Here is a 288,358-nt window from a genome sequence, read left to right on the forward strand (position 1 = left end):
AAACAGTGGTCCAGAAAAGATGAAAGCAGCAGTCATACGATGAGGTCCAGTGTATCCCAGGGAGCCTGAAGGAAGCAACAAGGGCACTAGCCTACCTGGAATAAGCGCTGGGACAAAGATAAGGGTGGCTTCCAGATTAGGCTTTCATTGTGCAATTGCCCTGCCACAGACACAGAATTTTATGGGGGACCAGATGACATTTGGTACCTCCAGGCAAGGCTTTTATGGCTCCATCGTCCTGCCTCATTCACATAATTTTCTGGGTGGTGGTGGTGTTTCAAGTTGGCATCTTCCACTCGTAACCCTCCCATGTTTTCCTACCACTTCTGTCTTTTTTCTTACCGCAAAAAAAGCCGTTAAGAAAAAAAGATGGAATTGCGGTACAATACCTTCTGACTGGTAGTGCTAAGGAGGCACCCGTTATCCTCCATTTGTAACCCTCCCATAGTTTTCTGCTGGTTCTTCTATCTCTTTTCTTACTACAAAAAATCTGTTCAGGAAGGAAAGACGGAATAGCTGCACAATGCCTTTTGACTGGTAACACTAGGAGCTGTCAGTTTGGAAGCTCCCAAGGACTTGTGTGGTATTAGCTGCCTGTATAAAGACCACGGCCAGTAGATGGTGCTGAGCAAGGAAAAGGGGAGGGGAAAATAAAGATAGCTTTCGGTTTCAACCCATCATGGTGCCCTACGCTTTCTGTTGACTCCACAGGTTGGAGGATTGGGGCATGGCGCAACGAGTCCTTCCTCCATCTGAACCTCAAAACCCTTACAATTTCACAAATGTACCTCAGGGTTAACCTATACTGATACTATTTTATGCACAATGGTAAAAATAGTGACTTGCTTCATGGCAGATAAAAAAGCATCCTATAATTCAGGGTTGTTGAAGCTCTTTCATTGTGTGGTGAACTCCATTTTGGAGAAGCCCCTGGGGGCCGCGTTCCAGTGGTAAGCAGGGGTGGGGCAAAAGGGGCAAGACCAAAATATCAGCATAATAAGGCTTTTACTGCCACTAACTACATTTAGGAGAGGCATGTCACCCTTTTACGATGGAGAAAAAACATGCAAACACTGGAAAGCCACCAAATGACTGGGTGGGGGGAGAGTCCAGGGGAAGGGGTGTAGACATCTGAGGAACCCCAGAGGGCCAAATTGGGACCCCTGGGAGGGCTGGATTTGCCCCCTGGACCTGAGGTGCTACATCCCTGCTATAACTGTATGATTGATTCTTCTCACCTGCAGGGGAATCCTTGCTAAGAACTTTCTGGTACCCAGTTCATGTACGGAGTTGTGCTATATTCCCCAATCCTGATGAGCCTTAATTGCCTATAGAGTAAGATGGCTAGAGGGGATGCTACCCTCTCCCTGCCTCTGTTCTAAATGTTTTCCACCTCCACCAGTCTAGAATAAGGGGTGTTATGCAGTATGATCCTATCGCACAGAATGTAGGGGGGAAATCCTAGTGCAGTGAGTGGCACTGGATGCTGGGATCATTTTATTATGCCAAGGCAAGGACGTTCAATGAGGTCTCATGCCAGCTTTGCAACTGTAGCACCTGATCCTATGAAAACCTGTGCCAGTGCTGCAGCCCATGGAAAGGGTCAATTGGTTTCTTTCACACATGGAAATCAGCCTAGGCTAAGCACTACATTTCAAATATAATTGGTGCTTAGTCTTTTCCTCTGCTAGAAACAGTATCCTGCACCAATTCATGCATTATTTACTGGACCATAATCTAGGGATTCAGATTGTAACAAATGAAATTTCCTCATTGCATTCAGATAGTAAACCATGATGACATGCTATCCACCCCGCCTCCCTAAACCAATAAATGTTATACAAGGCTCACACTAAATTAACGTTAGGAACAGCCATTTCATCTCCAGTGGGAAATTTAGCATTATTTTATATTAATCAGGTCTTTTTGCAACTGTGTTATTGAAATAAGTATATGAATATATGAGTGTTCGTGGTTTATTGATATTGACTTTACCCAAAGGAAATAAATGTCACCAGAGAACATGTCCATTAAGTGAAATGAATGTCGGTTTTCCCCTGCCATAAAGGCAGGGGGTCATTTCAGGTCTCTTAATTATTAAGTTGCTCACTGGACTGCATGTTATTAATTAAGAATTATATATCTGCAACATGTTTAACATGATAGTAACATAGGGCCTAGTGTTGCACCCAGTGAAATCAATGACAACAGGATCTCTAACAAGATAACCAACCAGTAAAAAGTCACTTTGACACAACAGCTTTTAAGGACTTCACTACTCATTGCTGCGTGTGTGTGCGTGTGTAGTTATATAATGCTCTTTTAGCCCTGTGGTATTTTATTGTTTTTAAAGCTAAATCCACACTTCTGAAGCCGGTGGGAGACTTCATGTTATAAATATGATAGGCAGTTAATTAAGACTGCAATCTTAAATACACTTACTAGGGAGTAAGCCCCAATGGATACAATAAGACCTATTACTGAGTAAGCATCTATAGAATTGTGCTACACAGTACTAAAGCTGCAATCCTATACACACTTACCTCATTGAAGTCAATGGTACTTACATTGAGTATACATGCATAGGATTGTGCTATAAGATTGCACAGCTACTTGGAAGTCAGCTGGATTGAGCACAATGGGACTTCTATCAGATCCAGCCTGCATTGGATTAGGCTTCACAGCTGCAATCTTACACAATTTTAATTGGATTTAAGCAGCCTGATGATGTGCAGGTTTGGAGCCTAACTCATCAACCTAATTATAACCAAATCACCTACCCCCAAATAGTCTGGGTGGTCCAGATGAGGCTTTTATAGCTCCATTGCCCTGCATTCTTCACATAATTTTTAGTGGGGAACAGACATTGTTGTCTTCAACTTTTAACCCTCTGGTGTTTTGCCACTGCTTTTTTTGTCTTTTCTCTTATTTCAAATAATCCATTTAAAAATAAAAGATGGAATAGCTGCACAATGCCTTCTCATTGGTAGAGGTAAGAGACCTCCATCTGGAAGCATCTACTCTTGAGCTATGTACAATAATGCAGATTCTTTGAATGAGCAAAAGCAAGAATTTGGGGACTCTAAATCTCATTTGATTTCAGTGTGAGCTAATATGTTTAAAAGTTCTTGACTTTAGGTTGATTACATCCAATGTTATTTACCCACACAACCCACTCCTTTGCACATTTACTCAAGAATCAGTTCAATGTAGCTTACTCCCAAGTAAGTATGCATAGAATCTCACCCTTAAAACACTTTCAAGAGCAATACAAAATGCAATAGAATGGGCACATTAATTATTTGACATTTTACTGCAAAAGACATAATCTCATCTATAGAATATTAGAGCTTCTTCCTACAGGTGGAATAAATTAGCATCCTATTCTTATCACTTTTAGAATACACTTCCAGTTGCATAGATATTTTAAAAAGAAACATTGTATTCTTTGTGCACATTCGCATGTGCAGTAAGACGTATCAAGGCTGCAATCCTTTACACACTTACATAGGAGTAAGCCCTGTTGTTCAAAGGTGCTTACTTTTGAGAAAACATATATAGGATTGCACTGGAAGTAGGAAAAAAAAACATACCTGTTTCTAAAACAGAGTCCAATATATCTATGGATGTTCCATGGGAACTCACTGCATTACCTTGGCAAGTAATACCTTGATGGCCTTTGTAAAAGTATTCTTGTGTATCATGAAAGAAAGAATGAAAGCAAAGAAAGACAAAAGTAAAAGGAAGATGCTTCTCTACCTCAACCACTCTTCTATAAAAAGAGGCTGTTGTTTTCTTCCTTCCTTTCCTTCACATATGGGGTTAAACAGGTCAGTGGGATCTGGTTACTTTTTGTTAACTCTAGTAGCCGATTGGTTATCCCTTCTGAAGCCCCATGAGAGTATGAATAAAATATGAATGAGTATAAAGGTTGCTATAGCATGATAGCCAATGATGCCAAAAAGCACCTCACATCCCAGTTTTCTTATGTTTCATCCTTGGCTCTGCTTTGTCTGTCCCCTACCCCCTAACAGACTTGCTGAGCTTATTTAAGAATTAGTAAACTTTTCTCTGCCAGCATGTGCACAGCATCCACAGGCATGTTCTTAAAATTACTAAAAAGCCAAAGAAAATGAATACAGGACTTGGACTTTCTCCCCAGAAGACTAGGGAGTTAGCTAAATTAACAGGGGTTGAAACAGTCTACTAAAGCAGTGGTCTCCAAACTGTTTTGACCGTGCACCCCATCAGTGAAAAATTTTTGAGCACGCACCCCCAATATATGTATATTTATTTATACATTATGTACATGTACTACTGTACTAATATACCATGTATATTATAAAACATACACAAAAATAAAAATTAAAAAGGATGAAATAAATACGATGAAATAAATAATATTTTAAATGATATTTTATTTTATTAACGGCACAAAAACCCTCTTTGCTCTCACTAAAAAAAATATTATTATAAATAATATTTTTAGTGAGAGCAATGTGATTGAATATGCTTCATTATTTTTGAAAATCTTGGTTTAACACTTTGTGATACAGCAATTTGATGGCCTGGTTCTAAGTTCAGGTTATTTCGAGATGTGATTTTAATGGCTGTCATAGGTGAAAAAGACACCTCACAAAGCTTTGTAGATCCAAATGGAAGGAGTACATCGTTGGCTGTGCTTAATAAATCATTATACTCATTTTTCAATCCCATCCAACAATATGCAAAGGTTTTTGTTGAAATTCAGCTAGTAAATTTCCATCTTCCCTGATGTCAATCCATTGTTCTTGTAAAGTAATCCAAAGGTGTTGCATTTTTATAGTTTTAACAAATGGGTTCAAAACCCACCGAAACTCTTCATTTGGAAGATTTTTAAACAGGTAAGAAAATCCTGTTTCCAAGGTTTTTTTACCTCATAATGTGGCTGACGAAGAGATCGTACTAGGAGTAGGAGAAGTGTCAGCTCTGCCATTTTCTTGTTGCTCGCTTGTGCTTGCATTCTTAGAGGAAATCTACATTACAACTTTAAACTGGTTTCTAACCTGTTTTTAGCGATTACGGCTACCAAATACAGGAATTCTGGGAATTGTAGCTCTAGGAAGAGGGGCCACTTGGGCGGGGGACAGGGGTCTCTAGCAAAGAATTCTCAGTACCCTCATGAAACTGCAGGATCCCTTCAGATAAACCAATGTGAAACCAGTTCGAAGTTGTAATGTAGATTGGCTCTTAGTATTATATTCAATCTGCGGTTCCTTTGCAGGAATCTTTTTAAGCCACTTGTCCATTTTGTGAGGGTTAGTTTAGTTAAAACTAGATAATATAATCTGTAAATCCAGTGACCTGGGCACACGTCGTGCAAGGGCACCACTGCAGGGGCATTGCTAGGTTCTTAAAAGATCTGGGGCACAGGCGCATAACACAAATTTGCATGTGCATGCATACATACATATATGTCCAAGTCTAAGTGCACTCCAAAATGTGTGTGTGTTTGGTGTGTGTAGATTACATACATACATACATGCATAATACATACATGCATAATACATACATGCATACTTACATACATACATGCATACATAATAAGTGTGCACTGACCCCTCCCCCCACTTCAACTCAGACCCCAATTCAGCATTTTGGAAAACATCCCACTTTGTTTGGGCAAATTTATAGTCAGTCCACTTCAGCTCAGCATGAAATCTGAGTCAAGGTTTGGAAAAAAAACAAGTCTTTATGCTTCTTATTCACTATCATAGGAAATTAGAAGAAAAACTGTAACTTTTTTCTTTTGGTCAAAACTGGATGATAATTTCAGGCATTATCATTATCATAGGTAGCCCCCTAGAAGAGGATTACACCTGCCCAATGTCGGAAAAATGGGTGCAGGGTTTATATTTTGATTTTCTTTTAAAGGGAACTGCTAATAAAATTTTATTCCTTGGAGGAATTGGATAAACATTTCAGGATTCATTGCCCCATGAGAGGAGATCATGTCTGCCAAATTTCAGAATGATAGCCACAGGTGGTTTTGTGCAAGGGTAGCCTTGACATTTTACGGTCTCCAAAAGAGTATATAGTTATCACCCTATGTTTCTTGTAGACCATTGTTCTGAAAATTACAGACAGCCTAGAGGTGTCCCTAAGTAAGAAACCAGCAAAGTTTCAGAAGGATAGGTGCAGCAGTTCATGTGGAAGGGGAGTTCTCCAATTTGGCAGAGGGAGTCATTTACTTTCCCTTCACTGCCTCCTCAATAGTTTTGGGACAAATCTGTATGAAAATGCAAAGGTCATTCGAGGTGTCCCCAGGCAAGAAACCTGCAGAGTTTCTGAAGGATATACATGCATGCAAATTTAAAATTACTAGAATTTATTTACATTTCAACAATGTTAGCAGCAAGGGAACATGGGCAGGAAGGTGCTATTGCAGTCCTGTGGGCATCTGGTTGGCCACTGTGTGAACAGAATGCTGGACTAGATGGACCTAGGTCTGATGCAGCATGGCTATTCTTATGTTCTTAAATGTAGAGTGCCTCTGAGCATATGCAGAATGCTTTTCTTTCACCACTGAGCACTTACATTCTCCCCCTACCAATTCTATTCCCCTCCCTACAACCATCCCCCTTCATCCTACCATCCTCCAGCAACTTTTTCTTCCCTTCCATCTCCCTTTTCAAAATTTCATTGCAAGCAAGCTCCAAACAGTGGGCATGTAAGAGCAGAAAAGTAGGGGGAGAGAGGGAAAAAATGAGCAGGAAGGAAAGGTGGCAGTCTCCCTTCTAGTTTAAAAGGCATTCACACTAGAGTCCCTATTAGTCTGCCAAGTGAGCGAGTCCTAAAGCCTCCTAGTAACAGCAAGGCTACTGAGCTTAGAGGGAAGAAGCAGACTTGTATTAAGTAGGGCTGTGCACTGCTTCGGATCTGGATCCAAATCCCGAACCAAAGGTCTGAAGCGGGTTGGATCGGTCCAAATTGCTTCAGATCACTTTGGATGATTCTGAAGCCCAGATAACCTGTCTGGGAAATGTACCAATTTCCTTAAGATTAGGGAGGGGGAGAGGAGGGGGGATGACTGAGCTTTGGCAAGTGACATCTAGCTGCCAATAAGGCCTGAACCAAGCAGTCTCCAGTCACAGTAGGGTGATTGAGAGTAGGGTGCAATCGTTTCTCTATAAGGAAAGGCTTCAATGTTTGGGCTATTTAATTTAGAAGAAAGGCAAATAAGGGGGGAGGTTATATGGAATAGTGAAAGTGGAGCAGTGCAATAGATAAGCTGAGTTCAGTGTGACTTTTTCCCAGGTAATGTGTACTGCAGCCAAATACATGTTTTAACTTTTTTCTTCCCATAATGAGGAGCCTCAGGTCATCTAGTGAAGCTGAATAGTGGCAGATTCAGGACAGACAAAAGGGAAACAGTATTTGCACTTCAAAAAACCCTACACCTTAGATTAGGGATAGTGACCTCCTAATGGTCACCTTAAACACCTTCTGATTAGGCTCTCTGATCCTCTGGCTTAACAATTTTTACTTTTTGTTTTAGCCTTTGGGAAAAGGATACTTTATGCATGGCTAGCACAAAAGTCACTGGACCTAATTGTCTTAAATTTGGCAGGTTCAGTCAGCTCCATAGGGGCTGCCAGATCACCAAATTCCATGCACTTGTGAGGAAGAACAAAAAAATTATAGGTCTTTGCTTTGACAGATTTTCTGGAAAAAAGCAAATTTTACCTGTGAGTAGCACAAAAGCCACTGGACATAAATGCCTGAAATTTGGCAGATTCGGTCAGCTCCATGGGGGCTACCAGGTCCCCAAATTTTATGTATTTATCGTACAAACTAAAAAGTTATGTCTGTTTCTGTTTTCCAATGCAGGTCAATGGGAAAATGTAAAAAACGAACAAAAAGGCAACTAGAACAGCTCAAAAGATCCGGGGCACAGCTCAGAAGATCCAGGGCCCATGCCCTGGTGGGCCTTTTTATAACACCACCCCTGCACCACTGTCAATCTGCAAGGAGGGGAAAGGTCTCCTTGCAAGGAGGAGAAAAGTGTGCTTGGCTGGGTTCCTGCCTGTGCCAGAGCCAGGAGTCCTGTTGACCAGTCCTGCACCCTGCACAGAGTCCACACTCCTTGGCTGACTGGCAGCTTGGCCTGGGTTGTTAACCCTTCCCACTCTCCTTCAGCAGGATGGAAGCTGAGAGGAAAGTGCCCGCTTCCTTCTCGGCTTCATTCTGCGAAAGCAGAGTGGGAAGGGTTAATCTCCTTCCCGCTGTCCTTCAGCATGAAGGCAGCTGCTCCTCCAGTGCCAGGAGAGGAGCAAGTGATGTCCTCTGCTGTGCCCAGTAGAGGCAGGATAGGACTGGAGCAGAGAGAGAAATGCCATGGAGCTTCCCTCTCGGCTCCGATCCCATCCTGCTGCTGCCACCACTGCTGTCACTGCACATAATGGCAGCTCGTAGGAGCAGTGGGAGGCTGCTCAATTATCAGGCAGCTCGTGCACCCCAGTGGTTTATCCCGCACACCCCCTGGGGTCCACGCACCCAACTTTGGAGACCACTGTACTAAAGTACCTCATGAAACAGGACATGGCTTTTCACTGGGGCTTAATCTAAGTCAAGGTTCATCATAAAGCTCAGCCCTGGAACTAGGTTGGCCATTTGTCCTCTTTCACATAGCACAGTCCTCTGTTTGAAGGACTGTTAAAGCACCATCCTCTGAAGAGCAGTCTAGGTGGCAGTATTGCAACTGAAACTCTCCCCACGACCTGAGTTCGATCCCAGCAGAAGCTGGGTCCCAGGTAGCCGGCTCAGGTCGACTCAGCCCTCCATCCTTCCGAGGTCGGTAAAATGAGTACCCAGCTTGCTGGGGGAAAGGTGGTCACGACTGGGGAAACCACCCTGCTATAGTCTGCCATGAAAACGCCAGTGTAAGCGTCGTCCCTCTAGGGGTCAGTAATGACCCAGTGCTTGCACAGGAGGAACCTTTCCTTTTTTCCTTTCCTCTGTAAGTTCACTTTAAGGATAAAGAAGCATATGAATTGTTGCCCATCAACAGGTAGCACCTGGGCAGCAGGTGCCCAGGTCACCTGGTCAAGATTTCCACACTATGGTGAGATGCACTGTATTTCTAGTTAAGGTATAATAATGATTTCTCAATTTGCATCTATACAAATAATGCAAATTTGCAATTTATGCAAATACATCTTTTTGGGAGGATGCATTTACTGGTTGTTGCTGTTTTTAGCAATTCATAAATGTTCTAGGGTAGGTACCTACCTGGTACCTGTGAATTTGTAATATAAAGGAAGTACTTTTGATAATGCACACTGTGCCTTTTCCTCTCTTCTGAGCAACCACAGCCTCCTACACTTGTATCTGGGCTTAGATGATGTGGTTTCCAGGTAGACCGCAACAGTAGCACCTTAACCACAAGCCATCATTAGTTCTCTACTATGTACTGTCACCATTGTAGGGTTTCTTAACACAGGCTATTAATGTTCAGCTCAAGGCAAAGTTGTTGAAATAGGATTGGTTTACCAGTTAGGAATCACCTCTGAATGTTACTCACAGTTTTAACACCCTAGAACAGTCAGCCTTTCAAAAGCAAAGTGTGGGGTGGAGGAAAGAAACTGATTCTAGCAACTTGTGCAGTATAGGGCTTTCACTGCAGGAATGTGCAGGTATATGAAGCAATGTAAAACAAAACAGCAGCTTTACAACACTCCATTGATCTCCTTTTTGACTTCCCATAGGCTCTGACATTGGCTCTGACATTGCCACTGTTTTATTTGACAGCACAATCTACGGACACTCCAAAATGCCTTCTGAAGTGTTTCTGTTGCAGAACCATTTTTACCTCACAGAGCCTGCCTCTAGAGAGGGATATGTACTGATTGTAGTGAGGGTGCTTCCAGAGAAGTCCCACTGTTCTAAAGCTGTTACATCTGTCCTTTGGCTTAAGAACACTGAAGATGAAACCGTACTTCCACCATTATTTTTTCACACAAACAGAAGAAGCTGCTTTGGCCTTTTTAATTTATTTGCTGCCAAGGAGTCTACTGAGCTTAAACAACAACAGCAACAAAATTTATAAAGGAAACTTAACAACACATTTACATAGGAAATATTATACTTGGCTTAAGTAAACGTTCTGTTATAGGATTTTATCACAGATATGATGTCCAAGGAATCTCTGGAGGTTGGGATTTGGGGTATCACTTCTCAAGAATATTAAAGATATTCTAGGTTTGTTGATCAACATCTATTGTACAACTATATTGTGCGGGCCTAGAGCTCCCTCTGGTGTTGTATTGTAGCAAATTATGTTTGATTGATGAACATCCTCAGATTAATTTATGTCTTTTGCAATGTTTGTTGTTGTTGTTCAGTCGTTCAGTCGTGTCCGACTCTTCGTGACCCCATGGACCATAGCACGCCAGGCCTTCCTGTCCTGAGCACTCTCCCGGAGTGTGCTCAGGTTCATATTCATTGCATCGGTGATGCTATCTAGCCATCTCATCCTCTGCCGTCCCCTTCTCCTTTTGCCTTCAGTCTTTCCCAGCATCAGGGTCTTTTCCAGAGAGTTTTCTCTTCGCATTAGGTGGCCAAAATATTTGAGCTTCAGCTTCATTATCTGTCCTTCCAATGAGCACTCAGGGTTGATTTCCTTTAGGATGGACTGATTTGACCTCCTTGCAGTCCAGGGGACTCGTAAGAGTCTTCTCCAGCACCACAGTTCGAAAGCATGCATTCTTCGGCGCTCAGCCTTCCTTATAGTCCAGCTCTCACAGCCATACATTACTACTGGGAAAACCATAGCTTTGATTAGACGGACCTTTGTTGGCAAGGTGATGTCTCTGCTTCTTACTATGCTGTCAAGGTTTGCCATAGCTTTCCTCCCAAGGAGCAAGCGTCTTTTAATTTCATGGCTACAGTCACCATCTGCGGTGATCTTGGAGCCCAGGAAAGTAAAATCTGTCACTGCTTCCATTTCTTCCCCTTCTATATGCCAGGAAGTGATGGGGCCAGATGCCATGATCTTAGTTTTTTTAATGTTGAGTTTCAAACCAGCTTTTGCACTCTCCTCTTTCACCCTCAACAAGAGGCTCTTGAGATCCTCTTCACTTTCTGCCATTAGGGTGGTATCGTCTGCATATCGGAGGTTGTTGATCATTCTCCCAGCAATCTTAATTCCGACCTCTGATTCATCCAACCCGGCATTTCTCATGATGTACTCTGCATATAAGTTAAATAAGCAGGGTGACAATATGCAGCCTTGTCGTACTCCTTTCCCAATTTTGAACCACGCCGTTGTTCCATGTCCGGTTCTTACTGTTGCTTCTTGACCCTCGTACAGGTTTCTCAGGAGACAGGTAAGGTGGTCTGGTACTCCCATCACTTTAAGAATTTGCCACATTTTGTTGTGATCCACACAATCAAAGGCTTTAGCATAGTCAATGAAGCAGAAATAGACATTTTTCTGGAATTCTCTTGCTTTCTCCATGATGCAGCGAATGTTGGCGATTTGATCTCTAGTTCCTCTGCCTCTTTGAAACCCAGCTGGTACTTCCGGTAGTTCTCAGTTCGCATACTGCTGAAGCCTAGCTTGTAGGATTTTGAGCATCACCTTGCTGGCATGTGAAATGAGCGCAATTGTGCGGTAGTTTGAACACTCTTTGGCGTTGCCCTTCTTTGGAATTGGAATGTAAACTGACCTTTTCCAGTCTTGCGGCCATTGCTGAGTGTTCCAAATTTGTTGGCATATTGAATGCAGCACTTTAACAGCATCATCTTTTAGGATTTTAAATAGCTCAGCTGGAATACTGTCATCTCCGCTAGCTTTGTTGTTACTAATGCTTCCTAAGGCCCACTTGACTTCACTCTCAAGGATGTCCGGCTCAAGTTCAGTGACCGCACTATCATGGCTATCAAGGACATTACTATCATGGCTATCAAGGACATTAAGATCTTTCCTGTATAGTTCTTCTGTGTATTCTTTCCACCTCTTCTTAAACTCATCTGCTTCTGTGAGGTCCCTGCCTTCTTTGTCCTTTATCATGTCCATCTTTGCACAAAACGTTCCCTTGAGATCTCCAATTTTCTTGAAGAGATCTCTAGTCTTTCCCATTCTGTTGTTTTCCTCCATTTCCTTGCATTGTTCATTTAAGAAGGCCTTCTTGTCTCTCCTTGCTATTCTCTGGAACTCTGCATTCAGTTGGATATATCTTCCCCTTTCTCCCTTGCTTTTCGCTTCCATTCTTTCCTCAGATACTTGTAAAGCCTCATCAGACAGCCACTTGGCTTTCTTGCATTTCTTTTTCTTTGGGATGGATTGAGTTGCTGCCTCCTGAACAATGTTACGGACCTCCGTCCATAGTTCCTCAGGCACTCTGTCTATCAGGTCTAATCCCTGAAATCTATTCCTCACCTCCATTGTATATTCATAAGGGATATGATTTAGGTCATACCTGAATGGTTTAGTGGTTTTCCCTACGTTCTTCAATTTAAGCCGAAATTCTGCAACAAGAAGCTCATGATCTGAGCCACTGTCAGCTCCAGGTCTTGTTTTTACTGACTGTATAGAGCTTCTCCATCTTTGGCTGCAAAGGACATAATCAATCTGATTTCGATATTGACCATCTGGTGATGTCCATGTGTAGAGTCGCCTCTTGTGCTGTTGGAAAAGAGTGTTTGCTATGATCAGCGTGTTCTCTTGGCAAAACTCTATTAGCTTTTGTCCTGCTTCATTTTGTACACCAAGGCCATGCCTGCCTGTTATCCCGGTGATTTCTTGACTTCCTACTTTAGCATTCCAGTCCCCTATGATGAAGAGGACATCTTTTTTTGGTGTTATTTCTAGAAGGTGTTGTAGGTCTTCATAGAACCGATCAACCTCAGCTTCTTCGGCCTCAGTGGTTGGGGCATAGACTTGAATTACTGTGATGTTGAATGGTTTGCCTTGGATTCGTACTGAGATCATTCTATCATTTTTGAGATTGTACCCCAGTACTGCTTTTCCCACCCTTTTGTTGACTATGAGTGCTACTCCATTTCTTCTAAGGGATTCTTGCCCACAATAGTAGATATGATGGTCACCTGAATTAAATTCGCCCATGCCTGTCCATTTTAGTTCGCTGATTCCCAAGATGTCGATGTTCAATCTTGCCATCTCATGTTTGACCACCTCCAGCTTACCTTGATTCATTGATCTGACATTCCAGGTTCCTAAACAATATTGTTCTTTACAGCATCGGATTTTCTTTTCACCACCAGACACATCCACAGCTGAGTGTCCTTTCGGCTTTGGCCCAGCCGCTTCACTCTTTCTGGCGCTACTTGGAAATACCCTCTGCTCTTCCCCAGTAGTATATTGGACACCTTCCGACCTGAGGGGCTCATCTTCCGGCGTCATCTCTTTTAGCCTTGTGATACGTTCCATGGGGTTTTCTTGGCAAGAATACTGGAGTGGGTTGCCATTTCCTTCTCCAGTGGACCACATTTTGTCAGAACTCTCTGCCATGACCTGTCCGTCTTGGGTGGCCCTGCACGGCATAGCTTATGGCTTCACTGAGTTACGCAAGCCCCTTCGCCACAACAAGGCAGTGATCCATGAAGGGGCTTTTGCAACATAATGTGGGCCAAACAGGAGAGGGGATAACCTATAACCTTTAGGATCCAGACCATTAAATCCAAACAGATAAACAAGCCATGAAGTGTGAATTCTGAGGGTTGAGATGGACTGAAAGATCCAAGACAATCAAAGAACTAGAACAATTTTAAATGAGTTGTCAGGGTGCAGAGGATGCCAGAGGTGCAGGCAGAGAATTCAAGTTTGATTACAGGTGAGGTGGAATAGGCCAGTTGTTGAATTCATGCAAGGCACTGAACAATTTGGAAGCAGGCCTCATCTGGGGAAGGTGAAGGTGGTTCAAACTGCATATTCTTCCACGTACCAAACACTGTAGCAATATGTCTATACACTCTATATTCTCCACTCTCATATACTTATGAGTATTCATGTGATAAACTGTTAAGAAACCAGAATAGCTGTCTATCTCTTTAGAAATTTGTTGTTGCTGTTGTTCAGTCGTTAAGTCGTGTCTGACTCTTCGTGACCCCATGGACCATAGCACGCCAGGCCTTCCTGCATGCAATAATTAATTGTATCTTATTTATTCATTTATTTAATGAAGCCTCCCCCTGCCCAACTATCTTATCTTCCCACCACATAAGCCATTTAGGGTGCAATCCTATGGATGTTAAGACAGAAAAAATTCCTACAACTCCCAGCATGCCCCAGTCAGTCATGTGGGCTGGGGCATGCTGGGAATTGTAGGACTTTTTTTCTGCCTAAACATAGGATTGCACCCTAAGGTGGCTTATAAAATACAATTTAATACAGAAGTGAGTAACTCACGGCCCATGGGCCACATTTGGCCCTTGGCCACTCTCTGTATGGCCCTCAGAAGCTTAAGGGAGCCCTACCCACTTTTCCAGCAGATTAGCTGGGCTACCTGCTGTTTCAGTGCTGCTATTAGCAGTGCTAGGTCAGCAAACCCGATCAGGATTGCTGGGACCCTCAGCGACCTGGAAGCAGCTGGGATTACTGCATCTGCACAGCTAATGGCAGCAATGAAGCAGCGATCCCAACTGTGGCTTGGGGGTGGGGGGAGAGAAAGAGGCTCTATTCATCCTCAGTGATTCCCAATTTCCCATACCCATGTGTGCGCATGGGTTTGTGTGTGCTTACGTGCACACTTATGGCCCCTGACCTACCACCTGGTATAGCATGCAGTCCTCAGTGCCAAAATGGTTGCCCACCAGTGGTTTGAAACAACGTAAGATACAAAAAAACAACTATAAAACCATCAAAAATAATCTAACCAAAAATAATAGATAAAACAACAGAAATAAATAGCAGTTAGATAGACCAGTTAATTGCACATGAAAACTCAGACAAAAAGGACCAATTTAACTTGATTAATAATAATAATTTAAAAAAAATAATGATGATGATGATAATGGTGAATATGCCAGGAAAGGAGTTGTACAACAGCAGCAGCACCACAGAAAAGACCCCCTCTCTGTGAGCCTACTGCTTAATACACTCTGAAGACACTGGCCCCTGTAAGAAGGCCTTGGATGAAATTATTAACAGACAGGAAGGTTCCTATGGGAGAAAGCAGTTCTGCAAATATGTCTTACCAGCAGAGTGTGGGAACACTAGTTTAAAAAGATACTTGTTAGTAACTAGTATTAACTAGTGTTAATTCTTGTATGTTTACAAGGATGCCGCAACAAGCTTTATGTTTGAGATCCAGGGATAGAGGTAAGCAAGACAAGACATATTGCCACAGAGGGCAGGACTGGATCTAAAGGGCTTAGAGGAAGTCAATTTCTGCTGGGAGAAACGTCTTAACAGTAAGGGCAGTTCAACTAAGGAACCAATTTTCCTCGGGGCATGGAGGGCTCTCCCTTGCTGGAGATCTTCAAGCAGAGGCTGGACAGCCATCTCTTGGCAATATTCCAGTTTGGATTTCCTGCACTGAGCAGAGTGCTAGAGTAGATGGCCGACAAAGCCCCATCAAACTCTATGATTCTAAGGTTTCCCACAGCTGATGCCAGATTCTGTTTAAGTCCCTAGATGGATAGAATTAGAAGGATCCCAGCTTCAACTTGCAGTACATTTCCATACTTTTTAGTACCTTGCTAAATAGTCCACATTCCTCTACACAAAATGAGACATGGGAATTTAGTTTGGAACATATACTACTGAATGGACTAGCTTCACAAGGATGGAAATAGCCCTTAGAGCCCTCTGAGGGAAACGTCTTCCTACTCCATTCCCTTGAAGGGAGTTGCCCTGCAGTAGTGGGGAGGACCCCTTCATGGATCACTGCCTTGTTGTGGCGAAGGGGCTTGCGTAACTCAGTGAAGCCATAAGCTATGCCGTGCAGGGCCACCCAAGACGGACAGGTCATGGCAGAGAGTTCTGACAAAATGTGGTCCACTGGAGAAGGAAATGGCAACCCACTCCAGTATTCTTGCCAAGAAAACCCCATGGAACGTATCACAAGGCTAAAAGAGATGACGCCGGAAGATGAGCCCCTCAGGTCGGAAGGTGTCCAATATGCTACTGGGGAAGAGCAGAGGGTATTTCCAAGTAGCGCCAGAAAGAGTGAAGCGGCTGGGCCAAAGCCGAAAGGACACTCAGCTGTGGATGTGTCTGGTGGTGAAAAGAAAATCCGATGCTGTAAAGAACAATATTGTTTAGGAACCTGGAATGTCAGATCAATGAATCAAGGTAAGCTGGAGGTGGTCAAACATGAGATGGCAAGATTGAACATCGACATCTTGGGAATCAGCGAACTAAAATGGACAGGCATGGGCGAATTTAATTCAGGTGACCATCATATCTACTATTGTGGGCAAGAATCCCTTAGAAGAAATGGAGTAGCACTCATAGTCAACAAAAGGGTGGGAAAAGCAGTACTGGGGTACAATCTCAAAAATGATAGAATGATCTCAGTACGAATCCAAGGCAAACCATTCAACATCACAGTAATTCAAGTCTATGCCCCAACCACTGAGGCCGAAGAAGCTGAGGTTGATCAGTTCTATGAAGGCCTACAACACCTTCTAGAACTAACACCAAAAAAAGACGTCCTCTTCATCATAGGGGATTGGAATGCTAAAGTAGGAAGTCAAGAAATCACCAGGATAACAGGCAGGCATGGCCTTGGTGTACAAAATGAAGCAGGACAAAAGCTAATAGAGTTTTCCCAAGAGAACATGCTGATCATAGCAAACACTCTTTTCCAACAGCACAAGAGGTGACTCTACACATGGACATCACCAGATGGTCAATATCGAAATCAGATTGATTATGTCCTTTGCAGCCAAAGATGGAGAAGCTCCATACAGTCAGTAAAAACAAGACCTGGAGCTGACTGTGGCTCAGATCATGAGCTGCTTCTTGCAAAATTTCGGCTTAAATTGAAGAACGTCGGGAAAACCACTAAACCGTTCAGGTATGACCTAAATCATATCCCTGATGAATATACAGTGGAGGTGAGGAATAGATTTCAGGGATTAGACCTGATAGACAGAGTGCCTGAGGAACTATGGACGGAGGTCCGTAACATTGTTCAGGAGGCAGCAACGAAATCCATCCCAAAGAAAAAGAAATGCAAGAAAGCCAAGTGGCTGTCTGATGAGGCTTTACAAGTCGCTGAGGAAAGAAGGGAAGCGAAAAGCAAGGGAGAAAGGGGAAGATATACCCAACTGAATGCAGAGTTCCAGAGAATAGCAAGGAGAGACAAGAAGGCCTTCTTAAGTGAACAATGCAAAGAAATCGAGGAAAACAACAGAATGGGAAAGACTAGAGATCTCTTCAAGAAAATCGGAGATCTCAAGGGAACGTTTTGTGCAAAGATGGGCATGATAAAGGACAAAGAAGGCAGGGACCTAACAGAAGCAGATGAGATTAAGAAGAGGTGGCAAGAATACACAGAAGAACTATACACGAAAGATCTGAATGTCCCTGATAGCCATGATAGTGCGGTCACTGAACTTGAGCCGGACATCCTAGAGAGTGAAGTCAAGTGGGCCTTAGGAAGCATTAGTAACAACAAAGCTAGCAGAGATGACAGTATTCCAGCTGAGCTATTTAAAATCCTAAAAGATGATGCTGTTAAAGTGCTGCATTCAATATGCCAACAAATCTGGAACACTCAACAGTGGCCACAAGACTGGAAAAGGTCAGTTTACATTCCAATTCCAAAGAAGGGCAACGCCAAAGAGTGTTCAAACTACCGCACAATTGCGCTCATTTCACATGCCAGCAAGGTGATGCTCAAAATCCTACAAGCTAGGCTTCAGCAGTATGTGAACCGAGAACTACCGGAAGTACAAGCTGGGTTTAGAAGAGGCAGAGGAACTAGAGATCAAATCGCCAACATTCGCTGCATCATGGAGAAAGCAAGAGAATTCCAGAAAAATGTCTATTTCTGCTTCATTGACTACGCTAAAGCCTTTGATTGTGTGGATCACAACAAACTGTGGCAAATTCTTAAAGTGATGGGAGTACCAGACCACCTTACCTGTCTCCTGAGAAACCTGTACGAGGGTCAAGAAGCAACAGTAAGAACCAGACATGGAACAACCGAGTGGTTCAAAATTGGGAAAGGAGTACGACAAGGCTGCATATTGTCACCCTGCTTATTTAACTTATATGCAGAGTACATCATGAGAAATGCTGGGTTGGATGAATCAGAGGTCGGAATTAAGATTGCTGGGAGAATGATCAACAACCTCCGATATGCAGACGATACCACCCTAATGGCAGAAAGCGAAGAGGATCTCAAGAGCCTCTTGTTGAGGGTGAAAGAGGAGAGTGCAAAAGCTGGTTTGAAACTCAACATTAAAAAAACTAAGATCATGGCATCTGGCCCCATCACTTCCTGGCATATAGAAGGGGAAGAAATGGAAGCAGTGACAGATTTTACTTTCCTGGGCTCCAAGATCACCGCAGATGGTGACTGTAGCCATGAAATTAAAAGACGCTTGCTCCTTGGGAGGAAAACTATGGCCAACCTAGACAGCATAGTAAGAAGCAGAGACATCACCTTGCCGACAAAGGTCCGTCTAATCAAAGCTATGGTTTTCCAGTAGTAATGTATGGCTGTGAGAGCTGGACTATAAGGAAGGCTGCGCGCCGAAGAATTGATGCTTTCGAACTGTGGTGCTGGAGAAGACTCCTACGAGTCCCCTGGACTGCAAGGAGGTCAAATCAGTCCATCCTAAAGGAAATCAACCCTGAGTGCTCATTGGAAGGACAGATAATGAAGGTGAAGCTCCAATATTTTGGCCACCTAATGCGAAGAGAAAACTCCCTGGAAAAGACCCTGATGCTGGGAAAGACTGAAGGCAAAAGGAGAAGGGGACGGCAGAGGATGAGATGGCTAGATAGCATCACCGATGCAATGAATATGAACTTGAGCATGCTCCGGGAGAGAGTGCAGGACAGGAAGGCCTGGCGTGCTATGGTCCATGGGGTCACGAAGAGTCGGACACGACTGAACGACTGAACAACAACAACAGTGGGGAGGAGCAGGGATATAACTTTATCCCTCGGCCTACTAAATAGCCCTTAGTTTGATACAGCGAAACCTTCAAGCAAACCTATGCAGCTGTCAGAGAGCTGGACACATTGTGCCTGCCCCATCTGAGTCAAGGCACACCTGTTGGCACCCCTAAGCATAGCCCCTGCCAGGTACACCCCTGTAAGCTCCTTAAGGGAGGGGTCTGTCCACTCCATTCTTCCTAGGGGGGTGCCCTACATAAGGGGGCAGGTCTATAACTGTGTCCCTCAGCTTACTAATCTCCCCTGGCTTCAAACTGTATTGACTGCAAAACTATGCACTGGTTAGGGAAGTCTATCCCTAGTGACTAAAAATGTTGGACGGGTCTATCCCTCCATTTCCCTGAGGGGTCGGGTTGCCCCAGAACATTGGGGGAGGGCGCAGACATATAACTCTGTCCATTGGCCTTCGAATCTCACCTGGCTTCAAAGTCTGCCCCTAGTGGCTGAAGGTGTTATTGCAGGCTTCAACCACACAGCCACTTTAAATGAATTAAAATTAATTCACGCCATTTAAAAACAAAATAACCCCAACGCGCACACCCCTAGGGTCTCCTTAGTATGCACGCCCAAGTAGGGATGTTGTGGGTGTTTGGTTGGGGCTCGAAACTTGGCATTTCTTGCCTGCTCGGCCCCGCAGACACCAATCCGCAAATCCCTGCGCTTGCCTGACTTGTTGTGCACCAGGGTTTTTTTTGGTATAAAATGGCAGCTCAGTCATTTACAGAAACGCTGATGTTTTTGCAAATGGCGGCAATAAAGCGCCACAAAGAAGCCCATTTATGCAAAATTACAGGCACAAATGATCTAAATAGACCATTTACGCCTGTAATTATGCATAAATGGGCTCTTTACAGCTGCCATTTGTGCAAAATCAGCCTTTCCGTAAAAGGCTGAGCCACCATTTTTATGCAAAATGGTGGCTCAGTGAGGGAGCGGGAGGCTGCTCACCTGTGGACCACCCGGCGGCTCACTGCACACAGTGAGCAGGGTCAGGCGGCTGGTGGGGGTCCGGTGAGCGGCGCACGAGGCAGAATGAGATGAGCTCACCCATTCCTAATGCCAAGTTTCAGGTGTCTAGGTTTCATGGTCTTGGTGCTATGGTAGTGATGGACAGACAGACAGACACACTTCTTTTTTATTATTCTAGATAAGCTCCACTGCAGTTTTACCTAATCCTACACATTTAATTAGGAAAAAATAGAATGTGCAGGGCATTAGTAATTTAAGGCTGCAATTCTAAAAACATGGAGTAGAGTGAAAGCTGCTTGAAGCCACTGGGCGAGATCCAGAGTTTGCTCTCACCAGTGGATATGCTCCCTGAGTTGAGCGCCACTCAGGATTCTCTGGATGGTGAGAAGGGGGGAAGGCAAATTCCACTGATGACATTGTTGCCTGTTTTGTTAAATAGACCAAAATCTCATTTTGGTTTTGTTAAATAGAGCCAGAGTGATTTGGCAGAACACCCCTGCCCCCAGCAACAGTACCAGCTATGTACACACAGACACACACACAGTAGATTTAATCCCTACTGCATTTCAAACACCTGCCTTTATTCTGCAGCAGGGCAAACAGCAGTTTGTGGAGGGAGAGATTCAGGAAACTGGCGCAGGAGGAAAAGGTTTAACCTCCTTCTCCCAGCACAGCTGTTCTGATCCATCCAACAACTCCCCTGCTTTTAAGTGAAAATAAATATGTTGGGAGATGCAGTCATGGATCTACAACATAATAGCAGTTTGGCCCTGGCTGACTCAAGAGTGCCAGACTAAGACCAAGTTTTAGCTATGTAATCTGAGCAGTTACACTGCCATAATTTGGTAAGTGTCTGAGCAATGTATATAAGACAGAAGATTGTACTGTATTGAATAGGTGAGAAAACCCAACTTCCTCACTTACTTGTAAAGCATTTCTCCCACTTAGGAAAGACAGGTTTTTGAAACACATTGGGAATCTGAGCTAGTGGTGACGACACCTTGGGGTTTTGATGGACAGCTCAATGAAAATGTCGACCCAGTGTGTGGCTGCTGCGAATAACGCAAATTCCATCTTAGGCATAATTAGGAAAGGAATTGAAAATAAAACTGCCAAGGTCATATTCCCCTTATACAAATCTATGGTGCGACCACACTTGGAATACTGGTCACTGCACCTAAAAAAGGATATTGTAGAAATGGGAAAAGTGCAAAAATAAGGAGGTAAAAATAAGGAGGTGTCAGTTAGTTCTGCCTGATCATATGTACAGGTTACTCGGCAGTTTGAGACCCATCATCTGTTCTTTGGATCCAAGCCCTTCCTGCATATTAAAATCTGCCAGGACTGGGTTTACCATCTGGATCTCAGAAGTGATTAATAACTCTGTTACAGAGGGTGTGGTTCCCACTGCACTTAAGGAGCCAGTGAACAAAAGGGCAACCAAGGGCGCAATCCTATACATGTTTAGACAGAAACATGTCCTACAACTCCCAAATTGCATAGGATTGTGCCCTAAAATGATCAAGGGGCTGGAGCAACTCCCCTACAAGGAAAAGTTAACAATGTCTGGGACTGTTTAGCTTAGAAAAGAAGCGAATAAGGGGAGACATGATAGAGGTGTTCAAAATCATGCATGGTATGGAGACAGTGAATAGGAAGACATTTTTCTCCCTCTTTCATAATACTAGACCTCCGGGTCATCCCATGAAGCTGATTGGTGGGAGGTTCAGGACAGATAAAAGGAAGTGCTTTTTCACACAGTGCAGAGTCAAACTATGGAATTCACTTCCACAAGACGTAGTGATGGCTACCAGTTTGGATGGCTTTAAAGGGGGATTGGACAAATTCCTGGAGGAGAAGGCTATTAATGTCTACTAGTCCTGATGGCTATATGCTGCTTCCAGTATCAGAGGCAGTATGCCTATGTACACCAATTGCTGGGGAACATGGGCAGGAGGGTGCTCTTGTATTCATGTCCTGCTTGTGGGTTTCTAGCGGACAGCTAGTTGGCCACTGTGTGGACAGAATGCTGGACTAGATGGACCTTGGTCTGATCCAGCATGGGTCTTCTTATGTTCTTAATCAATTTTTTTTGTCTACCCAGCTGGTACTGTTGCTGTTTTTTCTTGTAGTTTTGTATAGCTGTTGGATTCCATTTGTTGCTTCTCGTATCGATTGGAAAATATTTACATTTGTGGGTTTGGAAACATAACATTTTGCTCAGCTATGTAATTCTGCATTTTCAAAGTGGACAGTTTAGCATTTAAAGAAAAAAGGATGCATATGTTTTATTTATTTATTTATTTATTTATTTCTATACTGCCCAATAGCTGAAGCTCTCTTATATTTTTTATTATTTTATTTTGCTCTCATTATATTTCTATACCACCTTAAGGCAAAGCCTGCCTAAGGTGGTTCACAAAGTAACATTTAAAACAATAACATATAAAACAGAATTAATTAAAACATAAAATATTTAAAACAGTTACAACAATAATAATTAACATTATATCAATGGGCCTACACTCATAAAAGCACCCTGGAACAACCAGGTCATTTTAAATTAAGGTTCATTTAAAAACAGTCAAGGAGGGAGTCACACATATATCCCATGTTAGGTCATTCCATAAGGATGGGGCCACCATAGAAAAGGCCCTAACTCCTGTGCCCGCAAATCTAATAGATTACTAGTGGGCACATGAACTGGGCCTCTTTGGCTGATCTTAGGGCCTGGGCAGGTTCTATAGGTGCAGGCAGTCCTTCAAATAACCTGGGCCCAAGTTTAGGGTTTTAAAGGTGATCACTGGCAACCAATGCATCTGGTATATAATCAGTGTTATATGCTCCAATTGCCTAGCCCCCATGAGCAACCAGGTGGCTACATACATTCTGCACCAGCAGAAGCCTCCAAACTGCCTTTAAAGGCAGTCCCACGCAGAGCACATTACAGTAGTCTAGTCCCAATGTAACCAGGGCATGGATGATTGTAGCAAAGTGAACTTTCTCCATACAGGAGCGCAACTGGCAAATCAGCTGAAGCAGAGAAAAGGCACCTCTGGTAATTGATGCCATCTGCATATCCACTGACATTGCTAAGTCCAGGAGATTCCCTGCCCCAAGCTGTGGGCTTGGTCCTTCAGGGGGAGTGCAAACCCAGTCTCACACCTCCATACAGATCAGCTGGTTTCCCCATTTTACTTCCATTTTATCTGGATTACGCCTCTGCTTGTTTGTCTTCATCCAATGATGTGGGTGTTCTAGAAAATGTTAAACTGGAAAATGTTCCAATGCAAATTAGGATAATTTCATAGGGCCATTTCCATATGAAAACAATCAGTTTGCACTGGAAAATTTTCTGATGCCCTAAGGAGATCTAATTTAGCATGTTTATTTTATTTGAATTTATTAAACAAGAACGCTTAAAAGAGTATATCATGTTAATTTTTGTCCCAACATACCACAAGTATTTGTCCTAAAATATTTGAAGAAAAAATTAAAGTACATGTAGGGCACAATCCTATGCATGTTTAGATATAAAAAAAAGGCTTACAACTCCCAGCATGCCCCAGCCAGCCATGGGGCTACAGCATGTCAGCTGGGGCATACTGGGAGTTGTAGGCCTTTTTTCTGTCTAAACGTGCATAGGATTTTGCCTTTAATGTGATTTCAGTGTTATATTATGTAGACACTTTTACTGGAATACTTGTAAAAAAATTAAAGAGAATAGCATGTACTTCCCTTACATCATTTAAATTTAAGGGGGAAAAACACAAAGATTCTGAAAACTGTTCACGCGCTGAGAAATGTTAGCAACCCAAATAACTTTGCATGATATGTTAACAACCACTCATCTATTTCAACAGAGTTCAACTCTCTTCCACTAAAGTTTCTCAGGCACCTTCAGTTTCGCTGTCACTTCTAATTAGTTCAATTTCACTGTGACACATATACGCATTTCAATGACATGTATGTGTGTACACACACACACACACACTCTCACATACTTGTTAAGGATAATCACCTGAAAACATTAATTACAACATTGAAACTGCCAAGCTTGCCTAAGATTGCATTTGTAATTGACATACATTCATTTTTACTAAGGAACTTTTGGCTCATTGGTAAACATGGATTATTATAGGGTTATTTGAGGGTTGTTTAACCCTCAAACACCCCCTGCTGCCTGGGTTTGCATGACACAACAAACTAGGGCAAGCCAGGTGCCTGCAGACACCATGCAAAAACCATCCCTGTGAATGCCCAGGCACATAACAGCCCCTGTGGGTAAATTAACCCACACTGGGCTGTCGTGATGTGAGAACAGGCCCAAGCATTGCAAGCCCAGAGTACAAATAGTGTTAAAGATATATAGAAAAACTCACTGAGGAAATTCTAAGTAAGCAGCAGTCTTGTAACCACTCCAGTTATCTTTTAATGGAAGATATTGGTGTTACGACTCCATTAACCAATAAAAATAATCTAATCACTGGCCTATTTCCAGGGGGAAAGACTTATCCTTGATAAATACATACAGTTACAGAATCATAAAGATACAATTGGCTAATATTTAGTCCTTGGTTTGGCATATTATGAATTCTCGAACTTCCTGTTTAATTACTATAAGCAAAAACAAATGATCCAGTTGTCATTACTGATAAACAAAGACAAATGAAAGTACTGGAACCCCTATGTTTATATGTAACAGGGGGGTTTGTAGGGTGACTGGGGAAGTATACCCCTTTTCTCCAGATCAAGCCTGTAGCCAAAAATGTAGCGTTAAGGTGGTGCAAGGGAGCAGGAATATATTGCGCAGCAGCAAGAACATTACTACAGGCAGCCCCTAATATATTTACTTAACTATATTGCTCCTATTACTTGCATGTTTTCCCTTATACCTTCACCCCCAGAAGAGCTGGAAATTCACAGGGTTTTCAATGTATGTATGTAGTTATAACCGTTCTTTCTTCAAAAAGCTCCAGTTGGCCTACATGGTCTTCCCCTACCACCCCCCCTTTTATCCTAAAAACAACATCCTCCCAAGGTCATGCAGTGAGCTTCATAGCCGAGTGTAAATGGAAAATTCAGGAGAGGGCCTGGAATATTCTTGAGGGGTCCATATATCAGAGGTGATGAACTGTTTAGCTTCTGGGGGCAAAATCGCATTCCAGCTCGGTGCCTGAGGGCCAGATGCTGTCAGGGTGTGGGCCCTCCCTCCAGGAATTTCTCCCCAAACTGTGACTCCTGATGTAATCCTTTTCTCTATGCAGAGAGAGGTAGGTGATTAGAATTAGAAACATGCTGAACAGGGTTACAATAGAGACCATTTATTAAAATGAAGATCTCAGAAGAAGAATAGTGCAAACTGCTTATGTACAAAATGACAGTAAAGTTTTATAAAAGGGCTATAACAAAGAGAGACCTTTCAAAATTTGATATATAGTAGCTTTTAAGGAAGAGTTAAAGACTTGATAAACAACTTTTCATGACTGGCTTCACTATATAACCTACATTTAACCTATCTTTAAAATACTGGTTCAAAGCAAATTGCAGTTTGAAACTAGAAGCTTTGATTATAGTGACAACATTGTTTTCATATAAAAGGAGGAGGGGAAAACTTGGACCATACATTTATACATTCTGTCAACAACTCAAGTTTTATATATTTTCTGTCACATCCTAAATGTGGTAGTAACTCAAACATTAGGTAAGAAAAATTATTCTGACCAAGTTTAAAGGGCTTCTTTTTACATTTGCAGGAGACAATCCCAAACGTATGTATTTAAAAGAAAGAGCCATTAAAATAAATTATACACTTTTATATTGTCTTTAGGATTGATGTCTTAGCCAAGTAGTAAATTCCTGTATCATGGGAAACATCTTTTATTTGCACTCTGTATCTTCTACAAGTTTGTGTGGGAAAGAAGAGCAGTTTCTGTAAAATTCATTGCCTGAAAATAAAGAGTTCTAAAATGGAAAGTTGCTAATTAATTCTAATAAAGAACAGTATTTTATTTCACATAAATGGTTCTACCTCCATTGTGACACATCAATCAGATCCTTGACTTATTTTCAATGTCTCCTTCCCCTTCGCTCCCCATAGTTAATCCCTCACCAGATAATGTTGCTTCTCTCTGTACAGCATGGTGAAAATCCACCCCATCTTCAACTCCTTGAAAACTTTGGTTCAGTTTCTGGTCATCTCCTTGATAATAGTTTTAAGACAACTAATGTGGAATTACCTACCCAAACCCTATGAGGCTCTGGTAATATGAGGTGCATCACAGCACAGAGAATTTGTAATTATGATCTGATAGACCACAGTTTTGCTACTCACTTGCTCTACAGAGCTAAAGTTGCATATGTCATAGCAGGTGCAAGGTGACAAGTGCAAGCAAAGAGGGAAGAGGAAATAAAGGAGGGTGGAGAAGAGGGCCTTGTCAGTTGAGGCAGTGTTTTCCTTTACCATAGTGTTCTCAAATTGCAAAGAAAAATAATCTAGAGCTCGGTTCTCCTCTCTCTTTAATACTTCCACACCTTTCATTGTGCAATTTTGGCTCTTGTTGTATACTACTTTTTGTGGCTGCTCCACCTGCATATTTGTTCTGGCAGCAGAAGCGGGAAGTGGATAGAGTTCCATGGGTTTAGTACTTTTGCTGCTTTCTATTGCTTAGATTTCTTCTGTGAAGAGTGGTTCCTCCCCCTGACCCACTTTCATATATATAATGTTAATCTGGCATGTGGGTTTTGTTTGGAGGGATTATATGACGTCAATACTGGTGCTCTTCACACACCTACACACTGTTTCAGCATGATGCAATGCTATGCTGCAGGAGTGCACATGTGAAAATAGTATGATCATGGGATCAGTGCTGATTGCGAAGGTCTTTCCAGCAGAACTGACATCCTCTGATTCAGCGGAAAAAACCCACATAATTGGCTCTGTACTTGTGGTCGTACTATTTATATGTACACCCCTGCAGTGTGGGATCACATCATACTAAAGCAGCTCCCACACTGCTTGACGTTTGCGTCAATGGTGCCATACTTTTTTTTTTAATTAACCAAAATCAATAACAAAATTTTACCTCATAGCATGCCCAGGCATTAGTTCTTGTTGTAGCATGGCCTTAAGTTGTTTTATGGAGGGAGGTGTATTCTAAGATGTTATAATGTGCTAGTGATTCAGTATTATGTCTTAGTTTGATTAACAGCTAGCACTTTATTGGTGCTACTGCTAGAACCAGTAGTTATTTAGTATAACTACCAAACACACACACACACACACACGAATTGGATACTACATACATCGTTGGAGGAAAATGTTTCCTCATCTGGTAGGATGAGGGTACCTTATTATATGATTCACAATTTCCCCTCCAGAAGGAATCCTGCTTCAATTTTTAAAAATCTCTTAAAGAGATGCTGCATTAACTAGCAAAGGGCTGGATGTGCCCAGTCTCGTCTGATCTTGGAAGCTAAGCAGGGTCAGCCCTGGTTAGTATTTGGATGGGAAACTGCCTGGGAATCAGGCTTCCTGCATTAAGCAGGGGGTTGGACGCGATGGTCTTGTAGGCCCCTTCCAACCCTATGATTATATGAGTCTATGATCTGCATGCCTCCAGTATCTATTTTAAAAAAACAACAAAGATAAAAGTTTTGTACTTACAATGGAAGGTGAAAGGTTGGCTTTCTAAAAAAAAGTTCCCATGGGACTATGTTCCATAGCCTTTTTGAATGGGACGACTCTGCTTCTTGTGCAGATATTGGGCCTGTTTGCATGATCATGGCGGGGGAAATAAGCCATGGTGGCTGATTTCCCTTGCCCCTCACATATTGCAGGGATTTGCATAATTACCGTCACTGGCGCAGCCTGCCATGTCATGCAAACCTAGTGAGAGTGGCTTGTTGCCATTGTTAACAAGCCACCCCAGAACCCTAAAACAGCCCATGGGTGACTTGTTAAACACGGCAATAAGCCACCCTCGCTGGGTTCACACAGCACAGCGATCTGTGCCAGTGGGGGTAGTCATGTCAGTCATTCCATTGTATCTGTCAGTTGAACAGAAACTTTAGTAATAACAAGAGTTAGTCATAATGGTTAGATCCAAATTTAGTCATGCTTAGTGTAGGCCCATTGGAATCAATGGGACAAGTTATGACTAATTGAAGTCCCACTGATTTCAATGGGTCTACTCTAAGCATGACCAAGCCTGCATCCAACCTATTCACCTTATGACTGTGTGAGACACATTCTACAGGCCTTAGGCCCTCCAGTTTGTTAGAAAATCCAGAACTAGTTGGTATGCCATAGTCTCATAAAGTGTTCTGTTTCTGTGTTCCAAAGATAGCAGCTTTGATCTCTGAGTTGATTTTTCAAATACTGAGGACTGGAGCTATTAAGGAAGCTCTGAACAACACTTTAATATATTACAGTGGCGATGTGCTCAACAAAGATTTAGGCAAAGAAATGATGAGAAGTAGAGCCCTTTTTTTTGCATCAGTCTAGATATGCTGAGTACCATCACTGAAAGTGATATCAAACAAGTCAAACTCTGCTTTTCACAGATCTTCTTGAGGGGTGTGTGTGTGTGTGTGTGTGACACACACACACACACACACACACACACAAATTGTATCATGTTATTTATGTGATGTTTGAATACATCTCCAGAAACAGTGGGTTCACTATAGTACACTAACCAGTTCTAATTTAAGAAGCTATCCTCAGGATGTTTGTGAGTTCCCAGGTATTAGGGAATTCAGTTCAGAGAATTTTGAAGTACATGAAACAGTGCTTAGTTTAGAGCCAACAATGGATTAGGTGCATAGAACTGATACACTTTCTTCCCAGAAGGCTTACATTTCACTGTACAAGGCAGGAGACAGACTATGATTTTTGAGAGTTTATTATTTATTTACTATATTTATATAGTGCTTCTCATTTGAAACAAATCCTGGAAGAGGTTTACAAAAGAATAAAAGCGAACAAAGTAGACCACACACACATAATCGATAGTATTGTAAGGCTGGTACAAAGATGCTCACGGCTGGGGGAAAGTCAAAGCAAACAGATATATTTTCAAAAGATGCCTAGAACACCTTGGCACTGAGGCCTGATTTACTTCAGAGGGGAGATAATTCCATAGGGTGGGCGCCACTGCAGAAAAGGCCCATCTCCATGTTGTTGCGAAACAGAAATCTGCAGGCTGTGGCATGGACAACAGGGCCTTCCCTGGAGATTGTAATGGCCTGGGAGAGTTGAAGGTATTATGACTGAAACATTGTTTCCTGTAGCTTCCAACACACATTTCTTTTCTCATTCTAATCTTTTTTTAGTCGAACAGGTTTTGTAGGTTGTCAAAGCATAAATTCAAAACAAACACTCCAAGTGTAAGAAACCTGACAGCACTGCCCTGGACCAGTTAATTTTTTTTGGCAAAGTTTATAATACTTGATAGTGCAATTATGCTGAATGGTTTTTCAAATCAGCCATATCAATTATACACAGTCAGTCAATTTTTCAAACACAACAATATCATTTATCTGGCAGTCAATTTTACAGAAAAGCGATATCTGGTAGTCTATGGACCCCCAGCGTGATTCCATTTTGACTACAAAAAGTTTACCTCAGGTGCTCCTCTAGACATAATACATTCTAATAAGTTTACAGAGACTGATAATGTTGAGAAGTAGTTTCACTTTCCTGAGTGACTGAATTCTTTCAGTGGTCTCCTGGTCAGTAAAGGCAAAATAGCCCACTAAATTCATGGGTCCAGGGCAGTGTTGTCAGTTTCTTAACACTTAGGGAGCAATCCTATAGCCTCTAGACAGTGGCTAGATGGCCATAGGATATGTTGTTTTCCAGGAACCGACCTCCCCCACTTCTGTGCTGCCTTGGAGGCAGCGTGGAACAGCCCCATCCTCTGGGCTTGCAAGGAGTGCAGAGCGGCCGTAAAGGGGTGTGGCTAGGGGCATTCTGGGGTGGGGACATGCATGTACGACACATCCTATGTGTCGTACAGCAGCCTTCTTCTCCGCTCCATGCTCCTGCAGCTAGACAGCTGCAATCGGCTGTCTAGCCAAAAATGCAGGCAAGGAGGATCCCGGAGGGAACAATCCCCTCCGTGCTTCCCCTGCCCTGCTTTGGATAGGCGGTTGCCTCCGAGTTTGGAGGCGGCCGCCTAGCTCAATAGGATTGTGCCCTTACGGTGTTTGTTTTGAATTTGTTACTGGGAACCTTGTCTTTTCTGTTCTGTATGGTTGTCAAAGCACTACAGAAATATTATTTTACACAATAATGCTTCTTATATCACCTTCAGTCCTCTCTCTCAAAAAACGCTTATCTTGCCATCAGCCTCTAAACATCCATGTAGGGAACAGGACAGCTATTGTCAGATAGGTTCTAGGATAAGCTGGGGGACAGAAAGGAAGCAATTGGAGCCACTGGTACAGGTGGGCAGAGGCTGCTTGAGGCAAGGCTCTGAGAATAGCTTGCTCCTATAGACAAACCAACCAAGAGAGTGCAAGGTCACTTCAAAGCTACCTCATTTTGTTTGGTATTAGTTTTTGTATGCAAAATCTTAAAAGTAACCTCAAATTCTGAAGGAATACTATTGGCCTTGAGAAAGGACTATGCAGCACAATGCTGTGTGTTTAATCAGAAGGATGGTTATTAGTCATGGGCTATGTATTATTTCTCCAGGCAGCATGCTTCTGTATACCAGTTGCTGGAAAACATGAGTGGAGGATGCCACTGCATTCATGTCCTACTTGTGGGTTTCCTGCAAGCAACTGGCTGGCTAATGTGTGAACAGAATGCTGGACTGTATGGGCCTTTGGTCTGATTCAGCATGGCTCTTCTTATGTTAAGGAAATCCCACTGTGCCCAACGGGCTTGCTCTCAAATAAACAGCACAATTACTTGGGGTGTAAGCCCCATCGAACTTAGTGGGACTTACTTTTGAGTAAACATGCATAGGACCGCACAGTGAACGGAGAGCAAAGTAACTTGAACGCAGAATATTTCAAACAGTTTTAGACATTCTCCATCCTGTTTGGGCCGGAGAAATAAGAAATCCATAGAACTTTCCTCCCACCTAGAAGCTGCCGGAGAAAGATGGGAGATGACACCGGCGAGATGTGCGTGCGCGTGTGTGGGCGGTTGCTGAAAGAAAAGGAAGGGCCCAGGACCGGGCACGTCGCGCACTGAGAGAACGAGACGGCTCGCGACGCGCCTGCAAAGGACCCCCGGCGCCCGCCGGCTTTCTCGGTCTTGCGTCCCACGGCAAGGTGTGCGCGGAGGGGAAAGTGACGTCACGACGCACGGCTCCGTCGGCGTTCCCGCCGCGCATAGCCACGCCCAGCCCCCGTCCTGGCTCGGTGCCGCCTCCTTGGACCCGCGCGCTGCGCTAATTGCAGGCGCGGGCGCGCAGGAGGCGGCCCCCTACGCGCGCACCGCTCCCTCCCCCCGCCTCCTCCTTTATCTTCCGCCGCCGCCTCCACCCCCGCAGCGCCGGCCCCGCCGCCGCCAACAGCCACTACCTGGCCCCGCCCCTTGCGCGCGGGGCCGCGCCTCGTGCCGGACAATAGCGGCGCTGCCGCAGCCGAGCTGTGTCTCACCCAAACCAGCCCGACGCCGCCGTAGCAGCCACCTGGGCCCGCGCAGCGACGCCGATGAGCGGCGGCACGCGGCCGTCCCGGCTGCGGAGCTGACCGGGGCGCTCGGCACTCGAGCCGGGACCTGCCGCCGCCGCCTCTGCTTCCTCCTCAGCCTCGATACTCGTTTCCCTCTCTCAGCCCTCGCTGGGGCTGCGTCGGCGGCGCAGAGACCGAACCGAAGCCGGCCGAGGAGGCCCCCTTCTCTTCGCGCCGGTGTTCCGCGGCCCGTTGCCGGTCCTCAGCCGTTCCCAGCGCGCGGGGCAGGTGAGAGCGGCGGCGGGCCGGGCCTCGCCTCGCCTCGCCCTTGGAGCCTGGCCTGGCTTTTGTGGGCGCCGCAGAAGACGACGGGGTGGCGGCGGGGCTGCCTCCGTTTCGATGGAAGTATGTTACCAGCTGCCGGTGCTGCCGCTGGACAGGCCGGTCCCGCAGCACGTCCTCAGCCGCAGAGGGGCCATCAGCTTCAGCTCCAGTTCCGCGCTCTTCGGCTGCCCCAACCCCAGGCAGCTCTCCCAGGTGAGGCGGCCCCTAACAGACTCCGCTCGCTCAGCCGCACACCTCCGGTACAGAAATTGCGGTACGGGGAGTGGAGTAGAAGAGATTGTGAAATTGTCGCAAAATAGACCAGATCAAAACAAACACAAAATGCGGAATAGCTTCTTTTTGCCCTCTCTCGGTCTCCTTTAGCCTCCTATCGCAGTTTTGTCACCTGTAACGCTTGATGGCAATGCGTTAGAATACAACGGATGCCATTGAGGTGCTTTTTTTTGTATTTTAGGTACTTCTGCTTTCCTTGACATATTTCTCCAAGGAAAACCAGGACAGGCTGTAATTTTATGGCTGTCAAAATGTTCTTCTAGAGTCCTGTTGAGATTCTGGAAAGAGGGTGGGGGGCCTCTCTGCTTATTACCAACCAGTACACCTGCATCTTTATTTTGCTAGATAGCTCCAGTGACACCTTCTTAAGTCTTCAGTATTTTCTCCCCTAATGTCAATAGTAGTTATGAGAGTTACACAGGGCATGATCCCACCAAAGTGAAGCACTTTTAAGATTTCAATGAGATAATTAAGTACATGCAAAATGTTGGCATGATTGCAGTCATTTCTTTTAAATGTTTTGTGAAAGATAGTTTTCCTCCTCTAGAACCAGCTAGATTTCTGCATATTTTTGTTCATCTTCTTTCAGTTATCACAACTTTTAAAGAACAGTGTCACAGATTTGCAATAGGTTTTGAAATACGCTTTATCCTGTCTAGCCAATTTGCATTAAAGGATTCCAGTATGAATGATAACAGTAATAAATTTAACCATAATAAATGTAGGTAGGCGGTGGAATGTGAGAAAATAGATTCTGTTGCCATTTTTGGCGGTCTTCTCTTCAAATGTTTTGAGGATTGGGTTGCCCATCTGTTGTTGCCCTGATGCAGTCTGCTGAGATTTTCCTGCAAATGGTAACAAATCTCTGACTTTTAAAGCATCTGCCCAGAATACGAGTTGGTGCATTTGCTTTATTCCCTGAATATTGAGGACTCCTGAGGTGGCGGGAATTCTTCCTGGTTTTGCACATATTTGTGCACATATGGGTAATTCTCTGTGGAAGTGAAGAAGGAATTAACCAAGGTTTTGCTTCTACTTCTGGTGTTTAATAATAGGATGTCAGAACTTGTTATCGAATATATTGGTTATTCATTTTGAAGGAGAATATAGACAAGATCTTAGAATTGTTGTCCAATTGTTTTAAGAGCTATAACAATTCAAAAGGGATCTTGCTTGTATTTACTTTGTTGCATATTTTAAATTCCCCTCTTAAGACAGCTAGATATTGAGAAGAAACTCAGGCTTTATTCAGAGATGACTCCTCTTACTGGGCAGTGAATTACAGTTACAAGGAAACATCCAAAAGCCCTGATATCTTTTGTCTTTTTTAAAAGAGACCTGGCTTTAAGATGGGAGAATTGAGTGGTGAAATAGTGTGGGGAGGAGGTGCTTAACCCTTTCCACACCTGCCTTAAAAAAAAAAAAATCCCCCATCAGCTTTTTCCCTCAGTGGGAAACAAAAGTAGGTAGATGTGCATTTTAACCCTGCTGTGGGTAATATCCTGTTTTGCATTGGAGAGGGATAGTATGTGGGGAAAAGGATTCTTTTATTCTCTGTCTCTACTTCTCTGTTCAAAATCTCCCCTTCCACCAGAGCTGCTCTTTCTTTAATGATAGCTGGCTCTGTTGCACATATTTGCCCATAGTATGTAGGTAGTCCCTTAAACATGCTGCAATATACGCCTTGGTCTAACTCTAGTCTAAAATTATATGCTGCTTTTTGACCTTAAAGAGGCTCCCCAAAGAGACTTGTATTATTCTGTGTTTTTATGCAATAAAAGCCAAGAAGAGAATAAAACACAACAGCATAATTGGCAAGGAGAAAGAGAAATTTCTTACACCTGCAGTTCCTGACCCAACAAACTGAGACTTTTTTGTTACCATTGATGGTGACAGCTGTATATTATAGAAACGCCTTGTGATAGCACAGAGCAAGGCAAGCTGGATTCTAGGTGTTGCTATTCCTTTTGCAAAATTACAAAAAGTCAAGCAAGTCTCTCTTCCATGGAATTTATAATTGGCAGTTATTCTTCTACTGCATCTGTCCTCCGCAGGTAGTTTGAGACTCTCAATCATGGTAAAGAATCTTTAACATTAACCTTAAAGAAGCTTTAATAATACGTTACCTTTAGAGAGCAATCCTATGGTCCCTAGACAGCATCTGGGTGGCCATAGGATAGTTCAAATTCCCAGATCCAGGAGTCTAAGCTCCCCCTCCCCCTCGCAACTGGCTGCCTCTCCAAGCTTGCAGAAGTGACCTCAGAAAGGAGGGAAAGGGGACGGTTTTGTGGGAGGGGCCTGGGGAAGTGGGGATACAAGCTGGCCCAGCCCTCCCCAGCCTCCTAACCCCCCCTCCAGCCCTAGCTATACAGGCAAAAATGCCTGTATAGCAAAATGCAGAGTGGGAGGAGTGGGTGGGGGGGCGAAGATCACCTCTGCTGCTCCTCCTGCTCTGCATAGGATGCCTGTCAGCTGCCAAATCCTGAGGCTGATGGCAATCCTGATTCATTAAGAAACCCTATTATACTTCTACAAAATGATTTTTTTAAACAAGTAATTTGAGGGACATAAGCATCTTCAATGCTTTCAGTATATTTCAAAGTGCTGTAGGTTTAGGGAATGTAATTGTCACAAGTGCCTCTGGTTTTCAGCATAAGAGTTTGTGGGGTTTGTCAATCTCATCCCCAGAAGCATTCTCCATAAGCAGCTATTTTTCAGAACTTGGATTGGAGGTTGTCTTACATTCAGAATCCTTTCTGTTTGGCTAGAGTTATGCCAGTCAGAACAGAGGAGTGTACCATCTGACTCCAATGAGCCTTCTACATCTCATTTTATTACTGTCAACACATCAACATCAATTCTAGCATCCAGTTCTACAATTTTAAGAATGAAGGTTAACAAAAAATGTGCAGCAAACAAAAGGGTTCATAAACAGTCCCAGTATTACTATAATTATACATACACGGGTCCCAGTTGGTATAGGCCAAGGTCCAATCTTTAAAGTGGACTTTTAAATATGTTAGTGCATTAAGTTTTCTACAAGAGTAGTTTCAACCCTTGGAGGTCTTGAGTATGAGATGTTCTTATGACAGATCAGCACCATCATGCAGCACTTAGTTTATTTTGGCGGTATTAGTTAAAATGTCTGCAGTTGAGGCTTTAGTAGATAAACTTTCTAACCAAATACACAACAAGAATTAGTTTGTGCAGTATTAAATTTTCATACCAAAGAGCTGTATTTGATCAGTTCAAGGAAAAGCCTACCAAAAGTTGGTGGCATCTTATTATGCAGAAATAAGGAGGCAGTAAGTATGTTGAAGATAGTAGTGAAATAGTTTTGAAATATGTTAGATATTCTGATACTTAATGGTGGGGAACCTTTGAGTAGTTCTAAAATTACTTCAAGGTCAAGCAGTAGAGGAAATAAGTAGACCTGGGACCTGCCGGTGCTGATTTTGATCTGCTTTCAACGTCTGCATTAGCAAAACATTGATTAGATCAACTAGCTGTTTAAAATAATATGCAAGCTTCCAAATAACTTGTTCTTAATCAAGGTGTGGATATTTTGAGAGAAAGTCAATATTGAATGTGGAAGGTGATGGTTACTTGGTTGGGTCAGCTGCTCTTGATTAGAACAAAGTCAGCAGGCTGTACAAAATAATATAGACCAAATATATATAAGTAGTATTTTCTGATCTTTAGGAGTACCCCACAGGCTTGTGTACTCTTGCTCATCTTTTTGCCCATGAAAGTTCCACCCTCCCTTCTCAGCATTGAGTAGTAATACATCTGCACTGATTAATCTTAAACCAAAGCTAATTATGGTTAGCATTAGTGTCTGTGCAGGCATTACCTATACTATGGTCAATGCTGGAAGGGAGGGTGACATTTGTGTGGGAGAGGGGCAAATGGAGGGGAAAGGAATAGGAGACCACAGTCATGGTCTCTTAACTGTGGTTGAAGGCCAGAAAATGCATGTCTGAAATGGGCCATGATAAGTTAACTAGAGAAATGGCTTTGTTCTCTGGCTGGTCTCAGCTGTAGCCCCTCCACTTGTCACTGCCCCAGCCAGCATGACCAATTGTCATGAATGCTGAGAGTTGTAGTCCAAAACGTCTGGAGGGTACAGGTTGGGGGAAGGCTGATGTAACCTATGTATTCCTCAAGACTTTCAGAACAACTCCCCAAATAACTTGCTCCGTACAAGGTGTTCCCATCAGATAACATAAGCCTCTACATTTTAGGTAGAATCTTTGGATAATAAAATCGGACTCTGATATTGAGTTACTAGTGAACTGAACTAAAATTAATTAGATTGTCCACTCTCCTTGTTCCTGTTTGGTTTGCACAAGCACAGAATAATTGTATACAGTCTTATAATTCTGTTGGTGAGTTTCCAAAATTTATTTATTTAAATTATTTCTTGGCCGCCTTTCAGGGCAGAAGCCCTTCCAAGGTGGCTTACAGCGATAAAATACATAAAAACAGTTAAAATATTAAAAGTGATAAAAACAATAAAAACAGCAATAAAATCCAACAATAAAACCAGCAATGATGTTAACAGCAGTAACAGCAACAATAGCAGTCATATCATGAGAAGGCCAAGGTAAAATAATATGTTTTCAAGGCCTTCTTAAAAGTCTGCAATGATGGAGCATGGCGGACCCCTGATGGCAGCTCGTTCCAAAGGTGTGGGGCCATTCCAGAGAAGGCCTTCTCATGTGTAATCACTTACATGGCTGTTCTCACAGGTGGGAAAATGAAAAGGGTCTCTCTTTCTGATCTTAAAGTGCAGGCAGGCTGATATGGGTGAAGGCGGTCCTTCAAATAACCTGGTCCCAAGCCGTTTAAGGCTTTGAAGGTCAAAACCAGTGCTTTGAATTGGGCTTGGAAATGCACTAGTAACCAGTGCAGCTGGCACAGTATAGGCGTTATGTGATCGAATTGCCTTGCCCCCACCAATACTTGGGTGGCCACATTCTGCACAAGCTGAAGTTTCTGAACCATCTTCAAAGGTAGCCCCACATATAACATATTACAGTAGTCCAGCCTCAACGTGAATAGTGTGTGGATAATTGTGGCAAGGTCTGCCCTCACCAGGTAGGGCTGCAGTTGGCGTACCAGGCTAAGCTGGTAAAAAGCACTCCTGGACACCACAGCCACCTGGGCTTCCCCAGTTAGCTTAGACTCCAGGAGGACTCCCAGACTGCACTCTTGGTCTTTCAGGGGGAGTGTAACCCCATCTGAAACCAGTTGTAAACCTCCATCTGAAGTAGTTGGTTTCCTAACCCACAGTACCTCCATCTTGTCTGGATTAAGGTTCAGCTTGTTCACCCTCATACCTCCCAAAACAGCCTCCAGACACTGGTTTAAGAGTTCCACAGCCTCCCTGGGATGTGCAGATGGAAACAAGAGGTAGAGCTGAGTATCATCCGCAAAATTATAAACTATGATATCACTGCCGATAAGCTTGGCCTAATTTCAACAAATTAGGGACATGCTACTCTGCTTTCTGTACATAGCTACTGCTAGTACAGATAGGTGTCCTGCAGGCTATAGAAGAATTGTAGAAGTGAAATTCATGGTAGTGTGTTTGCAGTGTTAAATATACACTTTAAAAATATTACTGAGGGTTGCTTGTTGCAGGGAGAATTTGACTTCTTATAAATAGCTCACTTTGTGTACTGGGCACATTATAGTTTTTATAAACAACGAATACAAAGTATTAATTTGTAATACGTCCTTACATGATCTCTAAATGGTTATGGGTGCATGCTTTCTAATGCTGCTTTGCTCTGGAAAAATATTTCAATCTCCAGCTAGCATGAACGTTTATTCCTTGAATGACTAGGGACCTAGGTTTTTTCTAGACATGTTGCAATTCTGTTGTTTCCCAAATTGGATTGCATCTTATACAAACTATTCTTTCCCTGATAGCTTTAAAATAAATATTTTAGTCTTCTATATTTCCAGCAGTAGGTGATTGGATTAGCAGGACTCCTAAACAAATTGTTGGTTGATCAGGTTGATTATAACAGTGGGGAGGCAAATGAGGATTGGGGCAGTTATTTCTCCAGTGACAATTGCCTCCATCCCAGCAAAGAGAAAACAATCTTTATCTCTAGATATGGAGCAGGAGTAGGACTTCCAGCAACTAGTAGGAAGACCATATGTCTTTTTTGTTGATTCCAAGCAGTCACATGCTAAATTGATTTTACATTCTCTATTTTGAGTTCCTACAAGCTTCTCATCGAGATCCTCTTTGAGGCCCTCAGTAGGACCAGCTACACCCTTTTGCCATTAACGATCCAGTATCACCTATCTCAAGAGTCCTTGGTGCATAGCTTTAGTCCCCCCAACAGATGAACAAAAAGACTAGGATAATGGGTGATCCAGAGCCTGCTGGTGGTTCTTAAATGCATGCCTTTATATTGCAGCTGGGCTGGTTATTTATAACATATGGCCTGCACATTCAGATGCGAACCCTGTATGTTGTGAAAGTCATTTTCATTTTTAGGCGATAGGCATTTTTCTTGAGGTAGTGACATAATGCATACTATCTTCATTAGAACACTAGACTTCTGGGAAATATTAAAACAGTTAATGTGTTATTTGGCTCACTAGAGACTTGTTTCTTAATGAACCCACTCCTTAATGGGATTGGAGTCTATGTTTGGCAGGAACTTTTTCCTTCATTCCCAAATGATTTGAACTATGAATTTTTAAAGTAGGGTTTTCATTTGGCTTTTAGAGGCTTCTCTTGCATTTGTTCAAAAAGCAACTTAGCGGATAATTCCTGTTAATGCATAAAAACAGCATGTGGCTTAGAAAATTATATGACATTAGAATAGAATTAAAATGTGATATTCTAACCTAAAATTCTTTAATGGAAATAGAAAAATATTACACTAAAAATAACAGCTTAGATCCGAAGATCCTGTTGCACAAGGGTCACACTGTGTGTGCGCATTGCTGATTTCCCTACCACCATTACCTGGTGGGACCTAGTTTGAGGTGGGGGTGGGGCAAAGATAGGAAAAGCTATCGATTTCCCCTGTGTAAGTGCCTTTCACTTGAACAGTAGGGATTTGAATTCAAGCCATTGTAGTTTAAAAAAATCTTAATATGAAAATGTAGAACCTGCACTAGAGAAATTGAGAACAAACCATGGGTTAAAACTCTGGATTGTTTTTTCCTTAACAACCCAGAGTTCTGGGTTTGGATATCATGGCAAACAGACCAGGAACGGGACATTCTTGGTTTGAAATGGAAGTGGGCGAGCAGTCGGGAATTACCATGCTCACTTGCTCCTGCATGCTCACAAACAACCCATGGTTTGTTATCCATAGATTGTTTATTAATGCAAACTGGGTCTGTATGTGTGAAACGTCTTACTTAGTTTACACTCACTGATTTCGGTAAACAAGTTAACCACACGCTTCAATCTCCTCCATTTTAATAAATGGGACATACAAATGTTCAACATGGTTTTTGCTAATAAATATTATAATTTAATATGAATATCTAATGGTGCATATCCATCTTATGCTTTTATATTGAGATATTTTATGTAGACACTGCTACCCTGCCTTCTGGCCATAGAGGCCCCTAGGGTAGCTCTAAGTAAGTGTTTAAGTCCAGGGCAGTGGGGGAGGCAAACATGCATCAGTCCAATCAAAACAGTTTTTCCTATGGTTTTGTCTTCCATGCAGTTGACAAGTGTAAACCTCATTAATATTTCAAGAAGGATCTGTAGTATTTCCTGAGAGAGGGTTCATTTTATACATCTGTGCGCCTTTAGCCCCTTCCAGTTTGGTAAATAAGTTTCTAGAACTGGGGTAGGCAACCTAGGGTTGTATCCAGTGTTAGTTCTACTTACGGTAGACTCATTGAAATGAAGGGCCTAAAGTTAGACTAATATGGATGTAACCCATTATGCCCTCCAGATCTTATGGAATACAACCCCCATTATCTCTGACCATTGGCCATGTTGACTGGGTCTTATGGGAGATTCAGTCGAAAACATTTTAAGGGCACCAGGCTGTCTACCCCTGTTCTAGAAAATCCACAGTGTTCTTTGGATGGATGGGTTGCTCACATGAATTCCTGCCTGTCTTTAAAACATGGGCCTAATGGTTTCTGTGCGTTTTCCTAGAGAATGGCAGTCACATAATCTACTTGGTCATATGCTAATGTATTTGCATTGTTCTTATAGTGAAGGAGCCATTTATTATTTATATAGTCCCATCAGTGTGCATGGTGCTTTACAGAGTACAAGAGGACAGGTCCCTCCCCTGAGGAACTTGCAGCCTAAAATTCAACATAGGGAAGGGGAAGTGAAGTAGAGGTAGTCATAAATGAGGAAGCAATGTGTGGCTTTTTAAGTTAAATATGCTTAAGCTTAGTCACAGGATTGTCAGGATTGCACAGGATTCAGACAAAAGAGAAGTTTCATCTGGTTTGGGGTGCCACAAGGTGATCTAATCTGCATTTTATCTGTAATACCAGAGGCATGGTTTCCAGACACAGGAAGAATGTTCCTGAAGCAGAATGTGAGCAAAACTGACTGTCTCTCTCAAATGTTGATTTATTATTATTGCACCCTTGCTTGCTAAAGCTTAAACCACCATACTGAAGCTAAAAATCTGACTAGCAAGTATGTTTAGCTATAGTATGTCTTAAGTTTTGGACTAATCTGAGTATTCTGTGACATGTGCTTACTAGACAAACAACTATGGTAACAGAAAACTGCTTTCTATCAAGGTGACCATTGATCCATCTAGCTCAGTATAGTCTACAGTGACAGCAGTTCTTTTTCAGGCAGGAGTATTTCCTAGGCCTACCTGGAGATTCCAGGGATTGAACTATATATAACCTTTTGCTTGCAAAGCATGTGCTCTTCCACTGAACTACAGACGTTTATTCCAAGAAGATGTTCAGTTTACCCTGTGCCTTGGCTGGATCACTTGTCAAACTATTAGTAGAAAGTGTTATATTCTTTAAAGCGGGGGGGGGGGCAGGTGGGTGGTGTTCTGGAAATGGGCAGAGCTGATGCCCAGTGAACTTGGCAAATCCTACCGATCTTCCATTTGGAGTGTTAGGTCCTATGATACCAGTTCCATGGGTGGTGACAGAGAACTGTGGGATTGGAAGTAGCAATAATTCTGGAGAAACTAAAACCCATTCTAATTTGGAGGTCTGTTGGGTTAATATTCTGACCTATAAAGTTTTTTGAACTTCTTTAGTAAGCTGTTGCTTTATTTGGACCAGTGGCTCTTAATCCACCAAGTACACAACGTTATCGAGTGCTCCTCAAGAGACAAGGAAGGACATAAGAACAGTACTCCAGACAAGGATATTATGGTGTCCCATCTGTTTTTTTTTTCTGGAAGCTCATAACATACCCATTGTTGTTGAAAATGGATGGAGAAATATTCTGTTCATTTTTTTTTTTCACCAAGTGAAATTTGTATTTTTATTTGATTCCTCTTTGTGATATTTTTAAATGTCCTAGGGAAGAAATTTTAGGCTCCGAGACATTATGCTCAGGGTGGCATGAGCAGTATACAAACATTCTCCTTCTGCAAACTCCATTTCAAGAGAGGACTGAGGGTTGCCTAAAATGCCATTTCCCCCCCCAAAGTCCTGAATGCTCACCTCCAGATTTATAGATTGCCCCCCTATAGGGTTGTATAACCGTGGTTAGGAATTGCTGATTTAGACAGCCATTATATATAAAAGTTGCTGAATGTCCCTCATCTATATTTGTGTTCCTCCCTCCCCCCGGCTTGAATTGCTTTGCTGGTGGATATGGGAAGGATAGAAAGGGAAGATAAGAGATTGTATTTGAGGAATGTGTAATCTCTTGCTTGAAGGCAAACATCCCAAATGCCCCTTTTGCCTAGGAACTGCAAAGGGAACAAGGGACCTGTTTTCTGCTCCTTGAAAGCCACCTATTTATATGACTTTGTGACATTGGCCATTATAGTAACCTCTCCTTAATCTTGGACCTGTTTGCTTGGAACAAAGCAGGTTTGGGAACAAAGGATCGAGAATTAATTTGGGCATACAGAAGTGAGCAAAAAACAGCACAGCTATTGTCTATAGAAACACAGCAAAGCTGACAGTTCAAGATTGGGGAAAGCTAGGTTGCAGATCTTGGAAATATTGCTGGGCATCCTGCTAATATAAGCCAAAGAAACAGACTGTGGCTAAATGTGGCAGGTAAGGAGGAGGCAGCTGAAAAGATGTAGCGGTGGCAGCAGACAGATGCACTGGTTGTAAGGTAGGGATGGGGAACATCTGGCCTGTGGGTCTAATTCAGTCCACGGAGGTTCCCTATCCAGACCTCAGGGTCACTTTAAATCCCTCCAGGGCTTGACCTCCAAGCCCTGCCCCCTGGAGAAATCCTCATTGTTATCTCTGATCTGTGATTGCAGGTAATGGGGGATTCCACTGCGCACTGCTCCCACACCCATTTGGGAAGGCATGTGTTGTACAAGGGAATTCCCCATTATCCAATCATAGATTGGTAGATAATAGTGGGGATGCAGGTGCATGGGTACTTGAAGGTGTCCTGATGAAGACAGCAAGATGCATGTGAAGAAGGTGTCTGACTGGCCAGCACTGGGAAGAATGGCTCCTCCCGGTACTGGCCAAGTCCTTCACATGCCACTGGTTATCTCCATTGGGAAGACAAGCAGTGTGTGAAGGACATGATCAACTTAGCTGGCACTGGGAGGAGTGCCCTTTCTCAGTGCTGAACTCTGTGTCTTTCTCAGCACTGAGAAAAGCAACATTGGGGGGCGGGGGGGATGATGTCATGCCCGCTGATGTCATCTGGCCCCTGGAAGGCCCAGTGGGGGCAATTCAGCACCTGACTTAATGTAGCTCACAACTCCTGTTGTAAAGGATCAAGAGAGGGAGGAAGCAAGCAGGAGCCGAGTGAAAGAAGTGGTGCAAAACCAGTTGAAATGGGAAGGTGAGGCTGCAATACACTCTCCCCTCAGCTGAACAGCCAGCATCATGGACACACTCCTGCCATTTGGTTGATCTCTCACTAGTACTTCAGAATAAACTCAAGGGCAGCGTGTCTCCTCCAAAGGTGCTTTTAAAGTGTAGAAACTGCCAATTTGCCTGAAATAGAGGGTTTTAAGAAGTGCTAGGTTACCACTATATTTTGAAAATGCTTGTTCATGGCCACTTTTCTGTAGCCTTGATAATTTTGTACTCAATTCTTCATTAAGGTTGCCTTTTTGTCAGCATTGTTCATTTTTTTCCAATAACGCCCAGCTTTTCCTCTCCCTTTTCCTTACAGCAAATATTCCTAATTAACTACTCATTTCTTATTTGATAATAGATATCAGTATCTACGGGTACAGTAAACGTGTTTAAAGTATGGTGGCATACTGCAGTGATAGATGCTTTGGTTACTGGAAATGGTTGTAGTTCTCTGCTAATTAAGAACCTTTTAAGACAATACTTTGGAATGTTTGACCTCTGTAGACATGAGACTATCCTGTTCTGTGCCTGGTGGATTTCAACACTGCTGGCTATAGAAGGGGTTAGTGTCCTGTGCACATTTGGAGGTCAGTCTACCATAGTCAGCAGTGGGATCTCTCAATATATATAACACTCTGGTTTACAGAGTTAACTCTTTAAATATTGTTAAGGAAATCATTAATTAAAATGTATAGTCAACCTTTAGTCCTGTTTTGCCTCCATTTTTTATATACACTCACTGGAAAACATGATTAAAAGCAGATATACTTGTTTTTATATGTGTAAAATGGTTACCTAGAAAACATGAGAGAGAATGATTATTGATAAATAGCTACTTCTGTGTAGTTGAAATGCAAATTAATGTCTAGCACTCATTGCATAGATATTATGAATAAGTGTAGTGGGATTACATTCCTAGTGTTTATAGCTCACTGTGGAACTGTAGACATAGCTCTCTCCACCCATTAACCATAGTTAAGGTATTATTATTATTTGTTTATATACCACTTACAAAATAATCCTCAAAGCAGCTTGCAAGGGTTCAGTTGCAAGATCATGTGCACTCAACATGATTGCATACAACGTTCCGCTTTCCTCCCCCTCTATCCTTAACTTTGCTTAAGGGCTACATCAATACTGACAGTAACCCTAGCATACTAACTAGGTTTGAAGCTGGTGGGGAATGAATTAAACATGTTAACATTAAACATGTTTACTATCACTTTTTATTTAAAGAATGTATAATCCACCATTCTTTATAAAGGAACTCAAAGGAGCTAACAGAGTAAAATGGAACAGCAGTTATGCAAATGTACCCCAGAAAGGTTGAAGACAACAAATTAGAAGAACAACATAATGAAAGAGTCAGAAAATAACAATAACCATCACAAAGAAGAAAAAAAACAGCAGAAAATATCCCACAGCAACTTAAGCTTATTCTAAATGCCTTCTGGAAGATTTAGGTTTTTATTCAGTACCTGAATGGAATCATTGGGACTAAGCAGGCCTCCCTGGAGGGGCTGTTCCATAAAGTCTGTGCCACCACCCAAAAGGCTCTGCATCTGGCAGACTCCCACCAAACCGTTTGCTGAGGTCTTGAATTGGCTTCATGAGAGTGTGTATATAGGGGAAGGCAGTTCTTCAAATACTCAGATCTCAAGCTGTTTAGGATTTTATAGGTAAGAGCCAGCATCTTGAGTTGACCCTGGAGATAAATAGGCAAGCAGTGCAGATCAAATAACACTATAGTAATATGCTTCAAGTGTCTATCATGGATGACTGTGGCTAGGTCTGCCTACCTTGGCATACCAGTTCCAGGTGGTAAAGAGCACTCCTAGTCACACCTGCTACCTTAGCTTCTAGAAGCAGATCACAGAGTATCCAGACTGCAAACCTGATTCTTCAAGGGGAGTGTATCTCTGTCTAAAACAGGCTGAGTCCCCAGTCACATTAATGCAAGTACTGATACAGCCTTTAACCATGGTTTAGTCTGGGAGGAGGGGAGGAAGTGTGCCATCCAGTGGCCCACTTCTTTAAACATGCTTAAGGGATGAGCTGTGTTATGTCTCTTCCAGCCCTAAGTTTCTTATCAAACTTTGAATGATCTGAGAGATAACACAAGTGAAAAGGTTTTCAGTGTTTTAGCAAAACTTTTGACAATATATCTCCTTGTAGATATGTACCAATATAAAGAAAAGGTCGAGATGTTTTAGAGAACGCATTCTTTATTGGAACAAGTGTCTTTTTGGTAAAATGAGAAATTAAGGCTCATTTTAAAAGCAAGAATAAAATGTTCTGTATTTTTTTATTTCCAGAGACGTGGGGCAATTTCCTATGACAGTTCTGATCAAACTGCATTGTACATTCGCATGCTAGGTAAGTGTAGTACTTGTTGAAATGCCCAGACCTATATGTGTGGCACTTAAAATATTTTAACACATTTCCCATTTTTATTCCTCCCTCTTCCAGTACTTTCAATTACTTGTTTTGCTGATTGTTGGTTTGGCTCTAATTATTCCGCTTTTGTTTAGCACAAATTTCATATAGAGTCAAGCACTGAGCAAATACATAAGGAGATAGATGGTGGTCACAAAATAGGAGATTACAGGCTCCTCAGTAATGGATATCTAAATGGGAAGACATGGAGGGGGGCAGGGGAGGAGCCAGATGTTAGAGAAAATGTATACATTCATACTAACACTGTACATAAAATGAGAAAAATGAATAAAGGCTGAAATACCTGAGGTGTTAGTGACCTTTGCTTGCTATGAAGGTTAGCGTTTGTAGCTGTATTTCTTATTTCAAATGCACAATGATTACAGAAGATACTTGGTACATGTGAGATTAAGATTTTGTTTTGTTTAAAGCTGTGTTTGAGTGACTCATATGAGCAAATATTTGTATAGGAAAGTTTTAGCTTAAGTTGTAAACTAAATATTATCATGTGCTAGCAATCATGAAATAGCGTGACTGCAATGGATAGAAAAAGATGAGTAGGAGTGGCTTCAGTGGAAATAATATTGCTTTCCATAAACATTCACCAAATGTAAGAGAGGAATCCAGCCTCATATGTAATCAATGTTCTGTGTCCACAAAATGATAACAACCTTTGCATAGGTTATTGGCTCCTATATGTTTGGTAGAGACGTGTTGATAGATTTTTGCCTTTGAGGCTATTGACCCTGAAGTAAAATCCGTGGTTGTATAGCTGAACTGTTGACAGTCTTCCAACAGTAATAGGTGTTGGATGGTGAATCTGTACAGTTCTCATTTGCCACTTGTGCATCTTACTCCAGTCTCTGAGTATCTCCAGCTTAAGGGAGAACTGCAGTCCTGTTGTGTATATAGCAAATTGGAAGTAGTTGCTGCTTTAAAAACGGCAAGGAATGAAGGAATTCTTAGCTATGCATGTGTCATTGTTTTCCTTTCTGCTGTTTACACAATTATCCTTGTATTAATATTTGTGTTGGTTTGTCTCTGTCCTTTTGTTTATCTTTGTCAAACAGATTCACATCCAACTTTACGCCCTTGCTTTGGAAAGTTAGCTCCTTTTCACTGGACTCCAAATAGGCAAGCTTCAGCAGGGGCTGCACTGCAGTCACTGGGCTTCTTGCTCATTCTCCTTTAAGGGGAATGTCAGAGTGTTGGCTTAGTTCCATCTGTTGGTATCTTGGCATTTAACAGAGGCAGAAAAAACAACAAACTTTTGCATTTTGTTTATTAAAGGATTTATAAGGTATTTTTCAGGGCCCAGCCCTCCCAAAACAACATACATTACAGGAATAGTAAGATACAAGACAATAATATGTAGGCAATACTAGAGGAAGAACACTAATAAAGAAAGTTGTTCTTTAGCATATTAACTATTTGCAAGTTAGTCAAAACCAACCTCAAAAGTTTCATAAGGCTTGTTTAGATGACTGAATAGTAGAGGAGAGATGGAACTCCACTGGGTGTTCAAAGCTGAGAATCCATCACAGAGAAGGCCTTGTCTGGTATGCTCAGTAATTTAACATCTCCTAACAGGTGGTCACAGAAGCAGGGCTTCCGAAGCAGATCTTGGCAGGAACTTACAGGTGAATATAAGCTGGTCCCAAACTATTTAGGGGTTTGAATGTTATTTAAAAACAGTGTTTTGAATTGGGCTTGGAAGTGTATAGGCAGCCAATGCAGCTGGCAAAAAATTGGTGTAATGTGTTTGGGTTTTCTGTCCCTACCAGCTGCATTTTGCACTAGATGAAGCTTCAGAACCATTTCAAGAGGCAGTTGCACATGAAGTGCATTACAGTACTTCAGTTTGGAGGTGACTAGCACATGAATAACTGAGGTTAGGTCTGGCTTCTAGAGAGGGCTACACCTGGCAAACCAGCCTGCGCTAATAAAAAGCACACCTTACCATTGCTGCCAGCTAAGTTTCTCCAGGTAGCATCACCAGGCTGTGCACCTGATACTTTTGGGGGAGTGAAACTTCATCCAAGATCGGTTCTAGACTATTATCCATCTTTACTGACTTCCTAACCCACAGAGCCTCCATCTTGCCTGGGTTAAGTTTCAGGTTGTTCTTCATCTATTCCAATACTGGATCCAGAGGCCTCTTCCACTGCCTCTCTTGCACTTTGAGGTGGTAAAGCTGTATGTCATCTGCATCCTGGCGGCACTATGGTCCAAATCTCTGGATGACTTCTCCCAGGGGCTTCATATGACCATTTAAAAGCATGGGTGATAGCAGGCAATTGCCAGTGGTATCAAATGCTGTTGAGAGGTCTAGCAGAACCAGGAGGGTTGTATTCCTAACATCCAACTCCTGGCTCAAGTAATCTATCATGGTGATCAAGGCAGTTTCCAAACTGAAGCTGTGTATGAATCCAGACTGGAGAGGATCTAAATAATCATTTTCCTCCAAAACTTTTTTGAACTACAAAGCCATCACCTTGCCTAGAAAAGGAAGGTTAGACACTGGATGGTGGTTGTCTAGGTGCAAAGGGTCTAGGCTAGGTTTCCTTAGTAAATACCACACTACTGCTTCCTTTAGGGCAGCAGGGACCTCTCTTTGAGGGCATTCACTACCTCTGATGTCAAAGTCTTCAGACTTGCTCTGGAAGCTTTTAATAGCCATGATGGGCAACTGTCAAGAGAGCTGGTGGTAGGTCTCGGGTTTCCAAGCAGCTTGTCCACATCCCTGAGTTGAACAAGCTGACTAGTAGCCGTAACAATTGATTAGACCATGTTCTGGTCTCCCCTTTCTCTGACTCTAATTATGGCATCCAGTTCAGTGTGAATACAAGCAGCTTTACCGACAAAATGCACTGCAAATTGGTCCCGATGAGCTTTTGAGGGCTCAAACACTTGGTCCACCACCCAAAACTATTCAGCTGGCTGGCATTGTGCAAATGCAATGGTGACAGAAGTAGAATATTTTCACCACCATCATCAACATAGAATATGTCTGGAGATGTGTCCTTAAGAACTTAAGAAGAGCCATGCTTGATCAGACCAGGGGTCCATCTAGTTCAGCATTCTGTTTACACAATGGCTGACCAGTTGTTAACAGGAAACCCACAAGCAGGACATGGAGTGGAACAGCACCCCCCTGCCCATGTTCTCAGGCAACTGGTTGGGTCCTTACCTGTGTTCAGTCATGCTCACAGTGAGACTTTCACCTTCTGTACTCTAGTTGTTGACCCAGGCACTTCATTGACCACAAATCGTCAGTTGAATTGACTCTGTTTCAGCTAAGGATATCTCCTTATTCCAGGACCCCAGGAGGACTGCTGGCTAAAGCTGCAGGAAATTCCCTCAGTGATGTTGGAAAACCTTCTTGATCAATAAGCCTCTGGGGGTAGGCCACTGAAGTTGCCTATAACCCCTGCAGTGATTATAGGCAGCTCAAGAATGTAACCTGATCAGATGTTGATCATATCCATGATAAAGGAACCATTTCTGGCTCCCCTACCCACAGAGCCTCATCCTGTAGTCCTGAACAAAATACCAGGACCAAGATATGACCTGCCACATGTGTTGGGCCCAGTATTATTAGTGATAAGCCAATGGTCAGCATGGCAGTTCTGAAATCCTGAGCTGTTGAAATCCAAAACCACATCTGCTAGATCAGGGAGGGAGCAGCAGGATGGGCGATACAGCAACAGAATCCTGAACCTATCTTGGGAGCCCAACACCAGGTATGGGTACTCAAAACCAGTAGACTGCAGGACACAGGGTGCCTGACCAGATGGATGGAATCCATGTAGACCAAAGTACTCCTCAGTGCTCCTCAAGTTGTGTCTGGTGTTGCATGTGACAGCCAGGAGAGCACATCTGGGAGAGATTGAAACAACACCTCTCATCCAGCCAGGTTTTTTTTAATGCAAGCAGTGTAGTGTGTTTATCATGGATGAAGCCATAGATAATAAACACTTTCATGTTAACTGATCTGTACTTGGCAGCAACACTTTCAGACCTGTGGGGACTGCAAGACAGCCACCAAAATTCCCAAAGTTGAAGGATAGAGTAGAAGGGGAGAGCGTCCATAGCTGTGACCCTTCATGGCCTGGGGCCATAATATCTGAAGGACCACCTGTTCCCATATGTTCCTGCTCATGCCCTAAGATAATAATTGGAGGCCCTGCTAAAGAGGTAAGATTTCTGGAAATTTTGAAGCCATGGGGGGGCGGGGGGAGGGAACATCCCCTCCCCCGGAAAAATGGACATTTAAAGAAAAATGGAAAATATGCATTATTTAGTGCTTTTTCCAGATCTAAAATCTGGAAATTCCAGAGAGCCAGTGTAGTGTAGTGGTGAGAGTGACGGACTGGGAGCTGGGAGATCCGGGTTCTAGTCCCCACTTGGCCATGGAAGCTCACTGGGTGACTTTGGGCCAGTCACAGACTCTCAGCCCAAGCTACCTCACAGGGTTGTTGTTGTGAGGATACAACGGTGAGGAGGAGGATAATGTAAGCCGCCTTGAGTTCCTTGCGAGAGGGAGAAAGGCGGGGTATAAATGCAATAAATAAATAAATAAATAAATAAATAAATAAAATCACTTTGTTTAGATATTATCATGTTTGGTGTATTAAATTTGAAAGTATAACTTGGACAATTAAAAATTCTCTGAGTTTACTTTTAAATGATTTTAATGAAAATTTGATGAGCAAAGCAAGTTATACATAATACATTTTAGGTTCCTGTTTTATATCTGATCAGAGGGAACTTCAGCAGCAGTCCCTGAAACATCTGAATATTTTAGAAGCCAGAAGAAACAGGAAGAGCTGGAGGAAGATTGGTGTACAGTATCTGTTCCTGTTTGTAAAAGATACTTTAGATCAATAATTTTAATAAGGAATGGAAGAAATAACTATGCTTGGAACCTTCAGAGACTATTAAAAAATCATCTCCCCCGCCCTGCTTCAAAATTTCCAGAAACTCTACACCTCTAGTCTATAAAGCTCTTCCTATTACATAGAAATCATTTTGGCAGAATAAAGGCCAAGTAGAGATATATGAACACCTTGATATATGAAAATGTCTTAAGCATTTTATTCACCATTCTAAACAAATATTTCTTAACCCAAAATTGTTCAATGTTTCCAATTTTTCAGAAAAACCAAAGGTCCCTGTAGAGGGTGGAGGGGGAATGGAAATCACCCCCCCATTCCCCCCCCCCACCCTTTGCATCTCTTGGCCCTGCTCTGAGTGTCCCCTTATATTAAGATTCAGTGGGTGACTACTTGTGAGCAGACCTTTTCTGTTGTGGTCCCCAAATTGCAGAATGCAATCCCTGAAGAGATCTGTCTGGCACTGACTTTGTTTGGCACAAACCAAGACCTTTTTATTCTCGCAAGCCTTTGAAATACATTGAAAGCTGCTTTTAAAAAATTGCCCTTTTTTGTGCTGTTTTGATATTTATCATGCTTTAATATGTTGTTTATCTGCTGCTTTTCAATTTGTGCTTTTAAGCAATGTTACTGGCTTTTATTGTGGTGTTTTATCATGTATGTTACCCTGAACGCTTCAGCTATATGGTGACCTCCACATGAAATGTCTGACTTGCCTTCCCCTAATCTGTCATCTCTGGCCTCCACCACCACCATAACACCATCTGTCCTCTTATTCTGTGGTGCCCTCCTTTGCCCTCCAGAGCTCTTAGTCCCCTCCTCCTTGTCCCAAAACACAAGATGGACTTGCCAAACTTGCATAGGTGAGAAACAGTATTACTCGGGGAGAGCAAAACAGGGCTAATAGTTAAGGGAGATAACATAGCACTTAACTCAGTATTTATAATTCACAGTTCATATGCCTATCACAAATTCTAAACTTCAGTTAGTAAACTCCTTATTTAAAAAACTCAAGGGCCTGGCTCTTGTTCTTTGCTTCCTTCCCCAAACTGTGCCCCAAAGGGATGACTTCCTTTAGTAATTGCCTGTTCAATGGCCACCTGCACCAAGCCCAGACTCAGTGGCAAGAAGCCACACTAGCTTCTAGGTAGACCAGTTTGGGGCACTAGTTTCCATTTGTGTGTGTTACAGTCTTTTCTCATAGGATCTTTGTAACTGAAGCATAAACTTTCAGCTAAGAGTGTAATAACTATGTTTATCATATGAATACTGACATTCAGAACTTCTGCACACTACCATGCATTTGAGCCTGTAAATTGTATGACAGCTCTTAATATTTTCGTTCATAAAATGCATATCTAATTACCCATTTGATTAGCAAAATGAAATTGGGGAAGAAATCCAAGATCATAGAATCATAGAATAGTAGGGCTGGAAGGGGTCTATAAGACCATCGAGCCCAACCCCCTGCTCAATGCAGGAATCCAAGTCAGAGCTGACAGATGGCTGTCCAGCTTCATATTGAATGCCTCCAGTGTGGGAGAGCCCTCTACCTCCCTAGGTAATTGGTTCCATTGTAGTATTGCTCTAACAGTCAGGAAGTTTTTCCTGATGTTCAGCTGGAGTCTGGCTTCCTGTAACTTGAGGCCACTATTCTGTGTCCTGCAGTCTGGGATGATCGAGAAGAGATCCTGGCCTTCCTCTCTGTGATAACCTTTCAAGTACTTGAAGAGCACTATCCTATCTCCCCTCAGTCTTCTCTTCTCAAGGCTAAACATACCCAGATCTTTCAGTCTCTCCTCATAGGGCTTTGTTTCCAGTCCCCTGATCATCTACGTTGCCCTCCTCTGAACCCTCTCCTGTTTGTCTGCATCCTTCTTAAAGTGTGGCGCTCAGAACTGGACACAGTACTCCAGATGAGGCCTAACCAGTGCTGAGTAGAGGGGAACTAGTACTTCCCGGGATTTGGAAGCTATGCTTTTGTTAATGCAGCCCAAAATAGCATTTGCCTTTTTTTGCAGCCACATCCCATTGTTGGCTCATATTCAGCTTATGATCTACGTATAACAATTCCAAGATCCTTCTCGCTTGTAGTGTTGTTGAGCCAAGTATCCCCCATCTTGTAACTGTGCATTTGGTTCCTTTTTCCTTGGTGTAGAACTTTTCATTTATCCCTATTAAATGTCATTCTGTTGTTTTCTGCCCAGCACTCCTGCCTATCAAGATCACTTTGAATTTTGTTTCTGTCTTCCAGAGTATTACCTGTCCCGCCCAATTTTGTGTCATCTGCAAATCTGATCAGCATTCCCCGCACCTCCTCATCCAAGTCATTAGTAAAAATGTTGAAGAGCATTGGGCCCAGGACTGAGCCCTGCGTTACCCCACTTGTTACCTCTCCCCAGTTTGAGAAGATCCCATTGATCGGTTTTAATGTCTCCTTTTGAGAAACCTGCATAAAAAGCTGTAGTACTAATATATACCATTAACTGCAATCTACAAATGAAATGTTGATAAAATATTGAAACTATACAGACAGTATAGTTTCTATTAGCATTATCAGACATTTGCTATCTTTCTCTCCTTTTGAAGATAAAGATTACAGTGTATTTAGTTTGATAGAGGCAAGTCATATAATGTAACAACGTGGTGGTGGTGGGGAATGAAACCATGCCATACTATAATGATTTCACATGGCAGAAGGGAAAGTAGTGTCTGGATTTTCTTAAGTTAGGGAATAACATTGGAACTGATAGTTTTATTTAAAAAAAGGACTAATTATTAAATGCCTTGTCAGCACCTAATCTTTTCATAGAGGCCAGATCTTTGAATGGCACAGAAGCTTGAACGGGCAGCGACATTGACTCTGCTCACTGATTCACCTCCCGACCAATGTGTACTGAGATCTAAGCAAAGGGCTCCTTAACCTATCCACTCCCTCCAGTATGAACAGGAGTAGAGAATAGCTGAGTTCTCCCTGAAGGCACTGCAGCTGCTGATTTGTGTGTCAACATAGACACAGTCAAATGGATTCTTGGAGGTGCATAGTAAAGAAGGTTTCTGTCAAAGCCTGTTTTGCTGTCTACACTGGCAAAGGGTGCTTCCAGAGGGAAGGCTTCTAGCACTAGCAATCGGAAGGCAATGGCCCGGTTTGCACCTCACAGCCTTGCCTCACCACTTGCCTTGGTTACGGTGAATGAGCCAGCATGCTAGTTCATGTGGCTTGATCACTTCTGCTTGACTCCTCGTGCCCTGGGTTGTTTAGCATGATGTCTGAATCTAGAACTCTGGCTTGTTTCCCTCTGATAAGTTTGATGTTCCAGATCATTGTGAAGCTGTTCCACCTTTTCTTCCTTAACAGATTTTCTGCGGTAAGAAAAAGGATGGAAGAAGCCTTGATAAAACATGGGAGGGTTTCAAGTGGAAGACAGTTATATCTGGACCCCCCTGTAAAATTCCATGAATGAGGCAAGGCAATGGCATGATAAAAGCCTTGTCTGGAAGCACCCAAAGAGGGTGTTAAAGAGCCCTTTGCCTAAGTCTGTCCTCACACAGAAGAAACTGGCTGGGTGCATAATAAAAGGGGTCTTTGGGATTTGGGCTAAGCTGTGCTCAGACAGCTTCTGGGGATTGAGTTCCAGAGTCACCAGTTGCCTGCACTGTATTGATGTATATTATTAAGACTTTATGCATGTGTTCTATTTTGTGATGAAACTGTTTGAGGTTTTGGAAAAGTCAATTTTTAAAACTTCTCCCTTCCATTCAAGGTACACAGTTCATGTAAATGAATGGAATTGGGTGTAGTTAGGAAAATGGCAGTGAATGAGCATAGCAGGTTGCTACAAAAGTCACCACTTTATCTCTGGTGACTGCTATGATGTATTCGCACTGAGATCTCTTTCATTTATGTGGATCAGGAGATTATATAAAATGTTTATATAGAGATGGTTTATATAGTCCAGCTTAACTAGAGGTTTGTGCAGTTAGTATTGTCTTCTCAGAAGCTATCCTCACAGTGAAATGAAAGTGGATCTTGGACTAGCCTGGCTCCTCCACTCTACATCCACTACATGTAGCATGGAACAGATTGACTGGGAGATCCTGTGTTATATTTCGTGTTGTGCGAGATGACTTTACTTCCTCACCTCCCCCTGCATTCCACACCCCAAATTGGATCTGGAGGGTTTCCCATCCCTCCAGAGCAGATTTGAGGGCTGTGGGCAGTGGGGTAGAGGGGGAAACTGTTTGGTCAGTGGTTTCCATTCTGCTGGCATATGGAAACATTGGATACAATCTCCTGTATTTATTTGAATATTAAATCTGTAATTTGGAGAAACAGAGAGGTTCCCTGAAATCATTCCTGAAAGTGATGGAAATTCTGTTGGTCCAAATACACTGCCCAGCACATTTTGATAAATATATTTCTTAGTGAGTAAATGCCATTTTATGGATAATACTTGTAAAAATATCAAGGGTCCAAAGCAGATAGAACGAGGAACTAAGATTGTGTCACACGTAATTGTCTTAATGTCAGTATAACATAGAATTCCTTCAAAAAGAAATATTGAACATGGAAAAACTGAGATTTATATTGGAAAAGTGTACAGTGCTATTCGACAAATACTTATTTTATAGATTGAATGTTTTTCATGTTTACTATTTTGCGATATTGATCTGTTATAAAATATGTGTTGCTTAATGTTAGTCATTCTGTCCACCTTGAACTCTTGACTTTTTAAAATGAATGCTAGCTATCTTTTCATAGAATGGCATTAGTACTACATGGATTCTACTCTGCATTTGTTGATATTCAGTCTCTCCTGAGGAACACATTTATTGAAACATGGGGCAGTCTATTTTTTTTTTAACCCATAGATCTTTCTTTGGGCACCAGTTCGTTTCCCTTCTTCTTTTTATGCTTCACTGGCTATTTTTGATGCTGCCGTCCTTCCCCTTTTGGATCCCTAATTCAACCATTATGAATGAATGCTTCTGATTTCACCACAAGTGTAAGTTGAGGGTGAGTATTGTCTGAACAAGCCCTGAGTAAGTCCTGACTTCTAAATTGTAATTGGCCAATATTCCTTTAGAGCGTTTTACCTAGTTTGCGAATTCTGTTAATAGAATGCATGCATTAATTTATCTGTAGTATAATTGATGATAGTTACGGCTTAATTTTTAATTAAACATAATCCCTGGTATAAGCAAGTAAATGGACATATACATTTTAAAGCCCAAAGTGTTAAGTAAAAAGATGGTATTTGAGATTTTAGTTAGCTTGGCTGATTGGGCCCCCCACCCAGTTTATCCTACTGATATTCAAAGAGGAAAAGCTGCCTACTTCAGTAGACATGCTAATAGGTGTCCTCTCTTTAATAAGGAGGCAGATATTGGCTCTATTTCTAAGGAAAGAGCATTTTTTCTCCACTCTAACTCTAGTCTATGATATGCTGAGTGCGTTAGAAAAGGGGTAGACAACGTTTTTGCACCATGGGCACATTTGGTAATTTGAGGAACTGTTCTGGGCATCATCACAAAATGTTTGCCATCTGAGATGTATCAAAGGACAAGTAACCTGCCCCAAAGTCTGAGTATAAGGCAGAGGTGGGGACTAGGCCCTAAACAACTCTTTTGAATCCAGTTTTCAGCACCAACGGAAACCTATTTCACAGCAATCCCAACTGCTAGTAAGAAAATGTGTTCATTTTTTTTAAAGAAGGAGATATAGGGCACCTTGGCGGGTGCCATGAAATGTGGCTGGAGGCACATTGGTGCCCATAGGCACTGTGCTGCCTACTCGTGCTTTCGAAGGTAAAGATATGCAAGTTGAATAGGCAAAGATATGGATCCTCTGAACTTAAGACATAGGCTCTGAATTCTCTGCATTCAGTTTAAATATGTGTTGTATGCTGCTTTCTGAAACTTCAGCTAACAATAATAAAAAACACATTGGATTAAATGTCTACACTTGAAAGATAGACACAGTAAAAACTAATAGACTAATTTATCTAAATGTTGTGCTTTTATAAAGATTCATTGTTTTACGATTTGCTGGGATTTTTCAAATGGAAAGCAGTATTTAAATATTCTAAACTAAATAGTAGCAGAATTAACTTCCTAAAGCCAATCCAAAAATATATGCTGTATACTTTTTTTTTAAAGCCAGAGGAGAGAGATTTTCTCTTACAAACATTTAGTGCTTTGGGCCAGCAACTATAAAGGCCCTGTTTCTACCAGTAGATGTCAACCTTCAGTGAAGGGAGTCTTAGCAGAATCTGTCCAGAAGATCCTATTGGGAAGGAGGATTGGTCATTCAGAATGTATGGTAAAATGAGAAATTTCCAAGAATTGTGATAAAGTTGTGTAGGCTGTTTTGAAGTATTAGGGGATAATTGGATGACCTGTTTGTGTTTGGACATCATCACGTGTGCTGTAGTATATTTTATTGCTCATGAAAGGAGCTATTAAATGGTATTAACACCCCCCCCCCCCGGTAAAATCCTTTAATTATCAATTTCTGGGGGCCATACAAACGGTGTGATGTGTCCTTTAGTTTGTCCTAGGACAGTGAGTCTTTTTTAGGCCAGGCTTCTCTATTCTGGTGCCGTCTAGACGTTTTGGATACTGACTTCCAGAATTCTGGGAGTTGAAGTCCAAAACATTTGGGGGGCAGCAGGTTGGGGAAAGCTGATCTAGGCAGCAGTAGTCTTAATTGGTTTTAGTCAAGACAACTGGTCTTAAACTGACATTTTTTGCAACATGCTTTATCTCAAGGGTTTTTGTGTGTGTGTGGAGCACTAATTTCTGAAAAGCTCAAACACAGAAAAATAACATTACTTTCTAAACCAATCAGTAGAATAACTACAGAAGCATTTAGCTAAGTAGCAAAAGATTGAAAACTCTTACAGTCCTTAAGATCCCAAATTCCTTTAGGAACATCTTATTTCCTGTAAGTGAATTTATTTCTTATAGAGCTGATTTGGCATAATGTTAAACCTGGGTTCAGTGTGCCCTGAGACACCTGTCTTGAAACCTGGGGCGCGCCCTGTCCCTCCTGATCTTTATTTTCTTAAGATTTGTTTTTAAAGAAATAAAAAAATAACTGTGAGGCTGCCATGCTGCCAAACTAAGTGCTGCCCACGGCAAAATTTTATTGGGGTTCAAAGAAGTGGTTTTGTGTTTTGGATGTCAGAGCCCACCTCTCCTTGTATTCAGATTCTTGGACAAGTTATTTTTCTTTCAGTTTCACCAGTTTGCCTTCTGAGAAATGAGTGTTTTGTGACTGGCCATGTCCACCATGGCAGCCCTTTTATGTATAGATAAGCTTCCCATGGCAGCTGTTTTGTGAGAGCACCTGCAACACTACCTCAAAATTCCAAATGTGTCCACCAGCCCCCAAAGGTTAGGAGACTCCTGTGCTAAACCATATTTTAGCATTACAAGAACAAAGCACAACAACTCTCAGGCTTGTACACTTCTCCTCACTCCTCCTCCCCTAGCATTGCTGTGAGAAGGCGCTTGGAAGCTGTCACTTCCATTTTAGATTGCTGTGTCATCTGAACCCAGGCATGTTAATCTTGACTATGATTAGAAGGGACAAGCGAACTTCCAACCATAGTTTATGAAACTGGCTTGTTTCAACTAAGTATAGTTAAGATTAATCACATTTTAGGGTTTGGACAACAAGCTAAACTGGGGTGAATCTAAAACAGAAACTTCCCATTTCCATGCAGCCATGCTGGAGGAGCGGGGAGTACATGAAGTTGGGGCTCATTGAGGCTTGTTCTTACAATGCTAAATCAAGAGTAGGCAACCTGGTGCCCTCCAGATGTTTTGGATGACAACTCCTGTAAAACCCAGCAAGCATGACGAATGGTCAGCGGCTATGGGAGTAGTAGATGAAACTATCTGGAGGGCACCAGGGTGCTCACCCCTACAGTAAATCATTGTTAACTATTATGACTGAATACACTGCTGTAACTATTTGGGGTCACTTCTAAACTCTGCAGTTCATATTTGTTAATAGCAATAGCATAGTCTGTGGCATCATGCATTCATGTACAATATTAGAACACTTGATCAAATGGTTGCCCTGATCCCTCTTGTTTCAATTCCCAAAATCACGACACCAAGCTTGGATGCCCCCATATTATTACTAATTTTTTAGCACCTAAACTTTTCTATGTGCTGTACAGATTCTATTTTTATTTATTTTATTTGTGATACTTTTATACCACTAAATATAATAAAATCCCTAAGCGCTTAAATATAAGACAGTCCCTTCCACAGGCTGACAATCAATTATACACCATACAAAAAGAAAAAAAGAATGGGGAGGGAAGATGAAGGCAAGCATTGAAGCAGCTCCTCCTTTACTGGCTGGTGGAAGGAACAAAGTTGGTTTCCCTCTTGTTGTTTCTTCTTGGGAGGCAGGGGGTACAGCCTCCTAGGAGCCCTTGGTCCTCCTGCCTGATGGCAGAGGCTAGAGGGTGTCACCTTTCAGCTCTGCCATGCCAGGTAAACTGGCAGTTGGAACACAGTTTTCTTTCTGGGAGGGTGGGGGAAAGCAAGCTCCCTTTCTTTGTTCCTTCTCTGGCTGATGGATGGGGTCAAGTTCTTCCCCTTCACATTACGTTCTTCCTGAAAGGCAGGGGCTACAGCTTCCCAATGGTCCTTCGTCTCATGGCTGGTTGCAGAGGCCAGAGCGTGTTTCCCTTCAGCCATTACAGTCATATGTCTGTTATTCTGAAATAGGCCTAATAGGTCAATTATGAGGCTAGTCTTCTGGGGATATGTTTCTGTAATTGGTGCTTACAAAGATCAGGGTGTACGAATCTGATGCAACAGTTATGTAAAATTCAACAGTTGTAATGGTAAAAGGTTGTAAATGTGTAAGATCATCGTAACTTAACTCTTAAACTGATATTTTTTGGACAATGAATTTTACAGTAGTAGAGCGCCAAAAAGTTCTAACTCTTCTTCTGTTTAGCTATATTTTTATTTTTCATTGTGGTAGTGTAGCTTAGCATATGCAATTTCATCTCAGTGCTTATTTGGTTGTGTATGATGAGGTAGGAAATAATTTAATGAAGAGCATGCAACTGCATGTTTGAAAGATCTTCAAATTGTTTTAAAACAAAAACACATTGAGTTAGATTCATTGTATGACTGTTACACAACATACATAAACGTCTACACCTTGCAACTGTACTCAGTTGCAATTTTCTCTATAGCTCTTCGACACGGTGTATTTCACTTTTGACCCTATTTCTAGGAGATGTACGAGTAAGAAGTCGGGCAGGATTTGAAACAGAGAGAAGAGGTTCTCATCCATACATTGATTTCCGTATTTTTCACTGTAAGTATTTAAATAATAGCAGAACAGTAATGAAGGATTCCATTTGTGTTTGGCTGCTGAGCTTCAAGTAATTGATGGCTGCTTTAAAATGGAAATTAAAATTTTTCTTTTCCTGCAAGTAATATAATTTCTGCTTGAGAAATTATGAATATACACACAATATGCAGGATAGTGTAATTTTCTAAATCCACGTGACACTGAGTTGAAAATAGAATGTTCCATTTTAATGCATGAATAAGAGGTCCAGATTCTCTAGTATGCTGTACGAGAGAGGCTGGCCCATTTAGCTATTTTATAGTCTCCAGAAGTATGTAACCTTTACACAAACAACACCTGTGCTGTTGGTGCATATTAACTGAAATTCCATATGTAACTAATGTCACAGGCTTTCTTATAGAATGTTTGATCTTCCCACAGTATGCTGTATATTAGTGAGTCTTTATGCTGTGGTAATTCATTCCAGGGAGCTTAGTTGGCTAACTGATTATTTCAACAGTAAAGCCCCTCGATGATGCAGCCTTCAGTTCTTAGCTGTTCTTTCAAAGGAGTCTTGCTTTCAGGAATTGCTATGGTTAGGAGGTTTCTTGGAGTTTAGCTAAATGGTTGTTTCCTGAAAATGAAGCTTGGTACAATAGAACTTCAAAATCCAGAGCTGAACCTAACTGTAGTGCTCTCCTTGGTGTCTTCACCTATGGTGTTAGAACATGTTAGAGCAGGGGTGGGCAGAAGGTAAATTAGGATTTAGTGGTAGATCTCTGGATGATTTACAGTAGATTGTAAAGGGTCCCTGACTCCCCATTGTTCAACAACAGCAACAAAGAAAATGCCCCCCCCCCCCCCAGTTGCTGACAAAGAACGGTTTGGGGAAAACTAGGAGTGGGTTTTTGTGTGAAAGGACTTGTGAACTTGGTTTTGGTTACCAGTCACAAATTCCTGGGCTCAGCATGTGGTTAGAGGAACCCTCCTGCCTAATTCTTAGTATATGTCAGCCCACCTGCCCCACTCCAGACATAAGAATTGAAAGGTATGATGGCAAAGAACGAATGATCTGCTTATTTAGGCAATTGTTACATTTAGATGGCAGTGCATTTGTTTGCCCTGTGGATGTAGTTTGAAGGTTTTACAATAACACTGACAAGATTTTTCAGAACACACATGGTTTGCATGATCAAAAAAGCTCACCATGGCTTAGTTAAGCTACGGTGGGCTGCAGTGTATGCTGGGCGGGATTTGCATATTCAGCACCCAGCCATGGCTCGTGTCATGCAAACCCAGGAGGTGGGGGTTTTGTGAGGGTTAAACAACCCTCACATAATCCATGGTCTGATGTTGGGTTATGTGAGGGTTGTTTAACCCTTGCACAACCCTTCCTGTCCAGGTTCACACAATATTACAAGCCACAGGAAAGCATTGAATATTCAAAATGGCCACCGGGATGCACTGGCATGGGCCACAGCCCACCATGACTTAAATAAGCCATGGTGAGCAGTTTGTTCATGTGAACCAACCTAGAGACTACTACTATCCACAGGTAGCAGTAAGAGAATAAAATGGAGTTTGTATTTATTCCTGTGTAAGATATCTTGGATGTTACATGTTCCACAGATATTTAACGATGCTTAGATTAGTCTGAGACCTACTTCCTAAAACAGGATGGTGAAATTTATGATAAGGCTCAGCTTCACTTGGACGTTGTCTAAACAAGTTGCTTTATTTCTATGAGATTTTGTTTTTTCTCTTTCAGGAGCTTTTCTCTTTGTTAAAGTAAAAGGCTTATGTTGTTGTTGTTCAGTCGTTAAGTTGTGTCCGACTTTTCGTGACTGCAAAAGCATCCACGTAATTTCCATACATGTTTTCTGTAAAGCATTATTTGCTGATGCTAATGATCAGCTGGGATTGTTAGCTGGAAGAGAAGTATTTAAATCTTATTTCAATTTGGGTCAATTTGGATGGCACATTCCCAGTCTCAAAAGAGATAAAGATTGGGCCACTTGGGTTGATTATATCTTAGCTCTTGAAGCAGAGATATGAACAAGCCTTTTGCCCACGTACAAAGCCCTTTTCCTCACTTCATGTGAGCCATGATTAAACCAGGAAGTTTTCCATTTTGCTTGAACTGGGAAACTGTGCTTACTATCTTTGGAACAAGCCAGGGTCTTAAACCAGAGTTTGAAGTTGGATTTTATGATCTGGCTTGTTTCAAAGCTGGTAACTGTAGTTTCCTGGTTCAGATGAAACTTTCTGGTTTAATTTAAGGGGCTGCATATGTGAGGAAAAAGCTAAAAATATGTCTGTTTTTCATACTTCATGTTCTCCTCTCTTCTGCGGGAATTATCCCCCTTCCCTTCTATAGTTTCTATAGATGGGGCCTTTTAGTTATAGCATCATTTGTAGCATTATGGGTGAAATCATAGAATCATAGAATTGTAGGGTTGGAAGGGGCCTACAAGGCCATCGAGTCCAACCCCCTGCTCAATGCAGGAATCCAAGTCAGAGCATCCCTGACAGATGGCTGTCCAGCCTCGTCTTGAACGCCTCCAGTGTGGGAGAGCCCACCACCTCCCTAGGTAATTGGTTCCATTCTCCTATTGCTCTAACAGGAAGTTTTTCCTGATGTTCAGCCGGAATCTGGCTTCCTGTCACTTGAGCCCATTATTCCATGTCCTGCACTCTGGGATGCTCAATAAGAGATCCTGGCCTTCTTCTCTGTGACAACCTTTCAAGTACTTGAAGAGCACTATCATATCTCCCCTCAGTCTTCTCTTCTCAAGGCTAAACATGCCCAGTTCTTTCAGTCTCTCTTCATAGGGCTTTGTTTCCAGTCCTCTGATCATCTTTGTTGCCCTCCTCTGAACCCTCTCCAGTTTGTCTGCATCCTTCTTAAACTGTGGTGCCCAGAACTGGACACAGTACTCCAGATGAGGCCTAACCAGTGCTGAGTAGAGGGGAACTAGTACTTCCCGGGATTTGGAAGCTATGCTTCTATGAATGCAGCCCAAAATAGCATTTGCCTTTTTTGCAGCCACATCACATGGTTGGCTCATATTCAGCTTGTGATCGACAACAATTCCAAGATCCTTCTCGCTTGTAGTGTGGTTGAGCCACGTATCCCCCATCTTGTAACCGTTGCATTTGGTTTCTTTTTCCTAGGTGCAGAACTTGGCATTTGTCCCTATTAAATGTCATTCTGTTGTTTTCTGCCCAGCGCTCCAGTCTATCAAGATCACTTTGAATTTTGTTTCTGTCTTCCAAAGTATTAGCTATCCCGCCCAATTTTGTGTCATCTGCAAATCTGATCAGCATTCCCTGCACCTCCTCCTCCAAGTCATTCATAAAAATGTGGAAGAGCACTGGGCCCAGGACTGAGCTCTGCGGTACCCCACTCGTTACCTCTCCCCAGTTTGAGGAGGTCCCATTGATAAGCACTCTTTGAGTCCAATTCTGTAGCCAACTGTGGATCCACCGGATCGTTGTTTCATCTAGCCCACTTGGAGCTAGTTTGCTCATCAGGATATCATGGGGCACTTTGTCGAAAGCTTTGCTGAAGTCGAGGTATATGATGTCTACAACATTCCCACGGTCTACAAGGGAGGTTACTTGATCAAAAAATGAGATCAGATTTGTCTGGCAGGACTTGTTTTTGACAAATCCACGTTGGCTTCGAGTAATCACGGCATTGTTTTCAAGGTGCTTCCAGATGGATTGCTTTATGATCTGCTCCAGAATTTTCCCAGGGATTGATGTCAGACTGACTGGTCTGTAGTTCCCAGGTTCCTCCTTTTTACCCTTTTTGAAGATAGGGACAACGTTAGCCCTCCTCCAGTCATCTGGCACTTCCCCTGTCCTCCATGATTTCTCAAAGAGAATAGACAGCGGTTCTGAGAGTTCTTCTACTAGTTCCTTTATGACTCTAGGATGCAGTTCATCTGGCCCAGGAGATTTGAACTCATTCAAAGTAATTAGGTGTTCCTTGACCATATGCCTATTGATGTCAAGCTGCAATCCTGCCCCTTCAGCCTGCACTCCGCCTTTGCCAGCGGGGTCATAGACCCTCTTTTGGGAGAAGACTGAGCCAAAGTAGGAATTGAGCACCTCTGCCTGTTCTTTGTCATCTGTTATCATTTTGCCATCCTTATTTAATAGCTGAACCACCATTTCTTTCCTCTGCCTTTTACTATGCACGTATCTGAAGAAAGCCTTCTTGTTGTTTTTAGCATCCCTCGCTAACCTCAGCTCGTTCTCAGCTTTAGCCTTCCTGACGCCATCCCTGCAATTCTGTGCTACCTGCCTGTACTCTTCCTTTGTTACTTGGCCTTCTTTCCACTTCCTATATGTGTCCTTTTTTGTTTTCAGGTCATCCCTAAGCTTTTTGTGAAGCCACATTGGGTTCTTCTGTTGTCTTCCACCTTTTCTTCTTGTTGGAATTGCTTGTGATTGTGCCTTGAGAATTTCCTTTTTTAAAAGCTCCCACCCATCTTGGACTCCTTTTCTCGCTAGCATCGCTTGCCATGGGACCTTACTGATCATTGTTCTGAGTTTATTTAAATCAGCTTTCCTAAAATCCAGGGTACGCGTTTGACTACACTCAGCTTTTGCTTCCCTTAGAACCAAGAACTCAAGTGCAACATGGTCGCTTTCCCCCAGAGTTCCTGTAACTGCTACTTTATCCACTAAGTCCTCTCTGTTGGTTAGGATCAAGTCAAGGATAGCCGATCCTCTAGTTCCTTCCTCTACTTTCTGTAGGAGGAAGTTATCCGCCACACAAGTCAGGAATTTCCTGGAGGGGCCATGTTTTGCAGAATTTGTCTCCCAACAAATATCGGGGAAATTGAAGTCCCCCATTACTACTACATCATGCTTCCTTAAAACATTGGCTATTTGCTTTTCAGAAGTTTCATCCTTGTCTTCTCCTTGATTGGGTGGCCGGTAGTAGACTCCAACACCAGGTTCCTTTTATTCTTTGCTCCATTTATTTTGATCCAGATGCTCTCGATGGGGCTACCAAGCTCCTCCTCCTGTATTTTTGTGCAGAGATATGTATTTTTCACATACAGTGCAACCCCACCTCCCTTTCTGTTCCTCCTGTTCTTTTTGAACAAGTTCTATCCTTCAATTGCTGTATTCCAGTCATGAGAGTCATCCCACCAAGTCTCAGTTATACCTATCAGGTCATAATTTCCCTCTTGTATTAAGAGTTCAAGTTGGTTCTGTTTGTTTCCCATACTCTGGGCATTAGTATATAGACATCGAAGACCATGTGCTTCATAGTCTGGCTTTCTTCCTACATGTGTCTGAAGACTATTATTGGGCGCTATCAGAGCTGTTCTCTCCATTGCAGTGCATGCGCCTACGTCCATTGTTACCCCCAACATTACATCTCCTTTCCCTGTAGGATTCAGTTGAAAGCCCTCCTGATGAAGTTCTTCATGCTGTGGCCAAACACATTCTTCCCATCCTTTGTGAGGTGCAACCCGTCCCTTGCCAACAGCCCATCTTCCAGGAAGTATAGCCCGTGGTCCCAGAATCCAAATCTCTCTCGTCGGCACCACCTTCGTAGCCAGTCATTCAACCGGAGTATTTTTCGTTCCCTTTCTATCCCTCTTCTAACTACTGGAAGGATAGATGAGAAAACTATCTGGGCCCCACAGTTCTTGAGTTTCCTTCCCAGAGCTTCAAAGTCTGACGTGATCTCTTCGTAGCTCCGCTTGGCGGTATCATTTGTTCCCACATGGATGAGAAGAAAGGGATACCTTTCAGTGGGCTTTAGGAGTGCAGGCAACCTTTCAGTCACATCTCTAATCTGTCCTCCCGGGAGACAACATACCTGGCGAGTCCATGGGTCTTCGCGACATACTTGGGTCTCGATCCCACGCAGCAAGGAGTCTCCCACTACTACCACTCTTCTCCTCTTGTTGTTGTAGGCCTGGGTTTCATCGCCTCTGTTTGACTGACCTTCAGCCTCTTGCTCACTCTCATGTAGGTTCCCCTGTGATTCTTCCTCTGCAGGCTGTCCTCCAGTCTCATCCGCAAGTACCTGGAATCGGTTCCACAGCTCCGCTGCTTCCACTGGTGCAGAGTGGCGTCTAGTTCTTCTCCTAACTGTCACCCTTTTCCAAGGAGTATCCTCTACTCCATTTTTCTTCACCTCAGCATTTCCCACTGCCTCATCTTGCTGTTGCTCTTCAAGCTTCTGGTCTTCCCTTTGCTGCTGTAGTTCTCCCGTTCTGTCCAAGAATTCTTCATGTTCTCTTATTCCCCAGAGGGCTGACAGTCGCCGCTCCAGTCCACTTACTTTTTCTTCCAGCAGCGTGATCAACTTGCATTTGTTGCAGGTGTAGGCCATGTTGTTCTCAGGCAAGAGAACAAACATTGCACACACCTTGCAGGTCACCACCACTGGAGAGTCTTGTCCTTCCATAGCCTCTTTTCCCATTTTGTGTCTAGCTTTGTGATTGTTCTAGACTAGCCTGTGCCTGTTCCTCTACTCAGTAGAGGTTAAAAGCAGAGTCCCACTTGTGTGAAAGTGTGTGTTACAAGACAAATAAATGGAAAAAAGTTAGTTAAAAATAAAATAAAATAAAAAATGAAAAAAAATGTTAGGGGCCTCCCCCTTGACCTCCCCTGCCGAACTCCCCTGGCCAACTCCTGTTTGCTCCCCCTGTTCACTCGCTCTTGTCTTTCGCTCTGGGAGCTTGCTTGCTTCTGTAGTCCCTGAACCAGCTGGAGCAGCTTGCTCTGCTCTGCTCAGCTGGGAGGTGGGAAACAGACTCAATGAAATTGTTTCACTGATGGAATTACTGTTGTCAGCAGAACTGGGAGGAGGGCACTTTCCTTCTTGCAGCCTCCCTCTATACCCTTAAAATATGCTGTGAAAGATTAAGGATCCTTCTGGAGCAGATTTTCAGGTGGGGTGGGGCTTCAAGGGGAGAGGAGAAAGCTTTGTTACACAAGCAGTCTTCTGTTCACACAACATTGGATTCTGTGCTGTGTTTGTATTGTGTTAGCTATGGTTAGAATTAACCAGAATTCTTTTGGAACTATAGATTGAAATGAGTTTGTAATCTGTAATTTTGGTTAATCCTGGTTTGTTTAGTCCCAATTCAGAGGTAATGCTAAACTATGATTACAGCAAGCATGGATAGGAGGGGAAAGGAACAAGTCTGCAGCATGTTCTTAAACCTCCAAACTATAATTTGGGAATGTCACATAAGAACTGAGCCTCAGCCTTTCTCCTTCCTACCATCCAGAGGAAAGAGTACTTTGTTTATCAACTTCTCATGTGTGTCAATGCACAGAACTTGCTTGAAAGAGGTTGCTTGTCTGTCGCTGGAGCTTGTCTTCAAAGAGTCTTGGTATTTTTGTAAGAAGAGACCTCCTTAATCGGACCAATGGTCCATCTGCCCAACAACCTGTTTCCAGCAGTGGCCAGCCAGATAACTCTGGAAAGCCTGCAGCAAAGGCTGTTTGCCCCCTCGCAACATGAGGCTGCCTGCCCGCTACAACTACAGTACTTCTCTGGAATCCTAAACAGGAATGCATTAGGTGTTAATATATTTGTTGAAGGTAATGGAACTTGGGTTTAATAACCTTGTTCTGGGGCTTATGTGGCGGTTGTGGAAGCAGTCAAAAGCAGACACTACTTTCTAGGAATTGGCAGTTTGCGGTAGTATTCAATTTGTGTAGCATTCAACTCATGTTTAAATTCACGGAAGTCTCTTAAACTCCAAGAAAGCAATCTTTTCCCAGAAGATAACATGTGACCCATGCCCTGATAGATCTAATTTTTAAAAATTGAAATGTGTTCTTAAAGTTCCACCCAGTGAAGTAATCTTTCATAAAGTAATCTACATGGAATGTCAATAACTTACCTCCATAATGAGCAGTAAGCAAAGTACATCTTATGGTATACTGAATATTCAATTAAAATGAGTAAGTGTCCCCCCACGCCTGCATCCCTGAGCAATAATGGTGTTGTGCCCCAGTGGACAACTACTTTTTAATAGAAGCAATATTTTGAACTGAGCAAAGGCTGAAGAGCTGGAGAATTTATCTATTTGGATTGAGACACAGGCAAAAGGTTCTCTAATATCTTCCCCATTGTGAAGAGCAAAGGAAGCTTTCTCAGGGTTCTCCCTTTGCACAGGGGAATGAGCTGCACCGGAGTGTAAGGTAAAACAGGCAAACTGAAGTGAGCAGCTGAGATGTATAGAGGGAGAGCAGTAGCAGTGCCTGTTTTGCTGTTCACACCATTTGTGGGGTGGGTGTAAATTAGAAAGCCCTTTGCATTGCTTGTGTAGACAACCAGTATTCACACTAGATAGAGATGAGCAGGTTACAAAGCCCTGATGCAGACGCTCAAGAGAGAAAGAGCAATTGCGGTTTATCATTGGGCGTGATATCTGGGGATATGACCTGGACCAAGTGGGAAGCCCTGGGCTGCCAATTACTTATTCCTACTTTAGTGCATTTAAGATGCAGATTTTGTTACCTAATTAGATCAGAGTTATACTGAGTCAGACCATGTAGTTCGGCATTTTCTACACTGACTAGCAGTGATTTCCCAGGGTTTCAGTCAGTGGTCTTTCCTGGCCCTACTTGGGGAGGCTAGGGATGGATACCTTTCTGTATGCAAAGCATGTGCTCTACCACTGAGCTCTGACCTTGTGTGAAATGACATCCACAGACCATAGTATTAGTCGCTTAAAATTGGTTAATCTGCTATGGTTTTAAAGCATATAAAGTTTCTGGTTCATAGTTAAGCTGGAAAAGGTAAATTTGTCAATTCGTTCTTTAGAATATTCCTGCAAGACATTGCTGTGACACAAAGTAAAATGGAAGAATTTTTACCTCTGACTGCTCTTCATTGGACAAGGATTCATGAATTACTATGCATTGTATTATGAGCAGTCACAGATATCCTGCATTACGATTTTCATCATGAGAGTGACTCCTGGCATTAGTTCTATGTATGAAAATTATAACATGGGATACTGAGACTGACTGTTGGTTAAGCTTGTCAAGGCCAAAAAGATGTGAAATATAATGACATTCAGATAGTTAGTTCCTTATGTAAGTTTCAGCCCAGAATGTAAATCTACAGGTTGTATACTTTCAGTGTCTTTTTGGGACAGGTGGATATGTGTAATTAAAGAACAAGAGTGCTGTGACATGTATGATTAGCATACCATTAGGTACTTTATAAATAATGTGTACACCATTTTTAGGGTTCACCTGATGAACTGTTTTAAGGCTTTCAAAGGTTATTGTTGTCTGGAAAGTGGTAGCAAATTCACCGCATAATTAACTGGTTAGAACATGTTCTGATTCCTCCCATTTCTGTAGCCTCTTCTACGTCAATCCATTACAACAGTTGAATACATGTGAATGTATTAACACACCTACTTCACTCCCACTCTTGCATGATTCAGTTAGTCTTCGAGAAACCATGACAGCTTGGATTGTAAGAATCTTAGCAGCAAAGATTAATATGTCATTCCCCCCCCCCCCAATCTCAGCTGAGACTGTCATAACTTGAGTTTTGAAACTTGCTTGACAAACTGTTGCTGAGAAGCAGAGACCCAGTGTACAGTTACACTCATTCGTATTCCATGGACGTACTTAAAATGGGACAAAGGCTAATTTAGTTTTTTTTATAGAGTGGCTTGAGGCAGAAACCACGCAACTTAACTTTCCCATGTCCTTTACTTTCTCATAATCATTTGCTCAATCAGGATTGTGGAATGGGTTCGGATGATTGTGTAGGGAGAAGAAGTCATTGTGGCTTCGTCCCACGCCCCTGTGAGTGCTGCACGCATGTTCGCCATTTGCATAATTCCCCATGATGCAGCGTGGGCTGGTGTGTTGTCCAGACCTGGCGCGTGGCAGAGTGGGGTAGCTTTGTACCCACCCTAGAACCGATGATTTGCAGTAGGGGTTGTAGGGTGGGCACAAAGCGGTCTTGGACATGCTGTGCACAAGGTTCAGATGAGACGACAACCCATGCTGCATTGCGGGGAATTATGCAAAAGGCGGACATGCACGAAGCACTCACAGGGCCAAGGGGAGAAGCCACGATGGCTTTCTTCTCCCTACGCAATCATCTGAACACCCCCACCAATTAGAAGCTACTTTACTAACGTCAGCAGAGTAAAAATATTGTTAACCTCTGAATTCTTTGGGCAATGCTATGATTGTATAGAATCATAGAATCATAGAATAGTAGGGTTGGAAGGGGCCTACAAGGCCATCGAGTCCAACCCCCTGCTCAATGCAGGAATCCAAGTCAGAGCATCCCTGACAAATGGCTGTCCAGCCTCGTCTTGAAGGCCTCCAGTGTGGGAGTGCCCACCACCTCCCCAGGTAATTGGTTCCATTGTCGTATTGCTCTTACAGTCAGGAGTTTTTCCTGATGTTCAGCCGGAATCTGGCTTCCTGTAACTTGAGCCCATTATTCCGTGTCTTGCACTCTGGGATGATCAAGAAGAGATCCTGGCCTTCTTCTCTGTGACAACCTTTCAAGTTCTTGAAGAGTGCTATCATATCTCCCCTCAGTCTTCTCTTCTCAAGGCTAAACATGCCCAGTTTTTTCAGTCTCTCTTCATAGGGCTTTGTTTCCAGTCCCCTGATCATCTTTGTTGCCCTCCTCTGAACCCTCTCCAGTTTGTCTGCATCCTTCTTAAACTGTGGTGCCCAGAACTGGACACAGTACTCCAGATGAGGCCTAACCAGTGCTGAGTAGAGGGGAACTAGTACTTCCCGGGATTTGGAAGCTATGCTTCTATGAATGCAGCCCAAAATAGCATTTGCCTTTTTTGCAGCCACATCACATGGTTGGCTCATACTCAGCTTGTGATCGACAACAATTCCAAGATCCTTCTCGCTTGTAGTGTGGTTGAGCCACGTATCCCCCATCTTGTAACTGTGCATTTGGTTTCTTTTTCCTAGGTGCAGAACTTGGCATTTGTCCCTATTAAATGTCATTCTGTTGTTTTCTGCCCAGCGCTCCAGTCTATCCAGATCACTTTGAATTTTGTTTCTGTCTTCCAAAGTATTAGCTATCCCGCCCAATTTTGTGTCATCTGCAAATTTGATCAGCATTCCCTGCACCACCTCCTCCAAGTCATTCATAAAAATGTGGAAGAGCACTGGGCCCAGGACTGAGCTCTGCGGTACCCCACTCGTTACCTCTCCCCAGTTTGAGGAGGTCCCATTGATAAGCACTCTTTGAGTCTGATTCTGTAGCCAACTGTGGATCCACCGGATCGTTGTTTCATCTAGCCCACTTGGAGCTAGTTTGCTCATCAGGATATCATGGGGCACTTTGTCGAAAGCTTTGCTGAAGTCGAGGTATATGATGTCTACAACATTCCCACGGTCTACAAGGGAGGTTACTTGATCAAAAAATGAGATCAGATTTGTCTGGCAGGACTTGTTTTTGACAAATCCACGTTGGCTTCGAGTAATCACGGCATTGTTTTCAAGGTGCTTCCAGATGGATTGCTTTATGATTTGCTCCAGAATTTTCCCAGGGATTGATGTCAGACTGACTGATCTGTAGTTCCCAGGTTCCTCCTTTTTACCCTTTTTGAAGATAGGGACAACGTTAGCCCTCCTCCAGTCATCTGGCACTTCCCCTGTCCTCCATGATTTCTCAAAGAGAATAGAAAGCGGTTCTGAGAGTTCTTCTACTAGTTCCTTTATGACTCTAGGATGCAGTTCATCTGGCCCAGGAGATTTGAACTCATTCAAAGTAATTAGGTGTTCCTTGACCATATGCCTATTGATGTCAAGCTGCAATCCTGCCCCTTCAGCCTGCACTCCGCCTTTGCCAGTGGGGTCATAGACCCTCTTTTGGGAGAAGACTGAGCCAAAGTAGGAATTGAGCACCTCTGCCTGTTCTTTGTCATCTGTTATCATTTTGCCATCCTTATTTAATAGCTGAACCACCATTTCTTTCCTCTGCCTTTTACTATGCACGTATCTGAAGAAAGCCTTCTTGTTGTTTTTAGCATCCCTCGCTAACCTCAGCTCGTTCTCAGCTTTAGCCTTCCTGACACCATCCCTGCAATTCTGTGCTACCTGCCTGTACTCTTCCTTTGTTACTTGGCCTTCTTTCCACTTCCTATATGTGTCCTTTTTTGTTTTCAGGTCATCCCTAAGCTTTTTGTGAAGCCACATTGGGTTCTTCTGTTGTCTTCCACCTTTTCTTCTTGTTGGAATTGCTTGTGATTGTGCCTTGAGAATTTCCTTTTTTAAAAGCTCCCACCCATCTTGGACTCCTTTTCTCGCTAGCATCGCTTGCCATGGGACCTTACTGATCATTGTTCTGAGTTTATTTAAATCAGCTTTCCTAAAATCCAGGGTACGCGTTTGACTACACTCAGCTTTTGCTTCCCTTAGAACCAAGAACTCAAGTGCAACATGGTCGCTTTCCCCCAGAGTTCCTGTAACTGCTACTTTATCCACTAAGTCCTCTCTGTTGGTTAGGATCAAGTCAAGGATAGCCGATCCTCTAGTTCCTTCCTCTACTTTCTGTAGGAGGAAGTTATCCGCCACACAAGTCAGGAATTTCCTGGAGGGGCCATGTTTTGCAGAATTTCTCTCCCAACAAATATCGGGGAAATTGAAGTCCCCCATTACTATGACATCATGCTTCCTTAAAACATTGGCTATTTGCTTTTCAGAAGTTTCATCCTTGTCTTCTCCTTGATTGGGTGGCCGGTAGTAGACTCCAACACCAGGTTCCTTTTATTCTTTGCTCCATTTATTTCAACCCAGATGCTCTCGATGGGGCTACCAAGCTCCTCCTCCTGTATTTCTGTGCAGAGATATGTATTGTTTACATATAGTGCAACCCCACTTCCCTTTCTGTTCCTCCTGTTCTTTTTGAACAAGTTCTATCCTTCAATTGCTGTATTCCAGTCATGAGAGTCATCCCACCAAGTCTCAGTTATATCTATCAGGTCATAATTTCCCTCTTGTATTAAGAGTTCAAGTTGGTTCTGTTTGTTTCCCATACTCTGGGCATTAGTATATAGACATCGAAGACCATGTGCTTCATAGTCTGGCTTTCTTCCTACATGTGTCTGAAGACTATTATTGGGCGCTATCAGAGCTGTTCTCTCCATTGCAGTGCATGCGCCTACGTCCATTGTTACCCCCAACATTACATCTCCCTTCCCTGTAGGATTCAGTTGAAAGCCCTCCTGATGAAGTTCTTCATGCTGTGGCCAAACACATTCTTCCCATCCTTTGTGAGGTGCAACCCATCCCTAGCCAACAGCCCATCTTCCAGGAAGTATAGCCCGTGGTCCCAGAATCCAAATTTCTCTCGTCGGCACCACCTTCGTAGCCAGTCATTCAACTGGAGTATTTTTGTTCCCTTTCTATCCCTTTTCTAACTACTGGAAGGATAGATGAGAAAACTATCTGGGCCCCAAAGTTCTTGAGTTTCCTTCCCAAAGCTTCAAAGTCTGACGTGATCTCTTCGTAGCTCCGCTTGGCGGTATCATTTGTTCCCACATGGATGAGAAGAAAGGGATACCTGTCAGTGGGCTTTAGGAGTGCAGGCAACCTTTCAGTCACATCTCTAATCTGTCCTCCCGGGAGACAACATACCTGGCGAGTCCATGGGTCTTCGCGACATATTTGGGTCTCGATCCCACGCAGCAAGGAGTCTCCCACTACTACCACTCTTCTTCTTCTTGTAGGCCTGGGTTTCATTGCCTCTGTTTGACTGAACTTTAGCCTCTTGCTCACTCTCATGCAGGTTCCCCTGTGATTCTTCCTCTGCAGGCTGTCCTCCAGTCTCATCCACAAGTACCTGGAATCGGTTCCACTGCTTCCACTGGTGCAGAGTGGCGTCTAGTTCTTCTCCTAACTGTCACCCTTTTCCAAGGAGTATCCTCTATTCCATTTTTCTTCACCTCAGCATTTCCCACTGCCTCATCTTGCTGTTGCTCTTCAAGCTTCTGGTCTGCCCTTTGCTGCTGTAGTTCCCCCATTCTGTCCAATGTATAAATGGATTAAATATTGATGACGTAGTTGCTAAGGTGATACTCAATTGAAAACTGGTACTTCAAGTTTGTGTTGTTGTACACATTTCCTGGTTATCTAAACTCTGTCTTTCTTGTCAGGGTTTGACCTGTCATGTCATATCATATCCTATACTTTTAAACATACAATTTTAAAAAGCTAAAACAACTGGGGGTGGAAGATTTAAAATATCGTAGCTTCAGCTGCTTTCATTGGGTTGGATCTAGGATTGCCCTTCTGTTCATGTTGTTGTTGTTGTTTATTCGTTCAGCCACTTCCGACTCTTTGTGACTTCATGGACCAGCCCACACCAGAGCTTCCTGTCGGCCGTTGCCACCCCCAGCTCCCCCAAGGTCGAGTCTGTCACCTCCAGAATATTATCCATCCATCTTGCCCTTGGTCGGTCCCTCTTCCTTTTGCCTTCCCTAGCATCAGCATCTTCTCCAGGGTATCCTGTCTTCTCATGATGTGGCCAAAGTACTTCAGTTTTGCCTTTAAAATCATTCCCTCAAGTGAGCAGTCTGGCTTGATTTCCTGGAGTATGGACTGGTTTGATCTTCTTACAGTCCAAGGCACTCTCAGAATTTTCCTCCAGCACCACAGTTCAAAAGCATCTATCTTCCTTCGCTCAGCCTTCCTTATGGTCCAGCTCTCTCAGCCATAGGTTACTACAGGGAATACCATTGCTTTAACTATGCGGACCTTTGTTAGTGTGATGTCTCTGCTCTTCACTATTTTTTCAAGATTTGTCATTGCTGTCCTCCCAAGAAGTAAACGTCTTCTGATTTCCTGGCTGCAGTCAGCGTCTGCAGTAATCTTTGCACCTAGAAAGACAAAGTCCGTTACTGCCTCCACATTTTCTCCCTCTATTTGCCAGTTATCAATCAAGCTGGTTGCCATAATCTTGTTTTTTTTTTGAGGTTTAACTGCAACCCAGCTTTTGCACTTTCTTCTTTCACCTTCGTCAGAAGATTCCTCAGCTCCTCCTCACTTTCAGCCATCCAAGTGGTATCATCTGCATATCTGAGATTGTTAATGTTTCTTCCAGTGATTTTAACTCCAGCCTTGGCTTCATCAAGCCCAGCACGTCACGTGATGTGTTCTGCGTACAGGTTGAATAGGTACGGTGAGAGTATACAACCTTGCCGTACTCCTTTCCCAATCTTAAACCAGTCCGTTGTTCCGTGGTCTGTTCTCACCATTGCTACTTGGTCATTATACAGATTCCTCAGGAGGCAGACAAGATGACTTGGTATCTCCATACCATCCAGAACTTGCCACAATTTGTTATGATCCACACAGCCAAAGGCTTCAGAATAGTCAATAAAACAGAAATAGATGTTTTTCTGAAACTCCCTGGCTTTCTCCATTATCCAGCGGATATTGGCAATTTGGTCTCTAGTTCCTCTGCGTTTTCTAAACTCAGCTTGTACATCTGGCAATTCTCGTTCCATGAATTGCTGGAGTCTACCTTGCAAGAGCATTACCTTACTGGCATGTGAAATAAGTGCCACTGTTCGATAGTTTGAACATTCTTTGGTGCTTCCCTTTTATGGTATGGGGATATAAGTTGATTTTTTCCAATCTGCTGGCCATTCTTGTGTTTTCCAAATTTGTTGGCATATGGCATGCATCACCTTGACAGCATCATCTTGCAATATTTTAAACAGTTCAGCTGGGATACCGTCATCTCCTGCTGCCTTGTTATTAGCAATGCTTCTTAAGGCCCATTCAACCTCACTCTTCAGGATGTCTGGCTCTAGCTCACACCCCAGACCGTCAAATCTATCCCCGATATTATTATCCTTCCTATACAGATCTTCCGTATATTCTTGCCACCTTTTCTTGCTCTCTTCTGCTTCTGTTAGGTCCTTGCCATCTTTGTTTTTGATCATACCCATTTTTGCCTGGAATTTACATCCAATGTTTCTAATTTTCTGGAAGAGGTTTCTTGTCCTTCCTATTCTGTTATCTTCTTCCGCTTCTGCGCATTGCTTGTTTAAAAATAATTCCTTATCTCTTCTGGCTAACCTCTGGAATTTTGCATTTAATGGGGCATATCTCCCCCTCTCACTGTTGCCTTTTGCTTTCCTTCTTTCTCGGGCTACTTCCAGTGTCTCAGCAGACAGCCATCTTGCCTTCTTGGTTTTCTTTTTCTTTGGGACATTTTTTGTTGCTGCCTCCTGAACAATGTTGTGAACTTCTGTCCATGGTTCTTCCAGGACCCTATGTACTAAATCTAATCCCTTAGATCTATTCTTCACCTCCACTGCATATTCATGAGGAATATGAGTGAGCTCATATCTAACTGATCTGTGGGTCTTCCCTATTCTCTTTAGTCTGATTCTAAATTGTGCAATAAGAAGTTCGTGATCTGAACTGCAATCAGCTCCAGGTCTTGTTTTTACCGACTGTGTAGATGTCCGCCACCTTTGGCTACAAAGGATGTAGTCAATCTGATTTTGGTGTCGACCATCTGCTGAAGTCCATGTATAAAGTTGTCTCTTAGGTTGCTGGAAGAGAGTGTTTGTTATGCACATTGAGTTGTCTTGGCAAAACTCTATTAGCCTATGTCCCGCTTCATTTTGCTCTCCCAAACCATGCTTGCCTGTAATTCCAGGTGTCGTTTGACTACCCACCTTAGCAGTCCAGTCTCCTGTAATGAAAATACCATCTCTTTTGGGGATATTATCCAGTAGGTGCTGCAGATCCTCATAGAACTGATCTACTTCTGCTTCTTCAGTATCTGTGGTTGGGGCGTATATTTGGATCATTGTGATGTTGAATGGCTTACCCTGAATTTGAATTGAGATCATTCTGTCATTTTTTGGATTGTATCCAAGCGCTGCTTTAGCCACTTTATTATTAATTATGAAGGCTACTCCATTTCTTCTGTGGTCCTCTTGTCCACAGTAGTAGATCTGGTGGTCATTTGATGTGAAGTGGCCCATTCCAGTCCATTTCAGTTCACTGACACCCAAAATGTTTATATTTAATCTGGACATCTCCCCAATAACCACATCCAATTTGTCCTGGCTCATAGACCTTACATTCCAGGTTCCTATGGTGTGTTGATCTTTAGAACACAGGATTCATCTGTTCATGTTAGGTCTACACAAACGGGAAGAATTTGATCCAGCAGAGTTCACAGAAGGGAGGGGGAATTTTTTGTAGACTCCTGCTGCCCATGACAGCCCTCTGAGTCACCTTACACATTATCCTGGAGGATTCCCTAATTCTTTTGTAGGCTGCAGAGGGAATTGGCAGAAATTGCCTTCCCCCTTTTGTTAGCCAGAAGCACCGTTTCTGTGAACGGAACTCTGTTCACAGGAGCTTTAGATCCAATATATCTTGTCTAGCTAATTATTTGGTATATCATCTTTTCATTATATCTTCAGTGAAGTCAGAATTCTTTCTTTAAAAACTTGGTAAATATTGATAGCACAAAAAAGACCAGCAAGAAATGGCAAGTGAAACTATTGGGTTGCATTTAATAGGAATCAGCTGATATTCTTTGAATTTCAGCAAAAAGTAAATACATACGGGAGAAACATTCCTAACTTTGGGGGGATTCCCCCCCATTTATCTTACTATTGGAGTTTTGACCAAGTTATTTAGGTGTGTGGCTTTAAACCTTAAGGATCACAGTTCCTCTTTCTTTTACACAAGATGGTTGCTTCCGCCATGCCTGTTTGTGGGGATGTACGAAAGTCACTTACCTTTTCGCGGATTGTGTTCGTGGGGGGGGGGGAGGCGCTCCGTCCCTCCCCCCGGAATCCTCCCCCTCGGAATCCTCGACGGCCGGCTCTGCTCTGCGGAGCAGCCAGCCAGGTCAGGGCCGTCCGCAGCCGGATTTCCGGCCGTGGACTGGCTGGTGCGGACGCAAATGCCACGCCAGGGAGCTGTGATAGGCTACGTAAGTCTTTATGTAACCTATCACGTCTGGGTAAAAAAAATAAAAAATAAAAAACGGCGTACGCAATAAAAACGTACGCTGGGTAAAAAAAAATGGTGTAAAAGTAAAAAAAACGGCATACGCAAATGGCGGCGGCTATGGCGGCTGCCATTTGCATTCCTAATTTTTGGGTGTTTTAGTGTACGTAAACATTTACGTAGACTAAAATGGCGAAAAATAAGGAACGCAAATGGCGGCCGCTGTAGCCACTGCCATTTGCGTATTCCATTTTTTTTAAAAAAAAAAATTGGCTTGCCATGATAGGCTACATAAAGACTTGAGTAGCCTATCACGGCAAAGACCAGAATGCAAATGGCTGCGGCAGCCGGTCGAAAGACCAGCCGCCGCCACCACTGCTGCTGGAGCCGCCGCCGCCGTCCGGAACACCTGCCCCAGGTAAGTCTCGTCCCGGGGGGATCCGGGGGGTGGGGTGGTGGGGGGGTGGCAGGCCGTTCTGCCACGGATTTCGGGGGGCCTCACTGAAATCAGTGGCGGAATTCTCCGCCATCCCTACGTTTGTAAGTAAGTGTTGTGGAGGGGAAGTAAAAGGTGACTGGATATGGTGCTTGTCACATCACTCCTTTCTCCCCTGCAGACAGTGTTTACGTGGCTGTATAGTAGTGGAAAGATGGCCAAAGTTTAGAAAGCAGAACTACATATGAATAAGCTAAAGTAGCTAAACATCTGCTTCTGATCTCTGAAATAATAGAGGAATTGGAGTGCAGAATTATGTGAACTTTGTATTTTTAAAGCACAGCCTATTTTAAGTATGTTAAATCCCAAAACTGTTTACCTCTGAGATATGTTTACCTTTTATATGCGCATCCATTTTTCTCCAGTTTCCCTTGTTCCTTCCTCCTACTTGAGTGACTTACGTTTTGGCTGAGCATATTCTTTTCTTTGTATATAACGTGTTCTTGCTTCCCCCCCTTTTCTTTTATTTCAAAGCCAGTTGTGAAAAATAGCTCTCTCATTTGGGTACTTCCTGAAATCATGAGGTCAGCAATCCTTTGCTGGTAGTATGGACACTTGTTTGTTTTTTCTCTGTGGGTCTTTTAAAAAGTTGTTCTAGAACGGTAGGAAGAGAACTTTTCAAACCTTAGATTCTGAAAAACAAACTGTCTGCCTTTTCTCTCTGGTTGGGATCATGGCATCTTTAAGCAGAGGCGAACGATTTAATCCTATGGAAGTGTCAAGACACTCTCAGAAGGAGATTGTGGGAAAGAAGATGAAAGATTATGATCTTGTGAAGAGTTGTACCTTACTGGCAATGGATAGCTTTATTGGAATAGCTTCAACATGTTACTAGGAGCACACTTAAGTTTTCCAAACCATCATACACTAAAATGTTTTCATTAGCTAAAAGTAAAAAGTGTTTTATGCGTAAGCGTAATAGTATTGTTAGAATTCTGTAATAAAATTCTTCATTTTTCTGAGAAGGATGAAAACATGGACTGCAAACTTCATTTTTAATACTTTGAGGCATAGGTATCCAAGAGGATCTGATATGTATTTAATTTTCTGCACTTTTATCCCACCTTTATCTAAAAATATACTAGAGAGATCAAATACATCCACAGCATTTAGCAAACACCATATCCAAAATGAATAGTACACAATTAAAAAAGACATAGTAAGAAACAAAATAGACAAATGAAACAGAGTGTCTATCTGCAAACTGAAGGATGTTAGTCTAGTAAAGAACCGTAGTGTAGTTTAGCACTTGCAGTGTTTGATTCTGAAATTTAGACTTGTTTCATTGCAGGAAAATGAGACCTTAATTCAGAGAGAGTATAACAATATCTTTTGTCAATAAAAACAATATCGTTTTGTCTCTTCCTATGCTATTCAGGAAACATGAGAAGCATCTAGTTATGTGGGAGTCCAGTTCCTTGAGGAGAGGACACTGGTATTGGGAAGAGCCACAGTGACAGAGTTTTCTGACTTGGCCCAGAGTTTCTCATGTTGTGTTTCAGGATGGAGAGTTGAACCGCAGAGGCTCTCATGCTGCATAGGTTATATACTGTAAATAGGGCTTGGTGTAAGCAAGTAAAAGCTGAAGCCAAGCACTTGCCTTCCTGAGCAGTTGTCTTGTAGTTTTATGAATTTTAGGAATGTCTGTTAAGGTACAGTAGTTATGGTACTGATGACAGAAGATAGAAGGAGCAAATAAAAAAAAAAGAGAAGTAAATTTTGGAAAAAAGTGCTTTTTGCAACTGAAGCGTATTGCAGACATAACACTACCAAGGGTTAAGGCAGGGGGGTTGTTAACTTCGGGGGCCCCAGGGCCAATTTACGTCCTCACCCGTCGCTGGTTATTATTGGCAGGGAGCAAAAAACCCACATTTTTCATTTAAAACAAGGCATCTCAAAAGCCCTGGGGAGCACAATTCTGCATTAAAAAAGGAAGGTATGTGCTCCTTGAGCACTTTGTTTTGACGGGGAAATGCACCTTTTTTGTTCCCACTACATGCTACCAATTTAGGGGTGGCGGGGATTGCTAAAATAGGCTAAGGGGTTGCCTGTTGCCCACCCCTAAGTTAAGGGATTGGAAATGGGTTTTAGGATTGTTTACTTCCTCTCCCACCTATCCTCACCATCCTCTGCCTGTTGTTAGTGTTTGGTTATTAATGTGTGGATGTGCATAAACCATTTTAGAATCTGGGCTTAATTGAGGTTCTGAATGGAGTTTAGGACTATTCCTACTCCCAGTCGTTTAACTCTTAATAATGTTATGTCTGCTACAGGTCCCAGAGTTTATTCACTGACTATACTCAGTAACTAGAACACAGTAACGACTTGCTGCTTTCGATTCTTGAAACTGATTTTAATGAGTGATTGGTATTTGTAAGTCTATGCTAACAATATAATTTTAGTTGTATGACAATTGTAGCATGTAGTGATTCAAACATTACAATCCTAACAAGTTCTCCAATAGCTGTAAATTGTTTGGAATGTAAGGGTTGGATGCTAAGATCCCTTGAACCATGTTCTTCTCATGGAATGCATGTTCCTGGCAGCAACTAACAGAAGGGATAGGATGAGGAGCCTGTTATGCCACAGATGTTGTTGGACTCCAACTCCCATCAGCTCTGCCAGTGTGGCTAATGGTCAGGGATGATGTGAGGTATAGTAAAGCAACATCTGGAGGGCCACAAGTTCCCCACTTCTGCTCTAATTTTCTAATAGGTCAAACTTTTAATGTTTTATAGAAGAAGCATTATGCATCTCAAGACTCTTTATTTCCCTCCCTAGCAAATTCTGAAATTGAAGTTTCTGTGTCTGCAAGAAATATCCGAAGGTTACTGAGTTTCCAGAGGTACTTGAGATCGTCCCGTTTCTTCCGTGGTATTACTCTTCCAAATTCTTCAAACATTTTAGATGATGATTACAATGGACAAGCTAAGGTTTGTTTTTTAACTACAGTATAATTTTGTTCTGAAAATAATATTAATATAAGTTAAAGTCTGCAACTAAGTGAGTTGCACTAAATGGTAGTATTGTATCTACTAAAGACGTTTGGACTTGAAATTTATCCCCCATAGAAGCAATCAAAACTAAAAAGTAATGAGGTTACTACAATTGGCAGTATGGGAAATATTTTTGAGTAGTCTGGTCAAAAGCTTTATTCAGTATGAGGGTCAAGAGACTCTGTCTTGTTTTAGAAACAACAGCTGATACCAGAGTTGATCAAAATGTCTTCAAAGGTGATGAAGCACAACACTTGATTGAATGCTGAAACTGAGTGTACTCTGAAAGTCTGTTATGTTTAATGGATGTCCTAAGACTAGAAAAGTTGTGAGGGAAAAGGAGCCATTATGGGTTCTCCCCCTGCCTCCGCATGTGCTGCACACGGGCCCGTTGTTTACATGATTACCTGCACTGCAGTGCGTGTTGGTGTGTTGTGCGAACTTGGCACATGGCGCAGCGGGGGTAGCTTCGTGCCCACCCTACAACCCATGATTTGCAGTAGGGGCTTAAGGGTGGGTACAAAGCCGCCCCGTGGCACACTGGGTTCTCACGACATGCCAACCTGTGCTGCAGCGCAGGTAATTATGTAAACAATGGGGGCCAGGGGAGAAGCCACAATCGTCCCAACACACCCTATATCTCCTTTTGTTCAGTCTCTAGAATTAACACTTTTTGTTTCAGGTTTCCATCCCAGAATGTAACTTGCTAGTGATTTTAAGATCTGGATTGCTTTTGAACAACTGAATTAATATTTGTAGATAATCATAAATTCAATACGCTAAAGTTTGTGTCTCTCTTTAGTATGGTTTTGATTAGGTAAAAGAAGGGAGTGGACATGCATGCAGGTGGTCAGAAGCCACTAGCTTCACCTTGTCTCCCTCTCCAGATACGGGTTGTGATCCAGAAGACAGTAGGCACAGCATGAGGCTGTGTTTGTTTTGTGCAGAAAGATACATCATGGGTTGTGCACATGTTTGTGACATTGTTTCCACATGAAGCTGCATAAATCAGTAGTAGAGGTTTGTTGTTCTGTGTAGCTGAACTTGCACACCTTCTGGCGTATACCCAATCTGTGTGTGGTAGACTATTTCTGCGTGTGGATAAGACTCAGGATTGTGGGTGGCATTGATGCAGAAACTGAAGAATGCTATGGCGGTACTTCATCTCTGGGGAAACAATTTTTTGTGTTTTGAATTATTAATAGGGAGAACATTTTCAGAGACAAGTGTGTATTATAGAAAGATTGTTTCCCTTAATAACTTATGTGGAAAAAAACATTGACGTATAACTTGAGAACACTGTGGAGCTAAGAAGCCAATTGCAACTTATATGACTTAGGCAGCAGTTCTTACAGCATGACAGTTTCTGGGGATTGTGAAACAGAGAGGAGTGATATGGTCGCAGGTCACTTTTACTTGCTAGTATCCTTTTCAGTACCCTGTCTAGAGTGAAAGCATCTAGAATAAAAGTAATCATGATTTAAATATGTAGTATATAGAGAAAGTGCTTTTAACTGGCAAGTGACATGTTTTTTTTTTGTTTTGCTTTCAGTGTATGCTAGAGAAAGTTGGGAACTGGAATTTTGATATCTTCCTTTTTGACAGGCTAACAAATGGTAAGACTACAGTTTTCTATTCCTTTAAATCAGTTGCACACTAAGCTAGTCCCCTATTCCTACTTTGCTTTGAAGAAGCAGTTTTCCTCAAGCTGAAAATAAATATCTATTTCATGCAAGCATTGAGTGCATGATCTCTAAATGCTACAAACGCTTCCTTTTAATGACTGAGTGGAATGCATTAGAATTGCACTAAAAATCTTGCTGATTGGCTTTGCAGAAAATAGTTGGTTATATTTGACCACTTGTCCTGAGAAATGTTGTCTAGGGTTTCAGGCTGTTTCTGTGAAATGAGAAAAAGCTTTTTAAAAAGTAGAATAGATGATGCATTCCAGGAAGACTGACTTAAAGATCATGGATAGCAAAAAATAAATTAAACGAATGAATTTACAAGGAATGAATGGGGTGAAATATTAAGATTAGCTGTAGACTCTGTGATAGGGAAGAGATCTAAATTGGTACATAAAGGTTTGCTGATCTTCCACTTTAGGTAAATAGATGGTATTTGTTTTCTAAAGGATGGCTCTGTATCCTTACAGTAATCATAGTACAGAATATTCGATTCATCCAGAGAAAATGGGTAGGTGGATGGATGAGCATTGAATGAAGAGGCTGCAGTGATCAATTTTGGAGCATTAGTAAACATGCAGTGAAAGTAGTTTGAAATACCAGCATTTGTCTTTAAACGTAGTAGGAATTTCTAGTCCATTAAATACTTGCACCCTGATAACTCACTTTTTAGAGCTCTACGTTGTGTTTATTGTGGATCACTATAGAACTGAATTTAATTTAATAAGTAGTTGAGTGCAGCATCTATATGGAAGTGTATGGGAATTAGTGTAGCTGCCACTGGATTTTGCTTTGCTTTGCTCAGATTATGTTGTTTTGAAGGGCAGATATACTGCTAAAACTTAACAAGAAGATAAAAGCAGGTTAAAGGAATGCTTCAATAACCATGATGTGGCTTCCCTGTGTTGGCTAAGCTGATCTATCCTCCCTTATGTTTTCCCATCTTGCCTATGTCCATTGTGATTGGAACAGATGGTGATTGAATATTGTTCCTCTGTGCATATGTGTGTTGCTAACTTGCTTTGTGTATTTTTTTTTGTACCTGGTGTAATAAGGGTATTTTAAGTGAGTGGTTAGAAACCTTTAAGAGAGGAACAATAAACTGATCAACGGAAATGTTTATTATAATATAACATATTGCTCCTTTGACTCATTTATGGGACTGAGCCAAGCAAAGACTACTTGAATGGCATGCCACACACATGCTGGCTCCCTTGTACCTGTTCCCTATTTGCCAGAAAAAAGTAGATGTTTTACCCTGAAGACTATATCCAAAGGTAGCAGATACTCTGCATTTCTTATTATGTGTAGATTACTACACTTTCCTATAGAACCTAGCCAGGTGATGCTCATACTGAAACTGGTGACAGTACATCTTTTAAATCTAGATGTTCCACAGTACTGATACATCTTAAACCTCCTTATTTTTAAGCCTGCTTTGCTGTGATGTGTTACTTTAATAAGTATTCCATATTCCAAATAACTGTGATAAAAAGAGCATAAGCACCTGTTAGCTTTGTTGAATTATTTATAAAATGTATCAAAATATTTGTGGACTGCTTTTTAGCTATAAGGCCTTCAATTATAAATTATTTCATATGATGAGAAAAATTCTTGCTGCCCTTAGGATTCTAGAAAAGGTACTTACTGAGGTTTTGGATTATGTAAATTAAAGGTAATGATGGTTTAGACTTATTTATCCAATTCATTAATCAAGGAAAATGTTTAAATGGTTGATGTCCCTAGGAAATACCACAATTTAAGGTTGACAAATTACGGTGGCAAAGTTACCTTTTGAATAGCCTTTTTGGTACAGGATACCCAACACCATATGTAAACACTGTTCTCCTCAGCTGTAATTAAATCAGGGGTGGGCAACATGTGCCCCCTCCCCCAGATTTGGGTTAAATCATTTGTGTGGGGGGGAAGGTGTCCATAGTGGCTATGGGAGCATCCATAAGGTCAAAATTAGCATGTATGCAAGCTAATTGGGACCCTTTTAGCTCTCTGTAGCAGCTAGAGCATGGTAGTTTGTAAGCAAATGAATTATGACCCTTTTGGCATGCCGTAGCTCATATGGATGTCATTATTTACTTTTTTTGTTTTTGTTGGGTCCCTGTGGGGGTCCAGGGGGCAAAATGGCCCCTGGATCTCCTACAGTTGCTCACCCCTGAATTAAATAAAAGAATGGGTTGTGAATGCAGGTGTGAGCCCAGCATTCCTGACGCTGGCTAACATTTTTCTGAAAGAGTGCGGTACAGAAAAATTAGAATCACTGTCATAATTTATGTTGAAACTGATTAAGTTGTCAGTATTATGGGCTCTCTGATAATGTCCCAAGCTTTCTATTATCTATGGATTAGGAGTAAAGCATTTGATAAGAAGTATTGTGACTATATAAGTATATAATTGATAAGGAATAATCCTAAAGCAGCTAATGGACTGCTGCTTGTTGTAGCACATTTTGGTTTTCATATTTGTTTGAGTAAACTTTAAAGAACATTATGGGCATGCTGTATCATCTTCCAGTATAAGAATGCCACTGACACAAAATCAGTGTTTTATATAATGCTAAAAGGAACTAATAAAATGTCAAGGGCTGTTGAAAGCTGATGGGTTCACTTTGCAGTACTGGATGAGATTTTTCTAAGTCTCAGTTCAAAGCTGTTGAACCCTGAAGTTAAAATACTAATTCTTAAAAGACTTTAAGATCTATATTCTAGGCAAGAAAATAACAGGAAAGATATATATGCAAGTCCTAATTGTTATACATAATGGGTTAGGTTGGATTCAGAGTTGCACAGAGCAGAACTCTACAAAGTGGATGATCCCATGGATGGAAGGGGAAGGTGATGTTTGCAGATTTACCCCCCCCCCCCGTAGCCTGATGATCGTGAAAAAACTGCTTTAGAAGGTTGGGGGACCCTTCCAGAACAGTATTTGAGGTGGTATTGGGAGCTGCAGGGGGAAGAAGGTATTGGTGAAAATCACTGCTCTGCCCCCTTCTTCCTGCAGGGATGCTCTACTGGATTCTGGTTCCCTCCACCAAGAAAAGCAACCCTTCTGTTTGCAAAGGGTCAATTCTGTAATGAATCTACTAAGTCTGTTCTGTGGTCCAGGAGGAATAGTTAAGGTGACTTAGTCTGTGAGGATATATGTACTAGTAATTCAGCTGACTTCTACTTGCCAAAACTAATAAGCCAGATTTCTCTTCATGCAGCAGGACTGAGCTTCAAGGCACTGTTGGACTTTGATGTTTTTTCTTTTAGCAGTCGCTCTCCAATGCTTCCTATTAAAGATGTTTCTTTGTGTGTGTGTATTTGTGTGTGTGTGTGTTTTTTTTTTAGGGAACAGTTTAGTCACCTTAACCTTCCACCTGTTTAATCTTCATGGACTTACAGAGCACTTCCAACTAGATACAATGAAGCTTCGCAGATTTTTAGGTAAAAGGCTTTCACAAGTTCACTGTGTTTACTCTTCTGGTAAATCAATTTTGCAAATATGCTATTTCAGTAAGGTCTTCTCCAGATGTTAAAATCATTCATAGCACTGAGAAGCAGTCCCCATGCAAAGGATGAGAAGGATATCTGGATAATGGCCTATTTGTCACTTTAAATTGTATTCCCCAGCATAGCGACGGGAAGAGCACAGCAGCTGTAAAGAACAAGAAGGGAAAAGGAAAAGATGAGAGGGTCATGAAATGATGGGTATTGCTGTGCAGGAGCAAATAGCCTTCCTAGTGGTTGCCAAGATATGTTGCAGACTTTAAATGCTTCTTGAGTAGTCCTGGTAGAAGTAGATGCCTCCTAAAGAAGTTTAAGAATACAAATAAAAAAATGCTTTTGAACAGTTCACAAAATGTTACTGGAGAGTGGGAAGGGAGAGTAGATTCCATGCCCCCCACCCTCTCCATCTCATACAACCACATTCCACATAGTGCTCCAAACTACAACAGATGTGCTAAGTGTAGGGAAGCAATTCAGGTGCCTGAAAAGTGATATTGCCCCCACATCTGAAGTGCTTCCTTAGAGAATAAGTATGGATCTTGTGCAACAACAAGAGCTGTGCCACTTGCTGGAAAGGCCCTTGTGCGAACTTTGCACTTAGACCTGCATAAAAAGGCATTTTGTACATTGGGATATTCTTGTCATAGAATAATTTTATTGTGGTAATTAGTTATGCAGTATTAAAGGGTGATATAGAGCCAAAGGAATTAGGTAATATTTGATAGTTTAGAGCAAATAATAACTTGGCTGTAAAAAATTAAGGGCACTCCTGTAGCTTCCTAGACAGAGTCTGGGGGGCCATGGGATACTTTGGATTCCTGGATCTCAGGTTCGAGACAGCGTGTACTAATCTCAGAACTAGGAGCCAAAGGAATTAGGAAACATTTGATAGTTTAGAGCACATTATAACTTGGCTATAAAAAATTAAGAGACCACTCCTGTGGCCCCTAGACAGAGTCTGGGGGGCCATGGGATACTTTGGATTCCTGGATCTGAAGTTGGAGATAGCATGCTAACCTTGGACCCAGGAGTCTGAGCTCCCTGCCCCCTCTCAGCTGGCATGGAGAGAATCGTGCTGGCTTCCTCTTCCAGGTTGCAAAGGCAACCTTGGAGGAGACAGAAATGGAGCATTCCCATGGGCGGGGAAGGGAGTGGACTGGGAAGTGGAGATACGAGCTTCCCCCAGCCTCCTTCCCTCCCCTTCCTTAATGCCTCAGCTAGACAGGCCAAAACACCTGTGTAGCTAAAATGCAGAGCGGGGGGAGCACGAAGGTGATGATTGCCTCCGCTGCTCCTCACGCTCTGCATTGGATGGCCATAAGCCTCCAAGTTCAGAGGCTTACGACCATCCCCATAGGTTTGCAGCCTAAAGCTATTTTATGCAGAACGAGCATTTCCCATGCAGTAATTGCCAGTGTGCATCTGCTAAATGTTATATCTATATAAAATACGAGCATACATACTTCTGTGTATTCTACTTTAAAGAAAAGAAAGAATGAAAATAATATGTCCTATAATTCATACCTTTCTATGTGGTCAGTAAGGAGACAGATGTGCTTACTGTTATGATGGTGAGAGCAATAGTGCAGCAGTTGTTCCTATGTAGCAGGCTGCATTTTGCCTCAGATATGTTCCTTTTGGAGAGGAACTGGTAAGGCTGAGAATTTCTTTTCCTAATACTAGCAAAGATTTGTTTGTTTTTTGTACTACAATTTTATTTGGGTTCCATTTGAGTTACCGCTGTTTATCCATCTGCAGTAGCCTATTGCTAATGACATTTATAAAATGTTTCAGATTTCTTAATGTATGTAAAACCCACAATATTAAATCAGATCTATTTCCTGATTTCTTCTTTCTAATTCCACTTTTTTTTAATATGAAGCCTATTCTCCATAAGCATGTTCATATTTTCCTGAATATTTTCAGGGAGACTGGCTTAGTTTGAGGTCCTCTGCCAATGAAATTATTGTTAAAGCTCACTATTCGCTTATAATACCTTGATGAAGACTTTAATTTGGCGTGGATGGTTTTATAGTACAGTATAGTATGTCAAATACTAAAACTATATGTATGTTAAGATGGTTTTCCTTAAGTAATACACTGGTCAGTGGTAGTGGTAGGGGCAATTGTATATGCCCTGGTTCATAGATTTAGCTGGGTGTGGGGTGCTGCTATAGTAACGTGGCTGAGTGGCACATGACCCTCTGCATAAGCGTCTGATTGTGTAAAGACCTGGTTTACAAGATTGCTGTCCTTGTTTTGAGGAGAAGAAATCATGTGGACTGGACCTTCACATAATCATGTGCTAGTGCACAATAGGCTCGGATCACTTTGAAGATGATCTGTGTGTTGGAGGGGAGGAGCTGGGTTCATGCCACTCCTACATTATGTTGCAGCAGTGCTTCTAGCTGAATGTATATCTGAAGCAATGCTTTTTTCAGCCTGTAATCTCTGGAAAAAAGGAAGGGTGTGTGTGATATATCAAAGGTAGATTAACTCAATATTTTCTTTCTGTTTCTAGTAATGGTTCAAGAAGACTACCACAGTCAAAACCCATATCACAATGCAGTTCATGCTGCTGATGTGACTCAGGCTATGCACTGTTATTTAAAAGAACCTAAGGTAAAAAATTGTCACTAGATGATTACAGCTATTTATTGCAAATATCTATAAAAATAAATTGATAATGGGCAGTGACATTAGTAACAACTTAGTTTTGGTAGTATCGAACCTTCCATTTTATGCTTTTAAAGTATATTCCACAATGTTTCATTTATAGGTGTGTGTGTGTGTGTGTGTATAGGAAAACTCTTAAATATTTGTAGATGAAGGCACTGTGGGACTTCGATGTTTTTTCTTTTAACAGCTGCTCTGCGCTCCAGGCCATAGTAAGATGCTTTTGACACTTGTAGTTTCAAAGCAGATTGTATGTTGCCTGCCTTTTAAAAAAATTACCTGTTCAAAATAAAAACCATAATGACTTCACTACTGCTTTAGTATTGCTCTCCATATAGAGAACTATGAACCCCACAGATTAGCTAACAATACAATAAACAAGAAAATAATTTGATGAATTAGATAAATTTAATTTTTGCCTTTTGGGGTACAGTGAATGCTAGCCAAATGTGTTGGAAGTGTTAGTAGTGAATATTCATTTAGGCATACATTATATTACAGCTTTCCCAATCTCTGACTCCATGGGATATTCTGCTCAGTTTAATTGCAGCTGCCACTCATGATTTGGATCATCCCGGTGTTAATCAGCCTTTCCTTATTAAAACAAACCATTATTTAGCAACTTTATACAAGGTAAGTAAAAATAAATACTGTTCAGAATAATGCTTATTTAAAACTTATCTAACAGTAGTCATGGATCCATGGTAGGAGGCTTTTTAAAGTTTTTATTTATCCTGCATTTTTACAACTGTCTACAAGACTGCTTACTTAAAATCTAAATACAATGAAATAGAACCTAACAGATTAAACAGCAACAGTTAAAACAGCAGTTAAACAGCAGCAATACATAATACATCAAGATCCTTAAAATGCCTAGCTAAATTAAGTTGTCTTCATCACCTGCCTGAAAGTTGAAAGCAAGAAGGTGCACCACAACTCTCCTGAGTACTCACCTGCCTTCTCAGCTGGCAGCATGACTGAGAGGGGGGGCCTTTATGGTGCAGTGAAGGTCCTTGGGAGGTATTTTGGTTCCAACAAACTGTTCAGGGTTTTAAAGGTCAAAGCCTGTACCTGGAATTGAGTCTGGAAGCAAACTGGTAACTGGTGAAGCCAAGGAAAGATCTGTGTAATATGGTCTGAATGGGCAGCTTCCAACAGAATCCTCCAAGCCTCCTTCTGAGTCAGTTGAAGTTTTGGGGCCATCTTCAAGGGCAGTCCCACATTAACACATTACAATAATTGAGGCTAGAAGTAAAACAAGCATGAGTGACACCCAAATCTCCAGATAACATCTCCTGGTGGTTTTCGTGTAGATAAAACCTTGCCGTCACCCCGTAGGCCCCAGCATCACCTTCTGGAACCTCCCCGGGGGAGGACAGGAGCTACTTAAAAATGGTACTCCCCAGTCCCTTGCTGGAGAGACAATCCAGAAGGATCCCACGGCTGATGGAACTGAAAGCCACTGAGATGTCCAGGAGAATCAACAGGGTTGTACTCGGTCTGTCTTTCCATTGATGAAGTATTAGCATAATAGATTGTTCATTCAAGAAAATACATTTCAGGATTCAAGGAATACTTGATAGCATAACTTTTTTCCTTTTACTTACAGAATACCTCAGTATTAGAAAATCACCACTGGAGATCAGCAGTGGGGTTGTTAAGAGAATCTGGATTATTTGCACATATGTCACTAGAAAACAGGTATATGTCAAATTTCCTATACAGCAGGCTTTTACTGCACAATAGAAAATACTTTGTAGAATATATATTTTAAATTGATGTAAAATAGAAATAAATAGTATTAGCACTTTTTCCAGATATATTTGTGGCTTTATTTGGAGGCAGTTGTTTGCAGCAAAAAGTATAGTGGATAGAAATGTAATTCTTTATCTGACTCGTTGCACCTGTAAAATGTATACCTTTCCTGTGCATCACTGTCATTTTGAGTGACGTAAAAGCCTATAAAGTGAAATTCTTGAACTGCTGAATTGGGGCTTGCTATATCCAAGAGTTGTCAATTAACAAAACTATATTAGAATGACAACTTTTGAATCAGTGTTGACCTAAACTTTGTGTAAATGGTCTACAGACTGTATACTCAAATTTAAATGTGACTATAGCTCATTTCATACTTCTTCCTTTGCATCCCCATTTTCAGGCAGCTGATGGAAAGCCAGATCGGGGCGCTGATTCTTGCCACTGATATCAGTCGGCAAAATGAATATCTGTCCCTATTTCGCACTCATTTGGACAAGGAAGACTTATGCTTAGCAGAGGAGAATCATCGTCATCTCATTCTTCAGGTACTTCATTTTGATTCCTAAGTGGGAAGGTATTACAATTGTTACTAAAGGTCTCTTGTACAATAGCTTTTGGCTGCCACGCATGGGTTTGAATGAGGCTTGCTGTGTCCTCTAGGTGTAGTTCTTATAAAAGCACAGTTTGCTAGTACTGAAAACTAAGGTCTTCTGTTTGTCCACAGTTCAGGTACAACACTGTGGCAGATATTTCCCCTATTCTGATCCACCAGTGTTCCTCGACCTTGTTCTGGCAGGACCATCTTCAGGGGCAAGAGGGTATTTTCTCTGGATGCCTTTTCAGTTCTTTGGCTCTTCTGAAACTACAAAAAAAAGGCACCAGCAGGAAGGTTTACTTTTCAAAACAAGCATTGTTCTTGTAATAGAACAGAATGTGATTGACATCAATCTTTTTTTACATGAAATGATTGATGTCCTTAATTCTCTCTGTTGAATTTGTTGTGATGGGCTAAGTTGCTCACACTGCGATTAGTGAATAGTTTGCTTTTAGTATAGGCTGGTGCAACTCAGCCATTTGGAAACATTGTAGGGCAGAGTCACTTGATCACTTTCTGGTCTCTTTCTATCCATGCTAACTTAGCTTGGATGGAACAGGGAAGTGGTTTGGTGGAATCTGAGTGCTTCATCACAGCTCCTGATTTAATACACACTGCTACAGGGGTTGATTTGGCATTTGTATCCTGTATTATTAGAGGTGAAACAGCAGAGTTATTGCTCAGGGCAGCAAATCACTGTCCAGGCAGTTCTTTCCTTGCAAGTATCAGAACTGTTGCAGTATGGGAAGCAGTAATTTAACACCTGGCTTTTAAGAGAAGGAAATCTGATGAGGTGGCCGGGAGATCTCTCAAAGGAATGCACAAGCCTTGTAATAGGGTGAATCCATCTAAGAGGTTAATGTTTTTAAATGGGGGACTGGAATCTGTTTATGGATTGTGTTCTGTCAAAACATCCCCCCCCAATTTACAGGTTAGTGTTCATAAGTAATGAAGGGTGAATGATCACCCTGCTCAGACATCCAAGGGTCTCCTGCTACCTCAACAACTCCACCCATTTCCCCTTGCTACCCCATGACTGGAACGGCCTCCCAGAATGCCTCTGTATGACCATCTCTTTCATTTCCTTTATTTCTCCTTACAACTCACATTTTCCTGGAAGCCTTTGATCACCCTGTTAGTCCCTATCCCTTAATGTAACCTAGCCAAACCATATGTAATTGAAGTAATCACACATTGCTCTGCTGCTTACTCATGCCTCTGTTTCTCTTTCCTTTGTTTCCCTGTGTCTATTCTAGATTGTAAGCCCACTGGGGAGGGACTTGTTATACCTGTTCTCTGTGAAGGGCCAAGTCCCTAGATAGTGCTTTATAAATAGTTTTAAAAAATGATGATATGATAGGCAAGCAGACAAAGCCATTTTAAGCTTGGTGTAAAATTGTATAGCTTGCTACAAGACTATTTTATTTATATAGTTTTAAAAACATGAATATTTTCATAATATTCCAGTGCTGCACTGGTATTTCTCGGAGATATTAACTTCTGTTTAACATCAGTTTGAACAGGTTTCCTTCCCTACACAGTTGGCTGTGATCTTGTTCAGTTACTTGCATTTAAGTTGCATTGGATTTAGTGGCACATCCACATGTAATTGTGTGCTGGATTGTAGCCCTCCTTGTTCCTTATGATCACTTATCTGCTACGTAGGCTTAAAGATTTAAAAAGTAGCTGGCTTTATGCTCTACAGTGTTAGCTGCAAAATTAAGTGTGTACAATTAGATAGTTAATGATACCTTGCAAAATACAATTAATAACGGTTTATTTGCTAGATGGCTTTGAAATGTGCTGATATTTGCAATCCCTGCCGGACTTGGGAACTAAGCAAGCAGTGGAGTGAAAAAGTAACAGAAGAATTCTTTCATCAAGGCAAGTAGTGAAAAATAAATTGATTTCACCATGGAATGTGAAACAAAAAGTGATAAAAGAATTGTAGTTAAGCATGGCTTTTACAGGAGATTGGGGAACTTATTTGAGCTATTTGCAAGAGTTCATGCAGTTGGAATGGTTTCCTCAAATCATTGTTACTGGATAGATTACAACTTTGCAGAACACTTGACATTTCTCCTTATTTTGAATGAAAAGCTATTTCACGTTAACAAACAATGCTGCATAAATTACTAGCTTTGACACACTATTTTATGTACACTGATTTAAGCTGCCAGTGCAGTTGAGATGGAATTACAATTGGGTCAGGTTTCTGTATATTTTGCACGTTTGAAACTATATCTAAAAAATGTACAGCTGTGTATCTCTTCTAGAACTATATTAACTATTTTGTAAGCTATTAAGGCCATTAATAACAACTAATCTCTTTATTAATCCAATTTTTGAGGGTGCAGTCCTTGGAGGAGGACCACTATGCTCCTTCTATTTGGCTACTTGAATAGCAAGAGAAAGTTGGTCTCATTGCTGTCCTCAGTTCAGGTGTTTATATTTTGAAATCCATTTATGTATTTTAACAATAAGGTCTTTAAGATGAGGAGAGGGAGATTCTGAACCTCATACAGCTTCCTTGGCAGTGGATCCTGTGTTTTGGATCCACTGCCTGAAAGTTCACCACCAAGCTTTCTACAAGTTATTCCTTGAATGTAGAATATATATAGAATGTAGAATATATATTCCTATATAGGAGATTATTGCATTCATTATACTACCGGCTGTGCTACAGTTCCTGTGAAGTAGTTCACAACCCAGAGCTCATTTCTTTCTGATAGTGAAAATTTTCTGTTGAAAAAATACTACTAATCTGTCTGGATATAGTTGCTCAGTGAGAGGCACTGTCTGATGTTCTCCTAATTTTCTTGCTGAAGGGAACAAAGGGCAACATCCAATATTGCACGAGTGGACTGCCATGTCTCCGTCTCTGCCCACACCGCTATCTGCCTCAAAAGGTTCCCCCAACCTTTAAAGCAAATTTGGGGAGTACATAGGAGCTGAGATGAGTGTGGGAATCTGTTCTGCCTGCAGTATTCTTGTGGCAGGCAGACACAGTTAGATACAATCAATATTCTTGTTCTTACCAATTAGTTTTCCCTTTTTAATGACTTGGGGCGTAATCCTATGGGTTGCACCCTTGATGATCAGAAGCCCCTGAATTCGGTGGCTTCTGATCATCTAATGCAGAGCGGGAGGAATGGCAGAGGTGGTCTTCGCTCCCCTTGTCCTCCCGCTCTTCATTTTTTGCTAGATGGGCTTTTTTGCGATGGCACTTCTGAGAGGGAGGGAAGGAAGCCTCAGGAGGCCTCAGGATAGCTCATATCCTGGACTTTCCAGTCTCCTTCCCTTCCCACCCACTGAAATGCTCCCTTTTCCCCCTCTCCGAGGTCGCTTTCCTGACCTCGGATGGGAGCCAGCATGGTTCTTTCTGTGCCAGCTGAGAGGGGGGTCAGATCTCTGATTCCCCTCTCTGAGCATGGAATCCGAACTATCCTATGGCCCTTCAGATGCTATCTAGGGACCATAGGCTTGTTCTCTCTCTGTTTATAATTGTAAACAATTACAGTTAAAGTAGTATTCAGATGATAAAAACTGTAGTCTTAAGTACTCCAGCTTTATTAAATAACTGAAGTTGCATTTCCTAGGCTTGTCCTAAGTTTTCCCCTTAATTATAAAAATTAAATGATACATTGCCATTTACAGAATTGTAGAAAATGGCTTATTAGAGTAATGTTCTGTCTGCAGGAGATGTTGAGAAGAAATACTGCTTGGGTGTGAGTCCGCTGTGCGATCGACAGACAGAAACCATTGCCAACATCCAGATTGGTAATTATAGATCTGTGTGAAAATTTGTTACAGTTCCCATTAACATATAATTTCGGGAAGGTAAAGTGTGATCAGTTTGAATGTTTTTGGAAGTTTTTAAGCACAAATTTTGTTCTCTTTAAAGTGTGCTTGGATGAGGCTCACATCAGTCTGAAAACTTTCTGTATCCATGAAGCAGGAATTACACAGACACTAACCGTATCAGAACAGTTTTCTTATCTGGCATTTATATTCCTTTGCCTGGAATAACTCTGTCAGTTGCCATTTGAAGAGGGTTTCATTTTTACAGCAAATTATTCTAAGCTGTAAATAGGGATACTTGTTTTCTGCAAGACAAAAAATTAAAATATATACAATATTTACCCAGGTCTGACATCATAGCCAAAGAATGATTTCACCACCCCAGTGTGCTGCAGTCACCCTCCCTTATATATTTCAGTTCTTTCCTGCACATCCTGGTTTGAAGTAATCATAGTTTGCTGTGATGTCAAAATACAGCATGCTGTAGTTACCGCTAATCATACTTTGACTCCAGCACACAATTGGAAACCCACTTCAAACTATGGCTAGCAGCAACCACACTTTGCCTTTTTGGACATTACAGCAAACGATGGTGTCTTCAAACCAAGATGTGCAGTAAGGACTTGCTCTGAGTACTAGCCCATAGCATGTTTGGCCTCAGGCAACTTTAAGCTAAGAATCATCTTAATCTCCTGGTCAATGTTCTGCCATAACATTTTGGGAAGTCCTTGACTTCCTCTTCAAAAGGAATTTTCTTAGTGAATTTTCTTACTCTCCTGATTCATGATTTCACACTACCATATTTCTATCCATCTGCTTTTCCAGTCATATACATATACATCAGAAGGAACTATTTAAGTTTGGGGGGCCAAATTGTCCCCCACCAGGCCGGCCCTGCATATTTCATTTTTATTTCATTTTTATTTTTATTTGCCATTACAACAAAACATCTAAATATTAATTGGTATTTAAGTTTCCAGTCATACCAGCACATTCCAGTCCATTCCAATCTTAACTGATTACTTTCAAGCAGCTCTTTAAAGGAAACTTGTGATTAGTTCAATATAATATAAAATCATTGGTCTACTTTACTACAAATGATTGTGACTGTTGGTTTGAACTGTATGGGATCTTGTGTCCTTAGGAGGTTTGCGATTTCCTACTACTTACCAGTTTTTGTTTGGCTCAGTAGCAACCTCAAGTATTCCCCCAAATAAACAAAAGTTGTTACACTTTGGGCTAGAGGGAGAACAAATTATTTCTTAGGGACCACACACAATTTCTCCTTACTAATGTACGTACGTACGTACGTACGTGTGTGTGTGTTACTTCAATGTATACATTTCCTCTCCACAAGTGCTCATGGTAATGTACACAGGATAAACAACACAATAAATCCCCATTAAAATAACTAATATTGAAATGTTAAATCTAAAATGCACAATGTTTTAACACTCTGGTGTTCTAATTCCAAGGTACTTTTCTCTCTCTAGGTTTTATGACTTATTTGGTGGAACCATTGTTTGCAGAGTGGGCCCGTTTTTCAAACACCAAGTTGTCTCAAACAATGCTTGGTCATTTGGGACTTAATAAAGCTAGCTGGAAGGGTATACAGAGAGAACAATCCAGCAGCGGTGATGATACTGATCCTGCATTTGAGGAAATGGACTCTGATGTAGTACCTCAGGAACACCGACTATCCTGACCCTAGAATCTGGCTAGCAAACTGCCTCTTGCCTGATATCTGTGGAGCAGGGTTTGAGGATAAATTTTGTCTGATTGCCAAGGTTTCAGTGTAAACAACGCCAGCATTATTTATTTCCAAGCTTTTCCTTTGATAATCATTTGAACCCAGTTTCCAGTTACAAGACCTGAACATAGAGCAATATGCATATGCCTCGGTTGGCTTCTGCATGGAACCTTGAATATGCAAACCAGAAGACTGAATGGACCTTGACGTGGAAAAGTACAAGATATATTGTTACGTGCCACATTATTTTGTTTTTATTTGTTTTTAGAGGAAATTTGAAATAAGGCCTTCAAAGTTGCCACATGACAAGGATAATTCTGTTCGCTTGGAATTTAGCAAGACTCCATTCAGTCCTTGTCCAAAATGTGGAAATATGAAGTGCCCATACTTGGCGCCTCGGGCAAGAACTGATGTTTACAAATATACTTGGAAACTATAGGTTCTAAACTAACCTTTCTGCATGGCTGTGAAGGAACCACTAACTTTAAAAAGATGATCAAATCTGAAACTGCAGCTCATTTTCTTCTTAGTAAGAGAAGTCTCCTATGTCACCATTATGGCCATGCATTGGGAACTGAACATTTAACATGAAGCACAGCCGAGCTTTTACTCCAATGCAGAATGGGAATGCAATTTTAGCAGGCAGAAATACTCTGAATTTTGGGAGGGGAAGTGGGATTGGTTGGAAGAGAGGAAGAGTCCTAATTGTGTTAAGATTCTGCAGTGAAGACATTTGCATGTTGTTTTCACTATTGTACACTTGAACTGCACATGCAAGAAAAAAGGTGGAATGACTATGAACACCAGAAACAGCTCAGGGTATTTGCCAATCTGAAATAAAGTGGGATGGGAAGTGTGTCCTTCAGAACAAGGGTACAAATGCCCCTTTCGCTGCAGTGTGTATGTGTGTGTGTGCGCGTGCGTGAATGTGAGTACTTGGGGGGAGGAAGGGGAAGATGGGAAGGATTTGAAAGGCAATGTTTTTTAATTTATTTTTAAAATGTGACATTTTCATGAGCAGCCACAGGGGGGAAACTAAACAGGTTGCTACAGCTGCCTTAAACTATGCACAAAGCTAAGTGACCAAATTTTGTTGTTGATTGAAAAAGTGCATTGTTTACTTATTCCTCCCTCTACTGAAATGTTACCCAATATGGGTTTTTTGATGTGAAAAGGAGAAATGTTTTTAAGGACAAATTTTAAGGACTAATTTTTAATCTTCAAGCATTCCTTTTTTTGTAATTTGTTTTTTTTTAACATTGTTTTAAGTACTGTAAGCACAACTGTAATCTATTTTGAGAAACTGGTGCTTTCTCTTTGTTCATTTGTATTTCCCTTGTTCTTACTGTAAAGACTGTTTATTCCATTCTGTTTACAGTTTGCAACAGCCATTTTTGGGAGAGAGCTTCAGTGTAAAGCCATTTGTTAAAGGCTTTGCCATACTCATTTTAATGTGCCTGTTGCTGTTAACTTTTGATTAATAATAAAAACTTTTCACATTATCTCCTGAGTCTAACCTTAAGACATAGAGAAGTAATTGGAACCACTTTAATCACAGAAGTTCTTTCTGTATCTTCTTTGGGACTTATTTGAACACATATCTTGCTATGTTTCAAACCTGCTTTGGTAATAAAATTTGGTGTGGGGAGTCAGAAGGTAGTCATATCCACTAGTGGAACGGATTCTTCCTATATACCCTTGCAAATCTACTCTGCAGGATTAAGGGATCCTCCAAAGTAGATTTGGGGGGCTGCAGCAGGAGCGGGTAAGGGAAAATCTCACTGCATGAATGGAAGTCCACTTACCTAATATTGGATGTAGCCCAACTACGTTCCTTGTTTCTCTTCAGTTTAATTCAAATAGCCATGTTAGAACTGGGATTCAAATAGACTGTATTTAAAGGAAGGAAATCCATCTAGCAATAAGAAGGGAGTGGAACTTAAAAAAATTGTGTCCTAGTTCTGGTTATATGAACTTGGCTTTATTCCATTAATGTCACTGCAGAAGGACAGGGCAAAAGCTGCATGGGCTCTGAGCTGCACCAAACAAGAAGAAGAAACTTGTGCCCAAGTCTTCGTATTGTTGAGCTATCTTGGAAATGTAGGACCAAGTTTTAACCCAATCATTGTTCTGAATTTAACTATTGAGAGAATGTGGGTTTTGCCTGCCAGAGTGTTGCCACGGGCCCCTATGCACGTCATTTTATTCTTTCAGGCAATTCTGGAGAAATCCTCAGCATCCAAGAAAGCTTACAATATTTTTGAATAACACAAGTAATGCTTTAGAACAGGGTATCTACTGTGACTTCTGAATATGGATTTCCTGCTACCTGTTTTTTTCCCTAGTGTGTGGAGATTTCTGAACAACCTGCTCTAACCCTAGTGTTCAGAGTAGTTTTACAACTTCACATTTGAGAAAGTCAAAAGATGTTAGTGGTGCTGCGGAAGGTCTAGATAAGTTGAAGGAAAATTACAGCTGTCTATTCCTGCACTATTACCACCCTCCCAAGCCTCCTGTAGCTATTCAGTTGCATCCCTTTTGAAAACCATATTAAGGGGGTTGCATTAATGCAACTGTGACCATGTATGGGAGTGTTTTTGAGTAATTTGAAGAACAAATCAAGTATACCTTAGGGCAGGAATGGGGAACATGTGACCCTCCAGATACTGGATTGCAACTCCCTTCATCCCTAACCATTGATGTTGGCTAGGGCTGCTAGGAGTTGCAGTTCAACATCATCTGGAGGGCTACATGTTTCCTATCCCTGCCTTAGGAGCTTGCCTATGTTACTGCATACTTCCATTGTCTCAGCTGATGTGCTACACTTCAATTAACAGGATTGTACCATCTACTTTGAAAAATACTGGAATACATTGCTTTTCAAAAAACAGTGAGGGAGAAATAAGAACAGAAACCATGTGAAAAAAGTCCTCCAGTGTGGCCTTTCTTAATATTTTCTGAAAAACTTCCAATTTATGTCCATCTCTGTAGGTACCAGTACAAGGGATGTTTCAAGTTGTCTCTCCTAAAATGGGAAGCAAAATATTTTAAACAGCAATGCAAGAAGCATTTTTTCACTAGTTGAAGTAGCATGTTAAATGTCTTAATTATCTGCTTTAACTTCAGCATCAGAAACTACCTCGTCAAAGCACAAGTCTTGATTCTTGCATGTTGTGTAAAAGTTAGTGCTGCAGTATGTCTTAGAGGCATTGTATCCAAGGTAGCTGGGTTATTGACAATGGTAATTTTATCAATTACAAGGGTATTAAGCTATACAGTGGTCAGTAGCAATCTTTTAATCTACGTAATCTAATCTTTAAATTTAAGCATTCCCAAAAGAAAAAGTAGGTAATAATTCAAAGCAGTTCAAATGTCTTGAACTTGTTTGCTCATAAAGACCAAAACAGAACACCTATCCCAATGTCCTATAGCTACTAGTGGAATTTCAACGATTTCCAGAAAATAACCATGTTTCTTGCAGCAAAACCACCCAAGAGTCTTGTGGCACATTTAATACATCTATTTTGGCATGAGCTTTCATGTACTATAATCTACTTCATGTTGTTGTTCAGTCGTGTCCGACTCTTCGTGACCCCATGGACCATAGCACGCCAGGCCTTCCTGCATTAATTTTTCAATGTCTGCTTGGACAAGTATTGAGTGTGTGGTAGAAGTGGAACTAGAATCCAAGCTTCCTGGATCTCTAGAACCAACAACTTAGATTGTAAAAGTGTTATGTAATGTTTGTAATCTATTTACAACAGTAGATTATGATCCAGTGTAACTATGTGTAAATTATAATGAAAAGGATACTGTAGTTAGGTTCTCCCCCCCCATTGAATTTTCCCATCTGGTAGTGCTAGTGAGATAATATAATACAGTGGTATTTCAGTGCAAAGTCACAAGAAGCACTTAAAAAAAAGCTTGCCATGTGGTGATGTCCCTGTGCTGGAATGTTGCATCCCAGTGAGATGCGTTCAGTGATACAGCTTAAGCATCATGTCCCTTTTCTAAGTCAAATCAGTCATTTTAAACCTCAGCCCAACTGACTATTAAAGTATACCATTCAACTTGATAATGCACTGAGAATTTCTTTTTGGGTAGGACGACTATAGAAGGGCCATGCATGGGAACATTCCCCACACAGGGTTGAGAGGATTAGAACTAGGTAACACGTGTGAAGTACCATAAACACCTAAAAGCTCTATACAAGAGTTTTGTATAGCCACCAGTCCTTTACCGGGATGGGAAGGAGTTAACATTCTTAGGCAACTGGGGAACTAGATTGCAGGGATTTCCCCCCCCCCCCCATACTGTTTTAAAAAGGGCAGCTTTATAGCAATTGTGTTACCTAATTCTGTTAATTTCTGGAGTAGCAGCTATATTGGTCTGTTGCAGGGAAAAATGTGGTTTGCCTACTCCTTAGAGCAGGAATAGGCAAACCCAGTACCCTTCAGTGGTTTTGGACTACAATTCCCATAAGCCCTAACCATGGGCTAGCCTATCTGGGGCTGATAGGAATTGTAGTTCAAAACCTCTGGAGGGCACCAGGTTGCCCACCCCACCTTAGAAGCTTAAAACATTTAAGAATTCCTCTCAGTAGGATAATCACACTTACAAGTCCCTCTGAGTTCAGTGGGACTCTGTTTAGGATTGCAGCCTTACGCATCAGAGTTTGAGATGTCATTTCCTGAATAGTTGCAACAGCCATCTCCAGTATTGAACCATGAATTAACCCTGTGGAAATGAACTAAAGTCCACACTTGCTGATCTTGGAGAAAGGCATGTGTACTGAACTCAAAATGAAAATACGAGCCAATAAGCATTTCTTACCAAGTTTAATTTTGTATTGATGGTGCAGGAGTAAATACTAATGCCTTTGGAGGACAACAGTTGACTTCAAAACATCTTTTTTTTTTTTTGCATGGTCAGCTTAAAAATCCATAATACTAAGTTTATTAGAACACTTTAAAATGAAAGCTTTTAAACATTTCAGGAATGCGATAGCAAATGACACCTAGATTAAATTAGTTCTTAATAGTAATGGAAAGCCCATTTTACTGTATTACAATTTCAGTCTTTCAAGTAACAACTTCCTAAAACAAGCACTCGCAAAACGTTAAAAAGTTCCAACTAGGAGACCTCCGCATAAGTTGCATTTAGAAAATAAATCTAAAAATGAGACATTGTTCAGTTTCCTATTGAACTGGTGTAGATATTGGTAAGCAGGTCAAAGCCAGGAGTAGTCAGGCTGCTGGTGAAGACACTGCAGATGACAAGTATGTAGCACAACAAAGTAAAGAAAAAATGCAACCAGGTGCTGCTATCTTGGTTTTAAAGGTCTGGTAGCAAGTAAACCCGCAAAGCTAAATATATATTGTACTTTACTGGTAAATTGTTTCACCTGCTGTAGTTTCCTAGATTTGCTATTGAGAATATGCAGCATTCCAGATCTTCTGTAAGCATTACTCCTCTGGAAGAGAGTCACAACTGCAATGCTTAGTCCTGTATAAAAGTGTAGTTTGGCTAATTTATTGCCTATAAATATGTTGCCAATGTAGCACGTGTGTTGAAGCAAGAACAGGAGATGCTTCATTGAAAACTCATCAGGCAAGGCATACAAGTTTTGAAGTTTGTATTTCTGAGTAATAAATAATGTTTTGAAGCCTTGTCTCCTTCATAGTGTATGATGAGAGGTAGAGTAGCTTCAGTGAAGTCTGTGGGCTAAACTTAAATGTTCTGCTAATCATGCATAGTTTTGCTGACTTACTTGAGTGTAAATATGTGCAGTCCTGATTTGGATCAGGACCATGGTGATTTGGGAGGGGAGATTTAACCCTTCCCCCTCCCATTTTTGCCCCAAAATTTCACCCCCCCCATTTTAGCCCCACGGGGGGGGGGAGGGGGTTAAAAGAAAAAACATGTTCATTGGAATCCATGGATACCTTTTTTTCCTTTTTTAACTCCCTCACAGGGTGGTGATGGTAGAATTTAGGGCTGAAATTGGGAGGGGGGGAGATTAAATCACCCCCCAAATTGCCACAGCCCCAATCTGAATCAGGGCCACGCACATTTACACTCAAGTTAACAGAACATTTAATTTGGCTCTGTGCGCTTCAGTTGAAGAGGCTGAGAACACAGTACAAATACAAGAGTAGTTCAAAATGAGATGCCCAAGAGCTAAGAATTCCCTTTGTTATTCCAGCTATATATTAGAGCTATAACAACTTAATTACTGTCATTATTCGCACACAAGTTTAAGGGTGTCATATTTGTACAGATAAATTAGTGTTAACACCCATATGGACGTTTCTGTACTAAAAAAACTTTTACCAGAGTAAAGATTTGACTTTTTCTTAGAATTTTCATCACTAGTGGAAGTTAGAGGCACATTTCAATTCAGGCCCCTTGAGTTAAAAAAAAAACTTATTTCCCAGGAGAGAAATTTAAAAGTCCTTTGTAGTGAAGCAAGTTTTTTCTGCTTAAGAATTTTCAATTAGAGTCTTCATTTTTCCTGTAGACTTCAGCATGTGTGGCCCAAACTGTGAAAAGGAGAATAAGTACAAGCATTTATATATTGAGCATAACTTCATACACCAAACCTATACACTTTAGCAATATATGAACTCAAAAGTGACATCCAGGCTAGATTAATGTGCTGTATGTGGAACTGCCTTTAAAGCTGGTTCAGAAACTTCAGCTGGTACAAAATGCACTTTAGTACTGGTAGGTGCTAGATGATCTGATCATGTGATACCGGTATTGTACCAGCTGCACTGGTTGTCAGTGCATTTCTGGGACCAATCTAAAGAGCTGGCATTGGCCTTTAAAACCCTAAATTTGGCTCAAGGATAACTGAAGAATAAACAAACTGTCTTCCCCCATAGTAACTTGTCCTCATTCTGAGATCAGCATTGGAGGACCTTCTTATGTGCCTGCCTGTAAAAGCAATTAGGCTGGCAGGCAGGCATGAATGATTGGGCCTTCTCTGTAGAGGCCCCCAACATGTGGAACTCTGTTCCAATTGACATCGGCCAGGCCTCATAATTATAGGCCTTCAAGCAGGCTCTAAAGACATACCTTTTCACTTTGGCCTATAATTGAACTAGGTTATTGGATGCTGTTGTGTAGATGGTGCTAGCTAGTTTTAAGTGTCACATTTTGATCTGTTTTATTACATTTCACAGTTTTAATTTTGTATACTGCCTTGGGAGGGTTTTCCCTAAAAGGTGCCCTACAAACCTTAAATAAATTCTTCCACTTATTGGCCACAACGGCAATCCAGAATTGATGAGAATACTGGCATTGTTTCCATGCAGTGTGCTCTTGCACACTGCCTGGCTGCTCCCACTTGGCTTCTCCTGGCAGCTGGAGTTGCTAAACTAACCAGAAAGCAAAAGCCTTCTGTTACATCCAGACCCTGGCCTGTTGCTCTCCTAATAAACCAGGAATGTGTAACCTACTTTAAACTCAAACCAAAGTTTAAATAGGCCAGGGGAGAATTTGGAAAGGTGGAGGGGAGAGAAGAGAGGCGCACCTAAAACTCACCCACCAGTTTGAAATGACATGCTTGTCTTTATACAATGATTCACTTGAGTTCTAGACACAGCACTTACCAGTGTTGTTTCAGATGCTGGGGTCTGTTTTTCATTTTCATTTGGGCTGTCACTACGATATCGATAAGCAAATTTCTTTTTAAGAGCTTCAGCTATTAGGGCTGCAGGATCTGTTGGGTCAGCTGCTTTTCTTTTTGTACTTTCATCTGGTCTTCAAAATAATAAAGCAAAGCTTTAAGTCAGAAACTTCAAATGGTTGCAAACAGATGGATTTCCCCCATGCTTTTTGTTCATTTCCTATTCTGTTCCACACCTGAAGTGTTGTGAGAACCAGCTATGCATGTCTTCTAGTTCAAGACCCCTTACATGGTACAGCACCAAGTCACAGGAAATATGAAGCAAAGTGCTATCATAGTACTTCTCCTTGCCTATATTTTGTCTATGATAGTGCCACAGTACTTTTCCTGGTTTAAAGGGATGGGGAAAGCTATTGCAAGAGAAATGAGCTACTCCTCTTAGTCTAAAGGAGTGCACCACAGTGCAAGAGGGTGCTGCCATTTTTGTTGAACCAGTTGTTATTCACCATGATCAAGCAGGTGAATGGCTACGTTCATCTTTATGCTTAAACAAGAATCCAGTTGTGACAATTCTTCACTGTAACTCTTCTCCCCTCCACCTTCCTGGGCAGAAGAAGAAAACGTGTGTGCATTCACCTTTTCACTGATCGCAGCTTTACATTGTTCATATCTTTGAGAATATCTAGCATGTTTGGTATTTCAGGCTTCTTTGGATTGTCTATTAAAGTCTGTCCGGAATTTATTCTTTTTCCTTTACGCTCCTTAATAAGGTCAATGGCAGAGGTGCTCTGCTGGAGCGGTGGCAGAGGTGGCAAGGGTGGCGGTGGCGGAGGTGCTGCTGGGACAGAAGCTGATGTAACAGAACTTATTCCAGCTGTAACGACATTGTACATTTAAATATGCCACAATCTTTCTTCAGTAAAGAACAATTACCATTTTAAAAACAAACCCTAGTACAGCAATGTGGTTATCAACTAGGGCAGTATCTTGCAGGATGTCTGTCAAATCTTGTACACTGGGCTATATCCATTACTGCCACTATGCTCCTGTGATTTCTGTTGCTCTAGTAGGACCCACTGCCTGCGCAACAGGAACTGGCGTTTCCAACAGCAATCCCAGGAATGTGTGGAAATGCTTATTTCTGGAATGGGACAGGTCAGTGGGGCTCCCTTCTGCAAGCTCTGCTGACCTGCCCCATTCTGGAAATGAGCTCGTTTCAGATGGCTGCAGGATCTGCTAGCTTCCCACTGTACATCGTTAGGTATCGCTAGTGCGTGGGCAGCATTGGATACTGCCCTATGCCCCCATCCTCCACTGCTTCCACTCCAGTGCAAAAAGCACTGGAAGGGATATTCCGCCAAACATATTTATAACTTGGACTTGGGTGAGTATGCGGACATCAGTTGTCCTATTGCAGATGTGTATATAGCAGTCATGCTAGCCAACATTATGCATCCTATTCCCTGGTTGAGCACCCATGGATTGATGGCAATGCAGGCACAGCCCTTAAGCCAACCCTCCTGGAAGTTATTGTCTCAATTGTGACAATGATCACCAGACAAGATGCACATTCCTCTCAAGCTTATAGAACTGTTTTCAAGAGAAGAAAACTTTGGAATAGTAATGGATACCAGTGGGCCCTTAAATCCCATTCTCTGGTTAAACCGTATTGGTACTGAACAACCTTTGCAAAGAACGTAAGAGCTCTGCTGGATCAGACCAAGGGTCCATCTAGACCAGCATTCTGTTCACACAGTGGCCAACCAGCTGTCAACCAGGAACCCACAAGCAATTTCTATTCAATCAGCGTGTATTATATTAAAACTACTATAGCCAGAAGCGAGAGAATGTTGGAACATTGGTTACATTTAAGTGTAACAGGCGTATCATAACTGAAGAGCCTTCAGTCATCTTATAAAGAGATTACCAAATCTGACATATCTAAACTGTATAACAGTGCTTTAGAACCTACAACTGCACACAGAGGGCACATTTGCACGACACGCTAACCCATGATGGGTGACTAGCCACGCACTGGGGGTTGTTTTGTAAACAATTGGGCCGCCACCCAGTGCATTGGTTGTTTCCCCCTCCTCTTGGTCCTCCATGCGGCTCTGCCCAGTATCCCAGGGACTTGGTGGCAAAACCTGTCTTGTCTGCCGCCAGGTCCCCTGCTCCCGCTCCAACTGCAATCCCAGCTGTGGTCCCCTTGCCAGTGACAGTCTCACCAACTGCACTTTGGAGGGGCCGTCGCTGGCCCCCCTTTGTTCCCCCTGTCCCCACTCCAACTATGAACCTGACTGTGGTCACAGCCCTTTAAAAAAATTGGTTAGCTGCTGTTGCGCTATAGCGGCTGTCCAAAATAGTGAGGCTTGACTTAGCAAGGTTATCCACAAGGGTTCAAGGGCTTCCCCTGAACCTTGGGGGTGCCCTGCTTTGAATCCCCACTTGCCTGAGACTCAGCAACTGTTTTTCAGGGTGCCCCAGCAGCCCAACAAGCTTTCCTATTTTTTGATCCCTTGCTCTTTAACCATTCTTAAAGTGATAGGGAGCAAAAAAAAAAGAAAAAAGGGGAGGTGTGGGGGATACCCTGTAAAACAGTTGCTGGGGACTCGGGCAAGTGGGAATTCAAAGCAGAGCACCTGTTTTTCATAGAAAAGTAACTGCTCCCTTCACCAATCTTCCTTCCTTCTTTCATGTTTCTCTATTGCATTTCCACTGGAGCGACTGACAGTAGCCAGGGACATCATGTTCCTGTTAAACTCCCCACTACTACTACTAATGGCTGAAGATGGAGAAGAAGGCTATTAATGCCTACTACACAGGATGCCCTTATACTACTGTTCAGTGTCAGATGCAGTATGCCTGTCTACACCAGGTGCTGGGGAAATACTAGTAATGATAATAATAATTATTATAATATTAGTGGATGGCTAAGAAGGCTATTAATTGGTGGTGGTATTTAAAGTCTCCAAACCTTAAGCAAATGACTTGAAACTTGGCAAGTATGTCCAGAACGTTAGGAGGAATAGGCATGCCAGGGTTCAAGTCATTTGTCCAAGGTAATGGAAACCTGGGAGAATGAGTGGATTGGCTTGAAAGACTAGGACAAAGAAAGGCTTTTTCAAGCCAATCCACTCCTCTGATGGCTGTCAACCCCCCACCCCCGGGCTAACAGAAAACCAGTGAAAAAGGGGTGGGAAGCACTTTTCTATGAAAATGGGGTCCTGCCAACTAGGGGTGGGGTGCACTAGAAGGGGACCCCACAATGGGCCACAACTTTATATTGGGTGGAGGGAACTCTGCTAACTTGATGATCTTGAGTGCTTTCCCAACCTGTCAGGTTCACCCAGTCAGTTAAGGGCCCCAGGGATTTAAACTGCCACTCTGACATTTGGGGATCCACTCCTTCTAATGCACCCCTCCTCAAGTCCCAGCAACCCTCCTCGATTCCCCAAGACCCCATTTTCATAGAAAAGTGCACACCGACCCATTTCTCTACCCGTAAGTAAATAGCTGCTTCAACCTTGACAGGTGTCAAAATAGAAGCAGTGAGAGTGGTGTAGCCGTGAATGTTCCATGGTATGTTTGAGATACAAGGGAGCAGCTAAGACAAGCAGCTATATTTTTGGATACTTGCAGTTGTGGAAGCGCGCAAATGCGAATAACTAAAAAAGAAAAGAAAAAAAAATAAAGGGGCCATTTGTGCACATAAAATGGGGCTCAGAAAATGAGAAAGAAATTCCCGACCCTGTTTTTGTTCAAAAATAAATAAAGCGTCTCCAACCACAGTCGCGGTCAGAGAAGGAATGGGGGGCTTGGCAGGAGCCAGGGGGACTACAGGCAGCCCTTCCAAAGTTCCACCTGGGCATTTTGGAGGGGCTGCTGCTGGCAAGGGGAAGGGGTGGGAAAAAAAGGGCTCCAACTGCGATCAGGATCATGGTTGGACTGGGGATGGAGGCTTGGCGGCAGACAAGACAGGTTCTGCCACCAAGTCCCCTGGGATGCAGAGGATCTGCATCCCAGATGCAGCCTGGGATGCTGGCTGGAGGACCAAGGGGGAAGGAGAACAACCAACACACTGTGGGTGGTGCACCCGATCATCTGGTAGGCGCACCAATCATGCACTGTGGGTTGTTCACAAAACAACCCACCATACATGGCTAGTCACCCACAATGGGTTAGTGTGTCGTGCAAACGCATCCAGTGTCTTGGTTCGCATGACATGACAATCCACCATGGCTTATCACCCATGGTGGCTTGTTGTGATGTCCAAACCTGTCATGGTTTCCGCAGGGTAGCTTATTTTTTAATCAACAAGCCATGCTGAGCATCCATGGCTTGTTGTTGGGTTGTTCGGGACAGCTTGTTGTGATGTCTGAACCCAGCAGAATGGGTTCTGCAAGGCTTGTTTGAAAGGCCTACAGGGGTGCCCGGCAAGAGCAGTGAAAAACTTCTTACAGTGCCCTCCACCTCTCCTCCTCCAGTACAACGCTTCATTTGACAGTGACTGTCATTATCCTCTTGTGAGATAAGTTAGCATAGCTATGTGTGTATGCCTGATTGACTTACCTCTGGGTAAGTGCATGCACCCCCAATTTGGAACCATGGTGATTTGGGGGGTGGGTTAAGCTTCCCTCCTGTTTTCATGTTGAAATCCCCCCAAGTCTCTCTATTTTTTTTTTAACCCTCTCCAAGAAAGGGGGGGGGGGATTTTTGCATGAAAACTGGAGTGGGGTGAAGCTTAAATCTCCCTTCTCAAATTGCCATGGTCCTGAATTGGGGGCTTACCCTGAGGTAATGCATGCTTACCCCAAGGTAAGTCAATCATGCATACATGCATAGCTGTGCCAGGAAAAGGGACAGGCTGTGAGGCATTGCTGAAGAGGTTTTTTTTAAAATGTTAACGAGAAAAAAAACCCCTCACCCACCTCATTCTAAAAAATAAGGTAAGCCCCACCCCCCGCCCCTCCATTCTGAAGATATGGCATATGTATGTCAATCCAGGTGCTTTGCAAGGCAAGATGGGGAGGGGAGAATCTCATAAGAGCAGGAGTATAAAGGAGTTGTGCCACAAAGTCTCCTAGGGTATGTGCAGGGAGTGGGCGGAAGAAGTAAGCTGGAAATGAGCCATGACAAGCATAAGAGAGGCTGATTGTCAGCACCATCATGGGTTAGCGATCAAATAACCAACCCATGGTGGCTTGTTCTCAGGGTGGCTGATCATGACATGCGAACCAGCCAATTCTGTTGAGTTTGGCAGCAGTCACAGAAGGCTGCCAGAAAATTTAATGTCTAAAGTCCTTGCTAGCCGGGAAACAAGGTTTTCCATTCTTGTTGTCCTTCCAATACCCTCTACTGTCATGCGGAGAGTAGATAATTATATGAGCAGATTATTAAAAAGGGATAAACAAGGCAAGGGAAGTGAATACAGAACAAGTAGTTAATGTGATTTGTATATTCCTTCCCCAAGACAGTCTGTCAGCTCATGTTCAGGAATCACTAATACAAGTTAGCAAGTTGGAAATCTACGTAAGGAGTAATTTGACATCACAAATGAGTTATGAAGCTTTTATAAAGTTGTTTTCAGATGTCAGAACAGTCAGCAGATAGGTTTCCTTTCAACAACTACCATTCAGCATCTGTTGACTAAAGTCAACAGAAGTCTGATAACATGGCAATGACTCAAGATCACCTTGAGTCTGAAGTTTCTGCAACATGTAAGAAAATATGAATAATCCTATACAGGTGCAGGTAGATGGAACAGCAAGAAGTGTTCATTTTCAGCTCTTTCCAGGTTAAGAAGTGGGCTAATAACACTCATTTTGCAGGTCACCACTTACAATGCTAACAATACTTGCACCCAAGTCTACAGTACCCCTCAGAACGAAGGCCATTGAAAGACAACAGACACACAACTAGCTTTGTTAAAGTAAAAAAAGGGACAACTTAATACCTGCTGTCATGTTCTGCTGTTCTTGCAAGCTTACAATTTTGGCTATTTGTGCTCTTAAACTGGCAAGTTCATTTTCTAATGCACTGATTTTCTGGAGAGCTTCATCATTTGTAGCCACTGCAGTCTTGGAGTCTTCCTTTTCTTGTGACTGCTTTGGCAAAGCGACTGGAATACTTGAGTCTCTTCCTGAGCAGCCTTCATCTCTAGAGAATGTTTGGGATTTTGGCCAGACCTCCGATCTGTAATCAAGAAACAAAGGAGTAATGCTTACTAGCATAAACCCCATTATTAAACAAGCTGAAACAAAGCAACGCTAAGGTTGTTCTGCAAACTCTTAGCCAAAAAAAGAGAACTCTTTACAACTGTTAAATGGCATCTTTAAAAGAACAATCCCAAGCTGCTGCTTTCAGGTTCAGTATTAAGCCAAGAAAGTTTTGAAGAACTTTCAGTGAATTTAATTAAAATTGTATTCTGTTCCTCATGCTGGGGTGTGGGATGTGCTTTTGTTATCTGCCCGGGTCCTTTGGCACTGGTAGGCTATAAATCTAGAACAAATGTTATTTATCTTATGAAGATATTCAGAATTGTATTTAAATATTACTTCATTCTAAGTGCTTTCATAAACAGACAGCTTATAGAAATATTCAACATAGCTCTGAAGAGAGGCCTTTTCCTATATAATGTTTTCAGTTACGCTAGCAACAAAATTTCACATACGTTGGGAGACAGATTTAATTCCAATGGCATCTATATAATAGGTTGTTATATTTTCCTGTTTTAGGATTTCACTGCAAATTAACTCTGTGAGGTCTTTTCTTCTTTTTATATGGGGCTACTTCTTCATACCTCCAGCAAAGGAGATGGTTACCTTGTCGTGGTGCTGGAGCTTGAGCACCTCAATGACGCCATGAGCTAAACCGTGAAGGGACACCCAAGACGGGAAGGTCATGGCAGAGAGATCAGACTAAATACGATCCCTGGGGAAGGAAACAGCAAACTAAATGGATCAGTACAACCAAAGATATGTCGGTATACCATCGGAAGATGGGACTCCCAGGTCGGAAGATGGGTCAAAATGCTACTGGGGAGGAAAAGAGGATAAGTTCAACTAGCCCCAGATATGACGCAGCTAGCTCAAAGCTGAAAGGATGGCTAGCGGCCGACGGTGCTGTGGTGAATGACAAATCCGATGTTCTAAAGATCAACACACCATAGGAACCTGGAATGTAAGATCTATGAGCCAGGGCAAATTGGATGTGGTTATTGGGGAGACGTCCAGATTAAATATAGACATTTTGGGTGTCAGTGAACTGAAATGGACTGGAATGGGCCACTTCACATCAGATGACCACCAGATCTACTACTGTGGACAAGAGGACCACAGAAGAAATGGATATTACTCTTATTATAATAAGTGGCTATTAATAATAGCCATAATTAATAATAAAGTGGCTAAAGCAGTGCTTGGATACAATCAAAAAAATGACAGAATGATCTCAATTCGAATTCAGGGTAAGCCATTTAACATCACAGTGATCCAAATATATGCCCCAACCACAGATGCTGAAGAAGCAGAAGTAGATCAGTTCTATGAGGATCTGCAGCACCTACTGGACAATATGCCCAAGAGAGATGTTATTTTCATTACAGGAGATTGGACTGCTAAGGTGGGTAGTCAAACGACACCTGGAATTACAGGCAAGCATGGTCTGGGAGAACAAAATGAAGCGGGACATAGGCTGATAGAGTTTTGCCAAGACAACTCAATGTGCATAACAAACACTCTCTTCCAGCAACCTAAAAGATGACTTTATACATGGACTTCACCAGACGGTCGACACCGAAATCAGATTGACTACATCCTTTGTAGCCAAAGGTGGCGGACATCTATACAGTCGGTAAAAACAAGACCTGGAGCTGACTGTAGTTCAGATCATGAACTTCTTATTGCACAATTTAGAATCAGACTAAAGAGAATAGGGAAGACCCACAGATCAGTTAGATATGAGGAATTCATGAGCTCATATTCCTCATGAATATGCAGTGGAGGTGAAGAATAGGTTTAAGGGACTAGATTTAGTAGACAGGGTCCCGGAAGAACTATGGACAGAAATTCGCAACACTGTTCAGGAAGCGGCAACAAAAAACGTCCCAGAGAAAAAGAAAACCAAGAAGGCAAGATGGCTGTCTGCTGAGACACTGAAAGTAACCCAAGAAAGAAGGAAAGCAAAAGGCAATAGTGGTAGGGGGAGATATGCCCCATTAAATGCAAAATTCCAGAGGTTAGCCAGAAGAGATAAGGAATTATTTTTAAACAAGCAATGCGCAGAAGTGGAAGAAGATAATAGAATAGGAAGGACAAGAAACCTCTTCCAGAAAATTAGAAACACTGGAGGTAAATTCCAGGCAAAAATGGGTATGATCAAAAACAAAGATGGCAAGGACCTAACAGAAGAAGAGAGCAAGAAAAGGTGGCAAGAATATATGGAAGATCTGTATAGGAAGGATAATAATATTGGGGATAGATTTGACGGTGTGGTCAGTGAGCTAGAGCCAGACATCCTGAAGAGTGAGGTTGAATGGGCCTTAAGAAGCATTGCTAATAACAAGGCAGCAGGAAATGACAGTATCCCAGCTGAACTGTTTAAAATCTTGCAAGATGATGCTGTCAAAGTGATGCATGCCATATGCCAACAAATTTGGAAACACAAGAATGGCCAGCAGATTGGAAAAAATCAACTTATATCCCCATACCAAAAAAGGGAAACACTAAAGAATGTTTAAACTATCGAACAGTGGCACTTATTTCACATGCCAGTAAAGTAATGCTCAAGATCTTGCAAGGTAGACTCCAGCAATTCATGGAACGAGAATTGCCAGATGTACAAGCTGAGTTTAGAAAAGGCAGAAGAACTAGAGACCAAATTGCCAATATCCGCTGGATAACGGAGAAAACCAGGGAGTTTCAGAAAAAACATCTATTTCTGTTTTATTGACTATTCTAAAGCCTTTGACTGTGTGGATCATAACAAACTGTGGTAAGTTCTTGGTGGTATGGGGATACCAAGTCATCTTGTCTGCGAAAGAAGAAAGTGCAAAAGCTGGGTTGCAGTTAAACCTAAAAAAAACACAAGATTATGGCAACCAGCTTGATTGATAACTGGCAAAGAGAGGGAGAAAATGTGGAGGCAGTGACAGACTTTGTCTTTCTAGGTGCAAAGATTACTGCAGACGCTGACTGCAGCCAGGAAATCAGAAGACGTTTACTTCTTGGGAGGAGAGCAATGACAAATCTTGAAAAAATAGTGAAGAGCAGAGACATCACACTGACAACAAAGGTCCGCATAGTTAAAGCAATGGTATTCCCCGTAGTAACCTATGGCTGCGAGAGCTGGACCATAAGGAAGGCTGAGCGAAGGAAGATAGATGCTTTTGAACTGTGGTGCTGGAGGAAAATTCTGAGAGTGCCTTGGACTGCAAGAAGATTAAACCAGTCCATACTCCAGGAAATCAAGCCAGACTGCTCACTTGAGGGAATGATATTAAAGGCAAAACGGAAGTACTTTGGCCACATAATGAGAAGACAGGATACCCTGGAGAAGATGCTGATGCTAGGGACAGTGGAAGGCCAAAGGAAGAGGGGCTGACCAAGGGCAAGATGGCTGGATGATATTCTGGAGGTGACGGACTCGACCTTTGGGGAGCTGGGGGTGGCGACAGCTGACAGGTAGCTCTGGTTTGGGCTGGTCCATGAAGTCACGAAGAGTCGGAAGCGACTGAACAAATAAACAACAAACTTCTTTATGCAAGGGACATCCTTCACAGGCTATTAAAATTAACTTATCTTTGAATCTGACATATCTAGGTTGTTTCCACTTCAACATGAACCCTGAAACTCTGAGGTCTTGCATTAAGTTCCCATAACTTTGTTCTATAAACGATATATGCAGTAGTAGCCAAAATGCTTTTAAGTGTCACGTTCAATGACACTTACATTAACTTTTAGTCAGACCTGATCTGAAGCACTCTACAGCAGCATCCTGATTTTTGCAGAGATGGGAGATCACTAGGGATTGTATTCAATGTTAGTTTAACTACCAATTATTTCAATGGGTGTACTCTAAGTAGGACTAACTGGGATATAACCCTACCATCTTTGTGGCTCTCTCTGCAGCTACTTCTTGCTTAATAGAATAGAGAGGATTAACCATCATTCAACTGCGCAAAATGGAACCAATAATGTAGATAGGAGGCATCAATGTCCCCCTACCTCATCCCCATCCCCATGTCATCTCCCTCCTCCTCATACTGCCAAAATGAACCTGGTCCATCCCAGAGGCAGTCCTTTGAGCCTGAGTCTGATTACAGAGACCTAGCCTACACCCTGTCATTTAAGTATTGCAAGCACCTCCTTTTGCATTGTTTATTCACTATCTTCCAAGTGCTGTGGGTGCTGAAACTTGTGATTTCAGTAGGCACTTAATTTCCTCGGCAACAATACTTGCCAGTATTGAGTGAATAAGCTATCTAGTTCAGTTTAACACACTGCTTGTTCCCATGAAACATCTTGATTTAAAGAACCATAGCAGGAGAACCTCAAGAAACATACCTGAGTCGTGTAAACATTTCACCTTCTTCCTCTTCTTCAGCAACCCATCCCACATCTGCAAGGGAGACTACTCCATCTTCTCTCAATTGGTTAGAATGATTGCCTTCTGCAGACTGAGAAGTAAGCTAGATTGAGTGGACAATGTTATATATTAGAGCAGTTGTTTGGGCCTTCTAAAATAATATTACACTGACTATGTTATGATCACATAGTCTTGCTTCTGTGAAAATAGTGAAAGATGAAACACATCCTCCTCCTATTACGAAAGAAACAGACAGAAGGAGGGACAGCAACTTTACACCAGGGTTAAGTTTCACTCTAAACAAGGTGTCAAAGGAGACTGCAGGTGAACTAATGCAGGAGTATTAGTACCATAACAATCTACAAAATCCAAAATATGGCCTACAGAGCACAATGAAGAATCTCCATAGAGATGGCTGTTTTCTGATGTCTGCCATTATACACAAATTTGCCACTAAACTACATGTCACCAGCTGCAAATTAGGTAAGTCACTTAGGGAGCAATCCTATGGCCACTAGTCAGCTGCTAGACAGCCATAGGATATCTGGTTTCCCGGGAACTGGTTCCCGGAGAACCGACCTTCTCCCCCTTGTGCCCTCCACTTTCCTGTGGTTAGATAGCTGAAATCAGCTGTCTAGCCACAAATTCAGGGCAGGAGAAGCGTGGAGGGAATGATCCCCTCTGTGCTTCTCCCACCCCGCATTGGATAGGCGGTCGCCTGTGAATTTGGAGGTGGCCGTCTATCCCCATAGGATTGCGCCCTTAAGCTAATAACAGTATCTGCTATATTAACAAATCACCCTACTCCCTACTGCCAAAATGAACTAATCTCACCAAGCATCCAGCACTACCATTCTTTCAAAAGTGCTAAAAACAATGGTTTTCAAGCAACAGAAGGTTCAGATTAAAGATTCAAGTCAGTGAATTTTTTTTTACATGGCAGAGCTATGTAAGAGACCTTCGGCCTGCTCTTACTGAAAACAATTCAATAGATTCTGGTTAGTAATATTTTGGAGAGAAACATGAGCAAGGGTGCAACTGTTTGCATGTTTACACAGAAAAAAGTCCTACAACTCCCAGAATTCCCTAGCCAGTCATGCTGGCTTGGGGATGTAGGATGTTTTCTGTCTGAACATGCAAAGGATTGTGCCCTAAGGGAATTAAACCAGTCTCAAGAGATGGAAGGCGCAAAACTTACATTGCACAATGTGGCCAACAGACAGATAAATGGATTGGTTGTGTGTATATATAGGTTCTAGTGTCAAATGGTTCCCATTTCTAGATTTGCATAAACAGCTAAGAAAGCACCAAGGCAGATATATAAATTTATTTATTTATTTATTGCATTTATATCCCGCCTTTTTTCCTCCTTAAGGAACCCAAGGTGGCATACACAGTCCTCCTTCTCCTCCATTTTATTCTCACAACAACAACCCTGTGAGGTGGGTTGGGCTGAGAGTCTGTGACTGGCCCAAAATCACCCAGTGAGCTTCCATGGCCGAGTGGGGACTAGAACCCCGATCTCCCAGCCCAACACTCTAGCCACTACACCACACTGGCTCTCTAAATAAAATAAAAAAATAAAAGGTTGATGCTACTGCCTAGGAATTGTGGAAGTCTTTCTAGCCCTGCACAAGACCAGCTCCAAACATATTAAATGTTTTTCTAGCTTGGATCCAAATCTACAGACCTCCTGTTGACAGCTAAACCCAGGTTTGTAATTATACATGATTTTAGGTATCTCTAGAGAGAGGGGCTGTTCATACACAATGCTATCCCACACTCAGTGGTTGAGTGTTGGTTGTTTTAAACCATGAGTTGTTCGTTGAACCATGGGTTACTGTGTTGTCTGAACACAGCCAGGGTGGCTTGTTAACTATGCAGTGTGGCTTATTTTTCTTGAACAAGCCATCTTGAGAACCCATGGTTTGTTGTTGGGCTGTTCAGGGGATTAACAAGCCACACTGCATGGTTAACAAGCTATCCTGGCTGCGTTGAGACAACACATTAACCTATCCTGCGGAAAATGTGCTCCATTCAGACAATAGGTTGACCCACAGTTCAACTAACAACCCACGCTTCAAAACAACCCACACTCAACCACTGAATGTGGATTAGTGTGTTGTGGGAACAGCACCAGAGAGTTGTCACTGTGCCTATCCCAGGCCATTGCTGGATTATTCTGACATAACTTCCAAGAAAGGAATAATAGCAAGCTGCAGTATAGCTTTAAACTGTTTGTTCAGAGATAATTCAAGATGCCAAACCATGGTTTATATTGACCACATTTTAGAACCCAAACCACAGTTTGACATTCCAAATGTGCAGGCAAGCCATGGTTTAGTACTTCAGTCTGTAGAGGTGAAGCGGCCTTCAGAGGAGGAGCAACTGATGTCTAAATTGACAAACCATAGTTACATGACACAAACCAAAATTAATCGCCCTTAACCATGGTTTGCTGTGATGTCTGAACTAAGCCTACAGTATGAAGCCCCTCTAAAGGCAGGATAAAATTACTTACATTATGCTCTCAATGTCCATTAAGTTAGCCATCAAAAGAGAAAAATCAGTGTCATTCAATGTCAATTCTTGTAGTAATCTAATATTTTGGGGTAGATATGCCAGGGCACAAATGCAAGGCACGTACTTGCATTTTGCCAGGCCCTGCATCAAGACAGGCAATTAAGCATGGCTGAGAAATTTGCTCCAACACAATGACAAGCCTAGGGTCCACAGATCTTCTCAGCAAGCATCCAAATCTTGGCCTAATCGCCCTCCACACTTTTAACTTCTCCAACTATACTATAGTGTTCAAGCTTCACAAATCATACTACAGCTGTAATCCTAAGCCCACTTGCCATGAAGTAAATTCCATTGCATCTAGTGGGTTTTACTTCTGAGTAAATGTATATAGGATTGTGCTAACAGTCTTCCTTTCCATCGTGGCAAATCAAAGACTGATAGCAATTAAAGTTTTCTTCCCACACCTTCAGCTTATATATAAGCTCAAGAAGAGAATTAAGGCCATAGAAGTTAATTTGATGTATGATTCCTGATAGCAATTAGGTCTCATTATAAACATGCACTAACAGCTCAATCAAGTTTAAAGTGAAAAGACAAAACTGACTTACAGCAGGTTCTGTGCACGGTCCTGTGATATAATAGCTAAAGCTAGTAAGAAAGAGAAAAAGGAAAGAGAGAATGCTATAGAAAAGTTTCAGTGTAGCAACAATGAAGAAGAAAGCATGAGAACAGCCATGAGCTTTTGATAAAATAGCAAAAGCTGATTCTGCTACTGTGTGGTGCATCAAACTGTTGTACTATTCAGTTTAGGGAAGTGATAGAAAACCTTTCTGGTCTAGCAACCACATGATCTATTTTAGATTGACAAGTAAGCAGTATCTCAAGAACATGCTTGCATACCCTCTTCTCTAGCCCCTTCCCACTTTGTTGGAAAAATATTTCAGGGTCCACAAATTTTACACTTGGTTCTGTAGGGAGTCATCATTTGTGCTCCGCACTGACCCTCCTCCCCAGTCAAACAACTTAGGGAGGGTTGTTTGAGGTACTGGGCTCTAGAGCAGACTGAAGTGAGTCTCTTGTGCTACTTCTGCCTGTTCCAAAGGTTTGCAGCAGAAAGACAAGCACCCTCCCTGCTCTTCAGCAAGGGAGGGGAGATCCCATGTCATATGGGGCTTTCAAGCAACAGTTCCAAAGCTCAGTGTGAAATAATAGACTTGATGTCAGGAGTGTTTCTGAGTGCAGGGAGTGGGAAAGTAGTTCAGATTCTGAAGAAGAACCGCCAGACATGGGGGAGGAATTTTCCCAGGCTAGTCCAGACATGGCTAGGCAGGCTCCTCAGGTTTCAAAGGTCCAGCTGGAGGAGGAGGGTCCCTCTTCACCCCCACCCCCCATGAGAGATAGCGAACAGGGAGAGGCAGGGTTTGGGGAGTCTGAATTAATAGATGCCAGACGCAGAGCTAAGAGGGAGAAGGCCGGGGCGGAACTTAGACGGTCTACCCGATTGGCCTTGCGTGAACAGCTGCGTCTAGAAACCTCACGAGAGAGACAGAGACCTCCCCTGACCCCTTAAGTTAGGATAGCGAGACTGTCTTCCTTTCAAACAGCATAGCTATCTTTTGAACCCCCTAAAAGCATTTCCTTGTAGACTGAGAGTCACTGAGAATTTGCATCTGTATGACCCTTTGAAGTAATGGATTAAAAGCTGTAGATTGAAGCCTCTTGTCTGTGTTTGATTTGGTGTTTGAAGTTCAGTGGGGGCAAAAGGAATCCTGACACTTTACTAAAATGAGGATCTGTTACTGGGCATCTTACTTGCCAGATGGTCAACCATACTAATCTCTAGTGAGTTAATTTGTGGAGGCATGCCAGTGAGAAAGGAGCTATGAAAATCGAAATAGGAACATTTCTCCTTGTTTCCTATTCTTTTCTTTCTCCAAGAAGCCCTGTTCAGCCAGCCCTTCTCCACATTCACTGAAACATCCAGACACCATTGACAGCCCATTGAAGCAGAGTTCGAGGCAAACCAGAAGCAGTGTGTATCAAGTAGATATGAATGCAGGTAGACCAACAAAGAAGGGGAGAACCAAGGTTTTTTTAACCTAGAAGGCTAGAACACTATGATTTTAACGAATCATACAACACACTTCCAAGCAACTCAATTTGTTCATTATAAATTAAACTTAAAATTATGACTTCATTCTTAAATGTATTTTCCCTCAAAAGCAATGGTTACAACCCACAGGATATCAGTAAAATTAAGTGCTACTGTCATGTGAGTACAATAGAAACACAAAATTCATGACTAAGGTAATCTTCCCAGAAAGAGTTCTTCCCTCCCACTTCCAAATCTGAAGAATGAGTTTTACTGTAAATCACACTAATTAACATAGTCACTTCAGAACTGCCTGCTTAGAATTAAAAGGAAGCAGTTTTATTTAAAATCCATGTGACTGCTATGAGAAATGAAGAACAAGTTATGCAAAACTAGGCCTTTGGATGGTCAGTGGCACCCATAGCTTGAAAATACTAGTTTGAAGCTTACCACAATCACAAGAGGACTTGTTTCAAAGAATTAAAATTCCATTTTTTTACATATTGAATTTTCATCTTAGAAAATGAGAAAAATGAAGCTTTTATTGGAACTGATTATATTTCAAATGCATTCATATGTCCTGCAAGATTGTATACATCTCTTTTCTGTCATCTTTCTACTATGTGGTGACATGCTTCCTTATCCTGTAACACTGTTTTGTTCCATCTCAGATTTTCATTTAGATTGTAAATAAAGGAGCTATTCTGTCTATCATTAAGGCTCTTCTCCCTGCCCCACACTCCACTTAAATGTGTTTGCACAACTCAGAAATGCAGCTATATAGTTCTCCAGGCTAACATTTAGAAGGAATGAATATAGAAGTGTGTATTAGCTTTTCCGTTATTCTTACACTTTGTCAGATATTTCCTAACGCAGAGCTGAACCACACAGCAGCTTTTAGGTGGCTAAGGCTACAATCTTATACCCACCGATCTGGAAGTAAGCCTCACTGAAATCAATGGGACTTACTTCTGATTAGACAGATACAGGATTGTGCTGAAAGAGTGGGTTAAGTGCAGCTAGAGTTCTCTCCTCTGAGGATATAGCAAGTGTTTGTACACCAGCTGTGCCATATACTTAGACACTATTTTTTTCAATCTCATGGTGACACTTTATTATTCAAATCTCTCCTGAACTCCCATTTTCCAAAGTAATACAACTGGAAATCTGGACATGAAGTGAAGGACATGCAACAACAAGAAGAAAATGTCTAATTGCCATTTACTCAGGCACATGGTTATCATTGATAAATGATATCATTTTATCAATGGTAAGAATAAAAACATTAAAAATTTAAATCAGAATTTTTGATTTAAATCAGATTTTGAAATGTTCTTAAAACAATTAGTAAAAAAAGAGCCTAGGTCAAAGATATCATCATGAATACTAACTATACAACTTCTAATTATATTCTTTGAATATGTTAGCAGTTTATGGAGATGGGCAGTTTATGATCGGTCCTTTTCTGCACTGCAGGTGGTGTACAGAAGTGCACGTGCTCTCTCTCTCTCAAGGCCTTTCCTCTCTAAGTGCAAAGATAGAGGAGGTCAATGAATAGAGAATTTGGGGAGATGGAGAAGTTCTGAACACGGAGGAGGAGTCTGGATATAAATCCAAGGGATAGGGGAGGGGAATAGAAAGTGAAACCAAAAGTGAGCAGAACATATTCATGCAGTCCTGATTCCTGAGGAAACTTCTGCTGCATATATTCTCCACTGTGTATCTACCTTCTAATAAAACCTACATCTCTGAATATGTATTAAGGTTATACTAAACAATAAGGAACTTCTACTAAAAATTATGATTAAATAGAATCTTCCTCACTAGTGATTTGATTTAAATCATTAACATTGAGTCCTTCATCAACGCAATTTAAATCAATCTGATTTAAATCAAATCAACCCTGCTCAGGGTAGTACCTAAAGTTAGTCCTACATAAAGTAGAGCTACTGAAATGAATGTGACTAGAGTTAGTCTTGATCAACTTTAGTCCCATTCATTTCAATGGGTCTACTCTACATAGGACTAACATTGGATACAAACCCCAGTCTGCATGTCAAGACCTAAAAACAGTCATGGAAGTCCTCTTTGAGCTGTAGACAGAAGGCACCCTGCTTCAATAATAATTTCGCAAATTCAGAATCAACATCTAGCTGTACCAGAGATAATCACTCATACTAATTGCAATGAGAGGCCCCACTGCTCCAAGTTAATACAACATCCACAGTGAGCTTACAGTAGGAAGAATACTGGGACAACATCACTCTTGAAAGATGACAGACACACAGTATCAACCTTTTATAATCGAACAGATCTGTCTTTGTAAGAAGCAAACTCTTAACTATAGGTTTATTTCAGAAGTATACCAAATAGCCTAATGATAAATGACTTGTCTTTTCAAAATGGATCGTATGTGAAAATGCTCTATATTTATTGGAGGAGCTCATGTGGATTTGTAGGCAGATGTGTCATGACATCACCCTCTACATCTTCCCAGGATTGATGCTTCTAAGCTTCTAATTGGCAATATCTTGCTGAATAACTATTTCCATGAAACATCTTTGTTTACCAAAATGTAGAACAATTTTAATAAGTAGTCACAGATTCAGGACAAGTTTTAAGCTGTCAAGTTAGCATCCTGCTTAGAAGGCAGATAATCTAGACCCAGGTGGGCAACATGAGGCCTGTGGACCACATGCAGCCCCTGCAATGGCCCCCACTCCCCCAAAATTTGGGGGGAATCCCCTCCAACTTTTAAATAAACAAAATGGTGTCTTGAGTACTATGGAGCACCAAAAGGATCAAATTAGCTTTTGGTGCTTCATAGAAGTTACGGGAGCTTCTTTTCCCCTAATTTCCCAGGCATCTTTAGCACCTGTAGGGGGTGTGACCCACGGGAGGATCCAGGGGAAAAAAATTTGCCCACAGACCTCCTAAAGTTGACCATACCTGATTTGGACTGTTAAAATATCATGATACAGGTGAGCTTTAATAACTATGAGTGGGACTTTCAACTGTTTTAGTGTTTTAGTGTATTTCCGGCCCCTAAGGTAGGGGTAGGCAACTTCATTTTCCCCCCCGTAAATTCTTTTTAAATTTTATTTTGGGGGACAGTGGGGGATGGCAGGGGCTGCACATTGCCCACCCCTGCCCTAAGAGGAGTGCTCCTGTTCAGGGCTCTACACAGCCCAGAACAGGAGCCTTGTAGTTCTGCTCAGAACTTGTGGGGAGAGGGTCTATATAGTGTGGAGCATGGTGCACATCGCTCCCTCCAGCCCCTCTCCAGGATACTTGCTATAAGGGGATAGAACAAACTACTCCCTCCTCCCCGTCCCACTTCACTTTTCTCTCCCTCCTCAACTGACAGTTCAGCATTAGTACATCATGAAAGCTGGTCCTTGTCAGTCCATTTTGGGTTGCAATTTTAAAAAAAACTTTTAATGTACACGCTTTAATATTTCTGCTTACCTCCAGAATCCCCTGAGTATATGTAGAAATTACTGCCTTATTTCTGAGGGGCTCTGCTTTCCTTCCAAACTGACATAGATTTAGGATGCAATCCTATGCATGTTTAGACAGAAAAAAAGGCCTAAAACTCCCAGCATGCCCCAACTAGCCATGCCAACTGAGACATGCTGGGAGTTGTAGGCCATGTTTCTGCCTAAATGTGCATAGGATTGCACCTTTTGTCACCCAAATTTGCTATTAAAAGTAACAATGATACTGGTCACTTGCAACATTTGGCACAACCATCAAGTACCTAGATGAATAAGTATATCCCAAAACTAGACTCTGAAGCCTCAGTGGTTTCCTCAGATTAAAACAAAGATTAAACTTCTTACCTGAAATTGGACCCTTGGGCACTGTATTAGAGAGAGGTTGGTACCAATTTTCCTTACAATACTTCTGTTTGGACCATAAGGCTTACTTGACCAAAGCAACTGAAAAGAAAAAGATTTTTAAATAATAGTTTGAAACTATGTACCTGATATTATGAAACTCCTTCGCTTTCTAGATTAAGGCTTCAATCCAATGCATACCTTTTACTGAGAGAAATAAGCCCCAGTCAACATAGTGGGATTTACTTTTAAGTAAACATGCATCAAATTGCACTGTAAGCCTGTTTACACAGAAAAACACATTATGCTTTAACAAGGGCAGTGTAAATTTCACTGAAATTCACATGCAGACAGAAGAATGAACACTTAACATGCTACATGACCATAATGACATCTGTATGGAGTTATAGTTAAGATGATCCCTCCCTAAAATCACAATTCTCTTTGTTACATCTTGAAGGCAAAATTACTTGGGCTAGGCAAGATCTAGGTGTCTGGGGGCCAATTCTATCCTCTTCCTGGAACCCACCAGGGGTGCCCCCCTGCCCCACCATATTTGCTGTGGGGCAATACAAAAGGGAAAGCTATACTTTCCCTTTAACATGAAGTATGGAGGGCCTTCCCGGAGTGCTATTTTCCTTTAAAACAAGGCTTGTGCTCCCCATGCACCCTGTTTTAAAGGAAAAATGGGAGGGGTTGCGATAGCATGGCAAGGCCACAAAAAAGACTGGGTGTGGGGCTGCATGTGGCCTGCATGTTGCCCACCCCTGATTTAAAGAATATTAGTCACGCCTAAATTCTATAGATTCTAATGGAACTTAAATACTCAGCAGTTAAATTCCTTTTATGTCATTGGGAGTTAGGCATGCTTAACTTTCATGAACTATGCCCATCCTGTATACATGCTAACATTACAGCTCCTCTATATATAGCTCCTCCATATATTCACTGTAACAGTTACACTTACCGATTCCATAGTCCACCCAGCTTGTTCAAACATTGCTCTAAACAGATGCTTAACCCAGTAGATCATCTAGAACAAGGCAGAGTCTTCACAAACTTGTAACCTAATGACCTGAGTTTTCTGGGATGCAAATGTTCCATAGTCATCCTGGGGGAACCAATTGTAAACAATGAGTATCTGTATGCAACTCTCAAATCAAGAGAAACTGTCTCAAAGAACACATGTTCAGCAATAGCTGTGACTCCAGAATTTTCACTGCAAATACACAATCAGTATTTATTGATTGTAAACCCACCTTTATTTCATTAAAAGCTGCCAAGTAGTATTTTCCTAAACAATTCTCAAAACAGGAAAAAAGAGCACTAGGTGGACAAAAAAACCCAGAAATATGCTGCATAAAGGAACATTTTATTTATTTCATTTCTATACCGCCCAATAGCCGAAGATCTCTGGGCGGTTCACAAAAATTAAACCAAGTCCGTTATGTACAGAATATGTTATCTTTCTATCATCACAAATACCAACCAGGTGACTGAAGCAATGACAAACTGTAAAAGAATGGTGATAATTAAAGACATTAGATAACTGAGAGCGGATGAACCCTAGATTTCAGCGTCCCCATCTTTAAAATAGATTGAAAGCTTTATATTTCATTAAGACATCCAGTATGCTTTAGGTACATCTATAAATAATACAAATAATGTGGAAAGGTACAATAAATTTCAAGTTATTTATGTTTGAAGCAGAACCTTCTTCTGTAGCAAACATGTATATCACTAGGAAACGAAATAACTAATCTGTTTAGTCCCCCTCATGAACAAGAAGAATTTTCTCATGTGAACACAGTTATGATTATTTTGGAAACCAGACAAATTTCTTGGCTGCATAATGGAAAAACTGAACTGAACAGAAGAAGAAAACTGACATGCCAAGGGACTGGAAGACAATTGGGAAAGTTCTAGCAAGAACTGCTTTCATTACAAGTTTCTTTTAGTCAACAGTTTACCACTGATAGGTAATAACATAATTCATGTGGAAACTTGGCACAGGCAGTCACACCGCCTTTAGGCTTCACCATTTATGGCATGTTTCAGATAATGCTGCTGCAGCTGTTCAGTTGTCAGTTTCTCACCTGGGAGCAGCAGTTCAAGTTATGTTCTTGAAGGCTGCCATTTCTTTAGACTTATTTGAAGCATTTTGTTATATGGATGGTTCCAGGAAAGTAAGGCATATTTTCTTAAGAATGCCCAGATATCTGCTAGGTGGAAGCTCCTTCCTGAGCTGGCTAAGTAAGTAAGGCCAATCCCACTCCCAAACCTAAACATGGTAACATAGTAATTCTATGTCCATATTCTGGGGGTGAGAGCAGGAGGAAAGAATTAGAGGGAGCCTTCTTTTCAAGCTGTTCCCTTCCATTAGGCTCCTCACCAAAACAACCTGAAAGCATACTGGTTTTCTTCTTCTTACTTGTGATTAGGTCCTCCCTCTACCCCAAGTAATTCTACTGTGCAATCATTATTCTTGCCTAACAACCCTACAAAGTAAGACACTATAAAACCTATTGAACTGATAGGGGACTTGCTCATGTATAACCCTCAGAGCAGGGAAGATATTTCAGATTCCTAAAAGCTAGGATCATTTACTTTAGAAGATAAAACACCATCTAACCCCCTATATGTCCTTTGTTTCTAAAAAGATGATCAGATTTCTGGTTCAGGGGTGTTTTGTTAATACTGCTAATTCCTTATCCAACTGGGTAAACTATTTAAACTACTCGACTTAGAACTTCTAGAAATTTTGAATTTTCTTTATACTTTTAAGCAATTGTGGTTAAGTTGCTGCTGCTTTATGTGATGGTTTCTGCTGCTGTTGTGGTTTTACATTTTGTAGTTTGATATTAAATTTTATGTTGTTATGCTTTATATTGTTAGCTGCCCTGGTAACTTTTGAATGTTGAAGGTACGGGATATCCATGAAGCAAATAAATAAGACACATATGGTTAGGGGCTGCGAACAGCACAGCTTTTGAGCTAATATGATTTTAAATCTGGGTGCCTGACCCATTCTCTTACCTGGTTCATACTTGTCTCCTTTTGACACCTTTCCTGCCAGCTTTATTCCTCTGTCGCTCCGGGCGACTATATACACATGTGTTCTCCCTCCTGCGCAGATGTTTTTATGGCCAGGAATGCTTGTGAAACTACTATTTTTCTCAGAATGTGGCCTAGTCAAGGCTTACCTAAACTGCTTTTCTGAGCTTTAAAGAACTGTGGAGATACAGATGGGATAGTGGTATGGTTGCATGAAGATCAAGGAAACTGACTGTAGCTCAGTGGCAGAGTACATACTTGGCATGCAGAAGGTTCCCAGGTTCAATTTGTAACACTTGCAGTTAGAAGGCTCAAGTAGCAGGTGATGGGAAAGACCTCTACCTGAGACTCTGAAGAGCCAGTTCCAGTCAGAGTAGACAACACCCTGACTTGGTATAGTTTCCTATATTCATGGTATAGTTTCCTATGTTCTGGAAATGTAGCTGCATTAGTCTGTAGCAGCAAAAAACCATTATGGCAGATTTATTATGGCATAAGCTTCTTGGGGGTGAGAGTCCATTCTAGATTTGATGAAGTAGACTCTAGTGCATGACACCTTATGCAACAAAACATTTCTTAGTCTTCAGGATGTCACAAGCCCCTTTCTTTATGTGGTTGGGTAAGCATGTTGGGGTGAGGCGACTACTACTGTGTGACCTCTAGGTTCCAAGCCTATTTTAGAATTTACTGTACCACTAAATGGAGAGCATCAGTAGCAGAACCAATAATGCAATGTCATACCAAAACTGAAATGGAAAAGTCAGTTCATATACCTCAAAATACCAACATCTAATTTGACAATAAGCAACAAGAATATTAAATTTTCAATGTATACAGAGATGTATAAGTGCAGCTTTTGATTTACATATCCACAACTCCTTCTGTGTCCTAATTCCTCTTCCTGCCCAGTGCCCATTAGGCTGTAAACCTGCAGGCAGCACCTTTTTATGTATTTCAGCTTTACAGCATCTATATCTTTGAGGTGCTTCATGAATAAGAAACAGTATAAGTATTCCTAGCAATATTTAAGATACTAAAAATGCAGTGTAATTTATTCATTAATATGCTATTGTCCATTTCACTATATCCTAGGGGTATATGAGCAATCCCAGTTCACTTCCCACTTGTCTATGAGGTCACTTAATTGTGGCTGAATCTAGCACATGACTAGCTAGAGTCGAGGACTGGCTACTCAAAGCAATCAGTTTTGAACATGTGGATTATACTTAACTACAACACTATTGTCTTTACTATCACCTGCTTGCTACCCAATTCTTTTAACTGCAGGTGTCAGAGACTGTGCCTGGGACTTTCTGCATGCAAAACATGTTCTCTATCATGTTCCATGGTCCCTTCCCCAGAGTGTTGTCTGAACTGTGACAGAACACGCAGACCACATGACATTGCAGAACAGAACTATACCTCATTTCTTTTCATATATCCTTAAAAATATTTCTCAAAATGGCAATACCAGCCCATAAAACAGTAGCTTGCAATGTCTCAAACATTTCAACTAATGTATAGCTCAGATCAAGTATACCAGTTTTACAGTAGCACCAGCAGCACATTTGCTTTTTAAAAAGCATTAGATGTGATCTTAAGATTGAAAAAGGCAAAACTATTATTTCCTAAGCCTCTTCTGTTACACTTCACTGATCTATGGAAAGGGCCATCTTTCATTCCTGTTACCTTTCCATTTCGAGCTTTAAACAAGGACTACCTCAGCCAGATACACATTTTTTTTTTTTGCTTTTTTAAGTGGAGGCAGCAAATGGCAGTATCAATTCCAGATCTTAATACTAATGAAGAAATGAGGCCAAAATACCATGTTCCTGCCACCTCTACTTTGTTTACAGCCTTAGCCACTGAGCTGCATAGCCTAGCAGGCGAAAGCTCAGTGGGCCTACAATTGTTGTTTACTAGGACACAGTAGGAGGAGAAGGGTGATCAAGCAGTTAGTTAGGAAATGAAATTTTCAAGGTTACCATTGCCCCATTAGAGGTGAAAAGCAATGTCCTCGCGCGTGAGACAGAGGGAGAATTCAGACGACGGAACATTTTGACTTTTCACCTGACTGCCGATAAGGAGCCCTGCATAATTTGTAACCTGAGAAGCGCCCAGGTCTAGGCCTACTTGGAAGTCAGGCCTTTCTGCCCACGGTGCGCCCTGATTCCTGAACAATGCCATGGCAGGTTGCGATTACTCAATCCTGAACGGAAGGATACTGCACATGCTCAGAGGCACCCCCCCCCCCCGTGTTATTGTTTGACACACGCAGGGGCCGGGATCTGCCTCAATTATTAAAAGGCAAGAAAAAGCCACAGTGCTCCCAAAGAACAATGGGGCTGAATAGCAGCCGAGTCTGGAGCAGCTCCGGCTGTGAAACCGCGGGATTTTTTGCCGCCCTTCCCCCACCACGAACTGGGCCAAAACTGGCCGCGCCGGCGCCACACGGGCCCTTCGAACCCAGCCAGCCAGAAGCGGCGCTCAAAAGTCCCTCCCTACCCAACGCTTCACGAAAGGCTTAGCCGTAAGGCCCAAAACCGGGACCAGGTCACGAAAGGAGAGAACCCCTCACCGCTCGCACTCACCCGCCCCTCGCCGTGCCGGTACTCGGCTGCTTTCTGAATCGCCTCAGGAGCGGCCAAGTCCTACCAGCTCATCTCTTGACCTCACTCAGCAGCTCTCCGCGTCCGTCTCCTTGAGTGACCAATCGCCCAGCCGCGCCGGCTACGACTCTGGCCAATCACCATCTGTCATTGGAGGAGGAGGAGGCGAGGCTTGGCCTCCCAGCCCTTCCGGCTGACACAAATGACATTAACCGACCATAGAGACAGGAAGGAAACCGACTGTCTTGACTGTACAAGTCTGTGGTCCCGTGAATAGACTTACGATTCCCCTCCGCGTCTCTATGGCTTTATGTTCGAAGCATGGCTATGGTTTGAAATCGACCATGTTTGTAAACGGCAGGGGAAAATCTTGCTCGTCGTCTACTCGGTACTGAACGATCGCGGTAGAGCGCCACCTGCCGGTTGGGCTCCCTCAATACAATGCTCAATGATAACTTCTTGAGAACGATTGCCTCTAGATGAAGGGGCAATCCTATGCATATTTAGACAGGATTATTTGTCGTATGGCACATTTACATCGCATTACAATGAAAACAAAGCGCATAATAAATATGAAATGTAAGATATAAAATAGACAGGAATATTACAAATGTATGTCTAGGTTTCTCCAGGAAAGGAGAAAGGAGATCGTTACCTTGTCGTGGTGCTGGAGCTTGAGCACCTCAATGACATCATGCGCTAAACAGTGAAGGGACAGCCAAGACGGGAAGGTCATGGCAGAGAGGTCAGACGAAATACGATCCCTGGGGAAGGAAACGGCAACCCACCCCAGTATTCTTGCCATGAAAACTAAATGGATCACTACAACCAGAGATATGTCGGTATACCATCGGAAGATGGGACTCCCAGGTCGGAAGACAGTCAAAATGCTACTAGGGAGGAACAGAGGATAAGTTCAACTAGCCCCAGATGTGATGACGCAGCTAGCTGAAAGCCAAAAGGATGGCTAGCAGCCGATGGTGCCGGTGGTGAATGACGAATCTGATGTTCTAAAGATCAACACACCATAGGAACCTGGAATGTAAGGTCTATGAGCCAGGACAAATTGGATGTGGTTATTGGGGAGATGTCCAGATTAAATATAGACATTTTGGGTGTCAGTGAACTGAAATGGACTGGAATGGGCCACTTCACATCAAATGACCACCAGATCTACTACTGTGGACAAGAGGACCACAGAAGAAATGGAGTAGCCTTCATAATTAATAATAAAGTGGCTAAAGCAGTGCTTGGATACAATCCAAAAAATGACAGCATGATCTCAATTCGAGTTCAGGGTAAGCCATTTAACATCACAGTGATCCAAATATATGCCCCAACCACAGATGCTGAAGAAGCAGAAGTAGATCAGTTCTATGAGGATCTGCAGCACCTACTGGATAGTACGCCAAAAAAAGGTGTTATTTTCATTACAGGAAGCTGGAATGCTAAGGTGGGTAGTCAAACGACACCTGGAATTACAGGCAAGCATAGTCTGGGAGAACAAAATGAAACAGGGCATAGGCTGATAGAATTTTGCCAAGATAACTCACCGTGCATAACAAACACTCTCTTCCAACAACCTAAAAGACGACTTTATACATGGACTTCAGCAGATGGTTGACACCAAAATCAGATTGACTACATCCTTTGTAGCCAAAGGTGGTAGACGTCTATAGAGTTGGTAAAAACAAGACCTGGAGCTGATTGTAGTTCAGATCACGAACTTCTTATTGCACAATTTAGAATCAGACTAAAGAGAATAGGGAAGACCCACAGATCAGTTAGATATGAGGAATTCATGGGCTCATATTCCTCATGAATATGCAGTGGAGGTGAAGAATAGGTTTAAGGGACTAGATTTAGTAGACAGGGTCCCAGAAGAACTATGGACTATGAAGTTGATATGTTAAGGACGCGGCAACAAAAAACATCCCAGAGAAAAAGTAAACCAAGAAGGCAAGATGGCTGTCTGCTGAGACACTGGAAGCAGCACAAGAAAGAAGGAAAGCAAAAGGCAACAGTGATAGGGGGAGATATGCCCCATTAATTGCAAAATTCCAGAGGTTAGCCAGAAGAGATTAGGAATTATTTTTAAACAAGCAATGCGCAGAAGTGGAAGAAGATAACAGAATAGGAAGGACAAGAGACCTCTTCCAGAAAATGAGAAACATTGGATGTAAATTCCAGGCAAAAATGGGTATGATCAAAAACAAAGATGGCAAGGTCCTAACAGAAGCAGGAGAGAGCAAGGAAAGATAGCAAGAATATACAGAAGATCTGTATAGGAAGGATAATAATATCGGGAATAGATTTGATGGTGTGGTCAGTGAGCTAGAGCCAGACATTCTGCAGTGAGGTTGAATGGGCCTTAAGAAGCATTGCTAATAACAAGGCAGCAGGAGATGACAGTATCCCAGCTGAACTGTTTAAAATCTTGCAAGATGATGCTGTCAAGGCGATGCATGCCATATGCTAGCAAATTTGGAAAACACAAGAATTGGCAGCAGATTGGAAAAAATCAACTTATATCCCCATACCAAAAAAGGGAAGCACCAAAGAATGTCCAAACTATCGGACAGTGGCACTTATTTCACATGCCAGTAAAGTAATGCTCAAGATCTTGCAAGGTAGACTCCAGCAATTCATGGAACGAGAATTGCCAGATGTACAAGCTGGGTTTAGAAAAGGCAGAGGAACTAGAGACCAAATTGCCAATATCTGCTGGATAATGGAGAAAGCCAGGGAGTTTCAGAAAAACATCTATTTGTTTTATTGACTATTCTAAAGCCTTTGACTGTATGGATCATCACAAATTGTGGCAAGTTCTTGGTGGTATGGGGATACCAAGTCATCTTGTCTGCATCCTGAGGAATCTGTATAGCAACCGAGTAGCAACGGTAAGAACAGACCACGGTACAACGGACTGGTTTAAGATTGGGAAAGGCGTACGGTAGGGTTGTATACTCTCACCCTACCTATTCAACTTGTACACAGAACACATCATGCGACGTGCTGGGATTGAAGAAGCCAAGGCTGGAGTTAAAATCGCTGGAAGAAACATTTACAATCTCAGATATGCAGATGATACCACTTTGATGGCTGAAAGCGAGGAGGAGCTGAGGAACCTTCTGACGAAGGTGAATGAAGAAAGTGCAAAAGCTGGGTTAAACCTAAAAAAACCCAAGATTATGGCAACCAGCTTGATTTATACCTGGCAAATGGAGGGAGAAAACGTGGAGGCAGTGACAGACTTAGTCTTTCTAGGCGCAAATATTACTGCAGACGCTGACTGCAGCCAGGAAATCAGAAGAAGTTTACTTCTTGGGAGGAGAGCAATGACAAATCTTGATAAAATAGTGAAGAGCAGAGACATCACACTGACAACAGAGGTCTGCATAGTTCAAGCAATGGTATTCCCCGTAGTAACTTATGGCTGCGAGAGCTGGACCATAAGGAAGGCTGAGCGAAGGAAGATAGATGCTTTTGAACTGTGGTGCTGGAGGAAAATTCTGAGAGTGCCTTGGACTGTAAGAAGATCAAACCAGTCCATGCACCAGGAAATAATGCCAGACTGCTCACTTGAGAGAATGATATTAAAGGCAAAACTGAAGTACTGTGGCCACATAATGAGAAGACGGGATACCCTGGAGAAGATGCTGATGCTAGGGACAGTGGAAGGCCAAAAGGAAGAGGGGCTGACCAAGGGCAAGATGGATGGATGATATTCCGGAGGTGACGGACTCGACCTTGGGGGAGCTGGGGGTGGCGATGGCTGATGGAAGCTCTGGCGTGGGCTGGTCCATGAAGTCACGAAGAATTGAAGCAACTGACCGAATAAACAACAAATGTCTAGATTTGCAATGAATATGAATTTGAGCACACTCCAGGAGAGAGCGGAGGACAGGAAGGCCTGGCATGCTATGGTCCATGGGGTCATGAAGAGTCGGACACGACTTAACGACTGAACAACAACAACATGTCTAGGTTACAGATATAGTTTTTTACTTCAGTTCTCACAGCTAGGAAATCAGCAAAGTCTCCACTGTAGGCTCGGTTTTGATACTCTGTCACTATATGTTGGATAGTTTGTTTTTCAGCCTGACAATCACAATTTGATGATGTTTTGCCCCATTTAAAAAGGGCATCTGCACATCTACCATGACCCGTGCGAATTCGGTTCAAGGTTGTCCATATCGCACGGGGCTGGTTAAACCAGGTGGTTTTTCCAAGATGCAGGGCAAGTTTCGGCATTGTGGAGGGCAGTTTCCTAGCCAATGTTGTTTCCGCGTGTTGTGGATATTGAAATCATCTTCTAGAAGAGCTTTAGTGGTAGAAATGGCTGGATGTCTCGATCTTAACCTGTTTCGCTCCAAGTAGGTTACGTCATTTAATATTGGTAGCTGGAAATTGTCAATAACCTCTGTTATTCTTGAAGAAGGGCGCTCTTTTGTCTTGCATCCGGAGGTGGTATACGGCTCAAAACAGGCAGCCTGTATGTGGGAGCAGATCATATTGTCCCACTAACAATACGCATTGACTCATGTAGTCGTGTATTGATCTTTCTCGTGTGCGGACTATTAAGCCACACTGGGGCACAGTATTCTGCTGCTGAGTAAACCAGACAGGAAAAAGTCCTACAACTCACAGCATTCCTCAGGCAGCATGGGCTGGCTGGGGAATGCTGAGAGTTGTAGGCCTTTTCCCCCCCTGTCTGAACATGCGTAGGATTGTGTCCTAACTGTATTTCTCTTTGCATCACTGGGTATAGGATTGGATTGCGCTGCAGGTCACACTTGTACCATTTTAACTAAGAAAGTAATCCACAATCCATATTGTTTTCATCTTCACAGGAGGCCTGTGAAACTGGAAATTAGGGCTGCAAATCCATACATACTTGTTCAAGAGTCAACCGCATCAACTCTATGGATTTACCTCTGAGTAAACACGTATAGGATTGCACTGTAAGGCTGCAATCCCAAACAAATTTATTAGGGAGTAAGCCCCATTCAACACAGCGGGCTTTTTCTCAGAATAAGCATGGACTGCAATGAGGAAACACTTTCATTTTTAAGATTAAGAATGCAATCCCACGCACACTTACCTGGAACAATAACCCCCACTAAACACAGCGGGTTTCATTTCCATTCGAACGCGTACACAATTGCTCTATGAATCACAACGCCAACAAACCCCATCGTGCAGCACTCAAGCGGAACTTCGCGGGGTTGAGCATGACTTTCTGGGATTTGTAGTTCCCTCGGGCCCCCTTAAAGCCCCATTAGACTCTAATCCATAATACCGCTGAACTCCAGAAGTTAGCCAATCAGAGAGGGCTAAATAAACCGAGCTGTGAGTGGCGAAAAAGCGCTCTTGGGCGCAGCCAATCAGGCCCCAGAGAACGCCGAGGTGCTGGAGATCCGCAAGCGCCTGCTTGGCTGGGTGAATGTTATCCCCGGGGGTAGAAGGTTCTAATCCGGCTGACCTCTACGTGGGCGCTCAGCGGCGCCAAGCGCCTTCCCGCCGCACCGTCTCCTTTGGCGTGAGGGCGGCAGCGGCTACAGCAGATACGTGACCGGGGCAGGAGCACCAAAGCGCCTGTCCTTCTGCGTCCTATGAAAGTGAGAGCGGGTAATGGGCATCCCTGGACCAGGGCGTGGGGTGGAGGGGGAGACGGCGGATGGGCAATGAAGGGGTGCAGGTGGGAAGAGACCCGAGCGAGTGGCCTGGGGTGGATAAAGGCGAACCCTCTGGCATGGAAGACGTCAGTCGCGAGCTCCAAGCGATTTGAACCTCTCTCTCCTCAGCTCAGGGTTTCCAATGACTCTTTCATTTATAGGGGCCACCCTATCCATGGTGTTCCCCCAAACCTGGTGCCCTCCAGGTGAGCTGGACTGCAACTCCCGGCAGTCCAAGGCAGCATTCTGGGAATGCTGGGAGTTGCAGTCCAACACATCTGGAGGGCTCCCGGTTGGGGAAGACTGCTATGCATGTTTATCCTGAAATGAGCTCTAGTGGGGCTCATTTGATAAATGTGTTAGGACTGCAGGGTAAAGTTGCTTTCAGTTGTCTGGCCCTATTCAAAGAACTGAAGATTAGTGTTGCTGTTTTAAAGTATTGGTGAGTAGGGCTTTCAGTTGTGAATGAGTTAAGAGATCTTACTTTCTATAAGAGAGTTAAGAGATCCTACTTTCTATCACATCATCATCATGAAGAACTTCAACGAATCTATTATGTACATAGTGAATATACAAAATGTGTTCGTTACATTTTTGTATGTGCATATTTTTAACTTCCCAGTGTTTTTAAAACACATGTTTTGTGTGTGCATGGAAGTCTTGTTACGGTGTGTTTAGTCTATTGTTCCTGTTTGCGGAGTGGGCGGGGGGGGACCTATTCTGGCATGGTCTTTTTTTATTGCCAGAGATGGCATGCAGAATTTGAGAACTTTATTCTTCCACTTCTCATGCCTTACAGCTCTCTAAAGCTCCCTGTATTCAGGTGGTAAAGTCAATGTACGGTTTTGGAAATAAGATTAACTAATTTTGCACCCAAACATTTTGTCCAGTAAAGAGTGATGCATGCATGTGTGAAGCTCTTTAGGCACAGATCAGGATCCAAAGAACTACATGCCTATAGCTGCCCATCCAAGGAAACTTCTGTGCTGTTTACCACACAACGGTCCCCCATGCCCTTTTGGAAGCTATATATGAATGGGGATGTGTTGTTCAAAGAAAACAGACAAAAATCCTACTGAATGCATATAAGCCGTTATGTTCGCCTAAAACTGCATTTTGGATCATGACTTAAAACTTCACAATATTCAAAACTCAGGGCTCACTTTTTGTACTCTGGTGCATGTACGTGGATGTGAAATGCATATGATCCTCATCAAGTGTGAAGGGCAGGGCTTCTGCCACTTCTGATTTTTATTTTTTTAAAATTAGACATTTGCCTAAACCAAAAATGTCAGATGTGCTCTCTGTTAGAGTGAGTTGGGGGAACCATGCATAACTGATGGCCTGAATGTCATCATGACTTCTTGAAATAACTTTAATTAATACCTGCACTGCCAGTGTGGTGTCATTTTCACCTGAAGCTGGATTGAGTTCCCATGTTAAGTAAGAATAAGCTTAGATTTTGAGAAACGTGATTAGACAGAAAATAAGAGAAGTACCTGGTAAAGATTACTAGTGTTATTTCAGGGATATAATTATGCTCTTTAAATGTTGGAGAAAGCTGAAGTTTTAGCCAGTGTCAAATAGTCACAATCAATTTATTGCTATACCACGTTTTCAACAATATATTGTGCTCAAAGCAGTTCACAAAAACAAACAAATACAATTATTTGTATTTGTGTACAATTATAATACATCGCAATACAACTTTAACTCAATTACATTTCTTTTAAAACTTACCAAAAATTTAATTACTTTGCATAGGAAACACTAGTTCATTAGTTAAGAATAATATCAACCTTATACCCACATTAAACATATTGAAGTCTTATAGATGAGGTTGCTGGTTGAGCTGGTTGCTTTAACAGCTCAAGGACAGTGAGATATTGTGCAGAAACATTGTTTCTGACTCCAGTAATAATTTCACCCATGTAGCACTCTTGCTTGCTGTTGGGTGAAATTGGGAGTCCTTGCAAAGTACGTGGGTCAGATGACTGAATACTGCCTGCCTATATGTATCTCTGTGTTTACAAAGTGGCAGTGACTATAGATTTAGCAAACTGTTCTGTTTCTGAGTGAATGGCAAACAGACTTTTGATGTTGGTAGTAGAAGCATTGATAAGACTCACAGTGCATTTTCTAAGATTCCTTGACTTGCTCTCTGTTTTTGATGAAAGCAAACAGGTGCTTTGAAAACATTAAAATGACCATGCTTGAATTCAAATGGGGGAAAATGATTTCAACCTGTTGGTCCCCCCCCCCAGCTCTGTATTTATGAAGATTCTACTTCATTTTTTCAGTTGAATTCAGAAGAATGCAATGAAGGTAGTATCTTAAAAAATAGTTGGTTTTTCAGGATGATCAGAACAGCGTGTGCTTTTTGCACCTTTGTAGTTTAAAGATGCCTTAAAATTACATTAAAAAACCCAATACAAACAATTCAGCGATAATAGTGTGTGTTATATTAGTTTGTCCTTCATTAACACTACAGTATTATTAATAAAATTTCTTTTATAGCAGAATCTTATGTATGACAAGGAAAAATGAACACTGCGATGAGTGAGGAGCCTGATGCGTTAGCCGTAGTTAACCAGCTGAGGGATCTTGCAGCTGACCCTCTAAACAGAAGAGCAATTGTCCAGGATCAGGGTTGTCTACCAGGCCTTATTTTATTTTTGGATCATCCTAACCCTCCAGTTGTCCATTCAGCACTACTTGTAAGTATAAACCATTTCCTTATCTTGCAGCATGTTCTGTGTGTTTTGTATGCTTTGCAAGTGGGACTTTAAATTTGAGATCTTAATATTACATGATTGCTCATTGGCTGTTGAAGTCATATTGTATATTAATGTACTAATGTGTTTCCATAAAATATCTCAACAAAAACCTCAAAACAGAATATCTTAAATGAAAAGTTGAAGAAAAGGGCACCTAGGAAGAAATATTGGATTGCTAGTGCACAGATTCTTCTGCAGAGGAGATCACCCAAATGTTAGAACTCTTGAGTGCAGTAAAACATTCTCTGGTAGAACCCATGAGGCTTACTGGGGAGTTGGGGTAATGAAGCAGGTGGGAAAACCGCCAGAACTATGATGGAGGAGAACACATAGAAAGCATGACTGAACACAGCTTAGAGCTCATCTTTGTGACCTGTTCTGTGGTGGTGATGGCTGCAAAGTAATCTTACTTTTCTGCTACCATTGCATTTGCTCAGTGCCATCCAGCGGAGATGTTTGGGCTTATGAAAGACCTGTTAAACTGAGTCATCAGAAAAAGGTGAAGGAATGTTCAGAAGCCCCCTGTGGCAAGTTTGCTCATTATTTTGCAGATTAAGTCTTCTGTGGTGATTGTGGCATATCTTTCACCTGGCTTGTCCTGAGGATGTGGATGGAATCCTTTTGGCCGCCCACTTGTGTTTTGGACCCTTGCCTATCCTGGCTGGTTAAATCAGTTCAGTCTGGGCTTAGTACCTGGGTTAATGAAGTGGTGAATGCTTTATTTAGAGAGTTGTGTGGCAGTGATATTGAAGGAGGCAGTGGCCCCTATTAAAGTCATCTTTGGATCCCTCAGACGTGAACAATTTTCTTTTTTATTTATTTGATTTGATTGTACCCCACCTCTCTACCAAAAAAGGCACAATTATCATTCAGTGTTAAATATTCCTTTTGGGGGGCAAAGTATTTGAGCATTTGGGTGATACATATCCAGGGATTTCTGGATGAAGCAGATTAACTTGATCTTTTTCAGTCAGGCTTTTGGCTCAGAAACTGCTTTGGTCACCCTAGTGCATGGGTAGGCAATTTGTGGGCATGTCTGGCAGTTTGAGAAACTGTCTTGGGCACCACCACGAAATGGCTGCCGTGGGAGGTGTGGCTAGTTACAACAGACAAATAACCTGCCCCAAAGACTGAGTACCAGGCATGGGTGGGGTTTGAGTCCCAACAACACTTTTGAGCTTACCGTTCTCAGCACTGCTGGCACACGGGCAGCATTGGATGCTTCCCAATATCTTTAGACCTATCTGCATACTAGCCACTGCATATTGCATGAGTAATCCTGCATTATGCCAGCGCTGGTCTACGATTCACAAACTGTCACAGTATGTTTTGAGCAAGCTCCTTAGTCTATTTGTGTGTGATGTGATCACACATACACGCACATTTTGCTGCATGTCTATATTCTGAGAAATGCCAAACAGTCACTGTTTTCTAGTGTATGTGATGATCTAGAAGTATGTTTCATGCTTGTTCCTAAGTGACAGTGCTTTCCATAAACTAGTTTGGAAGATGCTGTTCCTGATGTTAACCCAGTGTGCATAACAAAGAGAAGACCACACTTTCCTATCCTTCCTGCTGGAAGTGCCCGGCCCACTTCCAAGGTTACTGGACAGCCACTTTTGGGCACATTTGAATTGGGTGTACATGCATAAAATCCCATGTGTGTGAGCCTGGATCACAAAATTTGATAGCTGGGTATTGATCGTATGTTCAGACCTATGTGCATCTGGATTTTAGATAACTGTACCCTATCCAGATGTTAACACCTGTGCATGTTTGGCCGTGGAGAAGAGAGAGGAATACCTTATGAGCAGGATGGTTCAATCCCACTCCATGATGTGTAGGGTGAACATTGGGGAGAGTATGCTTTTCCTACATTGGTTTGAATTGGAAAATAATGTATAGGCCTATCCAGCAGACGCATGTGACTCTGTCATTCAAATGATATTTTGACACAAATTTGGATGCTTCCTTTTAAATAACATTCAGGGCTTAAAACAAGTCCTTATCGATCTGATTCTTTTGAGAGGTGGTATGTATTTGGCATCTCTGACAGCTGCACTAGCAATCCAGTTTCAATTTCTAGGCTTCTGATTTGAACACCCCTCTGAGCCTTGAACATCCTCTGAGGCAGAAGCAAATGTAAACCAGTTAAGCTTGGTCATTTATATATAATACAAGTATTCTACATGAAGAGTAGTGACCCAGTATAGGAGGAGTGGGGAACCTGGGGGCAGAATTAATTTCGAAAACTAGTATAAACAAATTGGATGGCAATTCAGAATTACCAATAGTTAGTGCAAGTTTTCTTAGTGTGTTGGAGCTTTCAAATTCCAGTAACTGTTTTGATGAGGTTCTAAAAAACCTTTATAATGGGTAATTACCATTCAGAAAGGAAAAGAATCTAAATTTATTCAGCAATCCAACAAGTTAGCTGGTGCAAACCCTATAATATCTGACATAAAATGATATTTTCATATCTATAAATAGCATCTTATCTTTCAAGTTGGTGCAGACAGATGTAATTCTTCATAGGAAGTGCAGTGCAATCCTATACATGCTATACAGATATAAGACAGTGGGACTCACCCCTAAGTTAGTAGGTATAGGATTGCAGCCTAAGTTCTTGTGTCTTTGTTATTAATGGCTTTGTGTTAAAAATACTGATTAAGAAATAATACTTAGCAGGTATTAAGGCAACAGGCATGCTGCTTGCTCAGCTCCTAACTGTGCTGATGCATCAAAGTTAGCACAAAAACAATTGGGTAACAGATTGAATACTGGTACAGGGTCCTTTGGCATCTGGCTATTATCTAAGTGCTGCATATATAATCTTAGGCTCAGGTTAAAGTGTAATACTAAATAGAACTATGGAAAAGCTCAAATTACTATTGGGGCAACAATGTACTAAAAATATTCAAACCGTCCCCCCATTAATTTATTTTTATGTGCAAAAATACCCATCTTGTGACATATCCTGATTAAGGTGCATGCACGGACACACACATAAATATAAACACTTCATAAAAATAGAAATACTCTTTCAGTAACAAAAATGCAAATCTAATGCTTTGGTCAACATTAGATTTGCATATTTGGGCTTTTATCCAGAATATACAGTCATATTGCTTGAAGTTTTCTGCTTCCTATAACATCTTAGCCACTTGGGAGCATATTAGTGGAACTCCAGTAAGATTTGCGGTGCCAACCTACACATGTCTACTCAGAATTAAGTCCTATTAAGTTCAGTGTATTTACTCCCATGTTAGTATGTGTAGGATGGCAGTTTCAATCAGTATATTTTGCAGTACATGGCTTGCAAAATCACTGGCATTCTTAGTCAAAATACTCACTTTTTTTGCATAAGTGGGTAATGTCAAATATTTGTTGCCGTTCTCTGGCTTTCAAAGCTCGTTGCGTACACTGATCCCAGTAATTATAGCACCAGCCTTGTATGGGAACTAAGTATTATTCCCATATTGCAAGAATGGGGGCACTGGAGCTTCCTAGTGAGCTTATGGCTGAGGCAAGACTTGAATGGGCACTTTCCAGGTCATACAAGGGCACTTGGACCTTGATTGGATGATCTGTTAATTTTAATTTATATTGTAATATACTTGCTTATAGAAAGTGAGTTGAAAGGCCCAATTCTTTGAATGTAATTTTGACTCAGACCTGGTTCACACATTATGCTAAGCCACGGTGGGTTGTTGTCGTGGGTGGCTGAAGGGTGGCTTAGTGTAATGTCTGAACCTGGAGCATTTTTTCCATTGTGGATTGTTTTTCACAAACAAGCCAGCCTGAGAGCCCAAGGCGTGTAGTAGGGTTGTTTAGGGTGGCTGGTTCTCAGGGAGGCTTTTTGTGATGGCCCGGCAGTGTGATTTTATCATGGGTTGTCAGGAACAGCTAGAGAGCCACCCAGCAAGAGCAGCGAAAACCCCTGCCGCTTCTTGTGATCTTGCTAGTTCTGCCGCCATTCTCCCTCATCCCTTCTCAGTGCCCTCCTCAGGATGGATTTTTAATTCTTTTTTCCCTTAGAAATCTTGAAGAAAGGACACTGGAGAGTGTCCTGGATGTGTTCGCAATTATTTTCCCCCCATAGGAGTAAATGTCTGCTCCCAGGATATTTGCGCAATTTCCCACCACCATGCTAGCTGCCATGACATTTGCGTATGTTTAGCGATTCCACTCACTGCTCTGTAAGCATCATGTACACCTGACAGCTAGCAATGGAGACCAGTGGAGGGAAGCAATAAGCACGAAGTGGGTGGGGGGAGCCGAAAGTGGCGGGCAGTTGCAGGAGAGAAGGCGTGTTTGTGGAGGGTGTTATTACTTCAGTAGAATATGAAGCAGCCTTAAAAAAAAAAAAATGGTTCGCTAGCAAGGGAAGCGCTGAAGTGAAGGATGACATTGGCAAGGGGGGCATATTGGTATGCTTGGCTAAATAGTGGACAGGTGGTCTTACGTGCTTTCACAGGACCCCCCTCCCCAAATTGTGAATGTGTTCCAGCATTCATAAGGGGTCAGAAAATTACTTCCTTTTTGTGATCCAATGTGGGGTGGGGGGAGGAGGGAAGTTTCACTCAGGAAGCACCGAAGTGGAGGATGAAACTGAGAAGTACATTGACAAGAGGGGGATATGGCTATGCTGGGCTCAATAGTGGACAGGCTAAAAAAAAAAAATATTATTATTATTATTATTGCAGACGCATTCCTGTGTTCATAAGGGCTCAGAAACTTAGATCCCTTTGGCGATCTCATGCAGGAGGTGGGAGAGTTTCCCTCGTGAGCAGGCAACCCCAGTGGACCAATTTCAGAAAGGGTGCTGGCATAGGGAACAAGGAAATGAGGATCTCTGCTGCAAAGGCCCCTGGGATACATGCTGGCAGCAGGCTGGAGAAGTGAGAGCGGCTGAGGGAGACACAAGCCACAGCAAGCCACTGAGTAGGCGATCATCTGTCGAGAGTAATGGACAAGCCACCCATCCACTGTGGCTTATTCTTAGGGTGGCTTCACTTGATGTGTGAAATGTGCCCAGAGAATCATTACCGTTACTGGTATTTCTCCTGGCAAGTGTAAGTCTAATACATTTCAGTGCAGATAAAACTGTATCTTCTAACCATTGCATGCAATCTTTTCAAAACCTCTGAGATTTTATAGTGTACTTTTGAGAGATGTGAAAGAAAAAACGAAAAGAATAATGGAAATGAGTCTTAATCAGTCTAACCCACCTTTCTTATAGGCTCTCCGCTATTTGGCAGAATGTCGTGCCAACAGAGAGAAGATGAAAAGCGAACTGGGTATGATGCTGAGCTTACAGACCGTCATACAAAAGTGAGTAAAGTGTACTATCTGGAGTAACTGTACATAATTAATATTGTTCTGCCTTACAGTTGTTTTTAAAATAATGTACTTGGAAGTTGGTCATATCAGGAAGGTGGCTTCCTTTTGCTGGGTGAATGCATGTGAAGTGTGCAAATGAACATTAAAGTTAGAGCACAGTTTTAAAGGCAAGTGTGGTAGCAGTTGATACTAAATTCCAAATATAAGGCAAAAATGGAAAAATCACAGCAATGAAGTTACAAACTAAGTAAAGCACGTTTCGAAGTGGTACAAAAGATGAAAAAGAATATCTGAACACAACATTTGATAAAGGTTCTAGTGGCCCAGAGGCAACCTACTTACTAGAGGCAGCCAGGTAAGTGGCTAATTGCAATCCTGAAGTCCTCAAAAGAATATTCATTTTCTTGTTTTGTTGACTTATGGTCCTGATCACAGATGAGGTCCTGTTCTGTTGCGTTTTGCATAGATACATTGTGGGCTTGCAGCAGCAGCAAATTTGCATAAGCCACCATAAAGATCCTAATAGCATGATACTATGCTGTTTATGTGGGAGTCCCACTGAACTCCCAGGTAAGTGTGCATAGGATTACAATGTAAATGTTTGTGAGCAAGTAGTTGGGTTGATGTTGTGAAGCTTTTTATGTGTGGACCCTATACAATTGTGTTAGCTTATATGCAAGTAAGTAGATTCATTTTGTGTTCATCAGGAAAGTGATTCATGGGTAGTAGAGATCAATGTATATTCCCTGTCATAATCTTTAGTAGCCTTGTGATACCTATATTTGCATGCAACTTTGGAAAAAAAACACTGTGGAACTGAGATAACCAGTAGCTCTTGATACTGAGTGGCAAATTAATGAAAGCCAAATTCCAATTACCTAGCTAGGAGCACTTTTTTTCCAAGATAGTCTGCCTTTCCCAGAATGTCGTGTTGATCCAGCTGAACTAAATCCAACAGAGCTTTTTTCCAATTTATTACTTGCCTAAGATGATCAGTTCAATTAATATGTACTTAATTGCATGGGAGTCCCTTGCAGGTATGGCAAGACACACACACATTTCTGTAAACCACCCCCGTCAGTTTTAATTTCATGCAGCTTTAATTGCTTGTTGTTCCCCTTAATAATTAACTTCCAGAACTAGAAAAGTTGAAATTGACTCTGGGCTGGTTTGCATGATCACTGCAGCCCACAGTGGCTTATGTAACCCACGGTAGGTTGTGGCATGTGATGGCAGCCATTTTGAATATACAGTCCCCAGTGGGAGGTTGCCATAGTTTGTCATGTCATCCAAACCCAGGCAGCAGGGGTTGTGTAACCTATAGACTGTTGTGGGCTATTTGGGGGTTGTTTAATCCTCAAACAACTCTTGCTGCCCAGGTTCAGACAACAGGACAAACCATAGAACTCCCTCTGGGTGTTGAATATTCAAAATGTCCACCGGCTTGCACAGCAACCCACCAAGGCTTAAATAAGCCACAGGAGGTTGCGGTGCATGCCAGTGGCTTGAATAAGCCACAGTGGGCTGCAGTGATTATGCAAACCTGGTCTGTCTTTAAAACATTGCTACAAGTGAGAGAGAAGTGATATCATCCTGTAAGACAGCAGCCTGTATCCAGCTTTCCTTGCTGGCACAGAGCTCAATCTCTTACCCAAGCATATCATAACCCAGCTGTTCTTCCTGAAATTGGAGGACAATGAAACAGAGGACCCCAACAATGGGTGGTAGCAAACTCTGCTACTATTTTGGACCCACAGGTTGATGGTATGGAGGCACACTCTCTTCTTACAGTGCCAGCAAAAATACAGAGAACAACTAAGGAGCAGATAGCTCCAGTAACCAAAGGAGAATTTGAGACCACCTTCCTGGATCATATGTCCCTTTTTAAGGTTGATTTAAGTCAAAGTTCAAGTCTCTGATTTCACTGTTAAAAAGGGCAATACGTGATTTGACAGAGAGGGTGTCAGTCGTGAAGAAGTCAGCAAACCTATGCACTTGATTTTGAAGCTAGTTCTGATGATACCCTTTAAAATTTATTTATTTTATTATATTTATATCCCACCTTTCTTCCATCATGGACCTCAAGGTGGCTAAATGTGGTTCCCAGGTAGTCTCCCCTCCAAGCACTGACCAGACCCAGCCGTGCTTAGCTTCAGCAAGGTGGCTGCCTCATGTGCTTTCAGACCATGCCCTGGGACCCAAAATTGGCTGATAACCAGAAGAAATTGTAAGATAAACTGGATGATGCAGAGAACTTGAGATGCCATTGCAAATTTACATTTGAAAGGCTTCAGGAAGGGTTTTGAAGAAAATATTATAGCAATATTTATATCTTAACTGTGTCTTTTGAAATAACACTTGATGATGGATTGAAAGACCTCACAGAGCTGTCGTTTCACAGGGGATTTTGAAGAAGAAGCCTAAATATGTTCTTGCATTTTCAAAATGAGGGACTTATCTTGTGCAAAAGCCATAAAGCAAAAGGCAGTTGTATTAAAGACTTAGAATATAATGGGCACTGTATCTTGATATTCCAGAATTTTATCTACTGAAACTTTGAGGAGGAAGAAATCAATTAAATCTGTGATGGAAATGCTTAATAAGGAAGGCATTAGATTATTGGTTTCCAATGAGGGAACCACATACAGAGCTTGAACAATGAATGTCTGCTGATGTTGATAAAAATTGGACAATGACAAGGTATTAGATATACTTCAGTGTCCTGAACCAACAGAAGACTTGCTTATGGAAGAAGATTTTGTTTTGGACCAGCAAACAGTGAGACCAAAAGAACAGTGCAGGGGCAAAAACTAGGGCAGCATTTTACATCCAGACAATGAAGCACTTCAGACAAGTTTTGTAAAGGCAAGGAAGGAGACACTGCTCATCACTCGGACCATGTTTCTAGTATTATGGAGAAATGTCTTACAATCTGGCACTTGATTTGCATGTTACTAGAAGTATCATTGTTCAGCCTGTGATGTTAATAGTATGTCTGATTGCTAAGGTTCTACATCAGGATGGGCAACGGTTTTTCCCCAGAGGGCGCAGTGGTGGTGCGTATGGCTGAGGATGATGGTGGGCATATACGGTCAGGGACAGTACTTCCCCCTGCCCCCTCAGTTTAACAGACAGGTTTACTCATCAGATCGCTGCGGGGACTGAGACAGCAATTTTAGCTGCATCGGGAGTAGTGGTTAAAGCCTCCCCTTGTGGTGCCATTGGCAACGTGGGAATAGCGAGCTCTTCCGCTCCCCAGCTGAAAAATAGGTGGGGTTTAGCAGGCTGCACGGAGAGCAACCAAGGGACATGTACAGGGCGCGTGTGCACACATACCTCTTTGTTCTCTAGAGTAGTCTCCATTTGGATTGGCTCTATTGGGAGACTAGGCAGTTGCTTCATTTCTTTTGATTTAGTGTTGTACAGATTGTAAGGGAAAGAAGGGAATGGGAATATGAAAAGGGAAGGGACCAACACTTATTGTTTTAACTGGGTTAAGATATATTGTCACAATGTTAACTTTAAAAACATAACTTGACCATTCATAAGGTAGTATGAATATATCAGGGAGCAGCACTTAGGCTCCAAACTCTGTCCTCCTGAAGAATCCCTTCAGAAGGCAGTTCTCCCACTGCTGTCTCTGATCTGAGATCAGAGATAACAATGGGGTTTCCCCTGCTGGCACATGCCGCCAGGAGAACCCCTGCTGTCATCTCAGCTCGGAGATAGCAGTGGGGAGATTAGGCATAGTGGGTGTGGGGACTTACCCATGCTGGGAAAGCAGCCACTCTCCATGTGCATGGGTGAGTCCCAGTGTCTCTCATCCCTGTTGTTAACTTTGATCAGATTGGAGATAGCAGTGAGGATGAGGAGCGGTGGGCAGGGCAGGGTGCCTTCTGCTTAGCCTCACCTCCTTGCAATGGGGGAAGGAGGCAGGGCAGGTGAAGTGGCTGAGTCTCCTTTGCTCCTCCATTAGAGAAGCGAAGGGGACCCATCCCCTTTTCCTTTGCATGCCCTGCCTCCTTCCCCCCATTGCGGGAAGGAGGTGGGGCGGGCAGAGATGAGGCAGGGCAGACCTAGTCTAGGCTGGCCCAGCTTCGCTGCATGGGGTAGGGGGCTTCCCTAACCAGGAAAGCCTGCCTGGTCTCTGGTCCAAGCGCCAGGTGGAGGATTCACCCGGTGCTTAGGCCAGCGAGCAAATATTGGTCAGCTGACATCATAGGACTGGAGGAGGGCTGGGTGGGGTGTCATCTGGCCCACCCACCCAAAACTAGTTCTGCACTCCTGCTTTAAAACTAGAAGGCTAGTATGTGCCCCCTTCTCTTTCCCATTAGGTTCTAAACTCATTGATCAAGAAGGCAGGTCTGTGGTAAAGGGAACACGTTTGGATTGCGAATATATGCTCCTAATGAAGGTCAAATAGAATTTTCTAAAAAATCCTTTTTGGGGGTTATTAACTGGAACTCTTCTGTGAAATGTCTGTAGTAATAAGTGATTTAGTTCTTTAAAATCTGAGAGGGAGAAATCTTGTCAAAAACTGAAATGCAGTAGTAAAACTCCTTAACTATTTTTATAATGAAAACCAATTACGTACTTAGAGGCAGGTTATTTTTCAACCTCACATAAAGTTTCTCCAGGAGAGATTGTTTCTGTTTCACATGATTTATAAGATACTGGTGTGAGTCTGCACTACGACTGGGAACTATGGTTAGACTAGGTTCCTGTAAACAGCCTTATAAAATTTGGCCCCTGCCCTCTGATATACAGGTGTTTCAAGAAACAGATTTTGTTTGTTACATTTGCTTGTTACATTTCCTCTGAGAAGCCCAAGGCAGTTTCATGATCCTCCTCCTCTAGAAAATGCTTCTCTGACACCAAGATCATGACTTTATGAGAAAACTTTACATTCTTTGTGGACGTTTCATATATTCAGCAGTGTGCGTGTGTGTGTGTGAGAGAGAGAGAGAGAGAGAGAAATCACAAGTGTGTTATGTGGATCTTGGGAATGGAACTTTAGATTAATTACAAAATATTTTAAGAAAAGGCAACAATGCCCTCTAGTGTGTCTAATTAGAACAGAACAAAATAATTAATTTTATCTGAGGATTTAGCTCAGGTTTTGTTATATAATCAAGATTTATGGATTGGAAAGAAAATTGAAAGATGCAGTTAATAATTTGCTTACTAACAAAATGCCTTGGTTGCAAGAAAGAAATTATGGATAAAGTTATTAATATGAAGGAAATGCCTAAAATACTAAAAAAAAATCTTCCAAATTGAAAATATCCAGGAAGTGATGGGTTTCCTGGATAGTTTAATAAGCATTTGAAAAACAGCTTAAAAGCTAAAATGTTGATTGTGCTATGCCAGGGTTCCCCAAACTTTATGGCTCAGTGGGCACATTTAGAGTTTTGAGAGAGAGCCATAGGTGCTCTCACAGAGTGGGTGCCGTAGGGCTGGTCACAAAGGGTAGCATCTGGTGCATGTGTGGGCGGCCTTGCCAGCGATGGCATGTGAGGCCCTTACCACTGGTCGCTGCAGTGTAGCACTTCCTGTGCAAGACCACGCCCCTGCCAGAAATGAGCATTTCCGCTCATTTCAGCGCTTGCCCCTGGAAGCACTGTATCACAGCCATCATCGCCAGTGGACCTGGGCCACCCACAAAGGCCTGCGCTGGATGTTACCCAAAGCACCCATTTCTCAGAAGGCAAACTGGTGAGACTGAAAGAAGAGTTACTTCGCCAAGAATGTATGTACAAGGCCAAGGCGGGCTCTGAGCTCCAAAATACAGAAACACTCTTTTGAACCCAGTTTTCTGCTTCAACATTCATTTCACAAAAGGCAAATTGACAAGGCTCAAAAGCAAGCAACTTCACCAAGAAACGGCGTACAAGGCAGAGGTGAGGGTTGAGCCCAAATGCCAGTCACATATCCCCCCACCCCCCCGGTGAGCTGATGATGCTCAGAGAAGCACAAACACCCACAAGCATGATGCCATGTAAGTTTGCTTGAAGGCTTTGCTGTATCGAATGAAGGACTGTTCTATGAGAAGCTGAGTCTGTTCACTAGTAAATAATGCGAAGCCTAGTTCACTGTATGACTCCTGGTTCACTCTGGGCCCATCTCTGCTTTGGTTCATGCACAAAGTCCTGTGTGACAAGGACCTTGCCGTGGGAGTCAAAGCCTACACAGTTTCATTGTCTGACGGTAATAGTTCTGTTTATGCTGGGCCCTTAGAAGGGGCACACAGGCAAGATTTGGAAGCTATGGGTATTTGCCTGGCTTTGGTTGTCCCTAATTTCAACTAAAAGTAAAAGTGTCTTAGAGAACATAAGAGTGAGTTGATACATCAGTTAGCCTCACATGCGTAGCCTGTATTTGGAAAAAGGAAGTGTAATGCCAAATTCATAAAATCCTGTTTTGCTTTGCCTTAGGACCACGACACCAGGGGAGACAAAACTGTTAGCTTCTGAAATCTACGATATTCTTCAGTCTTCCAGTATGTCTGACATGGACAATGTAAACGAGATGAATTCTCGGCGTCGGAAAGCTCAGTTTTTCCTGGGAAGTACAAATAAACGCGCCAAAACAGTGGTCTTACACATAGATGGCCTTGATGATTCGGTAAGGAATTCATACGTATTTTTTGGTTTACAACCCTCATAGGGGTATGCAGGTATGGGAGGGCCAGCTCTTTTTATGCAAGTACATCTTAAGTTTACAGTGTAGAATGTCACGTAGTAAATATCATAAATGTAATAACTAGCATTAAGACTACATTAAGGGTGACCGTGACATGTAGAGCCGAAGTGCCAGGGGCCAAATCTGGCATTCCAGGGTTGCCCAGAGGCAGTGGAGGCTGGTGCCTCTGATGTCAGTGGGGAATGAATCTGCGCCAGGTTTCAGTCAGAACCAGTCAGAATTCTAAGGGAGCTATCCAAGATGCTGAACCCTATCCCCAAAAGAGGTTAACAGCACCTTGGCCAGCTACTTTAGAGTTCTGAGTGGTTCTGACTGGAACTTAGAGTGGATTCACCGTCCCACTGACCAGCCTCCACTGCCCAGAAGGCCATGCTCCCTGCCCCTAGCCACACCCTCTTGACGCCAACCACAGATCATTGGGGTGGTTTCTCGGCTTTTGCGTGATTGTTCCTCCGCTCTAAAAGGTTGAAATGCCTCTCTTAAGATTCAGTTACTGGGAGTAAGAACTTTAAGCTAAAATATGCTGGTATTTGGGGCACCAGCCCTTTAGCCCCATTCAGCACTGGAATGCACTCCTTTCTCCAGTGGAATTTGGCCCTCAGGCTGGAAGTGGTACTGCACTGCTGACGTAGGAATTGCTTTCAGTGGGGTGGCTCGCATCCTATGGAACTCCCTGCCTCTGGAGGTCAGGCAGAAGCCAACACTGGGTGGTTTTTGGCATCTCCTAAGAAAAGATCTTTTCCAGGAAGCCTTTCTCAGTTAACCAGCCTTGGTTTTAGTGGCACTCTGTTTTTTAAAGAATCATTTTTAATATCATGTTTCATTCTTTTTATCTTTTGCTCATTTTATCTCTTGTTCACTGCTCCAGAATCTGTTTAGATGTGGAGCGGTACACACATGTTGTAAATAAATAAATATTGATACAGAATTTTACATTCTCCCAGGAAGCTGACTTCAGAAATATTTTGTGGTATATCTGCATATTTGACTGCAGTACGTTGCCAACAACTGTATTTGACAACTTTTGTTGCCTATTTCATTCACCTCTGGGCTCAGCAGCAAGAGATGCTCTATATTGGGATTGATATATCTTTCTAGCTACCGCCAAGTCATCAAAACGTAGTCTTTCTCACCATTTTTTTCCTTTTAAAACCATGAGACATTCAGAATAATTTATCATCTTACAGCTCAGACCTAAAGAAATGTTGAATTTTCTTAGCTGGCTTTTCCTGACATCTTTTCTCATTGTCTGAGATTTCTTTGGCTATAACCATTGTGATAATGAGGTCTCGGTGGAGTCTTTATGCAATGTCAGAATAACTTCTATAAATTTATCCTCCATTCCCCTGTAGATAACACCCCAGGGCCATGTTTGCCTCTTTATGGCTGCCAAGCAGCATTTAAGATGGTTTGAGGATGTTATCCACAAGTGCCCTTAGGTCTCTGTCTTTCAGTTTTGTAGCCATTTTAAATGATCAAACCTGATCTTCTGCTGCACCGACTTACATTTTTGCCAAGTAAGCCTGTTAGAGAACCAGGTTTGTAGATATCCCATCTTCTCTAATAAAGTCAGTGGTTGTTAATCTGATGAATAATGAGCATATGCCCACCCCAACTTGACCAGTTACCTTCCCCCCTCTGTGCTTTCTTTCTTTCCCTCTCCCTTCCCCCCATACTCCTTAAGCCAAGTCTAATCAGTTCTAATGGTTTTATCTTGGTTATGTTTACTGACTTGGTAGCTCATTTGTTTGCCCATCACTGTCTCTAAAGCTCTTTTAGAAGCCAGGAAAATGCTGCCCATTTCTCTTTTGCCTGCCAATTTAAATACACATTACCACTGTAAATGGTCTATGGTCAGCACATCTTAGGGCTGCCTGTACTATCTTCTAAACAGAGCTAATGCAGATCCTTGCAATTTCACTTCTTCATGCTGAGGTGCAAGATGTTCACTTCTAGTTTTCGGTGTAGAATAGACACTCGGAGGGAGCAATCCTACTGGGATAGGCAGCCGCCTCTGAACTCAGAGGTGACCACCGTCGTCCCCTCCACACTTCAGCTGCCCTGTATTTGCAGCTAGACAGCTGATTTCGGCTGTCTAGCTGTGGGAAGGCGGAGTGGGAGAAGTGGCTGCCAGACGACACATAAGATGTGTTGTACTGGCATTTCTGCCTTCCTTGCCCCGGAATCCCCCAGGAACGCCTGGTTTTCACTTCTCCATGCTCCTCTTCCGAGCACGGAGCATGGGGCCATTCCAAGCTGCCTGTGGGGCAGTGCGGGGTGGGGCAGGGAGGTCGGTTCTCAGGGATCCAACCATGGAGCGCGGTCTCCAAGGTCAGTTCCCGGGAACCGACATATCCTATGGCCGTCTAGCTGCTGACTAGTGGCCATAGGATTGCTCCCTTAATTCAGAGGGCTTCCTTACCTGCTGATGGTGCATCAGCATACTTTTTCAGAGCAAATGTTTTGCCCTCAAAACCATCTGTGTTCCTAGGAAGGATCTATACTTGTCTTTTTGTTTGTGTGCAGGCTTTGATGGCATGTCACCACAGTCTGCAAAAAGGTAAAGGTGTCCCCAACCAGTCGTGTCCGACTCTAGGGTGTGGTGCTCATCTCCATTTCTAAGCCAAAGAGCCAGCGCTGTCCGAAGACGCTTCTGTGGTCATGTGGCCGGAAGCGGTACCTATTTATCTACTTGCAATTTCTTGCTTTCGAACTGCTAGGTTGGCAGGAGCTGGGACTGAAGACGGGAGCTCACTCCGTCACGCGGCACTCGGGTCTCGAACTGCTGTCCTGCCGACCTTCCGGTCTGCAGTTCAGCGTCTTAACCACTAAGCCACCGTGGCCCTACAGTCTGCAAAGGTGAATGCAAAACACTGTTAATCACTTCCACGTTTTGGTGCTGTCTTAAACTATAGTCAGTACTTGCAGCAATTCTGAATTTCAGAGAGATCTTTCTAACTGGGACACCTACATTCATCCATGAAATTTTACCACCTCAAAGCTTTGGGGGTATTTTTTAAAAAATTGGGATAGTAATGTTTTCTTTCCCCCCAGCTTTCTGTTCCTTTAGATTTCAAGTAGCTGAAAAACCAAAATAAGCTAATGTAGGTCCAGACCAACCCCAATCCAAAATACAAGAATAATTGAGAAGCTCTCTTTTGCATTTCACAGAAATAATAAGAACATAAGAAGAGCCATGCAGGATCAGACCAAGGGTCCATCTAGTCCAGCATTCTATTCATACAGTGGCCAACCAGCTGCCCATAGGAAACCCACAAGCAGCTGGGATGGGGAGGTCAGTTCTCAGGGATCCATGAGTACAACAGCACCCTCCTGCCCATGTTCCCTAGCAACTGGTGTACTGCTTCTGATACTAGGAATTTGTTTAACCCCTTTTAAAGCCAAATTGGTGGTCGTTACTACGTCTTGTGATAGTGAATGCAGTAGTTTGACTATGCGCTGTGTGAAGAAACACTTCCTTTTATCTGTCCTGAATCTCCCACCAGTCAGCTTCATGGGATGAGCCCGGGTTCTAGTATTATGAGAGAGGGAGAAAAATATCCCCTTATCCACATTCTCCACACCATGCAGAAGTACTCAATGGCATTTCATTTGTAAGCTAAATAATTCACAGTTTAGAGTTTTATGTATACCCAACAATGTACTTTAGTGGACACAGAAAACATTTTGTCACCACTCCTGTTTGCTCTATCCTCTACAAACCATTTTCCAGTTTTGGAAAGGTTAACAGTTTTCTGTCATAAATGCTAACTTCCAGTGCGTATTCGGGGAGGAGCCCCAGCTCAGTGGTAGAGCACATGCTTTGCACACAGAGGTTCCCAGGTTCAATCCCTGGCATCCTTAGGTTGGGCTGTGAAAAACTCCTGCCTGAAACTCTGGAGAGCTGGTACCAGTCAGTGTTGTCAGTAATGGGCTAGATAGGCCAATGGTCTGATTCACTATAAGGCAACTTTCTGTGTCCATATGTTGCTTCTGAGGCATAAACCGTGATAATTCTGGCAGCCTGATTTATGTTTTCCAGTCATGAATGTGCTGGAATCTAGTTAATTTTCCTTCCAGCTTTTCTGAATATCTAGGAAAACTGGTGGCCCTTTCTGGACAGGATGGCCTTGGTGCCAGTTATTCATGCCTAGGTACTTCCTGGCTAGATTACTGTGACATGGGACTACCTTTAAAGTTACTGTCCGGAAACTTCAATCAGTGCAACATGCTGCTGCCAGACTATTGTGTTGTGCTTGAAGATTAGATCTAATCTTCTTCCATTTGTTTTGCCCATTTGTTTCCACACTTAATGTAAAGTGCTAGTATTGGCCTTTAAATCCCTGAAACACTTAGGACCAAGTTACCTCAGAAACTGCCTATTGCCATATGAACTTGCCCAGCTTTTGAGATCAGCCTTGCTCTCTGTACTGTCCATAAGTGACATCAAATGGGGAGGCAAAAGAGACAGGACCTTCATGATGGTGATGCCATGATTATAGAGCTCCCTCCTGGGGGGGATTCACCAGGTTCCCACTCTTTCTGTATTTTGGCAGATGGTGAAGAATCTGTCTTTTAACTCATACTAGATTTTAATCAGTGACCTGCTGTTTTTATGATGTGTTTGCTCAAGTCTTAGTACCATTGCATCTTGATACTTTAAACATTGTTTGCTTTAATGGATGTATTATTTTCTTTTGTTATGTTGTAATTCCCCCCCCCCCAGCCATTTGGTTATTTTTAATGGAAGAACAGGATACAAATATTAAACTAAATTATTCAAATATAGTACTAGTATTCTGTCGGAGCAGTGTTTCTTTGAAAGCATCTATGGGCAGGATGCTAGAGGAACAAATGATGCAAGGGTGTTTGTTCAGAAGAATACTGAGGTCTTTGTAAACAAATCCTGCCATGTGCCTTTCACCTTCACTTTTCACATCCTTTCACACTTCGTTGTCCTGAAATAATAAACTTACAAGGACGTCTTAATTTGATTAATAGTCTAACTCAGCCTTCCCCAACCCGATGCCCTCCAGATGATGTGGACTTCAATTCCCATCATTCCCAGACAGCATGGCCAATGGTCAGGCATCTGCAAGTTGCAGTCCAAAATATCTGGAGGGCACTAGGTTGGGGAAGCCTGGCCTAACTTGTGGTTAAGTTGCGGAAAAGAGTCCTGGCTCAGCTCTGCTGCAATTTACAATAAACACTGGCTCAGTTCAGATGTCATACCAAATCACTGTAGTTTCCAGTTCTGGTTTTGCAAGCAAATTATGGTTTGTGCGAACTGTAGCTTGCCCAGTTTGGATTTAACGGCAAACAATAGTTTGCCAAGAGCCAGAATATATGGGATGGAATTGAAGCATGAATGGGGAGGAGAGAGTGCATGGCTCTGAAGCTAACTGAGCCACTGGCCAATGGAACAGGAAACCATGATTTTCCATGGCATTAGTCAGCCTTGGATTAGCGAGCTCCTCTGCCCTCTTTTTCAGCCAAGAGGAGGAGATCAAAAGTGGTAGCTTCTACTTTTAACCAAACCACAGTTCCCCATAGCATCCTAACTTGGTTAAATTGTAGCTTCCAAACAAGCCAAGATCTGAAACCATTTGGTTCTCTTTTGGGCAAACAAACTGTGGAAAGTAACAAATTGCCTTATACTGAGTCAGACCCTTGGTCCATCTAGCCCATCTAGGTATTGTCAGCACTGACTGGCAGCAACTCTCCAGGGTTTGAGGCGGCATTCTTTCCTAGCCATACCTGGGGAAGCTGGAGATTGAAACTGGGACCTTCGGCATGCAAAACAGGTGCTTTACCACTAGGTTATTGACCTTGCCTGAGCTACCACTGAGCTATGGACTTCTGGTTTCCAGAGTTTGAATGTGGTGGGAAATTTTACATAGCGGAAGCAAAAGCTTCTAATCTCACGGCCATGCACAGGAAAGGAAGGGGGGAGTATGTAAGCCTGAGGGACCTACAGGCTCATTCATTTGGCAGAAAACTATGGTTTTCTGCCACATCTGAGGTGGCCCAGTGTTCTGGTCCCCAACCTGAAACATGGAGAGAGGTGCGTGTGTTAGTGCAGGCTGTGAGAGACCTGTGAGTTATCTAAGACCCCAAGCAAGCAGCTGTGTTCCAAATCCACTTGGATGTATTGCTTGTATAAAGCAAGAAGGTCTAAACAAGTCTGGCTATATTGAGACACTTCTCAGTTGTCTGGCCAGTATGGTGTAGTGGTGAGAGTGTTGGACTAGGACTTGGGAGATCTGGGTTCTATCCCCACTTGGCCATGAAACTCACTGGGTGACTTTGGGCCAGTCACTGACTCTCAGCCTAACCTACTTCACAGGGTCGTTGTGAGGATAAAATGGAGAGAAGGAGGATCATGTTAGCAGCCTTGGGTTCCTTGGAGGAAAAAAGGCAGGATATACATGTAGTACTAATGATAAAAATAATGATAGTCATGATGTTGATGCTGTGTACAATTCTCAAAGGCCTGACCATAGTTAATGTGCATTAGCAGTGTACCTGTCCTTGCTCTAAGAGGCATCTTATTATTGTATGGTTGTCTTGAGAGACACTATCAATGCATGAAAAAGCATGCTGGGATAATACAGAGCAGGTGCAGCTAGAACAGGTCCGTGCAGTGTTGTTGCACAGTAGGCACTGTCACTTGCTTTAAACGTAACGTGCGCTTGTGTGCTTTTGAGCAGACCTTTTCCTTTGAAATCAGAGTGGAGTTTGTGCAGTGCAGCGATGTCCATGAGCTGCCACAGATGAGGTAGCTGAAGGGTACAACAGCTGCTTTGATGCATTCAGTCAGTATAGATGCAAGGTGTCCGATAAATAGCAACTTAAACACTAACAGCTCATCAATGAGCATTTCAGTCAGTCAGAACTTAACCACAGGGGACTGTTTAGCTGATCATACGGAGGAAAGCTTTCTTTGCTTTTCAGCACTTTCTCCTCATTATTCACAGTTGATTCCATCCTGTTTTGTCTTGAAAATGTAAGCAACAATGTTATTTTTACATTTTCTCCGTGGCTAAATTCAAAGCATCTCTCTCTCTCTCTTCCTCCCTCCCTCCCCCCCCTCTCTCAAAACAAACAAACAAAAAATCCAACAAAAAGGATGGTCATTCTGTTTTATTTTGTGCATTTTTTTAGAGTGTGCAGTCGTACACATATGTGAGTGTTAATGTCCACAATTGTTTACTTAGTGTTTGCACATAACCCACGTCTTTTTAATTTTTAGTCTCGGAGAAACCTGTGTGAAGAGGCCTTGCTGAAGATTAAAGGGGTCATCAGCTTTACATTTCAAATGGCAGTTCAAAGATGTGTAGTCCGAATCAGATCAGATTTGAAAGCAGAGGTAAGGATCTGCAATGGTTTGCTTTCATACTCATCCATATTGGATACAGACCTATTAAACTGCTTTTATTTTCTACTTTTCCCTTTTTTGCGTAGGCATTGGCAACAGCAATAGCATCAACCAAAGTTATGAAAGCCCAGCAAGTTGTGAAAAGTGAAAGTGGAGAAGAGGTGAGAGAGCTATTTAGAATTTAAAAGCAAGCAGTTAGTAATATTGGCAGTCGAAATAAAATAAAAGCAGCCCATTCACTGGGTGCAACAGTAATCCAGTGGATGCATAAATGAAGTTCCATGCAGGCAGGGAATCTTCTGATTTCTACTTTGAACTAGGGCATGGAATACCTGCATAATGGGAGCTATGTGTCTGTGTGATGGGGATCTCCCTTCATTAAAGGGAAAGCTTCTGGACATGTGGCGCTTTTCATGCCAGCTGTGTATGGAAAGCCTGTTAGAATTAAAGGCGTATCATTAATTTAGCATTGTAGAATTTTGCTTACAGATAATACAAAATAGACCAGTGCAATGAATGCATTACCTGATGCTCTGTTTGTAAGAGAGTATGCAGTCTTCTGAGTTACACTGATTATATTAAGCAGACGTTTTGGGAAAACTGCCTGATTATTACATAGGTCTCTGTGAGAGGTTGGTCCAAAATCCCTTATGCTACAGCATAGTCAAAATGATGTATCTTGTTCCAGTTGGCTGAAGGAGGTGCTCCTCAGGGGGTGAATGAAGAAGTTAAAATTGGTGAATTGTTTGGATTTTTTAGACTGTATAAAGATTTTTTTTTTTTAATCTTGAGTGTTGAGAAAACTTGTCTGAATGTTTAGTACTGCGAAACCTCTGAATATGTTTAGAACAGGGATGTGGAACTTGTTTCAACCCAAGGGCCAAATTCCATGTCAGAGACGCTTTCGTGGGCCTCATTCCAATGGTGGGTGGGGCAGAAGGCAAAAGGGTGTGGCCAAAGGAGAAAAGGGCTGGACCAAAATACAACCCCCACCAGCATATTTTAGCGTAAAGCTCCTGCTGCCAGTAGCTAACTTAGTTAGGAAAATGCTTCTCCTAACTAAGCCTTAGGAGAAGCATTTCAACCTTTTAGAATGGGGAAAAATGGCAAAAGCCAGAAAACTACCAAATGATTGATGTTCAGGGGAAAGGGGGCATGGTCTTCTGGGGGACCCCAGATAGGCCGGATTTGCCCCTTGGGCTTCCGCTTCTGTGCCCCTGATTTAGAAGATGTCTAAAACAGCAGTTGTGTTAATGAGTGATGCTCAGCTTGATAGCAAGACCAGATTTTGTAAAATAACTTTCTGAACCCTATGATGCATGGTTGCCCCATTTTAAACAGATGCTGGTTCCATTCCAAGATACCTCTGTAGAAGTGGAACAGAATATCGACCTCCCTGAGTATTTGCCTGAAGATGAAAGCCCTTCAAAGGAGCAAGACAGAGCAGTGTCCCGGGTTGGGTCACACCCAGAAGGTGCAGCCAGTTGGCTGAGTACGGCTGCAAACTTTCTCTCCAGATCCTTCTATTGGTGACTGTGAGTCGAGGCTAAAGGACTGTGTGAACCAACAGGGGGCCAGTTTTCCATTGGTGTGGTGAACTGCCATATGCATTTTGCAATAAGTTATCGCAACAGATTTTTAGACTACACAAAACATGCTGTGTTTTACCTTTTATTGGACATCTGGCCTTTCAGGCCAGTCAGAAGGATGGAGGCCTCACATCAAGGTTTGTTCATTCCCTTGCCCTCCACCCCTGTTCTCATATATTTTATTGCCTCACTTTTTAATATGGGTCCATGGTCAACCAAATGTTTTTGAGTGTATAAAGCGTTACATTAAAATTCATGATAAACACACAGAGCCCATTCAGCACAAATCTCAGGATATCTGTGCAAGGAAATTATTAGCCTAAATTTTGCATAGATCAAGATGCCTTTTTTTTGCCTTATTTCAGATTATATATTTCCTCTGTAAGGTCACTTCAGAGAGAAAAACCTGATTGATTTGCCATTTATCTTACTTTTTTTTCGACTTTGTTCAGAGTCAGCGTGTCCACATTCTTCTTGTTGCATTGCAAGGGGGAATGCTTCAAACTTGAATTTTATCGCCCTTAACATGTTGTGTATGTTAAACTGTCAGCTCTTAACCACTCTCAATCTGGACTTTAGTAATAAGAACTTAAGACAAAAATATGCATGTGTATTTATACAGTAAATAATCTGCCATAAGAAAATGCTTGTAATGATGGCTATGACTTTCTAAATCTGATCAGAAACCACTGATTGCAATTTAGGTTGGTGAAGAAGCTCTGGTTCCAAAAGTTGCAATCTGCTCCGGCAATACCTTGTTGCAGATTTTGTCTGTGGTAGAAAGTGTGGTGATGGCCTTATTCAAAAATTATTTCCATTCAGTAATGAGTGCTGAGCATTGCAGAGGGGGCAGGGGGAATAGAATTCCTAATATGCCATAGTGCCACTGCCCTACACTTTAAACTTTTGTTGCTTGGCAGAAATCATATATTATCCCTGTTGCCTTGGGTGGGGTGGTTTTATATTCCACCTTTATGTCCTGTAGCAGCGGGCATGAGATCTGAAGCAATGTGGAGGCTGGTTGTGGAGCCAGCAAAAGCCAGCATGTGCCTGATGTCCAGGGAGGGGTATCTTGGAAAAGACGAAACAGGTCCCCAGAAGTGCACTAGCTGAGTTTGATGACCAACAAACCAAAGCTGGACAGTTGGTTTCACCTTGTTGTAATGCAGACAGTTTAAAAGTTCAACTGTGCCTGGTTCATTGCATCTTGCCTCTGCTCAGCTTTCAGAAAGGATAATACAGTTGTGAAGTTTCAGCAGACAAAATCGGGAGTGTAGCAATTAGCTTATTGAAAGCTGGGCTGATATTTTTTTCTGTCTCGGTGTGTTAGGACAACTCCAGTGCTGCTGCCTTGCTTCCCAGGAATATAGCTGAGAAACTGCAGTGCTACTCTAAGGGTGCAATCCAATACGTGTTTCAGCAGAAAAAAGTTCTGCAATTCTCAGCATGGTGGGAGTTGTAGGACTTTTTTCCTGTCAAAACATGCATGGGATTGCACCCTAAATCTGATTCTGCTGTGCTTTTTGTGGTGCGAGCCACACAAATATCAACTCCATTAGTGATTTGAATGTACTGAGGCAAAGCTTTGCCCTTTGAAAGGTCTTGTCTCTGTGTCTTGTACAAAAGCAACAATTAAGTAGCAACAAGAGATTGTTTTCATTAAAATGACAATGTGCAGGGGAGAGGGAAATGTAAAATACCAACAATAAGTCAAAGTTCACTTCAATTCAGTGTCCTTTGGAGCTAAAGAGATTACTTTCAGATAAGATTATTTTTGTTTCTAGTTTTTAAACGTATGTAGTTTATTTGGTTGAAGTTTACATGCACAGAATACAAGCTTTCTAAGGCATGTATTGTGTTAAATATGTATTACTAAGCATATTGCTGTCTAGAATGTTACAATACCAAATGTGTTTGCAAAGCCCTCCGTTGTATAGCCATGGATGTAACGTTTACTTTTTCTTTTAACATCTCTCTCTCTCTGCATTTTGCATTGCCACACACCCATTGCACTACATGACACACCCCTTTGGATATTACTGGTTCAGTACAAGTAGATATTAAAACTTGCGTATTCAGTTTGTAGGTATGCTCTTCTTTTTGGTCAGTATTTGCAGCTCTCCCAGTTGAAGTATCTGTAATAGAGCTTTTGAAATACTGTAAAATAAAAGTGTAATATAATGAACTAGTGTTCTTCTGGTTTTATAAGGGGTTTCCCAGGGTATTTGTCTTTGAAGTGTGTGCTTTTTGCTTTTGGAATTCATACAGCTCAACATAGTGTCCTGATCATAATTGGAGGAGTAGGGGTTTTCATGACTGCAGTTGCGCCATGGGCCACATAAGTAGCCTATATATTGAAATCTGGTCACTTCTATAGATATGAGGAAGTGTTGTTTTTCATGGAAGCAAAATTCAGGCTGTCATGGCCATGGACACAAACTTCAAAATGTGCTGCTTGTTAGCAGAAACTGAGTGTATGGATTCTAGTCTACTGCAGATGAGACTTGATTCGGTTCTTTGCTACTATTATCCCATAGCTCTAGCCCATTGACTCCTTGCCTGTCTGCAGTACTGATGTATCATACTTGGCATACAATATTGTCTACTTTCTTGTTTTTCCAAGAACTAGTCTTCTCCAGTTATTTGCTTAAATGTATGTTTGTACCGTATTTTAGTAGCTCTAGATCTCTGTGTGTCCAAGACTGAATCATTCCTCTAAGCCTCCCTCTCCTTGTATACCCTTTTTATCTATGGACAACTTTACCATCCACCCTCTTGGACAGGCATGAAGTCTTGGTTTTATCTCTGACTCATCTCTCTCCTTTGCTTCCCATGTTGAGTCTTATCATCGACTCAGGTTTCTTTTTCCTTTACAGTATTGCTTAAATGCAGCCTTTCCTCTCCATGGCTTCAGCAAAATCTCAGGTTCATACTCTGGTCATCTTTCTCATGTTGACTCCTACAATGGCCTCCTCTCTCACCTGTTGTTGTACCTTATCCAATGGATGGAAGCTTTCTTCTCAATGCAAGCAGCTTTGGAGGAGTGATTTTCATCTGGACTACAGCAGGGGAAGAAAAGGTTAAACTTCCCCTCCCTCCCTAATGTGATCCCAATGTATTGTCTGCCCCATCTCCTCTGGCAGCTGCAATTTTGCATTTTTAGACACCATCTATATTAAATGCAAAGATGAATTTAATAGCATGTCTAGTTCTGGCTCTCTGATTGCAAACTCCTCAGGGCAGGGAACAGTTCTCATGTACTTTGAAAGATGCCATGCACATTGATAACTCTGTATAAATAGTACTCCTAAAGCCTCCCAGAGGAAAGCTTACATCGCACACACTGCTGCCCTTATTATAGAAATGTCTAACAGTTCCTATAGTGGAGTATTTACCTTGTCAGCTACGTTGCAGAAGCAAGCCATGATCCGGCTTGGTTTCTTTGCTTGCACAGATAAAGGCCCATCATAATGCACTGAACAGTACGTTGGATGGCATTTTTTCCTTACTTTAAAAGAGGGGTTTAGCTGGATCCTTAACTATTTGGTAATGGAAAAACTGACATGGTTTTCACTCATCATAATTCCAGAGTGATTAGTCGTGTTTCTAAAAAAAGCCCCAAACAAAAACACTGCACTATGATAGAGGAAGAACAGATAAAATGTTTATGCAGGTTGTTTTTGTTTTTTTTGTCAAGTTGCAGTTAGGACTTTTGATTTAAAGATTAATTTGAACTAAGGATATGTGCTGGAATGTAGGTTAACGTTTTCTAAGTCTTGGCCTTCACACTAAAGTAGTAATAGTGTTTCTGGGCATATGTAGAGAGCCAGTGTAGTGTAGTGGTGAGAGTGACGGACTGGGAGCCGGGAGATCCGGGTTCTAGTCCCCACTTGGCCATGGAAGCTCACTGGGTGACTTTGGGCCAGTCACAGACTCTCAGCCCAACCTACCTCACAGGGTTGTTGTTGTGAGGATACAACGGTGAGGAGGAGGATAATGTAAGCCGCCTTGAGTTCCTTGCGAGAAGGAGAAAGGCGGGATATAAATGCAATAAATAAATAAAATAAATAAATAAAAATGTAGAATTTTACCCCATCACTTGGTAAACAAATCAAAGCTCCCATGGGGTTAAGTGGAATAGCCAGCTTGCAGCCAGAATGTGTAATTTCCAGGCATGCTTATGGCCCAGCCTTCTTCTTTCTTTAGAAATTGATCATCAGTACAATCTTCCAGGTGACTTGCTTGGATTTGCAGTAGTGTCAGCTATCGTGCTGTTAAAAGACATGTCTGGGCAGGTTTTTTTTAATGTGGAGATGGGCAGGAACTCCTCTGGGTCTGTGGATTAGTGTTAGAACTGGCTTTAGCCTTGGAAAAGCTGATACTCCCTGAGAGCAACCACTCTAGGAAATATTCACAGAGCCATGTTGGAGATATTTGCCTCCTATTTCTTCCCTCCTGCTATTTCAAGAGACCATGTCCCAGTTTATTATGTTTGGGACACATTTTGCACCAAACCTTCTCCAAGGTTAGCTCAGTCTTGGATAGAAAAGTGATAATACCTTTGTCTGCATATGCAGCAGAATAAGGTGGTGGATTGTACTGATTTAGACTGTAGATGGAGGATGCTTATTTAATATTTCATATTTCCAAGCTTTCTGCAAGTTAAAACATTTTTAAAAACTAGCATATCTTGGACAGGGGTTTGATCCCAGCCCATTCCCTGCTGTACTAGTTTTCTGATTACTGAAAATTTTTGTTCTAGGGGATCATTCAAGATTGTGGTTGTTGCCCATAGTCTGCAATGATACCATCCTTTATACCCCCTCAGGACTCTACCATGTTATTCTGCTCCATATGTACTAGTGCTGTGCCAAAAATTTCTCCCACATTTTTTCCATTCTCTTTCAATTTGATAGAAAAGAAATGGCTTTCGAAAAGAAATTCAAAGGAGGAGAAATTTCGGAGAAATTCTCAAGGGTTGGGTTTAAGTTCTTGTGCTTACCTTACTTATGAGGTGGCTGAGAAGCGTGCATGAGTGTCCTGTCTGTAATTATATAATAATCTCTGTGGCCCATCATGAGGCAATTTCTCCTATGGAGCTTTTTCAGTTCAGAAAGTGCAGGTGGCCTGGGAGGCTGCAGAGCAATGGGAAGATGTGTAATAGAGAGAGAAAACATACACAGCAGCTTTGGCCACCTCAGAGTAATTAGGTAAGCTCAAAAATACCACCAAAAGAAATTCAAAATTCTGCCTCAAAAAAGTGGAAGTGGAAGCCTCAACACAATTGATGCTGTTGCCACCTACAGAAGCAGTGCAATAAACCAAAAACCCCTAGGAAAAAAGACAGAACCTGTTCTACAACCCCTGCCAATAGTGAGCTCTATCTGTGAGAAACTGTTAGAGAATTTCTCCTCCCCTAGGAGAAATTCAGTGAAATTGTCCCCCCAGTTTCTCTGCCCACAAATAGGCTGGAAAATTTTGAGAGGACATTTGTGCACAGCTCTAGTATGTACACCAGGTATTCTTTTTGGCATTGAGAGTCTTTTATGCTATTCTGATGCTGGATGAGCCACTGCAAAGGCTCCGTTTCAAAATATAAAATGGAAAAGTGGCAGGGGCAATGCTGCTGGCAGAGTACTCCCAAAGGCCCAGCTCCTGAAGTAGCACACTACTGAAGCATTTCAAGAAGATGCTTACACTCAGGTGCTACACCTAAAGCTAGATCTGGGCATTCTTCATCTGTAATGGTGGGCAGGGGGAAAAGGTTGCTATTGGTGGAAGGGGCAGAAAACCACAGTTGGTCTTGAGAAATTACCTCTTCCTTTTTTTTTAGCGTTTCTGGAAGTAGTGATGTGGGTTTTCTGGGAGTTTTTGAATTGGAACACTGAAATGAGTAAATTGCATAGGAAAAAAATCGGTTTGCATTGGAAAATTTTCTGATGCCCTAAAAAGTGATCTAGCTTAGCACGTTTATTTTAGTTGTGTTTAGTAAACAACAAAGCTTAAAAAAAGTATGTTAATGTTAATTTTAACATGTTAAAATGTTGATTTTAATGGTAATTTTTAATGTTAATTTTTTATCCTAATACACCACAAGGCTTGAAATATTTGAGGATGGAAACTGAAGTATACTTAATGTGATTTAACCTAATCCAAAGCACATAAAAATATACACACATGGATTTGGGGGGCATTTTACTACCCCCAGCCATTTCCCAATGTAACCTGGGATATTAAAATGCCCCACAACCAGAAATATGTCTGTGATGTCAATAGAAGTATTTTAAACTCAAAATATTAAAAAAAAGTATAACTGTCAAAGTAAAATTTTAGATAAAACTTATTTATTACTAAGAAGAGAAACTTGGGTCTTGTGAGGTATTTCTGGCTACAGAAGAAACCAACTGAAGTGCTAGGCTGAGAAGTGTGCATGAGTGTCCTGTCTGTCATAGTGTCATTATATAACTTCTGTTTTTAACTTCTGAAGTATTTTCCTCCTAGTGTGATTGTTTTTAGCACTGCCTTTCTGTGTTTTTATTGTGTGTATTATATAACCTGCTCATTAAATTTTGAATTGAAGGGCAGTATAGAGATGTTTTAATTAAGCTAATAATTTGAATGCATCTGTCAAAGATAAAAAGTCACTCTTGAAGAGAGATCCTTAACTCCCCCACTGCCCCATAACATTAAAAATCATATTACTATTATCTTTTAATTAGAACATAAGAAGAGCCATGCTGGATCACACCAAGGGTCCATTTGGACCAGCATTCTGTTCACATAGTGGCCATTCAGCTGCTCGTGGGAAACACACAAGCAGGGCATGAAAAGCACCCTCCCACCCATGTTCCCCAGTAACTGGTATACAGAGGCATACTGCCTCTGATACTGGAGGCAGCATATAGCCATCAGGACTCGTAGCCATTCATAGCCTTCTCCAGGAATTTGTCCAGTCCCCTTTTAAAGCCATCCAAATTGGTGGCCATCACTACACCTTGTGGTAGCAAATTCTGTAGTTTAACTATGCACTGTGTGAAGTACTTCCTTTTATCTGTCATGGGATGACCCCAGTTCTAGTTTTATGAGAGAGGGAGAAAAATGACTTCCTGTCCATTCCCTATCCCTATTTAAGTTTCTCCCTTGACTTCTGTTTTTAGCATATATACATTTTATTGGAAAACTTGTCTTTCTTAAAGCTTATTTTATTTATTATTAACATTTATATACTGCCTTATTTGTTTTTTAAAAATCAGTCTTTTAAAGTGTTTAATGGTTTCAATCTCTCCTAGTGGTCCTATAGCTAATTGGTACAAAAGCCCATGAGAATGAAAGTATGGGAAAAGTTTAATCACTTTCTGTAGCTTTTACCCCACATAAAGAAGTAATATAATGGTGGCTGTATGCAACAACCATTTATTATATACCTTGACTAATAACCATTGATAAGACATCCTTCATGAGGACATAGATTCCTGTGTTCTAGCTATGAATACAGACTGGTCAGGAAAACGTGGCTTGAGGATATGGCTTATTCCATTGGCCTGGACCAATGTATACGGATATATACTATATTCCAATATGTACCTACATTCATGGAACAGCAGTGTTTGGAACAGGGCCGGCGTCAAGGGTAGCATGGTGGGGCACATGCTGATGGTCCATACCTTAGCAGGGGCCCACTGCCAAAAGCTCCTTGGACGTGCTGCTCCTCTTCACCCTTGCAACCTGGTTGTCCACCTGCCTCTTGCTCTGGCCCAGACAATACGGTGGGGGTGAGAAGGAGGAGCAGTAGATGCCATGGCCTCCTCGTTTACTGACTCTCTGCCTGTCAAGTAAGCAGCTGGGAGCAATGATGAAACAAGAAGGACGGGCAATAGCAGCTGATGACGATGGCAGTGAGAAGGTAGAGGGAGGGTGCCTTGCACAAGGGCCCTCAGAAACGTGGAGCTGGCACTGGTCTCGAACAGCGGCTGAGAAACTTCCCTCTCTAACAGGAGAGACCAGTGTACTGATACTTCTTTTAAATGTTTTGGAGCAGAGCTGCCTCCCTCCATCTCCCCTGCCCCCCACTACTAAAACATTCTAGAACTGAGCCCTGCCTCAGATGAGATCCTTCATCCAGGCCTGGCTTCATTCTGCAACTTCACAACAAACACCAGTTTTGTTGCGGTGGTGTCATTAAAAAGGTTCAGGCTTCTTCGCAGTGTTTCTGGAAATGCCTGGCTGATGATTGAAAATGTGGTGCCCTGCAAGCTTGTCACTTGGGATGGCAGGATTTAGCGGCACCATGCTGGTTCCGTAGATGTGTTATGCCCACTGTAATGCATTTAAGAACGAAACTTAGGGTGTATTGGCATGTATAGAAACTCTCAAGAAAAGTATGTTATGGGTTGCTCTTAAACGTGTGGTTCTGTTTTCTAGTTGTTCAAAATGTGTACAGTTTTGATGTGTGTAAATGTCTGGAGTGCACTGTGAGACAATATGACCTGCAGTTGTTCACTACCATTGAAATTGAAACACAAAGTGCGTTTCCCAGGCTATCTTTCTCTACTCTGATACTCTTTCCAGTGGGTATACCATACCACATCACATCAAGGCACAGTGATATGCACCCCTTTCAGCGCATAACTGGAGACTGGCTTCTAAAACTGAGTTGGAATTTCCCTTATTTTTTCCCCTTTCCAAAGTTTGGTACAGTGGCAAGATAGAAGTTTTTAATGATAAATTATTCAATCTCACTTCTCTCTCCAAAGAAACTCAAAACAGCTAACAAAATAGATAATTAAAACAATATCAAAATCTAAAATCCGACAACAGTAATAATCAAGAGCAAGAGCAATGAAAACTAAACCACAGAATATATAGTGTATTTAGTAATGCTCATCCAAAAGCAGCAAAGTGTGTAAGATGGTACGGGACCTGCAATGGCTACATTTAGATGCAACACTAAACCATGACTTAACGTTAGGGGGATGAGTTTCAGCATGGCTCAGGTTCATGCGCTCCACTTACCTCAGTGCAGCTGCAAAGAGAATTACAGAAGTCTCTCCTTCCATTTTAAATGAACCACAGTTTTGCATGTCATCTGAACCATAAAGTGTTGTTAAAAGTAACTATGGTTCTTTTTTAAGGGTTTTTTAAAAAAAAGACATACATAAATTTGTATATATCCATAGAAATGAGTACATATGAAATGCGTATATGTGAACATACAACTTACTAGGCTTCAACAAAAGCAGACCAGATATCCAAATAAGTATCCATTTGAAGGTAGCGTCTATATGTCACCCATTCAAATTTTGAAAGTGTTATAAGTCCTCAATCCATTGCATTATAGGAAGTGAGCATTTGTCCTTCCAGTGTTGTAATGTCAGTCTTTTAGCTGGCAAAAGGGTGAAGAGAATCCATTTACGCTGACCGTTTGTTAATTTCCATGAAGCAGGTAAATAATTTAAATGTGCATACATCAGCAAATATTAAAGACTGTTCCAGTACATAATTTATCTATGTAATAATCTCCTCCCCCAAAGATGCAACTACTGAACATTGCTAAAACATATATTTAAAAGAAGTACTACCTGCATTGCACTGCCAGAAATTAGCCAAATTAGACAATTACTTATTAAAAAGACCTTGTGGTGTCAAATAGACATGAAACCAAAGTTTTTGCTGAATAAGATGCAGCTTAAGATCCACAGACACGATAAGTATAGATGCCAAAGTGGCAATCCACTGTTTATGCAGAATAGGACCATCCAGTTCCCTATTCCAGTCCTGCTTAACACCCTGTATATCATATTTATTCACCAATAACAAGTATTGATTGACATGGATTGTGGGTCACTTTGCCTGACCAGCCTCAATAAGTGCTTCCAATAATGATGGAGACTGATGCTGTAAAAGCGGCTGGGCCAAACCTAGAGACTGACAAATGCTGCAATTGCAAGTATTGCCATTCAGCTATAGCTAGTGTCATATTTGGCATGCAAGATAGAAAATGGCAAAAACTCATCATTAGAACCTACCAGTTGAGCCAAAGAACAATCACCTTATTTGTCCATGTGTGCCACAAAAACATTTTCTTACCAATTTTTACATCTGGATTGCCCCATAAAGTCAATTTAGTATGAGAAAATGAATCAAAGTGTAATTGACATGACATTATATGCCACATATCTCTAACTGTAGCAACTGTTGAAGGGACCCTATGCATTCTTGTATGTCTAGAACTAAAGCCATCCATTTAGAGAGAAGAATTGGACAAGAAGATTCCAAAACTGACCAAGGTGGAAGATCCGATGCAGATGGGCAAGACCAAAACTCAGTATGAGTCAGCAGATAAGCCCGATGGTATAAGGCAAGATCCAGAAAACCAAATCCACCTTCTTTAACTGGAAGTTGCATCCTTTTCAGAGATCATCCCGGTGGAGAGCCCCCACCCACACCCCCAAATTTGTAAAATAAAGCATTGATTTTCTGAAAATATTTGCAAGGTATAGATAAGAGAATCCCATGTATAACTATGGTTAGTTTAATGAAGCCAGTTTCATAAACTATAGTTTTGTTTTGAAGTTGGCTTGTTTCTACTAATCGTAGTTAAAGATTACCCACAGCTTGCCTGGTTCAGATGACTTGACAAGCAGTGGCTAATCTAAAATGGAAGTGAAAGCTTCCAAACTCCTTGCGGTCATGCCAGAGGAGGGCAAAGGAAATGCTCAAACCTAAGGCTCACCTCGGCTCATTCTGGTAATGCTAAACTACGGCTTAGTGTTGCATCCAAACCAGCCTAATGTGCGTACTGCTGCATGTCTGAGGCCACTCTAAGGCTGTAATCTTGTAGTATAGATACTTGCATGGGAGTAAATCCCATTAAATATAGTGTGATTTATTTTGAAGTAAACGTGTAAGAAGGTAGCTTTGGATGTTGCACAATTCCTATCCATTCTCAGACTACCCCTATAGGAATCAACTTGAAACCTGTCTGTAAATTAACATGTGTGAAATTATTTTGACATGCAGGTCTTCCTCTGGCTGTGGCTTCAGAGCACAGAAATGATTTATTTGAAAGTCTTTTAAAAATAAATAAAATGCATAATCTAATGAATGTGCAGTGTACATCTTTTGCATTAGAGCATCACCTGCTGCAATCTAGGCAGAGCTTTCAAATCTGTTCTGGAAGTGCTTTCTATATAGGTGGTGAGGGGATTCTGTAAAGCACTTCATTCACGTGTGTGTGTGTGTGTGTGGGGTCACCATTTTGGGTTTCACTTCCCCCCCCCATAAACCCTGTTCAAATCTCACACCTGTTGTTCTCTAAACTCTACACTAGATGGCAGCATAGAGATATTATTGTGGAAATTCAATATCCCAGATGTAGATTGCAAGCTTTTGAATCTCACCTAGATTTGATTTGATTACTGGAAGAATGATAATTTACCCTGGCATTTTACAGTGGGTAGATTAGTGGCAGCATGTGTCTATGAACTGATAGACTGCTTCTTCATTTTTAAATGTAAGTAGTAGATTCCTCATCTTCCATAAGACCCTTTTTAGAATTTGAGAGGAGTAGCTCTGTTAGTGTGTTGCAGAGTGTCTCTTGTGGCACTTTATAGGAATAGTTGTTAGTCTTTAAAGAATTAAATGGCCTACGCGCTAGGTATATGCACCAAAGCCACACAAACCTCTTTGATTAAAATGGGTGTGGGGGGGTGTTGAGTGTGTTTGTCAACTCTTGGCTGCTATTTGTATCTAAATATGAGATATAATTACCGCTGAAACATCAGCGTAAACACTAGAAAGATGGGATATAAATCCTTATTTAAATAAAATGATCACACTTAACCTTCTTAAAACCTACTCCCCTTCCCAATTTAACCCCAAAATATGCAAGAATGTGCCCCCTTGTACTTTGTTGATTTTTTTCCTACCTAAAATCTTTGTCCCTGAATCTCTACAAAGGTTGAAGTTTCAAACTTTTTCTGTGGCATTAACAGCAGCTCCATGTGCAGATAGTAGCAGTCAGAGATGGGGGAGAACTTCATTTGGTTTGGATTTTAAATCATGAACTGATGTGGAAACAGGACGAAAGGAACATAAGATGGGAGAAATGAGAAACAGAGAGAAACTGAAATTTGTCCATCCCTATAATAGCAAGTAATCATCTAACCATGTGGTGAAAGTGTTTTATGGGCTAATTTCTACAGATCAGAAGCAGAAGAGGCAGAAGCAGGCCAAGCTTCTGTTTTCTCATCAGTTGGCAACCTTAGCAATGGCACTGCAGAACTCTTTGAAGGAAGGATGAGCTTGTGATGAGTTAAAAACAACATTGCCATGCTCTTAGTGGGAGCTTAGTTTTTAATGGCACACAGTGGAGATTGGATGCAGAAAGTGGGTGTGTCCTCTGGAAACTCTGGACTTTTTCATATAATTTCAGATTGCTACATTTGCAAAAGTTGAGAACACATTTCAAACAAAGAGCTTGACAGCAATGCTAATACGATTGTCTTCCACATGGTAGGGACGAGCCAGACTGAATTACATATTGTTCTGAGCTCCATTTCCATCTGTGTTTTCTTAAAAAAAATATCCTTTTCTTCAGTGATCTCATTCCAGAGTATCTTATGTGATAATAACTCAACCTCAAGAGGTACTGAGGCCAGATTTGTTGTATATGTTTTTTATGCATTAATATTGTTAATCTTCTGATTTGTGAAACTTCAGGGTTAACGATGTAATGCTTTATTTGTATAAATTGTTGTTTTGGCCAAATGATGGGCTTCATCACACGGAGCTTTTATCCTGCGATTGAGATTGGTCCTTCACGGAAGTTTACAGGCTCTTTACATGACGCCATGACCCTGCCGTGACCCTCCTGCACTAAATGCCCTTTGTTCCATTTTTAAATAGATCGCAGATAATGAGCTATCAAATTACCCCGTTCTGTTCGCTTCAGTTTCCTCTGTGAAAAGAGTTAAAGTGGCAAGAGGAGTGAGATCATTGAAAGATAATGGAAGACTCAGATGTGAGGAGAAGGGGCGGGGGGAAGAAGTGCATGTAAAGGGAGTCAGTGGAAATCCTGCATTTAAAACGGAAGCAGAATTTTATTATTTATTTATTTATTTTCTATACCATCCAATAGCCGAAGCTCTCTGGGTGGTTCACAAAAATCACAGAAAGCCCCATTTTAAATGCAGAATTTTAGCCTGGTGTAGAAATGCCTGATGTCTCGCACCAAATGCTGTAAGATCACTTCTTGTGACTTCTGGAAATGTTTTGCCTCCCCTTCTGGTTATAAAATACCAGATCGGGATGGTAGCATTTCAGCGTGGCTTGGCCAAACTGTTGGGCCAGCTTAGCATGGCTAAATTGCCATGCTGAGTTGACCCAACTGTCTCCATCCATCCTGCCTTCTTTTGATAGCCAGACAACTACCACAGGACATGTCAGAAGTCGGCTGCCTCCAAAGACAAAAGTTGCATGTTAAGATTTTAGGAGTAATAGCCACGATTTCCTGAATCCTTAAAAAAGAAGATGCAATAAATTCTGCAGTTTAATTTGTGCATCATGTGAAGAACGAGGGTCAAACTACATGCTGCATTAATTGAGAAACATATAGCCAAGCCTGATTTTTTTTCTTTACCTTAGTATAACTGTCTGCAGCCCTGATTTGGATAAGGACCAGCAACACACCGGGAGAGGAGGACTAAACCTCTCCTCTTTCCCTCCCGAAATTCTCCCCCTTCCCCACCTCTCGTGTGGGGGTTAGCAAGAGAGAAAAAAAGTCTCCATTGGAGATTCCATTGGAGGCTTTTGGTACGGTATTTTGGAAAGAAAAATGGGGGGAGGGTAGATCTGCTTCGGGGCCACACACAGTTACAGTAAAGAAAAGAAAATGATCAGGCTCAGTTACATGTTACTCAATGTAATGCATAGTTCGATTCCTAGTGTTCACTTACTTCAGGATCTGCTTCCTGTAATCTTCTATGGATGTCACAGGAGTTTCTCACCTTTTCTGCATACTCTTTCTTCACACCCTTTTGATTGCATAAATCTATATAATGAGACATCAGTTCTCTTGTGTTTCAAACCCCAATTATATAAGATTCCTTCAGAAGGAAAGTTGATTCATCCCATTGAACCCCTTAATGACCTTCCCCTTTAAAATGCAATTTACACCTCAGAACCCCACTTAATAAGCATATCAGAATTTCCTTATATTGGGTTCAACAATAATTTCCTTATATTGGGTTCAACAGCAACATGACAACCCATACTCAGGACTGAGTATAGGTTGAGTGTGGGTTGTCATTGAACCACAGGTTGTTGTGCTGTGGACCCAGCTGCACTAACAAACCATGGTTTGCTAACCACAAACAACACATGAAAAGAACCCATGGTTTGTTGTTGGGTTGTGAACTGCGGGTTGTTAATGGTTAACAAACCATGGTTTGTTAGCATGGCTTCAACAACCCATGGTTCAGTGCACTCAACCCATAGTCAACCTTGAGTATGGGTTGTTCTGTTGTCTGAACCCAGCCATTGGAGCATAGCAGGGGTCTGCCCAGTTGGGCATTCTGTTTTCAACAGTGGTCAGCCAGATGCACTTGGGAAGCTCACAAGCAGGACAAGATAGTTATGGCCAACCTTCTAGCTTGCCCCCAGCCTCTGACAATCAAAGGCGTGGGGACCCTTACCATGGAAGCTCCATTCATATCTATTAATTTACAGTTGTGCACAAGATGATTTACAAAACATTAAAAAAAACCATAAAATAAATCCATTTCAAATGGTGTAAAATAATTTTTAAAACTACATAAAAGCAATTGTCAAAATTTCAAATAATTTCTAAATGATTGACAGAACACAGATGTCTCCATCTGCCTCTGAAAACCCAGCAAAGAACACGCATAACTCTGGGGCTGCCACAAGAAAGGCCCTATTCCTAGTATATGGCAATTTTACCTTCTTAAAGGCTGGAACCTGGAGCAGGACCTCATTACACTCTAGTGATAGAATTATCCTCTAAAGTTTCCAGGTATGAATGCACCTTGGCATTTTATGTTTGATGTAACAATTTCAGCATTATGCGTGCCTTTGTTGCTGTAGCAAATCCTTGTCATTAACCAAGAGAATCAGTCAGTATTGGCCAAAAAGATATCTTGTTTCCTCTTTATAGCCCATCAGTTTATGCAGGTCATTAAGATTATTTGCTGATGTATCAAAATATATTCTGTTCATGTTATTGTTTGGGGTACAATGTGCTTGTTATTTACAGGCCTGGAACGCAGTGATGTAGAATCCTACCATTTTATGGAAAATTCTGGATAGAGAATCGGTAGGTTCACCAAGGGAGATATGCACACCAATTATACAGTTAGAAATGATGTATTGAACTTAGGTTTTCAATCCCTGTTTACTTTATTTCTCAAGGCTTCCAAATCCTGCGCTTAGGATATTGCAAAGAATTTTACCAGTGGATGCCCGATGATCAAAGAATAGCTTTTCTCTGGCACTCTAGAACAGTGAGCTCCTGAACTGAGAGGTAGCCAAAAACCTCATTTCCTTCCCCAGACTCTGTGTATTGGTACTCAGTAAGATGTTTTAATGAGCACTGGCGGTTCACCAAAAAGCAGAGTTGACAATAAACGGTACAAATTCTATGACAAATAAGAACCACTAGATTGGTAGGCCAGGCAGGTTGTGTAGGCAGGCTTGTAAAGGCTTTTAAGAGTTAGCCTCCTGTCAACTGAATGTTTATAAAAGAAATGTAAGAACACATCAGGGATGAGATGCTTATTTTTTATATATACGCACATACACAGCACAGATGAGGTGGTAATACTTTACTACATCAGAATGCAATGGAATCCTTCCATAGACAAAAATTAAGCATTTCAGGCAGAAGGCTAAGCTAGAGCTCTCCTTTAAATCAGCTTTTCCATGTGCAGGGACATGTGGAGGAGCACGTGATCGCTCCTCCCCTAGAATCGTAAGTGATACAGACCAGGAACAGTTCTGTCAAGCCATCTGTGCAGTGAAGGCTGGTGGCTCCGATGTTAGTGGGGTGGTGAATCCATTCCGAGTTTCAGTCAGCACCAGTCAGAACTCTAAAGGGGTGATCCATGGTGCTTCCTGGTTCTGACTGGTTCTGATTGAAACCCGGAATGGATTCACCACCCAATGACATCGGAGCCACCATCCTCCACCGCATCTGTATGAACTTGCCCTTCCAGGTACGGAACCTGAGGCCATCTGGTCTCCCATTTCTGCTGGATGGCAGTGGAGAGAGCTATAGCCCAAGACGTCTACAGGCCACCAGGTCACAGAAGGCTGCTATAGCAGGTGCCTTAGAGGCCCAGCGGACGTAGCCTCCCTCAGTGCCTGTAAGCATTTAAAGGCACGGCCTGCTCATTCAAGCGTGAGGACCTGGCACTGTATTTCCAGGTGTGGCTCTTCCGTCCAGGTAAGGTCATTTTAGCAATATTGGGATTCTTCCTTCTGTAGATGGATATTTCTCCACTTCGAATGAGCAGTGGTGGAGATGCCGGACCGCTTGGAGAGAATGGAGCATAGAAGCATAGAATAGTAGGGTTGGAAGGGGCCTACAAGGCCTTCGAGTCCAACCCCCTGCTCAATGCAGGAATCCAAGTCAGAGCATCCCTGACAGATGGCTGTCCAGCCTCGTCTTGAACGCCTCCAGTGTGGGAGCAGATGCTATGCTATCATGATGTTATGGGTTCATACGTCTAAAAGGACCTGAAGTCTGGCGAGACCGCTAATAAAGATGGATTCTTCCTGTGGTGTATGAAGCTAAACTACGGATGGCTGTGAAAAGTCTACCAGTAATGAGCTATGTTAACTCATTGTGCTGCTTGCCTGCCTGACCTTTTGTTTGGTCAAACCATTGTAAAAACGAACAAGCGTCACCCCATAAAAAAGTTCAGCCTGGACTTCATGACTATCTTTCTATTTCTCACTGATATGTTCAGTGCTGGTCTTCTTGATGGGCTTAGTCATAGGAACATAGGAAAGTGCCTTATACTGAGGCAGACCCATGGTCCATCTAGTCCAGTATTGTCAGCACTGACTGTCAGCAATGGCTCTTCAGGGTTTCAGGCAGGATTCTTTCCTAGCCCTACCTGGAGATACCTGGGATCAAACCTGGGACTTTCTGGATGCAAAGCAGGGGCTCTGTCACACTGAGCTATGGTCCCTCCCATAGTCTGCTGCAGTTACTTTCCTTCTGATCCATGTTGTTGTTTATTTGTTCAGTCGCTTCCGACTCTTTGTGACTTCATGGACAAGCCCATGCCAGAGCTTCCTGTCGGCCGTCGCCACCCCCAACTCCCTCAAGGTCGAGTCCGTCACCTCCAGAATATCATCCATCCATCTTGCCCTTGGTTGGCCCCTCTTCCTTTTGCCTTCCACTTTCCCTAGCAGCAGCATCTTCTCCAGGGTATCCTGTCTTCTCATTATGTGGCCAAAGTACTTCAGTTTTGCCTTTAATATCCTTCCCTCAAGTGAGCAGTCTGGCTTGATTTCCTGGAGTTGGACTGGTCTGATCTTCTTGCAGTCCAAGATACTCTCAGAATTTTCCTCCAGCACCACAGTTCAAAAGCATCTATCTTCCTTCGCTCAGCCTTCCTTATGGTCCAGCTCTCGCAGCCATAGGTTACTACGGGGAATACCATTGCTTGAACTATGCGGACCTTTGTTGTCAGTGTGATGTCTCTGCTCTTCACTATTTTATCAAGATTTGTCATTGCTGTCCTCCCAAGAAGTAAACGTCTTCTGATTTCCTGGCTGCAGTCAGCGTCTGCAGTAATCTTTGCGCCTAGAAAGATAAAATCTGTCACTGCCTCCACGTTTTCTCCCTCTACTTGCCAGTTATCGATCAAGCTGGTTGCCATAATCTTGGTTTTTTTGAGGTTTAACTGCAACCCAGCTTTTGCACTTTCTTCTTTCACCTTCATCATGAGGTTCCTCAGCTCCTCCTCGCTTTCAGCCATCAAAGTGGTATCATCTGCATATCTGAGATTGTTAATGTTTCTTCCAGCGATTTTAATTCCAGCCTTGGCTTCATCAATCCCAGCACGTCGCATGATGTGTTCTGCGTACAGGTTGAATAGGTAGGGTAAGAGTATACAACCCTGCCGTACTCCTTTCCCAATCTTAAACCAGTCCGTTGGTCTGTTCTTACCGTTGCTGCTTGGTCATTATACAGATTCCTCAGGAGGCAGACAAGATGACTTGGTATCCCCATCCCACCAAGAACTTGCCACAATTTGTTATGATCCACACAGTCAAAGGCTTTAGAATAGTCAATAAAACAGAAATAGATGTTTTTTCTGAAACTCCCTGGCTTTCTCCATTATCCAGCGGATATTGGCAATTTGGTCTCTAGTTCCTTTGCCTTTTCTAAACTCAGCTTGTACATCTGGCAGTTCTCGTTCCATGAAGATGCAAGATCTTGAGCATTACCTTACTGGCATGTGAAATAAGTGCCACTGTTCGATAGTTTGAACATTCTTTAGTGTTTCCCTTTTTTGGTATGGAGATATAAGTTGACGTTTTCCAATCTACTGGCCATTCTTGTGTTTCCAAATTTGTTGGCATATGGCATGCATCACCTTGACAGCATCATCTTGCAAGATTTTAAACAGTTCAGCTGGGATACTGTCGTTTCCTGCTGCCTTGTTATTAGCAATGCTTCTTAAGGCCCATTCAACCTCACTCTTCAGGATGTCTGGCTCTAGCTCACTGACCACACCGTCAAATCTATCCCCGATATTATTATCCTTCCTATACAGATCTTCCGTATATTCTTGCCACCTTTTCTTGCTCTCTTCTGCTTCTGTTAGGTCCTTGCCATCGTTGTTTTTGATCATACCCATTTTTGCCTGGAATTTACCTCCAATGTTTCTAATTTTCTGGAAGAGGTCTCTTGTCCTTCCTATTCTATTATCTTCTTCCGCTTCCGCGCATTGCTTGTTTAAAAATAATTCCTTATCTCTTCTGGCTAACCTCTGGAATTTTGCATTTGGTTTTCTTTTTCTTTGGGACGTTTTTTGTTGCCGCTTCCTGAACAATGTTGCGAACTTCTGTCCATAGTTCTCCTGGGACCCTGTCTACTAAATCTAGTGCCTTAAACCTATTCTTCACCTCCACTGCATATTCATGAGGAATATGAGCTCATGAATTCCTCATATCTAACTGATCTGTGGGTCTTCCCTATTCTCTTTAGTCTGATTCTAAATTGTGCAATAAGAAGTTCGTGATCTGAACTACAATCAGCTCCAGGTCTTGTTTTTACCAACTGCATAGATGTCCGCCACCTTTGGCTACAAAGGATGTAGTCAATCTAATTTTGGTGTCAACCATCTGCTGAAGTCCATGTATAAAGTCGTCTTTTAGGTTGTTGGAAGAGAGTGTTTGTTATGCACGGTGAGTTATCTTGGCAAAATTCTATCAGCCTATGCCCTGTTTCATTTTGTTCTCCCAGACCATGCTTGCCTGTAATTCCAGGTGTCGTTTGACTACCCACCTTAGCATTCCAGCTTCCTGTAATGAAAACACCATCTTTTTTTGGCGTACTATCCAGTAGGTGCCGCAGATCCTCATAGAACTGATCTACTTTTGCTTCTTCAGTATCTGTGGTTGGGGCGTATATTTGGATCACTGTGATGTTAAATGGCTTACCCTGAATTCGAATTGAGATCATTCTGTCATTTGAATTGAGATCAGTCTGACCTCTCTGCCATGACCTTCCCATCTTGGGTGTCCCTTCACGGTTTAGCTCATGATGTCATTGAGGTGCTCAAGCTCCAGCACCACGACAAGGTAACGATCTGTAACTGATCCATGGCCTTCCTATAAAACAGGGATGGGAAACCTGTGGCCCTCCAGATGTTGCACTGCAACTCCCATCACCCCTCTCCATTAGCTATGCTGGCTGATGGAAGTTGCAGTCTAACAACATCTGGAGGGCCACATGTTCCCCACCCTGCTATAAAACCTGATCCTTTGGGGAGAAAAATTCCAAGGTTTCAAACAAGATATGAAAGCTGCTAGTCTGTAAGCATTGTGAAATTGCACAGGGACCATGCAATGCTGAGAATTCTCCAAAAGAAAGTAAGCCAGCGACACCCAGAAAAGTGCAAGGAGACACTAATGTTCTATACTGGCAGAAGGCACAGAGGAAAGTTGTGGGTGTTGTTGCTTCTGCTACCAAATATTTTGATACCAATTACCGAGTGGTGGAGCTAGGGATGTTTTCAGCGCAGTTATGAGACAGAAGCACAAATACTGAGTCAGATCATAAAAGTGCGGAAAATCTCTTGCACTGCAACAGATGTATAACAGAAGATACTTACGTATAGCAGAGTATGAATCAGAGAACCCAGGCACAACACAGCATTTGATGTAGAGGGTGATGCTTTTGTCTTGCATGTGGAGGTGTAGAGGTGGGCGATTAAAACAAAAATATTCCAAAGAGCTCCTGTTTCCTTGTCCTGTTCCCCGTGATGACATCTGAATGGTTCTTTTTAAAAATTATGTATGAAGAGTTCCTGTACTGCTCTGAGTAGCCCTTTTTTCTTTGGTTGCCTTTGGATCTCTTCCAGAAGATAATAACCATTAGGCTTTCCTGGAGCTCGTCTACTGTATCTGCTTTATTATCCCTTGGCTCTTAATCTTTTCCTTATCCAACATATCAGTCCTGAGTCTGGGCAGCCTGAAACCAGCTGTCATGACATCCTGAATCCACTCCCACAAATTAAATCCATGTCTTGATCCAGACCCTACCTACATGGATTATGCTTTTAGCTTGCAAAGGACCAGTGTGATCCAGGCCACAGTGTGTGACGAGCAGAGGACAGGTTGCCCAGCCTTTGAGGTGACTCAAGCAAGGGGTTTACAATTTGTAGCCTATTTATGAGTTCAGTTGACCAAGGATTGAAGTTGGAAGGCTGGGTAATGGTGGAGGTCCTCTGCTTTTGCAGGAAAAGCAAGTGTGTGTGTGTGTGTGTGTGTGAGAGAGAGAGAGAGAGATTCCCATTTCCCCCATCACTTTCCAAAATGTGCAGGACTTTGGATGTGGAAGGAAAGAAAGGTTCCTCCTGTGCAAGCACCGGGTCATTACTGACCCCTAGAGGGACGCCTGCTTACACTGGCATTTTCATGGCAGACTATAGCGGAGTGGTTTGCCATTGCCTTCCCCAGTCATGACTACCTTTCCCCCAGCATGCTGGGTACTCATTTTACCGACCTCGGAAGGATGGAGGGCTGAGTTGACTTGAGCCGGCTACCCAAGACCCGGCTTCCTCTGGGATCGAATTCAGGTCATGGGTGTCAGGAGCGCCCTAGCTGCCTCTTGCAGTCCCCACCAATAGCCAACTCAGGACACAGATGACGAGGAATTCTTTCCAAGACCTTATTCCTTTATTACTTTATGACTCTTTCAGAATACTAGTTGCTAGCGCCAAAGCAAGGAACAGCACTGGGGAAAGATAGCTGAGTAGCCTCAGCTCCAGGTAAGGCAGTTGGTCCCCATTTGAAGGAGAATCACAGGAAGACCCTGAACTTATGGGCTAGGGAGAGATCCTCCCTCTTTCCCTTGGGTCCTCAGGACGCGACCGTTGTTTGCGCGCCAAACGAGCGCTACGCCTCCTTTCCGCGCCCTCCATCTGTCGCTGCTCCCTGCGTCTGCACCAAGCGTCCAGCAAGCCCCCCTCCAGCACTCTGTCACTGCCAGGGTCACTCTCTATCCCAGGAATACTGGCAGAAGGCATCTCTGCCAGCTGCTGTGCTTGTGAGAGACGAGCGAGCTCCTCTCCCACGGATTGCTGTTCCTCCTCAGAATCAGAACTGCTCTGGGGCAATATGGGCTCAATTTCCACCCTGACATCATCCCCACTCCCATGAGGCCCCCCCTCGTGCTCCTCCCCTGGGGCCCCGGGTTTGTGGGGGTACAGCTGGTGGAAGCGCCTCAGCAGCAACGGAGCATGCACATTTTCTGCGGGTTCCCAGGATCGCTCATCTGGCCCGTACCCCTTCCAGTCCACCAGATATTGCAGGCGGCCGTGAGAAAGGCGGGAGTCCAGAATCTCCGCGACCTCAAACACCTCCTCCCCCTCCACCAGCACTGATGACGGGGGGGGAGCCGGCCGAGCGATGAGGGTCGCCAGAAACCAGGGGGGACAGCAAGGACCGATGAAAAACAGGATGGATCTTCATGGAGCGGGGGAGAGCCAGGTGAAAAGCAACAGGGTTAATCTGGGCCGTAATCTGGAAAGGCCCCATGCGGCAAGGCACAAGCTTCCTTGCGGGCGAGTGAGAGGGGAGGTATTGGGTGGACAACCAAACCCAGTCCCCAAGTTGCAGAGACAGACCCGGCTGGCGCAGCCGGTCCGCAGAGGCCTTGTAGGCTGTCTTGGCTTCCTCGAGGGAGTCCCGTAAGAGGTGGTGTACCGCTTGCAACTCCTCTAAAAAGTCATGGGCTGCTGGCACCGAAGAGGGAGCTAAGGTGGATGGGAAAGCCTTGGGGTGATAACCAAAATTGGCAAAAAATGGAGTTTGGCGGGTGGAAGCATGGCAGGCATCGTTATAAGCAAATTCTGCGAGAGGCAGCAAGGAAAACCAGTCATCTTGCTGGTAATTGACATAACAGTGCAAATATTGCTCCAGAGTCGCATTGGTGCACTCGGTCTGACCGTCTGTCTGTGGATGGTGGGCGGAGGAAAGATAGAGCGTCACATGGAGAAGCCCACACGAACCTGTTCTGTCAGGAAATCCTCAGGTCGTAGGCGCATGTACAGCTTCGATTGGGCCCGGAAAATCTGACAAAGTCCTTTCTCACCAGAAAACGTCTCTGGCAGAGCCACTGGGCACTTGCGGAGGGGGGGAATCAGAGGTGGTGGGGGTTGAACCGCAGCTTGCAGACTCTGTACAGCAGTTGTCAGTTGAGCCACTTGATCAACCAGAGCCTGGTTCTCTTGCGCGAGAGCTTGCACTGCTGGGTCCATGGCAGCCTCCAGAGGCAGTAGGAGCAGAGAGGAAAAAAAAGAGGAACGGGGACCAAGCTGTCAGGAGCGCCCTAGCTGCCTCTTGCAGTCCCCACCAATAGCCAACTCAGGACACAGACGATGAGGAATTCTTTCCAAGACCTTATTCCTTTATTACTTTCAGAATACTAGTTGCTAGCACCAAAGCAAGGAACAGCACTGGGGAAAGATAGCTGAGTAGCCTCAGCTCCAGGTAAGGCAGTTGGTCCCTGTTTGAAGGAGAATCATGTGAAGACCCTGAACTTATGGGCTAGGGAGAGATCCTCCCTCTTTCCCTTGGGTCCTCGGGACGCGACCGTTGCTTGCGCGCCAAACGAGTGGTACGCCTCCTTTCGGCGCCCTCCATCTGTCGCTGCTCCCTGCGTCTACGTCGAGTGTCCAGCAAGCCCCCCTCCAGCGCTGTCTCACTGCCGGAGTCACTATCTCTCCCAGGAATGCTGGCAGGAGGAATCTCTGCCAGCTGCTGTGCTTGTGAGAGATGAGCGAGCTCGTCTCCCACAGATTGCTGTTCCTCCTCAGAATCAGAACTGCTCTGGGGCTCTATGGGCTCAGTTTCCACCCTGACATGGGGAGAGTTTTGGTTGCAATGTACTGTAAATAAAATAAAAATAAATAAAATTATGCTGCCACCAAGGATGACATGGGGAAGACTGATCGGTGTTTGGCCAGGCTCAGTGATGCGGTGTGGAAGCTTCGCTTCACAACGTTATGCTACCCATTCACCCAAAGAGGTGGGACAGAGGGAGAAAAGCAGAATGTCATGCTACCCATGCACCCAAAGGGGCAGGGCAGAGGGAAGGATCAAGAATGTTACTTCTGGCTGACCTGCTCCTTGGGAGGTACTGGGGGAGATGACACAATGCAGCAAAGCACAGGGCAGAGGGAATCCCCCTTTTCCCTCTGTTTCTCTGTCTTCCTTTCCCACCTCAACATGTTGCCAGTTTTTGTTTATAGTATCGGAAACTGAATACATGGACAGTGAAGTACTGTGGGCCATGAGATGTTGGCCATTAATTGTGCATCTTTTTAGAATCTAACAACATCACCAGCAATTTGGTTCTAGGGTTTTTGTGTATGGCGCTCCCCCGCCCACCGCCCCCACTTAATTAGTTTAGTGCAGCCTTCCCCAACCTGGTGCCCTTCAGATGCTTTGGACTACAACTTCCAGCATTCCTGACTATCAGCCATGCCAGCTGGGGCTGATGGGAATTGAAATCCAAAACATCTTGAGGGCACCAGTTTTGGAAAGGCTGTTTTAGTGAATTGCTTGTGTCTGCAGGTTACTCAAGCAAAGAAAAAGTGACAATGCCAACATGCTGCAGAAGGCGAAGATTGATATGTAAGTCATTAGGGTTATTGGAACTTTCTTCCTTTTTCAGCACTGAAAACTCTCTGCCTCTTTTTTTGCCCAGCAAAATAACCATTTCTTTAATTTTTAATTGTTTATATTCAGGCTTGATCATTGAGCAATTCATGATGATGTCTTGAAGATCCTCTTCGCAGGCTGTGCCTAAGGTGACTTGTTTTCAATTACTTTCTCCCTTGTGAGCCTGAAAAACATCACCAGCCTGGCATGCACCCCAAGATGTGATTTACTCCGATTTTGCAAGATAAATAGTGGAATAGTTGATCATCATAACTGCATGCACTCACACACATATATTAGTCTCCGACTGTAAAACACATGTTGATATTTACATGTTCCTTTGCTGGTGTTCAGGGGCTGATCTACATTGCGCCTGCCATCGCGATGAATTCGGCGTCCCGTCGGGTTAAACGCTCTCGCATTAAGACGTGATTACTCACACTCACCCATTTTCCCTGTTGCAGTGCTTCATCGAATGCGCAAGCTCGGTTCACACTCGAGCGCTGTGCTGTTTTCCTGCTGTTTTGCTGCGCGCGCTTGTCTGATCTCGGATGCTAAGCGGGGTCGGCTCCGGTCAGTAGTTGGATGGGCGACTGCCTGGGAATCAGGCTTCCTGCGCTGAGCAGGGGGGTGTTCTATCCCTTCAAATGAGACTAAGTTTTACCCCCTCCTATCCACCACTCCGGATGTTTTTTTTAAAAAATTAAGGCGTTATTCTCGCAGAATCAGGGTTTCTCCGCGATGTTTTTTTTTCTAATTGAGGCATGATCTTCGAAGTTCCAAATGGTGGAACGGAGAGGCATATATTTTGAAATAATAAATAAATACATTGGTAACCTGGCAAACACAACATTTACCAAGGGTAAGAACAATAAAAACAACTTTTAACCTAGCTCAGATGTGCTGATTGGGAAAGCGTTTGTTTTCCATTATGCATTTGAATGGTCAGAGGAAAACTCCTTTGGTGGGATTAATGATCTACAAGACTTAATAAATAAATGTGGTAATTGCTAATCTCATAGATCAGGCCACGCTTCTACTATCTGGCAAACTCACTTCTGAATGTTGTCCAGAGGGCCCTCTGAAGACAGGGGGCACCCTTGGTTTTCCCCCACCTTGCAGCTAGGGTGGCCACTTACACATCACCAAAAAAGAGGACGAAAGAGGACAGTGATTTTCATAATTTGCCTATGTTGATTGATGTGTATATTTGAAAATTTAGGAATTCTTGCTATAATTTAAATAGAAATACAATACACGTGACCTGTGGGCTTGCTCAGTGTATTGTCCAGTGCGGTTGATGGGCAACATCAAGGCCCCTGCAGCTCTCCCTTTTTATGGTTCTTCATCTTTAAACAGGAAAGCCCTTCAAAGAGGAGACTTTCAAATAGAGGACTGTCCTCTGGAAGCCCTTCAAATAGGGCTGCCTTTGTAAAGTAGGACACATGGCCACCCTACCTGCATCTGGTCTTTCAGGCAGGGGAACTCACCTTATCCTTGACTACTTGGATTGGAATCCGAATCTTCTGGCAGGTAGGTGCCTGCTGGGTGTTTCCTCCCCCTCGTGCTCACCTTGCTGTCCCTTTTTTGCCCTCCCTGGCCTTTTCCCCCTGATGTCCTTTTATCTCCCATCACTAAAGGGGTAGAGAAACCTGAGCAGCTACCCTGCAGACTCAGGGACAACTGCTCATTGTCCTTTCTGTGACGGAAGCTGGTGCTGGTGTTCACATCCTGCTTTACGCTCCAACTCGGGTGACTGCGCCCTTGTATGCCTTAAAGCATCCCTTGTAGTTTCAAAGAGGCAACAGCATCCTGTCCTCTCTCTGTTGCGTTCTTTATTTTGAGAGGTTGAAGTGAGCTGCCTAAGATGGTTTTAAGCAGTTTGGGATTGTTAGTAAAAGGCCCTGCACAAATGCTCTCTTTACACAAGTTGGATTAAGCTTCCTGCTCGAGGAGCTGTCAGCCTGAATGCCCTCAACAACATTAAGCTTTCACAGTTCTCCATCTGGGTCTTGGATGAAACTGAAAAACTGTTTCAGATTGCCTGTACCATTTACTTCAAAAGAAAATTAAAGTCATATACGCACCTACTAAATGGATATATTAGAGTCTTTCCAGATGATTAAAAAAAGCCCCCCTAACAACTCCCTGCCTCCACTTCAAGAACTAGAGATTTTAGTTCCTTACTAGTGGTTAAAAAAAGCAATCCCTGATCCAGTGCTTCATAGCATGGTACTTTTTAAACAGAGGAGAGGTATGCACTGGTTTAAGTCAAAGCTAAGTTTAAAAAAGAGGGGGTGGGGAAGAGAGGTCAAAAATTGATGGGGCATTGTTAATGGGGTAGCTTTTCAGATAGCCATCCTTTTTGTTTCTTTTTAAAGAGTTTCCTGAGTCTCTCAGAGCAAGGGAGCTTTCTACCTCTCAAAAACTGTGTAAACTCGTACAAATGAAAATGCAGCATTTTGTTTAATGTTCACAAAACGGCCTGCTCCTTTAGTGATACTCTTTGTTGTTAATTTTCTCCTTGTATGGTCATAGTTCAATTGTTCCTAGGAGCGAAAGGTGGCACACACGGTTCTCCCTCCCCCTTGCCGCATTTTATCTTCACAACCCTGTGAAGTAGGTTAGGCTGAGAGTGATTGGCCTGAGGTCACCCAGTAAGCTTTGTGGCTGAGTGGGGACTTTGAACCCAGGTCGTTCACATCCTGGTCCAACACTCTGACCCTTGCACCACACTGGCTCTCAGTGCAGACTTTGATCTGAATTTGGGAGATCTTATCTTCTGGGAAATGGGCATTTGGTTTTGGCAACAAAGCCAGCTGCCAATGGAACTGACGATGGAACTACATCTGACGATGTAGCCCTTGTTGCAGCAAAGCCAATTGGGGGAGACTGTCAGGGCCTGGATGGGAGACCCATGTCAGCAGCTCAGAGCTTTTCAAGGGATACAAGTATAAACAGTAAGTAAGTAAATCCTTCCTTCCTTTAAGGATTGAGAAATCTCTATAGGATTTGGAGTAGCAGTAAATATAGGCAGGAGAAAATCTAGTAGAATACTTTGTAGGGCAGGGGTGAGCAACCTGCAGTCCTAAGTCTGCATGCAGCCCTTGGCCAAAATTGAAAAGCCCTCAGCAAACAAAGAGTTCAGGCCTCTGACATGAGTAATCTGTCTGTCCCACTGCAGCCCAATGGATTGGGGAGGGAGGGGGGACAGAGAGAAGGGTGTGGTAGAAAAAGAAAGAGAGAGAGAAAGGTTTGGCAGATGGAGGGGAAAGGATGGCTCCACCCAATATTGGCTTGGCTTGCTTCAGCCCCACTCCTGGTGCAGGGGACAGTCAAGTGTGGAGCTGTAGCCCAGACTCGGAGAAAGTCAGAAGACTGAGGAAAGCCAAAGCCTGGGTTCACACGACATACTAAGCCGTGGTGGGTAAGTTCTGGGAGTGACCTATGAGGGGTTGATGTGTCGTCTTGGTGGTTCCCCACCCATGATGGGTTAATTATCCGCACTCTGCAATGGGACAAAGGGCCCCACGATGGCTTACCATGTCATGTGGAGAGCACTTGGGGGTAATGGGGACCGAGCACAGAGATGGGAGCCTAGAGCAGCCAGAAATGCCACCGCTGCTCTGCTTGGCAGATCTCTATGGCTGAGATTGCCTAGCAACAGCTGGTGTGGCTGCCATGATCCCTTTTCCACGGTGGTGGCCACTGGGATGCACAGCTGCTAGGCTGAGAGGACTCCAGAGTGGGCATGCCCCAGGGAGGATAGGTAAATGGCACTGCCCAGCATGGTTATGCAGTTGTGTGTGTGTGTGTGTGGGTGGCCAGTTGTTTCCCTAACCTCTGCAGCATGGCTCTGTGCCCCCATTGGCTCCCATGATCATCTGAACATGGCCAAAGACTGAGTTTGCACAACACGCTAACCCATACTCAGTGGTTGAGTATGGGTTGTTGTTGAACCATGAGTTGTTTGTTGAACCCTGGGTTAGTGTGTTGTCTGAACCCAGGACATTTTCTACAGGGTGGCTTGATTTATTTATTAATTTATTTATTTGCCGCCTTTCAAGGCAGAAGCCCTCCGAAGGTGGTTCACAGCAATAAAATACATAAAAACAGCTAACATATTAAAAGCGATAAAAACATAAATACACTAAAATAGCAATAAAAACAACAATAAAACCAGCAATAATAACAACAGCAGTAACAGCAGCAATAGCAGTCATATCAAGAGAAGGCCACGGTAAAATAATATGTTTTCAAAGCCTTCTTGAAAGCCTGCAATGACGGAGCGTGGCGGACCTCCAATGGCAACTTGTTCCAAAGGTCTGGGGCCACTGCAGAGAAGGCCTTCTCATGTGTGGTCACCTACCTAACTGCTGTCATGGGTGGGCAAATGAGAAGGGTCTCTCTTTCTGATCTTAAAGTGTTGGCAGGCTGATATGGGTGAAGGCAGTCCTTCAGGTAACTTGGTCCCAAACTGTTTAAGGCTTTAAAAGTCAAAACCAGCGCTTTAAATTGGGCTCGGAAACACACTGGTAACCAGCGCAGCTGGCGCAGTATATGATCAAACCAATAGTTGGGTGGCCGCATTCTGCACCACCTGAAGTTTCTGAACCATCTTCAAAGGCATCCCCACGTATAGTGCATTACAGTAGTCCTGCCTGGATGTGACTAGTGCGTGGATAAACAAGGCAAGGTCCATCCTCTCCAGATAGGGCTGCAGGTGGCATACCAGCCTAAGCTGGTAAAATGCACTCCTGGACACTGAAGCCACCTGGGCTTCCCTAGTTAGCTCAGGGTCCAGGAGGACTTCCAGACTGTGCACTTCATCTTTTAGGGGGAGCGCAACCCCGTCTAAGACCAGTTGTAAACCTCCATCCAAAGTAGTTGGTTTCCCAACCCACAGTACCTCCGTCTTGTCTGGATTAAGTTTCAGCTTGCTCGCCCTCATCCATCCCAAAACAGCCTCCAGACACTGGTTCAAGAGTTCCACAGCCTCCCTGGGATATGCAGATGGAAACGAGAGGTAGAGCTGAGTATCATCCGCATACTGATGACATTTCAGCCCAAACCTCCTGATGACTTCCCCCGGTGGTTTCATGTAGATGTTAAAAAGCATGGGGGCCCCAAGAGAGAACCGTGTGGTACCCCGCAGGTTAACAGCCATGGGGTGGAACAGAAGTCCCCCAGCACCACCTTCTGAGAGTGCTCCTCCAGAAAGGACTGGAACCACTTTAAAACTGCGCCTCCCAAGCCCAATCCAGATAAACGATCCAGAAGGATACCATAGCTGATGATATTGAAAACTGATGAGAGGTCCAGAAGAACCAACAGGGTTGTACTCCCCCCACCCCAATCCATCCTCTGGCGTAAGTCATCAACCAGGGCGACCAAGGCTGTTTCTGTCCCATAACCAGGCCAGAAACCTGACTGGAATGGATCTAGCTAATCAGTTTAATCCAACACGGCTTGTAAACCATGCAGTGTGGCTTTTTTTCCTCAAACAAGCCACCTTGAGTTGGGTTGATCAGGGTAGTTAACAAGCCACACTACATGGTTAACAAGCCACCCTGAAGAAAACGTCCTGGGTTGAGACAACACTCTAACCCATGGTTCAACAAACAACTCATAGTTCAAAGCAACCCACACTCAACCACTGAGTGTGGGTTAGGGTGTTGTGTGAACAGCCCCGATGTTTTCATGACCTGCCCTAATTCAGGTGGGCAACTTGTGGCCCTCCAGATATTTCGGCCTTCAGCTCCCACTATACCTCACCATTGGCTATGCTGGCTAGGGCTGATGGTAGTTGTAGGCTAGAACAACTCCTATCAGCCCTAGCCAGCATAGCCAATGGTGAGGTATACTGGGAGTTGTAGGCCGAAGCATTTGGAGGGCTACACATTTCCCACTCCTGCCCTAAATGGACAGCCAAATCAATGAAGTTGTTTGTGTTATTTTGTTCCTCATCTGGCCCACAGAAGTTTTCAGTCTACTCTGCAGGTGCTGCAGTGTCAGAGCTGGTGCTCACATTATGAGGGGGAAAAGGTTGGGGGACCCTTAATGAAATCCACAATCCTGACCCCCTGTCTCTCTCCTTCCCCTTTATCTCAGTTATGACTCCTCTGTAGCTTTCTAAAAATTGTATCTAAAGGGCCTGTCACAAAAGGGAAGGGAGTCAGGGCCGCTCCCCCCCCCTTTTTTTAGCACTGGTTAGCGAGGGACCATCCAGAACAAGGACTATCTGTTTATCAAGGAACACTTCCTAATGTGTACCCTCCGTGTGTGAACTGTGTTTGCAGAAGCTGCTGTGAGGACATGCCGTGTGCATTGCATCCGGAGCCTAGTCCAGAGGACTGAAACCAGAATGTCAGCCTTTTGAGGGATGTAGGAAAGCGGTAACTGAAGGTCAAGCTACATGTGATGCTAAATACATAATTAGGAACTAAGTCAGATGATAAAGGTTTATTTAACAGGCACAGCACCCCCACCCTCAGATTTTCATTGGGATTGTAGCATTCAGACAGGGGAGGTTTAACCCTTCGCTCCCCAGCCGTGATCTCAACAGAAATCACACCCCTGAGCAGCTTGGAGGCTTATGGAACAAAACTCCAGTGGTGACAATGGAAGCTTTTTTCTAAGCCTCATAGCCATGCTGTTTTCATTGGAATCGTGGCTGGGGAGGGAGGAGTTAAGCCTCCCCTCCCTGCATGCTGTGGTCCTGATAAAAATCGCCCCCGCCCTCCATTCCTCTTATTAAATAAAATGCAAATAGCTGATGTAGTTCCTAATGACACATTCAGGGTCATGTGTAGTTTGACCCTAAAATATACAGGGAAGTTGGACTTGGTTCAAATTGGAGAGAATTTATGTGTCTGAGTGTTGTTTTATTGGTTTCTATATATGTGTTCTTACCTGTATGAGTTTAGCCCCCCCCTCTCTTTCTCTCTCTCTCTTGTGTGTGTGTTTGTGAGATAGATAGAGAAAGATCATTTTTTTGTAAATCAATCAGAGTGCCAATGGCAGAAAAGCAATTCATAAATGCTAAAAATAAAACAGTAAGAGCTAAGCCTGGAGGTTAATTGTTTTAATCAAGACAACTCTGGAGTGTTACCGAGACAGATGATGCTTGAGTGTCTTGAACTGTCACAAGACAAATTTCATTCTTTTTTCTGAGGAAAACGGAAACCCATTTGGTGTTTAGTTTGAACCAGAGCAGAACATAATCCTGTGTTGGTATTGCTTCAGAATGGACTGAAGTTTTAATTTTATTTTATTTAAGTCATTTTTACCCTGCTTTTCCTTTCCAGAAAAGGAGATGCTCAAAGAAACTTACAAAATATTAAAAAACATAAAAATGAATAATCTGGTCTTATAATTTAAAAAACATTAACAAGTTAAACACACACATCAATAAATAAAATGAAACAACCACAGAGACAAAGGCTTGCTTAAACAGAAATGTCTTCACTTGCTGATGAAGAGGAAGATGACCTAACCACTTGGGGCACAGAGTTCCACATATGGGGTGATGCCACTGAGAACCTCCTCTTGTGCTTTGTCACTAATCAAGTAATTGGGAATGCAATGTAGGGGAATGCTGGGAGTTGTAGTACTTTTTTTCCATCTAAACATGCATAGCATTGCACCCTAATTGTATGATTGGTTGACCATAGTTGATTAATTGTATGATTGGCTGATCGTATTTGACTTCAAAAGATATTGTAATGGATAAGGGTAACAAAGAGGACAAAGATGGATATGAACAAAGTTGGGTAGATGTCCCCTCTTGTCTTCCTATATGGAAGGTTAGCTGCTGTAATTCCACTGGGGCCCTTCTTGGTGATGACACAGTGGGGCCATTAGGTAACTTTAGATTCTGAACTTAATAATTGTATGGGTCTCTTGCTTTAGATGGCAATGTGAATTATTTCACCCACTTCAAAATGTGGAAAGCCAGCCCTGCTGCTTTTGGGGGCCCTTGTGCTCATTCTGTTGAGTAAGGCTCTTGGCCTCTGTTCTTAAGTCCTGCCCTGATAGTATGGCTTGACCATACTATGTTATGGAACTCCTCTCCTTAAGGAGGGAATCCTATGCATGTTTAGACAGAAAAGGGTTCTGTTACATTATCCAATATACCACAACAAATGTCATTGCGTGCACTATGAGGTATAGATGTACAAGAGGGATATAACTTTACTATGATGGGCAGATAGTTCTGCCCCACTGCTGACATGCCCACTGGCCATGCCCCTTTGTTGGCTGATGTAAAGCATTACTCTGAAAGGACACTACACACGTACAGCTTTTCCTTGGAATCAGAGTTCCCAATCCTCTACTCCCTCTTTTTCATTACTACTACTACTACCACTACTACTATTCAGGCTTTTGGGAATGAAGTGTAGAACTGTTGCGTTGATATAAAAGATTGTTTTACTAAATTGTAAGATTGTATAATAGATATAGTTTTTAAAAATAGAATATCATTGGAGGTTGGGAGATGTTGGAGTTTATTTTTCTTATTTCCTTTCTTTCTTCTCTTTCTGTTATTATGGTGTCCTAACTAAAATATTGTATGGATGAGAACTGAAGTACTGAGTATCATAGAATCATAGAGTTGGAAGGGGCCTACAAGGCCATCGAGTCCAACCCCTTGCTCAATGCAGGAATCCAAGTCAGAGCATCCCTGACAGATGGCTGTCCAGCCTCGTCTTGAAGGCCTCCAGTGTGGGAGAGCCCACCACCACCCTAGGTCATTGGTTCCATTGTCGTATTGCTCTAACAGTCAGGAAGTTTTTCCTGATGTTCAGCCGGAATCTGGCTTCCTGTCACTTGAGCCCATTATTCCGTGTCCTGCACTTTGGGATGATCGAGAAGAGATCCTGGCCTTCCTCTCTGTGACAACTTTTCAAGAACTTGAAGAGCGCGATCATATCTCCCCTCAGTCTTCTCTTCTCAAGGCTAAACATGCCCAGTTCTTTCAGTCTCTCTTCAGAGGGCTTTGTTTCCAGTCCCCTGATCATCTTTGTTGCCCTCCTCTGAACCTTCTCCAGTTTGTCTGCATCCTTCTTAAAGTGTGGTGCCCAGAACTGGACACAGTACTCCAGATGAGGCCTAACCAGTGCTGAGTAGAGGGAAACTAGTACTTCCCGGGATTTGGAAGCTATGCTTCTATTAATGCAGCCCAAAAAAGCATTTGCCTTTTTTGCAGCCACATCACATTGTTGACTCATATTCAGCTTGTGATCGACAACAATTCCAAGATCCTTCTCGCTTGTCGTGTTGTTGAGCCACGTATCCCCCATCTTGTAACTGTGCATTTGGTTTCTTTTTCCTAGGTGCAGAACTTGGCATTTGTCCCTATTAAATGTCATTCTGTTGTTTTCTGCCCAGCGCTCCAGTCTATCAAGATCACTTTGAATTTTGTTTCTGTCTTCCAAAGTATTAGCTATCCCGCCCAATTTTGTGTCATCTGCAAATCTGATCAGCATTCCCTGCACCTCCTCCTCCAAGTCATTAATAAAAATGTGGAAGAGCACTGGGCCCAGGACTGAGCCCTGCGGTACCCCACTCGTTAGCTTTCCCCAGTTTGAGAAGGTCCCATTGATAAGCACTCTTTGAGTCCGATTCTGTAGCCAACTGTGGATCCACCGGATTGTTGTTTCATCTAGCCCGCTTTGAGCTAGTTTGCTCATTAGGATATCATGGGGCACTTTGTCAAAAGCTTTGCTGAAGTCGAGGTATATTATGTCTACAGCATTCCCATGGTCCACAAGGGAGGTGACTTGATCAAAAAATGAGATCAGATTCGTCTGCCGGGACTTGTTCTTGACAAATCCAAGTCGGCTTCGAGTAATCACTGCATTGTTTTCAAGGTGCTTACAGATGGCTTGCTTTATAATCTCCTCCAGAATTTTCCCAGGGATTGATGTCAGACTGCCTGGTCTGTCGTTCCCAGGTTCCTCCTTTTTACCCTTTTTGAAGATAGGGACCACATTAGTCCTTCTGCAGTCATCTGGCACTTCACCCGTCCTCCATGATTTCTCAAAGAGAATAGACAGCGGTTCTGAGAGTTCTTCTGCCAGTTCCTTTATTACTCTAGGATGCAGTTCATCTGGCCCTGGAGATTTGAACTCATGCAAAGCAATTAGGTGTTCCTTGACCATATGCCTATCGATCTCAAGCTGTAATCCTGCCCCTTCAGCTTGTACTTCACCTTTGCCAGGGGGGTCATAGACCCTCTTTTGGGAGAAGACTGAGCCAAAGTAGGAATTGAGCACCTCTGCCATTTGTTGTCGTTTTGCCATCCTTATTTAATAGCTGAACAACCATTTCTTTCCTCTGCCTTTTACTATGCATGTAGCTGAAGAAAGCCTTTTTGTTGTTTTTAGCATCCCTCGCTAACATCCTCAGCTCGTTCTCAGCTTTAGCCTTCCTGACGCCATCCCTGCAATTCTGTGTTACCTGCCTGTACTCTTCCTTTGTTACTTGGCCTTCTTTCCACTTCCTATATGTGTCCTTTTTTGTTTTCAGGTCATCTCTAAGCTTTTTGTGAAGCCACATTGGCTTCTTCTGTTGTCTTCCACCTTTTCTTCTTGTTGGAATTGTTTGTAATTGTGCCTTGAGAATTTCCTTTTTTAAAAGCTCCCACCCATCTTGGACTCCTTTTCTTGTTAGCGTCACTTGCCATGGGACCTTACTAATCATTGTTCTGAGTTTATGAAAATCAGCTTTCCTAAAATCCAGGGTACACGTTTGACTACACTTGGCTTTTGCTTCCCTTAGAACCAGAACTCAAGTACAACATGGTTGCTTAGAACCAAGAACTCAAGTACAACATGGTCGAGTAGGTTGTTGGTAATTTTGTTAGTGTTTATAAAGATAACATAAATAAAAATATATGTTAAAAAAAGAGTTCCCAATCCTGAGGAAGGGTTCTACACATATACAGCTGTATGGATGTAGGACTGTTTCAGAATAAAGCTGTATGCACAGCAAACAGAGGGGCGGCAGATGCATCAGGCATTCCCTCCCTTCAAGCATCGTGGGAGGCTTTTCTTGAGAACACTTAAGAACATCAGAAGAGTCATGCTTAAGGATGTAAGAGAATTCCGCCACGGACTCCAGTGAGTTCTAAAGAATCCAGCCCCCTGGAATCCGTGGCGGAACGGCCTCCCCACCCCACCCTGTGGAATTCCCCTGGGATGGAGCTTACCTGGTGGCGGATGTGGCGGCGTTGGCGGATGCGGCTGTGGCTTTGGCTGGTATCCCGGCCGCTGCTGGGCTGTTGCGGCCGCAAATGGCGGCCATCAAGCAGCCGCCATTTGTATGGCTGGCTTTTGCTGTGATAGGCTACATAATACTTACTTAGCCTATCATGGCAAAGAGCAGGGGCGCAAATGGTGGCCGCTACGCCATTTGCGCCCCTGCTCTTTGCCGTAATAGGCTACGTAAGTATTTACGTAGCCTATCACGGCTTCACAGCCACGCAAATGGCGTAGCGGCCGCCATTTGCGTGGCTGCCTTTTGTTGTGATAGGCTATGTAAATACTTACGTAGCCTATCATGGCTTGGCAGCCAGGCAAATGGCGGCTGGCGTAGCGGCCGCCATTTGCAGCTGCAGCAGCCCAACAGCGACCGGAATTCCAGCTGCGGCCGGCCCTGGCTGACGGCTCTGCAGAGTCACTGTGGAGCGGAGCCGGCCGGGGAGGATTCCGGGAGGAGGGATGGAGCGCCTCCCCCCCACCGCTGATGCCCTGGAACGGATGGGTGAGTGGGATTTGTACATCCCTAGACATGCTGGATCAGTCCAAGAGTCCATCTAGTCCAACATTCTGTTCACACAGTGGCCAACCAGATGCCCACGGGAAACCCACAAGCAGACCATGAGTGCAACAGCACCATCCCGCCCATGTTCCCCAGCAACTGGTGTACACAGGCATACTGCCTCTGATACTGGAGATAGCACAGAACCATCAGGCCTCATCTTCTGTTTGTTGTGTCTCCTGCTACAGATGCACTGATCACTCTTGAGTCTAGTCTCTGCCAGCAATGGAAACAGATTTTATGCTGTCTGCTACATCAGAACACTGGGGAGGGTGTGCTACCTCGCCTAGGGTGACAAGAAACCTCGAGTTATTCTTGGCCCCAGGGAAGAGACCTCCCTGCCTCCTAGCCTCTGACTTCTGCAGATTCAGTTTCTGCTGTCTGTGATTCTTCTTTCGTTGTATTTTTGAAACCTTCATAAAGACCTTGTAGAACAGTATATTCTCCAGCAGGGTTTATTTCACCTGGGTGATTATTGCAACCATCCTCTGCGTGCAGCGAAATTAACAGAGATTCCATTTGCTGAAATCATATGGAGACCGCAACTGCACTCTGCCTTATTACCAAATGAGTACAGCATGCCCTTCAATAATTCTCTAAACTCTCAAATGCCTTGGAAATAATATGCTGGAATATTACTGAACTGTGACTGAAGCACCATTTGTGCTAAATGTGACAGTGCACAAATGATATTCCTCAATAAAAGTTCAAACTACATTAATCTTTCACAGAGGTTCATTGACTAGGAAGATGCCTTAGATACAAAATAGACTGGTGCCAGCAGCCCTCTCTGAAATTACTTCTGCACATTTTTGCCTTGTCTGTTTTTCAGACACACATTAATTTCTCTCTTATATACATAATTTCACCAATGAACAGTTTTCAAAAAAAGCGATAAATTATATTGTTTCTACATCAGCATTAGCAAAAACATTAGGTCTCCGTTTGTAATACAGAAATCCCTCTTGGATCATGGTATCATTAAATATAATGTGTAATAGTCGGCAATGTAATATACTTCTTATTTCCATTCCTTTGGGATGAACAGACATAACTCACTAGCAGATTTGCTCTCCTTGGCTAGATTGAGTTACAACCATTCCCAGCAAAGGAAAAAAAAGAGAAGCTTTACTGTGCTTGCAGTTAGACATTCTCATATTTGTTAGACTACTCCCTAACATTGGCCACATTTGCACAGAATGGTAAGCCAGGTTTCTGGTAAATTTCTGGTTTACTAGGAAAGAGCTGCATATTTGATTTCTCCTGCTGGTGTGCTTGGTGAAACAAACAAGAAATTGCTTGCTTAGCATGTGGTCTGAACCAGGGATCCTAAACAAGCCAGGCTTCATAAGCCAAGAACAAAACTTGGTTTACAATCCTGGCTTGTTTAGCAAGATGACAGGATCCCAAGTTCGGATGGCACGCTAAGCAAAACTTTTCTGGTTGGCTTATAAAACCATTGGGGTTATTTGTGCAAATCAGTTATTCAAAATTATTTCCCCCCACATTCAGTTATATTTCTACATAAAGACGTTACAGTATGTTGTGCTTGCAAACACTGGAACATTGGAGGTCTTATACTTCCCATCTCCTCTTCATGTGTTAAACTATCTTGACTATGCACCAGCTTTTCTAATCCATCTACATTATTTTCTCTCCATAATGATGCATCACCTGTCATGCCAGAAACATGTGTTAATTGTTCATTATAACCCCCCGCCCCAATGTACATAGTGATAATCCAGAACAAAAAACTGGTTTTAGTTTTATACTTCATGTTTAAAGAGGAATGAACAGGGAGAATCTCCCTCTCTTGTGTGTGTGGCTGTTACCATTTTGCTACATAAGCATTGACACTCTCCCTTAGAGATCAGAAACAGCATATAAGATGATCTCACAATGTATTTTGTACAGGAGATATATTCACCAAATGGCAGGTGATCTCTTAGGACATCCATAGCCACATTCAGTTTTCATTCATAGATGGTTTCTCATCCATGATGAAGCTTCTGGTTTTGGTTCAGATTCACAACTGTTGCGGTATCACAGCCTTCTCAAACCTGGTGCCCACCAGATGTTTTGGACTTCCATCCCATCATCTCTCACCAGCATGGCCAATGGTCAGGAACGCTGGGAGTTGTAGTCCAAAACATCTGGAGGGTACCAGGTTGGGGAAGCCTGCAGTATCAGATCATGACAAACATTTTGTCAATTACAACTTTGTGAACTATAAACTAATACTGATAAATTATAAACATTTTTAATCCTGCTACCTCCATCAGGGTGGGAAGCAATTTTGATTAGAAGACTATAAAAAAGCAACAGAATAGCAGTTCCTTCAGGAAGTCATTTGATTTGGGGACATTCAGCTGCTCCTAATGAAGATGAGTAACAACATTTTTGTCCACGCAGGAGCTTTACTCACACAGCCCAAATACATTCCTTCCTACGCTCTGTCTATACTATGAGTTGTACTGGGTGAAAAAATTACTAATATGCTAGTGGGTGATGAGTAAATATTTAACAATATTTGGCTTGGTGAGCCTTGCATGAAAAAGAAATATATTTCTATGCAGAGGATTTAATTTCCCTTTATTCATCTCTTTGGTTGCAGAACTAGTTCCATGTGCTTAACTGGGCTATGTGTTTGTGAGACAGCAGTCATATGGGAAATTGCTTTTGAAATGAAGAGATTTTTCAGAAAGTTTCAGATTTGGCATCGAAGGTGGGGTAGGGTGGAGGTCTGATGCTCAAAGGAACTTTCAGAAATTACTTTTGTGTTAATGGTTTGGATCCACTTTATTTATTTATAGGCCACCTCTATGACCAAAGTTCTCCGGATGGCTTGCAAGATCACAACAAGAACAACATGATCACAATGACAATAAAAATGCAATAAAATGCAGCAAAGAAACCGTAACTACAGAGTTATAAAGACCGCTTTAAAAAATAGAGAGCAGAGTGACACAACTCGAAAGCATTGAATAAATTAAAAACACAAAGGAGAGGAATAAAAATTCACAGAACTGAAGCAGCACTAAACTACCACATACAGTGAAAGGCCTGGACATTGACCCTGGAAAGACATCACATTAAGTGCCAGGTGGACTTCTTTGGATCCACTTATGGAGGTGGGTCCCCAGTATCTGGTGATTCCTTCTTTCAGGATCCCCTTGTGCTACACCCTGTACCATTCACTGGTTCTTGTGAGCAGCTTATGGGGCTGCAGTGGGTAGGTGGAAGCTGGAAAACCCCATTGCAGGAGTAGAAGCCTACTTGTGGTTTTCAGGATCCAAGCCACTATTTAGCCTATTTTCATGACACTTTCCCAAAAGTGGCTTACAGATAAAGCAGTACAATCCTATACCTGTTTGCTCAGAAGTAAGCCCTACTGAATTCATCGTGCACAGGATTGCCGCTGCTGCAAGTGGACATGCATAGGATAATGCCATAAAACAATCAAGGGGCATTATGTCTCTATATACCAGTTGCTGTGGAACACATGTGGAAGGGTGCTATTGTGCTCATGTGGCTTCCCACAGGCATCTGGTTGGCCACTGGGGGAACAGAATGCTGGACTAGATAGGCCTTTAGTCTGATCCAGTTTTTAGTCTGATCTTATGTTTTTATGTGCTTAATCACATTTTCATATAAAAAAGATGGAAAAACGAAGAGCAGAGAATTCAAAAAATATGTTTAAGCTAAAAGTTTTGGCTTCCACCCTCATCAGTAGCTGTGCTGTTGTTAACTGAGTATCAGGAGACTGAGGGCATTTCTACGCCAGCCTAAAATCCTGCATGTAAAACGGGCTTTCTGCTTCTGTTTTAAATGCAGGATCACCACTGACTCCCATGCGGTTCCCCCCCCCCGCCTGTATCTGAGTCTCCCATTATCTTTCATTGATCTCACTCCTCTTCTTCCCGCTTTTCCTCTTTTCACGGAGGAAACTGAAGCAGAACATGATGGGGTAATTTCATAGCTCATTATCTGCGAACTATTTAAAAACTGAAAAAAGGGCACTTAGTGCAAGATGGTCACAGCATCATGTAAAGAGCCCGCAAACTTCCATGAAGGAGCAATCTCAATCACAGGATAAAAGCTCCGTGTGAGGAAGCCCTGATATCCATTTAACAGCACAGCTGCTGATGAGGGCGAAAGCCAAAACGTTTAGTTTAAATATATATTTTGAATACTCTGTTGTTAGTCTTTCTATCTTTCTTATATATTTTACCTTAAGACCAACTGACTGCATCCACAGTGGATCCAGAGCCTCCTTGTTTTATTTGCTGTTGTGCTGCTTTACACCAATCTCTCTCTCTCTCTCTCTCTCTCTCTCTCTCTGTGTGTGTCTCTCTCTCAATGCTGAATTAACACTTAATATAAAAACACTGAGTATAAAGCTAAAAGAATGGAGCACAGTCATAGCCCATCAGATCATGTGAGCCTAACATAAACTGAAAAAGAAAGGCGTTGAGATCCTTCTGTGAAGGAGGGATCACAGGTAATATGAGAGGCTAAATGTTCATCTTGCCTCAAACACAATGTCTGTAAGAGAGAAAGGGCATGTGAGTCTCTTCTTAGTTGGCACCTTTTGTAAGTACTTGTATTAAAAAATAGTTCCCATTAAAAAAACAAAAACCAGTTGCCCAGTTAATCAGCTCACCTTCTCAACTAATTAATCTAACTCATTAACTGACTAATCACTACAGTTCTGAGCAGAATCCTTTGGTCCTGCGAACATCTGGGGAATTGGATGTTTTACTCTTCATTACAAAGCAGAAATTCACATCAGCAGGCTATTATATTGACATTGCCTCAGACCAAGCCATTGTAATAAGAGCCAAGCGGTCTTTAACAATTTAGCACAAGATTTATTTATTTATTTTTATCACTGCAAAGGGAGGAATTTGATATATGTCAGAGCTTGAACAGAAAATTGCTGATACCGGCATAGACTTTCTTGAGGTCTTACTTGCAAAAAGCATGATTATGTTTTCATTTCATGACAACCAGCAAGCAAGGAAGCCCTTGTCTCCATTTTACATCATATGTGACAGATCTACATTTATTTTTGTATACATGTAAAATACATTTGGTGACTTACTTTGGTGCATGTGAAACATACTACAAGGCTTAGGATTTGGGAACATAGTTTTAGGAGGGCCATATGGAAACTGTTAAGGCTTAACAATGGGGGAAGCACCATGTGCAGTGAAACCAGGTCTCGGATGATGGGCCGGGTGGATAAGCATCCTGGCCCATCGGTTGAGAAGCAAATGACATCGGGGGTGTGGCCTGGGGAGGGCTGGCTGGATCATAAGGCCCCCACCTTAATTTAGTTCCCCACCCTTGTGCTAAGCATGTGAAATAATGTGAAAAGTAACCAAAAGACGTAATGTGAAAACTGGCTTTGCTGGCTGGGAAAGATGTGAGCCGCAGTCCCAGGCACCCGGAGGGCTCCATGGTGGTGAAGGCTGGTCTATATGTGTCAGGGAAGTTTCTGAGCGCAGAGAGTGGGATAGCAGTTCAGATTCTGAAGAAGAACCATCAGACATGGGGGAGGTGTTTTCCCAGGCTAGTCCAGATATGAGTAGGCCTGCTTCTCAGGTTACAAACGTACAGATGGCTGAGCTTAAGGGTCCCTCCTCACCCCCCCCCCCACTGTGAGAGGCTGCAAACAGGAGGTTGACCTAACAGATGCCAGGTGCAGGCTCAGAGAAAGAGAGAGAAGGCAGGGGCAGAACTTAGACGGTCTACCCAATTCGCCTTGCGTGAGAAGCTGTGCCTAGAGACCTCATGAGAAGAGAGGAACCTCCTCCCCTTCAGTTAAGCTAGCGAGACTGCCTCCCTCTTCAATCGGCAGGCAACTCTCGTAAATTCCATTTGGATCCCCTGAAGGCATTCCTTATAGACAGAGAGTTTCTCTGAGAATTTGTATCTGTATGACTCTGTGAAATAATGGATTAAAAGCTGTAGGCTGAAGCCTCTCGTCTGTGTATGTTTGGGCGTTGAAGTGAAGTGGGGGCTAAGGGAATTGTGACAGTATGTGTATGTACGTGTATCTTTATGTCTGTGTGTGTGTGCATGCAAGCGCACCCCCCGATGCACACTTCTCAAAAGGAGAGAGCAAAATACTATAACTTGTCTCAAAAAGAGAAAAGAAAGCTAAATTCCCATTCACTATAATGATCATTTCTCAGGGCTGGCCCTACCATTGGGCAGAGTAAGGTGGTTGCCTCTGGTGGGGGATCCTGGGAGTGGTGGCAAGGTGTAGGAGGAATCTGTCTTGGGCTCCCTAAGCTAGCCTGCCATTCTCAGGTGTAGTGGAGGTACGCTGGTGCTGAAGTAAGATTCAACTAGTCTGGTTGGATTTGAGGCATGGAATGAGAAGGGCCTCCATTTTATCTTTCACCTCAAGCAGCAAAATGTCTTGGGCCAGCCAGCCCCCACACACCCCTCTTCTGCTTCTACAGTGTGAACAAGTCCAATCTGCTCCTGTTTTCTTGAAAAGTCCACATGGATTTTTCACACAAACACAACCTCTTTCACAGCTATTCCTCCATGGGGATTTCTCTGTGACAGAAACATGTTGTCAGAAGTGACCTTCAGAAGTATACCACCAAGACAACCAAAACCAGCCCTCAAAGTCTTGTTAGTTCGTTGTGGTGGTGTGCCCCTCCAACATATTCCATCATAGTGCTGTTAATGCCAGAGAACTCTCTTCATTTGGTATAGGCAAGACTACTCTGAGCTGTTTTTTTGAGGATTGGGCATGCTAGGAAAACTAGAGCTTTCTGTTGTGTACTATTTCCTAGTGAAATGCAGCACAATGCTGATGCCTCCCTCCCCTGAAGAAAAAAAAGAAGTCCAGGGGAAATGGTGCTTGAGCCAAATGAGTCTTTGAAACAAAGTCTTTGAATAAAAGATGCAAATTCCCGTCTGCTGTTCTACCTCCCACTAAATCTAAAAAAGATGATACATTCCTCCTATTGAGCTGAAGTCTCTGATCTCTAACCATGGGGCCTAATTGATCACAGTGGAACATGGGGCTGAATTCTTTGCTTTTGGAAATGGTTGACATAGATTTAAGTGCAGGATGTGAGGCACAAAACCATGAATGATTTATTGGAGTGCTCTAGATCATCTCTCAGAAGGTGAGTTCAGTGCCTTCACTTGAAAGATTAACCACCTAATCCTAGAACAGCAATTACAGCAAGAGCAACCTTATTAGGCAAAACACATTACATAATGTAGAGTGCTAACTCTATTGATAAATCTATTCAGCAAAGATGAACTCTTGGCACACAACTTACATGGGCAAGTAGTTAACCCGTTTCATCTTTTGACAATCACGAATCAGTGGCCCAGAGTATTAGCGAATTTCCATGTGATGTAATTTGCTTAAAGGGCTTCTTGGAGATGTTATACCTTTGCAAATGCAAATCCTTTCCCATATATATTTCATGTCTGAGATGCTGTGTGTGTACGTATATGTGTTTGCAAAGGGCTTTCCCATCCATATCTCATTAATACAACAATTTTGGCAAGTGGACTGTGAATATTCCCTGTAAATTCTACAAAAACGGTCTTTGTCTCTCTGGTCCTTCCCTTAACGGGGAAATGAGGGATGCACAAATGGGAAAGATGAGGCATATTAGAGGATGTTCTATAGGCACAAGGGACAGGATTAAAAGCACTGTAGGACAGACTATGTACATGTGGTGCTGAAAAAACATCACACCAGAATTCTGTGGCAAGAAAAACTGAATTCTGCGACCTGTATACATTATGCAAATTAAGTAAAGGTATGCCATTTCTGCCAGAATTCCCCTCAAGGCTTCTCCTTCCCATAAGAGTTCACCAGACTTGCTCACAGACTTTCAAATTAGTTTTAACTGATTAATTAAATCTGCATGCATTTGCACATGACTAAAATCATAGGTTTTTTGTTTTTTTTTTAAAAAGAGAAAAGAGAAATGGACACTATCTTAGAAGAGATACTCCTTTTCTGTGTAAGAGTCAAGGGAAAATTGCACTTCTAAGATGGTGTCGTATTTGCAGTTATAACTGCTCATATTAAGAATAATTAACTTTTAAAAATTGTTGCTATGTCATCCTGCATGCTCCCTAAGGTCAGAAACCGAGGCCCTTCTCTATGCCCTATCTAGGGTGGAAGCACATTTGAGTGGGACAAGAGAGGCAGCCTTCGTTGGATCAAGCTACATGTTACTTTGAAGATGTACCTAGCAGCTATGTTTTTCTTTTCACTTATTCTAAAATAAGCACAAGACCCTCTATCTGGATTGGAACCCTAGCATGTGGGATAGGGGACTGTAAGCCTTTGCTTTCTGATCAGATCAGTGCCTGCCTCCTCCCCTGTAATTTTCATTGCCAAGGAGTGATGCATTAAAACAGGTGCTGGGGCCCAATCCAGATTGGGAGTACAGCAGGAGCAAAGGGTTAAAGCCCCCTTTTTACCACACTAGGGTCCCAATCAGATTGGGCCCCTGCACTTACTTTAGAGTAAGTAAGAAAGATAACTGCTAGCTCTGTCTTCAAAGTAACATGTAGTTTGAGTGGCTTCCCCTTTGTAGTGTGGGTTGCCCACTCCCTTGCTGTTTTTTTTGCCACTTGCTAAAAACTTTTTTTTATTATTCTGGCAGGCTTTTCTTATGTGTGACAGATAATATTTTTATGTTTTGGTTTTAACTGCTGACCCCACTTCCTTGGTTGGTTGATTTTATATGGTTGCTTTTATGAAATTGTAATTTCTAATTGTTGTAAGCTGCCCGGAGTGGTGGTTTTGTGCCAGAAGAATGGAATATAAATGTTTTAAGAAATAAATAAATACTCAGGGGTGCTTTTTTGGTCTATTAAAATCCACCAATTAATCTTTTAAAGGTTTTAAAGGTTGCAGCCCTGTTTTAAATCGATCTTCATGATATTAAGGACTATAAATGTGAATTTCCCTTTCCTCCAAGACTAAACAAACAAAGATTTTCAAGGTTCTGAATTGTGCAACTTTTTATTCATTTATTATTTATACATTGATGAGTTGCCTTTCATCCCAAATAGGGCCCCCAAGGCGACTTACAACTTGTGTGGTGTGACTGCACAATTACTGCATGTATACCTCTTCAGCTAAGGACATGACTACCTTGCAGCTGTCCTTGCTCTGGCTGCATTCTGTTATGTCTTAGGGCCAAACTAATGTTCTGCTAATCATGCATAACAGAGCTGTGCACAGTTGGCTTACTTACTTTTAAGTGTGCAGGATTGGGACCATGGCAATTCAGGAGGGGACATTTAAGCTTCTCCCTCCCCTTTTCAGCCTGAGATTTCACACCCCTCCACCCGGGGGGGCGGGGGGCGGGGAGCAGTTAAAAAAGAAAAGAAAAAAGTAGTATCCATTGGAAACAGAATGTTTAGTTTGGCCCTTACACACTTGGAAGCATTGAAAGGGTTGCTGGAAAAAAGCAGGTGCTTTTTAAATCAGAACATCCCTGGATAGCAGGGGTGGAGAACCTGCAGTCCTCCAGATGTTGTCGGGGTCCAACTCCCATCAGCCCCAGCCAACATGGCCAATGATTGGGGATAATGGGAGCTGGAGTCCAACAACATCTGGAGGGCCCCAGGTTCCCCACTCCTTCTGTATACAAAGTGTCAAGCTAGCACTTTAAGTCCCGCTGGTCCTGCTCACTTATGTGGAGAAGGCGAAGACCACCCTGTCTCAGTGGGCTTTGGATGGTATCGTCATAATCTATTTATTTGTATGCTGCTTTTCAACAAGGTTGTGCCCAAAGCTACACACCTCAGATCAAACGAGCAGCAATACGGATAGAAAGGCAATCATCATAATAAGAATAGTTTCAAGTAACCATGCTGTCAATAAGTAAATAAATACATAATAAAAATATCAATACATCCTTCTAGCTTTGTATAAAATAATGTGAATAAACTGACCTAATCAACTATCTTAAAACTAAAGAGGAGAGAGAATGAAGCCTAGCATAGAAATATATTATATACAAGGCCAAACAGATCTCCAATCCACAAAGGCAACATGGGGGGTTGTCCGGAGGTCACCTACATACTTCAGATAAAATCCAACATAAGTCCTACTTAGAGTAGAGCCATTGCAATGAATGGGCTTAAGTCAGTCACGACTAACTTAACTGTCATTCATTTCAAGGTTTTTATTCTAAGTAGGACTTACATTAGATTTTACACATTGATTACCAGCTACACTTTGTATTTGTGGCATCCTTCCTCCACGTTCTTGCCTGCACCTCTTCTCTGAGTTTTCCCCCACCCCCATCTCTTACCTGGGGAATAAAGATTGCCACTCTTCCTTCAAACCTCACTTATACTTACAGTCTTGATATCACTCAGTTTCTCCCCACCAAGCACCTCTTCCAGGCAGCAGGCTTTATCAAGCCCCAGGTGTTGGGGGTAAGCCATGTAAGTCCGTATCTTGTCAAATAAGAAAATGTGTAGGTGTGATGGACAGCGGCCCACCTGTGAATGGTGATATCCACCTAGAATGCTGTCTCATAGCTGCTCAAGAACAGTGGTTCTCAACCTTTCTCATGTTCCCCTGTTCACTTTGTCAAAGAACCTGGGTCCCACCATGATAGAAACAAAAAGCCCACTTTTCTGAGAAGGACATTTATATGTTTACAGGCATTCTGTTATTATATTTATAATTTACAGTAAGTTTTAAGGACATAAAAAAATTGCAGTAGTATTGTTGGAAGTAATTTTTTTTGCTATGGCTTTAAAATACAAACAAAAATAATAATTCCATTAGTAGCTGAAAATTGTAATAGTACTAATGAGTATAAATTTTACTGCTATAATAACTGTACAACAACAAAGATAATAAATTTAAAAATTGCAGTAGTTTTATTACTAAGCAAATTCTTTGTAATTGATATGAAAACCCTGCATCCCAGAGCTTTTTGAGGCATTTATTGTCTGCTTGTGATTCCTTACTTGCAGTTGTTTATGGGTGCTTTAGACGATCTTGTGATCCTCAAATTTCCCTTCTGCTTTTTAAGTGCACTTCCCCCCTTTTTTTTAGAGTGAGGAAAATGTGATATTATTTCTGAAAGTGAAAGTATCACTTGTGCATTTGAGCTATTCCACTATAGCACAGTGCCACCTAGAGGTTATGTAGCAGAAAAGCTCTTTGTGTAATGCTCTGATCTCAATTTTGCAACTAAATTGAAAGTAGATACAGCGATTAACACCCTTGTATAGAAAAGCTCCTAGACTATTTCTGTGTACCACTGCTCTATAGTATATTTAGTGTTCACTATAGCATTCTGTTCTACAGTGTTGTTGTTGTTGTTCAGTCGTTTAGTCGTGTCCGACTCTTCGTGACCCCTTGGACCATAGCATGCCAGGCCTTCCTGTCCTGCGCTCTCTCCCGAAGTGTGCTCAAGTTCATATTCATTGCATCGGTGATGCTATCTAGCCATCTCATCCTCTGTCGTCCCCTTCTCCTTTTGCCTTCAGTCTTTCCCAGCATCAGGGTCTTTTCCAGAGAGTTTTCTCTTTGCATTAGGTGGCCAAAATATTTGAGCTTCAGCTTCAGTATCTGTTCTTCCAATCAGCAGTCAGGGTTGATTTCCTTTAGGATGGACTGATTTGACCTCCTTGCAGTCCAGGGGACTCGTAAGAGTCTTCTCTAGCACCACAGTTCGAAAGCATCAATTCTTCAGCGCTCAGCCTTCCTTAGAGTCCAGCTCTCACAGCCATACATTACTACTGGGAAAACCTTAGCTTTGATTATACGAATCTTTGTCAGCAAGGTGATGTCTGTGCTTCTTACTATGCTGTCTAGGTTTGCCATAGCTTTCCTCCCAAGGAGCAAGCGTCTTTTAATTTCATGGCTACAGTCACCATCTGCGGTGATCTTGGAGCCCAAGAAAGTAAAATCTGTCACTGCTTCAATTTCTTCCCCTTCTATATGCCAGGAAGTGATGGGGCCAGATGCCATGATCTTAGTTTTTTTAATGTTGAGTTTCAAACCAGCTTTTGCACTCTCCTCTTTCACCCTCAGCAAGAGGCTCTTTAGATCCTCTTCGCTTTCTGACATTAGGGTGGTATCGCCTGCATATCGGAGGTTATTAATTATATTTTATCCTGTCCTGTCTCCAAGTTGTTCAAGTAGCATGCATGCTTCTCCTTTGCCCATTTTATCCTCCCTAGGTGTGTGAGAGAGAGACTGGGGATTTGAACTTAGGCAACCTTCCTGAACCAGATTGGCCATGCTGGTTGGGGTTAATGGGAGTTGTAGGCACACACATCTGGAAGGCACTAGTTGGGGAAGGGTGAACCAAGGTCTTCCTAGCCCTGGTCTGAGACATTAACCATGACAAACACTGGCACGTCCTGCCCAGGCTCCCATACCCAACCAATGTCCTTGGAAAGCAGAAGCAGATAATGAAGGGGAAAGCCAGAAACGAAGCTAAAAGGGGGGTCCTCCCGTGTCCTTTCTCTGTAAAACAAATCTCTGCTGCATTGAAAAATTCCCTAGTGGCATGGCTCTTCTCCCGCATAGCTTCAGTTCAGTAGCCTCAAATTATGACATGTGTCCCTGCCTATGAGAGCTTTTGGCTGAGGCTGAACAAGCTTTCTGGTAAGACAGATGTTCACCCTTTGGATATATAATAGGAAATCCATCTGATGCCTCATCAGAATGAAACCGATGATGTGATTCAACTTTAGAGGCCTTGTATCCTATGTAAACTTCTCCATTTATTACTTTGAAAATAGAATGATAGTTTCAAATTGGATTACCAAAAAGAAAAAATAAAAGGCCTGGTTGTAATTCATTGACAGAGCCTAGTCACTGAGTTTGTCATCATCTTGGGTGAAAATGAATTTCCCTTTTTCCAGAATGGTCCTTTGCAGTCATGCAGGCAACAGCCACCTGACCATTTCCTGTCCTTGAGCAGGAAGGGTAAATGATTCCTTCAAGAGCCAGTGACAATTCTGTCCATTGGCTCAACCCTAGTGAAACATGTCCTGCTACAGCCCTACCAGAGAACTCCTCATGACTTCTTGTACTTTTATTGTGCAGGCTACATAAGTAGTAAGAAATTCTCCAGTCGCCAGTACCATATCATCCAATTTGTCTACAGAGGGGCTGCCTGGAACGATCAGCTCAAAAATCACTTAGATATTATCTGCATTTGAAAAAAAGAAGGCTGCGAGAGATAATACCAGACCTGCTAATAGCAAATTGGTGCTTAGGGTGTGGCTCAGTTAATTTCCATGTGGTACACAATATGCTTTTTGATTGCTCTTTATTCAAAATGTATATTTTCTTACCCCTTCATGGATGACTGCCTTGTTGTGGTGAAGGGGCTTGCATAACTCAGTGAAGCCATAAGCTATGCCATGCAGGGCCACCAAAGACGGACAAGTCATGGCGGAGAGTTCTGACAAAATGTGGTCCACTGGAGAAGGAAATGGCAACCCACTCCAGTATTCTTGCCAAGAAAACCCCATGGAATGTATCACAAGGCTAAAAGATATGACGCCGGAGGATGAGCCCCTCAGGTCAGAATGAGTCCAATATACTACTGGGGAAGAGCAGAGGGTATTTCCAAGTAGTGCCAGAAAGAGTGAAGTGGCTGGGCCAAAGCCGAAAGGACACTTAGCTGTGGATGTGTCTGGTGGTGAAAAGAAAATCCAATGCTGTAAAGAACAGTATTGTTTAGGAACCTGGAATGTCAGATCAATGAATCAAGGTAAGCTGGAGGTGGTCATACATGAGATGGCAAGATTGAACATCGACATCTTGGGAATCAGCGAACTAAAATGGACAGGCATGGGCGAATTTAATTCAGGTGTCCATCATATCTACTACTGTGGGCAAGAATCCCTTAGAAGAAATGGAGTAGCACTCATAGTCAACAAAAGGGTGGGAAAAACAGTCCTGGGGTACAATCTTAAAAATGATAGAATGATCTCAGTATGAATCCAAGGCAAACCATTCAACATCACAGTATTTCAAGTCTATGCCCCAACCACTGATGCCGAAGAAGCTGAGGTTGATTGGTTCTATGAAGACCTACAACACCTTCTAGAACTAACACCAAAAAAAGATGTCCTCTTCATCATAGGGGATTGGAATGCTAAAGTAGGAAGTCAAGAAATCACTAGGATAATAGGCAAGCATGGCCTTGGTGTACAAAATGAAGTAGGACAAAGACTAATAGAGTTTTGTCAAGAGAACACGCTGATCATAGCAAACACTCTTTTCCAACAGCACAAGAGGCGACTCTACACATGGACATCACCAGATGGTCAATATCGAAATCAGATTGATTATGTCCTTTGCAGTCAAAGATGGAGAAGCTCTATACAGTCAGTAAAAACAAGACCTGGAGCTGACTGTGGCTCAGATCATGAGCTGCTTCTTGCAAAAGTTCGGCTGAAATTGAAGAACGTAGGGAAAACCACTAAACCATTCAGGTATGACCTAAATCATATCCCTTATGAATATACAGTGGAGGTGATGAGTAGATTTCAGGGATTAGACCTGATAGACAGAGTGCCTGAGGAACTATGGACAGAGGTCCGTAACATTGTTCAGGAGGCAGCAACTCAATCCATCCCCAAGAAAAAGAAATGCAAGAAAGCAAAGTGGCTGTCTGATGAGGGTTTACAAGTAGCTGACAAAAGAATGGAAGCGAAAAGCAAGAGAGAAAGGGGAAGATATATCCAACTGAATGCAGAGTTCCAGAGAATAGCAATGAGAGACAAGAAGGCCTTCTTAAATGAACAATGCAAAGAAATCGAGGAAAACAACAGAATGGGAAAGACTAGAGATCTCTTCAAGAAAATTGGAGTTCTCAAGGGAACGTTTTGTGCAAAGACGGGCATGATAAAGGACAAAGAAGGCAGGGACCTAACAGAAGCAGATGAGATTAAGAAGAGGTGGCAAGAATACACAGAAGAACTATACAGGAAAGATCTGAATGTCCCTGATAGCCATGATAGTGCGGTCACTGAACTTGAGCTGGACATCCTCGAGAGTAAAGTCAAGTGGGCCTTAGGAAGCATTAGTAACAACAAAGCTAGCGGAGATGACAGTATTCCAGCTGAGCTATTTCCAATCCTAAAAGATGATGCTGTTAAGGTGCTGCACTCAATATGCCAACAAATTTGGAACACTCAACAACGGCCACAAGACGGGAAAAGGTCAGTTACTCAGTTTACATTCCAATTCCAAAGAAGGGCAACGTCAAAGAGTGTTCAAACTACCGCACAATTGCACTCATCAGCAAGGTGATGCTCAAAATCCTACAAGCTCTGCTTCAGCAGTATGCGAACCGAGAACTACCGGAAGTACAAGCTGGGTTTCAAAGAGGCAGAGGAACTAGAGATCAAATTGCCAACTTTCGCTGGATCATGGAGAAAGCAAGAGAATTCCAGAAGAATGTCTATTTATGATTCATTGACTACACTAAAGCCTTTGATTGTGTGGATCACAACAAACTGTGGCAAATTCTTCAAGAGATGGGGGTACCAGACCACCTTACCTGTCTCCTGAGAAACCTGTACGAGGGTCAAGAAGCAACAGTAAGAACCAAACATGGAACAACCGATTGGTTCCAAATTGGGAAAGGAGTACGACAAGGCTGCATATTGTCACCCTGCTTATTTAACTTATATGCAGAGTACATCATGAGAAACGCCGGGTTGGATGAATCACAGATCGGAATTAAGATTGCCAGGAGAATTATCAACAACCTCAGATACGCAGACGATACCACCCTAATGGCAGAAAGTGAAGAGGATCTAAAGAGCCTCTTGTTGAGGGTGAAAGAGGAGAGTGCAAAAGCTGGTTTGAAACTCAACATTAAAAAGACGAAGATCATGGCATCTGGCCTCATCACTTCCTGGCATATGGAAGGGGAAGAAATGGAAGCAGTGACAGATTTTATTTTCTTGGGCTCCAAGATCACTGCAGACGGTGACTGTAGCCATGAAATTAAAAGATGCTTGCTCCTTGGGAGGAAAGCTATGGCACACCTAGACAGCATAGTAAGAAGCAGAGACATCACCTTGCTGACAAAGGTCCGTCTAATCAAAGCTATGGTTTTCCCAGTAGTAATGTATGGCTGTGAGAGCTGGACTATAAGGAAGGCTGAGCGCCGAAGAATTGATCCTTTCGAACTGTGGTGTTGGAGAAGACTCTTACGAGTGCCCTGGACTGCAAGGAGGTCAAATCAGTCAGTCCTAAAGGAAATCAAGCCTGAGTGCTCATTGGAAGGACAGATACTGAAGCTGAAGCTCCAATATTTTGGCCACCTAATGCGAAGAGAAAACTCCCTGGAAAAGACCCTGATGCTGGGAAAGACTGAAGGCAAAAGGAGAAGGGGACGGCAGAGGATGAGATGGCTAGTTAGCATCACTGATGCAATGAATATGGACTTGAGCACGCTCCGGGAGAAAGCACAGGACAGGAAGGCCTGGCATGCTATGATCCATGGGGTCACGAAGAGTCGGACACGACTGAACGACTGAACAACAAGAACAATGATATTTTCTTAACACTCCCAGGCAGGTTTCCCTCCTAGTTCTTCTTTTTATGTTGTGTTATGTCAGCTAATATATCAATTTATCTGGGTAAGAGGTTGTATTTAGACTTAAGTCACCGAATAAACCTTATATAGGGGAGGGGGAAGTATGTTACTATTGTGAGACTGGGGTCTGGACAAAAGAAGGACTGCTAAAGTGGCCAAATTGGTTGGCCCAGTCTAGCCTGGCCTAGCCTGTTCCTTTGTCAGGAAAACTGTAGGAGATACTTTGCCATGGGGACTAAGTAGTTGGCTGCTCTCAATAACTGGCCTTCTGAACAGATGGCAAATATCTGAAACGGGGATACTTCTCTTTCCCCCTACCAGCTGATGTAACCAAGGTGTCTCTGTCTTAAAAGAACCACAGACTTGCAGTTTGTGTTTTTGTTCTGACTCAGATTAAGAGAGCTGTGTTTTGGGTTCTGGAAGCCTCTAAGAGTGCCGACTGTCTCCCTAGAGATCTGATGTGAAAAGTTCGTTAATTGTCTGCTGGAATGCTTAAGCTATATGCTTCATCCACCTCTATACAATCTGTATGGGTTGTATCCAATGTAAGTCCTACTTAGAGCAGACTCACTGAAATGAATGGGACTTAAGGTAGTCATAACACAATTAAGTCCCATTCATTTCAGTGGGCCTACTCTAAGCAGGACTAACATTGGATACAACCCTTTGGCAGTATCCAATGTAACTACTTGTCACACCAGCAAGCACTATTGACATTGCACTAGAGCTCATTTATGCTAGTGCAATGTAATTTACATTAGCAGTAGTGTCTCATTTGATACTGCCCTATGTTTGTAAATGATCACAAACATTCCAGAATGTGAAGAAGCCTCCAGCGTCCTCCTTCCCAAGGAAACCAAAGCTGGGTAAGTGCTGCCCCCCGTGAAACTTCTCACTGCTTTGGAGAATAGGGGTGCACATAACACTACTTTCTGTTTCTAATTTAACAGTGTAAGAGGTTTAACTTGTGATGGAAACCTAATACAGGGTCTATAGGGAGAAGCTTGAAGCAAAATGACACAGTTGCTCTAGAAAAAGAAACCAAGCATTTAAGATTGGGCATCATGATACTAATTGGACTAATTAATCACTTGATTTCCCTGCACTTTTTATTTATTTATTTATTTATTTATTTATTTCATTTCTATACCGCCCAATAGCCGAAGCTCTCTGGGCGGTTCACAAAAACTAAAACCAAACAACACACAATAAAACAATTTAAAATATATAGAACATTAAAACCACAATATAACAATACAACCACAATAAAACCTAGCAGCAGTACAGGAGTTTAAAATACAGATTTAAAACAGCAAAGATAAAAAATTTAGAAAGCTAAAATGCCTGGGAAAATAAAAAGGTCTTCACCTGGCGCCGAAAGGAGTACAATGTAGGCGCCAGGCGAACCTCACTAGGGAGCTCATTCCAGAGCCGGGGTGCCACAACAGAAAAAGCCCTCCTCCTAGTAGCCACCCGCCTCACTTCCTTTGGCAGGGGCTCACGGAGAAGGGCCGCTGATGATGATCTTAAGGTCCGGGCAGGCACATATGGGAGGAGGCGATCCTTCAGGTAACCTGGCCCCAAGCCGTTAAGGGCTTTGAATGTTAACACCAGCACTTTGAATCGGGCCCGGAAATGGACTGGCAGCCAGTGCAGCTGGAAAAGTACTGGCGTAATATGAGCTCGCAGGCCAGTCCCTGTTAACAATCTTGCTGCCCTATTTTGGACCAGCTGAAGTTTCCGGACCGTTTTCAAAGGCAGCCCCACGTATAACGCATTGCAGTAATCCAGACGAGAAGTTATCAGAGCATGGATAACTGTAGCTAGGCTATCTCTGTCCAGATAAGGGTGTAGTTGGTATACCAGCCTAAGCTGATAAAAAGTGCTCCGTGCCACTGAGTTCACCTGTGCCTCAAGTGACAGTTCTGGATCCAAGAGCACCCCCAAACTACGAACCTGATCCTTTAGGGGGAGTGCAACCCCCTCCAGAACAGGTTGAATATCACCTAGCCGGGCAGACGAACCACCCACTAACAGTACCTCCGTCTTGTCTGGATTGAGTTTCAGTTTATTAGCCCTCATCCAGTCCATTACCGTGCCCAGGCACTGGTTCAGAACAGCCACTGCCTCACCTGGTTTTGATGAGAAAGAGAGGTATAGCTGGGTGTCATCCGCATATTGATGGCACCTCAGCCCACACCTCTGGATAACCTCCCCCAGCGGTTTCATGTAGATGTTAAACAGCATGGGGGATAGAATAGAGCCCTGTGGAACCCCATGGCACAATTGCCATGGCACAGAGCAATAATCCCCCAGCACCACCTTCTGGAATCGGCCATCCAAGTAGGAGCGGAACCACTGTAGTGCAGTGCCTCCAACTCCCAACCCAGACAACCTATCCAGAAGGATACCATGGTCGATGGTATCGAAAGCCGCTGAGAGGTCCAGGAGAATCAACAGAGTCGCACTCCCCCTGTCCCTCTCCCGGCAGAGGTCATCCCACAGGGCGACCAAGGCAGTTTCCGTTCCAAAACCAGGCCTGAAGCCCGATTGAAATGGATCTAGATAATCCGTTTCATTCAAGAGTGCCTGGAGCTGTCCTACAACCACCCGCTCAAGCACCTTGCCCAGGAAGGGGATGTTGGCCACTGGCCTATAATTGTTAACATCCTCTGGGTCCAGGTTAGGCTTTTTCAGGAGTGGTCTAATTACTGCCTCTTTTAAAGCAGCAGGCACCACTCCCTCTCTCAAGGAGGAATTTACAACCTCCTGGACCCAGCCGGACAACCCCTCCTTGTTTGATTTAATAGGCCATGAAGGGCAAGGGTCAAGCACACAAGTGGTCGATCGGACTTGGCCAAGCACCTTGTCCGCATCCTCAGGCCTCAGTAACTGAAACTCATCCAATAAAACTGGACCAGATGGTGCTCTGAACGCCTCTACCAATGGAACTGCATTAATGGTGGTGTCCAATTCATGACGAATCTGAGCGACTTTATCCTCAAAGTGCTGCGCAAACTCGTCACAGCGTGCTACCGAGGGTTCCACCGTCTCTCTCCCTGGCCCAGAATGTAAGAGGCCGCGAACCACTCGGAAAAGCTCCGCCGGACGACACTGAGAAGATGCAATGCTGGTGGAAAAGAACTGCCTCTTTGCCACCCTCACCGCCACAGAGTAGGCTCGATAGTGGGCTCTTACCTGTGTTCGGTCAGACTCAGCACAAGTTTTCCTCCACCTGAGGAAGGTGCTCAGTGAAGGTGCTCAGTGCTCCAAACTGAGCACAAGTTTTCCTCCACCTCAGCTTTTTAAAGCTTCCAGCTGCTTCCCATGCGAGTACAGGTGAGAACAGATACCTGTTCTACAGATATATTGATGCTCTGTTCATTTGTGGTCCAGGGGTGAACTCTGTGTGATACTGCAGCTGTGTAGAAAGGAACCCTGGTAGCCTATTCCCCATTGTAAAGGATCCTCAGGAGGGGCAAGTTTGTAGCATCTGATGAAGTCCCCCAAAGTTTTTGCTAGCCTTCTCCAAACTGGTGCCCTCCAGATGTGTTAGCCTGCAACTCCCATCATTCCCAGCCTCCTAGAGAGCACCAGGTTGAGAAAGGCCAGCTTATGCCATAATAATTTGTTAGTCTTTAAGGTGTCACAAGACACTGTTTTTTATTAATTGAAATCAGTTGGAAATTAAAATAAAGAAGGAATTTTCAATGATAAATGAAGTTAAAATAAGGTTGCAATCCTACATTTATTTCCTTAAAAGTTAACACTATCAAAATCATAGAATCATAGAATAGTAGGGTTGGAAGGGGTCTACAGGGCCATCGAGTCCAACCCCCTGCTCAATGCAGGAATCCAAGTCAGAAGACTTTAGCGAAAATATGTTTAGGATGGGAATTTGGGATGCAACATATATAAATATATCATTATAATAAATATATCATTATTTCTCTCATATAATCTAACATGTGGGACAAAGCTCTCCCCCCTCCCTATAATGCACTTCGCTCCTTCAGTGCTCCCCCTTTTTCTGGTGCTGCCACTGGTCACTACACTGGTCTGTCTGTTACTTATAGTTTAATCTGATGGAGGTGGTTGTACTTGTTAAGCTGAACTCTGCTTTTGAACTTGGAATAAATCCTTTTCTACAAGGAGCTCTCTGGAATGATCACCTGAAAGTCACTTTGCAATTGCCTACACCTGAACCAAGGATGGGAGAAATTTGCTCCAGACAGAACCGGTGTTCTCCAGCCAATCAGGGCAGAGGATGGGGCTCAGTGCAATGCCATAAACAATAAATGTGTTAATTGGCTTAACTTGTGCCAGGATGTTTGGGTTATCAGCAACAACTGCACTGTGGATGACCACTGTTAGTAACGTGACTGCCACTTTTTGCATTTAATTTCTTTCTGATCTTGCTGTTCACAATTCTTCCTCACCCTGACCGTGCATACTGTATATAAACCTGAAACTTCTCATACCACTCCATGCATCTGATCAAATGGGCTATAGCCCACAAAAGCTTGTGCCAGAATAAATGCATTAGCCCTTAAGGTGCTGCAAGATTCTTGGTTGTGTTGTTGCGATAGACTAACATGGGTGTCCTCTGGAAATAATCCACGAAGTTAATGCTGAGCTCCAGTGGAGGCTGGTGGCTCCGATGTCAGTCGGGCTGTGAATCCACTCCAGGTTTCAATCAGAACCAGTCAGAACTCTAAAGGAGCTATCCAAGGTGCTTCACACCTTTAGAGTTCTGACTGGTTCTGATTGAAACCTAGAGCGGATTCACAGGTCCACTGACTTCAGAGCCACCAACCTCCACTGCTGAGCACTGCAGTCATATTCTTTGGTGTAAACAGTGGTGTGGTAGAACTCGGGCCCACAGGGTTGAAGCCTGGACTTCTTGATTAACAGGGGCCATTACACCAGGCTTTCCTGTTCCATAAGAACATAACAGAAGCTATATTGGATCAGACCAAGGGTCCATCTAGTCCAGCTTCCTGTTCACACTGTGGCCAACCAGCTGTCGACGGGAAGTCCACAAGCAAGACATGAGTGCAATTGCACCCTCCTGCCCATGTTTCCCAGCAACTGGTGTACATAGGCTTACCGCCTCTGATGCTGGAGGTAGCATAGAGGCCGTCGTCGATAGCCTTCTTCTCCAGGAATTTGTCTAACCCCTTTTTAAAGCCATCCAAATTGGTGGCCATCACTACTCTGAGTTTAGCTGCAATCCTCAGGGGGGGGGGGGGGATGGAATTCCCCAGCAGCTATATATTGTTGTGAGCTATTCCTGTTGTAATGCAAAGTATTTTGGGCTGGCTTGGTCTTGAATGGGTAATTAAGACCCATTCGCTTTACAAAGGACCTTGTTGTTGTTGTTGTTGTTGTTCAGTCGTTCAGTCGTGTCCGACTCTTCGTAACCCCATGGACCATAGCACGCCAGGCCTTCCTGTCCTGCGCTCTCTCCCGGAGCATGCTCAAGTTCATATTCATTGCATCCGTGATGCTATCTAGCCATCTCATCCTCTGCCGTCCCCTTCTCCTTTTGCCTTCAGGCTTTCCCAGCATCAGGGTCTTTTCCAGGGAGTTTTCTCTTTGCATTAGGTGGCCAAAATATTGGAGCTTCAGCTTCAGTATCTGTCCTTCCAATGAGCAGTCAGGGTTGATTTCTTTTAGGATGGACTGATTTGACCTCCTTGCAGTCCAGGGGACTCGTAAGAGTCTTCTCCAGCACCACAGTTTGAAAGCATCAATTCTTCGGCGCTCAGCCTTCCTTATAGTCCAGCTCTCACAGCCATACATTACTACTGGGAAAACCATAGCTTTGATTAGACGGACCTTTGTCGGCAAGGTGATGTCTCTGCTTCTTACTATGCTGTCTAGGTTTGCCATAGCTTTCCTCCCAAGGAGCAAGCGTCTTTTAATTTCATGGCTACAGTCACCGTCTGCGGTGATCTTGGAGCCCAAGAAAGTAAAATCTGTCACTGCTTCCATTTCTTCCCCTTCTATATGCCAGGAAGTGATAGGGCCAGATGACATGATCTTAGTTTTTTTAATGTTGAGTTTCAAACCAGCTTTTGCACTCTCCTCTTTCACCCTCAACAAGAGGCTCTTGAGATCCTCTTCGCTTTCTGCCATTAGGGTGGTATCGTCTGCATATCGGAGGTTGTTGATAATTCTTCCGGCAATCTTAATTCCGACCTCTGATTCATCCAACCCGGCATTTCTCATGATGTACTCTGCATATAAGTTAAATAAGCAGGGTGACAATATGCAGCCTTGTCGTACTCCTTTCCCAATTTTGAACCAATCGGTTGTTCCATCTCTGGTTCTTACTGTTGCTTCTTGACCCTCGTACAGGTTTCTCAGGAGACAGGTAAGGTGATCTGGTACTCCCATGACTTTAAGAATTTGCCAGAGTTTGTTGTGATCCACACAATCAAAGGCTTTAGGGTAGTCAATGAAGCAGAAATAGACGTTTTTCTGGAATTCTCTTGCTTTCTCCATGATGCAGCGAATGTTGGCGATTTGATCTCTAGTTCCTCTGCCTCTTCGAAACCCAGCTTGTACTTCCGGTAGTTCTCGGTTCGCATACTGCTGAAGCCTAGCTTGTAGGATTTTGAGCATCACCTTGCTGGCATGTGAAATGAGCGCAATTGTGCGGTAGTTTGAACCCTCTTTGGCGTTGCCCTTCTTTGGAATTGGAATGTAAACTGACCTTTTCCAGTCTTGTGGCCACTGTTGAGTGTTCCAGATTTGTTGGCATATTGAATGCAGCACTTTAACAGCATCATCTTTTAGGATTTTAAATAGCTCGGCTGGAATACTGTCATCTCCTCTAGCTTTGTTGTTACTAATGCTTCCTAAGGCCCACTTGACTTCACTCTCTAGGATGTCCGGCTCAAGTGACCGCACTATCATGGCTATCAGGGACAAAGGACCTACAAAAGTCCTAATACAGAGAGATGGGGGGTGGGGATGAGATGGATTAACACAGCTGCCTGCAGTTTTGGACTTTCCTTGGGATCATACCTATGGGTCCTGTCATGATGAATGCCTGCACTACAGAATTTACCACTACAGCACTGGGCACACTTAAGAACTGGATACAAAATGTCCAGTTACTTGTTTTTGGCATAATCTCTTAGACAAAGGATTAGTCACATATGTTCTGTGTTCTACAACTCTAGGGTGGTTGTTCAGTACTTACTTAGCGTGATCATTTTCACTTCAAACTGGTTCATGCTTACAGTGGATTGCTAGACTTTATTTATAGAATGTCATCAATGTAAAACCACCATGTACAGGCTTTCATAAGCAATAAAGACAGGTCCCTGCCCCCCCCCCCAGCTTCAAATGCAAATGCAGAGTGGGGAAGACAACAGGAGGGAAGAGAGACAAGGGAAGTGAAGGATGATTCTGAGCAATTGCAGTTAAATGTATTTAGACCTAGTTACAGTTGAGCACGAAGATTAAGGAGATGTTTCGTGGATTCTTTCTACTACTATTAATACTGTAGAATGCATCGCAGGCAAACATTCAAGATATGGACAAAGGTAACTATATGGACTTGGGAAGAAAGAAATCCAACTCAGTCCTTGGATTCTTCTGTAATGGTTGACCAAATTTAAGCACAGGTGCATGTCTGTCTGACTGGGTCTGTCTGTGCACTGCAGTACACAACTTGGTAATATACTTCTTCAGCTTCAGAACAAAGGCTCCAAGTATTGTAGAGGCAAGCATGTTAGCAACCAGATAATACATAACAGAAGAAATTAAATGAGCTTGACAGTAATTGCCTGCAGAAAAGTCTGAAGATGGGCTAGAAAACACACACAAACAAAATAACACGACTAAGCACAGAACTGCCATATGCCAATGTTATATTAAGAAACAATGGCAAGCATGTTTAGATCACAACCTTCACCAAAAAAAGAGACATGTTTCAAAAAACTTGCCCTGGCTTTTGAAGTAGAGTGTTGTGGGGGTGTGACTGATCATTCCCATTCATGATGGATAGTAACTGAGGAAGGAAATATTGAGACTGAAAAACCATTCTTTTTTCCCCATTTCTCAGTCTACTTAGAAGTAAATGATGCTAATAAAACAAGTCATAGTTGGCTAACAAGGTAATTTCTCCCCATATAAATCTTGACTTAGAAAAGATTTGTATCACATCATGCTCACTCATCTCCGCATCTCCTATCAGAGACAAAATGTTGTGATCTGGATATTTCCCTCCCGGTTGTGAAATTCTGATAAAGCGTAAAACGACACTGGTAATAGATTTATTAATCTTGTGCTGCTGTATAAATTGCAAGTTACTTGCTGGTCTCTGAAAGAGTTTAGTTTTCTTTTATGGGTTATTGTGAAAGGCTGTAGGATGCATAATGAACCTGAGGGCTGAGGATACTGGGTTATGTCAAAGGTGAAGATACATACTGGAAAGAGTTGGGAATGCTCATGGCAAAAAGGGACAATTGGAAAGGCAGGCACATATGAAGGAAAAGCACTAGACTAGTGTAGCATCAGGCTGTGAACTGGATCTCAGTGGTAGAGCACATATTTCGCAGAAGGTTCCAAGTTTAATCCCCAGCATCTCCAGGTAAGGCTAGAAAAGAATCCTGCCTGAAACCTTGAAGAACCACAGCCAGTCAATGCACACCAGCCTTCCCCAACCTGGTGTTTTCTATATGTTTTGGACTTCAACTCCCATTAGCACAAGCCAGCATGGTCAATAGGAATGCTGGGAGTCGTAGTACAAGACATCAGGATGGCACCAGGTTGGGGAAGACTTATGGAGACAATACGGAGCAAGATGGACCAATGGTTTGACTCAGTATAAGGCACTTATCTATGCTCCTATGAACCTGATTAGCCATTCCCTGAATTGAAGGGCTCCTGCTGTTCAGAGAAGGCACTGGGACCCAGTGGAGACTCCCAGCTGGAGGAATGGGGCAAGGAAAGGGGAATTTTCACCAATTAAGAATATAAGAACATAAGAAGAGCCATGTTGGATCAGGCCAAGGTCCACCTAGTCCAGAATTCTGTTCACCCATCTGATCACAGGAAACCCACAAGCAGGACATGAGTGCAACAGCACCCTCCTGCCCATGTTCCCCAGCAACTGGAGTACATAGGCATACCGCCTCTGATACTGGAGGAAGCATATAGCCATCAGGATGAGTAGCCATTAGTAGCCTTCTCCTCCAGGAATTTGTCTAACTCCCCTTCAAAGCCATCCAAAATGGTGCTACGTCTTGTGGTAGTGAATTCCATGGTTTAACTATGTGCTGTGTGAAGAAGTACATCCTTTTATCTGTCCTGAATCTCCCACCAATCAGCTTCCCCATTCCCTCTGCAGCCCCCTGCATGGCTTTGCACGCTGTTCTGGAGGACACCCCAGCCCTGTAGAGTAGCTGTTCAGGACGTACAGGGAGCTGCAGGGAGAATGAGAAATTTTGCAGATTGCCTCCATATCCCTATCCCCTAGCATGAGCGGAACTCTGCTAAGTGCTGTTCCAGATCCAACTCTGTGTCCTCCTGATGGCATTGGCCTTCTCTTGTTGGTGAGCATGCTCAAACCATCTAGGCATACTCAGGAACAGCGGGTGAAGCTAAGTGACAGAATTGACTAAACTGGTGTACAAAAATGGTTAAAGGTGAACTGGTGGAATATTTTCATTCTGCTACCAGGCTGTTTGCTAGGCTCCAACAATTATCCTGATGGCCCCTTGGGATTTATGAAGGAGCAATCCAGCCTTGTGGAGGGGGAAACAATCCAGCACTGAGTACGCTTGGGACTGCAACACCATAAAACTTTAGTTTGATTGAGTTGCAAGTCAGACTGAGGGCTTGTTTCACATGACCTCCTGCATCTATGGCTTTTATCAGCCCAAGCCAACTTTGAGCCAAGCTACAACAGGCTAGATTGGTCACATGCCTGTGAACACCATGTGCTGTTCTTAGTATACTGCAGCTTCAGCTGCTGCACAGCCTGAAAGTAAAGTAATAGGAGGATTGGCCAGTCCTTCTTTTCTTTGGATTCATATTGGACTGGCTGCATTCATTTTATAAAGGGAGGTGTTTGGATTACTTTAACTTATTTTGTTTGCCACATTTATATCGTATCCTTCTTCCAGAGAACTCAAACTAACGTATATGGATTAGCTTATTTTATTACCCATCAGCAGCGGTTAAGGCTGAGAGACAGTGACTTGTCCAAGGTTATCCAGTGAGTTTCCAAGCTGAGCAATGATCTGAACCTGAATTTCCCATGTCTGCACCTAATGCTGTAGCGACTACGCCAACTGTCATTTAACTTCTCTGTTCTTTGTTTTACTTGATTTAATTGAACCAAATTGTAGATCCCTCTTCGGGTGTTATGACAAATACAAGCCACATGCATAAGAGCAAAGGACTGCACATGCTAGCCCCGCCTCCAGTGTCCCTGACCTCCTGGGGTTGAGTGGGTAGTCCTACATGCACTTGAATGCATGTAGAAGCCTCCATGTGACTGGAAAACTGACTTTATCAGGATTTCTGAAGGTGCAAAGGGTTCTACATGTGATGAAGTGAACACAAGTAGAAGCCTGCTGCAGACCTCCCTGTTCAATGTGGGGGAGTCAGGGACCTAGGGGGTGGGCAGGGCCAGTGTCAAGGGTAGACATGGTTGGGCATCTGCCAAGGGCCCACATTCCAGCAGAGGCCCACCGACAAGAGCCTCCTGGAGTTGCTCTCTCTCTCTTCACCATTGCAACCTGCTTCTTCACATGCTTTTTGCTCTGGCCCAGACAATGATGGTGGTGAGAAGGAGGAGCAGTTGCTGCCACTGCCTAATTGCTCACTGGTTTTCTGCCTGCCTGCCTGCCAAGCAAGCAAGTGGTAGCGATGAGGAACAAGCAGATGAGGAACAATAGTAGCTGGTGGCAATGGTGGTGAGAAGGTAGAGACACTGAAGGAGGGGGCCCATTGAAAGTGTCTTGCCAAAGGCCCTCAAAAACCTGGAGCAGGCACTGGGGGTTAGGCCGGTGTGCATGAGGATGTAAGAGGCGGAGTTGGTATGTGGGGCGCCATCCCATTTACACATGTTGCTTGTATCCTATTAGGCATAATATCTGGACAGGGCTTATATGTTCAGCTGAATTTGCTTCCTTTTCTCAAGATGTACAGATAACAAGATATAATAAAGAGACAATAGTTAGTATTTTTACTGACATCCCTGCTTTGAGTGACTGCATAACAAACACTGGTTTTTAAAAACTTTGTTTTAGGGAATACTTGCGATGCTAATTGATAATGATGCTGCTATGAAATGCCTGAAATATTTCTTTGAGAGTCTGAACAATTTTAATAAAATTGCCAATTTGTTTAATGTTTAACTATCCAATTTTTAATAGCTCTTGTAAAAGGTAGACACAATATTGATAAAAAAAGACAGCAATTTCCTTTAAAAAGGCTTGGAATACATTTACACAGAATCCAAGAATTCAAATTCAAGCCATGTTGGGGCTTTTATGTTTGAAATCTATCCATTAGTTAAGGTGGAAGGGTCATAAAACATTCTGTGAAATCAGGCACTGATGTATCACTTTTGAAGGGTGTTAATTTGGTTCTTTAGCACTGATTTGTTTAGTAGAACATATTAATTGCTTGGTGGATAGAATAAAACCATTTTGTGCTCTAGGGGAAAAAAACGGAATTGCTCAAAGTAAATTGCTGGATCCAAGTGAAGCAATTGTTCTGTTTATAGCAGTTTGATTTGCAAAAGTAAAACATGATTATTCCATATCTAAACAGCAATGTAACAAATTTTTCTCGGGCCTTTAAGGGCTTCTTGCTCCAAGACAAGCCACAATGAAAGCTTGGGGGAAACTCAGAAGTGAACTCTTAATAGAGCACGATGAACCACAGCTAGAAGAAGAAAAAGCCATCGAAAACATGGATGCAGGTTTTCAAGCTCCTTCATGTAGCTAAAAGAGGTCTTGGGATGGCAGCCTTAGGTGGGATTAAAGGACACTGGGGTCAAGTAGTGCTGGTCTAGGAGTCTCCACTTTTCTAGCCCACACTCCTCATTGTCTTTTCTGCTTGCCTTCTGTAGGCAGGGTGGCCAAGTTTCCTACTTGACCGAGAGCTTCGGCTATTGGGTGGTATAGAAATGAATGAATGAATGAATGAAGAAAGAAAGAAAGAAAGAAAGAAAGAAAGAAAGAAAGAAAGACTATTTTGGAGTGCTGGCAGAGGACAGTCCTCTATCTCCAGAGGACAGAGCAGGGGTGCTGAAGACATCACACTGAGCAGGCACACAGGTCATCTAGTCAGTCTTCTCCTCTTTGGAGAGATTCATTGCATTTCTTTTTAAATTATAGTAATGATTTGTAAATTTACACCTATACACATAATCCTCTATTTTAGAGAGCTGGCAGAGGACAGTCCTCTATCTGAAAATGTCCTCTATTTGAAAAGGAGTCCCATCCAAATCTGGTTTAAAGTCAAAGAACCATAAGGAGGGTGATCCAGCAGAGGCCTTGAAGTTGCCCATCAACAGTTTGTTCATGCATGCATTCATTCAATATTTATTAAACTGGCCGACAGATTGAGCAGGCAGGCAGATCACCTACTGAGTCTTCTCCACTGTGGTGAGATGTATTGTATATTTATTTAAATTGTAGTTATTATTTCAGAATGTAGACTTATACATATACATTTTCATTGCAAATGTTATGCAAATTGGTATCCTCTTCTGTACTCTTTTTGGAGAATGCATTTCCTCTTTTGGGGGGCATGTGAAAGAGGCCACCCTAACAACTGCATAGACATTAAAAACCAAACCAGAAGTGTTTTAGGGAGCAATCCTATGGCCACTAGTCAGCAGCTAGATGGCCATAGGATATCTGGTTTTCCGGGAAACAACCCTGAAGCCTGCGCTCTGAGGTTGGTTCCCAGAGAACCGTCCTTCCCCCCTTCTGCGCTGCCTCGCAGGCAGTGTGGAACAGCTGCATGCTCTGTGCTCCAAGAGGAGCATGGAGCGGCCAAAGCGGGGCGTTCCAGGGAGCATTCCTGAGCGGGGAGGGTGGAAGTGCTGCTACAACACTTCCTATGTGTCATCCGGCAGCCTCCTCCCTGGTTCCGCCCTCGCATGGCTAGACAGCTGAAATCAGCTGTCTAGCCGCAAATGGAGGGCAGGAGAAGAGCAGAGGGAACGATCCCCTCCGCGCTTCTCCTGCCCTACATTGGATAGGCGGTCGCCTCCGAGCATAGGATTGCGCCCTTAAAGTAACGGGATTGTCAATATCTAACATCTAATGGTTTTTCCAAGCCGTGTGAAAGTAAGAGAATTAACAGTCATTCGGGGTGGCAGGGTGGGGGGAAGCTGTATGGCCCTCATGGTTGTGACGGAAATTATGAAAATGAAAATCCTACCTGCTCCTGCTTTGCATGCAGAAGGGCCCAAGTTCAAACCCTGGTATCGCCAGTTAAAAAAGGATCAAGGGGGAGTAGGTGATGTGAAAGACTTCTTCCTGAGTGAGCCACCACTAGACAGAGGAGGCAACACTGAGCTAGATGAATGGATGGTCTCGCTTGATTTAAGGCAGCTTCCTATGGTCCTGAACCTCAGATACAGGGAACTAATTAGAATGTAAAAATACGGCTTTTACTGAAAGTTCTTATGACAAGTCTAATTTTATTTTGGTCACAATTCAAGTCATGCCTTCACTGCCCAGAGAGCTTCAGCTACTGGGCAGTATAGAAATGCAATTAATAAAGAAGTTCATACACACATACCATGCGTGTTGCTCTGCACATGGATCTTCGTAGTATTCAGTGCACGGCCTGGTGGGGTAGTGCCAAGTGCACTGCAGCAACATCCAAGTGTTCTACAATGTGCACAGCTTTTACCTGGTATGGGAGGCTCACCCTTACCTGCATGCAGGAAGAGCGATACAGGCCTTTTGGCCTGAGCACAGTGCACCCATCTTATTCATGGAATGGGAAGTTCTGCACACTATTAATTAGCATTGTCATCAAACTCTATGCATTGCTTCCCACCAAAAAACCCCCGCAGTCTTGAAGCAACTTATGCACACAAATACAGAAATCCATAATTAATATAACAGAACCCCCTAATCAATAAACCATAATCAGCACAATGATAACAATAAAAATAAACACATAATCTAAAAATAATACAATATGAAAAGTGTTCATCCACAATACACAGGATCTTCCCCTACTCACAGCTTAGAACGAACACTACAAAGGCAGTCCTCAACAACTGGGCTGCACCAAAAGTCCAGATGCCTGGGAAAATAAGTATGTCTTTGCCTGGAGCCAAAAACACAACAGTGCCGGTGCTAGATGAGTTTCCTTAGGGTGAGCATTCCATAAATATGGGGTTATCATAGAAAAGGCCCATTCCTGAGCTGTCACCCCCTGAAATTCTTTTCCATGTAGGAGAGGCAGTCCTTGAGGTATTGGGGTTCCGTGCCAGGTAGGGCTTTATAGGTTAAATCATCACTTTGAATGGAATGATCTGTTTGTTTTGCTCAGTGCTGAGTTATTTTGCCCTCTTCAGACAGTGGCCATCTAGGGGTTTTCTACACGAGGCTTTTACCTTGCACTCATGATTGGTCACTCATGGAAGTATGTGGGTCCTTTACACCATGTGGTCAACCTCCAGGGCCTCTTTCATCCTTTGTGACCAATATCGTGGTTTTTCCCTTAACAGGGAAAATGTGGTATTGAATCTGGGATGTGCAATATTGCTGTGTGTAAAGTGCACAATTGTGCTATTCCACAGTGCCATCTAGTGGTTCTTTAATGAAACATATAGAACTTGCAGAGAAAGCAAATCCCTGAAAAAAAAGCAAGGGGAAGCACGTGTAAAGAAGCCGTTAGTCTATTGCAGCAAAAACAACAAAGAATCTTGTGGTACTAGCAACAACTGCACTGTGAATGACCACTGTTAATAATGTGATTATTATTACATTATAATATTGTCACAGAGAAGAAGGCCAGGATCTCTTCTTGATCATCCCAGAGTGCAGGACACGGAATAATGGGCTCAAGTGACAGGAAGCCAGATTCCGGCTGAACATCAGGAAAAACTTCCTGATTGTAAGAGCAATACGACAATGGAACCGATTACCTGGGGAGGTGGTGGGCTCTCCCACACTGGAGGCCTTCAAGACGAGGCTGGACAGCCATTTGTCAGGGATGCTCTGACTTGGATTCCTGCATTGAGCAGGGGGTTGGACTCGATGGCCTTGTAGGCCCCTTCCAACCCTACTATTCTATGATTCTATGTGATTGTCACTTTCTGCATTGAATGACTTCAGTGTTTACACGCCCCCTCCCATCACCATATGTACTAATAAAAACTGGAAACCCTCCATAATCATCCATGTATCTCATTTTGCCCCTTATTACTCTCAAGTACCTAGTTTAAGAGTCAGCAACTGATGGGGCCTTGGCCGGATGTGGCCCTCTGAATGATACCATCTGGCCCTTTAACTGCTGACCCAACAGGAAAGAGAGAAATGGGACTATCTGCATCTGTGACAATAGGCCTTAGCGGCAGGTCATTTGGGGGCAAGAGTGTAAAAAGGAGGTTTGCCCCTTCACTCCATCCTCCTTACTCAGCAAAACTAGTTGCTGATGAACAGTCTTGTTCATTTCGTGAACCATGTCAGACCAAAGACGCTGTGAACAATATACCAAGTAATGTACACATTTATCTGACTGAGAACTCAGTGTATTCATTGGAAGACACATGAAGTGCTTGCACATGTGAATGTCCCTCATCGTTTGAATGGGCATACACGTGCAAAGGAATTGGAAGAGCGCTGAGTCTGTTTTGTAGCTCCTGCACCCATATGACAATTTTGGACCATAGATCCTGCTTATATCAACAGGAGAGGTGCATACTGAACTCCAAAATGCCATTCTTATTTAGGCAGTTTAAATATGCTATTAGGAACCTAACGTTGGGCAAAAAGTTTGAACGCTTTAGATAACGGCATTTCAGACCGCGTTAGCATTGCTGGTTATTAATCCCCATTTTAAAATGTGCCACCATGTCTTGGTGATGCATGAGCTGCAAAATATCAGGGGAAACATTGTTTTATTACATTTTTATATGCTGTCTAGATGGTGCAACTTTTATAGGCTCTGTTTTAAATTCCCTGGAGGTTTGCCTATTTGAAAAATGTGAAGACTTGCTGCATGTCAGCCCTAGAAAGGACATAAAGATGGGAAGGATGCCACAGACCAGTCAACAGAGGGCACCAGCGTGAACTGGGATGCCTTTGGTAGGCCAGGCAGGATTTCCCAAAGGTAGAGAAGATTGACTGGGAGCTGACAGTGAGGAAAGCCTGGGCAGTTTTGGATGATCTTGGAAAAGCTTTGCAGGCGAGTGCCATCCTAGGTGCTTCCATACATCTGGAAAAAAAAGATGTCCAGGCGAGCAGTGTTGGCCTCAGCTGGGATGCAGCATTCACTTAGCATTTAAAAGGAACCTGCTTTCTCACAGGCTCATTGCATTGTACCAGGGGGACCCACCATTAGTGCAATGGGGAATTAGCACTGCCTAAGCAAGCCCAGCAATAAGCATTTCTGCTCCTTTCCAGTGGCTTTAAGAACCACTAGTTCCCTGATGCTCCAACAGTGGTCTTGCTGGCACATGGGCAGCATCCCGTTGTCTCCCTAAGCTGTAACTGGGAGAGCTCTGATGATGGAACCTTCCACCAGCAGGGTGGAAGAAAGGGAGGAACAACATTTCTGCTTCCTCCTTCCTCCCCAGGGCTGGGGTGTGTGTGTGTGTTTGTTTGTTTAAATTAAGAATTCCTTCTCGTTGAAACCAGTGGGAAGGAATTGAACTACACCAACTCTAGGGCCAGTGTAGATTGCTAACAAGTTTGGGGGTGTGTCTGGAGGCCAGGAGAGCTGTGGATTATGTGGACCCACAGTTTCTCCTGGCCCACCTCCAGCATGCCTCCTTCCCTCCCTCCTGCCCCCCATTCTGATGTTGGAAATGAACCTCCACAGACATTTCTGCTATGACTGGGATGGGGTGGGGGGAGGAATCCAAAACTGGATCTCCCCCTCTGAAGGCAGACCTCTCTCTCTTCCTTCAAAGGGGGTGAAGAGGGAGATCTGGTAAGTTCAATGGCCCCTGGGAACCCTCCCATGGAAAATAGGATTGCAGCCCCAAAATAACAATTCCTCCTGCTTTTAAGATACAAAATGGTAAGGGAGATATTGCTTTCCCAGTTTCATCCCATCCCATCGATGGGTTCCTTAGGCTGATGATTGAATATATTTTTACCTTGCTGATTTAAAATGAATTTGCATTGTTAATTTGAATTTTATTGTTTTTATTATATGTTTTGAGCTCCCTTGAACTATTTCTTAAAGGAAATGTGGGATAGAAATTTTGAAGAATAAAATACTTTATTTTTAATTTACTTCATTATATTTAATTTTGTGTGTGTGTGTGTGAAATATTATCCTGAGTATTGCAAGTTAGCCTTTGCCAAATAAGATGGCTGGAAATTTAACAGGCGGTTTTCTGCAATGATCTTATTAAAAGATTTTGTGTGGGGGTGGTTGAAAAATATGGTCCTGCGTCTTTGGTGCCAAACTTTGAAGCAGTATCAGCTGTCTCTTTACATAAAAAAGCAGAATATGTTGCTTTAATATTCAGAATGGAATTAGTCTTATCACCCAAATATATCACTATAAAAGGACCCCTTTAACTTGGCTTCTGTGGGGTGATTCAGGGGGAAGGGCCATAACTCCGTGGCGGAGCACATGCTTTGCATGGAAAAGGTCCTCAACACCTCCAAGTAGGGGTGGGAAAAACTCCTGTCTGAAATTCTGTGAGCTGCTGCTAATGAGTGTAGGCCAGGTATGGGCAGAAGGTTGATCTGAATCTACTGGTAGACCCATGGGTGATTTACAGTAGTTCAGCAAGGATTTCTGACTCCAAATTATTTAACATATGCACCAACAAAATGACCTCTGCCAACCCTAAATTATGCTGCTGAAATGAAGAAAGGTTGGGGTAACCAGGGCTCCATCTACATGGAAACAGAATGCGAAGCACTTTCTGGTTATATATGGATTTTCATTAAATTGCTTTGGTCCGGCAAGGGCACACAAAGCAAGAAAAGTAGTGCTTGAAACCCCCATACTTCAGGGTTGGGTGGGCAGAGTAGAACTGAACATCATCAACCCCGTAGGTGCTGTTCAGATGATGAGAGGTTTGTTTGCCATCCCTGCCCATGCTCCCCTGCTCAGGGAAGTTTACTGGAAGTGCTGAATTAAGCCCCTGCAGTTTACCCCCCACCTCTCCCCTCTCATCCACCATTGGGATATTGTGAACAATTAAAAGATACTGTGCTATTGTGAACGGGAAAAACAGGCCACATAATCAGAATGCGTGAAGCAGCTACTGTGCTATTGTGAATGCTGAAACAGCGCTACTGCTCTCTTCCAAATGGGAAAACAGGCTACATATGGTGAATGGGGAAAGCAGCTACTTTGCTATTGTGAATGCTTGAACAATACTGTTTCAGTATTTTGATACTGTGAATGGGAAAAAGAGGCTAGATATTGTAATTGGGAAAGCAGCCCTACTGCAAATGGGGAAAAAGAGGGAATGAGGAAAAAAGGGGGAGGTCCCATCCCTTGAAGAGGTCACTGCCAGGTCACAGAAATAGGCATGCCCAGGATTTAATGTGGGGGGACAGGGTACACTGCGGCAGAACTGTGCGGGAGCCACAGTTTAAGGAAAAAAGATGCAATAAAAGGACTTTCTGAAAATGCACCTTTCCCAGAGGGAAGCTGTGAGATTGCTGCAGATTGGCGAAAGCATCATCTGTCATGAAGCCTGACGTACTGTTGCTCTGTACTAAATTGGCCGTGTAGATTGGGCCCAGTAGTGGATTTTTGTGCAGAAGGACTATGAGGTCTCCTCAGTTCTGTTATTCAAAATAAATTCCTCAGCCTGACATCTGTCCATGCCTGGCATAGACAATGAGCATCTCTACACCAGCCTAAAATCCCACATTTAAAATGGGGCTTTCTGCTTCCATTTTAAATGCAGGATCATGATGGACTCCCTTTACATGTGCTTCCTTTTCCCCCTCCTTCTCCCCCTTATCCGAGTCTTCCATATGTTTCACTGATCTCGCTCTCTTCTTGAGGCTTTTCCTTTTTCACGGAGGAAACTCAAGTGGAACACAAGCAGGGTAATTTGATGCCTCATTATCTCCAATCAATTTAAAAATGGAATAAAGGTCATTTAGTGCAGGAGACACCCTGGAGGTTAACAGCATCATCTAAAGGGCCCACAAACTTCCACGAGTGAGCAATCTCAATAGCAGGATAAAAGCTCCATGTGAAGAAGCCCAATATTGAGCTCGATGGATCAATGATCTGATTAGTAGCAGAAGCAGATGAATGAAACAGACTCAATCCAGAAACTAAAGGGCTTGGAAAACTTTACTGAGACATAAACAGATAGTTCCCTGGCTATGCTGCCAGAAATATAAAACTGCAGAGCAAATTGGGCAAGGTTCCTAACAGAAAGAAACCACCACCACTGCTAAACATACTGAACACACTAGTCTTTTTATACGCAGGAAACCCAGTGTGTAAGGAAACTCTGCTTATTTGGCTCTATCCATCAGCTAGGCAACATTCCCCACACCCTTGTGAACCCTGTTTTCAGCCAAAGCTCTCTGATGCATCCAAAGCTGTTAATACACTCTCCACCTTGAGTTAGCCCTTCTGTAGCACCTACTAACTACTTTAAAAACTCTAAGAACAAATTAAGTCTTAGCTCACACTCTTTGTGGGGGTGATCCTTGACATTGGTATTCCATCACTGCATCAGGATAAGACAGCTCCCTGTGTTCTTAGAATGTAACATTTCACATGTATTTGCAGGGAAGCAAATGTTATATCAGTGTGTGGGCCAGTTTATACCATTACCAGAAACAAGTGTAAAAGCTTTTCCTGGCTTGTACCACTTCAGGCTGCAGGCTGTTCTGAACCCCTGTCTCTGCATGCTACTTCCAGGAAATATTTGTTCATGGGGGTGCAGTTAAACTTGTTATCCCCTTCAGCCTTAGGTGATACAATCCAAGGAAAGATTTACTTTCTGGGTGGAATCCAACAGGGCACTTACGGCTCCACCAATTCCCTTACGCCCTGCTAGTTCCCATTTTCAGGTGGGACCCGCTGCTTGCAGAACAGATTTAGTGCCTCCAGGGCAACCAGAAACAAGCAAAAACGCCTGTTTCTGGAATGAGGCAGGTCAGCAGATTTCGCATAAGAGAGCTCCGCTGACCTGTCCCTATCATGAAATGAGAATTTCCGCTACTTACAGGTAGGGATGTACGAAAGTCACTTATCTTTTCGCGAAATTGATTCGAGGTGTGGGGGGGAGGCGCTCCATCCCTCCCCCCCCCAAATTCTGGCTGGCCGGCTCTGCTCCGCAGGGATTCTGCGGAGCCAGTGGCCGGCTCCGCCAGTGGCCGGACATCCAGCCACTGGCTAGCAGGGACGCAAATGGCGGCGGCCATAGCCGCCGCCGTTTGCGTCCCTGCAGTCAGCCATGATAGGCTACGTAAATGTTTACGTAGCCTATCACGGCTGATTTAAAAGAAAAAAACCACACATGTGCGTACGCAAATGGCGGCGCCCATGGGCGCCGCCATTTGCGTTCATTACTTTGGCACGTCTTAGTCTACGTAAGCATTTACGTAGTCTAAGACGACGAAAAATAAGGGGAACACAAATAGCGTAGATGCTACGCTATTTGCATTCCCCTTATTTTCGCCATCTTAGTCTACGTCTATGCTATTTGCGTTCCCCTTATTTTCGCCGTCTTAGTCTACGTAAATGTTTACGTAGACTAAGACGTGCCAAAATAAGGAACGCACGTTTTTTTTCCTTTTAAATCAGCCGTGATAGGCTACGTAAACATTTACGTAGCCTATTACAGTGTTTTTTAAAAATCTACCTGTGATAGGCTACGTAAATCTTTACGTAGCCTATCACTTTTTTTGTTTTGTTTTGTTTTTAACTGGAAATGGTGGCGGCGGCAGCAGCCGGTCAGAAGACTGGCCGCTGCAGCCGCTGCCGCCGCATTGCCACTGCACCGCCATCGGAGCCGCCGCCACCAGGAAGATCCGCCCAAGGTAAGTCCCCTCCCGGGGGGGGGGGTGGCAGGGGGTGGCAGACTGTTCCACCACCGATTTCAGGGGGCCGAATGCACTGGCATTCGGCCTCCCTGAGATTCATGGTGAAATTCTCTGACATCCCTACTTCCAGGGCTTCCTCTGGGAAGCACTGAATCTCTGTTGTGCAAGCAGTGGGTCCTGCTTGTGCAATGCAATTGGTGAGACCCACCGCTTGCACAACAGAATCAGTTGGGCGCAAGAAGATCAATGGAGGTGTGAATACCCCATTGGATTCTGCCCACTGTGTCTGCTGATTGTGTAGACTGGTCTGGAATCTTCAATTCATGTAACTGTATACCTAAGAGAAGGCCCTTTTGTAATGCCACTCAAAACTTTTGTACTGAAACAGGGTGGAGAGATATAAGTAGTTTAAGTGTTTGCTAGAAGATTCTTCCTGTAGATGAAAAAACAATCTGATGAAATAATCTGGGATGCAATCCATCTCAATGAAAGTCAGTGGGAGTTTGGCCATTGACTTCAAATGAATGTGGATTGCAATCAGAGCTCCCTCAATGTCTGCTGTAGATCAACTCCAAATAGATAGCTCAGTAAACGGAAGCCAGCTGTTTGATCAATTGAAACAACTGATGCACTGCATGCGTTTGTGTTTGTGATTTATTTCCAGTGACATGCATGCAGATGTATCGTGTGAGAGCATCCAACCTTGTTACCTAGTCTAGAAATGCATGAAAGAAAATTGGGGTCTCTGGGTGCAAAGACTGACAATACAGATAAATACAAAATAAATTGTATGTTGTGACAGATCTCTTTCTAGACAATACATAGTTTCTTTTTACCAATAGTTATGGATTGTCCATTGGTCAGTGGTAGAGCACATGCATTTTATACAGTAAGTCCCAGGTTCAGTTCCTGGCATATCTAGGTAGGGCTTGGAAAAACTCCTGCCTGAAACCCTGGATTGCTGCTGCCAGTCAGTGTTGACAATACTGGGCTAGATGAATCAATGGTCTGACACAGAATATGGCAGCTCCCTATGTTTTGTGTAACATATTTAATTAAAGATAACTTCTTTAATGGATAAAAATTAAGCTCAATAAACTCCCAGTAGCATCCTTTGATTAGTGTTTAATTAAGTAGTTTGGAATCAGTTAATAGGTTCAACAGACTCTCACTCGGTAAGCGCCATATGATGTGTTTTCTACATCAGTATCTCTTCCATTTAGGGAATTGCATGTGCCATGCATGTACATCATTAAGTGCAACAAATCCATACATGCTTATTTTGCTTAGTGTCCATGCTGTGGTAACCAGGTCCCAATCAGAATGGCTTTCCATGAATATATGTGGCAAATTAAACATGTGTACTTGTCATTTGTGATATTATATGCATAGGGCACATGCAATTGTATACGTAGGAGTGATATTCATATTGAAAATTCATAAGATGTGAAGCAATGTTTGAGGGTGATGTTGGAGACCTAGGAAATCAAACATGGCAGATGTAACGACCAAAAGTTCCAGTACCACTCTGGTCAACTGGTTATCATCAGATTTATTAGATCTTTGTGACACTGTTGTCAGACAGGTCACCTAGTGAAAATGAGAAAGGGAAGAGCACTTTAAAAGATCTATGGCTACCCAGAAGAGAAATTGCTGAATGATATGCACATGAGGCTTATGATGGCTACAGGGCACCTGAAGAAATAGGGAAAATATGGTACCACTGTTTTTGAGACAACGAAATGTGGGATCTAGGGAGACAGAAGCTTTCTGGGGCATCTGTTCATGAAATGACAGTTTCTCTAGTCAGCCTTGCATAACAAACTTATGAATCTAGCTTTCTTACCACCAGGCACTCGGTAAACATAACACTTCACAGCTCATCTGAACAATCGATAAGGATTTTACAGCCCTACTTTTCAGGTGACTTAATTTCAGATGACGTATGCTAGTTCCCCCACATATAAAGGTGGGCAAAGCACTCCCCAAACATTTACACAATCTCAATAACATTTCATGTACGGTACTACAAAAAGAAAAGAAAAGAAAAGAAAAGAAAAGAAAAGAAAAGAAAGGGTTTTTAGGGAAGTACATGTGGGTGAGTGTCTGTAACATATATTTTAAGAATAAACTGTGCTTTTATTTCTCTCTGTAGCAAACCATATTGCTGATTAACCACTGCTTTCATAAACTACAAGTGGGCCATTTAAACTGTTTCACCGCTGCTTAATGTACTGTATTGTGATCATTTTTTTTTCCTACAGTACCCAGCAAGTGTTGTGTTTTTATTAGAAATTCACCTACCCTTGTCTGCTGAGGAGAAAAGAAATTACATGATGGAGCCCCACAGCACATAAAACAGCAGAGATTCCTAAATAAGGCCAGCCTGAAAGAGAAGCTGCTGCCTTGCCTGCACTTGTAATGAAATGCATGACTACAGGAGATAATAATAATTGCAGCAATAGCTCGTTACAGCTCCCAGATGATTTGGTGCTGTCAGGAGTGCACTGTCCTCTTGACATCCCAGGAGGTGAGAAGCATCACTGACTGCAGGCCCTGATTGGTGCAGTGAAATATTGCTGGCAAAAATTAAAAGGTCTTGGTGTCAAAATAATTCATGATATGCATATCTTCCATTCTGATGAAACGGCTGATATCCGGATTAGCAAGATAATAAAACTGATCAGGCTACAGTTAAACAATTTAAGTTGGAGGGCTGTTCATTTTGTAGGTGTCACTTGTCAGATCAAGGGGTCACAGCAGAATGAAAGGCTCTCCCCAGTAACCTTCTGATGATTTGGATCTGGAATGTTCTTCATGATTTGTCCAAAGTTTTCATCACGGCACTGCCGAAGAGCATTACCGCAGCAGGCTGCATTCTGACATTCAAATCCCAGGAATGACAGGTTATTAGGAGAAGAGAACCGGCTGTACATACATTAAGCTCCATATCTTTGACCTGTAATTTGAACTGATAGTGATATTGTAATTGAGTGAGTAAAATGGGGGGGATTCTTTATTAAAACACAGGAAGATGAAGAAAACGTTTATTTCCTGGAGATTTATAGGTTCATAAAATAAGCCTTTTGATGATGATTTATTTTACAATTTTTGAAATGCTGAACTATGTGCTTAGTATTTATTTAGCTGAACAGCTATTTAAAATAACACTGTCTCCCGTCTATTGCCAGCTTGTTCTCCGGAGCCCGCGTTTGCACCAACGGAAAGATATTTGTGTAATATTGGCGTTCATGTAGTGGAATAGGTCAAAAGTCATTCTAATAAAATGTACCTATAGAAAATTTTGCGCCCGTTTAATGTCCATGGCATTAACGATCCCTCCTGTCCTTTCTTGGCATTTTCCTGAATCTGGGTAGTAACACGCTGGGCTTTGAGTCATGATTACAAGGAAGGTGGGAAGTGGGAACTGATGTCTGTGATTTTTGTGTGCGGACATACAGCACATCTGAGAATACCTCTCCCCTAATACTAGAACCTGGGTCAACCCATAAAGCTGATTGGTGGGAGATTCAGGACAGATAAAAGGACGGGCTTCTTCACACAGCGCATAGTTAAACTATGGAATTCTCCACCACAAGACATAGTGATGACCACCAATTTGGATGGCTTTGAAAGGGGGTCAGACAAATTCCTGGAGAAGTCTGTCAATGGCTACTAGTCCTGATAGTTATATGCTACCTCCTGTATCAGAGGCAGTATGCCTATGTACACCAGTTGCTGGGAAACATGGGTGGGAGAGTGCTGGTGTACTCATGTCCTGCTTGTGGGTTTTTGATGGGCAGCTGATTGGCCACTGTGTGAACAGAATGCTGGACTAGATGGACCTTAGTCTGATCCAGAAGGACTCTTCTTATGTTCTTATGTCCATAAGTCTGCATCTATCCAGGACTGAGCAGAACATTCTCCAGTGAACGTGGAACCCAAAGGGGAAGGATGTTTCCCCAAGTCCCAGTCTGTAGCTGCAGCTTTTGTGCCATTTTTGCTTGAAAAATAATTCAGGGCCAGCCCTACCATTAGGCAGAGTGGACTAGATGACCCCTTGGTCTGATTCAGCATGGCTTTTCTTATGTTCTTAGAATGAAGTTTATTTCATGATTGTTTGGTCAGACCACTGCTCAATGTCAGCTCTGGGTTTTTTTCCCCATGGTGGTGGGGGTCCTTGGGCAAGATGCCTTCAGGGGTCTCCACCATCCCTGAGTAGCCATGATGCCTCCTTGCTATTGTTGTTGCCCATTGGCTTGCTCTTTCTGACTGGACCCAATCTGCACCACCACTCAGAGGGCTTCTGCTGCTCCTTGCTCCTGAGACTCTTGGAGAGGGCAGAAGAACAGGCAGCAACATCAAGGAGAGCATTTAGCAGAGTCAGGGCATCTGGACATTAGCAGTGGACTCCCTGCCGGAATAAGGGCCTCAGCAGTTCCCTGAAGATGCCGACTCCTGATGCCAGCCCAGCATTACTCCAGGAGTAATGTACTTCCCCTGTAATGTCTGAACATTCACTTTGGTCCTTCTTACCTGGCTGCAATTGCTCTGTGTCATGTTGTTGTTGTTCAGTCGTTCAGTCGTGTCCGACTCTTCGTGACCCCATGGACCATAGCACGCCAGGCCTTCCTGTCCTGCGCTCTCTCCCGGAGTGTGCCCAAGTTCATATTCATTGCATCCGTGATGCTATCTAGCCATCTCATCCTCTGCCGTCCCCTTCTCCTTTTGCCTTCAGGCTTTCCCAGCATCAGGGTCTTTTCCAGGGAGTTTTCTCTTCGCATTAGGTGGCCAAAATATTGGAGCTTCAGCTTCAGTATCTGTCCTTCCAATGAGCACTCAGGCTTGATTTCCTTTAGGATGGACTGATTTGACCTCCTTGCAGTCCAGGGCACTCGTAAGAGTCTTCTCCAGCACCACAGTTCGAAAGCATCAATTCTTCGGCGCTCAGCCTTCCTTATAGTCCAGCTCTCACAGCCATACATTACTACTGGGAAAACCATAGCTTTGATTAGACGGACCTTTGTTGGCAAGGTGATGTCTCTGCTTCTTACTATGCTGTCTAGGTTTGCCATAGCTTTCCTCCCAAGGAGCAAGCGTCTTTTAATTTCATGGCTACAGTCACCGTCTGCGGTGATCTTGGAGCCCAAGAAAGTAAAATCTGTCACTGCTTCCATTTCTTCCCCTTCCATATGCCAGGAAGTGATGGGGCCAGATGCCATGATCTTCGTTTTTTTAATGTTGAGTTTCAAACCAGCTTTTGCACTCTCCTCTTTCACCCTCAACAAGAGGCTCTTGAGATCCTCTTCACTTTCTGCCATTAGGGTGGTATCGTCTGCATATCGGAGGTTGTTGATAATTCTCCTAGCAATCTTAATTCCGACCTCTGATTCATCCAACCCGGCATGTCTCATGATGTACTCTGCATATAAGTTAAATAAGCAGGGTGACAATATGCAGCCTTGTCGTACTCCTTTCCCAATTTTGAACCAATCGGTTGTTCCATGTCTGGTTCTTACTGTTGCTTCTTGACCTTCGTACAGGTTTCTCAGGAGACAGGTAAGGTGGTCTGGTACTCCCATCACTTTAAGAATTTGCCACAGTTTGTTGTGATCCACACAATCAAAGGCTTTAGCGTAGTCAATGAAGCAGAAATAGATGTTTTTCTGGAATTCTCTTGCTTTCTCCATGATGCAGCGAATGTTGGCGATTTGATCTCTAGTTCAATTAATAAACTGACATCACAGAGGAGGTAAATTATCCTAGGTATTTTGACCCAGGAACTAATATATTTGGGGTAGCTCCCATGATATCTGGTTAGTTTCCCCACTCCTGTATTTCACATTATTAACTCTTATGGAGGTTCCAATATTATACTAGTGACAAATTTTTAAAAGGATTGAAATGCAACTGCTTTCAGTTGCCTTTATGTCTTCTTTTGGTGAGAAATGGTAAACACATGTCTCAGTGCAGTGTCTGAGCACACAGCCATGAGATGAAACTTACTCTAGAACAAAAACATGAATACAAATGGGCACCTCAATTAAATACATGGTCGATTAAATTAGAACCTTGGAGGGAGCAATCCTATGGCTGCTAGACAGCAGCTAGATGGCCATAGGATATTGTGTTATCTGGGAACCGACCTCGAAGCCTGCACTCTGAGGTTGGTTCCCGGAGAACCGACCTCCCCGCACTTCCACGCTGCCTCAGATGCAGAGCAGAACAGCTCTATCCTCTGCACTCGCAAGAGGAGCGCAGAGCGGCCAGAAAGGGGTGTGGCTGGGGGCGTTCTGGGGTGGGGAGGGTGGAAGTGCATGTACGACACATCTTATGTGTTGTACAGGAGCCTCCTTCCTCGCTCCATGCTCCTGTGGCTAGATAGCTGCAATCGGCTGACTAGCCAAAAATGCAGGGCAGGAGGAACGTGGAGGGAATGATCCCCTCCGTGCTTCTCCTGCCCTGCTTTGGATAGGAGATCACCTCCAAGTTCGGAGGTGGCCATCTATCTCGATAGGATTGCGCCCTAAGCCGAGTAACATAAAAAGACTTAAGACTTAGGGCGCATTCCTATGGGGATAGTCAGCAGCCTCCAAACTTGGAAGCAGCTGACCATCCAATGCAAGGTGGGAGGAGCACGGAGGGTTCTTCACCTCAGTGCTCTGGCCACCCTGCATTTGTGGCTAGATGGCCAATTTCGACTGTCTAACTGGGGCACCTTGGAGCGGGGGGGGGGAAGCATAGGTGCATAGGGAGCATTGTAATGGGGCTTCTGCGGTCCCCACCCATCCCCAGGAATCCCCCTTTTTCAGCTGCTCTGTCCTGCTTTTATGAGCACAGAGCTGGGGATGACCTGCACCTCCTACGAGGTGGTGGGGGGGGGAGTCAGATTTCTGGGAACCAAGCTTGCAGTGCTGGCTTCGAGCTCAGTTTCCAGAAACTGAAAAATCCTATGGCCGTCTAGATGCTGTGTAGTGGCCCTAGGATTGCGCCCTTAATTACTTTCAAGGAAATAAGCACCTGAATTTTAAATGTTTTTGTGGGACAAATATAAGGCCTACATTTGTAAGTTGTGAACTGAGGAGTTAATTCAATGTATCTAAACTAGCCTTCTCCAACCTGGTGTCCTCCAGATGTTTTGGACTACAGTCCCCAGCATCCTCAACCAGAATCCCATCATTGGGATGATGGTAGTTACAGTCCAACACATCTGAAGAGCATCAGGTTGGGGAAGAATGATCTAAGCAATTAAACTTCAGTAGCTTGTCCCACTCATTCACTGGGTATGTTGGTTATGCTCCAATCCACAGTGGAGTTCTTCACATGAGTTTCCTTTCCTCAAGGGTTTTGCTGATAGTTCTTGTGAGAACAGCTAATCCATGTCTGTTTCAAAGCAACATTCTTTTTTCGTTATGTTGTTGTTCAGTCATTAAGTCATGTCCGACTCTTCATGACCCCATGGACCATAGCACGCCAGGCCTTCCTGTCCTCTGCTCTCTCCCGGAGCGTGCTCAAGTTCATATTCATTGCATCCGTGATGCTATCTAGCCATCTCATCCTCTGCCGTCCCCTTCTCCTTTTGCCTTCAATCTTTCCCAGCATCAGGGTCTTTTTCAGGGAGTTTTCTCTTCGCATTAGGTGGTCAAAATATTTGAGCTTCAGCTTCAGTATCTGTCCTTCCAATGAGCACTCAGGGTTGATCTCCTTTAGGATTGACTGATCTGACCTCCTTGCAGTCCAGGGCACTCGTAAGAGTCTTCTCCAGCACCACAGTTCGAAAGCATCAATTCTTCGGCGCTCAGCTTTCCTTATAGTCCATCTCTCACAGCCATACATTACTACTGGGAAAACCATAGCTTTGATTATATGAACCTTTGTTGGGAAGGTGATGTTTCTGCTTCTTACTATGCTGTCTAGGTTTGCCATAGCTTTCCTCCCAAGGAGCAAGCGTCTTTTAATTTCATGGTTACAGTTACCATCTGCGGTGGTCTTGGAGCCCAAGAAAATAAAATCAGCTTCCATTTCTTCCCCTTTTATATGCCAGGAAATGATGGGGCCAGATGCCATGATCTTAATTTTTTTAATGTTGAGTTTCAAACCAGCTTTTGCACTCTCCACTTTCACCCTCAACAAGAGGCTCTTTAGATCCTCTTCACTTTCTGCCATTAGGGTGGTATCGTCTGCGTATATGAGGTTGTTGATAATTCTCCTGGCAATCTTAATTCCGATCTGTGATTCATCCAACCCGGCGTTTCTCATGATGTACTCTACATATAAGTTAAATAAGCAGGGCGACAATATACAGCCTTGTTGTACTCCTTTCCCAATTTGGAACCAATAGGTTGTTCCATGTCCGGTTCTTACTGTTGCTTCTTGACCCTCATACAGGTTTCTCAGGAGACATGTAAGGTGGTCTGGTACTCCCATCTCTTTCAGAATTTGCCACAGTTTGTTGTGATCCACACAATCAAAGGCTTTAGCATAGTCAATGAAGCAGAAATAGACGTTTTTCTGGAATTCTCTTGCTTTCTCCATGATCCAGCGAAAGTTGGCAATTTGATCTCTAGTTCCTCTGCCTCTTTGAAACCCAGCTTGTACTTCCGGTAGTTCTTGGTTCGTATACTGCTGAAGCCTAGCTTGTAGGATTTTGAGCATCACCTTGCTGATGAGCGCAATAATTTAACAGTATAATCTTTTAGGATCTTAAATAGCTCAGCTGGAATACTGTCATCTCCGCTAGCTTTGTTGTTAGTCATGCTTCCTAAGGCCCATTTGACTTCACTCTCGAGGATGTCCGGCTCAAGTTCAGTGACCGCACTATCATGGCTATCAGGGACATTCAGATCTTTCCTGTAGAGTTCTTCTGTGTATTCTTTGCACCTCTTCTTAATCTCATCTGCTTCTGTTAGGTCCCTGCCTTCTTTGACCTTTATCATGCCCGTCTTTGCACAAAACGTTCCCTTGAGATCTCCGATTTTCTTGAAAAGATCTCTAGTCTTTCCCATTCTATTGTTTTCCTCAATTTCTTTGCATTGTTCATTTAAGAAGGACCACATTTTGTCAGAACTCTCCACCATGACCTGTCCGATTTGGGTGGCCCTGCATGGCATAGCTTATGGCTTCACTGAGTTATGCAAGCCTCTTTGCCACAACAAGACTGTGATCCATGAAGAGGATCATTTTTCATAATCTTTCATTATACCGTGTCCTATATTATGAGGCTACCTTTACTGAACATCTTCAGGGAAGTTTGTGATGAAAGGCTTTCCCTATGAAAGCTCCTCCTCCCTCAACTGTTTACCATCAGTCACCGTTCCAGCAGCTGGAGATGAGGGAGATGAGAGAAAGAGCTTTTCTACATGAGGCATTTACTGTGTACTCGTGATTCCTTACTCATGGTTGTTTACAGGTTCTTTGGACAACATTGTGATCCTCCATTTTCGCTTCTGTTTTTAAGAGCACTTTCCCAGTTTTTTTTTGTTTTTTTGTTTTAGAATGGGGAAAATGGGGTATTATTTCTGAAAGCAAAAGAACGACTTGTGTATTTGAGCTATTCTACATCCCACCTAGAGGCTATGTAGAAGAAAAGCAGGAAAGGAAAAGTTCTTTGTGTAGAGCTTGGATCTCAATTCTGCGACAAAACCAAAAGTAGACACAGCGATTAACAGCCTTGTGTAGAAAAGCATGGAGAGCAGAGCCATTCCACCAGCCCTGCTTAAAGACTTAATTTTCTTTCTCCCCCTCCTATTCCTTTTTTCTTGTGTATTGTGTCTTTTTAGATTATAAGCCTGTGGGCACAGTCTGTCTTCATTTATTGATTATCTGTAAGCTGCTCTAGGAGGCTTTTTGGCTGAGGAGTGGGATAAAAATAGCCTAAGTAACTCCCGAATGCATTCAACATCAGGCTATAGCACAGGTTCACCCTTTGGCCCAGCATCCACATTTCAAAATATCTTAGGCTGCAGTCCAGCACACTGCCTTGAAAGGAATCTACACACAGCATTTATACTGTTATCATACCATTATCATAACTATTGGTACACATGACACCAATGGGCACCAATAGTTATGAAAACGGTACGATAATGGTATAACTGCTATGTGTAGATTCAGCCTAACTTCCACTGCTGCCTTGGATATTATTAGCAACCTTTGTTGCTTTAGCTGTCATTTTGGGTTTTTGCTGTTGTTGTTGTGATTGATTGTATGTCGCCTTGGGTGCCTTTGGGAAAGAAAGGTGATTAATAAAACAGGTAATTAATAAAACAGGATCAAACCTTAAAACAGAATGGTCTTGAGACTGCTGAGTGTGTTTGGTTGAATCTAGCAAAAGTATGCTTAAATTGGTTTGGCTAATTTGGCTTACATCATGTAATAAGCAAAATATCGATCCATTCCTGAACTCAACTATGCCTTTGCCTACTTTGTGATTTAAGCAACTGCATGAATTAAGCAAAGCCTCCTCCTAGTTTGTGGAAGCAGCAGCTCCTTTGCTTGATTGCTAAAACGCATACAATTTGTATGTATACAAATCCAGCTGAGAACTCCCCTCCCTCCTGCTACCAACTGAAGTCCTCATGAGGACTTCAGAGGAAGAGGAAGCAGCAGCCCTTCCACTGTATTTAGAACCAACTCCTTGACCTGCTGAACTTTGCAACTAGGAATCTAGTGCCTGAATTTGCTTTTTTCTTCCTCCCTCCCAACCGCCTTTCCTTTCATGTTGTGTCTTTGAGATTGCAAGCCTGCAGGCAGGGACTGCTCTGGGAGCCTTTTGGCTGAAAGGCAGGATAAAAATGCAACACATAAACAAACAAACAAACAAACAAATAAATTTATAAGTGTTACAAGGAACATGGTGCGAGCCTTGTAAGTGTTACAAGGAATATGGCCTGAGCCATTAAAATTCTTATGTTAATTCACGATCATTTTAGCATAACCTAATATTACATGAGGAGGAATATTCTCTGATTTCCCAATTTATACATCGATTATAATCTAGAATTACTCATCTTTACTGGAAGACAATCTATAAGAATATTTGCTGTCTGAATAACCAGTCATTAACACTATCATCTGTGGTCTGATAACAAAGGTAAAGAATGAAGAGGCTAACTTATAATTGAGAAATCCCACAAAATGGAAAGTGCACATAAAACTTTAATTGTGTTTAGCGTAATGGATCTGCCAGGAAATAACATTCATAGTAAGAACAAATAATTTAAACAAAAGCAAATGCCTGATGATATCCATATTTTTTATATTAGCCATGATTATCTCAAGACATATTTAGAAAGCAAACAAAATAGCAAATAAAATTCCTCTTCAAAGCATTTACTTCTTGATGTTACCTTAATTACAGCAGTGGTCCCTGATCTGAACTGACTGACAATTTCTTAGTATGGTTTGAGAATACATCACTCACAACAACATATTTTTTGTGCTATCTCCATAACATTCTTTTAATCCCAGCTGCCTGCTTTGCTTGTTTTAGCAAAGCCTTTTAAATTTTGTATGCTGAATATTATTATTATATCTGAGTCAGTTTTCTGTTTGCAACACTTGGAGTGACTGCTATCAATAAAACCAGTAACATCCTATCTATAAGATCTGCTGAGTCATTTCTGCCTCAGCCAAATTTGGGTATGGAAAAAAACTGCAACACAGTTTCTTGTTTTAACCAACTGGAGTTGGGTAAAGACAGCTTCAAATGTATCATCCTCACAAATGGCAAGCATTGCAGAATATGTGTAGTTCATTGTGAATGACAATTGCATGTAAGTCTACTTTGCTTCATGTCTATGTGGTGAAATAGGTATGCCTACAGAAACCATGCGTGGTGATCTACATATAGTTTGCACAGTATTCCTTGCATAGAAGTATTTTCCATGTAGGAAGTGGGTCATGTTTGAAGCATGCTTAAGGCATGCTTATAATGCAGTATGCTCTGGTATGCTCACAACTAGTGCTGCCCTGAAACCCTACCTGCCCTTTCACAACCTCTTTGTTTCCCTGCAAAAGATCCAGTTGTTTTTCTGCCTCTTTCACAGGGACGTTGAGAATTTTGGAGTGTGCAGGGCTTCAGTGCTTACCTTACTGTAAGGAGGTGACTGAAGGCTTTGTGTGTGCTCTTATTTTACAATTTTTATCTGGTTATTATTTATTATTATTTATTACATTTCTATACCACCCCATAACCAAAGCTCTATGGGTGGTTTACAAAGGTTAAAACATTAAAAGTACAATATACAAATTTTAAAATATAAAAAACACACAAACAGATAGAATGCACAAAGACAACATATATCTAAAAACAACTTTGAGCAATCAGCCAAATCATAAAACAAATCCAGGATCAATTAAAACTCATCACATGCTGCCAAATGCCTGGAAAAAGAGAAAAGTTTTGACTTGGCACCGAAAAGACAACAATGTTGGTGCCAGGCAGGCCTCATTGGGGAGATTATTCTACAATTGGCGGGCCACCATCGAGAAGGCCCTCTCCCTTGTTGCTGTCTTCAGAGCCTCCCTTGGAGTAGGCACTCGGAGGAGCACCTTAGATGTTGAGCATAGTGTACAGGTATGTTTGAGCTGGGAGAGGTATTGCAGACCTGAGCCATGTAAGGCTTTATAGGTTAAGGCCAGCATTTGACTCAGAAATCAGCCTGGTTCTGCTTTTGCAGCCTCTCCAGCTGTTTGAGCTTTCTGAAAAGGCCCCTACAGGACTCAGCCAGGCCTTTCTCCCTTGGGGCTTTCCAGTGCTGCTGCCTGCGGAGTGCCTGAAAGCTGAGGGCGTTGTTGTTGCTGTTGTTGTTGTTGCTGTTGTTGTTGTTGTTGTTCTTCTTCTTCTTCTTCTTCATCAACAACCACCACCACCACTCCCTCAGCTATTTCAGCAAATGCTTTTAATCCAGGCTCCCGCACATGCCACTATTCACATCTGGCAATTTGAGAACAAAATGGTTGCCATGGGAGGTGTGTCAAAGGACAAGTAACCTGTCCCAAAGACTGGCAGATACATGAAACCACTCCTTTGAACCCAGTTTTCAGCACCATCAGAAACCTACTTCATAGCATTCCCAGCTGCCAGTAAGGGTGTTGTTGTTTTTTTTAAGTGGGAGAGAAAGGGCATCTCCGTTTGAGAAACATGATAGATGGCATTGCGTGGGGGCAGGAGGAGGAACAGATTCAACTTATGCTGCAGATAGAAACAGGCAACAATATAATGGAAAGGGGAGTATATGTGAAAAATAAATCAATATTCGGGGATGGTAAGTTTCTTTTTTGGACATGGTCTGAGGATATATCAGATGGAGCCACCTTGCTAAATCTAAGCAGGTCTGGAATCTGGTCAGTGTCTGTAGGGAGATGCATTGCTTTAAGTTTCATGATGGGAAGCAAATGTAGAAAATAAAGAAATAAGGTTTGGCAGGACACTCATATGACTAGGATGACTCACAACAAGGTTAACTCTTTTCTTAGGGACAATAACTGAATGGAGGTTGCTGATGGCTCCAGAATTTGAACTCTCCCTCACATCTTTTTCTTCCTATAACAGAACAGGTTGTGACAGTGAGGGTCCGTTTAGCAGACAGTTTTCCCCGGCCCTGAATCTACTATGGTTGAACAGTCCATGCCAGGGCAGGATCACTATGAAGTCAGTGGATGGAGGCCCCCCATCCACAGGCCAGCACTGACTTAACTATGAGCCTTTCTACATGATGCATTTATTGTGCACTCATGATTCCTCAGTCACAGTAGTTTATGGGTGCTTTACATGATGTTATCCCCTAGGCCCTCTCCTATTCTTTGCCACCATTGTAGCATTCTTTTTTTTTTTCTAATAAGAGAAGTGTGGTATTTCTGTGAATGGCGGCATGACATCCTCGTGTCTTTGCACAGTTCTGCTATACCACAGCACCACCTAGTGGTTGTGTAATGGAACATATAGAAAGGCAGAGAAAGAAACCCCCTGGAAAAAAAATGTATAAAAGAGCTGATCTTAGTCCCACAAAGAATCCGGAAGCAGAAGCCTCAGTAAAATGGCGGGTTAAAAGCCTCACGTAGGAAAGCCCTATGTTGTTCTTGTTCATTAGTAATGTTGTGGCCAATTTAATCCCAACAACATTTGGCTTCCCTGAAATGTACGGAACAAAAGATTATCATGGAAAGAGGAAAGGATGTTTTGAAAGTTCAGTAATTTTATGTTCAAGATAGCAAAAGTACTTTTAAAGGAGATCTAAATCCGTGGGTGCCTGATGTGTAATACAAGGAGAATTGTAATTGAAGGAATAGAATGTATGCTTTATAAACAGGCCACACATTCACTTTCATTTCTCATACACCATATTAGGGCAAGAAGAATCAATCAAGACTGAAAATAGGAAATGCTGATTGGATGTATTCCATGAATAATATCCATTCAGTATATCTGATAAGACAATGTTATATCTTTCCATTTGATCTATACTTTGTCCATCAGATATAACCACTAAAATTATGTCACATGCATGATACATACATGCCATCTCCCCCCCCCCCACATATGTTAATTTACATTAATATAGAATCCTATGACTGGCATATCTTGAAGTTGTTTCATTCAGGGACTCAAGTTGCAAAGCTTCTTTGATTCCCATTCCAGGGTCTATGCTTTCCCCCATTTTAATTTTTCATTAGGATATAAAAATAGTCATGGGAATGCGATGTATTTCATTATGTTCTTAGAGTAAGGAGGAAATCTAAATTGGGAGAGCATCACTAATTTCCAAGCAGAGTAATTTATTCCACAGTATTTAAATGCTGCCATTTTCACACTCAGGCACATGCTGCCACATCTATCTTTCCTTGGGACCAATCTCTGTCTTGCTCTTTCCTTTTCATCTGTGTGTGTGGGGTTTTTTTGGGTGCATTTTTTCCCATAAATTCGACAGATGGCCTCTTGATGAATCCTTGATAATACTGTCATGTAAAGCAGCTAAGGCTGGAAATCATCTCACAACAATTTTTCATTGCAGAGAGAAAATTGAACAGAGACAAACATCGCTAAGACCCTAACAACAGCAACCAAAATCCACTTCTTGTAAATAAAGAGGACAGGTTTGCTTTGTAATGCTCAGGCTCAACCCCTGGTATCCTTGTAATGTCCCTTGATTTCTCTCTCTCTCTTAATGCTACATTTAGTGCAACTTTCAGAGCCGAGGGCATGCTAAGTGTTTTGTTGCTTTCATATTCAGAACATTTTCCAGGCTCTTAATATGTTCTTCCTCCCTGGCCCCCTCCTCCTAGGTCTTCATAATTGTGGATCAGGTGAAGTTTGCTTCCCCTCATTTCAAGGTCATGCACCACTAGGGCCATTTTCCTGACTCAGAGGGCACGTAATTTCACAGCCGTGTAGTCCTCATTAATCCACCCTGAGTGGGTGCTCAGGTAGTTCCAGATCACAGATTTGTTTTTGTCTTGTTCTCTGACTCAGTGCTTCACAAAAGGATTAGATTAACCCCCTCTTGATTGTATTTATATCTTAGTGCATCAGGGTAGAAAGAAAGTGATTTCTCCTCCTCTTTCTGCCCACCTCTTTCCTGCTTCTGGGACCAACACGGCTCCATTGCAAATAAGAGTCAGCCTAAGTCAGCCTTCCAGCAGTCTCAGAGAATGTCGTCTATTTGGTCACATGGTGATTATTACAGCTTTAATGCTTGATCACTTTCCCCACCCCCTTCCAGCTTGCTGCCTATGAAAGGCCATCCAGTCCAAATCAGGGCAGACCTATTCATCCACATGTCCGCAGCCGAAAATGGAGAAGAAGTGCACTGCAAATGTCTGTGCACAGGGCAAATGATTCAAGAATGCTCTCACCAGTGAGCCAAGCTACACTCTGAAGAGGAAAGCAAAAGTGCTGCAGCGAACAATTCTGGTGGTGTGACACATTTCCCATCTTAACCTCCTCCTTGTCATGATGTTCATGACCTGGCAAGAGAACACCAGAGATAACACAGGATGGATGGGAGATAGTGAGATGGACTTGAGTGGGTCAGAGGGAGGAGCTAAGGCATCCTGTGTTCCTGAAAGGCAGGGATGAATGGGGAAGGAATGCACGGTCAGGTAACTGGCGCTAGTTCAAGAGGACTAATGGCAATTCTCTATGGAGTTAGGACATTATTTGTTTATCTCACACATGGGCAACTTGTGCAGTACCAACCATAACCAATATGGAGGACCACATCTGTTTGGCATACTGTGTTTCTTTGCATGCCACTGACATTATTGGAACAGCCTTATTTCTTGTACTGACTCACTTGTGGTGGACATGATACAGAATGTTCTGTGATATTCTTATAGTCATCGCTACTTTGCATTATATATATAGGACTTGGAGGGATCAATCCTATGGCTGCCAGACAGCGGCTAGATGGCCATAGGATATGCTGTTTTCCAGGAACCGACCTTGGAGCCTGTTCTCTGAGGTCGGTTCCCGGAGAACTGACCTCCCCCCACTTCCACGCTGCCTCCGAGGCAGCACGGAACAGCCCCATCCTCTGCGCTCGCAAGAGGAGCATGAAGTGGCTGAAAAGGGATGTGTCTGGAGGCATTCTCGAGCGGGGAGGGCGGAAATGCCTGCACGACACATCCAAAATGTCATACAGCAGCATCCTTCCCCACTCAGTCCTCCTGTGTCTGGACAGCTGCAATCAGCTGTCTAGCCAAAAATGCAGGGCAGGAGGAGTGCGGAAGGAATGATCCCCTCCATGCTTCTCCTGCCCTGCATTGGATAGGCGGTCGCCTCCAAGTCTGGAGGCGGCTGCCTATCTGGATAGGATTGTGCCCTTAATTTCGCAAAATGATTTGTTCTGTTTGACATAACATCCCAGCTAGATAGTTCACCATCATGCGCTGTTTACGGATGGCAAATGGAAGCTGACTTGGCCAAGGATGTACAAGCAGTCCATGGTAGAGATGGAAGGTATAAGGAGGGATATGCTGCCCAGGATAGGTTATCAGATTGGCCAGAGAACATCTGCTTACTTTGAAGGAGTTCAAGTATCCAGGGCCATAGAAATTATACCTCAGGTTGCTGAAAGAGCTTGCAGAGATTATTTCAGAGCCACTGCCTGCAATATTTGAAATGTATTGGAGTATGGGTGAGGTGCTGGAAGACTGTAGACAGGCAAATGTTATTCTTATCTTCAAAAAGGAGAAAAAGGAAGATCCAGGGAACTACAGACTAGTCATACCATACTAAATTTATTTCCTTTTTTGATACATTTACTAGTTCTGTACATAATGGGAATGCTGTGGACATAATATATCTTGATTTCAGCTAAGCATTTCACAAAGTCTTCCAAGACATCTTTGTTTACAAGCTGGTAAAGAATGGGCTGAAAGATGCTACAGTTAGGAGGATCCACAGTTGGTTGAACAGCCATACCCAACAAGTGTTTATTAATGGCTCTGATCTAGTAGGGAGTAGAACCCAGGTCTCCTGAGTCCCAGTCCAACTCTCTAACCACTACACCACACTGCTTCACAATCCTCATAATAGCCCAATCTTCATCAGTCAACAATATCCCTTATGCAGGAGACTTTATTATTAGCCACAACATCCAGGACTGACATATGCTCTAGCATCCTCAAAGGTCATAGTTAAGATGGGCATAGCTGTGAGCAGAGAGAATTCAAAGACCATTCTGTGTGGCCTCCCTGTGTTCTTCTTCCTCTTTTCTGCACTGTACCCAAGCATAGCATCATTGTTTCTGGAATCCTGGAAACCTCTTTTTTTTAAGAACATAAATGCAACTGCTAATGGAAATTCATGATTTTAAATAATTTACAGTTCCATCTGGCTAGAGGAATGCCAGGTGGAGACTGCAGATCAGGATGAGTCTAAGTGAAGGGACATCTTTGCTTAAAATATTAAAGATAAGAACAAACATTTTTAGTGTCCACTGCAGTGACTCCTTATGTCTTCTCTAGAATTATATTCCCTGAAAAGGTGGCATGTTACTCTTTCTTGGCTACAGTTAAAATAGCTATTCAGAGTAGGTGCCTTGTGATAATGCTGAGCAGAAAGTGGGAGGAATCCCCCCCCCCATGTGTTAAGATTATAGTAAGGTTGAAGGTTTCTTCAAAGATTTGTTTGGTCATTAGGTTGTCTCTAACTCCCATGCTTACTGTTTTCAGGCTGCAAATTAAATCTGCAGATGCTTGCCTTGAACCTCTGGGGAAGTCAACAGGGCAATCTTTGTGAATTTTAGTTTGTAGACCAAAAAGCTACCAAGGACCATCTAACTTACTGGAAGAGCTTAAATGGTCTGCAACCTTAATAAATGCCCCACTGAAGTACTTGATTTGTATTTTAGTTTGCTTCTTCCCTTCACTGTATTAATCCCATTTCACCTATTCCTTATATTTTCCCTCTCAGTAATCATGTCTGAAAATTCAGATAGTAGAGGGACTCCATCCACCAGACCCCCTGGCCATACAAGCCCTAACTCTTAGACCCCTCGCCATTCTTTATGGCCTTTGTTAGGATCTCCCCTAGTTTCTGTGGTCATTTCTTGACAACATTAGAGAATATAAAATTAGATAAAAACATTCAGACAGGTTGAATTCTTCAATGCATTTTAATATGGTCTTTAATAACAAGGGGGTAAAAGACAGACCCCCTTCATGGATTACTGCCTTGTTGTGGCGAGGGGCTTGTGTAACTCAGTGAAGCCATAAGCTATGTCGTGCAGGGCCACCCAAGATGGACAGGTCATGGTGGGGAGTTCTGACAAAATGTGGTCCACTGGAGAAGGAAATGGCAACCCACTCCAGTATTCTTGCCAAGAAAACCCCATGGAACGTATCACAAGGCTAAAAGAGATGACGCCGGAAGATGAGCCCCTCAGGTCGGAAGGTGTCCAATATACTACTGGGGAAGAGCAGAGGGTATTTCCAAGTAGCGCCAGAAAGAGTGAAGCGGCTGGGCCAAAGCCGAAAGGACACTCAGCTGCGGATGTGTCTGGTGGTGAAAAGAAAATCCGATGCTGTAAAGAACAATATCGTTTAGGAACCTGGAATGTCAGATCAATGAATCAAGGTAAGCTGGAGGTGATCAAACATGAGATGGCAAGATTGAACATCGACAGCTTGGGAATCAGCGAACTAAAATGGACAGGCATGGGCGAATTTAATTCAGGTGACCATCATATCTACTATTGTGGGCAAGAATCCCTTAGAAGAAATGGAGTAGCACTCATAGTCAACAAAAGGGTGGGAAAAGCAGTACTGGGGTACAATCTCAAAAATGACAGAATGATCTCAGTACGAATCCAAGGCAAACCATTCAGCATCACAGTAATTCAAGTCTATGCCCCAACCACTGAGGCCAAAGAAGCTGAGGTTGATCGGTTCTATGAAGACCTAGGCTACAACACCTTCTAGAACCAAGACCAAAAAAAGAGGTCCTCTTCATCATAGGGGATTGGAATGCTAAAGTCAGAAGTCAAGAAATCACTGGGATAACAGGCAAGCATGGTGTACAAAATGAAGCAGGACAAAGGCTAATAGAGTTTTGCCAAGAGAACACGCTGATCATAGCAAACACTCCTTTCCAACAGCACAAGAGGAGACTCTACACATGGACATCACCAGATGGTCAATATCGAAATCAGATTGATTATGTCCTTTGCAGCCAAAGATGGAGAAGCTCTATACAGTCAGTAAAAACAAGACCTGGAGGCTGGAGCTGACTGTGGCTCAGATCATGAGCTTCTTGTTGCAAAATTTCAGCTTAAATTCAAATTGAAGAACGTAGGGAAAACCACTGAACCATTCAGGTATGACCTAAATCATATTCCTTATGAATATACAGTGGAGGCGATGAATAGATTTCAGGGATTAGACCTGATAGACAGAGTGCCTGAGGAACTATGGACGGAGGTCCGTAACGTTGTTCAGGAGGCAGCAACGAAATCCATCCCAAAGAAAAAGAAATGCAAGAAAGCAAAGTGGCTGTCTGATGAGGCTTTACAAGTAGCTGAGGAAAGAAGGGAAGCAAAAAGGAAGGGAGAAAGGGGAAGATATATCCAACTGAATGCAGAGTTCCAGAGAATAGCAAGGAGAGACAAGAAGGCCTTCTTAAATGAACTGTGCAAAGAAATCAAGGAAAACAATAGAATGGGAAAGACTAGAGATCTTTTCAAGAAAATCGGAGATCTCAAGTGAACGTTTTGTGCAAAGACAGGCATGATAAAGGACAAAGAAGGCAGGGACCTAACAGAAGCAGATGAGATTAAGGTGCAAAGAATACACAGAAGAACTATACAGGAAAGATCTGAATGTCCCTGATAGCCATGATAGTGTGGTCACTGAACTTGAGCCGGACATCCTCAAGAGTGAAGTCAAGTGGGCCTTAGGAAGCATTAGTAACAACAAAGCTAGCGGAGATGACAATGTTCCAGCTGAGCTATTTCAGATCTTAAAAGATGATGCTGTTAAAGTGCTGCACTCAATATGCCAACAAATTTGGAACACTCAACAGTGGCCACAAGACTGGAAAAGGTCAGTTTACATTCCAATTCCAAAGAAGGGCAACGCCAAAGAGGGTTCAAATTACCGCACAATTGTGCTCATTTCACATGCCAGCAAGGTGATGCTCAAAATCCTACAAGCTTGGCTTCAGCAGCATGTGAACTGAGAACTACCAGAAGTACAAGCTGGGTTCCGAAGAGGCAGAGGAACTAGAGATCAAATCGCCAACATCTGCTGGATCATGGAGAAAGCAAGAGAATTCCAGAAAAACGTCTATTTCTGCTTCATTGACTACGCTAAAGCCTTTGATTGTGTGGATCACAACAAACTCTGGAAAATTCTGAAAGAGATGGGAGTACCAGACCACCTTACTTGTCTCCTGAGAAACCTGTACGAGGGTCAAGAAGCAACAGTAAGAACCGGACATGGAACAACCGATTGGTTCCAAATTGGGAAAGGAGTATGACAAGGCTGTATATTGTCACCCTACTTATTTAATTTATATGCAGAGTACATCATGAGAAACGCCAGGTTGGATGAATCACAGGTTGGAATTAAGATTGCCAGGAGAATTATCAACAACGTCAGATACGCAGACGATACCACCCTAATGGCAGAAAGCGAAGAGGATCTAAAGAGCCTCTTGTTGAGGGTGAAAGTGGAGAGTGCAAAAGCTGGTTTGAAACTCAACATTAAAAAAAACTAAGATCATGGCATCTGGCCCCATCACTTCCTGGCATATAGAAGGGGAAGAAATGGAAGCAGTGACAGATTTTACTTTCTTGGGCTCCAAGATCACTGCAGACGGTGACTGCAGCCATGAAATTAAAAGATGCTTGCTGCTTGGGAGGAAAGCTATGGCACACGTAGACAGCATAGTAAGAAGCAGAGACATCACCTTGCCGACAAATGTTCATATAATCAAAGCTATGGTTTTCCCAGTAGTAATGTATGGCTATGAGAGCTGGACTATAAAGAAGGCTGAGCGCCAAAGAATTGATGCTTTCGAACTGTGGTGCTGGAGAAGACTCTTACGAGTGCCCTGGACTGCAAGGTGGTCAGATCACTCAATCCTAAAGGAAATCAACCCTGACTGCTCATTGGAAGGACGGTCGGATACTGAAGCTGAAGCTCAAATATTGTGGCCACCTAATGCGAAGAGAAAACTCCCTGGAAAAGACTTTGATGCTGGGAAGGATTGAAGGCAAAAGGAGAAGGGGACGGCAGAGGATGAGATGGCTAGATAGCATCACCGATGCAATGAATATGAACTTGAGCACACTCCGGGAGAGAGCGGAGGACAGGAAGGCCTGGCGTGCTATGGTCCATGGGGTCACGAAGAGTTGGACACGACTTAACGACTGAACAACAACAAAAGACAGACAGTTAGATCAAGTGTTAAAGGAATGTTTTAACTGGAAAGATCAGAGTTGGACTGCCATAGATCTTTGCTCAGAATTAGTTTATTTACATACTTCCTGGTAAAATAGGCCACTGGAGATTCATAGACTTCTTGTTTAGAGGACTTAAGCAAGACAGCCATCCAGAGTCTCTTGGCTTGATTTAACTGGGTTTCTTTGGGAAGCACATGTATAATTAGGGTAGTTAAAAGTGGGGAAGGAAACCACATCCTCTTTCTGCAGCAATATGTTTTTCCCTTGTAGGACCAGCATCAAGTGTAGGCATGGTTGGGCACCTGCCGAGGGCCCACAAACCAGCAGGGGCCAGTTGACAAGAGCCCCCTGTTCCTCCTGTCAAGCAAGCAAGTGGAAGCAATGATGAGAAAGAGGGTGAGGAGCAACAGCAGCTGGTGCCAATGGTGGTGAGAAGGTCACTTCACTGAGGGAGGAGGGGGCCCACTGAGGAGTGGCTTGCCCAAGGCCCCCCAAAACCTTGGATCTGGCACTGTTTCCTTGTCAAGATGGCTGGACTCCATCCTAAGTCCATGGCTCATGCAATGAAATCGTGTGCAAGTTTACCTGAAAGTAATTCCTGTGCGGTCTTTGGAGGCTGAGGCATAGTTAAAAGCCCTTCATCAGTACACATGAAAGAATGTGCATCCTGTAAATTTGCATCTTAAGTTTCTTTATTATGAGGATGTACAATAGGTGACTTTAAATGACCTTCTTGTTTCCAGCCCCTTTGGGAAAACAAACAGTAATCTTCACTTCAAAATTCACTCTACACAATATCATTAAAGGAAAGTAAACGAATAACACATAGATTTAAATGTTTACTGGTTTGTGTCAGTGTTGGGTAATACAATGAATAATTCATATCAAACTAGTAGAATGTAGCATTTACATAAAATAATACTTTGCAAATATATGGTAAGTACTAATTACTTGCCTTATTTGCCATGACTATGATATTAAATATTCATAAAAATGTGATTATTTCTTTGATTTGGCAGGCATTTAGATTTCTCTACAGCTTTTCACACTGCTAATTTTAATCCAGTAAATTATCTGGAAGAAAACAGTATGCAGCCTAAAAACTGTTCAAAATTCACTCCCAACATTGAGCACATTATGGACGTAATGATCCATTACAGCCAAACTTCAAGAAGGTCTTGCAAGAAACTGAGAATTAAACAAAGAAATATGGATACCATCATCATTATTTATCAGATATATTTATTAGTAGTTTTATTTTCTTTTGTATTGTACATGTATATATATCTATATTTGTATGCACACACACACATCACCTAAATATTTAGTAACTATATTTTTATATACATGAACATTTGAGAATGTATCTGCATTCATCTCCATAGCTTCATACTTGATATATTTATTCTTTCCCCAGTTAATGAAAGAATCACATTAACTGTGGCTCATGCACTACATCTATATCCTTTCTGTCTGTTGCACAACCTTTTTACATTTTCATGGTATACCACACTGCCCTGACTCTTGGACTCCCCATGATCTGGAGCTGAGGAGACAGATCAAGGGAGAGAATTCCTCTCTGCCTGTGTCCAGGCAAGGTTGCTCCACCCTCTTTCTCAGACGCAGAGGGCTCCATTTCAGGACCTGTGGAAGAGCCATGGTCCCCTTCCACCCCTAGCATGGCTAGAGCCCTCCAGACTCCATTCAGTTTCTGTAGAGGCTTGTGTTGATTTGCTTTGCCTTGGATTAGACATGGGTGGAGCAATCCTGTGGCCCCTAGACAATGTCTGGAGAGCCTTTGGATAGTTCAAATACCTGGATCTAAGGTCCTGGATCTCAGTGCTCCAACCTCAGACCCAGGAGTCTGAGCACCCAGCCCTCCCCCTCCTCCTCGCAGCCAGCGTGGAGAGGACTGCACCGACTGGTTCTCTGAGGTCACAAAAGTGACCTCAGAGGGAAGGTAATGAGAGTGTTCCCATGGGCAGGGAGGGGAGGGGACAGGGGAGGCTGGCTTATGAGAAATCCTCTGGCCTCCCCAGCCTCCTTCCCTACCTGACGCCTCAGCTAGATAGGGGAAAAAGCCCGTCTAGCTGAAATGTAGAGTGGGAAGAGCACTGAGGTGAAGATCGCCTCCACCACTCCTCCCACTCTGCATTGGATGGCTGTAAGCCTCTCAGTTTGGAGGCTTACGGACATCCCCAGAGGGTGGCACCTTGTGAGAGAGAGAGAGAGAGAGAGCGTGCTAAAATGTAAGGTACTCATCAACTGAGCTTAATTTGATCTACAATTTACCAGGGGTCTGTTTCAATACCAGCAGGCAATCCTGAAAAACATGAAGTAATAATGAGGAAGGAAGCAAATGCAGAGAACATTTCTGACACTATTAAATTATTGCAGCCAACAGTAACATAATGCAGGGGTGAGCAACATATGTGCGGCCTCTGCTGCCCCCTGCTGCCCCTGAGTTTGGTGTGTGTGTATGTGTGTGTGTGTGTGAAAAATCGCATCTGTAGCAGCTATGGAGCGCCAAAAGGATCAAAAGTTAGCTTGTTTGCAAGCTCACAGTGCATAGTTAAACTATGGGATTAACTTCCACAAGATGCAGTGATGAGTACCACTTTGGATGTCTTTAAAAGTGGATTGGACAAATTCATGGAGGAAAAGGCTATAAATGGCTACTAGTCCTGATGGCGTTATGCTACCTCCAGTATCAGAGGCAGTATGCCTATGTACACCTGTTGCTGGGGAACCTGGGCGGGAGGGTGCTGTTGCACTCATGTCCTGCATATGGGTTTCCTGTGGGCAGCTGGTTGGCCACTGTGTGAGCTAGGGAAGGCGGAGAATTCCACCATGGACCCAAATGAGGCCAGATTCAAAAGAATCCAGCCTCTGGAGTCCGCAGCGGAATGGATGACTTACCTCCGCCTCCCCTAGGAATCCTCCGGAGTTGGCTCCTCTCCGCAGCAATTCTGTGGAGCCACATGCAGACTCCGTATCACTGAGGAATGAATACAGCCGCAAATGGCGTAGTGGATGCCACTTGCAGCTGTAAAGCCCTTAGTTTAACCTAAATGCATGCAGCTGTAAATGGAGGAATGGATCGCCTCCCCACCCGGGCGGATTCCCAAAGGAACGAAAGGTAGGGAATTGTCAAGGGCTCCTTGGAGGCCTCTCTCAGTCTAATCTAGTAGCCAAGTCCAGACACAGATAAAGGGATTCTTTTCAAAGCTTTATTCCTTTTTTACAACTTAACAACTCTACCGTTAGCAACTAGATATGAGCAGCAGAATACCTATGCCCTAAGTTGGAACAGTTGGTCCCCATTTGAAAGGGAATTACTGGCAGACCCCTGAACTTAAGGACTAGAGAGAGTCCCTCCCTTTTTCCCTTGGATCCTCTGGGCGCAGCCGTTGTTTGCGCGCCAACCGGGCACTACGCCTCCTTTCTGCCCCCTCCATTTGGCGCCGCTCTCTGCGTTGGCGTCGCGCGTCCATCAAGTCTGCTTCCCACACTCTGTCACTCCCAGGACTGCTATCTAAGCTAGGAATGCTGGTGGGAGGAATTTCCATCAGCTGTTGGCCCTGGGAAAAAGGAGCACGCTCCTCTCCCAGGAGCGACTGCTCTTCCTCAGAATCAGAACTACTCTGGGATTCTATGGGCTCAGTGTCCACCCTGACAGGAATCTGCCCATCCCTAGTGTGAGCAGAATGCTGGACTGGATGGACTCTTTGTCTGACCCAGCATGGCTTTTCTTATGTTCTTATGGACACCATTTTTATTTTTTATTTTGATAGTTATTTAGTTTTTCAGCACCCCCTGGGAGATGCCTTCTGGACTCCCCACAGTTGCCCACTCTTGGTTTAAGGGGTAATGCAAGTTGGCAGATGATGGAACTTCTTGACAGATTCCCTCCCCACCCAGATCATCATTTTAGGTATGAAGCACTACTGATTGACAGAGGCAAAGTAAGCAGCACAGCTGCACAGAACCCCACAAAACCTGCTTATAACCAGCTATCTTTTAATTCTGAAATGTTGACCTAACAGCCCTACATAGATGAGCAGTAACACAAAATCCTCAGTGCAGCAATAGGCTTACCAGAAACATTAGATATGAACTCTGAGAATAGGCTCATCCAATGGAATTTTATGGTGGAGAAAGTGTTGCAAAACTCAGCTTGCTGAGGTCAGACCCAAATGTCTGGCAAGTCTTAGAATGTATGGAAATTTTCAATCTCTCTCCTTTCGTAAGCCATACATTTAAAACTAAGCATTTCCCTTATACTGAAGACAAGTTCCTCCTTGCTATGTTCTCACAGGGGAGGGGGTGGCGGTTGTGGAATGGGAGGGAGGAAAGAACAGGCAAAGAAGCCCTCTGTGATCCCATAAGCTGTGAATTGGGGAGGCCATATTCTCAGCATCAAAGGGAAGCCAAAGGAAAATGGCACAGAAGAGGTCAAAACAGTTCACATGGCACATGAGCATCTGTGCACGCCATCTGACAGATCCAAAGGCAACTTCCGAGCTGTCTGTACAATATGTGGAGCTTACCAGAGATCTCGATGCTGCTGCTCTTAATGCCATTTCCCATAAAGAAACTTGGTGAAATTGGCACACTGCTCACACATGGAACGCAGTGCCAGAGGTAGGCTTTGCTGAAGCCCAACGTGTGCGAGAAGAGAGTGACAGGGAGACAGACTAATTCAACTGCGACCATGAGAATTTCAATGGAGTAAATACTGTTCTGTTTTGTGCATGCCCCCCCCAGCCCCCACCCTTTCTCTGGAATTCTCTGTATTGGAAAAAGCAATGGAACAATCCAAGCAAACTGAGTGCTTTTTCCAAGTTTTGTTTTTTCAATGGAAGAGGCCCAAGCACAAGCTTAACTCCCCTTTTGAAATCAATGGGGTTAAAAACTGCAACTCCAGTGGCCATGCTGGCTGGGAATTATGGGAGTTGGAATCCAACACATCTGGAGGCCACCTGGCTGGGTTAAAAAGTGCTTAACTTTGGCTGGATCATTTCCCACGTATTTTGTAATGTATAAAATGGCTCTCCCTCTGTGTGTGTATGTGTGCGCGCACGTGCATGCACTTTCTTCCATGGATATATAGGTGGGGTAGCTGATGTGCCACCCTGCCAACCCAAATTCAAAACCGGTTTGATTAGGCAGTAAAAGCTAGTTCACACATGAAAGTCTCACTTCTCCGCACAATTGTGTGCACAGGTGCGTGACTATGTAATAAAATATTGGTATGAATCAAGTAATACACTGGAGTTCCATCTACATGGAAACAGAGTAAGCGCTTTCTGGTTATATCCAGATTTTCATGAAATTGCTTTGGTCTGTCAGGGGCACATGAAGCAAGAAAAGCAGAGTATGCACTACCTAAAAACCTGCTTTCATGGGTAACACAGCACTTGAAACCCCCATACTTCGGGGTTGGATGGGCAGAGTAGAACTGAATGTCATCAACCCTGTAGGTGCTGCTCATGAGAGGGGCTTGTTCCCCACCCCTGTCCGTGCTTCCCTGCTCAAGGAAGTTTACTGGAAGTGCTGAATTAAGCCCCTGTACTTTACCCCCACACCTCTCTCTTCTCATCCACCATTGGGATATTGTGAAAGATTAAAAGATATGGTGCTATTCTGAATGGAAAAAAAACAGGCTACATACTATGAATGGGGAAAGCATCTACTTCGCTATTGTGAATGCCTGAAACAGCGCTACTGCGCTATTATGAATGGGAAATACAGGCTACATACTGTGAATGGGAAAACAGCACTACTGTGATATAGTGAAAGGATGAAACAGCACAAAATAGTGCTAAGTGGGAAAGAAAGCTTGTGTCCAAAAGCGCCCTATCATGAATGGGGAAAAAGAGGGAATGGCGGGGAGGGGTGGGGAGCAGCAGTCCCACCCCTTGGCCATGTCACAGAGTCACATGTGGGATTTACTGCAGGGGATGGGGCACACTGCAGCAGAACCGTGTGGTAGCTGCGTTTAAGGAAAAAAGATGCACTAAAAGGACTTTCTGAAAATGTGCCTTTTCCAGAGGGAAGCTGCGGGTTTGCTGCAGATTGGTGACAGCATCATCTGCTGTGAATGATCCTAATGTGCTCTCGCTCTGCATGAAATCGGTTGTGTAGATTGGTCCCGGGACAAGCTCTGTCCGTGTTATCATGGCAGCTGTGAAAATTGCTGGGGTAATGGCAGAAATGGCTTCTCACAAATGCTTTCCCACACAATGGTACACCAGCTGCATACATGCTTGCAAGAAGAGAACATGGCATTTTAATGTGTGAAATGTCCCTCATTTTTCTTTGTTATAGGAAACACATTTGTGTTTGTGCCAATTAAGTTTATACTGATGATTACTTCTGCCAGCAGAATGGCAGCTTTATGTGATGGGGATTTAGTGGGAGCATTCAAAAGGCTATTGCCTAGGGCATGTTTTCCATTTGCCCTTTGATTGGACCAGCCTTCTCTCACTTGAAGGTCTGGAATATAGTGGTACATCGACTTCAGCCTTTAAACAGGAATGCCTGGTTTGCAGGACAGACCAGAAGGCTATGTAGTTCATTAGTCTCACTGATCTAACCATGGTTTTATACTAGCAAAATGCTGTCATTTATAGTGCAGTCTTCCCCAACCTGGTGCCCTTCAGATGTTTTGGCATTCTGACATTCCTGACCCTTGGCCATGCTGGCTGGGGCTGATGGGAGTTGAAGTCCAAAACATCTGGAAGGCACAAGGTTAGGGAAGGCTGTTGCAGTGTTTGTGTGTAGGGAGGGCTTGTACATTTCCATAATCTCTGGGAGTGCGGTGAATGTGAATGCACTTCGTGCACACAGAAAATTTGCATCCCCCAAATTGTCAACGAGGACCGGTGTACTAGAAAGTGTTAATTTTCTGTCCAGCTTGATGGGGCCATCAGGGAAAGGCAGTTTTGTTTGTGAGTTACTGGTGAGTAATAAAGCACCTGGAAAGGACAGATGTATATCAGCCTTGTTAATATTACAGCCAGGGCATCCAGTGTCAGAGGTGGAGGGCAGGTTTTGAGCTCACTGAAACAGTGTCCTTAAGAACAGCACTTTGCTTTCTCTCATATACGTGAATGGTTGCCATTTAATTATATGGGGGAAAGTCCAGGGTTGCATTTGTGGTGAGGACCAAATCTGTTCTATCCGTCGGAGAACCTAAGCCTTCTCCAGGAGAAAAAGGCTATCAATGGCTACTAGTCCTGATGGCTATATGCTACCTCCAGTTTCACAGGCTGTATGACTTTGTACACTAGTTGCTGGGGAACATGGGTGGGAAGATGCTGTAGGTCTCATGTCCTGCTTGTGGGTTTCCTTTGGGCAGCTGGTTGGCCACTGTGTGAACAGAGTGCTGGTCTAGATGGACCTTGGTCTGATCCAGCAGGGCTCTTCTTATGTTCCTATGTTCTTAAGTCTGCTCCTATCCAGGGCTGAACAGCACATTCTCCAGTGAACTTTGCACCCAAAGGGGGCACCCAAAAGGGGGTGGCAGAGATGTTTCCCCAAGTCCCAGTCAGTAGCTGCAGCTTGGGTACCACTTTTGTTTGAAGGATAATTCAGGGCCAGCCCTACCGTTAGACAAAGTCAGTTGACTGTGGGATTCATGAAACAGCACCAAACTGTTAGTTATTTAAGATACAATCCTAGGCATGTTTAGACTGAAAAAGGTCCTACAAATCCCAGCCAGAATTCTGGGAATTGTAGGACTTTTTTTCTGTCTAAACATGCATAGGATTGGACCCTTAATGTATTATTGCTGTATTTTTACTGCCAACAAGAGGAAGAGGTACTTGTGGGACTTTCTGCCACAGATGCCAAAATAACTTGGATGGCTTTGGGTACTATTATGCACCTTGATTTGGTGTGTGTTTGTGTGCGCACACATACACTCACACACACTTTGCCTCTCTATCTCAGGCAGCAAAATGTCTTGGGCCAGCCCTGGTCTTACTAGCATAGGAGTATGAGCATCTCTACACCAGCTTAAAATCCTGCATTTAAATCAGGTCTTTCTGCTTCCATTTTAAATGCAGGATCAAGACGGACTCCCTTTACACAAGCTTCTTCCCCCCCCTTTACCCCTTATCTGAGTTTTCCATATGTTTCATTATATAGCCACTAGATGGCGCTGTGGTCTAGCTCCTCTTATTTCAGGTTTCCCTCTTTTTCAAGAGGGAACTCAAGCAGAACTCAAGCGCTGCAATTTGATAGCTCATTATCTCTGATCTTTTAAAAAATGGAATAAAGGTCATTTAATGCGGGAGATGCCCTGGAGGCTGATGATGTCATCTAAAGGACCTGCAAGCTTCCGTGAGTAACTAATTTCAATAGCAGGATAGAAGCTCTGTGTGAAGAAGCCCTAAATGTCAGAATATGTGCCAAGTATGGGCAACCCGTTGTGATATTTATAATGAATGAGAATCCAGAAGGTTAACTGCCTTCTCAACCACCGATCAGTCCAGGAAATGTAAAACCAGTAGGGATGTCAGAGAATTTCTCCACGAATCTCAGGGAGGCCGAATGCCAGCACATTTGGCCCCCCGAAATTGGTGGAGAAATGGTCTGCCCCCCCGCCCCCCCGGGACGGGACTTACCTTGCTCGAATGTCCCTGGTGGCGGCGGCTCTGGCGGCGGTTCGGCGGTGGCCGGTCTTCCAACTGGCTGCCGCCGCCGCCATTTCCAAGTAAAACAAACAAACAAACAAACAAACAAACAAATGTGATAGGCTACGTAAAGATTTACGTAGCCTATCATGGCTAGATTTTTAAAAAACACAGTGATAGGCTACGTAAATGTTTACGTAGCCTATCACGGCTGACTTTTGGGGGAAAAAAAAGCGCGTATGCAAATGGCGGCGCCCAGGGGTGCTGCCATTTGCGTTCCTTATTTTGGCACGTATAGTCTACGTAAACATTTACATAGACTATGGCAAAAATGAGAACACAAATAGCGTTGCCCTTATTTTCGCCGTAGTCTACATAAATGTTTACGTAGACTACACATGCCAAAATAAGGAATGCAAATGGCTCGCCCATGGGCGCCGCCATTTGCGTACGCGCTTTTTTTTTTTTAAGTCAGCCGTGATAGGCTACGTAAACATTTATGTAGCCTATCACGGCTGACTGCAGGGATGCAAACGGCGGTGGCTACGGCCGCCGCCATTTGCATCCCAGCAGGAGATGAGGTTTCGCGGCTGGAGGGACGGGGCGCCTCCCCCCCGGCCAGAATTTCGGCGGGGAGGGACAGGGCGCCTCCCCCCCAGCCAGAATTTCGGGGGGAGGGACGGAGCGCCTCCCCCCCACCGCGAAGCAAGCTTCGGGATCAGGTAAGGGACTTTTGTCCATCCCTAACAGGTTCATTTACTTAAAAATGCAGACCAAACAAAAACATTTTTAGTTTCTGGAGGTGTGGGAAGGGGAATAATATACTAGGAATTCTCACAGTTTGTCCAACTTTTTTTTAAAAATGGCAAAACATTAGTTAGTGTGGTGCAAACATGCTGAGATCTTTTAAGATATTTTACATTTCTTCTTCTTTCACACATTCACTTACTGCATCCTTTTCCTTCCCAAGGGAACTGCTCTGCATTTTCTTTTTCATTTTGTTAACTTGGACTTTCAAATTGCCTCTTATATTTTATGGCTTCTCCAAGAAACTCAAATGTATACTTGCAGTTCTTCGCATGCCACTTTCTAAATTATGATGCTTCCTCCTCCTCCACTTTCTTTCCTACACTTATAGTTCAAAAGCAGTACAGTTTTATAGACACTTCTTTTTTGTCAACTCTGTATCTGCAGACGGGACCTAATCCTTCCATGATATAATTCAGTTGACTTCACTGATGTTACAAGCAAAATGAATTTGCTTTAGTGTGCCCTGCTCTTATATGAGGCCAGTCTAATTAGTAGTAGCATAAAGGAAGATTTTCAGAGATGATCAAAATAGGTTGAATCCAGACCTAATGCTTAGATGAACTGAAATCAATGGTACTTAAGTTAGCTATTACTAACTTGTCCCCTTAAATTCAGTGGGTCTGTTCTAAGCATGACTAAGTCTGAACCTCACCCAATATATGCATGATAAAGAACACTGGCAACGCTGAGGTAAAATCATAAGACATTCTAACAAAGAAGAAGTAATATTGGTTCGACAGCACATTGGTGCTTTTCAGAGATAAGATTACTTAAACCAGTCTTCCCCAAACCAGCCTGTCAGCCCCATCCAGCGTGGCCAACAGCTGGGGATCCTGGCAGTTGTGGTCCAACACATCTGGAGGACACCAGGTTGGTGAAGGCTGGCCTAAACTGTTTAGTGATGATGGGTGAAACTTATCAGTGATGGATAAAACACTGAATAAAATGAATAATACATCAAATAAAACAAGTGAGATTGTTTACCACCAGTAAATGTTTGGAAATATACTGTATATTCAGGACAGAGTAACATAAGTAACCTAGAAGTATCTGGGCATTCTCTCTCAGACTATGCTATTTAAATACTGTCTTTATTAGGGCTTCCTTCTCCTGTGCCATATGTCTTATTATTTAGACTGAGTTGTATCCAGTGCTAGTCCTACTTAGAAATGAATGGTCCTTAGGTTAGACAAACATTGGATACAACTCATTGGAAGCATGGTGACATGGAGAAACCCTTCTTCTGCATGAGAAGCTCTTTTGAGGACACCATGGCACACAGAGGCCCATTTGTCTCCTGGATTGCTCCCAAACTGTGGAGTGCTCTCTCTTGAGTTAAGATTTGTCTCCACTTTCTCAGCTTTTCAAAAAGGAGTTAAGACATGTCATTTCAATTTGGCCTTTTCAATTGCTATTATTGGTTTTAATGATGTTTACATGTTTTAATATGGTTTTATTGTTGATTTTTATGTATTTCCCCATGCTATTGTTATTTGATTCAATTTGTTATACACTGCCTTGGTAACTGTTGTGGAAAAGTGGTAAAAAACACCATTACAAATCAATCAATCAATCATATGTTTTTTTCTAGGTTAAATTTTTTGTTACCCACCTTGAGACCAGCTGTCATGGTGGGCTGTTAATCTGACTAAAGGAAATGAATGAGCAGGCAGGTTAATCTTAAGCAGACATTAAAAGTAGGAGACATGGTTGTGTGATAAAGCCCAGAGAATGGGGAGAAAGTGCATGATGCAATTCAGCTGCTGAAGTTGAGCTAGCCAGGCCCTGTAAACTGCTTTGATGGGAGACCACTTGGAACCATATGCACAAAAAATCCCTCCAAGCTCTTTGGAAGGACAGCAAATATATCTGCTAGAGAGGATTAAACCTGCATATATCTAGCATTAACAAGCTGTAACAGAATGTGGGGTATGTTCCTAGGAAAAAGAAATGCAATTTCTGTTAGTAGTATTTCTTCTTTTCTTTCCTTTTTCTTCCATAAAACACTTCCCTTTTTTCCTCCATAGAAATGATTCATCACGACTTATCATATAACTTCACTATATAGCAGCTTCTATTCCAATGGGTCCCAGTGCAGTGTACAAATATAACTAGTGATATGTAGGCTTGGCATAATTATAACACAGTGGAACTTGAGTAGTTAAACACGTGGGAGTTGATGTCAGTATTTGAAATACTTACATTATCTATTTATGTGTTTGTTAATCGGGGAATGGGCATGTTTAGCCATGAGAAGAGAAGACCAAGGAGAGATATGAAAGCGCTCTTCAAGTACTTGAAATGTTGTCACAGAGAGGAAGGCCAGGATTTCTTCTCGATCATCCCAGAGTGCAGGACACAGAATATGGCGCTCAAGTTGTAGGAAGCCAGATTCTGGTTAAATATCAGGAAAAACTTCCTGACTGTTAGAGCAATACGACGATGCAACCAATGACCTAGGGAGGTAGTGGGCTCTCCCACACTGGAGGCATTCAAGATGAGGCTGGACAGCCACCTGTCAGGGATGCTTTGACTTGGATACCGGCATTGAGCAGGGGGTTGGACTCGATGGTCTTATCGGCCCCTTCCAACTCTACTATGCTATGATTCTATGAAATATTAATGATTGCAATATGTCAATTTCTTTTATTTAACGTTCCCCCCTCTTTCTTCCTCCCTCCCTCCCTCTCTCTCTATATAAAGATGTTGAACATGCTTAAAGGTGGCCTAGAAATAATTCGATAGATAGGAAATGTTCTTTGAAAAAGTTAACTGTTGAATTCCCTGCCAGGGAATGCAAAATTCAAAAGGCACTAAATATTGCCCTGCTTTTAACCCCCCAACCCCCCAACCGAAAGATTGGCTCATGGAAGCTTTTAAGCAAAATAGTCTCTCTATGTGTGCACCTGATCATGTTCCCAGATTTTAAACTGGGAGAGAAGTACTGCATGATTGCCCTGTGTTCCATTCTTACAAGCATTTGACTTCCAACATTTTGCATTTTTTTATCTGTGTTTTTCTCATCTGCAAGTAAAATGTACCTCCCATTTGGATTACTGATCATATCACACCAGTACTTCCCCATCTGCACTGGCTGTCAGGCCATTTCTTGGCTGAATTTGAAGTGCTGGTTTAATGTTTAAAGCCCTCAACAGGATTGTGTCCTCCCATATTTACCTACATGGACCCAAAGTTCTTAGGAACATAGGAAGCTGCCTTATACTGTTGCTTTCTTCACATGGAGCTTTTATCCTGCGATTGAGATTGCGCCCTCATGGAAATTTGCGGGCTCTGTACATGATGCTGCCATCCTCCAAGGTGTCTCCTGCACTAAATGCCCTTTGTTCCATTTGTAAATAGATTGCAGATAAAGAGCTCTCAAATTACCCCATTGTGTTCCGCTTGAGTTCTGTCCATGAAAAGAGGAAAAGCAGCACGAAGAGGAGCAAGATCAGTGAAAGATAATGGAAGCCTCAGATACGGGGAGAAGGAGGAGGAAAGGGGAGGAGCGGGGAGGAAATGTTGAATAAGGGAGTTGTTGTGATCCTGCATTTAAAATGGAAGCAGAAAGCCCCGTTTTAAATGCAGGATTTAGGCTGGTGTAGAGATGCTCCGAATCAAACCATTGGCCCATCTCGTCCAATATTGTTGACACTGACTGGCAGCAGCTGTCCAGAGTTTCCTTGACCTACTTGGAGAAGCTGGGGATCAAACCTGGGATCTTCTGCATGCAAAGCATGTGCTCTCTCACACTGAGCTATGGCCTCAGAAGCCCTTCTCAGGGTGAGTTATGGTGCCTTGTTTGTGAAATGTCCTTCCCAGAGAGGCTCACCTGGTGTCTTTGTTATGGATTCTTTCTGCATGAGGGGAAGCCCTTTTGTAATTTCCCCAGATATTTTAAGATAATTTTAAACTCTTCAGTTTCACTCTGCTGTGTTGATGTTTTGGTGGAGCTGGTTTTATATATTTACCTTGTACTGTGGTTGGTTTGAGTCTGCCCCCCCTTTTTTTTACAGCTTTCTCGATCGTTTTTATGTTTTTCAAAATACTTTTATTGTGATCCACCCCAAAGACATTGTTTATTGGGTGGTATACAAATTATGTAAGTAAGTAAGGACACAATCCTATGCATGTTTAGACAGGAATAAGTTCTACAACTCTCAGCATGCCTCAGCCAGCATGGCTGAGTGGGACATGCTGGGAGGTGTAGGACTTGTTTCTGTCTAAACATGCATAGGATTGTGCCCTAAGTAAATAAATGTTGAAAACTGGAGTGTCAGGAGGATTTACATACATGTTAGGAATTAGCAGATTTATCCTATACTGTTCCTTTATGTACTGTATGTTCACGATGCCTGCATTTGGCTCCTTCTGCATTTCAGCTTCACTAGGAGAATTTCTAAAATTAATTCTGAAATTGGTGCATGCACAATTTGCTCAGCTTTCAGATCGTTCCATTCCTCTGCATCTCCCCCTGCCCCACATCTGCATTGATAAAGCACTGTGTCCCTCCCCCCCAAACCTGGATGTGATCATGTATGTGATTGTACCTTGGTCCTTTTTTAGCATGTTTTGCTGATGCACACAAGTACAGATGCTGATTAGTTAAACATTCCACAGAAAGAATATTGATGCAAATGTACCTTGTGATCACATTAAGGTTGTTTTTTTGAGGTATTACGTCAAAGTGCTTCAGTAATGAACATCAGTAATACAGAAGGGCAAGAAAAGACAAGAATGAGCTGAAGCACCTAAGAAGCTGTGGCAAACAGCACATTTGCAGTTTTTGTCTGCCTGAGAAAAGCCTCTCTAACACTGAGTAACAAACTCTACAAAAGGAGAGTAAAACTGTATTTGTGTGTCAACTGGCTGAAGTGGAAACCTGGATAAGCTAGTTTAGTATAGAGTCTTCATGGCTCAGCCCATGAAAGGAAGGAGGAAGCTAGGAGTTTTTGAGAGGGGGAACCCCCCCCCCCCACAATGCCGTGTCTGAGTCTGTTCTTTTCATCTTGAACCAGCAGCACCAGACATAATCTGAAGTAGGGCTGTCAGAGAAATCCATTGGGAGGGGGTGTATGTGGAGTTCGATGACTTTTTTCCTAAGCTCGGCCTCCCGGACTTTGTTTTGATTCCCGCTGCAGCACTTGACTCAATCTGCAGCACGTCAGGCTAGTTAGTGGATTTTCCAGGAATTTTGCGGGGGGGGGGGATTCTGCAATTTGGACAAATTTCTGAGCAATTTGGGCAAATTCGGCTCAGAAATTGTGCAAATTGGAGAACCTTCCCAAACAAAAAGCTTTGGCTATTGGGCGGTATAGAAATGAATGAATGAATGAATAAATAAATAAATAAATAAAAATGCACAAAAACATCCCAGAGTTCAAGGAACAGCCTTTAGCTCGGCTTGCAGATGCAAAGTGAGTCATACATGCTACGGAACTCTGTTGAGCCAAAAAAGAACTGCATTTCCCAGCGATGGACATCCCTAGTCTGAAGCTGTAACAAGAGGAGATCCAAACTTTTCAGGAGGTGGTACACCAGATGGAAGAAAATGAGAAAGGAGCAAGCTACAGAGTAGGAACAAAAAGCACTTCTAGTCTCCTGCTAGTGGCACTTGACTGTTGGACATCCCTGTTGATAGATTTCTATTTATAATGCACACCTAGTCATTTTCACGGAGCAGGGTAGAAATTTAAATGGGGTGTGTGTGTCTGTTTATATGGGTATGAGATTTCTCCTATGTGTTGGGTGGGAGTCCTTCTTCCTGCTCTAATGAAATATGCATAGTGAAACACTGTTCTAATTAATCTACGTAGTAACCACTGCTTCACTTTACTATATAGCATCACTACACCAGAGAGATTCTAGAGCATAAGTGGTGCTCTTTTGAAGCTTGTTTGCATTAAATCACTTTTTTCTTTGGATGAATTAGGACTTAGGAGGTGAGAAAAACCTTTCACAACTGAACAAGAAAAAGAACAAAGCAGGGAGGGATGGTTGGCAGGCTGCCATAAAGCATTGGTCTGAAAGATCAGTTTTGACTCCACTAAGTCAAGGAGCAACTGGGATTCTGTCCTTTATCAAGAGAAGATAATGTCCCTGAATCTCATGACTCCACGTGACATCAGGTTCCCTTGCTCCACAAACCCATAAATATCCTCCTGATTTTCTTCAATAAGCATGAGCTAGAGGTTAATGCTGTAGGGAATGTTTGATTCCCTGCTATTTTAAATAATTTCCTGAGAAACCTAATGCAGGAGGACACTAGTTTGGAGTGGTTATTACCCTCATCAGATTACAGCACTCTCCCCCTATTATTTTCTACCCATTTCCGGGCCTCATCGGTCCTCTCCCTTCATTTACCACAAATGATTCTTCAAAATGACACTCCGTGGTTGGGTGGAGACAGTATTGGAGAAAACTTAATCCCCAATCAGTGGCCTGTCAATGCTAGTAGCAGTGTGAATCTTTCTTCCACCTTCTGCTTGCTTGGGTGTAGAAATCCATTGTGCTTGTTGTCATTGAAAGCATATTTCCTGCCCTCTGGCAAGGATGTTCAGAGATGCAATTCTTGGAATAGGGATGGAGAACATAACATGGCTCAAAAGTCCATATGGGGTCTTCAAAGCCTATCAAGGGCCATTGGGACCTTGATAAAACAAAATGGTGCATGTCAAAGGAGGTGCCTCTATAGGGCAGAAATGAGAGCTTCAAAGCTGAGATGCTACCTAAACTTGGAAAAGATCTTTGGTGGCTTGCAGAAGCCCACCTGCTATTGTCCCAGGCATGGATTCTCCATCATCAGGGGGACAAGGCTGTGGATCTGGAGGAGATATAGGAGTGGGAGAAAGACTTGCCCTCAGAGCCATCCTCAGACATCCCTCCTACCCTGGAAGCCCATTGTGCCAGGACAATTCTCCGGACTCCAGTCATGTTGCCCTCCTCTAACTCTGAAAACTCCAGCCGAGGAGCCCTGGCAGAACCACAGTCTCTTTTGTACCATCGGAGACAATGGCCATTAACGTAGGCTGGGGCCCTTTCACTGAAGAGGCGTCTCTCCCTGAAGGCAGAGCTAGCCACCCCAGATGGAGCTGCAGCTCTGATTACGTTGCAGAGGGTTGCCTTGAACATGGTTCCTATCAGGTTCCAAATTACGTTTCCTATGGATCTGTCTGCACCCTGAAGACTAGCTAGCCTAACTGTAGCTTTATCTGTGGTACCAGAACTCAGATTTTGTTTCACTTTGCCTGGTTTTGCCCAAGATTGCTCTGCCTTGATGAAACTAGGACATTGCCTGGATTTCCTTGGGAAATGACCCCCCAACCTCACTGCCAGCCTTCCGTATCCCCCAAACACCCTCCTCCCTTCCCTTTACTTACTTGGCCAGCAGAAGCAGCAGCAGCTTCTCCCCTCGTTCTCCACTGCCTTGTAGCTATGTGCCAGGAGGAAAGGTGTGGTGGCCTTTGCTGTTTGGCTGGTCCTGGAACTCGGGCTGTGAATTATGTACTTGGGCCCAAACCCTCACACTGCTGTGACCATCATCTGGAACAGAACACCCCCTTAAAGGAGAGGTGAGCTTTACTCTAAGCCTGCAAATTCTTTTTTTTTGATACAATCCAAGCTGGAAAGGAATTTCTCCCCTCCCCCACACCCCACCAGCCTTCTCCGTTCCTAAACATCCACCCTGCCAACCCTCACTCCCTACCGATCTGGCCACTGACCTATCCTGAAGACTACAAACCCCAAGGGCACCCACCCCTTTCCTGCTGGCATGGAGCTACAAGGCAATGGAGACGAAGGAGAGGAGGGACCAGTTTCCCTGCTGCTGCTCCAGGCCAGATACATCAAGGAAAAGGAGGAGGTGTTTAGGGGGATCAGGGCGGCTGGTAGTGAGGTGGGGGTAGAGATGTATGGATTTTGTAAAATCCATTCCATCTGTGTTTCACAGATTGTCAGGCACCTTTCATTCCATCCTGCTCATTGATGGAATTGGACTTTTTCCAATATCCCGAATTTGCGCAAATTCACACTTGCAAAAATGCAGAAATCTGCCCCCCTGGTGTGCATTTTCATGCTTTAGCCTGTGGGGGAAATGTGCATTTTTGGGTGGTGTTTTTTTATTTTATGTATTTTTCTATGACTAAATTTGCGTAACATTCTGGAACATTAAAAAAAAAAACACCAGTCCACAAGGCTATGGAATCCATGCAACTCGAGAAAAGCTGGTCCGCTGTGTAATCCATGAGTTGGATTCATAGAAATCTGAATTCATTTGATTCTGTTGCGGATTTCTCCAACATCCCTAGGTGGGCTGAGTCACTTTTCAAACCACCTGCTTGCCTGTCTTTAGTTCTAAGTGAATACCACAAACCTCCATTAGTACTAGCAGTGGTGTAGTGGAGCCAGGGATGCCGCACCAGAACCTTTTTTTTTAATTAGCAGGATGCTGACTTCATCTGCCCCCCACGCCCACCCCCAGACTTCCCTATCCTTTCTGAGCTTAGCTGCAATCCTCACAGTAGCTGTGGGGAAATGAATTTTCCCAGCAATAATATATTATTGTTTCACCTTGTAATGCAAAGTATTTTGGGTGGCTTGGACTCGAATGGGCAGTTTAGGCCCATTAGCTTTACAAAAGACCTGCTCCTGATGGAGATTAAACTTGCTAGAACTGGTTGTTGATACGGATCATGCAGCCACCTGGATTTTTGGACTCTCTTTGGGGCTGCAGCTATGGGGAATGTTGAGTGCCTGCACTTCCAAATTTACCACTACACCACTGATCCTTGTTCTATTGTGCTGTATGGAGCTCTGATGTAGATCTTGCCTGGAGTTTCATGGTCTACAGATGCAGAAACATGTAGCTTTCAAGGTAAGTCTTGTATTTTCCACTAGCACTCAGGAAAAGTGGCATTTTGTACAAAAATTAGCATACACCAGTGAGCATTACTTCCATGCAAGCCCCATTCAGATGAAAACATATGATTCAAAATGGTAGTCAGTACTTATGCTCATCAATCTACTCTCTCAAAATACTAGAACCCGGGGCTATCCTATGAAGCTGATTGGTGGGAGATTCAGGACAGACAAAAGGAAGTACTTCTCCACACAGCACATAGTTAAACTATGGAATTCGCTACCACAGGATGAAGTGATGGCCACCAATAGGGATGTTGGAGAATTCCGTCACGGACTCCAGTTCCACCCCCAGAATCCGTAGTGGAATGGCCTCCCCCCCGCCACCCCCTGAAATCCCCCCCGGAACGGACCTACCTGGTGGCGGATGCGGTGGTGGCGGCTCATCTTCCGGCCGCTGCTGGGCTGTTGTGGCTGCAAATGGCAGCCGTCATAGTGGCCGCCATTTGCGTGTATTAGGCTGTGATAGGCTATGTAAATACTTACATAGCCTATCACGGCAAAGAGCATGGGCGCAAATGGCAGCCGCTATGCCATTTGAGCCCCTGCTCTTTGCCGCAATAGGCTACGTAAGTATTTACGTAGCCTATCACAGCAAAAGGCAGGGACGCAAACGGTGTCTCTGCCTTTTGCTGTGATAGGCTATGTAAGTACTTACATAGCCTATCACGGCTTAATGCAAGGACGCAAATGGCGGCTGCTATGATGGCCGCCATTTGTGGCAGCAGCAGCGCGGCAGCGGCTGGAAGTCTGGCTGTGGCCAGCCCCGGCCAGCAGCTCCGCGGCCTTGCCGTGGAGTGGTGCTGGCTGGGGAGGATTCCGGGGGGAGGGACGGATCACCTCCCCGCCACAACAGATGCCCCAGACCGGAACAAGGTAAGGGATTTGTACATCCCTAGCCACCAATTTGGATGGATTTTAAAGAGGGTTGGACAAATCCCTGGAGGAAAAGGCTATCAATGGCTACCAGTCTTGATGGCTATGTACTACCTCCAGTACCAGAGGCAATGAGCCTATGTACACCAGTTGCTGGGGAACATGGGTGGGAGGGTGCTGTTGCGCTCATGCCCTGCTTGTGGGTTCCTGGTCAACAGCTGGTTGGCCACTTTGTGAACAGAATGCTGGACTAGATGGACCCTTGGTCTGATCCAGCAGGGCTCTTCTAATGTCCTTATGTTTTTATGTAATTGTATTTTTTTTTTAAGAAATCCTAATCTCCCTCATTTGTTTTATACTTTTTGCTCCTCTGTAATTTCCCCTGACTTAATGCATGGTTATTATAATGCTGGTAAGAAGATTACCACCAAAAATCTCTTTGATCCAGAGAAAAGCTGTAGGAATCCCACCAGAGGGTTGGGAAGCAAATGAAAAGTGGCGGGAGGAAACTCTCTGAAGTGTGATTGCAAAAGCTGGTTACAATTAAATGACCTGAAATTTTTATGAGGTTCTACTTGGAGGGGCAAGGCAGAGGTGGGCCAAGCTAAACAACCACTCCCAACTGATATTAGTCAGAGGAAAGTGGGTGAAGATCTTTCCTACTGTTTTGCCTAAAGCACACTTAACTGGCAATATTATATAAAAGGCATCCGTTGGCAGCTCTTGCTGCAGTGTTAGGGCTGATATATATAGAAGCACAATACTGTACTGTACCTGAACAGAGAGGGTTTCTGCTTGCGGGGAGCTGCTGTGCTACCTCTGATGAACCATATTTTGAAATTCATTTTGAGATTTGCACTAATAATGTGAATGACATTCACTGAGATTGCCAAATGCTGGTAATTTACTTTCATCTTCACATTAATGTGGGCCCACCTGTGATGAATTGGAAACTAAATAAGCACATCAGTTCTAATTAGATATTTCATAGGCTGGATTTAGTTAAACAGCAGCATTCGTTCTTTTCAAATTCTCAACGACTCACAGGGTCTCACACATCATGACAGCCCACAGTGGCTTAATTTACCCACAGGGGCTGTTGCGTTGGGCCAGGTGCCCATGGGCACCACTTTTGCATGGCAACCACGGGCACCCAGTGTGCCATGGTTTGTTGTGTTGTGCGAACCCAGGGGGAAGGGGTTGTTTGAGGGTAAGATAACCCTCAAATAATGCTAAAACAAGCCATGGGTTATTTCAGGGCTGTCTATCCCTCAAACAATCCCTGCTGCCTGTGTTCATATGACACTACAAGTCACGGCAAACTGGGTGCCTGCAGACGCCATGCAAAAATGGCACCCATGGGTGCCTGGCACAACACAATAACCTCTGTAGGTAAATTAGCCATGGTGAGCTGCTGTGTCATGCGAACCAGGTCATATTCTTTATACTCCCGTCTTCTACCTCTTAACTTGCTTTTATGCTCTTTTCATGTAAAACACATTGGGCAGTATTCCATTGTGCCTGTGTGCCAATGGAAATTGCCGCTTGTGCAACAGGGATTTTGTGGTTCTACAAGCAACCTGAAATGAGCTGACATGCTTGTTTCCAGAATGGGACAGGTCAGTGGAGCTTGCAGAAGGGAGCTCTGTTGACCTGTCCTGTCCTGGAAACGAGCGTTTCTGGGTCATTTTTAGTAGTGCAAAAACTCTATTGTGTATGCCCCCACTCCTACTGGTGCAAAAGAACCAGCAGAGGTGAAGCAGCAGCCCTGGATGCTGTCAATTCATTAAAATAATTTGGAGTGCATACTTCGTATACAAGTTAACCTACATTAGTTGTCCCCTAACTAAGAATGGACAAATTTGTCAACTTTGGTTTCTTTCAGTTTCTCATTTTTCTGATTATATCTTTGGTTCATCCCCCATCAATTTGAGATTTTTTTTAAAAAAAGTTTGCATGAAAATTAGTATACATTTTTGAGTGCATTTCTCTGAAAAAATGCGTTGTTGTATGCAATTTTGCCAAATTTATGCATTCTTGCAAACAAATGTTCTGAATAAAATGCATTTTTGAAAGTCATGTTCACTAATAAAAGCATTTTTGTGAGCATTTCCCCCCAATATATGCATTTTTGTACACATTTTTTTGATTGGAGAACTCCATTGCAATATTTGGAGATGTGCACATTTTGAAAGATAACTGCATTTTGGTTTGCATACTGTAAAATTTGGTGGTTCACATTAAAATATGACTGAACAGTTTTCTCCCCCATCCCTACCCCTAACACACTTTAGGGCGCAATCCTATGCATGTTTAGACAGAAGAAAGTTCTACAACTCCCAGCATGCTCTAGCCAGACATGGCTGGCTGGGGAATACTAGGAGTTGTAGGACTTTCTTCTGTCTAAACATGGATAGGATTGCGCCCTTCACTACCGTGTTATACTCATGGTTAGGCTGGTTAAAGTACAGTAAAAGGGTGAACTTTTTCCACTTTTCAGTACATGCTTACAGGTAAAGTGAGAATTCCAATTCTTGTCTGTCGGTGACTGTGGCCACAAAACCAGTACTTGATAATTATTTTAGATTACCCACTTTGGATTAATAAATATCAAGGCACTTAGTGATATTAACAGGACTGGATGTCCAACCAGAAGAAAGAATATTTGTCAAGAAGGAATCCAGCCTTCCTGGCTATGCCAAAATACAGGATGAGAAACAAATGGGTAAAAACCAAAAAACCCTCCCCCAAACAAAAAAACTTTCTGCCGATACTGACACTACAATAACAAAACCTGCTAGAGCTGGCTAATTATGTGTCTGATACTTCGGCAACTGAGATTATGCTTAAATAGGGAGTCAAGGCTGTTGGGAAAACTGCTTGTTTGCTCAAACAGAAGATATTCATGATGAAAATCTATCATTTGCCCTCTGTAGAGTCACCATACTAATGGGATGTTTGTCCTGTCTTTTTTGTGTGTGTGTGTGACCCAAAATGGCAATCATTGAGAGGAGAGGATCTGAAAATAATCTGTCCTAAAACAACAAGTTGCAACATTAATCCATTCCACCCAGCTATATCAGGAGCAGAAGTCAACTAGGTGTACCATACAAGTGGTGACTGCAATCAGGAGATATTTTAATATGGGCATTTCTAAACAGCAGCTTCCTCAGAGATGGTATGACCAAAACAGGAAGTGAACCAGGAAGTATCTCAAAGAAGAGGTACTAGATAGCAGGGAGCTTTGGCACTACACAACCTGCTTCTGCACCAGAGTTGCAGTGCTGCTGGAGCACAGAACACAGTTCTTGTGTGCGAACTGCCAGCGTATCTGGCATTATGGTCCATTCATACAGGTACCTAGGATGTCGATCCCTTCATGAAGCTGGTGCCCTCTAGAGGTTTTGGACTGCAGCTCCCTGCATTCCTGGTCTTTGGGCCATGCTAGCTGGGGATAATAGGAGCTGAAATCTGGAGGGCACCAGGTTGGGGAAGGCTGATGCAGAGGAAGATCAGGTGTTCACTCACTCCACCAAACACATGATTTGCCATTTGATGTGAGCTCCATATGTGATGTGAGTGCCATATTTGATGTGAACTCCATATGTAGGGCTCTGTGTGCATATGGATGGATGGGTCGGTGAATGGATGTGCATGATTTCCCCTCCATGTGTGTGGTGTGAATAATCACTTGCACATGGCCTTGCACATGGAGTCTTTGTGCTAGATCAGGGTGGGCAGCTTGTGGGCCTCCAGGCATTTTGGCCTACAACTTCCATCAGCCCTACCCAGCATAGCTAAAGGTGAGGGATGCTGGGAATTATAGGCCAAAACATCTGGGCTGCCACAAGTCGCCCATTCCTGTGTTAGATGTTACATTATGTGTATGTGTGTGTGGTAGGGTGGGGTGGAGCACACCTGCTTCCTCACCCATTAGGATCCAAACTCAGAGTAGTGTACAAAACTGGCCTGTTGAACCCTTCCACCCGCAAGCAGTCTGAGATCCCTGTCCCCTGGGGTTTAGTACTCAGAACTCCCTGTACAAAATAGGTGTGGGTGGCACCAGTTATGAAGCGTTCTCAATATGTCGTCATTTCAGCTTTTCACTTCAAAACACAAGTGATGATTTGTGACTGGTCCCCAGAGAGCTACAAGCTTCCACCACTGAGCACTGCCACATGAGAGGGGCAGGGGGATCGGACTCGACACTCTTGCCATAGGGCATAGAGAGGTGGTAGAGGCACTGAGAGTCCTACCTCCACACCATGCAGGAGCACAGCTATTGAGAGGGTAAAATACCCAGCACTCGCATGGGCCATAATGTTAGCAGCTCTCATGGGACGTTTCTACCTACTAAAGTTGCACACCTCCATGGTACTGGGGAAGTAGTCCCCATCACTCAGCTGCTGCCATACCACATCCTCCATTAAGGGTGTGAGGTTCTCCTCCCCATGCAGAGGTGCTCAGAGTTGAAAGCTGACAGACCTCCAGCAAACCGCTGCATGAATTGCAACTGGGCAAGTGGGAAAATGACTCAAAAAAGTGAGCAGCACCACATGCCACAAGGAAAAGGAATGGCTCACTATAGCTTTCCCTCAATTTCTTCTCACCCTGCCCCGCCATCTTATTTCTTGAAATGTGGTTCTTAGAACTAAATAGATCATTCCAAATGAGGTCTCACTGCAGAGGAGAGCTGCAATTCCCTGACTCTTTCATGTAATGTTTATGTTAGTGCAACCAGATGGCACTGACATTTTGCGCAGCAGTGCTGCATTTTAGTGTAGAGCATGTTATCCAGTGTAAGAACATAAGAACTACTGTGCTGGATCAAAGTTCCATCCAGCGCAGCACAGCGCAGCGCAGCACAGCACAGCATAGCACAGCACAGCACAGCACAGCACAGCACAGCATTTCATTTTTGTTTTTAATGTTTATTGTATTTTATTATTTTATTAGTGAACGCACCATGGGTTAGAATCGCCCTTAGTTTGATACAGGGAAGACTAGGGATGTCAAAGAATTCCGCCACGGGCTGAAATGGGACCGAATTCCCTTCAGCCCGTGCCACAGAATCCTCTGCGGAACGGCACCACGAGGTCCTGCGGAGCCAGCAGTCATGCGGCTTTTTTTCCGTCGTCCGCAAAGAGTCGCGGAATTTTCGTAAATAAAAAACACAGTGTAGTATAGTCCGATAATAAATACGTAAGTTTTTTTAAAAAAATGAATTGTGCTCCAGGACCGGCATGGTCATTTTAAAAGGTTTTTTCTTTCTTTAAAACAGCGTTGCTTTAAACAAACAGTTTATTGCTCAGGCACACGTAAGACAGCCTTCTTTTCCCCTAGGAAGAGGAAGTGTTTTGGCTGAAAGTAAATGGAGATGGAGGATTTCAATTTTTAAAAAAAATATTTATGAAAAATGCGATTCTTACAGAAGTTATGCAGACTCATGGAGACGGCTGGACACCAGAATTACGGTTGTCGGTACGGATTTATCTTCGTAATTTTTGGAGCGGAAAAAAAAGAGGAGAATTCGGGGGGCTTGTGAATGAACGGCAGAACGGAGCACTGGCTGCAAACTGTGGAAGTCAAGTGGCACAGAAGGTACACAATTCGTACATCCCTAGGGAAGACTTCAAACAAAGTTAGGCAGCTGCCAGAGTTGGATACACTGCCCACCCCGTCTGAGTGATGCTACACCCACTGGCACCCCTAGGCAATCCCCTGCCATAGTGCATCCCTATAGCCCCCTGAGTGGGGGGGTTGTCTGTCCGCTCTATTCCCCTGAGGTGGGGCTGCCCCACAGCAGCCTATTCTGTCCCTTGGACTGCTCCCTATTTACAGACACTCCCCCAATCAGGGGGCTATAGGGATGCACCATGGCAGGGGGTTGCTTTGGGGTGCCAGTGGGTGTAGCATCACTTGCAAACTTTGTCAACTGCAAAGCTATGTGCTTGTTAGGGATGTCTGCCACCTAGTGCCTGAAGATGGTATGGCAGTCTTCAAACATATTGCTGTATTTGAATTAATGTGCTTTAACAACTAGATAACCATGAGGTGCACACCCCGGGCTGAGTATGCTTACCAAATTTCAGCTGTCTAGGTTTCATGGTCTTTGCATGATGGCACTGACGGATGGACAGACATACATCCTCTTTTATTATTATAGAAGAAGATGTTTGTGAACAGCCCAGAGACCGCTGCCATTGGGCAGCCTATGCAGTGTACTAATTGTGTACTGAAGTATTGCAAATATGGTGTATTCAGGTATATGCAAACATTCATTGGTATGCTTGATGACCATCTCTAATGAGTGGCCATCATTACATTTTATGGTGGTGAATTCCACATGTTAATTATGTGTTATACTCTATTTTTCCTGTCTTAAGCCTACTGCCAATCAAAATGTTGTTGGATGACCCAGATTTTTAGTATTAAGGAAGAAAGAAAGACACAAAACATCTATATTGGCTCTCTGATATAACACCATAAACCATAGTGTGAGTCTATATATACTTACACCGAAGATTCCACTGAGTTCTAGGAAACTTACTCCCTAGTGTTGCACTCTTAGTCCATCTTAACAGCTTTGTTGTCTGGCCAGTTATTGCTTGGTAACCTGTGTATTTGTTTTGTATGAGTATTTTTTTATTTATTTATTATTAAATTTATTAATTGCCCATCTGGCTGGTCACCCAGCCACTCTGGGCGATGTACAACATACCATAAAACAATTTAAAACAATAAAATTCTACCATAATTTTTTTTTAAAATACCCTAACCCACCCCAAATGCCTACCTGAACAACCACGTTTTTAATGCACGACGGAAGCTCATTAAAGAGGGGGCATGACGGAGTTCCCTAGGGAGGGAGTTCCACAGAGTGGGGGCCACCACAGAAAAGGCCCTCTCCCTCGTCCCCACCAGTCTAGCTGTCCTGGCTGATGGGACAGAGAGAAGGCCATCCGAGGCTGATCTTGTTAAGCGGCCTGTCTGGTGTTGCTGGAGGCGCTCCTTAAGATAGGCTGGGCCGGAACCATATAGGGTCAAAACCAACACCTTGAATTTGGCCCGGAAAACAACTGGTAACCAGTGCAACTCCTTTAGCACTGGAGTGATGTGATCTTGCCGGCGGCTGCCTTTAATCAGGCGAGCCGCCGCGTTCTGTACCAGCCGCAGCTTCCGAACCGTCTTCAAGGGTAACCCCACGTAGAGCGCATTACAGTAGTCTAAACGAGAGGAGACCAGGGCATGTACTACCGATGGGAGCAGATGGTCGGGAAGGAAGGGGCGCAGCCACCGTATCAGATGGAGTTGATACAGCGCTGTCCGGTTCACAGCTGACACCTGAGCCTCCATGGACAGCTGGGAGTCCAAAATGACCCCCAGGCTGCGGACCTGGTCTTTCAAGGGTAGCCGTACCCCATTCAACACCAGGTCAACATCCTCCAGCCTCCTCTTGTCTCCCACCAAAAGTACCTCGGTCTTGTCAGGGTTCAGCTTCAGCTTATTCCTCCCCATCCAGCCACTCACCGTCTCCAGACATTTGGACAGGGATTCTACGGCCAACCTTGGTGAAGATTTGAATGAGAGGTAGAACTGCGTGTCATCCGCATATTGATGACACTGCACCCCAAACCTCCTGATGATAGCCCCCAGCGGCTTCACATAGATGTTAAATAGCATCGGGGAGAGGATGGAACCCTGTGGCACCCCACAAGTAAGTGGCCACGGGTCCGAAACCTCCTCTCCCAGTGCTACCCTCTGGTACCTGCCGGAGAGGAAGGACCGGAACCACCGCAATACAGTGTCTCCAATGCCCAACCCCTCCAGGCGGTCCAGGAGGATACCGTGGTCAACGGTATCAAAAGCTGCTGAGAGGTCGAGGAGAACAAGGAAGGAGCATTCACCCCTATCCAGAGCCCTCCTCATATCATCCACCAAGGTGACCAAGGCCGTTTCTGTCCCATGCTCAGGCCTGAAGCCCGACTGAAATGGGTCTAGATAATCAGTTTCTTCCAAGTGTGCCTTCAACTGCACTGCCACCAGCCGCTCAATCACCTTGCCCAAAAATGGCAGATTTGAGACTGGGCGAAAGTTGTTCAGAACTTGAGGATCCAAGGAGGGCTTCTTTAAGAGCGGTCTTATCACTGCCTCCTTGAGGGCTGATGGCATCACTCCCTCCTCAAGGGAGGAGTACTATTTATATTGGTTCACACTGAAATATATTTTACAGTAATCAACCTAGATAACTGCAATTATTGAGAACAAAAATAGTCCCTGGAGTTGCAAATTTTGCCCAGCCTTGTTGTTGGCTTGAGGTGCTCTGGTATCCTGGGATGTCATTTCCCAGAAAGTCAGTTTTTCTTGGCTTTCATCCAATCTTTTCCAGAAACAAGGTTGGCCTCTTTTTTTGGGGGGGGGGATATACTTTTTGGGGGGAGGGGAATAATGTTATCTGGCTGAAATGCCTATTGAGGACAAGGATATAACACTGGAGTCCACTTATACTATGCTGCATGCTCTCTAGTATTATAAAGGCATTTTATTTTAAAATACCTTGTATCTAAAGGAATACCCATTCTCTGAACACAGATACATCATAGTCGATTTAGTATCCAGCACTCTCAGCTTTTCAATTAGAACTTTGAATCACATTCCTTGATTAGGAACAAGCAATCAATCATAATTAATTAGTTAAAATGTTCAACCGTTAAAATCATTACCATTAATTAAAATAATTATCTCTATTTTGGCTGCACTTCATTACCATTTCAGCAAATGCCTTGCTTAACTCTACCTTTTGTGAAATGTAGGATTATAAGGAATGAAAGGCATGCTGTAGGTTGTGTAGCTACTCCCATTAGTGAGCTCTTCGTATCAAATGTCTATTTAGTTGTTTTATTTTATTATTAACTTCATATTTGACATGTGAAAACAAACGCAACTTTTTTTTTATAAAAGAAGGGAAAAGGAAATTAATGCAAAACATTACTATTTACACAACCTGAATAATTATACTCGCTCACACTCTATATTAGAAATCTCTTTAGCAATGTCTACTTAGTTTCAAGAGGACAAAAGTTAATACTATTTCTTTACAAATAACTGTTTAGAAAGAGGGCTGGCAGTAGACATTCTTCTCTCTCAGGCATAGGACGAGATGCTGCTGCCCTCTGATTCCATGGGCAAAAGCCAACTAGATTGGCAGTGGAGTCTCCCTTCATTATTGGTGGTGGGACATTGTTCTGCCCTGCACTTGAAGGCAGCCAACTAGCTTAGGGCTAAACTGCATGCTATGACAAATAGTTCAACAGAACGTGTAGTTACATGCAACTGATCCTCACCATTTTGTTACCTTACTGTGAGTGTGTGGGGCCCTGATCTGGATTGGGACCACCCCGCATGGGTAGAGGAGGTTTAAACTTTCCTACCTAGCTACACACCCCTAGCCCCACTTCAGGGACCAAAAAAAGCAAAAACGCTCCATTGGTGCCAACAGAGGTTGTTTTTTTCCCCCTCTGTTTTTTAGTCCCTGTGGTGGTGGTGAATTTTGGGGGAAAACATGGCTGGGTGGGAAGGTTTAAATGTCTCTAACCCTGTGTGGTGGTCCTGATCTGGATCAGGAGCACCAAATGCTTTAAACAAAATGATGAGGATTGCTTCATGCTATATATTTAACACAGCATTTAGTTTCCTTAGAGGAGGTACAGGAAGGGCTGCATGGCAAACACAGCTTGGCCCTCCAGCAACTCACTGCTGCTCCCTGCCCCCAGCATCTGCTTCCTGAGGTGGCTGCCTCACTCTGCCCAATAGTATGGCTGGCCCTGCTTACAAAATAGGATTTAAAAACACACAGCTTGGGGAGAAACAACAACAGGCAAGAATGAAGGGAGACTCCATTTTCACCATCAGGGCATGGCTGTTTCCACCTGCCTTTCCCCATCCCTAGCAGCTGCTGCCAAAAGGAACTGTGAGGGGAAATTTGGGGCTCCATGACCTTTTAAACATAGTTATAAAAAGTCATGGATGGAGCAGGGCTATTGTCAAAGGTAGGCATGGTGGGGCATTTGCTGAGGGCCCACACCCCTGAGGGGCCCACTGAGAAGAGCCTCCTGGAGCTGCTCCTTCTCTTCACGATGTAACTTGTTTGTTCACCTGCCTCTCACTCTGGCCCAGACAATGATGGTGATAGCAGGAGGAGCAGTAGATTCCTTCTTGCTCACTGGCTCTCTGCCTGCCACACAAGCAAGTGGTAGCAAGGATGAGAAAGAGGATGAGGAGCAATAGCAGCTGGTGCCAATGGTGGGGAGAAGACAGACTCACTGAGAGAGGGGCCAGCTGATTGTGTCTTGCCCAAGGCCCTCAAAATGTGGAACTGGCCCTATCATGGAGGGTCATTAGGTACTAATGTCATCAGCCTCTGGACCACTTTTGATGCGTGATTGTCCACCCGTTAGCGCTATATACCCTGTAACGAGGACATCTGCCCAGAGAGAGGCTTTTGCCATCTTGCCTTCCCTGGTGCTCTGCTGCATAATGACATCTGGGGGGTGGAGTGTGTGTGTGGGGAGAAGTTGCTGTGAGCGTGATGGTGCCCTTTCTTGGCTCAGGAAATGAGATCCTGGTGAGAGGAGGGTCTCTATCTGTTTCTCTGAAGTGCCTTTCGGTTATTTTGTTTTATCTTTTCCTCTTCTGCTGCTGGTTTCATGTGGGCGATGATGAATCTTCGTGTTAGGTCTCTTAATATGAATTGCTTAATGAACTGCTTACCATGGGTGCCATTGGCACTGGATATTGTTAGTTGACCAGCTGGTGTGCTTTATGCTCAGTTTATAATTCTGATGTTTTACAGTGCAACAAATGGGAGTCTGCGCCCCCAACCTTGCAAGGTAGGACAGGCTACAAGACATGTTTTGTTGTATCTTTCAGAGTTAGACTGCCACTACTCATGTGATTAATAACTCTTACATCCTAGACATGTGAACATCCAGACATTTTTGGGAACTGTTATTAATAAGGTTGGAGCACTCTCTAGTATTTCTGTATCACCTTTTAAAACCCTCAGTCAGTAGAAAAATGACTGTATCAATATGGTTTGGGGAACAAATGTACCCCAAGAAGCCATGCACAGCCTTTCCTTTCCCAATAAAACAATATAGTTGCATATAAGCCATCTAGGTCAACAATGCCCCACAATGTAGTGTAAATCTACAAGGATGGTGTGTGCGGTCTAATTTAAACATAAAACCAAATATTGTGCCATTAACATATAACATAATTATGACAGTCACGTATGTATAACAGTGCAATTATCATGAGGTGTGAATTACTTGTAGCAACAACAACAAATCTTACAGACCTTGCAGTCATAGCAGCTCCTAATCAGGCCATCTATGCAGAATCAGTGCATTTCACAACTGTATGTGTAGGACAGACAAAATCATTATAGGAACCACATTGTTGCTGCATTGTATTGACCTTGGAGATGACATCTGCCCCTTTTGTGGTGTTAGCAGTGGCATGCCCTACTAGTTCTGAGGCTACCTCTCTTGACATCTCAGGCAACTTGGCTGTGTTTCTAAACTGAACCCAGCTTTCGATGAACCCCAGAGCCAGGTCTATTCAGAAGATACATCTTTTGGGATGTTCTCTCCATCATGACTTGTTCAGCTTCCAAACAATATAGGCATTTAAGCAGGCAATGTCAACTACAGTTTTAAAAATGACCATTGGTCAGTGTTAGATCATGTGTTTTGAAGCATATGTGGAGACCATCTGGTCACAGGTGTCCAGTCCACCTTTAGTGTTGCAGGCGTTCAGTCCCAATTCAAAGTACTGGGCTTAACCTATAAACCTTTTATGGCTTGGGACAAGACTATTGGAAAGACTACCATCACCCATATCATTCTGCCCATACACTAAGATCTGTGTCAAGGGTTCTTCTAGAGTACCTGCCATTAAGATCCGTTAGGCTGGCATGCATGAGAGAGAGGGCCTTCTTGGCAGTGACCCTGCTACCACTGAACTCCCTTCCTACTGAAATGCATCTAGCCCTTTCTTTGCAATCATTTAGGAGAGCAGTAAAGTCCTTTCTGTATTAAAGAAACCAAAGGCAGCTGTGGCAGTTGGCTTGTGTGGTGGTCAAAGCAGCTTTGCAAGTATTCTGCATGCTTGCTACTATGGCTGCTATGTAGGGTGGCCAGGTGTCTTATGTTACAAAGGACTGTCCTCCATTTGAAGGTGTCCTCTGTTTGAAGAGGTGTCTAGTCTAAGTCTGGTTTAAAGTCAAAGGAGGGAGAGCAGGGGTGCTGAAGATGCCCATCAACAGTTAGCAACCAGACATCACACTGAGCAGGCACACAGATCATCTAGTCAGTCTTCTCCTCTATGGTGAGATCCATTGCATTTCTTTTTAAATTATAGTAATAATTTGTACATTTACACCTATACATATAATTTTGCATATGCATGTATTATGCAAATCGATGTTGTCTTGTTTGGTGATGCATGTGTGTTTGGTGATGTTCTTTTTGAGGGTAATGATAAGTGCGAACCCTACTCATATGTCTTGTATCTGACCATGTTCTTGTTTGTGCTCTGCTTTGCATCTAAAAATACTTTGAAGGTACAATCCTCTGTACGTTTAGACAGAAAAAGTCCTACAACTCCCAGCATTCCCCAGCCAGACGTGCTGGCTGGGGAATGCTGAGAGTTGTAGGACTTTTCTCTGTCTGAACATACAGAGGATTGTGTACTAAATAAATAAACCAGAGTCAGTTTTTTTCTTAGCTAATCTCCTGGCTAGTGACAGATTGTTGCAAAGGTTATCAGTTGCCATATTCTTTCAAGTGCCCTATAAATGTGGTGTTTTGAGAAACCACTGGCTGTTCAAATTCAGGGGTGTAAAGGGGTTTTGTAAACCTGTGCAGTACTATTGCCCCCTAATGCTGTTTGCAGTGATGTTAAGGGAAGTGAGTGATTTGTCTATTATGAAAATAGCAAAAATATTGTATTTTCACCCTTTGCTCTCCTTCCTCACAAGAAACGGAAAGAATATGTTCTGTGCTAAACACCTTTAGACATAAGTAACTAAGAGCACAATCGTATGCGTGTTTAGACAGAAAAAAGTCCTACAGCTCCTAGCATTACCCATCCAGTCATGCTGGCTGGGTAATGCTAGGAGTTGTAGGACTTTTTCTGTCTAAACATGCATAGGATTGCACCCTAAAGGTGCAATCCTAAGTAGATAGGCGGCTGCCTCTGACCTTGGCCGTGACTGCCTATCCAAAGCAAGGCAGGAGAGGCATGGGGCGGGGCGGGGGGATGTTTTAACTCTTTCAACCTGCTGTTTTACTCTTTTATTGTGTTGTTCACAGCTCCAAAATCTTCTGATGTGGAGCAATATATAAATATTGTAAGTAAGTAAGTAGGTAAGTAAGTAAGTAAGTCATTCCCTCCGCACCTCTCCTGCCTTGCTCGTTTTTGCTAGACAGCCATTTTCGGCTGTCTAGCAGCAGGGAGGCTGGCTGGGAGAGGAAGCTGTGCGTATGACACATAGGGTGTGTCGTACGTGCAGCTCTACTCTCCCCGCCCTGGATGCCCCCAGCCCCTCCCCTTTCCAGTCGCTCCACGCTCGTCTTACAAGCACGGAGGATGGGGCTTCTCTGCGCTGCCTCCAAGGCAGTGCAGACAAGGATGGAGGTCACTCCTCCGGGAACCAACCTCAGAGCGTGGGCTCCGAGGTCGGTGCCTGGAATAGACCATATCCTACGGACAGTGTCTACCAGACCGTAGGATTGCTCTCTATTTATTATTTATTTGTTATATTTATTTATATCCTGCCTTTTCTCCAATACTGGGACTCAAGGCGGCCTTACAATGTTAAAACTGCTACAGTTAAAACCTATAAATAGAAATATAAATACAACTGTACAAAAATTAAAAACATAATTAAATCATCAATATTAAAATTGTAATAATATTAAAACATTAAAAGACAACCAGAACAACAAAAATGGTATCCATACGTCGCATTTTCACAGGTCCAGACTAGTT

The 288,358-nt window shown here is 43.0% G+C and overlaps 3 protein-coding genes across 8 annotated transcripts; 2 read left to right on the forward strand and 1 right to left on the reverse strand.

Annotated features, from left to right (window-relative positions):
- Positions 1-31,521: 31,521 nt before the first annotated feature.
- PDE7A (phosphodiesterase 7A) lies at positions 31,522-98,778 on the forward strand. 2 transcript variants are annotated; one of them, XM_084849418.1, is made up of 13 exons: positions 31,522-32,278; positions 45,676-45,736; positions 59,963-60,046; positions 81,291-81,442; positions 83,058-83,121; positions 86,538-86,633; positions 89,218-89,318; positions 89,874-90,005; positions 90,982-91,073; positions 91,531-91,675; positions 93,513-93,609; positions 95,425-95,505; positions 97,020-98,777. In XM_084849418.1, exons 1-13 carry the CDS (start codon positions 32,141-32,143, stop codon positions 97,229-97,231), a joined length of 1,455 nt encoding a protein of 484 aa, XP_084705544.1. In that variant the 5' UTR covers positions 31,522-32,140; the 3' UTR covers positions 97,232-98,777. The 2 variants fall into 2 exon arrangements, with proteins under 2 accessions (XP_084705544.1, XP_084705545.1); XM_084849419.1 differs by lacking the exon at positions 59,963-60,046 and having other exon boundaries at positions 97,020-98,778.
- Positions 98,779-102,097: 3,319 nt separating this feature from the next.
- Positions 102,098-134,926, reverse strand: MTFR1 (mitochondrial fission regulator 1). Of its 4 annotated transcripts, none has more exons than XM_084849423.1 (8): positions 134,718-134,926; positions 124,918-125,061; positions 123,954-124,052; positions 115,475-115,587; positions 110,866-111,104; positions 105,546-105,783; positions 104,893-105,043; positions 102,098-103,818 (listed from the first exon to the last, which is right to left on the reverse strand). In XM_084849423.1, the coding sequence occupies exons 2-8, from the start codon at positions 124,981-124,983 to the stop codon at positions 103,759-103,761; spliced, it is 966 nt and encodes a 321-aa protein (XP_084705549.1). In that variant the 5' UTR covers positions 124,984-125,061; positions 134,718-134,926; the 3' UTR covers positions 102,098-103,758. The 4 variants fall into 4 exon arrangements, with proteins under 4 accessions (XP_084705549.1, XP_084705547.1, XP_084705548.1 ...); XM_084849421.1 differs by having other exon boundaries at positions 115,475-115,599; XM_084849422.1 differs by lacking the exon at positions 134,718-134,926 and adding an exon at positions 129,596-129,705.
- Positions 134,927-135,009: 83 nt separating this feature from the next.
- On the forward strand, positions 135,010-161,263 carry ARMC1 (armadillo repeat containing 1). 2 transcript variants are annotated; one of them, XM_084849425.1, is made up of 7 exons: positions 135,010-135,234; positions 137,809-138,008; positions 143,311-143,402; positions 149,846-150,035; positions 157,366-157,482; positions 157,578-157,652; positions 158,833-161,263. In XM_084849425.1, exons 2-7 carry the CDS (start codon positions 137,835-137,837, stop codon positions 159,022-159,024), a joined length of 840 nt encoding a protein of 279 aa, XP_084705551.1. In that variant the 5' UTR covers positions 135,010-135,234; positions 137,809-137,834; the 3' UTR covers positions 159,025-161,263. The 2 variants fall into 2 exon arrangements, with proteins under 2 accessions (XP_084705551.1, XP_084705552.1); XM_084849426.1 differs by having other exon boundaries at positions 137,812-138,008.
- Positions 161,264-288,358: the final 127,095 nt, after the last annotated feature.

Source organism: Heloderma suspectum, chromosome 4, assembly GCF_057233095.1.
Source record: "Heloderma suspectum isolate Gila_16-S chromosome 4, 16-S_ref, whole genome shotgun sequence".
In the NCBI taxonomy this organism is placed as follows: Eukaryota; Metazoa; Chordata; class Lepidosauria; order Squamata; family Helodermatidae; genus Heloderma; species Heloderma suspectum.

Coding starts and splice junctions, on each gene's coding strand:
- PDE7A (XM_084849418.1), top strand. CDS start 32,141: ATGGAAGTATGTTACCAGCTGCCGGTGCTGCCGCTGGACAGGCCGGTC. Junction 83,122..86,537: donor TTTTGACAGGCTAACAAATG/GTAAGACTACAG, acceptor TTTTTTTTTTAG/GGAACAGTTTAGTCACCTTA. Junction 93,610..95,424: donor AGAAGAATTCTTTCATCAAG/GCAAGTAGTGAA, acceptor TTCTGTCTGCAG/GAGATGTTGAGAAGAAATAC.
- MTFR1 (XM_084849421.1), bottom strand. CDS start 124,983: ATGATCTACTGGGTTAAGCATCTGTTTAGAGCAATGTTTGAACAAGCT. Junction 115,600..123,953: donor GCCCAAGGGTCCAATTTCAG/GTAAGAAGTTTA, acceptor CACTCAATCTAG/CTTACTTCTCAGTCTGCAGA. Junction 103,819..104,892: donor CAGCATCTGAAACAACACTG/GTAAGTGCTGTG, acceptor TCCTTTTCACAG/TTTGGGCCACACATGCTGAA.
- ARMC1 (XM_084849425.1), top strand. CDS start 137,835: ATGAACACTGCGATGAGTGAGGAGCCTGATGCGTTAGCCGTAGTTAAC. Junction 157,483..157,577: donor GATCAGATTTGAAAGCAGAG/GTAAGGATCTGC, acceptor TTTTTTGCGTAG/GCATTGGCAACAGCAATAGC. Junction 157,653..158,832: donor AAAGTGAAAGTGGAGAAGAG/GTGAGAGAGCTA, acceptor CATTTTAAACAG/ATGCTGGTTCCATTCCAAGA.